We start from the raw sequence: 257,040 nt of genomic DNA, 5'->3' as shown, positions 1-257,040 counted from the left end.
TTAAGGTGAATTTTGTAAATCATTTAAATCTGCAAAATTTCCTAATTATTTATAGATGTTTGTCTGTTTAGATGAACAATGCTGGTTGTTTAGATTTAGTTTTGATTTAACGGTACATGTAGTTTTCTATGTTTATTTTCTACCTCATCCGATGCCGTATAAATCTGTCAATAACTGAATCAATAATAAATCTAATAAATCAGTTAATCACACTATAAGTTAAAATGAGCTCCATAATTCTGATTCTTAATCATTTTTAAAGGGCAGTTTTTCCTGCCAATTCATTTATGGTTTCAGTTTTGTGTGGTTTATATTTCTGTTTATTGTTTTTGGTTGTTTGTTCATGTTTTGGGAGGGAGGATTTATTTTATCATTTTATTTATTTATTGTTTGTTTGTTTGTTTGTTTTTATTTTAAGTATCTTCCAGTTCCAGTGTTAAGTGCTCTTTACAAATTTAAAGTTTATTGGTCTTTGAGAGGGAAAACATCGTGATCCATTTAATTTATGGTTTCGGTTGTATTAAATTTTTATTTGGTTGTGGGGTGTTTTTTTGTCAGCTTGTTTTTGGGGGGAATTTATTTAGTCATTAAATTTTTTTATTATTATAATAATTATTATTTATTTTTATTCAAAATATCTTCTGGTTCCAGCGCTAAATGCTCTTTACAAAATTAAAGTTTATTGGTCTTTGAGAGGGAAAACGTCATGATCCATTTTATTTTGGTTTCTGTTTCCCTTTTACTTTTTGATTGTTTCTGTTGTTGTGTTTCATTTTGAATATTGAAAATATCTTCCAGTTCAAGTGCTATGCGTTGTTTACAAAATTAAAGTTTGTTAATTTTTGCCGTTGTCATTAAATTTCTTAAAAATGGCCTCAAAACAACAACATTGTCGTTTATCGCAATAACATCTGGAACAATTTATCGTCCAGCAAAATTTGCTATCATGACAAGCCTCGTTATTGACTCAGACACCGAAAAGAAAAGAATCAAAAGTATTGACCACTCTGACATGCATCTCGCTGCACAAACACAAAGTCTGCCACAGAAAACAAACATGCATCAAACCGCAGGCCGATTCCCACAGAGATTACTCGCTGCGATTCAAATGCAACATGTTGTTGCCTCTACCTCCTTTGCAGCCTTTTGCCTTCAGGTAGATTAAAAGTTTCCTCGGTGTATTTTCAGGAGCCGAGGGACCAGAACTATGGCAACAACAGATCTGCATCTCCAGATCCCCATCCAGTTTGGCACAAAGGTCACTCATGTTTATGTATTTCATGGCAGTTAGGAAGGGAGTCCAGTCCGCATGCGGAAGAGGGAAAATGTTCCTGTGACGGAGGGGCTGCTGCACCCGTTTCCCAAATCAATCAGTCAGGGAGATGAACTGATGCTGTGATTCGATGAAGGCTAACAGGGGAAAAGCTTTCAGTCCAGACGATTCCAGAGGCTCGACATCGGTGGACGTCGTTTGTGGTCAGTCCAGTTTGCCTAAACTAAACTGAACTTGTTTTCGTCTTTATATCTAAATGTTGTTTATCGTTACTTACGGCTAGGCGATATGATATATTTTTTTCAAACCAGATGCGATTTTAATTGATTCACACTTTCTTTTCTAAAAATGAAATTACAAATGACAGAAAACATTTCCAAAAATTAGCTTTTATCTCATTCATTCTCTCTTTGAGTTGTGCGGCGGGGTATTAGCGCCAGGCTGCAACAACTTGTGCGAAATAATAGCAGAATAAAGACACAATTTACCAGAAGAAAGCTGGTTCACCTGGTAAACAGATTTTACTATCCAGTTATTGATTGGTTAAATTCTAAAATAATCAATAGATTAGTTCTGCACTGTACTGATGCTAAGAGGGCTGAGCTTTGATGTTAGACATTTTTTAAGTTGTAGATGCATCCTTTGCTACAAATTATCAAGTGTTCGCTAAAGGAATTTTATGTTGTGTTTTAGGCAAAAAATATATTTTCTTACTTAAAAAAGGAATTGAATTGTTTGCTTATTACCTTATTTTAATATATTTCTAATATGCCTGCAGAATCTGCCATTTTTCCTATTAATGGATTCATTGTCAAAATATTCGATTACAAAACAAATAGTTCAGAAGGCTGACATTTTTGCATTAAAAATGTATTTTAAGATCAGTTAAATTTGGGCTTTCATTAGCTTTAGGCGATAATTATCATAATTAATAAGAAATAAACACTTTAAATATATCACTCTGAGCATAAAGGGTTTACAGAATTCATCAGCTTCACCTTTCGAAGTGAAAAAGAGAGAAAAAAAGATGTGGATGCACAAAAAGTGGGTATGCACTATAAGTGAAGCATAGGGGCGCTGCGCTGGAGGGGGCGCCAGAATATGGCAGAAAGAATATTCCTAATAGAGAACAAGCTAGTGGACGCTTTTTTATATTTTCATTTGGATTGTGTTGTCTGATGACAGAGAGCAAAAGATGGAAAAAACGGAAGAGGGAGTAAAGTGAAGAAAAATCTCTTCAAAGTGGTTTTGTGAATCTATCAGGCCTGTACATAACCAGGTTAGCTTAAGCTTCTAGTAAAATGACGGGTTGAAAATAGAGACTGTAATAGAGTGGGGGGGGGGGGGGGGGGGGGTTCATCTGTGTCAGTGGTGAGTTGACAGTGAAAGTCTTTGTAGAAATTGTGTGTGTGCGTCTTTTGTCTCTCACCTTTGAGCAGGGGCAGCGGGGTGAGCTCCACCTGGGAGCTCTGGTAGCGGAACTGGGACGAGCTGTGGGACCTCCTCTGCCGCGCTCTGCGCATCGACCTGCGCGGAAAGCCGTCCACCTTCTCCGCGGACGGCACCGAGAAGCTGGTGGTCGGCGAGGAGGGGCTGGACGGGGGCAGCTTGGTGGTCTCCATGACGGCTGCAGATGTGGAGCGCGTAACGGAGGATGGATGGGTGGATGGATGGATGGATGGATGGAGTGGGTGGCTTTATGAATCACAGATGGATAATCAGTTGATTAGGATGGAAATGCGCAGGAGGGGGGAGGAATATCTCTGGAGGTCCAGTCCTGATTTGCGCCTCTATGAGAGCCGGACTGATGGCCGCATCGCCTGAATCTCCTGGTTTGTTTTACGCACAGACGGAAATGGGCTGGCGGCTCCTTCCCAGTGATGCTCAGACACACACCTCTGCTGCTGTACTGGCGTCACACAGGCTCCAGACTCGGTCATCGGCCTAAACGTGGATGTTCATTCAGGATAATAACAGCCTGATGTAGAAAACCCGCAGAGCGCCTCCTGGTTATCCCAGAGAGAGAAACAAACACAGATTCCAGATCAGTTTGCGGTTTATCCTCCTTATTAATCGGATCCGGTCCTGGCGGTGGATGATGATATCATAAAATCATCAATCTGGGCCCACCTCGGCTGCCGCATCACTGTTGTCCTTCTCTCTCGTTTTATCGCATCCTCTCCTGATTGTCTCAGCCGCTTCTCCTATTAACACATTTATATATTTCTATTTGACTCCCTGCGGCTCGGTGATTGTTCTCCACCTGCTCCTCCTCCCGCTGCCGTCCTCCAGCCGATATCAGGGCGGAGAAACAAACGGAGCCGACATGTGCAGGTCCTCCGCCGCCGAGCCGCGCTCCGGTCCCACCTCCGAGGAGCAGAAAGCAGACAAAGAGGAGAGAAGGAGCCGCTCCGCCTGGAGGGGAAACTCGAGGCCTGCGTTACACAACAGGAGAAACACACACGACCGTCCGACTGATCCGTTTTGCTGCCGTCCTCCTTCTCGGTTCCCGTTATCCGGTTATTACAGCGCCAGATTTGCGTCAAAGCGCACGAGACGACCGGAAATGATCCAGTCTTATTTTTCAAATTAAATCACAGCTAATTGACCAACATTTGTCTCTCACTTTTCTTTGTAATTAACGAAACTCACGTTATTACAGCGGAGTATTAGACACTCACTGTGACAATAAAGTTTTAATATCACAAAAAGAAAGTCGTAGTATTACAGGAATAAAATTACCACTTTATCCTGGTAATTTTATGACTTTATTCTCATATTATTTCAACTTTATTCTCATAATATTGTGACTTTATTCTTGCTGCTGAATTAAAAAAAAATCTCATTATGGCCCTAATAGTACATTGTTTAATTTCAACTTCATTCACGTCATATTGTGACTTTATTCTTGTAATTTTAAGAATAATGTTATTTTTTTTGTTAGTGTGGATCAAATTTTTTTATCATAGTATTTTGACTTTATAAACATATTAATATTACTTTATCCTCAGAATTTGTTTTTCTCAGTATTGTTCTAATTCTATTGAAAAAAAGTAAATTTTTATCCTAAGAAAATAAATTGTAGTTAATTCAGTTCACATATTGATTTATTTGTGTTAATTTTCTGTTGATTAAGATTGTCAGCTGATGTAAACTTCAAGTTCATTTGTTTTTGTTTATTTGTAAGGAATTAGAAAACTAATTTCAGGGAGCAATCCGATATTCTGCACTGGAGGTAAACTGCACTGGATTATGGATTAAGCATGTAAAATAGCTGCCCGTTTATCCCATCATTATAATCGTAACCGGACTGGGCAGCAGACGGTCACTGAAATCTTCCACAAGAACGATAAGCAACTGAAAAAAGAAATGATTCAACTTTAAAAAAAAAATAGTTGACTTGTTGCAAGTAAGCAAATTAAGTTTAAAACATATACAGTTTATTAAGTTGTCATGTTAAACGTAAATAAAATAAGTTTGACAAACTTAATTTGGTCAAATGTAGCAAATTAAGTAAATTTGTTTCTAAAGTTGGAGCTCCATTCTCTTTTTTTCAGTGTATTCACAGACCGCTATGTTCAGGTTTTAAGTGTAAAGTAAAGTTGAGTGGAAGGAAGAAGTGTAGTTTATAAAGGTACACAGGATTGAGAAGCAGACCCAGTTTAAATTCACAAAACATTTCACTTCATCAATCCTCCGATTTTGTTCAGCAGGTCTGGATAGATTTTTGCTTTTAATTGATATAAAATCACATTTTCTTTAATTGTATAGGCAGATACAGATATCGTGTTTATAAAATTGACTTACAGAATTTTACTGTGATTTAACTGCCCATGCTTTTATTTTGACGGCTCCAACCGGATGCACCCTCGCCCCACTCTGGCCGCCTTGACTGCTGAAAGGTGGCGCAAGACGAGAGAGAAAGGCTCCTCACTGCAGATGACGCTACGGCTTTGATTTATTTATTTATATGGCTCATTTATTTTAGGTGTGTGGCGTCAGGAGGATTTATTTATTTCATTCGGATCATTTTTGCGCCTTTCTGCTCATATTTCTTTGCAGAAAATCTGCAACATTCGTGCGATTTGGTTGTAAAATATCTCCTTCTGACCTCCAGCAGCGCTTTGACGTCCATCGGTGTATCTGTCTGACTCCCTTCCCCTCCTCTTCCTCTTCCTCCCTCCATACCCGGCTTCTCCTCTTCCTCCAGGAAAGGTTGTAAGTTGAGGATCAAGCTTCCTCCTATTGTTCCTCCCAATCAGACCATCCAGCGCTCAGGTACCCACAATCCCCTCATCTTCCTCCGATCAGGTCCTAATGTTTTATTCCCGCTCTAAAAGAAAATAAACAAACTTCGGATCGTCAGCTGAAATATTCAAACTGATTCAACATTATAATTTTTTTTCTTTTTTTGTGCCGATGATGGTGCAAGATAAACACCAAAACGCACAATGACCAAATTTATTACGGTTGTTTATTCGTGTTGTTTCAGTTTTATTGATTAACTTCATTGAAATAATCACCAATATATTGATATAATTTCACTACAACTGATTAAATGAGTCCAGGAAACATCTTTTTCTCCATTAAAATATTTTTTAGTGCGTTTTAAGAAATGCGTACACTGTAAAATCTGTCACGTTACTTCAACTTTGAATATCTTTCTTGAAAAAAGCTTTCTTAAAATCCGAGGTTGGGTTAAAAATCATTACTTTTTCAGCTGTAATGTTTTCATTGTTGTTCAAATCTCTGTGCTGGTTTGATGGGTAAATATTTGATTATTGGTTTAGTCGTTAAAACTTGATCATTTATTTCATCTGAATTATAAAGTCGTGTGAACCTTTCTTTTTTTTTTTAGATTATCCAAGCTGTTTTATTTACAGCAAACTACACGGACTAAGCATAACATTATGACCGTCTGTCTAAATTGTGAGTACCGCCTGCTTTCGTTTAATATTTGTGGGTTTTTCTGTGGAAAATTCACATAAAAATTTGCTTAGATACAGATTGTTTTTATACAGCTTATCTAAAATTTTCTAAATAAAATGCATATGCAATACTTTTGACTATTAGACTGAGATGGGCTCTTTTTAAAGTTATATTTTTATCTGATTTCAAAAAAAGATTGAATCTTTTCAAAGATTCAGTACCTTACTTTTCTCTGTAAGGTACAAAGCAAAGAATCCATTTTTATTAACCTTCTTTCTGGTTTCCTTCCTGGTTCTTGGCCTGTTTTTCCTTCCCTTTGTTCTTCAATCTGTCGTATTTAAACGCCTCTTCTCTGACTAGCTGAATGAAGATGTTTGGACATTTCCACCATTTTGCTTTAAAGTTATTTTTCGGGTAAAATGGAGTCATCTACAGTTTAGATTTCCTAAAATTAAACTAATAAGAGGGAACACACTTCAGGAAAAAAAACATGCATGAATTTGATTTAATTTAATGTTTTAATTACGGAGTTAAGTAGATAGAAGTAGATAAAGATGCGTGCATTAAAGAAAAAGCTTTTATTTTGCATTGTTTTACACAAAAATACACTACCACAGCATAAATACATCTGATAAATACACACATCTTAAAAACACACTAAATTGTTAATATAAATCCATATATTTCCTCTCTCCACCTATATATATATATATATATGCATAAACTCTATATTTTATATTTAATTACAGAGACAGAATCAACATGAATCATTAGAGAAATCTAAATTGTCATTTAAATAAAAGCACTGGCCTTTTCCTAGATGTAAGAAAAAGTAAATTAAAAGTTGAAATTAAGTGAAAAACAAAGTTAATGCAGCATTTTCATCCAAAGTATGATAATTGTTAAATTACTAAATGGTCCCTAAAAACCCTCTCATTCATCCAAACTAAACTCATTCAGCATTTTTTGGCAACTTCTGGTTTGTAAGACAATCTTTAAAATAAAATTAATGACATATAAATCAGAAGAGCATAAATAGAAAAATAACATTCATCCAACATGGCTGTTTTATCTAGAGCATGAATGTTTTCCTCTCCAATCCTCAGAAGATCTAACATTAAATTCATAACCTGTTTAACTTGGGTTGAGTTGATGCAAAAAAAAATGCATAAAATGTGTAAAAATGTAATTTTTTTTAGAGACGTTTCTCCTTCAAGAGCTTTTTTGAGCTAAACTGAACAATCTGTGTTGTTTCTTTTATTCCCTCATGTTGAAATCCCTTCAGATTTTTATGTTTTGTTATTTTCCACAAGGTAAATTTGTTTTTATGTGTAATAATGGATGGGAAAATCAACTTTCTGATGACTTTATAATTAGTTTCCAAAGTAAAAATAGATCAGAATCATGATTATTTCCGCTACGTTTGAAGGGAGCTGACACCAAGATCATTAATAAAAGAAAATGGAGAATACAAGTTATATAAATTATTTCTCCTGCAGTGTGCAACAGAGCATTTTTGTGTCCAAGGGAAACAGTTTAAGCAATTTATTTACATAGTTTTTTTTTTTAATTACCTGAAACTACCAAACCTCTCAAAATTCAATTTGAATATTTAAGAGAGGAAAGAAAAAACTTTGTGTTTAAAAAAAATCTAGTTGAACTGCTAAAACAGGATTTCCAGAGGTTAAAAATCAGAATATTATTTGATATTTGAGGACTGAAGCTGATAAATGTTGATTTATCTTTAAAAGGTCACACTTTGTGTCCTTGGCCCACAGGTGGAGCCGTTTACTCTGTTTTCTACTTTTACTAGCAACAACTTTCTAAAACATAAAACTTTTGCTGATGTTCTAAAGTTACTATTATTATTATTATTGCCTCCTCAGAAAAATCCGGTGATAAAATCCACTTTTTGTGGCCAAAACTGGCATTCAAAGAGTTAAATATTCAGAAAATAATAAATATTTGTTATGTATGCTGGCAACTAGCAGTTAATCTCATATTTATGCAAAATTTGGAAAAACATGTTGATGCAAAATGTGTTTTATGACCTGAGACATGATTAAACAAACATCCTGGTGGGATTGCTGCGTGTTCGGAGTTGCATGTCAGCTCAGCGCGGCGCCCCGCGTGTGTCGGCTGCTGCAGCGAGTCATGAGTCAGACCAGCCTGAAGGTTTCTGCACCGCCACATTTACATCTGGTACCTGCTTCAGCCCACAGCAGCACAGACAAAACGACTGAAACCAGATTAGTTCAGATCGCACCGCAGAAATAAAACACACCGTAGTGTTCGAGGAACTGGATTTTGCAGTGTAGAAATAAAAAAGCAGCAGACAGAGAAGACAAATCCCACGGATACAAAAACAAGTTTACAAAATATGCAGCCACAGCTGCCTGGTTCAGTTTGGGAGCTTCTGACGCAAATAGTACTACAGATTACATTTCCATGAAGCGCAGCCTCTGCCAGCTTGGACTCAAAAGGTTACAGAACCAGCAGTTTCTTTTTAAATTAAGAAACAGCTGACGACCAGGACCGATTTATCGGTAGTTCTTAGAAACAGAGTGACTCAGTTCAGTTGATGTTGCAGAGTTTGAGTCCTGGAGTAAGCGGCAGATTTCAGGGGCCATCAGTTCAGTCCGCTGCCGCTAAAAAGAAAATCCGGTTGAAGAAATATTAGGGCTGAAACGATTAATCGATTACTGAAATAATTGTTAACTGGAGTAAAGAGACTCAAAAAAAGAGACTTTTTGATGAAAGAACAACACAGAGCAGTGAATAAACCAAAGCTTTACAAAAATACATACATTTTGCACTTAAGATAAAAAAATCTGTCTGTAAATACGTTCTACCCAGAACTCCTCAATTAACATAATTTTAGCTCCATTTAATTTAAATTCTCCTATTAAGCACCTTTTCTGTTCAATTATTAATCTGTTCATCCAACAAATAATCAATAGATCATCTCTACACTGTATATAAGCTAAATCAAGCAGAAATAGTTGAGCTTTTCACATGTTGCAAGCATTTTTTTAGCTGCAGATGCATCATTTGCTACCAATAATCAAGTGTTCACTAAAGGAATACTCTAATGTATTTCGAATGTTGTATAAAAAAGACTTTGATGAAAAATCTGCAGAATGTGCCAACTTTTTTTATCTGATTAATCGATTAATCGTCAGAATAAGCGGTAGATTAATCGATTGTCAGGAGTAAAGAGTATTATCTGAGAAAATTAACTGAACCTCTGAGATCGCAAAAGGCGCCAAGCAAATCTGGTGTTTGGCGTATTTTTCTTCTCTAGATTTTGGCAAACTAGACAGAAATAAAACTCTTTGTTTTGATTTTATTATGTGCAAAACTTTCTCAAAAACCATACTGCGTTTATAGATTCCTTCCAATAAGTTTTGAAATCTCTTAAATGGATCCTGATGAGTCGTTTTTCTTGCTTTCTGGAGGTCTCTGTGGTCGCTGACCAAAGGAGTACTCGCTGCTCAAACGGAGGACAAATGAAGAAGTTTTGCTCAAAACAGAACAGGAACAAAATCAGGCAAAGGCCTGACACAGGAGCTGATCGATGCATCATCCTTCTTTTGTTAAGTTGATTCATTCTTTGAGAGCTGCAGCTCCACTCATTTATTGCCAGCCAACATTTTCAGATACAGACGTATTTCTTGGCAGCCTTGGAAAATGTGTGAAATATTTAAAGTAACTTGATCTTTTATCGGATCAGTAATACAAGTACAATACCAGGAAAGAGCTTTTTCTGCTCTATCCAGGGGCGGTTCTTACATAAATGGGGCCCTGGGTGATAAGTTCCCTCTGCAGCCCCCCAAGAAGGACTTTAGCAAACTTTATTCCTATTTACATTTGTGATGGTAGAGCAGAAAAGTGTTTTTTCTGGCATTACTGTAACTGAATATCTAAGTGGAAAATTATACTGCTGAAATTAAAATGATTTTTATTTTAAGGTTGTTTACTATTATTGACATCCCTGGTAAAAATGACTAGAAAATTATGTTATTGTTGGGATTATATGACGACTCCAAGCTATAAAAACCTAATAGGGTTTGATGCAAAACAACTTTAAGTGATAAGCTCCCATTTCTTCTGAATCGTAACTTATAGGTTAATTTTGTCTTATTTAAAGTTAACTAAGATGTTTGCACTAGAAAGTGCGCCAAAAATACATAGTGAGATTTTTTGTTTTTGCAGTGTGAGACATTGGTTGTGTCTTACAGTTGGACTTCTCTCAATGTAATAAAAATAAACAGCTGTTCTGTGATGCTACTGGTTACCGAAGCCACTCAGGATCCACTCGTTGACCTCCAGCAGCTCAGAGAGAGACATGTCTTTAGAGGCGGCCGGTGTTGGTGCATGACAGCTGGTCTGACAGTGATTCAGAGGGCTGGGCACGGTGAGCAGGGACAGCAGAGACTCGGGAGCCGGAGAAACCTGTTGATCGTAACCTTCGATGGAGGCTAGAGGAGCAGCAGGAGGAGAGGTCACTAAGGTCGCAGCATTGCTTCCACTGAACCTGCAGGGAGGAAACTGAGGCAGATTCCTGGGACTGCTTGGTTTCGGTAAAGCTGTGTTTTGGACCGCTGAGGAGGAAAGCACTGCCGGTGGAGCTGCAAAGGAAGAACTGAGGGTTCTTAAAAATGAATCGTCTGTAAAGGAACTGCTTTGAGATGCTGAGGCGGTTGTGTTAGCGTTGTTGGTCAGTAGCTGAGCTGCTGTGGAGGGAACGAAGCTGGGAGGCGGTTCACAAAACAAAGAATGAGGAGCTGGATGTGTGAAGAAAGAGGCAGAATAGGAAGACGTGGATGAGGACGAGGTAACGAGGAGTTTAGCCGACGAGGCTGCTGCTGCTGGAGAGGAAGATGAAGACGGGAGGCGAGTCTTTTCAGGGTCACTGAAGGCTTTTAAACCCACGCTGGTGCTTAAGGAGGACGAGTCCTGCAGAGGACCGGAGCTGGTTTTGAGATCTGCTGGGGACGAAGCGGCGTCCTTTAGGCGGCAGTGAGGTTTGTGGCGTTCCAACGCCGTCTCATAGAGGCGAAGTTCTTTCTTCAGCTTTGCAATTTCCTTCTGCAGAGCTGAATTTGATTGCTCAAGACTCTGCAGCTCCTGAAGAAACCAGAGGAAAGAAGATGAGTGATGGGGTTTCTTTATTAAAGGTGCTTCTTTGAACAGGTTAGGATAGGTCTATGGTTTATACAAAACAAGTTCATAAAATTTTTTTTACCAAAATTACTCTTAGATAATGAGGTTTTAGTCTGCTCAGTTCTGCCTTTCATAAAGATATGTTTAAGGGCCTCTGTCACTTTAAATCCACAGAAGCTGCTGCTGGTCACAACAGTAAGTCAACTAGGGGCAGGCATTTATTGTATCATTCATTATTTATTGTGTAAAATTACTTCAATAATTTTCATTTATTGTTTTGATAAATTCCAACTTATTTTTTTAAAAACTGTCCATATTGTCAGGATTGTTCTGTTGTTTTGTTTTTGTTTTTTCCATTTTCTCCAATGTTCAATATGAGTATCAATAAATATCAATAAATTTGAAAGTATGATTGTGCACAACCAACCAGAATGCAGCCAGTGGTTTCTGGATGGTAAGTAAACAAAACACTTGTCTTCTCCAGCAGCCACTGTGCAGCGCAAACAGGGGTAAAAACAGGGTGACCAAACGTGCCAGAACTCAGCTTGGGTTGCTAGGTAACGAGTTAGAGTTCAATTTTGGTTGCTAGGTAACCTGCTGATTTGTGACGTTACATTCCAGAGGAAACAGAACCATAAAACATTAACTTATTGCCAAAAACTAACCAGGTGTTTTTTAAAGTGTTTGGTCCGTTTCTAGAAGCAGCTGAGACACGAATTAAGGTATAAAAACGCACAAAATGTGAAGGTCCCCTTTGTTAAAGCAAAGAGAAGCCCTCATCAGCCATAAAAACCCAACAGTAACACAAAGCATCCCACCCACATACGATAACGCCAGGCCTGGCGGCTGCTGTAATTAGATAGCAGAGACTCTGAGGCTTTGAGAGAGCTGCAGCAGAAAGCATGAAAGTCACCGAGACGATGATGCCCGGTTCACACCACAGCCCCCAAGGAGAAATGAAATATGGCCGTTAATAGACGGGCTCAGTGAGCTCAGCATGAAACGAGTGAGTGGATGATCAAACAAGGACGGCGATCCCCTGCTGATCAGTGCTGGACTCAAGAGTTTAATTAGAAAATAAGCTGCTGTTATAAAGGACATAACTGCAGCTATAAAGTTTGTCAGTGACATAACAGAAGCAGCTCTTGCTGTCTGTGTTTTCAAAGCCTTTGATGGTGTTAATCGCTGGATTTTAAGTGAAGTTCTTAGTAAATAAGCAGAATGATTTGCATCCTGTAGCTAGAACTAAAGTAATTAGGTCCATAAAGGGGTTCCACAAGGTTTAGTTCTTGACCCATTGTTGTTTTCTTTCTATATACAATTGGTTGGTGCAAAGTTTCCCCCAGAAAACTTGCCAAGAACAGATGGTTGGGCACTAGGGCAGTCATTCATCCAGCGGCACGTCGTGTTTTTGAGTTTAAAAATGTTTAAAGTTGACAGAAAATTTGAAAATATCACTTGATAATCATGTGCTATTGAAAGATTGAAAGATTAACACCTGAACACCAACTATAATGTCGTTAAAAATGCAAACATTTTGAAAAGACTTAAATGAATAAGCAATGCTAAGCCTGGTGGGGGCACAAGTAAAGCCTGGTGGCCTGCCAGGCTTGCACTGGGGGAAACTCTGGATTGTTAACAGAAAGAGGATTTCACTTGACGTGTTAAAGATGAATTCCTGCAGTTTAAAGCAAACATCAGAATGGGGTAAAAACGTCGATTTAAGTTTAAGTGACTTTGATTGTTGGTATCAGTCAGGCTGGTCTGAGTATTTAAGAAACTTCTGACCTACTGGGAGTTTTACACACAGCCATGTAAATTAGCACTTTCAATTTATCAGGAAAAATTTAATTACAGAAAGTAACTGCGCTAAATATTCTCAAAATTAGCAAAACTACAAAATGAAAAGTTAGCTCTGCTATTAGCACATTAGCAGATTAGCGGAAGCGTGTGTATGTAAAGGAAGAGTGAGTAGCGTCGTCTACGTGCTCGCCCTCTCAGTACATGTTCAGATACTAAGCAGTCATTTCCTTCTTTCTTATTATCCCTTTTCACGTGGAAACAAGGAAACTTTTGTTCAATACACAGTTTCTACAGGGAGCCACGTATTAAACCCTGTGGAACTCCCTAAAGGATTTGCAACAAATCAGAGACAGAATGATGATTGTTGCGTTTGAACTATGTTGCAGCAACATTAGCCAACTCTCCCTAATAGAAAAATATGTTATTAAACTTCCTATTTCTATAGTCAACTTAAACCTCAAACTTTGTACTTGGACATTGCTTAAAATAACAAAGTGTCCCTCAAATAAAGCCGCACTAAGGATCTTCTTTCTCTCCAGATAGTGTAGTTGGGCACTGAATCGCTGACACAATGCTGTGCTTTTAATTTTTTCTTTAAATCAAGCAGCTTGCGGTTTCCTTGCTTCTTCAAAATGTGGTTAAACGCCACACTGAAAGCAGAAGTGAAAGAGATGAAAGACAGAAAACAAAAGTCAGGACTTACTACACATGACAGAGACACACCCATTCATAAAACCCCAGCGATTACAGTACAGCTCATCCAACCGTCTCCAACAGACGCAGCTTTCACACAGGCCAAGAAACACCTCAGGTGTTAAAGGTTTCACTTTCTCTTTTACAGACAGATGTTGGTCTGAAATATACATGACAGGCTAATAAACTTTTTTTTTTTGCCAGTTGTTTGTTGATTCTTGCATTGTGTGTGAATTGTGAGACAGTTATTTTTTGTTTTTGGGCATGTGCACCGACTGATGGCACCCTTTGAATTTCGTTGTCCTTGTGACAATGACAATAAAGATTTATCTTATCTTATCTTATCTTATTGGGATTTAAACTTTGGCCTTGTTCTCTCTTTTAAATAAATCAAATTATTGCCTTTACCATAGAAATGTTTATTCTTTTGGCCTATTTGTCTTGGAACCTTGAATTCACCTTCAGCTTTGTATCAATTTACTGTGCAAAAATCTTGAGTCATAACTAATTTGTCCAGACATTTTACAGATCTGTTTAATGTTTTTGTTTCTGTTCAGTCCAGCACTTTACCAGTTTAAACAGAGTGTTTGGCTTTGTTTTGGTTTTTTGGGGGGGAGGTTTTGCATTTATTAGACTCCTTAATTTACCATCAGTGGCCACTGGAAAAAAAAAAAAGAATTCTGACTTTCTCAGAATTCTGACAAAAAAGTCAGAATTCTGACTTTAATCTTAGAATTCTGAAATTAAAGTCAGAATTCTGAAATAAATCAGAATTCTAAAAAAGAGTCAGAATTCTGACTTTAATCTTAGAATTCTGAAATTAAAGTCAGAATTCTGAAATAAATCAGAATTCTAAAAAAGAGGCAGAATTCCAAAAATTAAAGCCAGAATTCTAAAGTGGGAATTTTGACATTTTCGGAAAAGATCTGAATTCCAAAATTAAAGTCAGAATTTTGAGAAAAAAGTTCGAATTCTTAGATATTTATGCCATTTATTGTGTTTTTGTCAGTAAGAGGGACAAAGAACAAAAGAATAAAATAAAATTTTTTAAAAACCTGCAATATTTCATAGTTGAATATATTTAGAGCCAAAGAGCCACTTGTGGCTCCGGAGCTGCAGGTTTCAGACCCCTGAGATGAAAACTGTGATCCTACCTCAATACACCCGAAGCTAAAATTTAAATTTTAATTCCTTATTGTTTTCAGTGACTCATCTCTAAAAACAGATAGTAATGATTAGAAGGAGTGGAGTTTTTTGTCTACCTTTTTCCGGCTGCAGTTCTGGTAGTGGCAGAACCTGTTCTAAGGTGTTTGCTGGGATTTCCCCTTGTCTTTGATATTACACATTTCAAAAGGCCATTTAACAGAGGCATCATTTACTGAATTTCTGACGTGTTTTGGTCAAAGTGCAACACAAACACAGTACCGTACCACAGCATTCCCCTCCACACCGTCTTTAGAAAGGTTTTCTTTTGTTTACAACAGTTTAACTGCAATTCATTTTAAATATAGTCAGTTTAAAAGAAATACATTAAGTTCATTTCAATGTATTTTGATTTAATTTAATGTATTGTATTTTAGTTTAGTTCACCTCAGTTCAAATCAGTTCAGCTTCATTTAATATCTTTTTCAGAGATCCTTTTGAAAAAATTAGATTATTTGAAAAAAATGTTCAGTTGCTTATGGTGGTGCAGATATTTATGCCATTTATTGTGTTTTTGTCAGGAAGAGGGACAAATAACAAAAGAATTAAATAAAAAATATATAAATAACTGCAATATTTCATAGTTTAATATATTTAGAGCCAAAGAGCCACTTGTGGTTCCAGAGCTGCAGGTTTCAGACCCCTGAGATGAAAACTATGATCCTATCTCAATACAGCCGAAGCTAAAATTAAATTTTTAATTCCTTATTGAAATAAAAATATCAAGATAAAACATAAAATGTATCCAAGGGACCAATAAGTCAAATTCGAATTCCAGTTTTATAGGTGCACAGGCCCCTGCTGACCCCCATCTAGGACCGCCCATGTCCCCAAATAGTAGTGTTTCTAAAAACTATTTTATGGTAAATCATATTACTGTTATTGGAACTAATGAAAGGACATTAACTCCAGTCCCTCTGGTAACAGATCCACTAAAACTGGTCATTTATGCTCTCATTTTTTAAAGGCAGTGTCCCACGTTTTGGTTTATTTTGTCTGCTTTCCAGTAGTTTGTCCCCATGAACAGGTTGTGTTCAACTGGGTGTTTGGGAAACCATTAATCAGTGATCTAAGCTGGATAGCCTGTTAATATTTTTTAGAATTAACCTTTAAAGTGTGATAGGATAAATGTTTGCCAGAGAATTTTAATTTTTAAAAATTTAAAAGTTTTTTTCTTTCAACAAATATATATATATATTTTATTTTTTTTAAACATCAACAAGGTTTCCCCCAATTATTTTGCATCATATCTGATACATTCAGCTTTTGTGCTCATGTATTTATTCTAAACAGATTTTTTTTTATTTATGTTTTTGCACTTTTTATGATGGATGTGTGAAATATACCTAGAAAAATATTTACTTGAAATAGCAAAGTGCTAATCTAAAGGTTACAGAAATAGTTGGATACAAAATGATGTTTGGTTTTATAAGATTAACGATTAAAGCCTGATAGTACAAGAAAAGAGTCCAGAAAATCACATTTTTAAAGAAATTAATTATATGCATTCTTTTCTTGTATCATATCTGATACATTAGGCTTTTGTGGTCGTGTGATTATTCTAACCAAATATATTAGGATTATTTTTTAATTTTATGAGGGACGTGTAAAATAGACCCAGAAGCATGCTTCCTTGGAATAGCTGAGTTTTATCATTTAAAAAGTACTAACATAAAAAGGAACAGGCCACAGAAATACTGTATCAAGAATAAAGTGAGGGTAACAATTTAAAACCTAATACAAGAGCAAAAGCCAGAAAATTCAGATTTTTAATAAATTCATAACTACAAAGACTTTTTATAGTTTTTAAGTGCCTTGAGATGACATGTTATGTAATGAACTGATTGAAATTGTATAAAATATATTAGGTAGCATTTACTTAATACTTTTTTAAATGAAAGAAATAACTTAGACGTTAAGAAAAGGAGGTGATCCTTTACGTGTCTGAGCTCCAGGTATTTTTCTTAATGCTTGGCTTAAAGTCAGAATAAACTGTTGGAGAAGAGTTCAGGTTTAGCTCTGAGGGGGAAACGGGTCGGGAGAGGAAGAAGAGAAAGGAGTGTCTGTGTGTGTGGATGGGTGGTACGGGTAGAGAGAAGGGGGCGGGCCAGCGTGGAGGAGAGGCCAAAGGGAAAGTCCTTCTCTTAAAGCCGAGCATTTACAAGAAACGGCTACAAGCCTGCCGCCCGATTGCACAAGATACACACACATTCACTCCCTGACTGTCACACTGTCTGAGGGTGTGTGGGTCAGTGTGACTCGGAAGGCGGCTGACTGTCGGAAGTTGAAGAATGCAGGAAGCATGACGAGAAACAGACAGAGGTTTTCTCCGGTTTTCAGGGAGGGATTGTTTCGCACCTCGTGCAGCTCATCAGCTCTCTCCGTTTGTTTACGCCGGCTTTTCCTCGCCGCGTCTCGGTTCTTTTCTCGCCTTTTTGTCACTCTGGGTCGAGGCCGGTTCCCCTCTCCTTCTCTCTCCTGCAAAAGCAAAAGCAAAAGGTTTAATTGCAGCCCTGCAGAGTTAATGACATACTCGAAAAGATCAGGTTTACTCCGTGTTCTCCCTGACTTCATGCGCCTCCTGGGTTTGGAATTGCAGCTATAAAAAGATAAGATAAAGATTTAAAAGCTAATCTATTATGAGGCAGCATGTGATCCCTAAAACTGAAGCAGAAAATTAATACAAACATAAGCAACCCTGGACGTGTGAAGTTAAAACTGATAATCTTGAGATAGAAAGAAAGTAGAGTAAATTTCAGATTTATTTTTTTAAATAAAAATGCCAGGGTATAATTTCCAGAAAACTCCTGGTTTTAATAATAAAACCATCATTTTAGTAATAAAATGTGCTTTATGGTACTGTCTATATATAAGGTACCAATCCAATGTATTGTAGGAAAGTTACTGAAGTTCCTGCTTCATTTTCAGGTTCAGTTTTCATCCACTAACTTGAATAAATTTACCAAACTCCCCCTGTTTCTTCCCATTCCCATTAACTTGAACATGTATGTTTGAAAACATTTAGAGTTTGGATTCTGTTTCCATTAGTTTTGTTTCCATTAGTTTTCTTTTCTCTTGAAATAGTAAGAGGGAACTGAGCATATTTTAAGGTACATTAATTAGTAATTGATACTTAAGTTTCATGAGTTTGAAAACTTCCTGCAGGAATCCCTGCAAACGACTGCATGGCTGCTGTCTTGTGGATTCAGAGTGAAGATAAGGATTATAAATAGCAGTAAATATTCCCATTTCAAAGCGAAAGTGGAAGTACACAGATCGTAATCCCTATGCTATTCAGTGACAAGAACAATATGAAACTCAGATAGTTTATTAGAAATAATTGAGCCATTTTAGTTTATAACAACTATATATATATATATATATATATATATATATATATATATATATATATATATATATATATATATATATATATATATAAGGAAAGAAAAGGAATACTCCCATTAAAGTGGGCCCACTTTGAAATATATCACTCTATCTAGCTAACATTTACAAATATAGGAAAATAGACACGCTGACAAATGTCTTGTCTCCATTGAGCGGTCCGGTCCGGTCCGGTTCGCTATTTTATGTATGTACCAGGCGTTTCACGTCTCACTGAGCAGGCAGGGCTAAACCCAAACGGCCAACATGGCGTCCTACTAGCACGACGACGAACGCGCTAGCCGTTAGCATGTCTCTTTCTTGTTGCGAGCAGTAACGTTTTTCTGTCCGCCAATCGATGGAGTGTGTTGTGTGACGTCAAAAAAAATAAATAAATAAATGTTAAAAAATGAAGGGGTTGTGTGACGCCACTAGCTCCGCCCTAACGGTGCCGTTATCGTTGTTCATTGACACATAAGGAGGCCCGGGAACGGTGCGGCAGGTGTCGGTTATATGGGCCGATTTTATAACGGAACAAAAGAACCGAACAGACTCCTCTAGAAACGAAGCAAAAATGGGATTTCACATAATCGATACATGTCATTAATTATCCATACTGGTTTGACGTAGAGGGACTCCAGAAAAAAATTTGGAACCCATATGGATTATTTCTATGTTGTACAATTTAAGCAGATAATATATTAATATCCATTTAAAACGTAGGGTGACCAATTAGTTGTCTCGGCCCATTCAATCTGAGGATATGGGGCCTAAATAGACTTGTTGGTTGGGTATCTGCTACACAAAAATCTATAAAATTGGTAAAATTTGGGCCCCATGCGGGATATGTCTATTTCTACTAGCCATTACTACAAACAATAATTATTAGTGGTAAAAAAAATAATACTGCACAGTAATTGTTATATAGTTCAAATATGACAATGACATGTTAAATTTAATTATATATATATATATATATATATATATATATATATATATATATATATATATATATATATATATATATATATATATATATATGTGAAGGTGATGAGAGCTTACCAGAGCAGAGGTGCTGCTGCTGCACTCGTCCGCTGACAGGGAGCCGCAGGGGCTGCTAAGCTCACACCCGGTGTCCATGAACAGCAGGGGCATGTTTCTCCTCCAGCAGGACTGACTTTCACCCGGTCCGGATCAGCACACATCCAGCCTAGCAGGGTGAGTCAGGCCGACCCACCTGGTTCTGCAGGTAGCTCGGTGAGCTGCTGCTGATGCTGTGTGAGGACTGAGCCGCTCAGTCAGCTGCTCCGAGCAGTTTTGAGTGCAGGCGGGTTGACTCCCGGCAGATGATGATGATTATGATGATGATGGTGATGCAACATGACGCAGCAGCTTCTTTCGGTTTCTCTTTATTTTAAACGGCCCCGTTAATACTAAAGCTGACATAGGCTACCTTCACTTGCTCTTTGTTAGTTTCACTTAGCCGGCATGTAAACAAAAGACGCTCAAGTGTTCCGCCAAGATGGCGCCGAACAGACTAAAATTCGTGGTGATTGCCAGACAGTTACACATTTCCTGAGATAAATCTGTTTCCAGGTGTAAACATTTGCGACAACCTGAAAACCGTAACCGCCGTTTCCCACAACCCGTGAAGGGCTCCAGGCTTTTCCAAGCGGAAACTTTGACCATATCAGGAGAGAGGTGGTCGCACTTCCCCCACGTTCAGGGAATTTCTGGAATCAGTTTTGCCGGGAAACGAACAGAACCCACCCCCTCAGGAAACACAGTATTTTTTTTACTAGACCTGCGTGGAAAAGGACTTCCTACGAATCCGTTAATGACTGCAGCTTGCAGCCAAAAGCTGAACATCGTCCTGAGTCAGAGGTTTCTTTACACAGCTGCTTTGTTTCTGCTCCTCTGCAGGGTGTACAGTAGTCCAAAAAGAACGTTCTGTTCGAAGGAAAGTATTCCTTTGCAGTCATTTCACTCATAGACATATATATAGATCAGAACATACTTTATTTCTCCCCTAGGAGAAATTGAGTATTGGTAGACAGGCTCCCATCCAGAACGTTAAATATTACTAGACATAACAATTAGTGGTATAGAATTTATAACACGTGTGTAAATACAAGAGATTTATGTATAAAATGCATTAAATAAATACAAATGAGAACAAATATATAAATGGAAATATGTGATTCTACAAAATATTTAATTCTGCTGCTTCTGGGCTGATATAGTGTAAAATATTTGAAAACTATTTCCACCTTTAATAAAACCTTTGTCCTGTTTGATTCAACTGACAAACAGCTAATTTGAAAATATACTAAAACCAGCACTAACCGGCCTGTAGAAGAGAGCACACCCTTGTTGTGTGCTTTCCAGGGTGTCGTTTTATAGCATAATGAATTAACTATGTTACCTTCAGTTGCTATAAATAAAAGCTGTATATATCAAACATGACTTAAAAGAAAATTTACTTCCTGATTTAACACCTTGAATTTGGGCCCCTGTCTCTTTAAAAACTCTGCCTTCAGGAAGTCATCACAACATGCTCTTCTATTAACCCTTTCACAACATTTTTATCAACTTTGGGCTGAGAAGTAGCTCAGCATATGTGCGGTTCCGCCAGGCGTTTGCTAATTGCTGCTGGCTAGTCTGAAGGAGCAGAGTGAGCGAGTCAGAGGGATGAGCGCCCCTCAACAAGTCTCTACTACTTTGACTCAGCTTCCAAAAACTTCCAAGTTTCCGGAAGCTCAGAAACTTAAAAACTGCAGCCCTGAGGAGGAGCTGCGTCTTGAAGGCGGGGCTAAGTCCATCCAGGCGTTTTGCACAGCTGAATGGTTGCCATGCAGATTAAAGGATTTCTCAAACATGCATGAAGGAGTCAAAGCAACACTCCAAGTATGATTTTGGTGAGGGAATAACATTAAAAAGTTGATTTTACACAACACTCCCCTTTAAACTCGTCCACCTTCAATGACTTCTTCCTGCTGCTTCACTTTTCTCATTCATGTTCTGACTTGTTTAATTCATCTTCTCTCCAGGGTTTTTCCACTTCCACAGAAACTTCTTACTCTTTAAACCAGCCTCACATTTCTCTTCTCGTTAAATAAGTCCTTCTTAAATCTGCGTCCTGTTTTCCATCACTCTTCCATGTTCAGAAATTTATGTCGATTATCTGGAAATTTGCTGCTTGTTAAATTTCTGATTCCTGACAGTTATAACCCAGCAATGCCCGTGACCTAAAAACTGAACTTTTGGTCTTGTATGGCTTTCTTTGGACAGAAAACATTTTAATTGACAAAAAAAAAAATTGATGACAAACTGCATTGTTGTGTTTTTTAATATAGATTTTTACTACATAGTCTGCACTTCAGGTTTTGCTTCTCCATAAGCATTGGTTTCATATCTTCTTTTTTTATTTCATGGTATTTTTATTTTATAGACTTTCTTAGCAGCATTGTAACACTGCAGTCTCTTCTCGGTTTTAAAATATATGAGCTGATTTCTAAGATTATCTTAGGAGAAGCATTTGATTTAGAGCAAGAAATGTTACTTGCAATAACTGCACTTTCAAACAAATAATACTGTTTTAGTTTTTACTCCTTTTTGTACTCTTTGTTTTTCTTTTACAAACTCTGCTGTAGGTACAGAAATTGTTTGTTTGAACACTCTGAACTGGTTGCCAGTCAGTCACACGCTATATTTACATTTCTGTTTGAACCTTTTTCCTATTTTGTCACTGCAGAGTGAAAGGTATTTCATTAGGGATTTCTGTGACAGACCAAAACAAATTACTGAACAATTTGGAATTTAAAGCAAACTTATACAGTACTGTTATTTTTTTAAAATTATTTTACAAAGAAAATCTGAAAACTGTGGTTTTTGTTTGTAGTCAGCCAGTCTCAGTCACCACTTTGTTGAGTCATCTTTTACTACAGTTACACCTCATGTAAAGTATTTCCTTCAAGTCAAGCTGAAACTCTGTCAGAATGGAGGAAATACATACATAAACGTGAAGTTTTGCCACAGATTCACATTTATTTGGATCTAAACTTTGACTGGGCCATTTTTACACATGAATGAGGATAGTGTAATTCCAACTTTGACCACTGGGTGGCGACAAACATCCCGCATATCACTAGTGTACATTTCTCTGAACCAGACAGATAAAATAATTACACAAATTTAATGGGTGAATGAAACAAAAAATAACTTAAATCTTATTATCTATCCAAAACATTTATCAAAAGGAATTTTTGCTTTTAAAAATAATTTTGATCTTAAAAGATCAGCGAAAAACTAATGAACGTATCACGAAAAGTACATTATTCAAACAGTCCCATATTATTGGGGCCTGCCATGCAAAGCAATGGCAGGAACCTATTACTCTACACCCAACAAGCGTCTCTTTATTATTGGGGCCTGCCATGCAAAGCAATGGCAGGAACCTATTACTCTACACCCAACAAGCGTCTCTTTATTGGGGCCTGCCATGCAAAGCAATGGCAGGAACCTATTACTCTACACCCAACAAGCGTCTCTTTATTGGGGCCTGCCATGCAAAGCAATGGCAGGAACCTATTACTATTGTCGGAGAGAAGTGTCTCTTTAAGTATTATTATTATAATTCTTTATAACCGTTAATGCGGCTCATACCGCTGGGTGCACACCTACAAATGAGGTATCAAAACGTGCAGAAAATTCACGCCATTGGAGCTATTACTTCTGGTGGGATTTGGGCTTAACGTGGCGACATAATTCGCAAAAAACTACGAAAAAAACCCCATTATAACTCAATGGGAAAAATCCTAGAAATACCCTATTTTGGAGGATTTGCTGTGTCGTCACAAATTCACCTAGAAATGCCATTCAAATTTCATTTTGTAGATACGTCTGTGATCTCTTCGAAAGTGAAGACGGCTCGTCGATACCAGTTACGGTTTGTCCACAATTTGCCTCTAAGCGACCCAAAGTTTCTCATTTTTGCTCAAGTTAGAGTGCGTTTCTGGCTGCTTAGAGTGAGAGATGAAGACAACTTTTTCAACCCAAATCATTTTTGAAATCGCCATCACGCCCACAAATATCGCACGATTAGTATCAAAATCGGTCTTGACATTGATACGCCTGTCTGCTCCGGTAAAATGTTTTCGAAATTTATCTAGACCGTACGGTTTTCTGTCACGGTGCTTCAGAGCAAAGTCATGCGACAGGATTTTCTGAGGCTGTCTGAGGCTCTCTCCCATGTATTTGAATAGAATTTCAGATCTGGGCACAACATTTCTTTCTCTCATCGCTGTAAATGTTCTGACTGAGGTACAGATATGAATCTCGGGACTATCGCAGAAGACACATTGAACTGTCATACGCTGCAAACGCTTTTCGAATATGTATTACGGTTCCCGAACAAGAAGGATTTGTTTCCAATGCTTTTTTGTCAGTAAAATGTGTTTGCTCAAACACACAATTGTGTGTTTGAGAGCTCAGCGCTCAGAGCTCACACCTGCTGAGACCATTATTTACCATAGCAACGGAACTCAAGAGGCTATTGGCTGCTGATTTGGACTACAGATACGCATCGCTGTAGTTCTATCTATCCTCAGTTGAAACAGATCAGGACTGAGAACTGGCCTTTAGAACTACCTGCTGCTATGGGCTGTATATAACTGATTGAACTCAGTAACTGTTACACATGGGATTAGTTTGGAACTTTAAAATTAAGCATACTGAAAATTTCAAAATAAAAGCCTTGAATATTTTACATGACGTAATTGCTCTTTTTGGCCGTATATGACTTTTTCATCCAAAGCAATGTTACACATGGGATTAGTTTGGAACTTTAAAATGGAGCATAATAATAATTTCAAAATAAAAGCCTTGAATATTTTACATGACGTAATTGCTCTTATTGGCCGTATATGACTTTTTCATCCAAAGCAATGTTACACATGGGATTAGTTCGGAACTTTAAAATGGAGCATAATAATAATTTCAAAATAAAAGCCTTGAATATTTTTACATAATGTAATTGCTTTTTTTGGCCGTATATGACGTTTTCATCCAAAGCACTGTTACACATGGGATTAGTTTTGAACTTTAAAATGAAGCTTAACAAAAATTTCACAATAAAAGCCTTGAATATTTTTACATCATGTAATTGCTCTTTTTGGCTTTATTTGACTTTTTCATCCAAAGCACTGTTACACATGGTATTAGTTTGGCCCTTTGAAATGAAGCTTAACAAAAATTTCAAAATAAAAGCCTTGAATATTTTTACATCAGGAAATTGCTCTTTTGAGCTTTATATAACTGATTTAACCCAGCAATTGTTACACATGTGATTAGTGTGGCAATTTAAAATTAAGCTTGATGAAAATTTCAAAATAAAAGCCTTGAATATTTTTACATCAGGTAATTGCTGTTTTTGGCTTTATGTGACTTTTTCATCCAAAGCACTGTTACACGTGGTATTAGTTTGGCCCTCTGAAATGAAGCATACTGAACATTTCAAAATAAAAGCCTTGAATATTTTTACATCAACTACTTGCTTTTTCAGCATTATATAACTGATTTAACCCAATGACTATTACACATGGGATTAAAATAGACTGTTTTGCATGAGCAGCAGATAGATCCTCTATTGCACATGTGTCAAACTCAAGGCCCGCGGGCCACATGTGGCCGGCTACGTCATTTTATGTCGCCCTCTCCCCCCTACCACCGTTTTACAGCCCCATTGATTGACTTAAAATAGGTTTTGAGCACGAATTGACTACAACCTACATATCCCATAATGCCTTCCGATTCTTACCAACCAACATTACGGCTTCTCGCCACTAGAGTGCAGCAGAGTCACCTCAAGCTGATGATTAATTTTCCCAGCGAATAAAACTGAAAGATCGACAAGCTAACAAGCTAAAGAGCGAAGTCCCGTGATGTTTCAATCGAGGACTTTTACCGTCTACTGCCCCCTGATTTGATGCCACAGCTTCGACTCCATGCAGCTCGTGTTTTGTCCACGTTTGGAGGCACCTATCTGTGCGAACAGATGTTTTCAATAATGACTTTAAACAAGACCAAGCACAGATCGCGCATTACTGACGAAAACCTACACGCCGTTTTGCGGATTGCCACAGAATAGAACTAAAACCAGACATCGACGAACTGACCAGGGGAAAACGGTGCCTGACATCCGGCCAGAAAACATTGGTAAGCACAAACAAACTACATTTAAATAGAATGAATGTAAAACCAAAACGCAGTATACTGGAATATGCATATAGTTTATTGATTTTGCTTGTGTTTTGTTTATTTACAGAACACAACGCAATTTTTAAACTGAGCAGTAATTTTACATCCATGCAAACTCAAATGTAATATTTAAAACTTGAATACATAAAATCAGTTATTTAACAATATGAGGTGTTGTTTAAAAATAAAAAAGATAGCAATTTCTTTTTATTGCAGAGACATTAGATTCTTAAATTTATGGTATTCTTTAAATGTTGTAATTTTGGTTCATTGTAAACTTTACCTGTAAAAAGTTTGTAGAAATCTTTAACATAAGGTCAATATATATTTTTAAACTGTAATATGTTGTGTGTGTGCGTTATTGAAAATTTATATTTGTGACAATCATTAGGTAAATGCTAATGAACTGCCTTCCTGCAGTTTATGAGCATTGAACTGTTACTAAACAGTTCAATGCAAGGTTCATTAGCGTTAGCATTTTAGCTTCAATAAGCTATTAGCTATTTATTTTACTTTTTAGCAATGTTTAGTATACTGAATGGAGTAAATCAATTACAGAAAATATCCTAGTGATTTCCCACATACTGATGAAAGCAATGACGCTAACATTAGCGTTTCTGCTGATTTTAGCTGATATACTTACTTTATAATACTGAATGGTGCACGTCCGCCTCGCTTAACGTTCTTGCGATTCTCCGCGTGCCACTGATTACGTTGCGGCGTTCTTTAGCGTCGACGCCGATTTGTAGCGTGACGACGCCGGGCCCATGCCCGACGGGCGCGCCTTGGCAGGCCCCGGCTAAATTTCTTCCGAAATTTTCTAGTTGGGGCCTGCCATGCAAAGCAATGGCAGGAACCTATTGTTATTGTCGGAGAAAGTGTTTCTTTATTGGGGCCTGCCATGCAAAGCAATGGCAGGAACCTATTACTCTACACCCAACAAGGTGTCTCTTTATTGGGGCCTGCCATGCAAAGCAATGGCAGGAACCTATTGCTATTGTCGGAGAAAGTGTTTCTTTATTCTTTATTTTTCTTCCGTAACCGTTAATGCGGCTCATACCGCTGGGTGCACACCTACAAATGAGGTATCAAAACGTGCAGAAAATTCACGCCATTCCAGCTATTACTTCTGGTGGGATTTGGGCTTAACGTGGCGACATAATTCGCAAAAAACTACGAAAAAAACCCCATTATAAGTCAATGGGAAAAATCCTAGAAATACCCTATTTTTGAGGATTTTCTGTGTCGTCACAAATTCACCTAGAAATGCCATTCAAATTTCATTTTGTAGATACGTCTGTGATCTCTTCGAAAGTGAAGACGGCTCGTCGATACCAGTTACGGTTTGTCCACAATTTGCCTCTAAGCGACCCAAAGTTTCTCATTTTTTCTAAAATTAGAGTGACAGCCCATCTCGGCTAGAGTGAGAAATGAAGAGGTTTTTTGAGCCCAAAATAATTTTGACATCGCCATCACGGCCACAAATATCGCACGATTTGTATCAAAATCGGTCCTGACATTGATACGCCTGTCTGCTCCGGTAAAATGTTTTCGAAATTTATCTAGACCGTACGGTTTTCTGTCACGGTGCTTCAGAGCAAAGTCATGCGACAGGATTTTCTGAGGCTCTCAGGCTGTTTCACTAACACTTCACACCTTGGTGTGAAACTTATTTAACATAGCAACGGATCTCAAGAGGCTATTGGCTGCTGATTTGGACTACAAATACGCATCATTGTAGTTCTATCTATCCTCAGTTGAAACAGATCAGGACTGAGAACTGGCCTTTAGAACTACCCGCTGCTATGGGCTGTATATAACTGATTTAACTCAGTAACTGTTACACATGGGATTATTTTGGAACTTTAAAATTAAGCATACTGAAAATTTCAAAATAAAAGCCTTGAATATTTTACATGACGTAATTGCTCTTTTTGGCCGTATATGACTTTTTCATCCAAAGCACTGTTACACAATGGAATAGTTTGGCCCTCTGAAATGAAGCATACTGAAAATTTCAAAATAAAAGCCTTGAATATTTTTACATCATGTAATTGCTCTTTTTGGCTTTGTATGACTTTTTCATCCAAAGCACTGTTACACATGGGATTCGTTCGGAACTTTAAAATGGAGCATAATAATAATTTCAAAATAAAAGCCTTGAATATTTTTACATCATGTAATTGCTCTTTTTGGCTTTATATGACTTTTTCATCCAAAGCACTGTTACACATGGGATTAGTTCGGAACTTTAAAATGGAGCATAATAATAATTTCAAAATAAAAGCCTTGAATATTTTTACATCATGTAATTGCTGTTTTTGGCTTTGTATGACTTTTTCATCCAAAGCACTGTTACACATGGGATTAGTTCGGAACTTTAAAATGGAGCATAATAATAATTTCAAAATAAAAGCCTTGAATATTTTTACATCATGTAATTGCTGTTTTTGGCTTTGTATGACTTTTTCATCCAAAGCACTGTTACACATGGGATTAGTTCGGAACTTTAAAATGGAGCATAACAATAATTTCAAAATAAAAGCCTTGAATATTTTTACATCATGTAATTGCTGTTTTTGGCTTTGTATGACTTTTTCATCCAAAGCACTGTTACACATGGGATTAGTTCGGAACTTTAAAATGGAGCATAACAATAATTTCAAAATAAAAGCCTTGAATATTTTTACATCAGGTAATTGCTGTTTTTGGCCGTATATGACTTTTTCATCCAAAGCACTGTTACACATGGGATTAGTTCGGAACTTTCAAATGGAGCATAATAATAATTTCAAAATAAAAGCCTTGAATATTTTTACATCAGGTAATTGCGCTTTTTGGCTTTATGTGACTTTTTTATCCAAAGCACTGTTACACAATGGAATAGTTTGGCCCTCTGAAATGAAGCATACTGCAAATTTCAAAATAAAAGCCTTGAATATTTTTAAATCAGATAATTGCTCTGTTGAGCATTATATAACTGATTTAACCCAATGACTATTACGCATGGGATTAGTTTGGCCCTTTGAAATGAAGTTTAACAAAACTTCCAAAATAAAAGCCTTGACAAAAATTTTAAATCATACTGAATGGTGCACGTCCGCCTTACTTTATGTTCTTGCGATTCTCCGCGTGCCACTGATTACGTTGCGGCGTTCTTTAGCGTCGATGCCAATTTGTAGCGTGACGACGCCGGGCCCATACCCCACGGGCGCGCCTTGGCAGGCCCCGGCTAAATTTCTTCAGAAATTTTGTTTTTCTAGTTCTTTATTTTTCTTCCGTAACCGTTAATGCGGCTCATACCGCTGGGTGCACACCTACAAATGAGGTATCAAAACGTGCAGAAAATTCACGCCATTGGAGCTATTATTTTTGGTGGGATTTGGGCTTAACGTGGCGACATAATTCGCAAAAAACTGCGAAAAAAAACCCATTATAAGTCAATGGGAAAAATCCTGGAAATACCCTATTTTTGAGGATTTTCTGTGTCGTCACAAATTCACCTAGAAATGCCATTCAAATTTCATTTTGTAGATACGTCTGTGATCTCTTCGAAAGTGAAGACGGCTCGTCGATACCAGTTACGGTTTGTCCACAATTTGCCTCTAAGCGACCCAAAGTTTCTCATTTTTCCTAAAGTTAGAGGGCTTCTCTCGCTGATTAGAGTGAGAGATCAAGACAACTTTTTCAAACCAAATCATTTTTGAAATCGCCATCACGGCCACAAATATCGCACGATTAGTATCAAAATCGGTCCTGACATTGATACGCCTGTCTGCTCCGGTAAAATGTTTTCGAAATTTATCTAGACCGTACGGTTTTCTGTCACGGTGCTTCAGAGCAAAGTCATGCGACAGGATTTTCTGAGGCTCTCAGGCTGTCTCACTGACACTTCACACCTTGGTGTGAAACTTATTTAACATAGCAACGGATCTCAAGAGGCTATTGGCTGCTGATTTGGACTACAAATACGCATCATTGTAGTTCTATCTATCCTCAGTTGAAACAGATCAGGACTGAACTGGCCTTTATAACTAATTGCTGCTATGGGCTGTATATAACTGATTTAACTCAGTAACTGTTACACATGGGATTAGTTTTGAACTTTAAAATGAAGCTTAACAAAAATTTCACAATAAAAGCCTTGAATATTTTTACATCAGAAAATTGCTCTTTTGAGCTGTATATAACTGATTTAACCCAGCAATTGTTACACATGGGATTAGTGTGGCAATTTAAAATTAAGCTTGATGAAAATTTCAAAATAAAAGCCTTGAATATTTTTACATCAGGTAATTGCTGTTTTTGGCTTTATTTGACTTTTTCATCCAAAGCACTGTTACACATGGTATTAGTTTGGCCCTTTGAAATGAAGCTTAACAAAAATTTCAAAATAAAAGCCTTGAATATTTTTACATCATGTAATTGCTCTTTTTGGCTTTATGTGACTTTTTCATCCAAAGCACTGTTACACATGGTATTAGTTTGGCCCTTTGAAATGAAGCATACTGAAAATTTCAAAATAAAAGCCTTGAATATTTTTACATCAACTACTTGCATTTTCAGCATTATATAACTGATTTAACCCAATGACTATTACACATGGGATTAAAATAGACTGTTTTGCATGAGCAGCAGATAGATCCTCTATTGCACATGTGTCAAACTCAAGGCCCGCGGGCCACATGTGGCCCGCTACGTCATTTTATGTGGCCCTCTCCCCCCTACCACCGTTTTACAGCCCCATTGATTGACTTAAAATAGGTTTTGAGCACGAATTGACTACAAACTACATATCCCATAATGCCTTCCGATTCTTACCAACCAACATTACGGCTTCTCGCCACTAGAGTGCAGCAGAGTCACCTCAAGCTGATCATTAATTTTCCCAGCGAATAAAACTGAAACATCGACAAGCTAAGAAGCTAAAGAGCGAAGTTCCGTGATGTTTCAATCGAGGACTTTTACTTTTACCGTCTACTGCCCCCTGATTTGATGCCACAGCTTCGACTCCATGCAGCTCGTGTTTTGTCCACGTTTGGAAGCACCTATCTGTGCGAAGAGATGTTTTCAATAATGACTTTAAACAAGACCAAGCACAGATCGCGCATTACTGACGAAAACCTACACGCCGTTTTGCGGATTGCCACAGAATAGAACTAAAACCAGACATCGACAAACTGACCAGGGGAAAACGGTGCCTGACATCCGGCCAGAAAACATTGGTAAGCACAAACAAACTACATTTAAATAGAATGAATGTAAAACCAAAACTCAGTATACTGGAATATGCATATAGTTTATTGATTTTGCTTGTGTTTTGTTTATTTACAGAACACAACACAATGAGGATGTGTGTGAGTTATTGACAGGGTGAAGAGGGATCAGCGTTGTGTTCAAGGACAGGCAACGTCACCTCATTGTTTTGTTCTTATGTGAAATGCATGTTCGTTGCGTAATAAATAACGAAAAAGTTTTGTGAATGAAGTTGAGAGTTAATATCAAAACTTGTTTTTTATTATTTGTCTGCTTATCTTCAAAGCAGACAAAGAATAATTTTCCCAGCGAATAAAACTGAAACATCGACAAGCTAACGAGCTAAAGAGCGAAGTTTAGCTGAGCAGTTTAAAAATACTGAGCATATTTTTAAACTGCTCAGTTTAAAAATACTGTAATTTTTAAACTGAGCAGTAATTTTACATCCATGCAAACTCAAATGTAATATTTAAAACTTGAATACATAAAATCAGTTATTTAACAATATGAGGTGTTGTTTAAAAATAAAAAAGATAGCAATTTCTTTTTATTGCAGAGACATTAGATTCTTAAATTTATGGTATTCTTTAAATGTTGTAATTTTGGTTCATTGTAAACTTTACCTGTAAAACGTTTGTAGAAATCTTTAACATAAGGTCAATATATATTTTTAAACTGTAATATGTTGTGTGTGTGTGCGTTATTGAAAATTTATATTTGTGACAATCATTAGGTAAATGCTAATGAACTGCCTTCCTGCAGTTTATGAGCATTGAACTGTTACTAAACAGTTCAATGCAAGGTTCATTAGCGTTAGCATTTTAGCTTCAATAAGCTATTAGCTATTTATTTTACTTTTTAGCAATGTTTAGTATACTGAATGGAGTAAATCAATTACAGAAAATATCCTAGTGATTTCCCACATACTGATGAAAGCAATGACGCTAACATTAGCGTTTCTGCTGATTTTAGCTGATATACTTACTTTATAATACTGAACGGTGCACGTCCGCCTCGCTTAACGTTCTTGCGATTCTCCGCGTGCCACTGATTACGTCGCGGCGTTCTTTAGCGTCGACGCCGATTTGTGGCGTGACGACGCCGGGCCCATGCCCGACGGGCGCGCCTTGGCAGGCCCCGGCTAAATTTCTTCCGAAATTTTCTAGTTGGGGCCTGCCATGCAAAGCAATGGCAGGAACCTATTACTCTACACCCAACAAAGTGTCTCTTTAAGTATTATTATTGGGGCCTGCCATGCAAAGCAATGGCAGGAACCTATTACTCTACACCCAACAAAGTGTCTCTTTAATATTATTATAATTCTTTATTTTTCTTCCGTAACCGTTAATGCGGCTCATACCGCTGGGTGCACACCTACAAATGAGGTATCAAAACGTGCAGAAAATTCACGCCATTGGAGCTATTACTTCTGGTGGGATTTGGGCTTAACGTGGCGACATAATTCGCAAAAAACTACGAAAAAAACCCCATTATAACTCAATGGGAAAAATCCTAGAAATACCCTATTTTTGAGGATTTGCTGTGTCGTCACAAATTCACCTAGAAATGCCATTCAAATTTCATTTTGTAGATACGTCTGTGATCTCTTCGAAAGTGAAGACGGCTCGTCGATACCAGTTACGGTTTGTCCACAATTTGCCTCTAAGCGACCCAAAGTTTCTCATTTTTCCTAAAGTTAGAGGGCTTCTCTCGCTGATTAGAGTGAGAGATCAAGACAACTTTTTCAACCCAAATCATTTTTGAAATCGCCATCACGGCCACAAATATCGCACGATTAGTATCAAAATCGGTCCTGACATTGATACGCCTGTCTGCTCCGGTAAAATGTTTTCGAAATTTATCTAGACCGTACGGTTTTCTGTCACGGTGCTTCAGAGCAAAGTCATGCGACAGGATTTTCTGAGGCTCTCAGGCTGTCTCACTGACACTTCACACCTTGGTGTGAAACTTATTTAACATAGCAACGGATCTCAAGAGGCTATTGGCTGCTGATTTGGACTACAAATACGCATCATTGTAGTTCTATCTATCCTCAGTTGAAACAGATCAGGACTTAACTGGCCTTTATAACTACTTGCTGCTATGGGCTGTATATAACTGATTTAACTCAGTAACTGTTACACATGGGATTAGTTTGGCCCTTTGAAATGAAGCTTAACAAAAATTTCAAAATAAAAGCCTTGAATATTTTTACATCAGAAAATTGCTCTTTTGAGCTGTATATAACTGATTTAACCCAGCAATTGTTACACATGGGATTAGTGTGGCAATTTAAAATTAAGCTTGATGAAAATTTCAAAATAAAAGCCTTGAATATTTTTACATCAGGTCATTGCTCTTTTTGGCTTTATTTGACTTTTTCATCCAAAGCACTGTTACACATGGTATTAGTTTGGCCCTTTGAAATGAAGCATACTGAAAATTTCAAAATAAAAGCCTTGAATATTTTTACATGACGTAATTGCTCTTTTTGGCTTTATTTGACTTTTTCATCCAAAGCACTGTTACACATGGTATTAGTTTGGCCCTTTGAAATGAAGCATACTGAAAATTTCAAAATAAAAGCCTTGAATATTTTTACATGACGTAATTGCTCTTTTTGGCTTTATTTGACTTTTTCATCCAAAGCACTGTTACACATGGTATTAGTTTGGCCCTTTGAAATGAAGCATACTGAAAATTTCAAAATAAAAGCCTTGAATATTTTTACATGACATAATTGCTCTTTTTGGCTTTATTTGACTTTTTCATCCAAAGCACTGTTACACATGGTATTAGTTTGGCCCTTTGAAATGAAGCATACTGAAAATTTCAAAATAAAAGCCTTGAATATTTTTACATGACGTAACTGCTCTTTTTGGCTTTATTTGACGTTTTCATCCAAAGCACTGATAAACATAGGATTAGTTTGGCGCTTTGAAATGAAGCTTAACAAACATTTCAAAATAAAAGCCTTGAATATTTTTACATCAGCTACTTGTGTTTTGAGCATTATATAACTATTTTAACCCAATGACTGTTACGCATGGGATTAGTTTGGCCCTTTGAAATGAAGTTTAACAAAACTTCCAAAATAAAAGCCTTGACAACATTTTAAATCGTACTGAATGGTGCACGTCCGCCTCGCTTAACGTTCTTGCGGTTCTCCGCGTGCCACTGATTACGTCGCGGCGTTCTTTAGCGTCGACGCCGATTTGTGGCGTGACGACGCCGGGCCCAAGCCCGACGGGCGCGCCTTGGCAGGCCCCGGCTAAATTTCTTCCGAAATTTTCTAGTTGGGGCCTGCCATGCAAAGCAATGGCAGGAACCTATTACTATTGTCGGAGAAAAGCGTCTCTTTAATATTCTTTATTTTTCTTCCGTAACCGTTAATGCGGCTCATACCGCTGGGTGCACACCTACAAATGAGGTATCAAAACGTGCAGAAAATTCACGCCATTGGAGCTATTACTTCTGGTGGGATTTGGGCTTAACGTGGCGACATAATTCGTAAAAAACTACGAAAAAAACCCCATTATAAGTCAATGGGAAAAATCCTAGAAATACCCTATTTTTGAGGATTTTCTGTGTCGTCACAAATTCACCTAGAAATGCCATTCAAATTTCATTTTGTAGATACGTCTGTGATCTCTTCGAAAGTGAAGACGGCTCGTCGATACCAGTTACGGTTTGTCCACAATTTGCCTCTAAGCGACCCAAAGTTTCTCATTTTTCCTAAAGTTAGAGTGCGTCTCTGGCTGCTTAGAGTGAGAGATGAAGACAACTTTTTCAGCCCAAATCATTTTTGAAATCGCCATCACGCCCACAAATATCGCACGATTAGTATCAAAATCGGTCCTGACATTGATACGCCTGTCTGCTCCGGTAAAATGTTTTCAAAATTTATCTAGACCGTACGGTTTTCTGTCACGGTGCTTCAGAGCAAAGTCATGCGACAGGATTTTCTGAGGCTCTCAGGCTCTTTCACTAACACTTCACACCTTGGTGTGAAACTTATTTAACATAGCAACGGAACTCAAGAGGCTATTGGCTGCTGATTTGGACTACAAATACGCATCATTGTAGTTCTATCTATAGTGAAACCCTCAGTTGAAACAGATCAGGACTTAACTGGCCTTTATAACTACTTGGTGCTATGGGCTGTATATAACTGATTTAACTCAGTAACTGTTACACATGGGATTAGTTTTGAACTTTAAAATGAAGCTTAACAAAAATTTCACAATAAAAGCCTTGAATATTTTTACATCATGTAATTGCTCTTTTTGGCTTTATTTGACTTTTTCATCCAAAGCACTGTTACACATGGTATTAGTTTGGCCCTTTGAAATGAAGCTTAACAAAAATTTCAAAATAAAAGCCTTGAATATTTTTACATCAGAAAATTGCTCTTTTGAGCTGTATATAACTGATTTAACCCAGCAATTGTTACACATGGGATTAGTGTGGCAATTTAAAATTAAGCTTGATGAAAATTTCAAAATAAAAGCCTTGAATATTTTTACATGATGTAATTGCTCTTTTTGGCTTTATTTGACTTTTTCATCCAAAGCACTGTTACACATGGTATTAGTTTGGCCCTTTGAAATGAAGCATACTGAAAATTTCAAAATAAAAGCCTTGAATATTTTTACATGACGTAATTGCTCTTTTTGGCTTTATTTGACTTTTTCATCCAAAGCACTCTTACACGTGGGATTCGTTCGGAACTTTAAAATGAAGCATACTGAAAATTTCAAAATAAAAGCCTTGAATATTTTTACATCAACTACTTGCGTTTTCAGCATTATATAACTGATTTAACCCAATGACTATTACACATGGGATTAAAATAGACTGTTTTGCATGAGCAGCAGATAGATCCTCTATTGCACATGTGTCAAACTCAAGGCCCGCGGGCCACATGTGGCCGGCTACGTCATTTTATGTGGCCCTCTCCCCCCTACCACCGTTTTACAGCCCCATTGATTGACTTAAAATAGGTTTTGAGCACGAATTGACTACAAACTACATATCCCATAATGCCTTCCGATTCTTACCAACCAACATTACGGCTTCTCGCCACTAGAGTGCAGCAGAGTCACCTCAAGCTGATTATTAATTTTCCCAGCGAATAAAACTGAAACATCGACAAGCTAACAAGCTAAAGAGCGAAGTCCCGTGATGTTTCAATCGAGGACTTTTACCGTCTACTGCCCCCTGATTTGATGCCACAGCTTCGACTCCATGCAGCTCGTGTTTTGTCCACGTTTGGAAGCACCTATCTGTGCGAACAGATGTTTTCAATAATGACTTTAAACAAGGCCAAGCACAGATCGCGCATTACTGACGAAAACCTACACGCCGTTTTGCGGATTGCCACAGAATAGAACTAAAACCAGACATCGACGAACTGACCAGGGGAAACATTGGTAAGCACGAACAAACTAAATTTAAATAGAATGAATGTAAAACCAAAACTCAGTATACTGGAATATGCATATAGTTTATTGATTTTGCTTGTGTTTTGTTTATTTACAGAACACAACACAATGAGGATGTGTGTGAGTTGGTGACAGGGTGAAGAGGGATCAGCGTTGTGTTCAAGGACAGGCAACGTCACCTCATTGTTTTGTTCTTATGTGAAATGCATGTTCGTTGCGTAATAAATAACGAAAAAGTTTTGTGAATGAAGTTGAGAGTTAATATCAAAACTTGTTTTTTATTATTTGTCTGCTTATCTTCAAAGCAGACAAAGAATAATTTTCCCAGCGAATAAAACTGAAACATCGACAAGCTAACGAGCTAAAGAGCAAAGTTTAGCTGAGCAGTTTAAAAATACTGAGCATATTTTTAAACTGCTCAGTTTAAAAATACTGTAATTTTTAAACTGAGCAGTAATTTTACATCCATGCAAACTCAAATGTAATATTTAAAACTTGAATACATAAAATCAGTTATTTAACAATATGAGGTGTTGTTTAAAAATAAAAAAGATAGCAATTTCTTTTTATTGCAGAGACATTAGATTCTTAAATTTATGGTATTCTTTAAATGTTGTAATTTTGGTTCATTGTAAACTTTACCTGTAAAAAGTTTGTAGAAATCTTTAACATAAGGTCAATATATATTTTTAAACTGTAATATGTTGTGTGTGTGTGCGTTATTGAAAATTTATATTTGTGACAATCATTAGGTAAATGCTAATGAACTGCCTTCCTGCAGTTTATGAGCATTGAACTGTTACTAAACAGTTCAGTGCAAGGTTCATTAGCGTTAGCATTTTAGCTTCAATAAGCTATTAGCTATTTATTTTACTTTTTAGCAATGTTTAGTATACTGAATGGAGTAAATCAATTACAGAAAATATCCTAGTGATTTCCCACATACTGATGAAAGCAATGACGCTAACATTAGCGTTTCTGCTGATTTTAGCTGATATACTTACTTTATAATACTGAATGGTGCACGTCCGCCTCGCTTAACGTTCTTGCGATTCTCGGCGTGCCACTGATTACGTTGCGGCGTTCTTTAGCGTCGACGCCGATTTGTGGCGTGACGACGCCGGGCCCATGCCCGACGGGCGCGCCTTGGCAGGCCCCGGCTAAATTTCTTCCGAAATTTTCTAGTTGGGGCCTGCCATGCAAAGCAATGGCAGGAACCTATTACTATTGTCGGAGAGAAGCGTCTCTTTAATATTCTTTATTCTTCCGTAACCGTTAATGCGGCTCGTACCGCTGGGTGCACACCTACAAATGAGGTATCAAAACGTGCAGAAAATTCACGCCATTGGAGCTATTACTTCTGGTGGGATTTGGGCTTAACGTGGCGACATAATTCGCAAAAAACTACGAAAAAATCCCCATTATAAGTCAATGGGAAAAATCCTAGAAATACCCTATTTTTGAGGATTTTCTGTGTCGTCACAAATTCACCTAGAAATGCCATTCAAATTTCATTTTGTAGATACGTCTGTGATCTCTTCGAAAGTGAAGACGGCTCGTCGATACCAGTTACGGTTTGTCCACAATTTGCCTCTAAGCGACCCAAAGTTTCTCATTTTTTCTAAAGTTAGAGTGCGTCTCTGGCTGCTTAGAGTGAGAGATGAAGACAACTTTTTCAGCCCAAATCATTTTTGAAATCGCCATCACGCCCACAAATATCGCACGATTAGTATCAAAATCGGTCCTGACATTGATACGCCTGTCTGCTCCGGTAAAATGTTTTCGAAATTTATCTAGACCGTACGGTTTTCTGTCACGGTGCTTCAGAGCAAAGTCATGCGACAGGATTTTTTGAGGCTCTCAGGCTCTTTCACTAACACTTCACACCTTGGTGTGAAACTTATTTAACATAGCAACGGATCTCAAGAGGCTATTGGCTGCTGATTTGGACTACGAATACGCATCGTTGTAGTTCTATCTATCCTCAGTTGAAACAGATCAGGACTGAGAACTGGCCTTTAGAACTACTTGCTGCTATGGGCTGTATATAACTGATTTAACTCAGTAACTGTTACACATGGGATTAGTTTGGAACTTTAAAATTAAGCATATTGAAAATTTCAAAATAAAAGCCCTGAATATTTTTACATGACGTAATTGCTCTTTTTGGCTTTATTTGACTTTTCCATCCAAAGCACTGGTACACATGGGATTAGTTCGGAACTTTAAAATGAAGCATACTGAAAATTTCAAAATAAAAGCCTTGAATATTTTTACATCATGTAATTGCTTTTTTTGGCCGTATATGACTTTTTCATCCAAAGCACTGTTACACATGGGATTAGTTCGGAACTTTAAAATGGAGCATAATAATAATTTCAAAATAAAAGCCTTGAATATTTTTACATCATGTAATTGCTGTTTTTGGCTTTGTATGACTTTTTCATCCAAAGCACTGGTACACATGGGATTAGTTCGGAACTTTAAAATGAAGCATACTGAAAATTTCAAAATAAAAGCCTTGAATATTTTTACATCATGTAATTGCTTTTTTTGGCCGTATATGACTTTTTCATCCAAAGCACTGTTACACATGGGATTAGTTCGGAACTTTAAAATGGAGCATAATAATAATTTCAAAATAAAAGCCTTGAATATTTGTACATCATGTAATTGCTCTTTTTGGCCGTATATGACTTTTTCATCCAAAGCACTGTTACACATGTGATTAGTTCGGAACTTTAAAATGGAGCATAATAATAATTTCAAAATAAAAGCCTTGAATATTTTTACATCAGGTAATTGCACTTTTTGGCTTTATATGAATTTTCATGCAAAGCACTGTTACACATGGGATTCGTTCGGAACTTTAAAATTAAGCATACTGAAAATTTCAAAATAAAAGCCTTGAATATTTTTACATCAGGTAATTGCTGTTTTTGGCTTTATATGACTTTTTCATCCAAAGCACTGTTACACGTGGTATTAGTTTGGCCCTCTGAAATGAAGCATACTGAAAATTTCAAAATAAAAGCCTTGAATATTTTTACATGACGTAATTGCTCTTTTTGGCTTTATTTGACTTTTTCATCCAAAGCACTGTTACACGTGGTATTAGTTTGGCCCTTTGAAATGAAGCATACTGAAAATTTCAAAATAAAAGCCTTGAATATTTTTACATGACGTAATTGCTCTTTTTGGCTTTATTTGACGTTTTCATCCAAAGCACTCTTACACGTGGTATTAGTTCGGAACTTTAAAATGAAACATACTGAAAATTTCAAAATAAAAGCCTTGAATATTTTTACATCAGCTACTTGTGTTTTCAGCATTATATAACTATTTTAACCCAAGGACTATTACGCATGGGATTAGTTTGGCCCTTTGAAATGAAGTTTAACAAAACTTCCAAAATAAAAGCCTTGACAACATTTTAAATCGTACCGAATGGTGCACGTCCGCCTCGCTTAACGTTCTTGCGGTTCTCCGCGTGCCACTGGTTACGTTGCGGCGTTCTTTGGTGTCGACGCCGATTTGTGGCGTGACGACGCCGGGCCCCTGCCCGACGGGCGCGCCTTGGCAGGCCCCGGCTAAATTTCTTCCGAAATTTTCTAGTTATAATTCTTTATTTTTCTTCCGTAACCGTTAATGCGGCTCATACCGCTGGGTGCACACCTACAAATGAGGTATCAAAACGTGCAGAAAATTCACGCCATTGGAGCTATTACTTCTGGTGGGATTTGGGCTTAACGTGGCGACATAATTCGCAAAAAACTACGAAAAAAACCCCATTATAACTCAATGGGAAAAATCCTAGAAATACCCTATTTTTGAGGATTTGCTGTGTCGTCACAAATTCACCTAGAAATGCCATTCAAATTTCATTTTGTAGATACGTCTGTGATCTCTTCGAAAGTGAAGACGGCTCGTCGATACCAGTTACGGTTTGTCCACAATTTGCCTCTAAGCGACCCAAAGTTTCTCATTTTTCCTAAAGTTAGAGGGCTTCTCTCGCTGATTAGAGTGAGAGATCAAGACAACTTTTTCAACCCAAATCATTTTTGAAATCGCCATCACGGCCACAAATATCGCACGATTAGTATCAAAATCGGTCCTGACATTGATACGCCTGTCTGCTCCGGTAAAATGTTTTCGAAATTTATCTAGACCGTACGGTTTTCTGTCACGGTGCTTCAGAGCAAAGTCATGCGACAGGATTTTCTGAGGCTCTCAGGCTGTCTCACTGACACTTCACACCTTGGTGTGAAACTTATTTAACATAGCAACGGATCTCAAGAGGCTATTGGCTGCTGATTTGGACTACAAATACGCATCATTGTAGTTCTATCTATCCTCAGTTGAAACAGATCAGGACTTAACTGGCCTTTATAACTACTTGCTGCTATGGGCTGTATATAACTGATTTAACTCAGTAACTGTTACACATGGGATTAGTTTGGCCCTTTGAAATGAAGCTTAACAAAAATTTCAAAATAAAAGCCTTGAATATTTTTACATCAGAAAATTGCTCTTTTGAGCTGTATATAACTGATTTAACCCAGCAATTGTTACACATGGGATTAGTGTGGCAATTTAAAATTAAGCTTGATGAAAATTTCAAAATAAAAGCCTTGAATATTTTTACATCAGGTCATTGCTCTTTTTGGCTTTATTTGACTTTTTCATCCAAAGCACTGTTACACATGGTATTAGTTTGGCCCTTTGAAATGAAGCATACTGAAAATTTCAAAATAAAAGCCTTGAATATTTTTACATGACGTAATTGCTCTTTTTGGCTTTATTTGACTTTTTCATCCAAAGCACTGTTACACATGGTATTAGTTTGGCCCTTTGAAATGAAGCATACTGAAAATTTCAAAATAAAAGCCTTGAATATTTTTACATGACGTAATTGCTCTTTTTGGCTTTATTTGACTTTTTCATCCAAAGCACTGTTACACATGGTATTAGTTTGGCCCTTTGAAATGAAGCATACTGAAAATTTCAAAATAAAAGCCTTGAATATTTTTACATGACGTAATTGCTCTTTTTGGCTTTATTTGACTTTTTCATCCAAAGCACTGTTACACATGGTATTAGTTTGGCCCTTTGAAATGAAGCATACTGAAAATTTCAAAATAAAAGCCTTGAATATTTTTACATGACGTAACTGCTCTTTTTGGCTTTATTTGACGTTTTCATCCAAAGCACTGATAAACATAGGATTAGTTTGGCGCTTTGAAATGAAGCTTAACAAACATTTCAAAATAAAAGCCTTGAATATTTTTACATCAGCTACTTGTGTTTTGAGCATTATATAACTATTTTAACCCAATGACTGTTACGCATGGGATTAGTTTGGCCCTTTGAAATGAAGTTTAACAAAACTTCCAAAATAAAAGCCTTGACAACATTTTAAATCGTACTGAATGGTGCACGTCCGCCTCGCTTAACGTTCTTGCGGTTCTCCGCGTGCCACTGATTACGTCGCGGCGTTCTTTAGCGTCGACGCCGATTTGTGGCGTGACGACGCCGGGCCCAAGCCCGACGGGCGCGCCTTGGCAGGCCCCGGCTAAATTTCTTCCGAAATTTTCTAGTTATAATTCTTTATTTTTCTTCCGTAACCGTTAATGCGGCTCGTACCGCTGGGTGCACACCTACAAATGAGGTATCAAAACGTGCAGAAAATTCACGCCATTGGAGCTATTACTTCTGGTGGGATTTGGGCTTAACGTGGCGACATAATTCGCAAAAAACTGCGAAAAAAACCCCATTATAAGTCAATGGGAAAAATCCTGGAAATACCCTATTTTTGAGGATTTGCTGTGTCGTCACAAATTCACCTAGAAATGCCATTCAAATTTCATTTTGTAGATACGTCTGTGATCTCTTCGAAAGTGAAGACGGCTCGTCGATACCAGTTACGGTTTGTCCACAATTTGCCTCTAAGCGACCCAAAGTTTCTCATTTTTGCTCAAATTAGAGTGACAGCCGATCACGGATCAGATCTGGGCACAACATTTCTTTCTCTCATCGCTGTAAATGTTCTGAGTGAGGTACAGATATGAATCTCGGGACTATCGCAGAAGACACATTGCCCTCTCATACACTCGAAACGCTTTTCGAATATGTATTACGGTTCCCGAACAAGAAGGATTTGTTTCCAATGCTTTTTTGTCAGTAAAACGTGTTTGCTCAAACACACAATTGTGTGTTTGAGAGCTCAGAGCTCAGAGCTCACACCTGCTGAGACCATTATTTGCCATAGCAACGGAACTCAAGAGGCTATTGGCTGCTGGTTTGGACTACGAATACGCATCGCTGTAGTTCTATCTATCCTCAGTTGAAACAGATCAGGACTGAACTGGCCTTTAGAACTACCTGCTGCTATGGGCTGTATATAACTGATTTAACTCAGTAACTGTTACACATGGGATTAGTTTTGAACTTTAAAATGAAGCTTAACAAAAATTTCACAATAAAAGCCTTGAATATTTTTACATCATGTAATTGCTCTTTTTGGCTTTATTTGACTTTTTCATCCAAAGCACTGTTACACATGGTATTAGTTTGGCCCTTTGAAATGAAGCTTAACAAAAATTTCAAAATAAAAGCCTTGAATATTTTTACATCAGGAAATTGCTCTTTTGAGCTTTATATAACTGATTTAACCCAGCAATTGTTACACATGTGATTAGTGTGGCAATTTAAAATTAAGCTTGATGAAAATTTCAAAATAAAAGCCTTGAATATTTTTACATCAGGTAATTGCTGTTTTTGGCTTTATGTGACTTTTTCATCCAAAGCACTGTTACACGTGGTATTAGTTTGGCCCTCTGAAATGAAGCATACTGAACATTTCAAAATAAAAGCCTTGAATATTTTTACATCAACTACTTGCTTTTTCAGCATTATATAACTGATTTAACCCAATGACTATTACACATGGGATTAAAATAGACTGTTTTGCATGAGCAGCAGATAGATCCTCTATTGCACATGTGTCAAACTCAAGGCCCGCGGGCCACATGTGGCCGGCTACGTCATTTTATGTGGCCCTCTCCCCCCTACCACCGTTTTACAGCCCCATTGATTGACTTAAAATAGGTTTTGAGCACGAATTGACTACAACCTACATATCCCATAATGCCTTCCGATTCTTACCAACCAACATTACGGCTTCTCGCCACTAGAGTGCAGCAGAGTCACCTCAAGCTGATCATTAATTTTCCCAGCGAATAAAACTGAAACATCGACAAGCTAACAAGCTAAAGAGCGAAGTCCCGTGATGTTTCAATCGAGGACTTTTACCGTCTACTGCCCCCTGATTTGATGCCACAGCTTCGACTCCATGCAGCTCGTGTTTTGTCCACGTTTGGAAGCACCTATCTGTGCGAACAGATGTTTTCAATAATGACTTTAAACAAGACCAAGCACAGATCGCGCATTACTGACGAAAACCTACACGCCGTTTTGCGGATTGCCACAGAATAGAACTAAAACCAGACATCGACGAACTGACCAGGGGAAAACCGTGCCTGACATCCAGCCAGAAAACAATGGTAAGCACAAACAAACTACATTTAAATAGAATGAATGTAAAACCAAAACGCAGTATACTGGAATATGCATATAGTTTATTGATTTTGCTTGTGTTTTGTTTATTTACAGAACACAACGCAATTTTTAAACTGAGCAGTAATTTTACATCCATGCAAACTCAAATGTAATATTTAAAACTTGAATACATAAAATCAGTTATTTAACAATATGAGGTGTTGTTTAAAAATAAAAAAGATAGCAATTTCTTTTTATTGCAGAGACATTAGATTCTTAAATTTATGGCATTCTTTAAATGTTGTAATTTTGGTTCATTGTAAACTTTACCTGTAAAAAGTTTGTAGAAATCTTTAACATAAGGTCAATATATATTTTTAAACTGTAATATGTTGTGTGTGTGCGTTATTGAAAATTTATATTTGTGACAATCATTAGGTAAATACTAATGAACTGCCTTCCTGCAGTTTATGAGCATTGAACTGTTAGTGAACAGTTCAATGCAAGGTTCATTAGCGTTAGCATTTTAGCTTCAATAAGCTATTAGCTATTTATTTTACTTTTTAGCAATGTTTAGTATACTGAATGGAGTAAATCAATTACAGAAAATATCCTAGTGATTTCCCACATACTGATGAAAGCAATGACGCTAACATTAGCGTTTCTGCTGATTTTAGCTGATATACTTACTTTATAATACTGAACGGTGCACGTCCGCCTCGCTTAACGTTCTTGCGGTTCTCCGCGTGCCACTGATTACGTCGCGGCGTTCTTTAGCGTCGACGCCGATTTGTGGCGTGACGACGCCGGGCCCATGCCCGACGGGCGCGCCTTGGCAGGCCCCGGCTAAATTTCTTCCGAAATTTTCTAGTTGGGGCCTGCCATGCAAAGCAATGGCAGGAACCTATTACTCTACACCCAACAAGGTGTCTCTTTATTCTTTATTTTTCTTCCGTAACCGTTAATGCGGCTCATACCGCTGGGTGCACACCTACAAATGAGGTATCAAAACGTGCAGAAAATTCACGCCATTGGAGCTATTATTTTTGGTGGGATTTGGGCTTAACGTGGCGACATAATTCGCAAAAAACTGCGAAAAAAAACCCATTATAAGTCAATGGGAAAAATCCTGGAAATACCCTATTTTTGAGGATTTTCTGTGTCGTCACAAATTCACCTAGAAATGCCATTCAAATTTCATTTTGTAGATACGTCTGTGATCTCTTCGAAAGTGAAGACGGCTCGTCGATACCAGTTACGGTTTGTCCACAATTTGCCTCTAAGCGACCCAAAGTTTCTCATTTTTCCTAAAGTTAGAGGGCTTCTCTCGCTGATTAGAGTGAGAGATCAAGACAACTTTTTCAATCCAAATCATTTTTGAAATCGCCATCACGGCCACAAATATCGCACGATTAGTATCAAAATCGGTCCTGACATTGATACGCCTGTCTGCTCCGGTAAAATGTTTTCGAAATTTATCTAGACCGTACGGTTTTCTGTCACGGTGCTTCAGAGCAAAGTCATGCGACAGGATTTTCTGAGGCTCTCAGGCTGTCTCACTGACACTTCACACCTTGGTGTGAAACTTATTTAACATAGCAACGGATCTCAAGAGGCTATTGGCTGCTGATTTGGACTACAAATACGCATCATTGTAGTTCTATCTATCCTCAGTTGAAACAGATCAGGACTGAACTGGCCTTTATAACTAATTGCTGCTATGGGCTGTATATAACTGATTTAACTCAGTAACTGTTACACATGGGATTAGTTTTGAACTTTAAAATGAAGCTTAACAAAAATTTCACAATAAAAGCCTTGAATATTTTTACATCAGAAAATTGCTCTTTTGAGCTGTATATAACTGATTTAACCCAGCAATTGTTACACATGGGATTAGTGTGGCAATTTAAAATTAAGCTTGATGAAAATTTCAAAATAAAAGCCTTGAATATTTTTACATCAGGTAATTGCTGTTTTTGACTTTATTTGACTTTTTCATCCAAAGCACTGTTACACATGGTATTAGTTTGGCCCTTTGAAATGAAGCTTAACAAAAATTTCAAAATAAAAGCCTTGAATATTTTTACATCATGTAATTGCTCTTTTTGGCTTTATTTGACTTTTTCATCCAAAGCACTGTTACACATGGTATTAGTTTGGCCCTTTGAAATGAAGCATACTGAAAATTTCAAAATAAAAGCCTTGAATATTTTTACATCAACTACTTGCATTTTCAGCATTATATAACTGATTTAACCCAATGACTATTACACATGGGATTAAAATAGACTGTTTTGCATGAGCAGCAGATAGATCCTCTATTGCACATGTGTCAAACTCAAGGCCCGCGGGCCACATGTGGCCCGCTACGTCATTTTATGTGGCCCTCTCCCCCCTACCACCGTTTTACAGCCCCATTGATTGACTTAAAATAGGTTTTGAGCACGAATTGACTACAAACTACATATCCCATAATGCCTTCCGATTCTTACCAACCAACATTACGGCTTCTCGCCACTAGAGTGCAGCAGAGTCACCTCAAGCTGATTATTAATTTTCCCAGCGAATAAAACTGAAACATCGACAAGCTAAGAAGCTAAAGAGCGAAGTTCCGTGATGTTTCAATCGAGGACTTTTACTTTTACCGTCTACTGCCCCCTGATTTGATGCCACAGCTTCGACTCCATGCAGCTCGTGTTTTGTCCACGTTTGGAAGCACCTATCTGTGCGAAGAGATGTTTTCAATAATGACTTTAAACAAGACCAAGCACAGATCGCGCATTACTGACGAAAACCTACACGCCGTTTTGCGGATTGCCACAGAATAGAACTAAAACCAGACATCGACAAACTGACCAGGGGAAAACGGTGCCTGACATCCGGCCAGAAAACATTGGTAAGCACAAACAAACTACATTTAAATAGAATGAATGTAAAACCAAAACTCAGTATACTGGAATATGCATATAGTTTATTGATTTTGCTTGTGTTTTGTTTATTTACAGAACACAACACAATGAGGATGTGTGTGAGTTATTGACAGGGTGAAGAGGGATCAGCGTTGTGTTCAAGGACAGGCAACGTCACCTCATTGTTTTGTTCTTATGTGAAATGCATGTTCGTTGCGTAATAAATAACGAAAAAGTTTTGTGAATGAAGTTGAGAGTTAATATCAAAACTTGTTTTTTATTATTTGTCTGCTTATCTTCAAAGCAGACAAAGAATAATTTTCCCAGCGAATAAAACTGAAACATCGACAAGCTAACGAGCTAAACAGCAAAGTTTAGCTGAGCAGTTTAAAAATACTGAGCATATTTTTAAACTGCTCAGTTTAAAAATACTGTAATTTTTAAACTGAGCAGTAATTTTACATCCATGCAAACTCAAATGTAATATTTAAAACTTGAATACATAAAATCAGTTATTTAACAATATGAGGTGTTGTTTAAAAATAAAAAAGATAGCAATTTCTTTTTATTGCAGAGACATTAGATTCTTAAATTTATGGTATTCTTTAAATGTTGTAATTTTGGTTCATTGTAAACTTTACCTGTAAAACGTTTGTAGAAATCTTTAACATAAGGTCAATATATATTTTTAAACTGTAATATGTTGTGTGTGTGTGCGTTATTGAAAATTTATATTTGTGACAATCATTAGGTAAATGCTAATGAACTGCCTTCCTGCAGTTTATGAGCATTGAACTGTTACTAAACAGTTCAATGCAAGGTTCATTAGCGTTAGCATTTTAGCTTCAATAAGCTATTAGCTATTTATTTTACTTTTTAGCAATGTTTAGTATACTGAATGGAGTAAATCAATTACAGAAAATATCCTAGTGATTTCCCACATACTGATGAAAGCAATGACGCTAACATTAGCGTTTCTGCTGATTTTAGCTGATATACTTACTTTATAATACTGAACGGTGCACGTCCGCCTCGCTTAACGTTCTTGCGATTCTCCGCGTGCCACTGATTACGTCGCGGCGTTCTTTAGCGTCGACGCCGATTTGTGGCGTGACGACGCCGGGCCCAGACCGACGGGCGCGCCTTGGCAGGCCCCGGCTAAATTTCTTCCGAAATTTTCTAGTTGGGGCCTGCCATGCAAAGCAATGGCAGGAACCTATTACTCTACACCCAACAAAGTGTCTCTTTATAATTCTTTATTTTTCTTCCGTAACCGTTAATGCGGCTCATACCGCTGGGTGCACACCTACAAATGAGGTATCAAAACGTGCAGAAAATTCACGCCATTGGAGCTATTATTTTTGGTGGGATTTGGGCTTAACGTGGCGACATAATTCGCAAAAAACTGCGAAAAAAACCCCATTATAACTCAATGGGAAAAATCCTGGAAATACCCTATTTTTGAGGATTTTCTGTGTCGTCACAAATTCACCTAGAAATGCCATTCAAATTTCCTTTTGTAGATACGTCTGTGATCTCTTCGAAAGTGAAGACGGCTCGTCGATACCAGTTACGGTTTGTCCACAATTTGTCTCTAAGCGACCCAAAGTTTCTCATTTTTCCTAAAGTTAGAGTGCGTCTCTGGCTGCTTAGAGTGAGAGATGAAGACAACTTTTTCAACCCAAATCATTTTTGAAATCGCCATCACGCCCACAAATATCGCACGATTAGTATCAAAATCGGTCCTCACATTGATACGCCTGTCTGCTCCGGTAAAATGTTTTCGAAATTTATCTAGACCGTACGGTTTTCTGTCACGGTGCTTCAGAGCAAAGTCATGCGACAGGATTTTCTGAGGCTCTCAGGCTGTTTCACTAACACTTCACACCTTGGTGTGAAACTTATTTAACATAGCAACGGATCTCAAGAGGCTATTGGCTGCTGGTTTGGACTACAAATACGCATCATTGTAGTTCTATCTATCCTCAGTTGAAACAGATCAGGACTGAGAACTGGCCTTTAGAACTACGTGCTGCTATGGGCTGTATATAACTGATTTAACTCAGTAACTGTTACACATGGGATTAGTTTGGAACTTTAAAATTAAGCATATTGAAAATTTCAAAATAAAAGCCGAAATGAAGCATACTGAAAATTTCAAAATAAAAGCCTTGAATATTTTTACATCATGTAATTGCTGTTTTTGGCTTTGTATGACTTTTTCATCCAAAGCACTGTTACACATGGGATTAGTTTTGAACTTTAAAATGAAGCTTAACAAAAATTTCACAATAAAAGCCTTGAATATTTTTACATCATGTAATTGCTCTTTTTGGCTTTATTTGACTTTTTCATCCAAAGCACTGTTACACATGGTATTAGTTTGGCCCTTTGAAATGAAGCTTAACAAAAATTTCAAAATAAAAGCCTTGAATATTTTTACATCAGAAAATTGCTCTTTTGAGCTTTATATAACTGATTTAACCCAGCAATTGTTACACATGGGATTAGTGTGGCAATTTAAAATTAAGCTTGATGAAAATTTCAAAATAAAAGCCTTGAATATTTTTACATCAGGTAATTGCTGTTTTTGGCTTTATTTCACTTTTTCATCCAAAGCACTGTTACACATGGTATTAGTTTGGCCCTTTGAAATGAAGCTTCACAAAAATTTCAAAATAATAGCCTTGAATATTTTTACATCATGTAATTGCTCTTTTTGGCTTTATTTGACTTTTTCATCCAAAGCACTGTTACACATGGTATTAGTTTGGCCCTTTGAAATGAAGCATACTGAAAATTTCAAAATAAAAGCCTTGAATATTTTTACATCAACTACTTGCGTTTTCAGCATTATATAACTGATTTAACCCAATGACTATTACACATGGGATTAAAATAGACTGTTTTGCATGAGCAGCAGATAGATCCTCTATTGCACATGTGTCAAACTCAAGGCCCGCGGGCCACATGTGGCCCGCTACGTCATTTTATGTGGCCCTCTCCCCCCTACCACCGTTTTACAACCCCATTGATTGACTTAAAATAGGTTTTGAGGACGAATTGACTGCAAACTACATATCCCATAATGCCTTCCGATTCTTACCAACCAACATTACGGCTTCTCGCCACTAGAGTGCAGCAGAGTCACCTCAAGCTGATTATTAATTTTCCCAGCGAGTAAAACTGAAACGCTAACAAGCTAAAGAGCGAAGTCCCGTGATGTTTCAATCGAGGACTTTTACCGTCTCCTGCCCCCTGATTTGATGCCACAGCTTCGACTCCATGCAGCTCGTGTTTTGTCCACGTTTGGAAGCACCTATCTGTGCGAACAGATGTTTTCAATAATGACTTTAAACAAGACCAAGCACAGATCGCGCATTACTGACGAAAACCTAAACGCCGTTTTGCGGATTGCCACAGAATAGAACTAAAACCAGACATCGACGAACTGACCAGGGGAAAACGGTGCCTGACATCCGGCCAGAAAACATTGGTAAGCACAAACAAACTACATTTAAATAGAATGGATGTAAAACCAAAACGCAGTATACTGGAATATGCATATAGTTTATTGATTTTGCTTGTGTTTTGTTTATTTACAGAACACAACGCAATTTTTAAACTGAGCAGTAATTTTACATCCATGCAAACTCAAATGTAATATTTAAAACTTGAATACATAAAATCAGTTATTTAACAATATGAGGTGTTGTTTAAAAATAAAAAAGATAGCAATTTCTTTTTATTGCAGAGACATTAGATTCTTAAATTTATGGTATTCTTTAAATGTTGTAATTTTGGTTCATTGTAAACTTTACCTGTAAAAAGTTTGTAGAAATCTTTAACATAAGGTCAATATATATTTTTAAACTGTAATATGTTGTGTGTGTGTGCGTTATTGAAAATTTATATTTGTGACAATCATTAGGTAAATGCTAATGAACTGCCTTCCTGCAGTTTATGAGCATTGAACTGTTACTAAACAGTTCAATGCAAGGTTCATTAGCGTTAGCATTTTAGCTTCAATAAGCTATTAGGTATTTATTTTACTTTTTAGCAATGTTTAGTATACTGAATGGAGTAAATCAATTACAGAAAATATCCTAGTGATTTCCCACATACTGATGAAAGCAATGACGCTAACATTAGCGTTTCTGCTGATTTTAGCTGATATACTTACTTTATAATACTGAATGGTGCACGTCCGCCTCGCTTAACGTTCTTGCGATTCTCCGCGTGCCACTGATTACGTTGCGGCGTTCTTTAGCGTCGACGCCGATTTGTAGCGTGACGACGCCGGGCGCGCCTTGGCAGGCCCCGGCTAAATTTCTTCCGAAATTTTCTAGTTGGGGCCTGCCATGCAAAGCAATGGCAGGAACCTATTACTATTGTCGGAGAGAAGCGTCTCTTTAATATTCTTTATTCTTCCGTAACCGTTAATGCGGCTCATACCGCTGCGTGCACACCTACAAATGAGGTATCAAAACGTGCAGAAAATTCACGCCATTGGAGCTATTACTTCTGGTGGGATTTGGGCTTAACGTGGCGACATAATTCGCAAAAAACTACGAAAAAAACCCCATTATAAGTCAATGGGAAAAATCCTAGAAATACCCTATTTTTGAGGATTTTCTGTGTCGTCACAAATTCACCTAGAAATGCCATTCAAATTTCATTTTGTAGATACGTCTGTGATCTCTTCGAAAGTGAAGACGGCTCGTCGATACCAGTTACGGTTTGTCCACAATTTGTCTCTAAGCGACCCAAAGTTTCTCATTTTTCCTCAAGTTAGAGTGCGTCTCTGGCTGCTTAGAGTGAGAGATGAAGACAACTTTTTCAGCCCAAATCATTTTTGAAATCGCCATCACGCCCACAAATATCGCACGATTAGTATCAAAATCGGTCCTGACATTGATACGCCTGTCTGCTCCGGTAAAATGTTGTCGAAATTTATCTAGACCGTACGGTTTTCTGTCACGGTGCTTCAGAGCAAAGTCATGCGACAGGATTTTCTGAGGCTCTCAGGCTCTTTCACTAACACTTCACACCTTGGTGTGAAACTTATTTAACATAGCAACGGAACTCAAGAGGCTATTGGCTGCTGATTTGGACTACAAATACGCATCATTGTAGTTCTAACTATCCTCAGTTGAAACAGATCAGGACTGAACTGGCCTTTATAACTACTTGCTGCTATGGGCTGTATATAACTGATTTAACTCAGTAACTGTTACACATGGGATTAGTTTTGAACTTTAAAATGAAGCTTAACAAAAATTTCACAATAAAAGCCTTGAATATTTTTACATCATGTAATTGCTCTTTTTGGCTTTATTTGACTTTTTCATCCAAAGCACTGTTACACATGGTATTAGTTTGGCCCTTTGAAATGAAGCTTAACAAAAATTTCAAAATAAAAGCCTTGAATATTTTTACATCAGAAAATTGCTCTTTTGAGCTGTATATAACTGATTTAACCCAGCAATTGTTACACATGGGATTAGTGTGGCAATTTAAAATTAAGCTTGATGAAAATTTCAAAATAAAAGCCTTGAATATTTTTACATCAGGTAATTGCTCTTTTTGGCTTTATTTGACTTTTTCATCCAAAGCACTGTTACACATGGTATTAGTTTGGCCCTTTGAAATGAAGCATACTGAAAATTTCAAAATAAAAGCCTTGAATATTTTTACATGACGTAATTGCTCTTTTTGGCTTTATTTGACTTTTTCATCCAAAGCACTCTTACACGTGGTATTAGTTCAGAACTTTAAAATGAAGCATACTGAAAATTTCAAAATAAAAGCCTTGAATATTTTTACATCAGGAAATTGCTCTTTTGAGCTTTATATAACTGATTTAACCCAGCAATTGTTACACATGTGATTAGTGTGGCAATTTAAAATTAAGCTTGATGAAAATTTCAAAATAAAAGCCTTGAATATTTTTACATCAGGTAATCGCTGTTTTTGGCTTTATGTGACTTTTTCATCCAAAGCACTGTTACACGTGGTATTAGTTTGGCCCTCTGAAATGAAGCATACTGAACATTTCAAAATAAAAGCCTTGAATATTTTTACATCAACTACTTGCTTTTTCAGCATTATATAACTGATTTAACCCAATGACTATTACACATGGGATTAAAATAGACTGTTTTGCATGAGCAGCAGATAGATCCTCTATTGCACATGTGTCAAACTCAAGGCCCGCGGGCCACATGTGGCCGGCTACGTCATTTTATGTCGCCCTCTCCCCCCTACCACCGTTTTACAGCCCCATTGATTGACTTAAAATAGGTTTTGAGCACGAATTGACTACAACCTACATATCCCATAATGCCTTCCGATTCTTACCAACCAACATTACGGCTTCTCGCCACTAGAGTGCAGCAGAGTCACCTCAAGCTGATGATTAATTTTCCCAGCGAATAAAACTGAAAGATCGACAAGCTAACAAGCTAAAGAGCGAAGTCCCGTGATGTTTCAATCGAGGACTTTTACCGTCTACTGCCCCCTGATTTGATGCCACAGCTTCGACTCCATGCAGCTCGTGTTTTGTCCACGTTTGGAAGCACCTATCTGTGCGAACAGATGTTTTCAATAATGACTTTAAACAAGACCAAGCACAGATCGCGCATTACTGACGAAAACCTACACGCCGTTTTGCGGATTGCCACAGAATAGAACTAAAACCAGACATCGACGAACTGACCAGGGGAAACATTGGTAAGCACGAACAAACTACATTTAAATAGAATGGATGTAAAACCAAAACGCAGTATACTGGAATATGCATATAGTTTATTGATTTTGCTTGTGTTTTGTTTATTTACAGAACACAACGCAATTTTTAAACTGAGCAGTAATTTTACATCCATGCAAACTCAAATGTAATATTTAAAACTTGAATACATAAAATCAGTTATTTAACAATATGAGGTGTTGTTTAAAAATAAAAAAGATAGCAATTTCTTTTTATTGCAGAGACATTAGATTCTTAAATTTATGGTATTCTTTAAATGTTGTAATTTTGGTTCATTGTAAACTTTACCTGTAAAAAGTTTGTAGAAATCTTTAACATAAGGTCAATATATATTTTTAAACTGTAATATGTTGTGTGTGTGTGCGTTATTGAAAATTTATATTTGTGACAATCATTAGGTAAATGCTAATGAACTGCCTTCCTGCAGTTTATGAGCATTGAACTGTTACTAAACAGTTCAATGCAAGGTTCATTAGCGTTAGCATTTTAGCTGCAATAAGCTATTAGGTATTTATTTTACTTTTTAGCAATGTTTAGTATACTGAATGGAGTAAATCAATTACAGAAAATATCCTAGTGATTTCCCACATACTGATGAAAGCAATGACGCTAACATTAGCGTTTCTGCTGATTTTAGCTGATATACTTACTTTATAATACTGAATGGTGCACGTCCGCCTCGCTTAACGTTCTTGCGATTCTCCGCGTGCCACTGATTACGTTGCGGCGTTCTTTAGCGTCGACGCCGATTTGTAGCGTGACGACGCCGGGCCCATGCCCGACGGGCGCGCCTTGGCAGGCCCCGGCTAAATTTCTTCAGAAATTTTCTAGTTGGGGCCTGCCATGCAAAGCAATGGCAGGAACCTATTACTCTACACCCAACAAGCGTCTCTTTATTATTATAGTTCTTTATTTTTCTTCCGTAACCGTTAATGCGGCTCATACCGCTTGGTGCACACCTACAAATGAGGTATCAAAACGTGCAGAAAATTCACGCCATTGTTGCTATTACTTTTGGTGGGATTTGGGCTTAACGTGGCGACATAATTCGCAAAAAACTACGAAAAAAACCCCATTATAAGTCAATGGGAAAAATCCTGGAAATACCCTATTTTTGAGGATTTTCTGTGTCGTCACTAATTCACGTAGAAATGCCATTCAAATTTCATTTTGTAGATACGTCTGTGATCTCTTCGAAAGTGAAGACGGCTCGTCGATAACAGATACAGTTTGTCCACAATTTGCCTCTAAGCGACCCAAAGTTTCTCATTTTTCCTAAAGTTAGAGTGCGTCTCTGGCTGCTTAGAGTGAGAGATGAAGACAACTTTTTCAGCCCAAATCATTTTTGAAATCGCCATCACGCCCACAAATATCGCACGATTAGTATCAAAATCGGTCCTGACATTGATACGCCTGTCTGCTCCGGTAAAATCTTTTCGAAATTTATCTAGATCGTACGGTTTTCTGTCACGGTGCTTCAGAGCAAAGTCATGCGACAGGATTTTCTGAGGCTGTCTGAGGCTCTCTCCCATGTATTTGAATAGAATTTCAGATCTGGGCACAACATTTCTTTCTCTCATCGCTGTAAATGTTCTGAGTGAGGTACAGATATGAATCTCGGGACTATCGCAGAAGACACATTGACCTGTCATACGCTTCAAACGCTTTTCGAATATGTATTACGGTTCCCGACCAGGAAGGATTTGTTTCCAATGCTTTTTGTCAGTAAAACGTGTTTGCTCAAACACACAATTGTGTGTTTGACAGCTCAGAGCTCAGAGCTCACACCCTGCTGAGACCATTATTTGCCATAGCAACGGATCTCAAGAGGCTATTGGCTGCTGGTTTGGACTACAGATACGCATCATTGTAGTTCTATCTATAGTGGAACCCTCAGTTGAAACAGATCAGGACTGAACTGGCCTTTAGAACTATTTGCTGCTATGGGCTGTATATAACTGATTTAACTCAGGAACTGTTACACATGGTATTAGTTTGGAACTTTAAAATTAAGCATAATAATAATTTCAAAATAAAAGCCTTGAATATTTTTACATCAGGTAATTGCTGTTTTTGGCTTTATTTGACTTTTTCATCCAAAGCACTGTTACACATGGTATTAGTTTGGCCCTTTGAAATGAAGCTTAACAAAAATTTCAAAATAAAAGCTTTGAATATTTTTACATCATGTAATTGCTCTTTTTGGCTTTATATGACTTTTTCATCCAAAGCACTGTTACACATGGGATTAGTTCGGAACTTTAAAATGGAGCATAATAATAATTTCAAAATAAAAGCCTTGAATATTTTTACATCAGGTAATTGCGCTTTTTGGCTTTATGTGACTTTTTTATCCAAAGCACTGTTACACAATGGAATAGTTTGGCCCTCTGAAATGAAGCATACTGAAAATTTCAAAATAAAAGCCTTGAATATTTTTACGTCATGTAATTGCTCTTTTTGGCCGTATATGACTTTTTCATCCAAAGCACTGTTACACATGGGATTTGTTAGGAACTTTAAAATGGAGCGTAATAATAATTTCAAAATAAAAGCCTTGAATATTTTTACGTCATGTAATTGCTCTTTTTGGCCGTATATGACTTTTTCATCCAAAGCACTGTTACACATGGGATTTGTTAGGAACTTTAAAATGGAGCATAATAATAATTTCAAAATAAAAGCCTTGAATATTTTACATCAGGTAATTGCGCTTTTTGGCTTTATGTGACTTTTTCATCCAAAGCACTGTTACACATGGGATTAGTTCGGAACTTTAAAATGGAGCATAATAATAATTTCAAAATAAAAGCCTTGCATATTTTTACATCAGGTAATTGCGCTTTTTGGCTTTATGTGACTTTTTTATCCAAAGCACTGTTACACATGGGATTCGTTCAGAACTTTAAAATGGAGCATACTGAAAATTTCAAAATAAAAGCCTTGAGAATTCTTACATGAGATTATTGCTGTTTTGAGCACTATATAACTGATTTTATCCAATGACTGTTATTCATGGTATTAGTTTGGCCCTTTGAAATGAAGCATAGTGAAAATTTCAAAATAAAAGCCTTGAATATTTTTTAAATGAAGTAATTGCTCATTTTCTCTTTATTTGACTTTTTCATCCAAAGCACTGTTACACATGGTATTAGTTTGGCCCTTTTGAAATGAAGCATAATGAAAATTCCAAAATAAAAGCCTTGAATATTTTTACATCAGCTACTTGTGTTTTGAGCATTATATAACTATTTTAACCCAAGGACTATTACGCATGGGATTAGTTTGGCCCTTTGAAATGAAGCATACTGAAACTTCCAAAATAAAAGCCTTGACAACATTTTAAATCGTACCGAATGGTGAACGTCCACCTTACTAACGTTCTTGTGGTTCTCTGCGTGCCATTGATCACGTTGCGCCGTCCTTTAGCGTCGATGCCAATTCGTAGCGTGACGACGCCGGGCCCAAACCCGACGGGCGCGCCTTGGCAGGCCCCGGCTAAATTTCTTCAGAAATTTTGGTTTTCTAGTTGGGGCCTGCCATGCAAAGCAATGGCAGGAACCTATTACTATTGTCGGAGAAAGTGTTTCTTTATTCTTTATTTTTCTTCCGTAACCGTTAATGCGGCTCATACTGCTGGGTGCACACCTACAAATGAGGTATCAAAACGTGCAGAAAATTCACGCCATTCCAGCTATTACTTTTGGTGGGATTTGGGCTTAACGTGGCGACATAATTCGCAAAAAACTACGAAAAAAACCCCATTATAAGTCAATGGGAAAAATCCTAGAAATACCCTATTTTTGAGGATTTTCTGTGTCGTCACAAATTCACCTAGAAATGCCATTCAAATTTCATTTTGTAGATACGTCTGTGATCTCTTCGAAAGTGAAGACGGCTCGTCGATACCAGTTACGGTTTGTCCACAATTTGCCTCTAAGCGACCCAAAGTTTCTCATTTTTCTTCAAATTAGAGTGACAGCCCATCTCGGTTCATATCTGGGCACAACATTTCTTTCTCTCATCACTGTAAATGTTCTGAGTGAGGTACAGATATGAATCTCGGGACTATCGCAGAAGACACATTGAACTGTCATACGCTTAAAACGCTTTTCGAATATGTATTACGGTTCCCGAACAAGAAGGATTTGTTTCCAATGCTTTTTTTCAGTAAAGTGTGTTTGCTCAAACACACTTGTGTGTTTGAGACCTCAGAGCTCAGAGCTCACACCTGCTGAGACCATTATTTACCATAGCAACGGAACTCAAGAGGCTATTGGCTGCTGGTTAGGACTACGAATACGCATCACTGTAGTTCTATCTATAGTGGAATACTCAGTTGAAACAGATCAGGACTGAACTGGCCTTTACAACTAATTGCTGCTTTGGGCTGTATATAACTGATTTAACTCAGTAACTGTTACACATGGGATTAGTTTGGAACTTTAAAATGAAGCATACTGAAAATTTCAAAATAAAAGCCTTGAATATTTTTACATCATGTAATTGCTCTTTTTGGCTTTATTTGACTTTTTCATCCAAAGCACTGTTACACATGGTATTAGTTTGGAACTTTAAAATGGAGCATAATAATAATTTTAAAATAAAAGCCTTGAATATTTTTACATGACGTAATTGCTGTTTGTGGCTTTATGTGACTTTTTCATCCAAAGCACTGTTACACATGGGATTAGTTTGGAACTTTAAAATTAAGCATACTGAAAATTTCAAAATAAAAGCCTTGAATATTTTACATGACGTAATTGCTTTTTTTGGCCGTATATGACTTTTTCATCCAAAGCACTGTTACACATGGGATTAGTTCGGAACTTTAAAATGGAGCATACTGAAAATTTCAAAATAAAAGCCTTGAATATTTTTACATCAGCTACTTGTGTTTTGAGCATTATATAACTATTTTAACCCAAGGACTATTACGCATGGGATTAGTTTGGCCCTTTGAAATGAAGTTTAACAAAACTTCCAAAATAAAAGCCTTGACAACATTTTAAATCGTACTGAATGGTGCACGTCCGCCTCGCTTAACGTTCTTGCGGTTCTCCGCGTGCCACTGGTTACGTTGCGGCGTTCTTTGGCGTCGACGCCGATTTGTGGCGTGACGACGCCGGGCCCAAGCCCGACGGGCGCGCCTTGGCAGGCCCCGGCTAAATTTCTTCAGAAATTTTGTTTTTCTAGTTATAATTCTTTATTTTTCTTCCGTCACCGTTAATGCGGCTCATACCGCTGGGTGCACACCTACAAATGAGGTATCAAAACGTGCAGAAAATTCACGCCATTGGAGCTATTATTTTTGGTGGGATTTGGGGTTAACGTGGCGACATAATTCGCAAAAAACTACGAAAAAAACCCCATTATAAGTCAATGGGAAAAATCCTGGAAATACCCTATTTTTGAGGATTTTCTGTGTCGTCACAAATTCACCTAGAAATGCCATTCAAATTTCATTTTGTAGATACGTCTGTGATCTCTTCGAAAGTGAAGACGGCTCGTCGATACCAGTTACGGTTTGTCCACAATTTGCCTCTAAGCGACCCAAAGTTTCTCATTTTTCCTAAAGTTAGAGTGCTTCTCTCGCTGATTAGAGTGAGAGATGAAGACAACTTTTTCAACCCAAATCATTTTTGAAATCGCCATCACGCCCACAAATATCGCACGATTGGTATCAAAATCGGTCCTGACATTGATACGCCTGTCTGCTCCGGTAAAATGTTTTCGAAATTTATCTAGACCGTACGGTTTTCTGTCACGGTGCTTCAGAGCAAAGTGATGCGACAGGATTTTCTGAGGCTCTCAGGCTCTTTCACTAACACTTCACACCTTGGTGTGAAACTTATTTAACATAGCAACGGATCTCAAGAGGCTATTGGCTGCTGGTTTGGACTACAAATACGCATCATTGTAGTTCTATCTATCCTCAGTTGAAACAGATCAGGACTGAGAACTGGCCTTTAGAACTACCTGCTGCTATGGGCTGTATATAACTGATTTAACTCAGTAACTGTTACACATGGGATTAGTTTGGAACTTTAAAATTAAGCATAATAATAATTTCAAAATAAAAGCCTTGAATATTTTTACATCAACTACTTGTGTTTTGCGCATTATATAACTATTTTAACCCAATGACTATTACGCAGGGGATTAGTTTGGCCCTTTGAAATGAAGTTTAACAAAAATTCCAAAATAAAAGCCTTCAATATTTTTACATCAACTACTTGCGTTTTCAGCATTATATAACTATTTTAACCCAATGATTATTATTCATGGGATTAGTTTGGCCCTTTGAAATGAAGCTTAACATTTCAAAATAAAAGCCTTGAATATTTTTACATCAACTACTTGCGTTTTCAGCATTATATAACTGATTTAACCCAATGACTGTTATACATGGGATAAGTTTGGACCTTTGAAATGAAGTTTAACAAAAATTCCAAAATAAAAGCCTTGAATATTTTTACATCAACTACTTGTGTTTTGCGCATTATATAACTATTTTAACCCAATGACTATTACGCATGGGATTAGTTTGGACCTTTGAAATGAAGCTTAACATTTCAAAATAAAAGCCTTGAATATTTTTACATCAACTACTTGCGTTTTCAGCATAATATAATTGATATAACCCAATGACTATTACACATGGGATTAGTTTGGCCCTTTGAAATGAAGCTTAACATTTCAAAATAAAAGCCTTGAATATTTTTACATCAACTACTTGTGTTTTGCGCATTATATAACTATTTTAACCCAATGACTATTACGCAGGGGATTAGTTTGGCCCTTTGAAATGAAGCATACCAAAAATTTCAAAATAAAAGCCTTGAATATTTTTACATCAACTACTTGCTTTTTCAGCATTATATAACTGATTTAACCCAATGACTATTACACATGGGATTAAAATAGACTGTTTTGCATGAGCAGCAGATAGATCCTCTATTGCACATGTGTCAAACTCAAGGCCCGCGGGCCACATGTGGCCGGCTACGTCATTTAATGTCGCCCTCTCCCCCCTACCACCGTTTTACAGCCCCATTGATTGACTTAAAATAGGTTTTGAGCACGAATTGACTACAAACTACATATCCCATAATGCCTTCCGATTCTTACCAACCAACATTACGGCTTCTCGCCACTAGAGTGCAGCAGAGTCACCTCAAGCTGATTATTAATTTTCCCAGCGAATAAAACTGAAACATCGACAAGCTAACAAGCTAAAGAGCGAAGTCCCGTGATGTTTCAATCGAGGACTTTTACCGTCTACTGCCCCCTGATTTGATGCCACAGCTTCGACTCCATGCAGCTCGTGTTTTGTCCACGTTTGGAAGCACCTATCTGTGCGAACAGATGTTTTCAATAATGACTTTAAACAAGACCAAGCACAGATCGCGCATTACTGACGAAAACCTACACGCCGTTTTGCGGATTGCCACAGAATAGAACTAAAACCAGACATCGACGAACTGACCAGGGGAAAACGGTGCCAGACATCCGGCCAGAAAACATTGGTAAGCACGAACAAACTACATTTAAATAGAATGAATGTAAAACCAAAACGCAGTATACTGGAATATGCATATAGTTTATTGATTTTGCTTGTGTTTTGTTTATTTACAGAACACAACGCAATGAGGATGTGTGTGAGTTGGTGACAGGGTGAAGAGGGATCAGCGTTGTGTTCAAGGACAGGCAACGTCACCTCATTGTTTTGTTCTTATGTGAAATGCATGTTCGTTGTGTAATAAATAACGAAAAAGTTTTGTGAATGAAGCTGAGAGTTAATATCAAAATTTGTTTTTTATTATTTGTCTGCTTATCTTCAAAGCAGACAAAGAATAATTTTCCCAGTGAATAAAACTGAAACATCGACAAGCTAACGAGCTAAAGAGCGAAGTTTAGCTGAGCAGTTTAAAAATACTGAGCATATTGTTAAACTGCTCAGTTTAAAAATACTGTAATTTTTAAACTGAGCAGTAATTTTACATCCATGCAAACTCAAATGTAATATTTAAAACTTGAATACATAAAATCAGTTATTTAACAATATGAGGTGTTGTTTAAAAATAAAAAAGATAGCAATTTCTTTTTATTGCAGAGACATTAGATTCTTAAATTTATGGTATTCTTTAAATGTTGTAATTTTGGTTCATTGTAAACTTTACCTGTAAAACGTTTGTAGAAATCTTTAACATAAGGTCAATATATATTTTTAAACTGTAATATGTTGTGTGTGTGTGCGTTATTGAAAATTTATATTTGTGACAATCATTAGGTAAATGCTAATGAACTGCCTTCCTGCAGTTTATGAGCATTGAACTGTTACTAAACAGTTCAATGCAAGGTTCATTAGCGTTAGCATTTTAGCTTCAATAAGCTATTAGCTATTTATTTTACTTTTTAGCAATGTTTAGTATACTGAATGGAGTAAATCAATTACAGAAAATATCCTAGTGATTTCCCACATACTGATGAAAGCAATGACGCTAACATTAACGTTTCTGCTGATTTTAGCTGATATACTTACTTTATAATACTGAATGGTGCACGTCCGCCGCGCTTAACGTTCTTGCGATTCTCCGCGTGCCACTGATTACGTTGCGGCGTTCTTTAGCGTCGACGCCGATTTGTAGCGTGACGACGCCGGGCCCATGCCCGACGGGCGCGCCTTGGCAGGCCCCGGCTAAATTTCTTCCGAAATTTTCTAGTTCTTTATTTTTCTTCCGTAACCGTTAATGCGGCTCATACCGCTGGGTGCACACCTACAAATGAGGTATCAAAACGTGCAGAAAATTCACGCCATTGTTGCTATTACTTTTGGTGGGATTTGGGCTTAACGTGGCGACATAATTCGCAAAAAACTACGAAAAAAACCCCATTATAAGTCAATGGGAAAAATCCTGGAAATACCCTATTTTTGAGGATTTTCTGTGTCGTCACTAATTCACGTAGAAATGCCATTCAAATTTCATTTTGTAGATACGTCTGTGATCTCTTCGAAAGTGAAGACGGCTCGTCGATAACAGTTACGGTTTGTCCACAATTTGCCTCTAAGCGACCCAAAGTTTCTCATTTTTCCTAAAGTTAGAGTGCTTCTCTCGCTGATTAGAGTGAGAGATCAAGACAACTTTTTCAACCCAAATCATTTTTGAAATCGCCATCACGCCCACAAATATCGCACGATTAGTATCAAAATCGGTCCTGACATTGATACGCCTGTCTGCTCCGGTAAAATCTTTTCGAAATTTATCTAGATCGTACGGTTTTCTGTCACGGTGCTTCAGAGCAAAGTCATGCGACAGGATTTTCTGAGGCTGTCTGAGGCTCTCTCCCATGTATTTGAATAGAATTTCAGATCTGGGCACAACATTTCTTTCTCTCATCGCTGTAAATGTTCTGAGTGAGGTACAGATATGAATCTCGGGACTATCGCAGAAGACACATTGACCTGTCATACGCTTCAAACGCTTTTCGAATATGTATTACGGTTCCCGACCAGGAAGGATTTGTTTCCAATGCTTTTTGTCAGTAAAACGTGTTTGCTCAAACACACAATTGTGTGTTTGACAGCTCAGAGCTCAGAGCTCACACCCTGCTGAGACCATTATTTGCCATAGCAACGGATCTCAAGAGGCTATTGGCTGCTGGTTTGGACTACAGATACGCATCATTGTAGTTCTATCTATAGTGGAACCCTCAGTTGAAACAGATCAGGACTGAACTGGCCTTTAGAACTATTTGCTGCTATGGGCTGTATATAACTGATTTAACTCAGGAACTGTTACACATGGTATTAGTTTGGAACTTTAAAATGGAGCATAATAATAATTTCAAAATAAAAGCCTTGAATATTTTTACATCATGTAATTGCTGTTTTTGGCTTTGTATGACTTTTTCATCCAAAGCACTGTTACACATGGTATTAGTTCAGAACTTTAAAATGAAGCATACTGAAAATTTCAAAATAAAAGCCTTGAATATTTTTACATCATGTAATTGCTCTTTTTGGCTTTATTTGACTTTTTCATCCAAAGCACTGTTACACATGGTATTAGTTTGGCCCTTTGAAATGAAGCTTAACAAAAATTTCAAAATAAAAGCCTTGAATATTTTTACATCAACTACTTGCGTTTTCAGCATTATATAACTGATTTAACCCAATGACCATTACACATGGGATTAAAATAGACTGTTTTGCATGAGCAGCAGATAGATCCTCTATTGCACATGTGTCAAACTCAAGGCCCGCGGGCCACATGTGGCCGGCTACGTCATTTTATGTGGCCCTCTCCCCCCTACCACCGTTTTACAGCCCCATTGATTGACTTAAAATAGGTTTTGAGCACGAATTGACTACAAACTACATATCCCATAATGCCTTCCGATTCTTACCAACCAACATTACGGCTTCTCGCCACTAGAGTGCAGCAGAGTCACCTCAAGCTGATTATTAATTTTCCCAGCGAATAAAACTGAAACATCGACAAGCTAAGAAGCTAAAGAGCGAAGTTCCGTGATGTTTCAATCGAGGACTTTTACTTTTACCGTCTACTGCCCCCTGATTTGATGCCACAGCTTCGACTCCATGCAGCTCGTGTTTTGTCCACGTTTGGAAGCACCTATCTGTGCGAACAGATGTTTTCAATAATGACTTTAAACAAGACCAAGCACAGATCGCGCATTACTGACGAAAACCTACACGCCGTTTTGCGGATTGCCACAGAATAGAACTAAAACCAGACATCGACGAACTGACCAGGGGAAAACGGTGCCAGACATCCGGCCAGAAAACATTGGTAAGCACAAACAAACTACATTTAAATAGAATGAATGTAAAACCAAAACTCAGTATACTGGAATATGCATATAGTTTATTGATTTTGCTTGTGTTTTGTTTATTTACAGAACACAACACAATGAGGATGTGTGTGAGTTGGTGACGGGGTGAAGAGGGATCAGCGTTGTGTTCAAGGACAGGCAACGTCACCTCATTGTTTGGTTCTTATGTGAAATGCATGTTCGTTGTGTAATAAATAACGAAAAAGTTTTGTGAATGAAGTTGAGAGTTTATATCAAAACTTGTTTTTTATTATTTGTCTGCTTATCTTCAAAGCAGACAAAGAATAATTTTCCCAGCGAATAAAACTGAAACATCGACAAGCTAACGAGCTAAAGAGCGAAGTTTAGCTGAGCAGTTTAAAAATACTGAGCATATTTTTAAACTGCTCAGTTTAAAGATACTGTAATTTTTAAACTGAGCAGTAATTTTACATCCATGCAAACTCAAATGTAATATTTAAAACTTGAATACATAAAATCAGTTATTTAACAATATGAGGTGTTGTTTAAAAATAAAAAAGATAGCAATTTCTTTTTATTGCAGAGACATTAGATTCTTAAATTTATGGTATTCTTTAAATGTTGTAATTTTGGTTCATTGTAAACTTTACCTGTAAAACGTTTGTAGAAATCTTTAACATAAGGTCAATATATATTTTTAAACTGTAATATGTTGTGTGTGTGTGCGTTATTGAAAATTTATATTTGTGACAATCATTAGGTAAATGCTAATGAACTGCCTTCCTGCAGTTTATGAGCATTGAACTGTTACTAAACAGTTCCATGCAAGGTTCATTAGCGTTAGCATTTTAGCTTCAATAAGCTATTAGCTATTTATTTTACTTTTTAGCAATGTTTAGTATACTGAATGGAGTAAATCAATTATAGAAAATATCCTAGTGATTTCCCACATACTGATGAAAGCAATGACGCTAACATTAGCGTTTCTGCTGATTTTAGCTGATATACTTACTTTATAATACTGAATGGTGCACGTCCGCCTTACTTAACGTTCTTGCGATTCTCCGCGTGCCACTGATTACGTTGCGGCGTTCTTTAGCATCGATGCCGATTTGTAGCGTGACGACGCCGGGCCCAGAGCCACGGGCGCGCTTTGGCAGGCCCCGGCTAAATTTCTTCCGAAATTTTCTAGTTTTAAGGTTGTACTAGTTCACTTTTGTTTATTTAACACAATATGAGGTAAAAAAAAAAAGAAAAGAAAAAGAAACATAGACAACAATAAATGGCATATTGCAGTAGAAAGCCCAGAGAAATTATGTAAATTCTCCACTGACATAACAAAAGTTATATCAATCTATCAGTGCCATACCATCATCTATACGCAAAACAAATTAGAAACATTGACAACATAAAGTTTACATATTGATTTATTCGAATAAACAAAAACAAGTGTTTGAATAAAAACAGCTGCAACGCAATAATTAGATGCTCTGTATTTATGTATTTATTTAGTACAGGAATATTTTTCAGCCAAGTGAAAAAACATATTCCCCAGTTAAGCATCCTATATTAGAAAATGTATGAAAAATCAAAAATTGTTTCATAAAAACAGATTTTAAAGTTAAACAAATCTTGAGAAAATACTTGTTCAATCAAACAGAATGAACAGACCATGTTTAAAGTGCATTTAAAATGTCTTCCCATCTGTGTTAAAGCACTTTTTGGGTTCATACCTTCCATTAGATACAGGGATAAAATTAAAGTTCCTGACATTTGATCATTTAAATCTTTTAACGGAAGTCATAGTTTGCAGAGAGGTTTCAAATGATTAAATGGAAACAGAACTTAAAATTTAGAAAAATATGTTCAAGTAATGCACATTTTAGTTCTATTGCCGCACACAGCTTCCCGCCCCAACATGGCGGAAGCGTTGACGTCTCTTGGCAGCAGTTTATAACCGTTTTCAGTGCAGTTTTACCTAGCTAACCATTGGCCAATCAACTAGCTTCAAGAACACGTAACAGCCAATCGGACCTTTGTTAGAAGCAAATTAACCAATCGGAGGCTATGAGGGGCGGGTCCAGCACTCCCGGATTGCGTGATGGTTTCCAATGCGGCTTCTGAAAGCTAACACGTTTAGCCATTAACCAACGGTTACTGTCTTTGTAATGCGAAAATATTTATTTTGGGGATTTTTAACGCTTCAAGATGGGGTTGCTGACGATATTAAAGAAGATGAAGCAGAAGGAGCGGGAGATGAGGCTTCTGATGCTGTATCCTTTTCCGTAACGGCTAGCTAAAAACAAAGTAGCATCCAGAACAATATGCAAAAAGTAGAAAAAAATGTGAGTATAAAAAAAACAGTTGTTTGCTGCAGCACTTACGTTTAACGCTGCATGTTTTTCTGTTTTCTTATCACAACACTTTATACTTGAAAAGGCGATAAATATTTAACAATGTAGATAAATGAGGATGTCTAGCTAAGCTTAATTGTAGCATCATATTTAAAGGTAATTCAAAGTGCTTTAGAGAGAACCGTAGGATCAAATGTAAAGAAATTGACATTAAAAATGTTTAAATAACTGACTTAATGTCAGACAGTGAGAAATAATCTCATTATAATTGTCCACTATATCAATGGAAGAGATGGTTTGAGCCTCATCCTTCTCACAGTTACACATCAAATCAAAGGGACCAAAACCAGATGGAATAATTGTACAACATGCAAGGCCTCAACCAAAAAAAGGAAATCAACTAATATAGTAAAGCCAATCCAGCGTCCTGCCACCACAAGTGGTGCCATTCAAGAGTACAACCCTGGTTTTGATGGTTTTCTCAGAATTAACTGGTTTAAATTTGGCTTCTGGTTTGAGGATTCTCAATAAAGTGCTACGGCAGAATATTAATGTTGCTTTATTTAGTATTTTCTATACAAAATGACAAAAATAAATTTAAAAAAAATCAAACATTACAAATAGTAGTGTTTTTCTAAAGCTGTGTGGAGTTTCTTTAACTTTGCTCCCTGCAGAGGTCTGGATAACGCAGGGAAGACGACCATCCTGAAGAAGTTCAACGGCGAAGACGTCAGCACCATCTCTCCAACACTGGGCTTCAACATCAAAACCCTGGAGCACAGAGGGTCAGTAACTCTCAGTCCTGGAGGACAAAAGCTTTGCTTTTCATTTTTAAGACCTGAGAAAATCATGTGTGACAGGAAAAACCTTTAGCTTTATTTAATCTGGGCGTTGGAAGTAATCATCTGTGAAAGAGTGCTGAATTTCCTCCTTGATTCCACTCTGACGTTTTTCCAGCTTTAAGCTGAATATCTGGGACGTTGGAGGTCAGAAGTCCCTGCGCTCCTACTGGAGGAACTACTTTGAGAGCACGGACGGGCTGGTGTGGGTGGTGGACAGCGCTGACCGACTCCGAATGGAGGACTGCAGGCAGGAACTGAGCGCGCTGCTGCTGGAGGAGGTTCACCTTACTTCTAATTCTGGTTAAAGTCATAGAAACTATAGTGATGAAACATTGGTTTGTTTTCTTGGCAATAATCAAGAATTACAAGTAGGTGAGAGTTTTACATAAACTAGTCTTATCTCAGTTGATTGAAGAAGAACGATGTTGGCAAAACAAATCTGCCACTCTGGAAGGAAATAATTAGATTAGTAGGTAGAGCTGAAACGATTAATCGATTACTGAGATAATTGTCAACTAACTTGGTAATCAATTAACTGTTAATAGGAGTATAAAGACTCTAAAAAAGGCCATTTGCTGAAAGAACAGACTCAGAGCTATAATCAAAACTGTTAAAAAATATATTTTGTATTTGATAAAATACATTTAAAAACATTTTTGTAAATATGTTCTACTCAGAACTTGTGACAATTTTAGGTTTTTGGTTCAAATTCTGTTAAAAAAATGTTAAACACATTTTGCTATCCAGTTATTAATCAGTAATCACTACACTCTGTCGATAAATCAACTAGAAACTGCTGAGCTTTTCAGATGTTAGAACATTTTTTAGCTGCAGATGTATCCTTTACCACAAATGATCAAGTGTTCAGTAAAGGAATGAATAATTGAATGTGTTTGTATTTATTGTATAAGTGTGGTTAAGTGAAAAATCTGCAGGATGTATCAAATTTTTTTTTTATCCAATCAGAATAATTGAGCAGTTAGTTCCAGCTCTATTGCAGAGTCCAGATAATTTATTTCCATCATCTTTTTTCCTGTTGCAGAGATTAGCTGGTGCAACTCTGCTGGTGTTTGCCAACAAACAGGATTTACCAGGAGCGCTGACCAAAGAGGCGATACGAGAGGTAAAATAAAACAAGTCCCAACTTTTCTAAATGGGCTCATTTCATGTTTCTTTTCTTTTTAAATGCAGGTTTTGGCTCTGGATGACATCAATACTCATCACTGGTGCATCATCGGCTGCAGCGCAGTGACAGGAGAGAACCTGTTGGCCGGAGTGGACTGGATGTTAGATGATATTGCTGCAAGGATCTTCACTGCAGAATGAGACTCTGGTTCTGTTAGAATTAGAAACCTGGACTTTTGTTTTGCTTTTGTGTTAAGAGATGTTTGAGTTTCTTTATTAAATGGTTGTCTCTATGATCAAGGTTCTGGTTCTGAATTGACTTTCAGGTAAATTTTATATCTGCAAAAGGTTTAAATCCCATCCACAACCCATCTTGGTGGAAACTACATGTTTTATTTACAGTTTACAGCACCATTCATGGATCAGAACCATGCAGCCTAGAACTAGCAGCTAAAAAGTTAGTGGTTCTGGTCCACCTCCAACTCCCAGTCAGCCTAAATTTGGCAGATGGCTACATTTACCAAATGTATTAATGTGTGCTGGTCCATTTACGGGTTAAGAGGATCCAGATGGAGGCAAAGCTTTCATCAGGTCTGCTTTTATGTTCCAGACAGTATTAATGGTTGTATATTTTTGCAACAAAACTAAACTTCTTAAAAACAAACCAGCATCAGATCCAGCAGCAAAATTAAAGTGCCTGAGGAGAAAAGTATGAATGGCTACTGCCAGAGTCCAGAACTCGTTTTATAAAACCTTTTTCTTAGTTTAAACCCATTGTGCCCCCTGCTGGTTAAAACTGATAAACTAGAAGTTTAAAATGTGTACAGACAGGACAGCACAATAGTTAATTTTATTGAATCTCAAGTATTCTAGGAATTAAAAAGAAAAAAAAAATGTAAATTTGAGTTTGAATTGCTGCCATTTTTCTTGGAGAAAAATCTGATTAATCTTCAGTGTTTTTTTCCTCATGTTTGACTTGAGTTCTGAAATTTGTTTCCCACCTACAACAACCCTTGTATACCAACATGAAATTCTAATGCAGTTAAATTTTTTATAGAAAAAAAGACAATTTTTATATTTTGTCAGTTTTAATTCACAGAAAACAATTTTTTTTTAAAATCTCAACAGCAAGTTCTTCAGATTCAGCTGGAGTCCACCTGCATTAAAAAACAAGAAAAAAAGATTTTAGATAAACAAGACTAGACAGGTGGTGGGATGTAGGAGTTTAGGGAGCTAATAAATGCCACAAAAATCAGAACAATACCAATCAGTCATTGATTCTCAGACTGGGGCGGTACCAGAAACTCATCACGATGCAAGTGGTCGTTTCTAAAAACGTTAAAACTCGAAGAAGCTCCGATACTCACCAGCAAACCTCAAGCCAAGACGTCAGGCTGTCGAAAAGAAAGGCATAGAGTCAACGTTTACTTAATAGATATATACCATTGCAGATGTGCAACCCATGAGAGAATCAAAGAGTTTGAGCCTGGGATGTGATCAGCTTTTGTTTTTCAGTCAGGCCCTCAGCCAGAACTCCATCAGAACTCAGCAGGTCACCTTACACCTGAGAAACTCAGGGTTCTCAGTGCCAAAACTGAGCCAACAGGAGCGGAAACTAGCTGAGGCAGGGGGTGGACGGCTTTAGTGGGGATGTTTATCATCACTTCTACAATCCCAGGCACATCAGTTGGTTTTACATACCTAAAATACAGTCTGGTCAGAAGTTTCATCGTCCTCGAGAAGAAAACCTGCAAAAAGCAGCGAATTAGAGGCCGAGTGACAACCGGACTGTGACAAACAGTGAACTTCGTGGATCAGAGGGGGATACCAGTCAGTCATTGCTTCTCAGACTGGGGCGGTATCAACAAGAAAATCATCATCTCCATTAGAAAATAACTTTAAAAAAAGGGAACCACTACTTCTGAAAACGACAAAAAAAAAAGTAATGTACTTTTGTTGGAAACCAGTCGCATGAAGGGTTTTGCATCACCAAACTGCACAAATTAAATATTTAATCACATTTTCAAATTTATTGGCACTTTATTCGCCTACTGACCAGTGGAGAAAATGGTAAACGATCCCAATAATTTAAACTCAATAACTGGAATTAATAAGTTAAAATTCTTAACTTCTCACTATAAATGATAAACGTCCACCACTAGCTGAGTTACAATTCATAAACCACTTTGCATTCTTGTTGGTTGTGCAGGAGGCTCCACTTCTGCTTTTCAACAATGTAGTTGTATAATTGTGCATCTGTCTGAAAGCTCAAAATAGGCAGAACTGAGCAGATTAAAATCTCACTATCCAAGAATGATTTTGTGCAAAGAAAAATGCAACACGTTTCATATAGCCAACAGAGACATCCTAACCATTAAAGGTCCATTTAAAAAGCTTCTTCAAGATACTCACCAATATGGTTCAGTTGACCATTTCCATCTGAAAAACAGGAAGGACCCAAAGTTATGATTATGACATTTATTGGATTCTGATGTACAACCTGTAGCTAGAACGAGGTCAGATGTTTGTTTCAGTCAAACTCAACCAGAACCTCCAGCTCCATCAGAACTCAGCAGGTTACTTTACACCTGAGGTTCACGATCAGGCTTCTCAGTACCATACTGAGTCAACAGGGGGGGATACTAGCAGAGATGGGGAGCCCAAACAACCCCAGGACTGTTGGAGCTCAGTACCATACATCATTCCCGTCACCAACAAGGTCAACATGCTACTTTGTTCTGTCCCAGTCAGAAGGCTACATTCACTCAAGCAAACTGGGCTTTTAGTGGTAGAGTAACAAATTTCAACCAATTGACCCAAACCATCACTTGGATAAAAGCACAACATATCAATTCAAAAGAGAAGATCTCCTGTAGTAGTTTGTGTTACAGAGGCTTTGAAGAAGCCTCTGACTGGAGCTGTTTCCATTAATATTAAAATTACTCAAATTAAAATGATGAAAGTCAGAATTACTTCTTTCTCCTGCACCAATTAAAAATCAGACATTGATAAATCATAATAAAGGGTTGGGACTTCAACATGTTTATTTCAATTAAAGATTTTTTTTAAAAGTAGGCCAATTAATCATTAAACAAAATAGACAATATATGCAAAAGTTCAAGCTGGAACCCTTGAATATGCAACTTTCTGGTGCTACTACACTGCAGAGTGATGGAATAATTCAACTTTACCTCAAGTTTCTTACCGATTAGAGAATTGGTGCAAATACTGAGTTAATCAAACTTCTCAGTTTCTAGTTTGAGGTCAAAGCTTAAACTGAACAAATTGGGAGGAAACTCAAGATTCAACACCAGCCCAGGTGGTGTTTAAATAAAATTTTAGCTCAATCCGCCTGGAATCCACCAGTTCATACATGCATGTAAACCTTCTGACCAGAACAGCACCTTAGATCACTTCAAACATGGAGGAAGAAAAAATACTCACCAATATGGTTCAGGCAACTTCAACCTGAGAGGAGAGAAAGGAAAGTAAATCAGAATTAACATTTAAAAACTGTGAAGTAATGAGTCGTATTCAAGTACGCCACTAATTAAAAACCACATCCAAGTTAAAGAGACCAACATTCTAAAGATTGTATAAAATAACTGAAAAACTAAACTGACAAAGGTTTCTGTGTTGAACTATTGTTGTTTTCAAATGAGACATTTTGACTGCCCACTTAGGAGAAGAAAAAAAATTATTTTTTTTTAAATCCCTCCTAAGTCAAATTTCCTATTGGGAAACTGGGAGCAACTCCTGACTACCCCTAGTTACCACTTGCAAGGCAGACTCCCTGTTTCAATATGGCCGCTCCTCACATCAACAGTAGTAAGATGTGGTGGAAACACATTTATATAAGAAAGGTCTTAAAGGACCAGCATTATGTTTCTCTAAGCACATGGCACCATTTTACAGCATCATGTAGTGACTGTCCCCTTCGGTTGTTCCTGAAACTCTGAACTGTTGCCAACTGAAAGTGACATTTGCATTTGGAAAGTAAAGCTTTAACTGATGTTTGAGCTTTTGGGTTGGATCAGAGTAATACCAATCAGTCATGAATTCTCAGACTGGGGCGGTAAACAAGGAATCTTCACATCCACCCATCCGGTGTTAACCATTATTGATTAGAACCGACCTCCATCTGCGCTTCGTTCCAACGCTGCGCATCGGGTGGCTCCTCCTTCCTGAAACGTAAACAGGAAGTCATTTACTCCAAGCCGCCATCTTTAGGGCCAATCAGTTTTAAAAAAGGTCAAATCCCTTCAACCCGTTTCCAATCAGACTGTTGGTAGCCCCAACGAGTTGTCCCCTTGTTGCCGTGGCAACGCCAGTGGGTTCACCTTTTCAGGTCTGGCATTGGCACACGGCGTAAGACGCGTGCGGGTGTCATCACTATGGAAACCAAACAGTGTGGCTATATTTCCCCCTCTCTGAAGTCACATTGCTCACCTGGATGAACGCCAGTTATGTGGAGGGGAACCTTGATGACATCACTTCCTGATTTTGACCTGAAAGAAGGACGAAAGGCGAGATTAAAGGACTGAACTGGTTAAATAAAGGTGAATAAACGCTGAACTCCACTGATGTCAGATTTTTTTTTTCTCAACAGCAGTTCAGACGAACGAGATTCCAGATTTCTCATCATTTCCAGCAGATCTACAGGTTAATGGAGCGAAAACCTCAAATTTCCAGATCTTACCTTCAAAACAGGAACTCTCCATCAGGTCGGCGAAGCTGTTCTATTAAAAACAAAAACATTAGATCAATAAAAAAGGATCAGATCACATAAAGAGCCTGAACAGACAGATGAATGCAGCTGCTCAGGTGTTTGGATAATTTTCACATCGGGTCAAAGTGAGCTGAGTAGTTTTCATCACTGAAGCTGCATTAGAGCTAAAGTTCTCCTACAGGGTGGAAATCAGCACAAAACGCTGGTGAAATCTTGTTAACAAGCCACAGTGAAGCTTTCCTACCCATTTGAGCGTCAAGATGTTGTAAAATCTCATCCAGACAAGATGAAGGATTTAGGTAAAGTTTACACAATTGTGTAGGATGCTACAGATCTTCAGAAAATGTAAAAATAAATGTGATTTATGCAATTAAAGGGTTACTGGTGAACAAATTCTTGAGTTACTCATCTGCATGTGCAAGTCTACATCCTGTACTATTAAAATCAGAACAATTTGTACCCAGCAGTGGCTTGTAAAGACTTAAAGGGTTCATTTTCACCCCTCTAGGATTTACAGAATATGTAGATTTAAAAATCCTTACCAGGACATGTTTATGATTTTCCAGGGCCAGATGTCGGCCACTTTAGATTCACTGCAGGAGAAAAAGCGATTAGATCAGAACGAAGCAAGAATCGTCTCTGCAGGCATGCTAAAGGTTTGGATGTTTGATCAGGGCTTTGGTGACAAACTGCCATTTGACATTTGAGTCGTCCAGGAGATTAATGGGTGCTAACCCATGTCATCCTTTCAAACAATACGACTTTCATTCTGAAACTAAACAGCGGTAGGATGTAAAGTAAACTTACCTATTAGTGAAGCATTTATCACAGCTGATATTTCACATCAGGTTTTCATCTGCAACAAAAATATGCAAGTTATTAACTTGCACAAGCTTCTCCTCTGGTCCCAAATGTTAATCTCAGGGCAATCAGATTAAAAGTTGACTTCATTATGTTCAGGCATATGCTTGTCTTTAAAGGTAATCATCAGATTTACACCCACAGCTTTTATTAAACTTTAAGCCTCATTTCTTTACTCACCTCCACTAGGTTTCCAACACCTCTCCAGCATTTATGATGTTATTGGGGAACAAATCCTGCAAGAAAAAACACCTCATCAGGTAATGTCTTAAAATAAAATATACGTTGTTCTGTTTTAGGGCTGGTTCAGATAAATAAGCTGTCATCAGAAGAGTCAGGCATATGCTTGTCAGTTATAAAATCATCAGTTTTAGCCTTTAGATTAGTGGGAATTTCACCTAAAAAGCAGATTACCTGCTGGGCTTGAGGCGTTGATCCTCACTGAAGGTGTTGATCACATCTGTGGGAGAAAAGTGAATAATTAGGATCAACTTTAAACCGAAATAAAAGTCAGGAATAGTCGATATTTGCTGGAGCTATCATGCTACTCAGAATCTGGTAAAGGGGTTTCTTCAAAGGTTGATTCGGTAAGAGAGAGTTCAGAAAGATTCATCACTGCAGCAAACAAGCTCCACCAGACAAAGACTGAAGGTGTGTGTGTGTGTGTGTATTACTGGTTATTTCACCCCTTAATTTTATTTAACACATGACTTGTTTTCTCTTTCCTATGGAAAGAAGTCAAGTAATTTTCCACTCATCAGAATGGATGGCTGCCATTCAGGAGGATTTTTATTGATAAAATATATTTCTTAGGAGCCAACTGGTCCAAACTGGTACGTTTGGACTGGAAATTGGGTGTAATAAATCCTTAGTAAAGGACTGAACCACAAACAAAATGAATACTCTTTAGCAAAGGAAATTGATTGGAAGTTTTTACGTACCAGATAAAGTAAGATGAAATTGTAAAACATTTGGTGAAAAGGTGAACTAACCCATAACCACATGTGAAGCAACTTTAAGGCTGAATCCCATTTCATCTCAATGTTTCTGTACAGCTTTGCAGGTGTTTAAAATATGTTGCAATGATTAAAATCAAAATCCATCCAAAAATAATTTTAATTCAACAACAAAGTAAATGTGGCAACTCATATCTTCCTGGTATATCATAATAAATCTGAAACTGTTGCTGTACGACAGCCTTATGACCGTTTTCACAAGCTAACCACTTAAATTCTGGGCAGCAGAGACAAAAATTAAACATGACCTGGACGCTGCTAATCGATTCCATTTGCTTTTGACACTCATCTATACATTTCTATCTGGCTGTACGGTTAGAAACCCAGGCAGAAAGACTAATTCAGGGATAATATATAACATTTAATTATAAATGGCGCGTTTTGGCACCATAATGTGCCTATTGTATGGTTAGAGAGAGGAACAGGGGGGTGGTAATATAAATAACTAAGAAATAGGATTCAGCCTATAATGCTTCGTAGCTAAACGCTAAATTAACAGTTACCTTCTTGTGCAAGAAGCCTCAAAACCCAAACCTGGAAAAAATAAATAAATAAAAATTAGATTTCAGTATTAAGAGACAATAAAAAGCTTGTTTCTGGTGGCCTCATGCCACTCAGAATAATTGACTTGTCTTCAATGGATTATTCAGTGAGAGAGTTCAATTAGAACATCACTGTAGCACGAGGCAGCAAAACACTCAAGATTTTAAAAATACTTCATCCTCCCATGTAAGATGCAGACCTCACCTTTGGCAGCAAAGCGTGCGCCATCTCTTCTTTGCTGAACGACAAGAGCATAAATGTTAGCATGCTAAGTTAGCATTTTTCCCAAGCAGCCAACACGTGACTGGACCATGCGACCCACCCAGGCAGCATGGATTTAGTTGTTGAAATATACGACTAAAAAGGTGAAAACGCAACGTCTCTCATCAGAATAATAAAAGTGCAATCACAGTCACTCAGAACAGGTCTGTAAAAAATTATCATCATTGAGAGACAATGCAACAGCTAGCAGCCGCGCCAAGCGAGCAACGGCCATCGCTTTATTCTAGCTGGAAAATATACATTTCTAGCCGAAGCTTGGCGAAAATGATGAAGCAAAAAGCTCAAAAAGACGTTCTGAATTAAGTTTGGAACATTCAGAAAGCAAGATTAGAATGATTTAAAGGCGGATGGTGGAGGATTGTTCTCCGCTCCGTCGTGCTGCACCGTTGGAAAGCAGCGAAGTTTCTGGATTAAAGCTAACTGCGGGCCGCAGCCATCGGTCAGCTGCAGTTCCAATTCTATTTTAGATTATTTGCGTATAATAACACAATCGTATAAAATAATGTTTAGAGGAACTATAATGAAGAAGGAGATAACTCATCTTACCAGCAGCAGAGGGAAGGAGGAAGTGGAAGAAGAATCCGGTGCGTCTGCTTTTTATGTCCCCACTACTTTGGCTCCTCCCACCCCGGAACTTTCAGCGGGAAAACGACTTTATGAGCTTTATTTTTGATATATTAAGATTAGACCACGTTAAAGAAAGCGTATTGTAGCAAAAGTACGGTATTTCTTTTAAGAAACATATTAACTTGTAAATATGTTTAAAAGCGGCGAAACGTTATTGCTGACGTCACTTCCGTTTCACGGATTTTGACCACAAGGTAGCAGCAGAGCCATTCAAAGCAACCACTTTATACTTCTGCTCTTACACTTTTTATTTGACACGAATAATTCTCTTGATTCCGCAGTAATGATTAAAATAAATTATTAACCACGTAAAAGAATAATAGATTTAAAAATCACTCGTTTTTTCAGTTACTCAGAAAAAAAAGAATGTGTTCAGCAGAAATGTACATATTCTGCAATCTGCATATATTTTTGCAAGATGCAACTGGAGTAACTCAACACTCGCACAGACAAACCTACACAACCAACCAACTGTTGATATTCCACCCAGGTCTGCATGGTCTAGGGGGCGCCACAAAAAATTGTGCCCTAAATCATGAAAAGATTTTTTTTCATTGCGTTTTTGCATGTCTAATCAACACAAACAGGCACCCCGCTGTATAAAGTCCTTATTCTTTATGGAGTGGAAAGTTGTTAGTATTATTGCTGCAGTGAAAAGGTCTTGTGTGTACATTTGGAGCTTCTTTGCATGGATTTTGCATGTTGTCCCTATCTAGTTTCTTTGTGGGCATTCCAGCTTCCTTCCACCATCCAAAAATATTAGTTGGTCTCTCTTAATGTCGCCACCTTTCAGCCATTGATTGTTGAACACTGACAAACGTAGCATTAAGCTGTTGTAGTATGCACAGTATTTTTATGCTTGCACCAAATTAACGCACTGCTGCTTACATTTCAAAACAGGATCAGCAGATTTTGGATGTAGATCCAGGATTTCCTTCTTAATCTTTTCAGAGATTAAATTATACATGCACAAAACTTGCTGCTGGATTTGTTGCATTATGTTTGCTTAAGATAAGTCATCTTTATTTGAGGATAAATAAAGATGACTTTATTTATCAGTCATGCTGGATGTAGAACTACAACAGCAGGATTGTTTTGGTCTAAATCTGATTCATGTGGGGGGAAAAAACTAGTCTTTAGTTATAAATATGCAATTCTTTCACTATGTTCAGACAGTGTCCTGCACAGTGATTGGCACCCTGTTAAAGATGTATGAAAACTCTTAAGATGTTTGGTTTGTTTCTTTTCTTTGTTTTAATGAATTTGTATCTTAAAATTTGATTACAATCTAATTTTTTCTTAAGAAATACACAGTTACTCAACCTACTGATTATCAGAAAACACTGCCAGAGTTATTGAGTAACCTTAATAATAAAATAAATTATAAAATAAATGTCACCTAAATGTTTTTTGTAATTTCCAGTAAATGTTTTAATAGGGTGCTCTATTACTTTAAGGATATACAGAACATGTTTTTAAGTAAACTTAGTCATTATAAGTGTCTTTTATGACATGTTTTAGAATCTTAATCACTAAATACATTAAAAAATGCATATAACATTAATAATTAAGACAAAAACTTGAAAAGTTCTTAAAAATTTATTGCAAATACAGTTTATTTATACAAAAATCAATCGTCAACAACTCTTAAACACACACTGAAGGACACCAAGGTTGTATTAGTCCCCAAAATAAAAGAAATCTTAAATATTAAAATATATTTAAAATAATTATTTACAAAGCATTTTGTATAATTTACACACAACTCCTGTGGATATAAATGTGTTGCATAATAATGTTTTAAATAATTTCATAAGGAAATAAATACATAGGATAAACATTGCCATTTCTCTGTGCAAAAAAATACCAAGAAATACACAGCTTCTCAAATTGTTGTCTTTTACACTAAGTTGTAGTTTGTCCCTTCAGGTTTCTACAACCTTCATCAGAACAAAATAACAGGAATAAAAAGTTGTAGTTGATGTTTTTCTGTGATGGCATGTAGGTGTTTAAATATTTTTCTATAAATACTGTTAATCAGACGCATTGAGTGCGGATATGAGTCAGAAACATGTGTAAAGTGGTTGTGTGGGTTTGGGTGTGTATCCAGACTCCTTAACATCACCTGATCCCTGATCAGACATAAATAAAAAATGATGATGTCTCCAAAACAAAAACTCCACCGATCAGTCATCGCTGCTTATGAAATCTTCGGTTCCTTTAGCAGTTACACATCAACGCGTGAGCGGTTTCATCATGCCAACCCAAAGGAAACAAAATATCATCACTTCATGCTCCTGACGGTGAGTTGAATATATAACAAAAAAATATATATTTTTTTCACTCTTTAGAATAATGTAGAAAATAAAAGGAGCAGCTCAGTCACAAATGTTAGACTTCAATGCAAAACCCACAGCTTCGCTCCTCTAGGTGGTAAAATAAATACCTGCAGTCTGAAAACTGAAACAAAGCGATAAGGCTGCACTGAGCAATTACGACTCAGTAACAAACATCAGTAATTATTGTTTATGTAACCTAATCTAAGGTCCTGTAAATGTCAGGATTGAAGCTCCTGTCCTGATTTCATTATGTTGGATTTTAAAAAGTCCAAGTTTTTCTGCTGCAGCTCTACTGAAACTCAGCCAGCACAGACGAGTGCAGGCTCTTCTTCTTCAGCGAAGGCGAGGTCGATGTTGGCGAGGAGGCGTTCACAGGAGTGAGCGTGACGCTGTAGAGGTTGGTGATGAAGGCCTCCCAGCCGCGACGAAGCGCCCGGTCAAACGCCTGAAGGAAAAGAAGACAATTATTAAACATGGAGATTGTGCAGACTAGTCCTGCTTTAGTTACTTTGGATTACATTTTAATGTTTTCTTTTATGCTTTTTACTGCAAGATTGTTCATATCTCTGAATGCATTTTGTTCTGGTCACCTGTATAGTTCAATGGAAACTGAAATTTCCCTGTTAGGAGCACAAGCTGCCTATTGTTTCTAAAAGTGGGGCAGCTATGTCACTCTTTTCTGGGAAAGGAAAGTAACTAGGAAATAAAGTCTAATACTAGTGGGAAATTTACATTTCAGGGACTTTTACCAGCAGGAACTTCAATAGAACCAACAACAGTGAAAAGGATCATCAGAAGTCTCAAAAGGTTTGAAAGAAACAAGTTACCTAGAAACACTAATTGGGACGTTCAATAGCAAATAATATGGATCGTCCCATTTATTACCAAGGTCTGGAAAAGCTAAAACAGTGTTTCAAAGAATCTTTGTTCAGAGTAGAATAACCCAGTTCGCACACGAACAATTTAGACATTTAGACTTTGAGCCGGTGATCAAATGTGGCTTTGGTACCTTAAATAAAACAGAAGATCTGCTTGGAGGGTTTCCAATGAATAATTTGAAAAAACAGAATAAGTCTGTCCCTGAGATACATCCAATAATAATATCAAAAACCACTAAAGCTTAAGTGTAAAGTTCTCAACCAGTGGAGAAGGGGCAGCTAGTGGTCTTCAGAAGATATTTGTCCAAAAAGAGGTTTTCTCAAGGCACAACGATGTTTATTAAATCCTTTAATGCAGAAGTAAGTTGGCAACAGTGAACCAAGATGAGGGGCTTGTGGATATTTTTATGCCCTCTTGCAACATTTGTTTCTTTTCAACTGGTGCGGTTTGCTTTTCACACAGCACTCTGTCAAACAAACCAAACCATTTGAAGACCAAGAACCACAGAAGGAAACAACACAGAAAACTCTGAAGAAGTCACTAAACAACTTAATCTTCACAAAATACAGACAAAAATGGAGTGGCGTCAGAGTTTTGTGGTTGTAGGCTTTCTTTTTTGTCTTGGGTAAAAAAACACAAGCTACTTCTCCTGTTAGCGCTGAATTAGCATGGTTGTTTTGGTTGTATTTACCCAGAATGTCCCGCTCAGTAGTCCACTTCCTGCTTTTGGAGCGGTCTATGGTTCGTTTGGCGTTCGCATTCGAACGCCAAACGAATGCGAACGCATTAGTTTGGTTCACTTCAACCAAACTAAGATAGGTTTTTTAAGAGGACTAGAGTTTGCTTTTTCAGTCTGCATCAGTGTTCGATTGCAAATTCAGACCTCCACGAACGAAACAAACTTTCTAGACGAAGTAGAGTTCAATTAAAGCGGACTAAAGTTTCAAGTTTGAGAAACGCTTGGATTTGCTAATTGATATGCTCAAAGAACAGCCAACCACTGAACAACAACGTTTTGTACTTTCAAAATCTAGTCTGAAAGATTTCTGGAGAGAGTCAGACATGATTCTTGGCGCTTGGGTCAGTGGAAAAACTTCATATTTGGCCATTTTCAAGCTGAAAAAGTCCTAATCTGGTGGTACAGGAGGTCTGACTGTGAGAATTATGCTGGTAGATTAACATCAGAGGAATGTTTTCACTCCATTGGTTTGATAGGAAGGCTCTCGTTTCAGTCCACTGATCAAAGAACGAGGAACCGGAGACTCAGGAATGCCACCTCGGAGTGAACGCGTCTCAGTCGGAGCAGAAAATCTCTACGACATGCGAGAATGGTGAAAGTACACGTTTTGCGCAGCCTGCTGACCTCTGTCCCCTGGCTTAATTTTTATGACCCATTAAGGGTGAGGTAAAGGAAAAATTGCAATTAAAGTGTTCTGATATGCACCAGTGGCTGCTGTACTTTGTCCCAGGTGGTGATGTACTATTAAGGTGATATGAAGGGTTTCCTTGGTGATTAATAACCAATGATGAGCCAGAACTTTGCCCTCTTGTTCCACATGCTCGGTTACGTAACCTTTAAGGGGATTAAAGTTTAACCAAGCAGCATAAATGTGGAATTTGTCTGACATCTTAAACCGGCAGAAACAAAGTCTCACCTTGCGATAATTCTTCCTCTTCACCATTTTCATCCCTTCCTCTTGCTCCTTCTTCATCTTCCTCTCTTCCTCTGACTCTTCCTCCTCTTCTTCTCTCCCTCTCTTGTTGTCTCGGATCAGAACCCGGTCATCCGCAAACTCCCGAACTTGGAAGTGAACAAGGCCAGTTTCCTTCACCATTTCTTCCTCCGTCTTTACCTTCATCTTGTCTTCCTGAACTTCCGGGCTGGACTTCTCGTTTTGGGTTTGGTCCTCTTCAACCTTCTCGTCCTTCTGCTTCCTGCTGGTGCTTCTCCTCCACCGGCTGCTGAGGCGGCTTGGCTTTCTTTGCAGGAGAGTCTCTCCGTCGTCCTCAATCACCCCAAACCCGTCCACGTCTTCGTCTGCCAACATGTTGGGTACCATCGTGGAAGAGGAACTGCCATCTTTAACCTCAGCCTCAACGTTACCTCCGCTTATTTCACACCCGTCGTCTGTGGCGGGCTCGGGTTCATCAAGGCGGCCGTAGAAGCCGCTGGATTTATCAAGGAATTTGGGGGCCCGGATGGAGCTTCGGGTTGAGGTTTTCCTCGAGTTTCTGCCGATCGTCATCTTGTCTTTGCTTTCTTCTTAAACACTTCCTTGTTTGTCCTAAAACAGAAAAGACGTGACAGATTAAGAGATTAACATCATTACATAATCCACCAGCATTCTTTAGAAATGACCTATTAAGCTTCCTTGAGCAGGGTAGGATATATATAGAACATGCTCATTGCATTTTTTGCACAATAATGAGATTTTAGTCTGGTCACTTCTGCCTATTTTGAGCTCCTTTCAGAATGAGCTGTCACAGAGACCCTAAAACCATTTCCCCCCCAACTCTCGAATGTGAAAATCACCACAAATTTATGTGCAATTATACAACTGAACATCTTTGAAAAGAACAAGTGGAGCCTCCTGCACAACCAACAAGAATGCAGCAAGTGGTTTCAGATGGTAAATCAACAACAAAACACTTGTCTTTTCCAGCAGCCATTGTACAGAGCATACAGCAGTAAAACCAGCTGACCAAACATTTTGTAGCTCAGGCTGGGTTGCTAGCTCAGGCTGGGCTTCGCTGGGGTAGCTAGGTAGCGGCATAGTGCCTGCTGATTTGTGACAATATATTCAGAAGTTTTTGCATAAGTTCAGTTTCCAGACACCAAAAAACAGTTGTTTTTTTTAAGCACTTTTACTGTTTTTAGACCAAAATGAATGTACAAAAATGTGTCAAAATTAGATTTTTGCATAACAGGTCCCCTTTAAATTAAAATTTTCTTGACCTTCAATCAGCTCAGGTCACTCGCGAAGAGTCTGATGCCAAAAAATAGATAAAACTGAAAAGTCAGTACTGCGAAAGATTATTAATGGATAATTCTGGTACAAATTCCAGCTTCGTTGGTACAGATTGTGCAAAACTTTTATCAGTGTAGATCAGCTGCTGTGGGTTGTAGAAGGTCAATGCCAGTGTTATCAGGGTTGTCAGTAAGCTGGGTGTCAAAACCAAAGGCACATTGTTCTTACAGATAAATACAAACACAGACAGTTCGACTTTGATATTCAGCTCTCCTGCCATAGGCAAACTAGCAACCACAATCACCAACTTCAAACTGAAAGGCAAAGTTGAAGCCAGGACACTTTTAGTATGACTCACAAGTTACTAATAGTCAGGATGATATTATCTAAAGCAAAATACCATGAAGTCTTAGCAGGTTTGGTCTTTATTTTAATTGGACAAAATAAACTAGACTTAACTGTCTGTGTCTGACAAAGTTACTTTAATTGTTAGGGTGTGGCTTAGGTTTTAGCATCATGGTCCATATAGGAGCCTTAAACAGGAGCAACTCATGCAGCATTTGATTCATCAAAGTGTGAATCAGTCTGATGCTTTGACTGCAGCTGGGAGGGACTGCAACAAGCTTCTAAATATGTGGTGTTAATACGTCTATGATCTTAAATCTGGGAATAGCTTCAAACCCACTTTTATTGGGTTTTCAATCTTAAAATCCAGTGGAATTAGCTAACTGAACTAATCTGTGAACATGCTAACTACTATTAGCCTTACAAGCTAACATTGCATTTTGTAACTATGTGTTCACTAAACATACTATATGTTACACAGTATGTGTGAAAGATTTAACAATCGTCAGATGAGAATAAAAATGTTTTAGTGCAAATGTCACGTTCTAAGCAAGGCGGCCATATTGGATTTTGAGGTCGAGGTCAGTGAGAAAACTTTGAATTTCTCATGTGGGAAGAAACTTACCAAATGTTAGCTTACTTTGTGATGGTTTCTATCACGTTACACCAGTGGTACACAAAGTATGGTCCAATATTTGTCACCTTTTAATGTTTGAATACATAAAACAGAGATGTGCACTGTAGCTAATGTTGCTAAGCAGCAGCATCACTGACTGAAGTCAATAAAAGAGGAAATGTTCTTTCATGTGGAACAACTTAAATTTCTTAAATGTATCAGCAGTTGGAGTGAATGCTACACACGTTTCCCCATGTTTTTTGTTTTCTTCTGAGCTCATATTTTGGGATTAAACCGGATGAACCGTCAACCACAGCGGATCAGAGGCAGAACCACTTTGCAACGACACCTAGCACCACCGGTGTTCTTCTGCCCAACACAAACCAAGTAATGGAAAAGTTGGTCTTTGTAAAAAACACATTTAAAGCATAATATCTGCTTTAAATACATGTTACATTATCCTCCTTCAGAAGACGCCCATTTTGAAACTAAACAAAACATCTAAATGTAAGGGGGGTTTTTTTAAACCTAATTTGACTTTATTATTATTTCCTGGTTTTGATTAGTCAGCTTTTTATAAAACTGTGTAGTTGTAAAATTAACAGTGAAATGTAGCTCTGCTGTTTTATCTTAGTCACCATTTGAGTTTTTACGTTTTCTATAACTTACAGAAGAAAAATCCTAAACTTTACAAATAAAAGGTGGTAATTTACATCTTTTTAAAAAATATTTTGATCTTTTTAAGATTGGTTTTCATGATAAGTGTAACTGCTGGTCGCAGACAGAAATCATTCTGGATATAAATTAACTTGTAACAGCTGAATTGAATTAATGTAAAAATAAAGAGTATGTAAAGTCTTACCTGCTGTTGTCCGGAATCCTTTTCCTGCTCTGTGTGTGAATGACTAAGGACGGCTCCCTTTAACGCACTATAAGCTCCACCCCCAACGTGACGTCATTAATGAGCTGATCTGAACCAGCAGCAAAAAAAAAAAAGTTCCTATCAGGGACTCTGTGTCCTACTGTTCAGACACACCGTCTCTTTACGCTCTTAGAGATAAAAACAAAAGTTCTGCACTGAAAACTAAAACATAAACTAAGCGTGTCTAAAGAAAGTTTTATGTTCAAACTCTTTAAGATCTAAAATATGCAGCGATTTATCTCTGCACCTTTTGCAGTGACTAGCAGTAATAATGTTGAACCTGAACAGCTGTCAGAGATAAATTAAAAGTCTCAAAGGTTGATCAACCAGTTACCTTTAACTCACATTATATCAGACTACAGGCTGGGGAATCTGGGTTAAAAATAACATATCTGATTGTTTCGTAAGAGATGTGATTTCTGATTTTAATCGCTTGCTTTTCTAAGAAAAACAAAATACAGAAAATATCTGAAGTGTATTCGGGAACTAGAGCTTCGTGTTTAATTACGAGAATATTCAGTATATCAGCAGGATAAAGATGCTACTTTACCAGAGAAAACATCTTAAAATTACGACAAAAATAATTATTTTATTGAGAAAAAAAAAATCATGCTGTGGCGTGACCAATCAGTTATGTAGATGTTTCCTTCAAATAGTTGCACGATCCTTTCAAAGTCCTGATACTGATAATAATTTGATGCATATACATTAAAAGATTAAATATTTCCGAAGTAAAACTTAACATGAGTTCTCATAAAATTTGTACTTTATTCTCCAAATATTGTCACTTTGTTCTTGTATTATTTCGACTCTATTGTCGTCTAAAACAAAACAAAACAAAAAATCTTAACTTGCCCCAAGTATCGTTGAAGAGTTGAGTCCAAAGTTCAAATAGATAAAAGCTGTAAAAACAAGATGGCGGCCTTGGGCGTGCTGATGTCACTCTGAACTGTAGCAACCAAAGGAGCGCAATGGTGGAAAAAAAATAATCCAGATTTTCCAAAAATGTAATTTTCAAGAAACAAAACTTTTATTAATCAATAAAATCCATAAATCAAACAATATTTGATGTCTTTACAGTTCATGGAAATTATCATTAAAGTGATTTTAAAGACTGAACAATTGAATTATTTGAACCAGTTAACTGTAAAAATTAGTCGCCTGAACTGTGCAGGTTCCCAACAGACATGATTTATTGGCTGTTATTCTAAAATGTTGACTTGTCCACAATATAAAAATATAAATCAGAAGTCATAAAAATGGAGTCCCATAATCCAATAGTCCAACGAAGAAGTTGTTCTCTTTACGACTTAATTAGCTTAATTGTTGTTCTAGAGTAAATTTCTTCTTTATGACTTTACTTCCAGGTTGGCAAATATTTGTTTCTGGCGATTCGTTTCATTGTCAGCCATCTTGTTTCACATCAGGGGTCTTCAACCTGTGGCTCATGATAAATGGGACTAGTGACAAAGAAACTACAAAACCGTATTATCAACTTCTGCCTACAAACTCAGAAAGTTTTCAATACAAAACAAAACAAAAAACAAGAAAAAAAGTGAAAAATTTCTGAGTTTGAAAAGTTGTCAATTTTTGACTTTTGGAAGTCAGAAATTTGAAAAGTTGAAAATTTTGGACGTTTTTTGGGAGAGGAGGCGTCAGAAATTTCCAAGTTTTTTCCTAGAAAGAGTTTTTTTTTTTTTTTGGTGGAGATTTACTACTATTTTTTTCAAATCTACTGTACAATGACCATAATATGCCTTTGTAAGATGTTTTAAATATGCGTTTAATAACAAATACTGGGTAAAGCAGTTTTTTCTTATTTAATGAACTGATTTCCAATTACAGAATGACACTAAAAATAGCAGTAATACTGTTTTAAATCTATTTTTGTCATTGTGTTGTAAATCATGTTCATTTTCATTTGATAAGTTTTAACATCCCACAGAAGGAAATATATCCATCGTCTTTTCTGCAAAGCTTTGATGTTTTTCCTTATTTTAAAACCTAAAAACAGAAATAAAACGTGATTCTTTAAAAATTACAACACATTTCCTTCAATAAATATAAAAAATATCAAGTTTTCTTTTTTTTAAGTTCATGCAACATTTGTGGTTATAAACAAATCTTATTTAGCTGGACCGACAGCAAATATGGCCGAAGAGCCTAATTATTGTTTTATCTTATCATTACACTGACTACTTGCAAAGTACAAGATGAGATATGAAACCTTTCTGATTACATAATAATGTCTGAATGCACTTATCTTTCAAATGGTTTCCTCAAACCAGAAGTTGCATTCTTTATCTATTTTCTGTTCTGGGATCAGATTTGCTCCAGAACTGATCGTCCCTTTTCCAAAGGTGGACTCCAGTTACTACTTTGGTGACTAAACACGAATACAAATCATTTATTAACCAAAGGTTTTGTATTTTGTAGGTCAATAAAATGTTTTTAGTTTTTTATTCCCAGCAACAATGATACCAGCAAACACTGCAGGAGTTAATTTGTTGGGCTTTTCCTTTCAAACAAGAGCATTCCTCAGATAATAAACGGGAATGTTTACAGCCTAACCTGAGGCAGATGAATGTTTGTGGAAGAAGAAGATACGGAAATGTCCTTTCATGCTTCTGTTTGGAGAGTAAATAGTGAGTTTGGGAGGAACGGGGAGCTACAACGGCGTAGCAGAGATACTGCAGTCAGAGAAAAAAAGAATGTCTTAGTTTTTTCTGCCAAAAAACTAAGACATTTTTTTCACATTAGTGTCAGAAAGTTTCAACAAAAACTTGGACATTTTTTAGTTTGAGAAGTCAAAAATATTTTTTAAAAAGTTATATGAAATTTAAAAATAAATCTCAGAAATTTTCCAGAGGAAAAAAATCTGAGAAATCTAGAAAAATGTCTGAAAGATCTAGACAAATCTCAGTTAATTTTTTTTTAAGATTCAAACTCAAAACTAAGGAAACTTTTGAGTTTGAAAAGTCAAAAAGTTGCTAGTAAAAATTCAGAAAATTTCAATTAATGTCAGAATTTTTTTTAGAAACAAATTGGAAATTTCAGAGTTTGAAAAGTTGAAGGTTTTCTAGAAAAAAGTCTGAAATTTTCAAATGTCAGATTTTCTAGAATTTTCAACTTTGTAAGTTTAGATATTTCCATGTTTACTTTCTAGAAATTTTCTGAGATTAATCTAAAAATTTCTGAGTTATTCTAGAAAATGTTTGACTTTCAGAGCTTATAAATGTCCTTTTTCTTTTCTAGAAGATTTCTAAGATGAATCTAAATATTTTTGAATTTTTGGCAGGAATGTATCCCTCTTTATTTTTCCTGTTACGCTGTCGTAGGTGGATGATTAGCTGTATGTGAACTAAGATCCCAGCTGCTGCTTCTCAGACATGCATGTTGAAGCATGAGAAGATGATGACATCATCAGCTGTTGTTCTGTTAAACCCTGAAAGCTTGACACCGAGTTTGTCTGCACAGAAAGCATGAAAATGAGAGTGAATCATTGTGGATCTAACAGAGTTACGACCTCAGCTCCTCTTACTCACATCCCAAACGGTGTGTGTGTGTCTCTTCTCACTCCATATACGGTCTCGGAGCGGAGACTTCCCCACCCAGAGGGCGTAGCAGCCGTCAGTCAGCTGAGGTTAGAGGACGATGATGGATGGCGCTGGAGGAAGCCGCCATGAGGCAGAAACAGGTGAGGATGATTAAATCTGCAGCTCATCAAACAGCTGAACGCCAGAATGATCGTTCAGGTGCAGACTGAACCGTTAAAAGTCAGGCAGGTGAGAGGTGTGACTAAGAAAAGTCCTCCTGAAAGTGAAGAGCGTCGCCCGACAGGCTCTGACGAAAACTGATGCACCGATGACAAACATGGCAACATTCAAAATGACACAAACGCCAATGGATATCAACGCAAAACTAAAGCAGACCCAGTCAGACTTTAACCAGGAACAAACAAACTTCTGGGCGTTGGGTCAATTAATGGCCAGTAAATCAGTAAAATGGTGGTTTCTTCCTATAAATTTCTTTTACTTTTATGAGATTTGGATTCTTTCGCAAGTGGGAAAAATAATTATTCCAATAGTTTATTGGCACCAACCAGACTTTTAAGTGCTTTCCACAACTTTTTCAAAAGGTAGAGGTCAGTTTACTCTGATCCCCAGAACCACAGTAAGGCTCAACTTAAACATCAGAGTTTCAGAAATACAAATGAATGGGAGCCAATACAAAGTAAAGAAACATAACATGAATAAATGTGATCAATAAGGCATGAGCATAAGGCTGATATGTGTAAATGTGCAGCCTTTACCAAATTACCTGTAATATTAAAAAAATACATAATAAAAAAAAAGTCCTAACCATTTAGCCGTGTAAGTATTCAAAATATATTGTGACAATGTTTTTAAAAAGAGGCACTTAATTAATTTAATGTCTAACATTATTCTGAGTGCGGAGAACCGACAGGCGTCTTTGATTTAATGTTTATTTCAGCCTCTGCTGCAGTAAACTGACATTCATCTGTAAAATTATATTTAGTTTTCTGATGTACAAAATATATTTGAAGACATTCTGGCAAGATCTTTGATATTTAATGAAATGTTTACTGGCTTATTTCATTTGTAAAAAAATATAAGGATCAGAAAATATTTACCTGTAATAAAGTCGATATTACGGCCCCCTCTGGTAAGATCCATGGTCCCTCTGGTCCATGGACCTCACCAGAGGGGGCCGCTTTTCTACGTGGCCCTTTTCTACTGATGCCCATTCTACATGGTCATTTTTTCCCCTAAAAGTCCAAAATGGCCAACTTTTACAAATTTTCAGTTTCAAAAGTCAAACTTCTTTTACTTATCTTAGAAATTTCCAACTTTTTTTTCTAGAAAATTTCTGAGATTAATCTAAAAATGTCAGAATGTTTTAGTTGAATTTTACTCCTGTCTTCTGTCTACAATGCTGTTTTGGAAATGCTACCCATATTTATTGTTTATTAGAGGGCAACAGTTTGGGAAAGATGGTTGAAACTGGGGCACACTTGGTCATTTCAACATGACAATAATCAAAAACACTTAAAAATTGTTTCTGGAGCGGCTAACATTAAGCTTGTCGTATGCCTGGATGTTGCGGTGAGGCTTTTTATTCATTTATTTTGTGTTTAAATGGTTATCAGCCATGTTCTCCCTCGCAGCCTGTCATAAACGGACACTTGAACGCATCACAGACAGATTAAACATGTTTATTTACAAGGCCTGGGTCAGACATCATCACACTGTACAATGTAGAGAACAATAATCACAATAATAAATACACAAACACCAGCAGATAAACTTTCTCACAGGCACTATTTTTTCTTACGCAGGCACAGGCTGATTTTACAGAGAGTTTAATGACCTTCAGTCTGTTTGACTGCAGACGACGTTGTGGGAGAAAACCTTGATATGCAGCTAGAATAAAAATAAAAATGGATTCCTCCCCATTTCAGCCAAATTCAAGTGTTCTGCAGAGTGGAAATGCAACACAGTGTGCATTTTTAGTTTGCTTATTGCGCTGTGAATATACTCGTTTATGAGCGTCAGCAGCTTTCTCCTCATTCAGGGATTTTCATGGTGCAAGACGTAAGCTCTGAAGCGGCTCTGGGCGTCAAACCATTCGATCAGAGGATTGTGTCGCAGCTGCACCATGGAGACGAGGCTGGTTTGTTCGCTCTATTACTAAATATATAGTTAGTGTTTATGTAGTGAATATGTCTTATTGCTGGAGAATTGCTGCTAATGATCTAATTGGGCTCAGAAATATTTAAATAAGAACAGAACTCGTCCACGCTTTAGAACATTTCTAAGAGTTATAGACATTAATCATGCTAAAACAAAAGCCATGCATGAATATTTGTCCTGGAATCTTAATAAAATAAATAGAAATGGAGTTACAGAGAGGTTGAGGTCAAACCACATACAGTCTAAATATATCCAGCTGCTGCCGGGAATAATTACTGGTTTATTCTAAAGTAAGGTAACATGGAAAACCTTCATTTGTGTATGAAAGTACAGTGTGAAAGTATGGAGGAACAAAAGTGCCACTAAAACAAACAAAACCAAATTTAATTAAATACATAACCCTATGTAGCAGCACATTATAAATGTTTGTTTTATATAAATGACCATATAATAATAGTATACTTATTTATATTAAAATAAGCCAAAAAATGTGTTTTATATTTTTTTTAAATATGCAAAATTGATCTATTTATATATTAGGGTCAGGGATTTAACAAGTTAGTTTCAATTAATTAATTACATTTAACCTGTTAATTTTAACACAATTAATTGCTTTTGTTAAAAACATAATCAAGTCCCACTAGAATGCTGTAGTATCCCGCACTATTACAGGATGCTAAAATAACTGAAGAACTCCTAAAACTATAGATTAAAAAGTTTTAGATGCTTCCCACAATAAATAAGAAATAAATTCCACATTTATTTAAGTGTTTAATACATTATTGAACCGTTTAATAATGAACATTTATGTATTTTCATTTTTATTTAAAATATCAGCTAAATCAATATTTATTTCACGTCTTATTCGTGCATTAATTTGTGGCCCTTGATAAAAACGAAGCTTTCAAAATGTTATGTTTGGCGCCCCCTGTAGGCAACTCTTCAAACTGCACCATAATCATTAAACAAAACTGCAGAACGACCCGGGGAAAAACACCAAAACGGTTACCTGTAGCACTCATTTATGAGCTGAACCAAAATCAGCCAGACTAAAGTAAACTTAAACGCCTGTTTTTGAGCAGATGCTTTTTAATGTTGGTGTTTATGTTGCTCAGACCTCCACAGCGGGATCTGAGCCCAGCCCCTGCACCTGCAGCGCCTCCTCCCTCTTCATCTTCGGCTTCTCTGTCCGGGTGTGCCACACCAGCACCTAAAAATCAAACGCACACAATCAGAAAGCCTGCTAACATGCTGAGCAGTTAAAGCGCAGTTTCATTCAGTCTCTGTGACAGGAACAGCAGCTGCAGCAGCGAGTCGTACTTTAGTGCAGTTGTCTGCTTTGGGCTCCAGCTCGTCCGCTGTCACCAGACCCTTAAGCAGGCTGCTTTCCAGGAAGCCCATTGGTGCTTCTCCGTCAAAGCAAGCGTCCGGATTGGCCAGGACCAGTCGGAGGGACACCGCGAAGCCGGCCATGTCCATCGGGAACGGCCGACTGGGCCGCCAGCCGGTGTGGAAGCGAACCACCTGAAAGGAAGCATCAAGTATGAAACTGATGATCTGTTAACACTTTATGATACTAATCACTAATCTACTGTTAACCCTGTAAGATCCTGTTGTAATATTTCTATTTCAAATAAATAACAAAAATATAAATGCTGGTTTCCCCCCCAATCTTAGAGACTGAAACCTATTGTTCAATCTTCGAATGATTTTTACAATGTCTAGAAAATGTGGGCATATGTAATTTTTATGTGCAACACTTGTTCAAAATGTTAAATATCATCATATTTAATAATGTCATACAAAACATTGCGAAAAACAAACCAAAACAAAAATCTGAGAACATGATTTAATGTCCAAAGTATTCCTACCAAACCGTCTACCAAGTTGAACTTTATCTTTTTTATCTTTCTTTGGAAATTTGTTTGTTTTTTTTGTCTCTGAGGGTTAAAATAATGGAATTCTATGACATGGATTTGCAAAGTTGCATCTATATCAGTGGTGTCCAAAATGTGGTTAGAGGGCCATTTGTGGACCGTGGACTGACTTTATGAGTCAACAGACAATGAACTTAAAAGCCTTTGAACCTTCTGACTTTTTATTAAAGCCTTCCTGAGCTTTTCCAAAGTATTTAACTTATTTTTCTACATAATTATTTTGTCTAAATTGACACAGATGGAATTACAAACTTAAAAATCCTACCTATAAGAATTTAATGCAACAAGAGGCACAAATGAGAGTGGAGGGTTATGAACTGGTGGCTTTTGTGTGAAATCTTCCTTTATTAAAAGAGGGGTATAAAAGTCTGTGCAGAAACAAATTAATCTGTTGCTGGAGGGGTAAAAATATTTTTTTATTTATCCGTTTATTCTGACCATAGCATTCAATCTGTTGTCGGATTAATCTGATTTATTACAGCACAAATAAAAGCTTATGTTGTTTTTTTCCTCAGTCGAAGTTTATTAAAATGTCTTGAACTGAATTTATAGCCAGAAACTTAAGGAAGCATCTTAACAGAAAAATGACAACCCACCTTTCCTCCTTCAACCACGGGGCTCTCAAACTTCATCCCACCGACCAACCCGACGGGCCACACAGAAACCCGCTGAGTGCTCCTCATCTGACAAACACATCAGGTTACGCAGAAAAAAAAAATCAAGCACTTTTCTTAACATAATTTGTTACTGTTATTACTAATATCTTGTGATAGTATTAAATATAACAAAATGTCATGTTTTAGAATGTCTCACTCATCACATACAGAAAACAAAAACACTGAGATAACAAAATAAGTCGCCTAATTTAATAACTTGTAACCATGAAAGAGAAGCGGAACGGAGCAACGGTAAAAGCAGTGAGATCGCGAAATTAATGCAAAGTTTGGATATCGGAGCGACTAGTGGCATCTACTTCGTAATTAGTTTTTAGCTGAGTGGTTTCTGTTCTGTATGTAAAGGATTACCTGAAGAATGAACGCGCAGCAGGCAGTGGCGCTCTGTTTTGAGCTGGAAAACAAAGAGGGGAAACCCGCAGCCGCAGTCTGGGCGCAGTGAGGATTGTCATGATGACGATGGCAGATCAATCGTTCTTATTAGCAACTGACAAAGAGTATCAGAGACTGAGAGTACGATGAGATCCTGGCAATCTGAGAGGCAGCTACTCAGAGGTCCAAGCAGGGGAATGGTGGCGCTGCGCAGCTGCAAGGAGTCGATCACTACGGGGTAAGGCAGAGCCACTCCTCCAGCAGCTAGTAGTAAACAGCTTACAGCCATGGCTAACTCCGGGAGCCAAGGTAGAAAAGCCTTTTCTCTATAGTCCAAAAGACCTTTTTCACTCCAAAACGCAGTCGCGGTAAGTCCAAAATAAAAACATAAGTGTAATCATTTGCATATTGAGAGTCTACAGAGGCTGATAATCTCCCCACTCAGCTCCTGGATCACTGTTGAAACTTTGAGTTTTATGTCAAATCCACATGAATTAAATGACAGAAACTAATTTTCTCACTGCATCGTTGATTCATTTTGTTAGACTGTCCAATCAGAGTCAGGTATTGTGTAGTTGGTGCTTTTAATCAGTTTTCAGTTAATTAAATCCAAGTCTATGGAACACAAAATGTCACTAGAATCACTCTGTCCTTCTAAAATCTTTCAGAAAATCGTAAAAGTGCATCGAATAATTTTGAATTATATCGTTTACCAAATACTGTGATACATATCGTATCGTGATCAGAACATCGTATCGTGAGATTATTGTATCGCTACCCCCTTAATGTTTAATGGTGCAGACAGTGATTTTTGACATGAATTATATGGGCAAATGCCCAGGGCATTATCTTTTTAGATAAGCAGAACAAAGAGTTTGTTCGGTTTTTAATATTGGTTAAATTTATTTCTGCTCTAAGTATTTAATATCTATCTATGGGAATGTGAATCTTTCAGATCAATTTGAGAAGCAATTTTGATCATATTTCACATTTTATTGTGTCATGTAGCACAGGGCGCTGGTCTTGGTCTTGTCTCGGTCTCGACTTCCCTCAGTCTTGGTCTTGTCTTGGTGTCGGGTTAGGTGGTCTTGACTACAACACTGCACAAACCTCTTCGAACAGCTGCAGACTGTACGTGTTGTCGTCATCGGCGAAGTAAACCACGCCCTGCTGACCGTTGTCCCCCGGCTCAGTCTTTCTGTCTTCTCTGAGCCACCGTAGTCCTTCATTTCTCTGCTCGACGCCACGGGGCTTCAGCCAGCTGGGGTCACCCTGAGGTCAACAGCGAACAGTCAGAGTAAAATGGTTGAAAACATAAAAGCAGGCTTTAATGTTGTGTTTCAGTTTTACTCGGAACTGGGACTTAGTTAAGCATGTCTTGGTTTTTATTCATATTATTTTCGGTACTTTATTGCCAAATTGTTTTGTTGTTTTTATTATTATGATGATGATTTTTTAAATCAAACTGATTTTGATTTCTTGTCGTTTGTCCATCTGTGATGTTATGAATCACTTTGGTCAGCTGAGGTTTATGTAAATGTGCTACAAGAATAAACTTTGACTTCACTTGGACGCCCAGCGAAAATACAAGGGGGACTTACGCATAATTCTTAATTCAGATAAATGAAAATGTAATTTTTGACTAGTCAGAAATGCTTTCAACGTATCTTGAATTATTTTTACCAGCAGTGTTGGGTAGTAACCAGTTACTCAGTTACATTTACCTGAGTAACGTTTTTAAAATTTACTTTTAGGAGTATTTCTTACTGGGCTGTACTTTATACTTTTACTTGAGTAATTTTATTATGAAGTATTTCTACTCTTCCTTGAGTAAAATTAAATTTAACCAAAAGTTCACCAGACACAGATACACACCTGCAGTTTTTGTTAAAGTTTCATAAGTTTTATATTGAAAGAAGCTGATTTGGAAAAATGTCTTTAGCCTGATTTTGTTATTTTGTGTTACTTATGGGATTTATTGTGATTTTTTCTTAAACTACCAAAATTTTATATTTTAATCCTTCTGATGAAGTAAATTTTAAATATTAAATGACTGATAATTTGATCAGTTACTCAGTACTTGAGTTGACTTTTTACCAAATACTTTGTTACTCTCACTTTATTAATTTCTTGGATGGCTACATTTACTTCTACGCAAGTAAAAATATGTTGAAATAGTGCTGTTTTTACTTGAGTACAAATTTTGAGTACTTTGCCCGCTGCTTACTAGTCAGAATGTGAATGCATATGTCCTAAATTATCATTCGGGACGGTCAAAATGTGGTTTTAGATATCTAGAATGTAATCACGGATAGTCAGACCAAACCGATTTTATGCTAAAATGACGCCTGCACCCACCTCCTGCAGTTTGCGCTCCTTTGCGGTGGGAACGTTCAGATGCGTGTAGGTCAGGCCGCTCTTCATCAGGAAGTTGGAGACGAGTGGCGTCTTGCGTGGCGAGTCCTCCACCAGGATCCAATGCAGCTGAGGGACGTGAAGGAAAGTCTGGGACAGACGGGTCAACTCGGCCTTCTGCACCAGTCTGCGGCGAGGAGGAGAAGACGGCCACTGAGAAACACTTCTGGATCAGACATCGACTATCAGCCGCTTTAACTAGTGACGCTCCTAAAGACGCCATTATGAGAGTCACTGAGTGACGTGTGATTCACACGTCCATAAAACCAGACTGTTCCAATAAGGGATGAGCAGGAATCTGTCGTAAAAATGATCGTAGAGCCTTTCTTAGCCGATTTCTATAAAATATGGCTTGAATTAAGGAATTAAAGCAGAGAAAATTCCTTATGTTTTGATATGTATTCCCTTATCAATCTATAGCTTGGTTTCTGTCAAGATGCAATGATTAAGCGAATTTCTCTTATTCTGGTTAATAATTTAATTTTACATAATTTCCGTTGTAGGAGACTCTGTTGAAATTTAACAAACTATATCTGCTATACTTTATGAAATATTTCATCCTATTTGATGATTGTTACGAATATTGCAGAGAATAAGTCCAGTTTTGTTCTTTATTTAACTTTTAGAAATTACAGCGACTGCTGACCAAAAGGAAAATAGCGCCAAAAACAGTTGTAAAAAAAAGTTAAAACCGCTTGTAATTTGCTTTTCTTCGCTCTGTGTCGGTTTTTACGCTACACGCAGACCCGTTGCCACGGCAACCGACGGACAAAAACCTCGCGCGCTCACAGCGCAGAGATTACGTTCAAGTGCATCAGGAGGAATCAACACTGTAAAACCGTCCAAACCCCAAAATGTGAACATTATGCCTGTTACGGTTTTATGAAAGTGTCACTTTAACTTTCTTCCCACATTTTGTAAAGTATATCAACGGTGACGGCGACCGAAGGAACCGGAGGATGGAAGAGGAATACCTGGCATAGGTTGGGGTGATGACAAAGATGGTGGAAAGCGAGGATTTAGGAGGCTGCTTCTTCTCTGGTTGCTTCGCCTTCTCCAGCTGCCGTATCTGGCCCTGGAGGCGGTAGAGCTCCTCCTGCAGGCGGGATATGGCGCGGTCTTTCGGCAGGTCGTGCTCTGCGCAGTCGCAGTGCTGGCCTGGGCAATAAATCGATTTAATCACTCAATAGTATTTTTAGTTTTTGAAGACTTAATATTTGGAAAATCTTGTGTTTCTATAGTTCGGAATGATGTCAGCACACCCAGAATCGCCATTTTGTTTGACATAAAAAAGAATATTGATTATGTTTTAAAGACATTTCCCACATTACTTTCGGTTCCTGAAAGTAAGGTGGGAATATTTTGTCCAGCTGCTGTGTTGAGCTTTCAATCATCTGAGATCCTTCTGCCATGTAAAAAAAAAAAAAATGAAATCTAAAACTGAGAGAAAACATTGCATCTGAAAACAAGTTGTGAACTTATTTTATTATCAGTTTCACATATTTTATTTCAGTTTCGAATATTTTTTTCTTCAATTTATTTATTTGAACAAACTTTATGGCACCAATTTAGCTCCATATTTTCTGGCTATCCTACCTACCGAGCTGCATCAATGCATAGATGAGACCCATCAGGGAAACCATGAAGTACAGCACAAACACAGTCTTCAGCTTCAGCTTCATCCTCGCTGCCATGGTGGCTCTGAGAAGGAAATAGATCAAGCTAATGTGAATTCAAACAAAATGAAGACGTTTCTTCCCCAAGCAGCTTTACTTTTAACCCCTAAAGGTATCTGAGGTTTAAATAGCACGATGACAAATCAGTGGGAGAAAAGGCTAGGCTAACATTTAGCATCACTCACCAGAGGCGGGAAACGGGGTCAGGTAAACTTAAAGCTTCATGTCATCTCGACTAGATGTAAATAAAGGTCGCTCACGGTATCAAAACCTCCATTCATTATTGTGTCTGTTCAGGGCATTTCTGCAGCGAAGTGCACCAACAACGTCCGGTGTTAGTGGAACCCCATAAAGAGTCCCCCTGGAAACATCTATGATTAGTTCCGAGAGCGGAAAAATAAAGATGTTTACCAATTTCTATACAGGTATAGTAAAATATTATAAACATTTTTTTTTTACAGTTAATTAACCAACATGTAAAAATGTAAACTATGTAAATTATAAATAAGTAGCTATAATTATGTATTTTATTGTTTCAAACTAGATACGACTAAAAACTGTTATGAAAAATTAAAACTTTATATTTATGCAATTCATCTTATGTGCTATAATTTATTTTATGCTCTTTCACTTTTTCAAAGGTTACCGCAATTAAAAATCCAAAAAATACCCACCTCATGGTTCGTGCATCATTCCTCAAATGAGAAAAAATGAGGACATCATTAATCAGAAATTTTAAAATATTAAAAGTTTAAATTGCATTATAAATAATAATGCGTATTATTTCAAAATGAGATATAATTTTTTTCAAAAATAAAACCATGTAAATTATATAATGTAATCCATATAGGTGTTTTGAAATAAAATAGTTTTTACAAGTAATTACATAAACGTATGTATATCACGATTTATGTGTATTATAAATTTAAAATCAGATAAATATTTTCAGTTAACCATACTTAAACTATAGAAAATGAAAACCTACTTTGTAAATGATGTATTAAGTACAATGTATTATTTTAAAATCAGATATAGAAATAAAACAGTCAAGTTAACTTTTTGAAAATGCCAAAATACATTTATAATATTACAAATAATTTAGAATATTTACTCATTTCTCATATTTTCTTGTATCTTTTTCTAAATAAATCTAATAAACTATAAATAATTTTTTTATTCAATTAAACTTCACTGTAAAATGTATAAATCAGATAATTTCCCAAAGCAATACATGCAAGTGGAAAATATATATAGAAGTATTTCCTTTATGTTTATGTCCAATAAAATAACAGAAAAAGGGAACATTTCTTATGAAGTCAGACAACTTTCCTTTATTTGTAACATACAAATAAAACACTGACAAGGCAGAATGACTTTCCCTTTCATTGTCACTGAAACAAGCACTCTCAAACATGGCGTTTGTTTTAACTGAACATCACCTTTTTTTAAAAAAGCATTTCGCCCCTAAAAGGCTGAGAAAAGACGAGAGGATGGATCCACAACAGCTTATATATATTTATACGTATGTACAGAGAGGAAACAAAAAGGAAGAGAAGGACGTTGAAGAAACCAAAAATGCTCACTGGATTCAAAACCAACTGGTTACAGAAATCCTCCTCAATCCCCAGTGAGGGTTTTTATTAAAAAAAACAAAAAAAACAGCCTGCAGCAGATCTAAATTTACTCTCATGCACTGTCACATTTTTAAAGGAACTGGAACAAACTAAAACTGAACAAGTTACTTACAGGGATTTCAGTGTTTTCACTATTCAGGTTGTGTTTAAAGTCTTTTACATATGAAACAGACTCCAGATCAGAGCCAACAGGAAGCTGAAAAGATGATTGACTGACCTGAGAGAGAGAGAGAGACTATGCAGAACAGCATTGATCTAATTGTGACCTATATGGTACAAAAATGTGAGTTATAGTAGAAATAAGCACGTTGCCTGGTCCTTTTGTCCTTTTCCTGATCACTGAAAAAGACAGAAAACTTTTTCTTTTTTAGTTGGGAAACAATCAGCAAGTCTCACATCATATTCAGTCAGCCGTGCGGTTATTTTTGTGATTCATGACATTTCTGACCTGTGTAGTTTTTCACATTTCAGCCTCCAGTTTCACATTTTACAACAGGCATCAAAACCGTACAAAAACTTGATAGAACCGCTTACGAAAGAAACAAAAAAAATCTTAGAAACATACTAACCTAATACCCTCATCATGATGCTGGATGGAGAAACTTCCCATCTACTCCTCATGCATGCATTTTCAAACAAACAGTACTGGATGTAAAACTAAAGAGCCTCTGGAGGGAGAAAAAAAGAAAAACAGGGTTTCTGATTTATAACAGCACATGAATCAGTCTGAAAAATACCCTCAAGTTGTTTTTTTTTAAATAAATGGATGTGAAAGTAACCTTAAAACAACTAAGCTAAACTTATTACTTTTTGGTGAGACGATGTTATGCATATGTGGAGGACAACTTGCTGCACCTCTAAATTAAGTCTAAATTTCATGCAGCTGCACGTTTTGGCTTATGTCTGCTGGTTTAGAAAATTTGCAAAAGGAATTTCAGAGCTGCTGTTTCATCATTCATCAATATATTGATGAATGATGAAAACAAGTTAATACTGGGGAACGGAGAAGGAATGACGCTTAGCCTCCAATCAAACAATCCTCTGAACTCGATTCAGGTCAAAATCAATATGATTTTAGACGACTGCATGAACATTTTGTTTATGTTGGCTCTTTAGTTATTTACTGATGCTGTTCTTTTCCCAGAGTAGATTGATTATACGCCAAATAAAACAGAAATTTGGTGCTCAACTCTAAACACAGGATCTAATATTTACATACATGTTTATGATTTATTAACTGAATGTATCAATTGTTGTGTGGAGCAATCAACAAGATTCTGGTTTAATTCTGGGTGGATTTTTCACAACTCGTATCAGATATGGAAGAGTTTCTATAAATTAATCAACAGCGTAACCCTCAAATGTAAAAATTGTTGAAGTTGGAGCTTAATAGTAACCCGTTTCTTTACATTTTCTACTTCCAACAAGAAGGTCCCTGCTCCAAAACGGACGCCATTAAAAATGACTAAAATTATTCAGCTAAATGGTAAAAACTTGGGAGTCATGAACCTTTTCCAACAGATCAAAGATCGAAAACACGGATCCAAACTGGGTCTGGAAGGCTAAACCGGACCAACATCAAACCAAGAAATCAACCAATATAAACAAACTCTGCAATGTCTAATAAGATGTCAGATGTGATTGAGGTACAACTGGCTATTAATAGGAGTGAATGTAAATATTTGAGCCTGTATGTACACTGCAAAAACAAATAAAAGTATTAGTTCCACTGACAGATTATTTCACTTATCACAAAGCATTTTCTTGTAAAAAACACAAATCTACCAGTGGAATTAATACTTTTTTAAAATCAGTATTAAAGGAATTATTTAATTAAAACAAGCTCCTATATCTTACCGAAATGTTACTTGTAGGTTAGTTTTATCTTATTTAAAGTGTACAAAGAGCTAGAAACAAGAAACTAGACCAAAAAGAAATACTTTGTAAGATTTTGTGTTTTTTCTCTGTGGATTAGGTTTTAAGCTGTGCAACCGTTTCAGTTTTCTGCTGTATAGTTATTCCACCTGTGGTGAGTGTATGTAAAGTTGTGATCTGAACTCTAAATGTGGCATCATAACACTGATATCTGGACCTCTGAAAAATGAGGCGAAATGGTCGAAAGGATCTTCCAGAACTTTCAGGCACAGAGGACAGGGAAACGCGAAGGAGAAACTGGAGCGTGGGAAACCGATTCAGCATCATAAAGCGTTAAAAGAGAGGAGGACAAGAATAAGTAATCTAAACTTCTGGATTAAAAATGGTAATAAAATAAAGAAAAATTAGGATTAAACCAGCTTCTACGTAAATACAAACAGGGAATGATGGGGGATTGAGCAGATTATAGCAATCCTGCGACCGTTTCCGTAAGGCAGGGAGAAACATTCGTCATCAAGAAGCTGCAGCTTGTCGACACAAACTGGACAACTCATTCAAGTTTCACACCTGCTGTCTTGAGTCAGGACATGATTTAAAGCTTTTCAACTGACTAGAGGCTGAACCAGCACAAGTATCGGGTCTTAAGCCACAGAATCAAAGAATCAAAACGACTCGTTACACTGCAGAACATGAAGAGACGGGAATATATCTACGAACGGCAATGAGACCATGAGTAGGTGAAAAAAGAGGGAGCGGGTCAATAAGTTGGGAGGAGAGGGAAAAGCTTGAGCTGCTTTCCGTCTTTGCAGAAGGAATAAAAACAAACGCACACAAAACAGAATCCTGAAAAAAGCCCATCAGCATCAGGACTTCCATCTGCGGCTCGTTTCTGACGCCGTTCAATCCCCCACCCCAGAAAAACGCTCCATCATCCACACACACGCACAGCTTTTGAAAGTCGTCGCCCATCAGTGGCAGCAGCCGCCGCAGTGGCTGCCGCCGTGGGTGTGGCCGGCGGACGCCTCGCCGTGTTTGGTCCGTCTGCTCAGGATCTCGTAGGAGCAGTCGTCGCCGCAGCAACCGGACATGCTCGGCGAGGTTTCGTCGATCTCGAATCTGTTGGAGGAAGAAAAGTTTGTTATTAGTGCAGCAGAGGCAGCAGTCAATTTTTACCCATAATGCTCAGCTTTTACAACAAAACAGAATGTTTGAACTATAAACTCAGCTGGCAGTTTATAGGCAGTGTGTCGAGTTTATAGAGTCAGGGTTTCTACAGGTTTCACCAACTCAAGTTTAAGACTTTTAAAGACCATTATTAGTAAAATTTAACACCTAAACTGCAAAAACACAAAATCTTACCAAGTATGTTTGGGCTAAATTCTAATACAAGTACCTTAGTATGATTAAATAAAACAAAACTAACTTCTCAGCACAATAAAGGAGCTTGCTATATCAATAATAAAGTCAATAATTATTTAACATTGATGAAAAAATACTAGTTATAAGTTAAATAACCTGCCAGTGTAACTAGTACATTCTATCAAACATCTCCTGGCATGTCTAGGTGATATTAAAGCTTGGTTGGCCTTGAACTTTTTAAATTTTAATGAAAACAAAACAGAGGTGATGGTGTTTGGACCCAGTGGCTCCTGTGAGTCCTCCTCTGTTGACCTGGGACCCTTGGAGGTTTATTTTAAACCTGTTATTACAGATCTTGGTTTTAAGGTGGACAGTGATTTTAAATTGGATAGCCAAATCAGAGCTGTGGTTAAGTCCAGCTTTTATCATTTAAGGCGATTGGCGTCAGTGAAATCTTTTCTTTCCAGGCAGCATTTTGAAACAGTGATCCATGCTTTTATTTCAACTCGATTGGATTACTGTAACGCACTTTATCTGGGAGTTAGTCAGTCGCTGCTCTCACGTCTGCAGCTAGTACAGAATGCTGCTGCACGACTGCTGACAGGAACTCGAAAGAGGGAACACGTGACCCCTGTCCTGGCCTCACTTCACTGGCTGCCGGTATATTTTAGGATTCATTTTAAAATTCTTATGTTTGTTTTTAAATCACTACATAATCTGGCCCCGGCTTACCTCTCTGAGCTTCTTCACCCATACATACCTTATCGGTCTCTTAGGTCCGCAGATCAGCTGCTTTTGGAGGTACCGAGATCAAGAAGGAAGCTCAGAGGGGACAGGGCTTTCTCTGTCATGGGCCCCAAATTATGGAACAACTTGCCTTTGCAGGTCAGGGAGGCCCCTTCACTGTCCACTTTTAAAGCTTGTCTTAAAACCCATCTATTTTATTCGGCTTTCAACTCTAGCGGGATGTAGTTTTAAATTGTATGTTTTTGTTTTTAAACTGTAAGTTTTTATTTTATGCTTTTTTATTGTTATGTTGTGTTTTGATGTACAGCACTTTGTATCAGCTGTGGTTGTTTTAAAGTGCTTTATAAATAAAGTTGGTATGGTATGGTAGTACTAGTTATTGACTTAAAACAAGCTCCTATTTTTTGCTGAAAAGTTACTTATAAGTTAGTCTTGTCTTATTTCAAGTGTACAAAGAAACTAGAAAAAAAAATACTTGGCAAGAGTTTGTGTTTTTACAGTGTATATTGCGACAGAGATGTACAAAAGAAACACAAGCTACCAAAATAGTAAAAATTTCTGGAGGGTTTTGTGGCTCTTGGAGCAGTTTTGTGCTTTTCACATGACATATTGCTCTATAGCTAGCTATAGCTATAGAGCATATAGCTATATAGCTATATATAGCTATGGCTATATATAGCTATATATATATAGCTAGCTAGCTATATAGCTAGCTAGCTATAGAGCTAATATTGCCAGCTAGCTTGCTAATACTTTCTAGCAAGTATTAGCAAGTTACCGGTAGCCTACCGGTACCGGCGGTCACAGAACGCATTGAGTGAAGATGTAAATAATCCTGCCTCAACAAAATGTAACACCTGTGATTACATTTTAATTACCAACTTGCATTTTCTTTAATAAATTTAAAGAACTTAATTTAAAGAAATTAAGGCTTTAATCTTAATTAAGGCCTTAATTTTAGATAAATGAAGTCACGCATTTTTAAGACCATAATCAAATAAATGTAAGACCTATATCGCAACAGAAATGTAAAAAAGAAATGCTGTAAATTTTTAGGGGTTCTTTTGTGGCTCTTTTAAAAATAAAAGATCAGTCTACAATTTTTCTTTTAAGTCAGATAAGATTGTGCTCTGTAAGAATTACATCTTTCAGTATTTATTGAAATTTGTCCATAACCAGCTCTTGTACTCACTGTAGAGCTTCTCTGAAGAACTGGTAAGCCCCGTGGTTGTGCTTGAAGACCGTCAACATCACCTTCTTCATCTGCGTACTGAGTAGAAACAAAAGGACAAACAATATTAGTTTATATATTCACCACTTGGAAATAATAATCAAGATCAAAGTACTTGCAGGCCACACAAAAATTAGTTTTTTTAAGAATAAAACTCCTAAATCATTGTAAATTTGTTTTATCATCTGCTCAACAACAAACATATTTTAATGAGATGAACAAGATAAAATGAAAACCATTAACATATAAGCCATATTTTGTGGAAAAATGAAAAAGTAGTATGAATTTTGTCGAGAAATGAAATGGGAATCAAAGCAGATCTGAAAGATCAAAAAAAAGGTCTTTGAAAAGTTTAATGCATCTAAAACTGCTCTTAAGTAAAAGTTGCTGAACGTTTGTAGTCCTACTTACTTTTTTAAAAACAGGACATTTAAAACCTGATTAACAAAAGACAAATAGTTTGTGTTTTCCATAGCATTGGCCATTTTATGGTTAGAATATGTCAGTGATAATCTTACACACAAGCAAATAAATAAAGATTAAAACATGTCTATCAGCTGTCTGGTTAAATTTGTAACATTCTTGATTTGCAGTTGAGGGGGCCGCACAAAATCATTTCAAGTAACACAAATGGCCCCCAGACCATACATTGGACATCTCTGATTTAAAATGGACAGTTTAAGTCTTGATGAAGGAAGGGGAGGAATCTAAGGACTCTATGTAAAACCGTGGCTGCGGTCTTCACCTGTTAGCGATGAGCTGCAGAATCTGGATGAGGAACTTTCCAAGCCCTTTCCTCCGCACTTTGCTCTCCAGCTGCGCCTCGTAGCTGCAGAACAAACGACGCATGACAAACAAAAACAAAACTCGCTTCTGGGGGTTTTTTTTATCTGGACATCCGGAGCATCCTACCAGTATAAAACCTCTTCCCCGCACTCCACGTCGAATCGGAAGTGGGAGAAGGCCAGGGGGGTGGAGTCTGCGTCGCGGGCCAGCAGGTACCACGCCCTCTCGTCGTTCATCTCCTCCCTCTTTTCCCTCTCCTTCCATCCCCACTCGCTCTGCTCATATCTGCAGCGACAGCAGAGAGGAAGCTGCTCTGAAACCTCACAAACTCCAGAGAGATTTTACAATCATCTCCACTGGATTGGAACAAATTAGGAAAGCAGGAGAAACTTTGCTAAAGAGTAAGAAAAAAAAGAAGACGAAGCAATTGACATGACGCCACAGCAAGATCTCAAAAAATGTGCAAAGAATTAAAGTTTTTCATTGTTTGTTGGTTTGCAGTTTTGTTTGATTGTGATTATCAGACATGTATGTAATTAAACACTAACTTGGCTTTTCACAAATTCATAATCTGTTAAATTATACTTGATTACATCCAATGTCCAGGGGCTGCAGGTGGAAATTAGCATTTTTGTTGTAACCTGGCATCATACATCGCTGCTTTTCATAAAAAGGTTAATGAAATGTTGCACATTGTCTCTGTGTAAACAAACAGTAAACAATATGACGCCATAATGGTACAACAGAGACATTTTTTCTTATTTCTAAGGAAAAAACAAAATTATGAGAATAAAGTTGTACGAGACAAGCCATAACAATACAAGAATAAAATCAAAACTATGAGAATAAAGTCAAAATATTGAGAATAAAGTAGAAATAATACAAGAATAAAATCAAAACTATGAGAATAAAGTCAAAATATTGAGAATAAAGTAGAAATAATACAAGAATAAAGTGAGAATGAGAATGAAATAGAAATAATACAATAATACAAGTCAAAACTATGAGAATAAAGTGAAAATAATACAAAATAAAGTCAAAATATTAATAAAGTCAAAATAATACAAGAGAAGAGAGAAAGTGATAATGAAGAAGAAACAATACAAAAATAAAGTCAAAATATTGAGAATACAGTCGAAATAATACAAAAATAAAGTCAAAATATTGAGAATAAAGTAGAAATAATACAAGATTAAAGTAAAAAAAGCATGACAATAAGGTGAAGATAATGCAAGAATTAAAGAATTAAAGTATTTAAGTAAAGTTTGTTTTAAGTGCATTTTCCCAACTGACAACATTTAATCTTGTTTTCCAATCATTTCCCACCAAATCGCTCCGACCGCCGGACTTTCGTAATGATAAACCCGACACTTTTGAGGTTCAGTTCCTCCAGGTGAGCGGCGTTTACTGCTGATTGGTCGGTTACTGCCGAACCCACTGGACGGACTGACAGGCGGCGTCATGCGAATCGATCCCGTCTGTGTTGAGTTTTCTTAACTACAACAGAACCAAACTTCTTACAGCGTCTGCATGTTGGCTCTGGTGAGTTCGAAGGCCCACTCCACGGCCAGCGGGTTGAGCGACGTCACTCTCTTGCACTCTATCTGCAGGTTCAACCTGCACCAGACGAAAATCATCAGTTCAGCGGCATCAGAGACGAGGAAAGCTGGAAAAAAACGTGCGGAAACTGATGCGTACCCGTTTCTGTCGTACTTTTTGAAGGCTGGGAAAGCAGCCAGAGGATCGTCAAGCTGTAAGGAGGAAACAATTATCATTTATTTTATCATTAAGCATCAAAACACAAACACCGTCCTGGTGGAGCCAAAGCCAAACTTTTTCCCACTACTCTCATTTCCATGGAACAATGATACCAACTATTATTTTAGTAATTGACTAATTTAATCACACTGTTAAATATCCTTTTGAAAATACTAATAAACAAATAATTAAATTCCTTTTTTAAATCAGAAAACAAACATTTTATTGTCTGACAGGATTTCTTGATCATTTGTAGCAAAGGATGAATTTATAGCTTAAAAATTATTCTAACAGCAACATGAAAAGATCAGCTATTTCTGCTTAATTTAACATTAATACAATGGAGATGATTATTTTTTTAATCAACCAATTAATAATTGGGCAGCAAAATGTGCTTAATAGGAGATTTTTTACGTTTATTTTCTATAAAATTTGAACACGGTGAAGCTAAAACTAGGAGGAGTTTTGGCTTGTAAATATATTTACAGATAAAAAAACATTTTTTTTCCATCTTAAATGCAAAACGTTTATCGTTTCTGTACAGTTTTGGTTTAATTACTGATCTGAGTGTTTTGTTTTTTCAGTAATTGGCTTTTTTTAGAGTCTGTATACTCCAGTTTATCATCAATTACTAAATTAGCTGCAGATTATTTCAATGATCGATTCAGCACAATTAATCGTTTCAGCAATAATCACAAGAAACAACGAGACAGGAGAGTTTAGACGATTGCGCAGTTTATTTATTTGCTTAACGCCGCCGCTGATAGCAGGAATACAGAAATGTTTGTTAAAGGTTTGTAGGGGAGCAGCTGCTGTTCAGCCGGTGGATGATGCTTGTAAACAATCTTCACCAGATTGTTCAAATTCAAACACAACTGGTGGATTTAATTGTGTATGGAGAGGCATATGGAGTGTTAATTATCGATATTCTTTTAGTACCACATGCCATCCATACGTTCATTTGAGCAAATACCTTATTGGCTGCGTCCACCTTTGCACACACAGCGTCCATCGCTGCCCTCTCCTCCAGACGCCGGGCTTTCTTCTCCTTCGCTTTGTTGGATTTCCTCTGAAAAAGCAGAAAATAAGGAGGAAATGAGGGCAGACTACATGACTTTATGGAGCGAAGATAAGCGGAGGAAAAGTAAAAACACTTTTCCTCCAGAATGAGACCAATCATAACATGGCATAAAACTATTCTTAAATGTTTTTATCACATTTTAATTGACAAACTTTAATCTAAACTATTACTAGTGTTTGGTTTTCTGGCTGGAAGGTGAACCTCCAGCAGGTTTTCCTCCTCATTTCTGTCGCATTTGGGTCCATCTTACATTCGATCAGCTTTCTTGTCCCTAATCAATCAGGAAAGAGTCTCCACAGCATGATGCTGCCACTACAATGTGTCACAGTGAGAACTGTGCATCCAGGGCACAGGTACGTGATATGGACTTAAAAGTTTTATCACAATATTTTGTGGTACTGCAGTGAAAACAAGGAGTAAAAACTAGAAACGTGTTCCATTACTTTGTTTTCTTTTTTCTCATATTTATCCAAACGTGGAAAATAATTAAATAAGAGTCCATACTTCTCAAGATGTTTTATCTTACACTTCACAGTATTGCTAAACTATTTTGGTGTATCATATGAAACCCAGTTAAAATACAATGAAGTTTGCCGTAACGTGAAGATTAGTATGGATGTTTTTAAAAAACACTAATTGTAATTTTATTTAAAAAACAACAACATATATATTAATGGCAGAAGGAAATTAAATGCATCTCATGTAACAAAAGTTTCTTCAAAGTTTATCACATTTGGTATGACAGATATTCTAACAGACTTGGGTAGAAATAATTGACGAGAATGAGGAGGAAATATTACAAAAAGTGATTACATTTAGCAAAAAATATATGAATTGGCCAAAAAACATGGTAAAGTTTTTAAAATGTGTATTGCACATTTTAAAAGCCTGAATGTGAACTTCGTTTTGACCAGATATAAAAGTCCTCACTGCTGAGAGTCGGGCTGAACAATTGAATTAAGCACATCATGAACATTTGATGCAATTATTCTGCTGCTATGTGATAAATATTAATAGCTTGTTTTGCTGCTTTGTGCACAATAAAGTAACAGTAACATTTATTTTTTACAAATACAAAAATAAATAAACCAAAAGAATCTAAAAACATGAACAACCCAGAAGATTACAAAAAGAAATATGATCAGATCAAATGAAATTGTTGCATGTTTGCATCCATCTATGCGAACACGCTAGCGTCTTTTGTTGTGGGACAATTGGGTAGATGGATGTTGGAAGGATGGACAGACCTGGATAGACTGATGGACATAAGAACAGACAGATTCACAGAAAGAGATGATTCATGTACGGTTTGATAAATAGTCAAAGAAAAGATGGTGGACAAAACAAATAGATGATGGAGGGAAGTGAACAGCTTGGCCTGTCATAACAAATTTTGCGGGACAATAAGCAATCCCTTAAGTTATTGCGATAAACAACAACATGGTTGTTTTGAGACTATTTTTAAAACGGCATAATAATGGAAGAACACATTTTCAAAGATCATTAAACTTTAAGTGCTAAAGAATATTTAACTCTGGAACTGGAAGACGTTTTCAATATCCCCAAAAAATAAACAAAACAACAGAAACAACAAATAAAATGAGTTATGAAGTTTCTGTAAACGAAATTGTCCTTTCAAAAAAAGGGCGAGATGAGACTAAAACACCAAATATGACTTTTGTCATTTAGTTTTTGGTAGAAAGAGAGAGAAAAGGAAAAAACAAATCATGCTAATGGAAATTATTGATTTTATTCTAATTTATCATGTGATTAATTGATTTATTGCTTATTGCAATAGGCTTAGGGACAGGACAGTTTGACAGATATATAGACATCTTGATTGATGGATATGTTGATTGGACATAACTACTGGAGAATGAAATAGGAATTGAAGGGGGAAAAAATACATATTTTTCATACTTATTCTGTGGAAAACACTTTAAATTAAACTCCACACTTTTTCCAAAGCCTTCAAACGTGAATATCATCCATAGCATCATGTCCTGCTAGTACAACAACTTGTGCAAGCAGCAAGAATGTCAAACCCTGATCTAATTTCTGCGTGTTAATAAAGTTTGTTGTTGTGTGTTTACAGTGCCGAAGTGATGCGTTCGCGTTCCACCAACAAACAAGCAGGAATTAAGCAAGAAAAGTGCTCCACTGCAGGTGTTACACAGCAGGAAATGATGGGCCGAGTCACTCCTCGTGCAGCATATTTATTCAGTTTAAGCTGTAAAAAAGAAAATACAGCGGTTACAGTAGCGCTCCCAACATCCGCTGCAACAAGCTGTCCTTTCGGCAATGGCGGACTCCTACAGCCTGCCCGAACGTCACCCGCTGTTGCATGTGGTACTACAACAAATACACATGCTCTCTACTGACATCACTGTACATCTACATCCAACATACTTTCATTAACTCAACTGAACTCAAACAATACATAAGTTTAAAACACATGTTGCGGCCCTATTAAGCCGACCCACCGAGCCCACATAAGCGCGAGCCAAGCGTGAGCCGTTAGCCTCGCTACTTTAGCCTGGTGCTAACTCCTGCTTTATATCTAGCTCAGTAATGCAGCTATACTGAAGCGCCTTTGTTGTGTCATTCCGTACCCATCGGAGGCTACTGGCGTTACGAGCTATACATTCTAATACTCAGCTTACCTGTAAAAAAGAAAATACAGCGGTTACAGTAGCGCTCCCAACATCCGCTGCAACAAGCTGTCCTCTCGGCAATGGCGGACTCCTACAGCCTGCCCGAGCGTCACCCGCTGTTGCATGTGGTACTGAGCGCCCTCCGATGGCGAAACCAGAACATTGTTAAATCTAATAAACATTAACTCTAATAAACATTGTTAACTCTAATAAATTCTAACGCTAGGCTGTGAGTGATCATCACCAAAAACAAAATGTGTGGGGGGGGCTAGTTTCATGACTCACTTTCCTAGTGCCACACAGGCCTGAACAGACCCAGGAACAATCAAGAACTGGAATGCACGCCGAGTTGCCAACTTTAGCTCAGGGAGCATTAACTGTGTACCAGGCACAGACTGAGAAAAACACGTGGATGGGTTTATTACGACTGCAGGGGAAAAGTGGGGGAACAACCAGAAGTTTGACTGAACACGTTCAGATTGTGTCTGTTAGGAAAGAGGCGAAAAACTCCCAGAAAGCTTGACATTTTTTTGATTATTAGCAGGTGGGTGAAGGCAACACACTCGGGCCTTTGTGGCTAACACAGCCTGCTAATAACATCACAACACACTCGCACATAAATGTCAGAAATGTGACGGGAAATGACGTGTTAATAACAGGGGGAACTAGGCAAATTATGTATGAGCTAACACTACAATGCTAACTAAGCTGTCTGGATGAGGCCAAACACCTTTAGCTACATCCATCCACCACCACCATCATCATCTTCTCCTTTCATCCTCTTCCTCTCATCATCACTCACATTTCAAGGCAACATTAAGCAACAAAAACATAACTCACCCCCATTTTTTTTTTTACAGCTGTGACTTATCGTTTTCTTCAAGGCAAACACTCCTCTATTGTCCCGGTGCCGCTCAGTTATTATTAGTACCGTGACTCCGACCGCCGGAGGAAAGAAAAAAAGGGGGAGCAGATTAATGTGACAATGATAAATAAGGTGCTAACGAAGCTAGCTGCATACGTCGCCGACTGTTGGGGGTGAAGAAAAGTGGCGGCCAGTCACAAAATCTGACCTAAATCGCAATGAAAATCTTTTAATTGCTATGTAAGCGGTCGCATTCGCGCCAACACAGCGACGTTGAATTCATTAGGGCTCCTTCCTCTACCCCCCCTCTACGCTTTCTTTCTTTCTTCCGTTCCTCCTCTCTGTCCCGTGCTGCATTCACTTGTTCCTTCTCCCATCGGAATTTTCAAACTCCACGTCCTAACTAAACACTAAACGCGTCCAAAGCCCGATATTTTGCCTCTAAGCAAACTTATATTTTAAATACATGTAAATTTACACCTTTGTAATATGTAAACGTGTGGCTTTTATCACTTAACGCAGTTATTAAGATAAATACGTATTTTATTCAACTGAAGGAGGCGATCCCTTTAAGAAACAGACACATTCTGGTGTATCTGTGTAAAGTAATTTAAGAACTGTCTGTTAAATAGAAACATGAGTATGAGTACTCCTGATACTCCCGATAAAGTAGAAAAGCGAAACCTGTGACAACTTCTGAAACATAGAACACCTGTAATATCTTCTTTACCTCGAACATGATCTTGCATTACGAAGCATAGAAAGTGCTATGTTGATAAATAACAGTTACTTTTGTCCACTTTCACGCAGTCAGACTCGATTACATGAAATATCAGACAATCAACAAATTATAAAGAAAAATTGGTTCCTGGCAGCGGTGGGATTCGAACCCACGCCCCCGAAGAGACTGGAGCCTTAATCCAGCGCCTTAGACCGCTCGGCCACGCTACCACACACACGTGCTCTCCCAGCAGGGATCATATTTAAATGATGCCAGGACGGTTCAGATAATATTTCAGCTTCTGAGATGCTAATCCAGATTGGGATAACATCCTGAATACAAAAAGCAGTTTTCAGATTATGATTTTGATATTTAAGTGAAGAACTTATCCAAAGCAACATGGCTCTATATAAAAAAGTACATACCTTGTTTTGTATGGCTAACAGCAATGCAATAACTAGCATAATCACTGTGGAGGAGTTTTCTCTCACTGTTGTTTGCCAAATTGTTTTAATTCAGCCATATCTGAGAGTTTTTCTGAGTATGATTGGCCTGTTTAAGGTAATGTCTCAGACTGATTTAAGTCCAGACTTTGAGTAGGCCATTTCAAAACATTGACCCATCAAGTGGGTAATAATGTGCTGCTGTAATTTGATCATTGTCCTGCTATATAAAGTGTTTTTTGAGTAATTCTATATGTCACTGTAAGTGTTGTTTTTCAGTAAAATTATGAAGCACCGAGACTTACAACCACTGAAGCAGCAGTGTGCCACATCGACCACTAGATGGCGGTAAAGTGGCATTAAACTGCCAAATCCCACTCCAGTCCCAAAGAGTTTAATAATAATAATAATAATAATAATAATAATAATAGTGCTTGAGTGGAGCTTGGAGCAAAAATGTAGCTTAGTGCCATCATAACTTTAATGTATAAAGGTCATAAAAGATATGATTGTTGTTACTACTTCTGTTATTTTTTATCTTTTTGCTGTACAGTATCTTTGAGTGCCTTGAAAAGCATTTTACAAATAAAATGAAATGTAATTATGATAAAATTATAGATTTATGGGTTTTTTTGTATTTATATTTTTCTATCTTTAAAATTATGCTAATTCAAGCAATAGGTTTTGCCCCACAGAGCAGAAACTATTTCCACCATTTTTATTTGGATGATCTGGGAGAACCTGGTTGACCTTTGATTAGCAACCCTTAAGCTATTTATTATTATCTTTAAAATAGTGATGACAAAGCAGATTGCTGCACAAACATGCACTAACTTTATACAAAAAGGTGTTTGACACCATTTCTGTTTTTTAAAGATTTTTAAGAACATGGACAAGGAGCCACTGAACTCCACTGGAGGCAAGGGTGCCTGACTTATACTTATCACTTCAACATGTCCTATCTGGATATTTCTGTGTATACTTGAAGAACTCCCAAATTAATTATCTTTGGTTAAAACATCAAATTGGCATTGATTGAACAACATTGCTTTTGTGCCTCAGCATGGGGTGTAAAAACATATTTTAGTCATTATGACATTGGATGATCACCTATCTCTTGAAATATCTAAATAAAGACTTTGTGTAGGGGTTTCTGTGAATCTCAGAGCACTAGCAGCAGATCTCCACAGCAGGCAGATGGCCTTGTCTCCAAACCCCGCCTACAGTCTTTTGTCCTCAGGGAATCTGTCTCAGAAACACCTTTTTTTCCCAATCGTCAGTAGAGGGCGCAGTGAAGCCCATTTGAAAGTGAGGCCTAGTGTTTATTGCAACAAGCCTTTTCTATTATTGCATGCTGCAGCAGGAGAGGCCAGATAGTTTCTGCTCAGATGTTCTTGTCTCTGTCAGTAAGCACAGCGGCGCAGGGGAGGAGGATAAAATGCAATAAAGACCCCTGACCACCTCCACCCACACGTATACTGTTATACCTGTAACTACAGACACACTCAGCTGGATGAGGAAGGGTGGAAACAGGGGGGAGGATGAGTGAAAGAATCAGCAGTGCAGTTTGGAGAGGTCCAGAGCAGAGTGGATGAAGATGGGAATGAGCTCAGAATTGCCTAGACTGGGTGTCTACAAGCCTACAGTGTGCTTCCTAAGAATATATCTGCCCTCAGGACTGAAACCTTAAATCAACTCTGGTCAATTATGTTTAATTTGCTGTGTCTTGCAAAACTATTCATACATTTGGTCATGTTGCACTCAAACTTCAGTGTGTTTTTCTAGGATTTTATGTAGCAGAGCCACTGTGTTTTATTTTCACAAATAAAAAACGCAAAAAGTGTTTAAAATCCAGTGGAACCAAATTGCTCCGAGACGTCGCTCAAAGTCCAACCGCGTGTGATTTACTATCAGTGTAAATATACACGCTTCATGAAGACTTCAGAGGTTTGCTTTGCTTTGTTTCTCCAGAGCAGTACATCACGGTTTGGTACAGTTTGGTAAGTTATTTTATCTATTTTGTGTACAATCTCCTTCAGTTGTAGATCCATAGGACAACGGTACAGTTAGGGAGGAGTTACCGGCGTCACACAACACAGTCCATTGATTGGGGGACAGAAAAATGTCATAAGAACGAGACATACACACCGGCATGATGCAACGTTAGGCCTTTAGGTTTAACCCTGCATCCCAGTGAGAGTCCAACTGGTGGAGGACATTTGATTCTCAGCAGATTGCTTTTGTTGACTGTGCAAAGTTTCATGTTTGCATCATCTTGTGAGCAACTATTGCCATATTTTACGCCAATCACTCAGACTATTATAAGTAAAGAGATGCAAATTAGCTTGTCCCTTTTTAATTACGCTACTTGGCAACCATAATTTATTAGAGGGGGATCAAAGGGTGATTGGTAAATCGGGTTATAATGACCCAACAGGAACCCCTGTAAGGCCAAAATATGCAAATATTCCTCCAAATTCTGTCATTGTAAAGCCGAGCAGGAAGCTAATCTGTGAAGCTAATGAGCATTAGTCTGTGTCCTGAATTCTTGTTCCAAGAGCTCTCTTCATTTCAGGATTTCGTGACAACAGGAAGAGTTTTTTTCTGTTCAGTCTGATGGATGGATGGATGGATGGATGGATGGATGGATGGATGGATGGATGGATGGATGGATGGTGGGTGGGTGGATGGAGGAATGAGTTGCGTAAAAATGTGGAGAGGAATGCAAAGGAAAACAGACGTTTTCCTCATGAGGAGCAGACTAACAGACAGGCGAGAAGAAGGAAGGAGACAGGTGGAGAGCTAAGGAGGTGGTGGAAAAGAGAGGATGGGCGGAACACCGAGCTACAAGAGAGGATGAAGAGGAGGAGGAAGAGTGGTGGATGAAAGGAGGGAGCTAAGAGGGTGGTGAGAGGGAGATATATAACAGTTGTTCATTAGTGAAGATATGTTAGGGACCGGAGAGACGGTGGACTAATGAGAAGGGAGACGAGGAGGAGAGGAGAGAAGGTGCAAAGGGTGAAAATGAGACTGAAGAGGGAGGAAGAGGAGCAGGGGAGGGGAGAGGTGGGGTAAGAGGTGGGTGGAGGAGAAGGAGTGGTGAGGTGGTGGAAGTGAGCGAGGCGAAACTGGTTGGGGGAGGGGAAGGGAAGAATTTGCACGTACGCACACCACACAAACACACACTGTTGAAACAGCAAGGAAAGAGGAAGAGGAGAACGTAGAAGAGTGAGATGATGAGAGCAGGAAAGACACAAGAAGAGGGGGAAGATTTGGAGAAGGAGGAGGGTAGGGACATGAAAAGAGGTGAGGTTATGAACGGGAAGGAACAGATGAAAAAGAAGGAGGATGAGAGGAATTAGGGCATAGAGGAGAGGAGGAAGAGAGAAAGTTACAGAAGCAGAAAGACCGACAAAACTGGAAGGTGAATCAATCAAATGAAGGAGGAAGCAGGAGCACTGAGGAGGAGGAAGAGCAGGGAGGGATGGAAAACAAGAAAGCTCATGGAGGAGATGGTGATGAGCTGGGATGAGGAAGAGGAGGAGGAAGAGGAGCTGAAGGAGTCTGTAACAGTCTGCTGCATGTCAACAAGTAACCCTTGTGAGGGTCACAGCAGGTTGTTGCAACAGCTGTCCATAAAAACACTCTATATTCTGCTCTCTCTCTCACACACGCACACACATCTACCTGTGCGAGTACAGGTGCACACACAGATGCAACGAAATGTCTGCAGACACGAGGCCGGGACTCGTCTTAAGCTTTTGACATTTTAAATGAAAAGAATAATAAAATGGAGCAGTCTGAGTCTGTGCAACTGAGTCACAGCAAGTTCAAGCACAAAGTCACGCATGCTTCTGGGGACACTGTCTCTCTCTCTCTCTATCTCTCTCTCTGTCTCTCTCACTTGTACACACACACACACACGCACATACACACTCACTCACAGCAGTATGGAGCCATGAACGTGCCAAGTGTGGAAATAAAGATGGCGGTGCGCTAAGGAACAGTATCTAACAAAGAAACCTTAAGCTATAAATTAAACTGAATTGAACTGAACCCATTGCTAAAAGAGTCTGTAAAATCATACAAATGTACAGCGCTCTGCAAAAGTATTCACACCTCACTAACATTTTGTCGCATTACAACCCCAACCTTCATTATATTTTACTGAATTTTATGTGAAAGAACTCAAAAATAGTTACTACTCCTCTTTGTAAAACAATTCAGCCCTGGTCAGATTGGATGGAAAGAGTCTGTGAACATAAATTTTCAAGTCTTACCACAGATTCTCAATTTGATTTAGATCTGGACTTTGACTAGGCCATTCTACTAGATGAATATCCCTTGACACAAAGCTCTGGATGTATCTTTTTGGTTGTTTTCTTACTGGAATGTGAACCTTCACCCGAGGTTTGAGTCTTCTTCAGCCTGTTCTTCCAGGATTGTGCCATATTTAGTTCCACACATCTTCCCATCAACTCTAAAAAGCTTCTCTGTCCCGCCTGCATCTTCAAAACTCTAGCTTTACATAAAGTTTTGTGTCGACTTCTGTTACCTAGTTTCTGTTTCCTAGTATTAGGTTAAATTGACATATTTTTGCAGTACCTACTGTCAGGTTTACTTTCAGTTGTCATCCTAAATAAGTAAGTATTCAAGTCCTTGACTGACTTGAATAGAAGATGGAAAATGCATAAAGCGAGAATACTGCTCACAAACACTTGTTTTATTTCTAAAAAATGAGGAAACCAATTTAATTTCTAAGGTGAATCTTTCATTTTCTGATTTCGGTGTAGAGTCATCCAGGAGGGTGTCATCGTGAGCAGGCTATACATTTCTAAACAAAGATAGTTGCCCTATGTCAGCTCATGCAAAAAAAAATAAAAAAAAATTACATTTATACATAATCCAAGTTGTGATTTGTGATTTTGCATTTCTATTTTTTACTGTTTAATGTACATACATCAAGTACAAACTAAGTACTATAATATGCTAACAGTTCAATATCCAGACATGAGAGATTGTAAAATGTCCTGGATGTCACCATCTGTTGTTGGCAAGCACTACTCTTCCACATTTGCTTTTGCCACACCTTGTTAAATCTTTTAGAAATCTCTGCTCTTTGGTCCTACTCTGCATCCATACACCATCATTTTCACCTCCTCTGAGATTTGGATTTGTAGTTCAGGTATGATTTTAGCTGTTGAGATGCTAATCAGATGCTCACAGGTGTAAGACCACCTTGCTGCCATTGTGACGCATCATAACAACTGTCCAAAAGTTTAAAAAGTAAGAAAAAGAATCCCTCCAGGTCCACATAATCAAAAACCACAGAGAATAGTTGTAAAACATGTGTTGCCTCAACTAAAAACAACAAAAAAAGGACTGAAGTCTACAAATCAGAACATAACAGAGACACTCCAACATGGGGCGTCCATTAGGAATGCAATTCTAGCACTAAAACGAGCCATAAATCCAATTTCAACTGATTTTCCTTTATTATTTTAAATACTGGCACTTCCTGGCCTCCATACAGTTGTACCCAGCACTCTCACCCTTTCTTCCAACAAGCATACACCAGTGCAAGTCTGGACAGCCTGCCTCTGCACAGAGATGCACAGCTGACGAATCACTCCGCCTGCACACTGGCAAGTAGACCCTAAATTATGGGAATCTGATGGATGGCAGATAGGACTTTAATTTAACTATTGCTCTGCTAAACTATACTCATATGAGATGTCGCGTTGTTATGTGCTGACTATATAAAAGGACTAGAGGGAAGTGGATTGCTGCTTGTTTAAAAACATATTCCTTTCAGTAAGGTTTTTTTTTTTAAATAGATGAGTGAAACACTGTGCGCCCTTATATTTGTGATATAATTTACAGTTGAGAGAAATCTCAATTTAATAGTTTCAGAGGACTATTTTCAGTCAATCCCAACGGTTAACTGGGAGAGGCGGAGCGGATGTCCACCTCACTTTTATGCGGGTGTTGTCCGTCCCACGCTCACTCACGGCTGCTTCCATCTATCCCTGCACTTCTCCGCGCTCATCAATTAGGCACAAATTAAGCCGCTGTGGATGCTTTAACTGCCGCCCTTTCGCAACTTTGAAGAGGATTGGTTTCCGCGGACGGGGGGCCCGGACAAGTTTTGTGTTTTGGAGTGCCGGAGGGGGGTGGTGGGGGAAGCGGAGAAGAAGCGAAACGCAGGTAAGAGTGTGTGACTGTAACCTCCACTTCCAACTACCCGACGTTACAAATGTAACGCGGGGGGGCTACGAGCCGGCCCCGCCAGCGAGCTAGGCGGCTAACGCTAGCATCCCGACGAGCAAAGTGGGGAGGACTTCCAACTGCACTTTGTGAGGAGGGAGGGCAGTTTGTGTCGCCTAATTTTTAACATATATATACATATATATATATACATATATATATTTTATCGTTCGGTTTGTGGTAATTACTCCGACCGTTGAAACTGTTTCTATTCTGAGCGTTAGGTTCTGAAACAGTTAGGGGGGGAAAAATAGAGCTTAAAAAAGTGGAAGTTGTAAGTTGTAGGAGAGAGCAACCTTCGCATGGGGGGGGGGGGGGGGGGGGGGGGAAACAAAAGGACCTTAAAGTCTTAACACACACACTGATGATGAATGAAAGTCTGCTGAAGTGTTTATTTAAATATTGGACGCTACATATACATACATTTATATGCGTAGTATGGAAATGGTTTAAAATATTAGAGACTTGGCTTGAAATTATTTTAAAAAATAAAACTGTCCATAGCCATGATGTGAACTTTGCCACATGTAATCTGCAGTAGGACTTGAAGAACAATGAGCGCTTTATTAATCGGCCTTATTTGTAAGAATCTGAAGTTATGAATAACGCAAATAAAACATAATTTGCGCTCAAAAGTACTATTTTTTAGCATGTTTTGGTGTGTTTAGTTGCAATTCCTGTCTGGATATATTAAGATGCCGATTTAAAAGTTATTAAAGCATAATCTAATGTATGTATTTGTTTAGATTTATGTATTTTTGTCATTTTTAATAATAAATGGAGATTATATGGTTTAGTTTTAGGTGTTTTGGCTTGTTTATATTGATCGAGGCTACCCATATTCCAGGCTACTGCGTTGAAAAGTCCATGAAAGTAAAGTGAACCAGAGCGATATTAATACTTGTTTTGCCCCCTTAATGGGTGTCAAAAATCTTTATTGTAGCAGCAGTAGTTTATTTATGAGTGTTGATGTGAGCGATTTCTGTCCGGTGAAGTTGGATGGGGCAGCTGCTGTTGTCTTTAGGAGGGAGAGGGGGGCTGAGGGAGCAGCGACAGACAAAAGACCTCCAGAGAGCCTCTTGCATTGTCTGCCTGTAGCTGCTGGTTGGTGTGATCGTAATCTCTCTGATTGGAAAGCTCATCCGGCTGCAGATGTAGAAACTGGCCAAATTAAACGTGTTGAAGGAGAGATGTGGGGTTAATCTAGGGAGTCTATGCGTCCTCTTGCTTTGTTCCGGTTGGGAAACTGAGGATGATGAAGTATCTGATGGGAGGATGAGGGCTGGGAAAGTTCAGGCGTTTAAGAGGCGACTGTATATGATGATTGTTATAATCTGATATTATTAGTGAGAAGCCAGGCGGACTGTGTGGATCTGCGTCTTCTGAATAAAAAGCTCTGATTTAAAGCTGCTAATGCTCTGATTAAAGAGGCTGATGCAATATTCCCCCCACTCTCATCTCAGATGCTGTTGGTTTTATGTTTCTTTTGTGATAGATTTTACCGACTTGCTTGGCTTTTGGTGAGTTTAAAATGTTGTAAAAATGTTTAATTTTAGAATATTTGGTATAGAATGATGAAATGCAGAGATTTAACAACCATAAGATATTTAAGTACTTCAAAACTTTTTAAATTGAACTTGGATTACCTTGTGATGGACTGGCAACTATTAACCAGTGGAAATGGGATCCAGCTCCTTGTGACCCTGCTAGGACAAACATGTATAAACAATGGATAGAAAGATGTATAAACTGGAGTTAAACTCACTTCATTGGTGCATGCATATTAAGCCACGAAAAGGAAGTGGAAATCTAAAATATTTATGATAATCTCAGGGTTTTCCCCAGAAAACTAGCTAAACCTGGTGGTGGGGGCATTAGGGCAGTCACCCAGTGTTTTTAGTTAACAAATGTTTAAAGTTGACAGGAAATTTGAATACATCGTTAGGTAATTATGTGTTGTTGGAAGACATTATTAATAAAACCTTAACAAGAACTCTAAAGTCTTAAAAAATGCAAACATAAAAAATCCCAATTAAAATACATATAAATTTTTTGCACTTCAGCCGTTTCATCCTATTTTAAGTATCCAAAATGTTTTGATAATTTTTCAAGCACAGCTGGTTGAAAAATTTAACCATGTATAAATTTTACTGGTAAATTTAACCAGTAAACTGATATTAACAGGAATTACTAAGCTACTGCTCTTGAATTTGCAAAAAAACTAAATAACTTTATTTATTATTTTTTTGTTTCTTTTCTTATCATCTTGATCTAACCTGATTCAGTTGTTATAAATGTTTAATTACTGCTTTGACTGATCAAATTTAGGTAAATTTATCCATTTTCTGGCTTGTGTAGAACAACTACCATGCACCTTGAGTTAGGGTTCCTTGATGTATATCGACACCAGCATCATTATTGGTCAATGTTAGTCATTTTTTAACTTATCTGTATCGGTCCAAGTAAGTAAAACTGGGCCAATATTAACGACCAGTGTTGATCTCGGCCCAGATAGGGAGACGCCTCCGATGCAGCGCAGGATTATGGGATGTTTTAGCTGAAGCAGAGAAGAAATGTAGTTGCTGTGATTGAGTTTACGTGTCAACAGTAAACGCAATCACAGTTTACAGTTTACTAACATATATGAATAAATGTTATATTGGTAAATATCAGTTGTTGGCCATAACAGCAGTATGAATATTAGCTTTTGGTATATGTATTCATATCGGTGCACAAGTTCTCTGGTTTTTCCTATTTTGAAGAGTGACTGTATGTCAGTGAAACAGCTGTCCTGATCAAACTAAAAAATATTATTATAAATTAGATTACAGAAACTAAAATGTTTCTGTTGCATCTATTTTTTTAGGAACTGCTTGGAGTGCAGCATGGGGATTTTGCTGAGAATGAATTTTGGCTAAAGACCAAATGACGCCCAAGGGGGTTGTTGTGTTGTTTGGGTTTGCAACTCAATCTTAAAGGTTAATGCTCATCATCAGTGTGCATTTAGTTGAATACTAGAAGTCAGAGAAACAGTCGCATGAACTAATCCCATCATTTCTATTAAAAGGTCTAGGATGATTTGAGACACTTTAAGGAAACAGAGTTTTGTGTTCCCTAAGGTATTCTTTCAAAAACTAGGCAGTAACAATAATTCTGGTTAACACACAGTAGCTAAGTTGGGAGGTAAGGAATATTTGTAATGAGACTAGTCACTCTGACGATGCTTCCTTCAAAAATTACAATCTTAACCTTAACAGGAGTGTAAGGAGAAAATGTTTCACTTAAACATTTCCTCCTTAAGGTGAATGGCTGTTATCAGAAATGTTTCAAGTGAAGTTGTCTGGAAGACCAGAAAATGTTCCAGGAAAAGCTGCTCACGATTCTGCTAGAGAGGCTACCCTATGTAGTGGTGGCGCAGGTTTCCGTTGTGCAGCTCAAAATGACCTACATGCAAGAGTCATCACAAAACTAAACCTCACAGGTCCACAGCTGATTATTCTGACAGAGCTGCTAGATTTTGCTTTTTAAATGGGCGGTTTATATTAAGCGTTCTGGCACATTAATGCTCTGAGAGAAAAAATGAGTGCAGAATTTCATGATGTCCCTCCCTGTTGTTAATCACCAGAGAAGATCGATAACTTTTCATGCTTGCGTTTGCAGTCAGTAAAGTGGCGAATATTTGTTGAATCAACGGAAGAAAGAACGGATTTAATTAAATAAAAGCAAATTCTGGAAGTAATGTTTACAAACGCACATTCTAGCCTGCATTGGACAAGCTAAGGAGGCATAAAGCTGAAGGTTTTTAATAGCTGTTAGTGCGCAACCTAAACTTGGTAAAATTAGTGAAGGCCACAGAGATTTGTTAGAGAACATTAGTGAAAAAAACAGCATCATAAAGACAGCAGGGAGAAGTTTAAAGCAGTTAGGTCATAAAACAACATCCCAACCTTAATCCATCACCTGAAAATGGAAAGAGTCTAGCACAACTGCAGATGTAACAAAACATGGCCTCCCTTTATCAAAACGAAAAAGAATTTTCCTAAACACCATCTTACCTAACAGGCCAAGCAAGGAGAACGTTAATCAGAGACTCGGGTAAAGGGCCCATGGGCCCATGCTCCTGTCTCTGGAGGAGCTGCAGAGACAGAACCTGTCAGCAGGACAATAGTTAGTCAGATCAGTCAAACGCATAAAACACATTGAACTTTGAAATGTGGAAAAATGTAGCACCTGTTCTGTTTTATGAGAATGTTGTGATTTTCAAGGATTTCAAGTTCAAGAAGATGTCAACTCCTACATTTAACCCGACTTTGAGTCTTTGTTTTATTGCTGGGATAATCCCACCTAATCCATAAATGTCAGGGTTGGAGAACTGATCCACTCAGTGTGTGTGTGTGTTGCAGTCATGCCCTCAGTGATGGAGCGCTCTGGGGCTGGGGTCCTGTCCAGGAGCAGAGCCAAAACCGTCACTAACGGCAGCAGCCAGCCCCACTCTGAGGAGGAGAGCAGCGATGAAGAGCACGCTCATGGTAGACACTTGTTGAACGTTTCTTCTTCTTCTCTGCCGTTGATTTAATGCATGTTCCTGGCCCAGATGACGCCAGCTGTTCTGGTGGAGTTTGTCATACTGCTGCAGTGATACAAGGCGTCCCCTCCCCCAGCATCTTCCCACACTCATGTCACCCACTGCCCGAATGGATCTTTCCTTCTGTTTTTCTCCTGCCACTCACTCATTTGGTTTTAGTTTTTATATCAGACACATCTGTTTAATTTTGTAACATTTCCTAGATTTTGTACAGCCTGTTTCCTCTTCTTCAATCTATTTTACTCATGTGATGCATCTACTCCTCCGTTCCTATCTTCTGTCCCTGAGGAAAGCCTAATGTGTCTTCCCGAACCGTCTCTGTCCTCTGCTTGCTGTCCACTCTTCCGGTCTGCGCTGCTTCCTGTTAGCTGAGGCACAGCGCTAATTACTCAAAGCCAGCCTCTGCTGTTGCTCCGTCTTAGATGTTGCAGAAGAGTAGGGCTGGGCGATGAATATATTTGGTTTTTTCAGATTTTTAGAAAATCAGATTATTTTTTCCTTTTTTTTCATCAATGCAATCCTTGGATCTGTATTTCAGAGCGATGTCAGCACGCCCAAAGCCGACATTTTGTTTGACATGAGTTTTTTTACAGTTCCCATTTATTTGGGCTTTAAATTCAGGTCAACTCTACAACAAAGTATTAGGGCCAGGCTATGATTTTTTTTATAATTACAAAAATAAAGTCGTATTACAAGACAGCAATTGTATGACAATAAAGTCCAAATAATAAGAGAAAAAAGTTTAAATTTTACTAGAATGAATCTGTAATTTTAGGAGAGTTATGTATGAGAGCAAAAAGTTAAAAGGGGCAATACTTAGCATCTTGTGAAGTTATGCATTGGTATCTGTTTAACAGATAAACAAATATTTTATCTTTTAACACACAAGTATAAAATTATTAATTGAAACAATTGTGAAAACGACACTTGAACTGAGCCCATCAGATCCTGATAACTCTAGAGAAGCTTTTTTTCTTGTAATTTTAAGATGTTCTTCTGGTAAAATTGGATGTTATTCTGATAATATTACAACTTTATACTCATAATTAAAAAATTTTTGTAGCCTGACCCTGAATTTTCTTAAAAAAATAAAATAAAGCAAGAAAAAAAAACTCAATTAAATTTGATGTGGAATGAAAAAAATCACGTTTATTTTTAAGCCACATCGCTCGGCCCTACTTAGTAGCATGGATGAAAATGCGTTCATGACAACAGAAACTATAGATTATTTATTTTTATGTTTTATGCTTTATGTCCCAGTTTGAAAGTAGCTGAGCCTCATCATTGATTACTGTAAACTTCCTGTCCTTAAACCTCCTGTCGTCTCTCTAATACACAGACAGCATGATCAGAGTTGGAGGAGACTACCAGGCCCAGATCCCAGAGTTCAAACCAGGTAAGCCGGAGAGAGAAGGCTGTGGAAGGGATGGGGAAGGATTTTAATGTAACAATGATGGGATTTATTGTTTTCATCTGTTTCTGGACCATCAGGGGCCTCTATGGCCAAATCTGCCTCGTCTACATGAAAGACTGAAATATTTGGTTTTATTTACATTTTAAATAATAAAGAGAACACAAATGGCGATTAAATTAAGAGAAATGAAGTGATGGATTATATTGCAGAGAGGTTTTCATACAGTCTGGAAATCTCTTGGAAAAATATGGATTTTGGCAAAAGATGTTTCAGGTGTGGAAGTGCAGAGGAAGAGCATGCATGGAAAAATAATTACCGTAGTGCTTTAAAACAGAATCCTCCTTTCCACCATCTGAGACGTAGATCTGTGAAAATCCATCCCTCCATCCCTACGAGGAAAATTAAATTAATAAGAGAAAAACTGATCAGACTTTTTGCATCTGGATTAATTAATAAAAAAACCCGGTGTGATTTTGTAAATAATTTGGTGGATGTATAATGTGTCTGATAACCATTTGGCTCTGTCATTTACATTTTGAGGAGAAACAAACACTTCATAACAGTTCCTAAAATTGTTTTGTTTTCTGACATCACCTTCACCTATCAAAGAAAGAAATCAGATTCAACCATGAAGTTTTTTTTTTTAAAAGGTTGTTTATTGTTTCAAAAATTGTCTAATAAATAACCCCATCAAACATGAGTTCTAGCCTGAAGTGAAGAGTACAGGTTTGCTTTGAGTTTATGAGGAAAATGATGTTGAAGGAATAATTTGAAACGTATTAAGTTGTTTCTGTTCTGACATCAGACAGTCCAGCCCGCTACAATGAGAAGGACCAGAGGAGCATGCTGGTCTGGTGTCCCAACACTCAGCTCTCAGATAACATGTGTAAGCTCCTTCCATCTCCACAAAGTTGACAAAATAAACCTAAACTTCTAGTCCAAAGGTTTAACTTTAACTTTCTATGGAAGCGTTTTTTTCTTTCTGATTATTTGATTTAATTGCAGTGGATGAGTACATCCTAATGGCTAAAGAAAAACATGGATACAACATGGAGCAGGTATGATGTACACCAGAATGTTACTGATGATAAAACTCATCTGGTGACCTTTTTCCGTTCCTGATTTCTGGGCTCTCGGTTCCCATCAGGCTTTGGGGATGTTGTTATGGCACAAACACGACGTGGAGCGCTCGCTGGCCGACCTGGCCAACTTCACGCCGTTCCCAGACGAGTGGACGGTCGAGGACAAAGTTCTGTTTGAGCAGGCCTTCAGCTTCCACGGCAAGAGCTTCCACCGCATCCAGCAGATGGTGCGAAACGTCAACAAACACACAACAGAGGGTCCATAGATGCTGCAGAAGCATCGCCTGAAACTTTTCACCTTTTTGTCACATATCAAAAAACTTTGATGTATTTCGTTGGGATTTTATGTGAAGTAGAAGTAAAATGATTCACGATTTTCAATATTTTCCACAAAAAAAACCTTAGAGGCGGTATTATGTATTTTCCAGCCACAAAGTAGCTCAGTAAAGTAACTATGTTGCCTTCAATTGTTACAAAAATGCCATATGTATATCAAACATAACGTTAAAGAAATCTGACGCCTTGAAATTGGCCTGTGTCTCTTTAAGAAACTCCTCTTTCCGACACTCCGCCTTCAACACATAATCACAACAGTGCTCCTTCATAATGCCGTTTGGCTTGGCGTTAAACAGAGAAGTAGTTCATGTTATAAGCTTGAAACGTTTCTCAAAGCTCCGTTCTGTCCATCATATGAACATTAGAAAAGTGAAAAACGTTACGACAGACCATCTAAACTGACAGGCTGGAAAAAGAGAATATTCGTCAGTGAGGCAGCAAAGAGGCTCATGGTGACTCTGGAGGAGCTGCAGAGATCCACAGCTCATGTGTGAGAAGTGCAGAATCACCAACATTGATTCTGCACTCCACCAATCTGATGGTCATGGAAGAAAGCTATTATTGAAAGAAAGTCTTTGAAATGTTTAAAGTTTAACCCTAATCACAGTGGAGCAAAGATGAGCAACATGAACAAACCATACAACCGTGAAACAATTTTAGGTTATTTATAACTTCTATCACTTTGGAATGATGCACTACTTGTTGATGGACCAAATAATATATATTTAGGTAAGGGATGCATGAAATATTAGTGTCAACAACAATATCAGCTGATTTTAGTTTTTTTTATTGACATTTATTGTCCAGCAAATTGTGCAGGATGACAATTTGTCACAAAAAATATTCCAATAAACAATAATATTGTTGTTTTGATACCATTTTCTAGTAATATATTGACATTGGTGTCATAATGCAAGTTAATTTTGTGAAGAACACTTTAGACTGGAAGTGGAAGATATTTTAAATATCTATAAAACAATAAATACAATGGAAATAAAAACACAACCGAAATAAAATCGATTATGTAGTCTCTGTAAGCAAAATATTCATTATCAGAATGGAAATTATCAAGCTCATTTTAATTTATTATGCCATTAATTGATTTATTGCAAAGTATACATCGGTAAATATTGCCATAATAGCAGAATTAATGTCAGAAATTATCGGCACAAATTTTTATATTGGTGCATCCCTAATTTAGGTTTGTTGTTGTAGTGTGACAAAATCTGGAAAAAGTTTAAAGCGTAATGGAAACTTTTCTAAGCTGCTAACATTTGTTTGTTCTGTAGCTTCCAGACAAGCTGATCTCCAGCTTAGTGAAGTATTACTACAGCTGGAAGAAAACCAGAACCAGAACCTCCGTCATGGATCGACAGGCCCGCAGGCTCATCAGCAAGAGAGAGAAAGATGACAGGTAACAACGCTTCTGTTGATAAATGCAGGCGAAAGGAGAGAAGGACGATCCCAGACAAGATGTGGCATTTACAGAACTTCTTTGTTAAATAACACCGGATGTGTACGTCGTCCTGGGAAACAGTTCCCATGAATATAAATGAGGCAGACTCGTTATTTCTGCCCCTTTCAGCTGACATGTGGAGAGTGTAAGATGTCATTTGTAGATTTAATTAAGAGGCTGGATAGAGACGGAGCTTCAGTCCAAACCAATTCTTGTCTAATCTATTTCTGTTTGTCTTTTTTTTTTTTCCCATGCAGCAACGATGAGATTGAAGAAGGAGAGCCGGGTGAAGACAGCGACTTCGAGGTCGACGCAAAAAAAGAGGTGAGCGCCACAAATCTCAACTTTGAGTCGCTCACTTTCTACCTGATGCGGTGAAAAGCGACAAGATGGTGGCGCCTCCTCTCTGCTCTCAGGCCGTAAAGCAGAACAGCAGCGGCAGCAGCAACGCAGAGAAAGCCCCGCCCAGCCGGTCCGGCCCGGTGAAGAAGGAGAGCATCGGAGCTCAGTACAGACACCACCCGCTCAGAGCTCGCCGCAGACCACCCAAAGGCATGCACCTGGACCAGACCGACATCACGGCTCTGTCCACCTCCCACGATGCCGGGGTTCTGTCCGTACGTCAGCTGGACACACACCTGGTGTCGCTCAAGAGACAGGTGGGTTCACGGACAGCAGTAAGACATTGGTGTCCTGAGTGTGCTGCTGTATTTGAAATTTACAGCGAGGTATAAAGAGAAATATAAAAAATAAGGGTGCACCGATTTTCTTAATTTTGGGAGATTGGTGATCAGCTGATACATGCAAAGCCAATCTTATAACCTGATCTTATCTACTTCAGCAAAGGTCTAAAAATCAACTATTGTCCTTCTTTTTGACTGGTAGACCCACCAGGTCATGTCTGCACGTTTCCAGTTAACCAGTCACTCCACCATTACCAGCTCAGCGACTTTCTTGCTATATTTAGCAACATTTCAGACAAAATCAGCTTTTTAAAGATTGGCAATTGGTGTTGGGTTGAATTTTATGCGTTTTTTACTCCTGTCTAGAAATATTCTGCATTTCTGCTGTGCCGGCCATTTTACATTAGCAAGTAGCACTTATAACCTGAGCTTATCTTCTTCAGCAAAGGTCTAAAAGTCAACTATTGTCCTTCTGTTTGACATGTCTGGTTAATTTTATGTAAATTGGAGTCTCCATGGCCACTTTCACACAAGGCAAATCCGATCTGTATCTGACTTTTTTATGTTTAACGATATAAGATTGTATAAAAAAAAAATTAAAAACGGTTTTGTTGAGCAGGTAAAACTAAAAACTCATCTTTGCATTTTTAATTTAATGGATTGTGTGAACTGCCAGTAGTTTAAATCTGCCCGTTTTATTCCCTGGGCTAAAAGGTTTGGACAGCGCTGCCTTAAACCTGGTAATGCTGTGATTTTAAATAAACCAAACCTAATAGTCTTGTTTAATTTTTTCTCAGGTTCAGTCAATCAAACAGACCAACAGCAGCTTGAAACAGAGCCTGACTGAAGGTGTCGACGTTTTCAGACCAGCAGAGGTAAAACTCCATCTGTCTCCTAAGCGTTTTCTCCTTCACTTTCTCCGTTAATTCGTCTGCTTCCAAGGTTTATTTTCCATCATGTAGGACGGATTAGTTTTGATCTGTTTGCTTCCTGCCGCCTCGCTCAGTGACTCTAGAAAGTCTCCTCCCTTCTTCTTCTCCTCAGCCTGCCCCGAAGATGAACTCTCGTTGGACCACAGAGGAGCAGCTGCTGGCCGTGCAGGGTGAGTAAGAGCCAGAGCGTCATCTTCCTCTCCCACAGAGTCTGCTGTCTGTCCTCGCAGCCAGACAACACATTCATATTCTCCACACAAGAGCCGTCTGTGCTGCTGCGGCTCACGGCTTCTCTCAGGTTTGGAGTTAGCCAGTCAGAAGTTTACATACCCCAGTAGTGGGGATGAATCTCGTATCAGTATTTCACATTTAATGATTTATGATTGGGATGATGAGTGAAAAAACAACTTTGCTGATATCTGCGTGCACTGATTTGTTTTATTGGGGATTTTCTCACATTTTTACAGGATTCAAATTATACTCATTTATAAACACATTTCCACTATCACGATATATGCTTTTCACATCGGTCGTTACCAATAATTATTGATCAGATTTTTGTTTTAATTATCCAAAATACTGTCAAATTGGTGACGTAACCTATTATTATTCACAGTTTTCACTTTGTGCCGTTTATCTTTAAGTAGTTATGAAGCACGGAGGTGAAACATGAAACTCCTGCGGTTTGTATGCATAAGTGAACGCTAAGCAAACCATGACCGCTCCAAAAGCAGGAAGTGGACTATAGAGTAGTGCATTCTGGGTAAATACAACCAAAACAAACACTCTAGTCTCGCATTAGCGGGAGAAATGGCTCGTGGTCTTTTGCTAAAAACAAAAGAGAAATCCTACAATCACTAAACTAATGCCACTTCATTTTTGTTGTCATTTAGTGAAGAAGGAAGTTGCGCTCATGTCTTCCTCAGAGGTTTTTGTGTCATTTCCTTCAGTGTTTCTTGGTGCAGCGCCCCCACAGGCGGCAGAGGGAACAGGTTTTTCAATTAATTTGGTTGTTTGATTGAACAGTGAAAGTGAACCGCACCAGCTGAAAATATAACAAATGTTGCAACTGTGGTACCAAATCGAACCAAATTTATCAGACTATGGGGAGTGAGAACATCCTTTGATTACTCCACTGTTCACTCTTCTCCGTCTTACTTTGCATATGGCCACATTTAAGCCTGTCTTAATGAACATTTTCTGTTTATTGACAACATAGTAGATAGACAGTAAACTTCTGACATGTTAACAGAGGAAACTCATGAAGCCTTCAGGTTCTGCATAAAGGTCAACAGGTGAGGCTCATACCCTCCCAGCAGCTGCAGACTAGCTGCCCTCCATTTCCCAACCACAGGAACGTCTGAAGCAGCTGTGCTCACATCGAGGTTAACTGTAGATCGAAACGAAGCTCCTCCTTCATCAGTTAACCTGACGTCTCCTTTTCAGCCATCCGTCGCTACGGTAAAGACTTCACAGCCATCGCCGAGGTGATCGGCACCAAGACGCCTCCTCAGGTGAGCTCGTTCTTCGTCAGCTACCGGCGACGCTTCAACCTGGACGAGGTGCTGAGGGAGTGGGCCGCCGAGCAGGTGGCCACCAGCCGGGACCAGAAAGACGCCCGCAGGAGCAGCGAGGAGCTGGCGGCCGACGGAGGAGGCGGCGAGGAAGAGGAGGTGAGGCTGTGGACTTTATCACAGCTGGTCAGGATGAACGGGCAAGCTCTGGTAAAACAGAACATCTGTTTGGTTATGAAAGACTTCACTAATGGAAAACATTTCTACTTTTAGTCAGATGATTTCTAATCACCAGTTTGAGCAAGTTTAAATCTCTATGAACTATAAAAACAGCAACACTTGATTTCCACTTAATGGATAAACTGAAAATTGAACTGTGGTGATAAAAGTTTTACAGTAAAATGAAATGATTTCTTTAAAACAGCCCAGAATTTAAGAATGGTTTGTATATAAATATCTATAGATACAATAAAATCCTGCAGGTTTACTATGGATTGATCGGTTTTCTTTTTGAACGACGTGCAACATGCCTCAAGATGTTTCGTTTTAAGCTGGATGTTTTATCTCAGGGGGAAGCTGATCAGAGTTGATGAGAAGGTTGGATGCAATTCAAAACAAAACGAAATCTGTTGGAGGCTGCAACAGACTTGGACATATACTAGCATATGAAGCCAACAGTCGGGCACAATTGATATGCACCCCCTCACTGCCAGTTCAATGCGTCAACTATAAACTATGAGGGGCCGTTTAGGACAAAATTTACGTTTTGTCTCTCACACACTACCAAAAAGTCTCGCATACTCCAAAAAAGTAGCCACGCACACTCCAAAAAATTACGTTTTGTCCCTCACACACTACCAAAAACTCTCGCATACTCCAAAAAAATAGCCTCGCATACTCAAAAAAATTACGTTTTGTCTCTCACACACTACCAAAAACTCTCGCATACTCAAAAAAATTACATTTTGTCTCTCACACACTACCAAAAACTCACGCATACTCAAAAAAATAGCCACGCACACTCAAAAATTACTCACGCACATTCAAAAAATACTCAAATTGCGTATACACACACTACTAAAATGTCACACACACACACACAAACGTTAACTTTCTCGCTCACATACACTACTACCAGCGCGCTCACATACACTGTACTAACAGCTCGCACATTCACAAACGTTAACTTTCTCGCTCACATACACTACTACCAGCTCGCGCACATACACACAAACGTTAACATTCTCGCTCACATACACTGCTAACAGCTCGCACACACAGACGTTTATCTCTCACATACACAAGACTAAAGTTGAACACACACACACAGTACTAAGACTCGTTTTATGTATGTGTGAGAGCGAGACTCTTTTTGAATGTGTGAGAGCGAGACTCTTTTTGAATGTGTGAGAGCGAGACTCTTTTTGAATGTGTGAGAGCGAGACTCTTTTTGAATGTGTGAGAGTTGTCACGGAAGAGGCGGGGCATAATTTTTGGATCAAACTGCGCATGCGTAGATCCTAAACTATAAGTTTCGATTGTTGACTCACTGTATGTTCTATTACTTAGTATATTTGTGCTTTTAAATATATATAGAACGTTTAACTTTCTTGTAGATTAAATGTGCTATAGAAATAAATGAATCTGATTGATTAAAAATAGCAAAATTGCTGTAGTACAATCTGTCCACTGGGTGCCAGATTGTAGCACTGCGGGCAGTCGTTGAATCGTTTAATGCGCCTGTCAAAGTGCTGGTTGCCTCCGGAGAAGATAGAATGGTGTTTAAAATGGCAGCTGCCTGACCAATTCTCTCTCGTTTCGAATTAGAGTTAGCCATGTTCGGTATAGCAAACTCTTTCTTCTTCGGCACTAGTTGGCGCCGGTTAATAATTCCTGTAATACTGGCACCCAGTGGACAGATTGTACTACAGCAATTTTGCTATTTTTAATCAATCAATCAGATTCATTTATTTCTATAGCACATTTAATCTACAAGAAAGTTAAACGTTCTATATATATTTAAAAGCACAAATATACTAAGTAATAGAACATACAGTGAGTCAACAATCGAAACTTATAGTTTAGGATCTACGCATGCGCAGTTTGATCCAAAAATTATGCCCCACCTCTTCCGTGACAACTCTCACACATTCAAAAAGAGTCTCGCTCTCACACATTCAAAAAGAGTCTCGCTCTCACACATTCAAAAAGAGTCTCGCTCTCACACATTCAAAAAGAGTCTCGCTCTCACACATACATAAAACGAGTCTTAGTACTGTGTGTGTGTTCAACTTTAGTCTTGTGTATGTGAGAGATAAACGTCTGTGTGTGTGCGAGCTGTTAGCAGTGTATGTGAGCGAGAAAGTTAACGTTTGTGAATGTGCGAGCTGTTAGTACAGTGTATGTGAGCGAGCTGGTAGTAGTGTATGTGAGCGAGAAAGTTAACGTTTGTGTGTGTGTGTGACATTTTAGTAGTGTGTGTATACGCAATTTGAGTATTTTTTGAATGTGCGTGAGTAATTTTTGAGTGTGCGTGGCTATTTTTTTGAGTATGCGTGAGTTTTTGGTAGTGTGTGAGAGACAAAATGTAATTTTTTTGAGTATGCGAGACTTTTTGGTAGTGTGTGAGAGACAAAACGTAATTTTTTGGAGTGTGCGTGGCTACTTTTTTGGAGTATGCGAGACTTTTTGGTAGTGTGTGAGAGACAAAACGTAAATTTTGTCCTAAACGGCCCCTCATAATAAACCTAGCTTAATCCGTTTTTACCGTCACAAACAAATGAAGCTCAGCCTGGTGGCCCACCAGGCTTATAAAACACTGAGGTAAACCTTGAGAGCTAATGTGAGCTTCTCCTCTTCCTCTGGCATCATCATCAATAGTTAGAGCAGAGGAAACCCACTCCACTCTGTCCAAATCAAACATTAGTAAAGCTGAGTAACGCTGCTAATCAGTGTTCGTTAGTCCATCTCCTGACTCGCCACCAGGGGGCGTGTGTCAGCGTGAGATAAGAACCTTGCCTGTGTGAAGAAAAGCCATCATTATAAACCTCCAGGAAATTCAACTGCAGTATTCACTGGTCAACCAAAGAGGGCAGCACAGAGACGGTTTTAGGCAGAATATTGCAGCATGAAACAAATTTACATGAAAATGTCACAATTTGCACAGAAAAATAAAGACAGAACCCTAAATAACCTGTTTGGACCTGAGTGTTAGTTTAACTTTTGGGGATTAGGAAACTTTTGTAAAAATCTTTACTCAGAGAAACAGAAAACAAACAGTTTGTGTTTCTCTCGTGGATGAAAGGTAAAAATTTCAGAGATGAAGCTTTTCCACCTGAACCACCTTCTTCTTCTTCTCTCTTCTTCAGGTGAAGATGGAGGACTCCCCTGCAGACCCCTGCAGCTCCTCCTCTCCTCCCTCTGTCACCCCCTCCTCTCTCTCCCAACCCCCACCTCTGCTGCGCCCGGCCCCGCCCTCCGCCCCCCCGAGCCTCCTCCGCCAGCCGCCGCCTCTCCAGACGCGGCCGCTCCAGAACCGAGCGCCGCACAATCACCCCCCTCCTCCGCTCATCCGGCCCGCCATCACCTCCTCCTCTTCCTCCTCCAGTCTCAGGGGTTCTCCGCCCAGCTCCTCGTCCGCTGGATGCCAGATGCCTCCGTCGCTGGTCGGCCTCAAAGTGGAGCAGCCCAACTCGCACTGATACTAGCTTCTTCGTCACATGATGGCGCTCAGGTGAACAGCTACCTCCAAACCGCGGCTACACCGACCGACAGGTAGAAACACGAAATTCACCAAACCGGAAGAGAAACACGAACATCTGGAAAACAGGAGGAGTCTCCCACATCTGAGCCAAATCTGCGTTTTAAGACGGGTCATGTGAAGAAATCACTTTTATTTCTGAGCTTTACTTTAAATTTTTAGACCCTTAGAGCTGCAGTGTGTAACTTTTATTAAAAAAAAATGTTTTTTACATATTTATTGAAACTGTCACCATGTTGTGACAGTTTGAGGCAGATAATCTGTGAAAAAAATCGATCTCCTCCCGGTGCTACTATTGCAGTCTGAAATGCAACGCTCCCAACCAAAAATAACCAATCAGAGTCAGGAGGCGGGTCTTAGCGCTGTCAGTCAACATCCTGAACTCACTGCTAAACGTTCTAATCACAGAAAAAACAGGAAAACCGACACAGGTGGCCATGTTAACTTGCCTTAGCTTTCATGACAGGCTATGCCAACTTCTGCGTAGCAGAGAGCAAGGGGAGAAAGTGAGGGTAGGATAAGTAGTGCCAAACATAAGGTGATTGACAGCGCTAAGACCCGCCTCCTGGCTCTAATTGGTTGTTTCTAGTTAGCACTGGGAGAAGATTAGGGTTTTTGGGAGGCTTTTTTCCCCACAGATTATCTGTCCTACTATACTGATATGACATAACGATAGTTTCAACAAATAGGTAAAATATATTCTATAAAAGTTACATATTGCAGCTTTAAAGACGAGGAGAAAACGGTACAGAAGCGTAGAGAAGCTGAGTCTGTTGTTGTGGATTTAGGTAGTTGAATCTGTTGCTTCCAGTTTAAGTTAAAAAGACATAAGAGCTGCAGCTCTTCAGTATAACTGGAGCCATATTTAAGGTTGAGTCCTAGATAGACTGTTAGTGACTGTAAGTAGCGTAGATTGTGCATACTGATGATGACTGAGCACAAAGGAGGCAATGAGACGACGAGAACTTTAATCTGCTTACCTCTGGCACCTCAGAGTCCCAATTAATCCATTAAAGTCACATTTTCCATCATTGGTTTGATTATCACTTACCAGATTACATAAAAGTATCACTTTGAGGACAAAATAAAAACTAAAAATCATATTTGGCTGGTTGGAACCAGAAAAGGTTTGATCTGCTACTCTTCAGTGTGGAGGTTGCTACCGTCGGAAGACGAGTCAGTGAGGCGTTTAAAATGAAGAGACAGACACTAGACTTCAACACAGTGAGGGTTCGTTCAGGCGGGAAGAGAGAGCGAGACGTCCAGCGGAGAACATGAAGGCAGAGGAGAGTGAAGAAAAGTTTCTAAAGGAAGGTTTTGAAGCTGCACTTTTATAAACAATGGTTTTTTCACATGTTGTTTAAAACTGTCACTTTTAACAACATGATAGAATATTGTCACCTTGCTAAAATAATGACCCAACTCTTTTTTTCTTTTACAAAAATTTGTTGGCAAAAAATGACTTTGGTAATTATTTTAGGAAGGTGACACATGAGACAGATGATCTTAAAAGAAATAATTGAGCTCCCTGTGGTTCTACTGCCATCTGTAGGAAGACGCCATGCCCAGTCAAAAACAACCAATCAGAGCCAGAAGGGTCTTAGTGCTGTCAATCATACGTATGTATATGCTGCTCAAACCCTCCACCTTTCTATATTACATCTAGTTCTAAATGCTAAAGCTAGTTAGCATGGCTACCAAATCCAAAATTACTTTTATCGATTTAAACAGCAGTAGCAGCCCATATACGAGGTTGATTGACAGCGCTAAGACCCTCCTCCTGGTTCTGATTGGTGGTTTCTGACCTGGAGAGGTGGATTTGTGCAGATTACAATGGAGGAGCTCCAATCTTTTTTTTCTTTAAGATGATCTGTCTCATATTTTACTGTAATGACGGTGACAGTTTTAACCAATATGTAAAAATCATATTGTTTCTAAAAGTTACTTACTGCAGCTTTACTCTTACAGAAATCTAATCACTAAGTTCTGATTGGTGCATCAGGATGACTTCCTGTCCGTTTGATCCAATCAGGAGAGAGAATGCGTCCTGCTGGAATCCCAAACACTTGATAACTTAAACCAGTCCATCATGAGGAAACGCTGCAGTTTTTGTTTGTTTACATCAATATCTTCTTTAATGCTTCTTCTCTTTCATTTGGACACGATTCCCAACTGGAAACAGAAACAGTCCCATCACTTGGTTTGGATTCAAACAAGGACTGCCTTTTCATTTGTTTTGGTTCTTGCTTGTTTGTACCTTATGTGAGAAGTTGTTTACACTGTGGAGAGAAAAAAACCCACATTTTCTGTTCATGTTAGAATAAAAACCAAAATGATCAAACAGTTTTAACTCCTGTCGTGTTTTAAAGAGGAGATTGATCCTGGATGCAAAGGAAGGCTAGACAGAACGGAGGTAGGTAGCATTCAAGAATAATTTTTGTCAATTTATTCAGATCTGGAAAATGTAATTAAATCCTGGACTGCATTCAAATATCCTTTTGTCACTTTTCCTAGCCTGTGCAAATCAAATCAAAGATTTAATCTTTTCTGTGAATCAGTGAAAATAAACTCAGCTGCTTGTTCTATGACGGTAACAACAAATTTGAAAATATGATTAAATATGTGCTGTTAGTATTACAAATTGTACATTTTTGAGTGACTTGACATAAAGAAGCGTACTACAATTGGGAATATTTTTCCAGAGCATTGTTTGTGTTTGATACCATTCAGTTACGCTAAATGTAATTCACAAGTTGGTTATCATTAGCTAACTTTCAATTACAAATGTGCTATAAACTTTCTCAATATTCCACTAATGTCTAAATATCAATTTAGCCGTAAGAAACCCAATTAAAATCACATGAATAAGTTTGTCAAAGAAATATCTAAAAAAAAAAAAAAGCCGTGTCACTGAACGACTGTACATTGTCTCATTTGCGCATCCGCTGAAGAAATACTTACGGATTATTATTAAAACGTATATCAACAAAGTAGCATTTATTTACATTAATAAAAATACTTGTTCTAAGAGGACAGACATGCCGCCGTCACCCAGCTTACTATCCTCTAGTCACTTCCTGTCTTCGTAGTTTGAGTCAGTGGCAGCATCCGGTTGTTGACAATGTGACTCGTGTTGTGAAGAAAGTGTTTCTATGGCAGGTTTGCGAATTAAAACAAATTTAATGTCAAAAAGAGTTTTTTTCGAAATTGTCAAATTCCAGTTATGTTAATCGAAATGCAGCTACTAGGACAAAAGAACCAGAAAATATCGTGATGAAATTTTAAGTCCATGTCGCCCAGAGTACAGCTTGTATAATACATGTTGCCCACCCGCCTAAAAAAAAACAAACTGACCGCACAATGTCCAAATTTGTTCCCAATTCACATTTTTCTCTCCGCGATTTCATCTGTTTTGAAGTTACTTGCACTCTCTCATACTGGTCACTAGATGGCGCCACATGGCAAAGAACTCACAAGTTGGTCACAATTTGGACCTTTTCACTGCCAGAGGTTTAGACAATGTCTCATCTTCACGAAAAGCTATAATAAAAATATTTACGCCTCATGCCCAGCCTAAAGAAATTCATTAACAAAATATTTGACATTTGTTCATCTGGAAAGGGTTTTAAAAAATTTTTTTGTTCAGGCGAACCGAAGTGAGAGCCAATATCCAAATGGAGGAAATGTCAGAGTGGTAAAGCTTCCCAGGAGCGACCGGCTTTCAGCAGCTCAGCAGGTTTCACTTGCTGCTGTAAAGGTCAATGTTCATGATTCAATAATAAGGGGACAAAAATAACCTCAGAGGGAGAGATTGAAGGTCCAAAGTATAAAAATAATTTTTATTGCAAAAATGATACGTTGCATATTATTGGGAAGTTGAGTGGAAGAAAGAACTGCAATAGAAAAGCTACAGGGATTTATTTCTGTTCACTTCGATATAAAATGTATGAAAATCCAAAGTTAGCTTGTGAATCTATCAGTTTTTTGTTTCACTCAACTTTCCATCAACACGCCTGTAGGCTGCTGGAGTCATTTTTTAAATAATTTGATGGTTTTATGCAATAATCTAATATTTGAATAAATTGTAAGCAGGGTATTCACAGGTGCAACCAATTACCTTTTCATACTGGGTGTAGGTTTAATAAATGGAAATTAACCAATTGTGATAAATAAATTTTTAAAAGTAATTGGCGACTAATTTAGTAATCGATTATATTGTTCAAGTATAGAAACTCAAAAAGTTCAGTGGAAGAAAAAAACTGAAAGGATGTATAAAACATGTTAATTTCTGTTCACTTTGATGTATGAAAAATTCACAATAAAAGTTTTTAATATATAAACATTTTAATTCCTTGTGTTGCACTTTTTCCTTCCACTCAACTTTACATCAGTATGCTTGGATACTGCTGCAGCGTAGCCGCAAGACGTTTGAAGTAATTCTCATGAAATTTTAATTTTTATAAATTGTAAACAGTAGTTAGTAGCTTTACTTTTCCATATTGAATTTTTTTAATTTACATTTCTTTGTCGATCTGAAACATTTTAAGTTTTAGTTTAACACTTTCTGCTACGTTACCCGAGACGATCCTCTCGTTCGCCACCTGGGGAGGCAAAGCGGCGGCAGCAGAGCGGAGTCAGGCCGTCATTATATCATTGTTTTATTACTATCATTGTAATTTTTCATTATGTCGTCTGCACAAAAAAAACAAAAACAAATACATTTTCTTAAGGAGCTGATCGTCCCTCCCCAGAGGAAAAGAAAAGAACAAAAAGTAATCCCACCACTACAGTTACACTTTCCTCAAAACACATTTAAAATCAAGGTAAATTACAGCAATGTAAAACAAAAATAATGCAAAATAAAAATCAACCCTGAAAGAGATAATATAACAGCAACTGGCTGAATAATAATAATAATAATTAGAATCCAACACCCAGCACCTTAATACAATGATTTTAGAGAAACTGACGTATTAAAAGCTGAAAGGAAAAGTGTTGAGTTATTAACTGAGGCTTCCTCACCGATCCGAGTTTATTTCTGAAGCTAAAGCGTCAAACGCAAACCAGAGTCCGCTTGGGTGGTGTTCTTCTTCTTCTTCTTAGTTTTTTATTCTTTTTCCGAGAAAGTAAACTTTCTCTATCTGCTTCAAGCCATTCTGGACCAACAAAACGCCTTCTTGAACAGAGTAAAAATAATACAAATAAAAAATAAACCAGCAGTAGTCATCATCACCACCACCACCACCATCATTATTAAATAGGTCAATAATCCAGGGAGGGTCGGTGTTAATCTGTGTTAAAGGTGCAGTACACCCGAAAACAAAAAAGGCAGCAATGATATGATCCAAATTTTCCCCCCTGCCCGCACAAATCTGTACAAATCCCCAATAATTTCAACGACACAAAAATATATTATCAAATCAAAAAAAAAAAAAAAAAAAAAAAAGTAGAGGAAAATAATTCACCATTCGTCGTCAGCTATCTTTTTTTTTTTTCTCGTTGTTTCCAGTGATCTTCTATAACACTCGTCCTCCAAAAGTACAAATAAAAACAAACGACTTCCTGTGAGTTTGCTCTTTGGGACGCTCGACAAGCGGGAGGAAGAGGAAGAGGCCGACATTCTGGAGATGAAGGCGTGAACACAACCAACCAATCAGAGGTGAGCGGGGATTCCAGGGGCACAAATAAATCGCTTGAGGACGAGGAAATGAAACCCCCCCCCCCCCCCCCCCCCCCCCCCCCGATTTAAATTCTTCTACGAAAGGCAACGTAAAATCCTCCCCATCTTGTTCCAGTGCACAACTCTTACGACGACGGATTATTAGAGCCATGCTGAGAAAAAAAATGTTTATTCCAAAACTAAAGTCGAAATATTATGAAAATAAAGTCGTAATATATTGAGAATGAAGCTGAAATATCACAAGAAAAGTTGTAATATAATAAAATAAAGTTTTATTACGAGGATAAATTCATAATATTACAAAAATAAAGTTGTAATAATATGTGAACTCTTGAGAATAAAGTTGTAATATTACGACAAAGTCATAATATTACAGAAATAGTCGTAACACGACTATTTTGTGATACTTTATTCTCATAATACTACGACTTCTTGTACTAATTCTCATAATGACTATTTTCGTAATACTACGGTTTTATTCTCGTAATACAACTTTTTGTACAAATTCTCATAACTATTTTTCTTAATACTACGACTTAATCTTGTAATATTATGACTTTTTGTACGAGTTCTCATAATATGGCTACTTTCGTAATACTACGACTTTGTTCTTGTAATTTTACTTTTGTTTTCTTAGCGTGGCCATAACACCCTGTCATTTATTACAAGCCTTTTAAAAAAAGAAGAAAACAAACGTAAAGATGGCGGCAGCAGAGAAACCAAAACGGAGTGAGAAAGGTGAGAGTTCGGATGTGTTTGTGCCGAAGGCGGGGAGAAAACGAAGGCGGCAGGACGGGGACAGGGTCCGTTCGCTTGTCAGGACGAGTCGGAGCAGAACCCGAACCGAACTCACCAGCAAAATAAGGCTCAAAAGATCGCTTTCCCCACCAGAACCGCCCGACAGCAGAACCGTGCAGAAACCGAATAAATACAAGGAGGAAAAACTGGAGTGGTCCGAGTGATCAAAGTGCCTCCTAACGAAAAAACAGAGAAGAATCAGACATGCAGAAGAGTGGAACGTCTCAGCAGAAGATGGCGGCCATCTTCTCCGTCTGCAGGTCTCAGAACCGGCAGCCCTATGCTTCAGACTGTAGTCTAGACAACAATCATGTTTTTAAAGTGATCCCGCCCCCCGCCGCTGGCATCAGCCCACCGCCGCCGCCGCCGCTCACAGTTTCAGCTCGTTGGCGATCTTTGAAGCAATGTTCTTGAAGGCCATGGACGTTCCCGAGATCCGCTTGAAGCGCACGCCGTTGAGGGAGAGCCGCGGCAGCTTGCACACCTCCATCTCCCACTGGACGAAGTCGTCGTGCGCCGGGTTGCCCGACATGCACAGCAGCATGTAGCGCTCGCGCAGCTCGTACTCGCAGCTGTTGGAGTCGAGCACCTTGCGGATCTCGCGCATCATCTCCGTGGGCTCCATGGACGACGTGGTCTTCATGGACCAGGTGAAGCGCAGTGAGCGCGGCTTGGCAGCGTCCTTCTGGCTGGCGTTGGCCGGAGGTGTGCCGGTGCCACCTGCAGGCGGACCAAGGAACAACAACAACGTTTCACTTTCCTTTTTTTTTTTTTTTTTTTCCTTCCACAAACCATGACCGCCTTTCCACAGCGGCGTTTCAGGGTCATTACACATAGAAAAAAAAGGTGTAAATTTCTGTCAGAAAACTTTTAAAATTTTTAGTTTAATCCCAGAAATATTCTTGGAAAAACAACTTGGCAATTTTCAAATTTCAAAAGTAAAAAATTTCCAACTTATGAAAATTTCCTGACTTTCGACATTTTTGATATTTGAAATTTCTTTATTTCTAGAAAATTTCTGAGAAGTAAAAAATTTCCAGCATTTTTTTTGTGTGCAAATGTTCAACTTGAAACTCAAATTTTCAAGTTTTTTTTATAGAAACTTTCTGACAATCTAAAAATTTCAGAAATTTTTCTTGGAAGATTTTTGACTTTTGGAGATCAGAAATATCCTCTTTTTTTTTTTTTCTAGTGACTTCTGAGATTAATGTCAATTTCTGAGTTCTTTCTCACAAATTTAACTCTTCAAACTCAGAAATGTCAAAAACATTTTCTAGAACGTTTCTGATATTAATCTCAAAATTTCAGAAAATTGCACATTTTTGACTTTATTGATGTTTTTTCTAAGGAATTACTGAGCTTAATCTTGAGTTTTCAAAGCAGATTTTCAACGTTTGAATTTCAAAGTTTTTTTTTTCCTGGGAAATTTCTGATAATCTCTAAAAACCTCCGAAACATGTCCTTACTGTTTCTCCAGTATTTGTTCAATGAACGTATAAATAAATACCAATAAATTTAAAAATACAGTGTGTAATTATTCTATATGTCACTGGTGTCCCAAAAAAACTCAATGGGAACATTTTCCAAGAGCAGTATTTGTGTTTGTGGGGTATAATTGCTGCAACACCCACAGTGATACAGTCACCTAAAAAAGGAAGTAATTAATAGTTTTTGTTATCATAAAAGTACCACCAAATATCACGATAAAACTTTAACTCCATACTGCCCATCTCTAGTGTAAAACATTTTTTTATGGTTTTATTCAATATTTTCTGAAATGATTGATTGATGTTTTGTCACCCACCGGTGTTTCCGGAGCCGGGCGAGGAGTTGTTCTCGTCGTTGTTGGAAGAGGAGGAGAGAACGCCGCCGGAGGTTTTCTCCGACTTGTCTACAGTACTGCTCAGCACGGATCTGTGAGGAGCGACGGGAGGGAGGAAGGGAAAGACGGAGAGAAGGAGAAGGAGGAGGAGGAGGGAGCAAAGAGAGGAAAGTTTAAGATTTAAAGAGGAAAACCGTAAAAAAAAGTGAAGTCAGAACAAGGAGCAGGTGGGGAACATGGAGGAGAAGCAAAACCGATGAGGATGTGTGGATGATGGAGATAAACTTTAACGCTCCTCCGTGTGTGTTGGTGTGCATCGTGGTACTCTCTGGGTTTTTGACCGATTTGTTGCACACAAACACACATTTTGGAGCCTAAATGTGATTTTTTTCCCCCCCCACTCTCCCACACACTCATGACCATGCAGCTCACCCTCCACGCCATCGCTGTCACTCTCTCTCTACCGCTAAAAATGGCCGCAGCCCCCTGATTGGACACCGGAATCACCATCACCAACCAATTACAGCTCCCCTCTCCCAGGCGGTCGTCTACTGATTAACAGGAATTTTGCTACAATCTGAGGGATTATTTAATCTTCGGTCGGGTTGCTCTGTGTCTCACCTGCTGCCCTCATCCCGACCCTCTCCCTCATACGAACTGCTCGGAAAAAATCAACACAAGTTTAGTTTTTGCTCAAGTGTTTGGGGGAAACATTCAGGTTCTCATAGATAATTACAAAAATAATAATAATAGTAAAAAACAAACATTGTTTTCTTCACCATGCCGTCCTGAATACTCCAGTCCAACCATCAACTTTTTATTTTCAACATTTATCAATTTGAGTTTTTTGTTTTACACGGAGAAAAAATGTTTAATTTTTTTTTTTAATTTCTAACTGTTGTAAATGGATTAAGTAATTTTATACAATTATTTGAATTAAACAAATGACAAAATATTAAGCATATTGGAAGCCTTTCATTTAATAAAAACATTTGATGTTCTGGATCCTGTTCACTACAAAAAAGATTAAATAGTTCATGCTTAGCTTATTGTCGAGTAGGTAAAGTAATATTAAAAAAATTACAACATTTTTGGTGATTTTAGTTTTTAAAAATTATGTTTGTTAGCTGATTATTTGTAGCCCACTTTGACAAAAAGTTTAGACATGAATGGTTTAGGATTTTAAGATTGAGGTTTTTAAATGCAATAATATTTTCTAATGTTTTTAAATCAATACATGAAATCTTGAATGCACCTAAAAGCTTCTCATAAATTCACATCTTTTAAAAATATCTCATCTGATCTTTGGGTTCGCAGTCAGCAATTTAAAAAAAAAAAAAAAAAGAGAACTTACCTTTTGAGCTCTCATAGATTTATTAAAAATAAATTGCCTAATATGAGAGCACCTACTGTATTTTTTGTCAGTTTGAGAGTTTCTTTAAACGAGGTTTTATTTAAAAGAAGTTAACTTGTTTTGAGTCAGGAGCTCAGCTGTTTCACAGAATCAAAATGAAAACAGGAAGTGATGTTTTATTTCTGCAAATCTAAAGTAAAAGGTGTTTTTAAGAATATAAAAATATCAAGGTGAGACTTTTTCTCAACTTGAGCAGCTTCACACATCCTAGAAATGCTTTTAATTACGTTTAACTCATTTAAAACACTACAGTTGAAACGTGAATCAGTGATATAATCGTAACAAGTTGGACCAAATGAGAGGCTCTTTGGATGAGGGACGGAGCAACCAGGGCGGCATGATGAGGGGGCGACGTTAGGAGCATGAATGACCCCAGAACTGGAGGTTAAACCAACCTGTGTTAGTAACACGTTGGACCTACACACAGTCTAACACACACACACACACACGCACACACACCCACACACACACACACACACACACGCCCACACACACACCATCCGCGCTCACAGCAGCAGACAGGACAGAAAACACGGAGGACAAACTGAACGGAGACACAGAGACAGAGACCAGGACGATGGGAGAGACACATCCAACAGTTTGACGTCTGAAACCGATTCCTGGTGGCTTAGTAGCAGGAAATATAATATTTTATATTTTAAACACCACCAGCAACATTTATTGCCCCACACCTTGAAAAAACGTGTTGAAAGCTTTAAAATAAATTCAGCTTTAACTGCAGCAGAACCTCAGAAAAAAAAATCTTTACTCAGTAGAGAAAGGTAAACAGTTTAAGGGTTAATTACTAAGATTTGCTGCTGTAAATGTTCTGCAGAATACGGCTAAGGATCTTTTTAATTTGTGTTAAAAAATTAAATCAGAAACATTTAGGACAGACTTTGACTTTCTGCTCAGTTATCTTGTCTTTGGTGGATTTATGTCTGGAGACAAAGATGGCTGAGATGACCATGTTTCTGTTTTTAAATGTCCTGCTGTTTGACCTTTGGGAATAGAAAAAAGCCCAGGGCATTACAGAGCCTCCACCGTGCTCACACAGCGGGAATAAGATGCTTTTGGTTTCACATCAAACCCACTGGTTGTTGCGCAATCTTTGTCTCATTTCCCAGTTTGAGTTGATGTTTTGTCGCGTCACTCGTATCATAAATATCGTATGAAACCAAGACTGCGTTCACACAGCAGGTCTCGATGCTCAATTCTAATTTTTTGCTGAAATCTGATTTTTTTTTCTTGAAATCGGTCGTTCATATTACAAATTAAATGCGACCACAATCAGACTTCTGTGTGAACGGTTTGCAACGCCAGAAGAAGAACTCTGTTTGGAGAAGCATTAACGGATGGAAACGCTTATTGATTATTAATTGACTTTAAACTTTATTTAGCACTGGGAGCTGACGGTATCGTCACAAGAAGAAAGAAAGTTAGTAAAAAAGAAAGTACGACTAGAAACGACTGCGTTTCGTCTCCAATCTGATTGGATGTGTAGTCAGAGCTAAGAGTGATGTGATGCGCGACTTCTTTCATAATTTCAAACTTATAATTTTCAGCTAGTTTGTCTGGCTTTTTTGGGTTCAGAATGATGACGCACATCTCACGTTTTTCACCTAACAGTGGGATAAAATGTGATTGCAGACTCTTTGAAAACAATCGTGCATGTACCTGACTTGGTGCCACATTTGGAAGTGGTAAAAATCGAACTTTTTGTGGAGAAAAGATCAAAATTCTGCCGTTCAGATTGTTATGAAAAGGTTTTCCTGCCGTGTGAACGTAGCTTTACCCATCTACGACAAATCTGATTCAAATATTGTCAATGATTACATTTATAGAAACTCAGATGAGCTTAAAAAAATTAAAGTATAAAGTTAGAGTACATGCATGTACAAAAATCAAAGTTTATAAAACCTGCATTTATTTTAAGGCTTTTCAACATCCTAAATGAAAGCCCATATACGTATCCGACTCTAAAGATATGTTTTAAATGAACGTATGGGAGTGAAAGCTGTAAAATAATTATTTTTAAATCTATTTAAAAACACCTTAAAGCTGTTCTCCCAGCAACAGAATAAACATCGTTTTAGAAACCGAAATGATCTCATGTTAACGCAGACACAACATGTAATACAAGCTCTGACCAGCAGGTGGAGCAGTGTCCCGCACAAAGCGTCGGCATTGCTCTACCTGCTGGCTGAAACAAACCAATGCAAGGGATAAACAACTTCTCTTGACATGCTTTTTGCATTTCCAATGAACACAAACATGTGAAAAGATGCGAGCGAGTAGATCCACATGTTTAAATGAAGAAATAAAAAAAGTTGGGGTTGTTTTCCAGCCACAGTTGCTCAAAGCCATCCAGGTCTGTTGCTGCTGCTGTTGATGTTAGAGAGCCAATGCCAGGAGTGAGTGAGAACAGAGATGAATGTTACGGGAGAAAAAGCTTGAAGGCACTGCGGACCCGTCCCTCCTGGGTCCTCTCCTCTGCCAAACCGACCAGAGCTGGAAACAAGCCAGGAGGACGACCCGGCGTCGCCATCTAAGCTGATTAAGGCACAGGGATGTGATGGGTGATGGTTTGAAGGAGTTAGCTTGGATTAAAGGAGCATTAATAAATGCTGCGGGGAAAGGTCACAGTACTATCTACTATCATAAAGTGCTGAGGGGGGAAAAAACAAAACAAACGTTTGATCCTCAAAGAGATTGCTTTTTTTGGTCACAATTTTTCAGATCATCCAACAAATTCTAACAAAGATGAAATGAGTAAATATAAAAGGGAAAAAACTATCCATGCTCATATGTGACAAAGTAATTAACCCCAAACCTTAGGGTGAATTCACGCCGGCCCTGATGAGCCCGCTTTAATTAAACTTTAGTTCGTTTGCCTAGATTAAGTCCGGTTCGTTTGGGGAAGGGTGAACCAAAACAGTGACCTCGGGTCTGGGTTTGCTTGAAGTGAACTCTGCCCCAGTTTGAATGCTTACGTGAAATACTGACCCCTTGCAATATTGGACAGACGCCGTAACAATCGATGCGCTCCTGTAGATGAAGTTTATAACTTAACACTTTTATTTAGTTGATTTCTTTGTAAAAACGGCCGTATGGTACTGCACAAACATTAAATTGGATTTTATCGTAAATCTTTGATGTTTAAAGAAGACGGCGATGGACAGCAGGCTTCAATCAGCCCTTGGCGTAACTGCGAATTTGGAGTGAACACTTTTTACAAGGCAAAAAGATTAACGTTCATATACTTCATGAGACTAGTAAGATGCAATCAGGTATTGCATTTTGGTTGATAATCATTAGAAATTGCCCAACCATCATGTAGCTAAAAGTGTACGGAAAAATGTATCTTTTGTTCGCTTTTTAGTCTGCTCTGCTGTAAGGGGAACATCAGGTGAGAGAAGGTTTGGGTCAGTTTCGAAGGTAGCCATTTCCAACTTTTGTAAATACAGCTTTCTATAGCCAGACAAGTTAGCACGATTGGCTATACTGGCATAAACAACCTGGGAAAACAATCAAAGTTGATCTGTTTAACACTTCTGACGTCCATCATGGCGCCTTGACATGATTAGGTGACGTAGCTGCAAAGGGTCAATACCAAAGTGGGCTATAGTGGAGGGCATTCTGGGTAAATACAACCTGAGCAATTGTGTGAGTTTAGCGCTAGCCGGAAAAATGGCTCATTATCTCTTACCAAAGACATAAGAGTAATCCTACAAACCCCTAAAATCTAGTTACTCCATTTTTGTTTACATTACGGTCACGGCTTCTTCAGAGGTTTTTGTGTCATTTCCTGTGTCCTGTACGAGACGCTACAGTCTTATGATTGTTGGTGTGATTGTGAGGCACTTAAACGACATTTAACCGATGATTCCCACTACCAGAGACCGCAGGTACAATACGAGTCCCAAAAACGTAGAAATGGTTTTGCAATCTTCTCCAGACTGACAGTTTGAATCTTTTCACTTCTGTAGATCAGGGGCATGACTTCCTGCTTTTGCCTTTTTCTTAGCCTTCAGGCTCTGTTGAAGTGATTTTGTGACTTTACAGCCCAGGCAGTCATCATGACTGCTTAGGGCTTCTGAATGTGACAAAATCACATTATAACAAGATGGGGATGATTATATTTTCACATGGGAGTCAAGTTATCTTTTCAATAAATTAAATCATTTTGTGTTGACTTGACTTATCTATATCTGATATTAATATTTTCTATATGATCTGAAATGTTTGTGACAAAAAAAGCAAAATCAACAATAATCTGTTTTTTTATTTCTGCAACTATTTCTCCTTGTTTTTGGATTTTTAAGAGAAAATGTTTTCACATCGAGGAAGGCAGAGGTTTGGTTTTAAATCTGGGATTTTTGCAGACGGTCTGAGCTTTTACACATTCCAGCCGGATGGTAAACAGGATGGGGGGGGCGAGGATGAGGAGGATGGGAAGGACGGTAGCAGGACGAAGAGGAAGAGAGGTGAAGTGTTATACTGCATGATGATGGCTTGGTGAGTGACAGGGATGTTAGTAAGAAAAATAAAATAAATAAAATCTGGCCAAAACACGGCACTCAAACTCAGGGGGGGAAAAGGGGCCAAACCACAGAAAAATAGGAAGGCAACAAAAGGAAGATCCGAACAAAAAAGCTGCACAAAAACACCAAAAAAATAAAGGGAATAAATATATATATATATGTGTAATATATATAAAGAGGAAAATATATGTGTAAAAATATATCAAAGGGTTATGTTTAACGTCAGGTTTGTTGCCTACCTTCTTGGAAACCTGAATGAGAGATTTCTACAAAAAACAAAAGAGGGATAAAGAAAGAAAGACAAAAAAAATTGGATGTATAAAACGTACGCATTTACAACTTCACTGCAAAAAAGATAAATTGTCCTCAGGATAAAAAATAAATTAAAAAAAAAATTTAAAAAATGAACAGACAAAACATCGGTATTGCTGCATAAAGTGATTAAAGGTGAACCAATGTTGTTAGAGGGATTTTAAAGGACGTCTGAGGGAAAATCTAAGACCTACGACGGAGTTATAGGGCCATACTGACAGAATGAAACTGTAAAAACTAAGTTATGACAATAAAGTCATACAATAAAGAAATATAATTACAAGTCATAATATGACAAGTTATGATATGAGAATAAAGTAATAAAATTACAAGAATAATGTCAGTTATATGAGAATAAAGTTGCAATAATAAAAGAATAGAGTCTACATTACGAGAATAAAGTCGTTAAATTACTTTATTCTTGTGATGCCACGACTTTGTTTTCATATCATTTCATTTTTATTTTATACGCCCTTATTGTCGTAAAACTACGACGATATTCTCGTACAAGTTTATTTGACTATTCTTTTAATTTTCTAACTTTATTTTTGTAATTTTATTTCTTTATTTTCTTGTAATACTACGATTTTAATTTTGTATTATTTCAACTTTATTCTTGTACGACTTTATTCTTGCAATATATAATATTGCAAGAATAAAGTTTTACCCTGAAAACTATGACATTATTCTCATACAAGTTTATTTTTTGCAAAATGACTATTCTTAATTTTACAAGTTCATTCGCAATTTTGTGACTTCATTCTCTTAATTTTATGACTTTGCCATGATTTTTTGATGTCATTCTCAATTTTATGACTTTATTCTCATGATTTTTTGACGTCATTCTCAATTTTATGACTTTATTCTCATGATTTTATTCTCATAATTTTACGACTTCATTCTCTTAATTTTCTTCCTTTATCATTTTCTTGCCGTGGCCCTAACTCTCTGTCGTAGAAAGCCTTTCCGCTCTGCCTCAACAAAGTGAGATGAAACTCTCCTCCACATAACGCAGCCGTCCTGGTTATTCCTGAAATTAAGCGTTTGTGATGTGAGAAGGTCAACCGTGCAGCAAAGAACAAAAACATTCCCATAAAAAACACACAGAGACGGTTAAGCAACAACTTCATCTGTAAACACACAGACAGGGACTCCAGAACAAGCATGGCGGTAATGGTTGGGTGCTACGATTTCCTGCTTCCCTGGCCGGTTTGTGTGTGAGCATGTGTGTCAAGGTGTCCCCACTAGCGGTATTTATAGTTGTAGGAGAAACGATATCTCCGGTGTAACCATGGATACGCTGAGTGGGAGGCTTGGAGAGCGGCTGTACCTCCGTCTCCTCCTCGTACACACAAACACGCACGGTTCGTTTCCATGAGGACGGAACGCGAACAAGACAAAACGCAGAGAAACACCTGAATGACCCAACAGACCATAATAAAACTGATAAATCTGAAAGAAAATAATTAATTTGTATTCCTTTAAGGATGAAAACAGTAAAGCCAAGGTCGGCGTGTTTATAATGAACCTTTAGGCCTGGTGTCAGACTCGCTGCTCATTGATCAACTTTGACTTTATGTAGAATCAAATATATGAGATACTACACAATGTTTTATTATATCTGGTTAACAGTGACTTACTGTCTTAATATTTGTTTTTATTACACATTTTCTACCTACTTTTATTATTTTAGATTTATTTATATTATAGCAACATTCTTAAATTGTGTGTTTATATAAATATATATATTTATGATTTATAAATATAAAATTTATTTTAAATAAATATTATTATTATATTGGTTAATATTATAGCCACTAATATTACATTACAATTTCTATGTGATCTCAGTGTCATCCTATTTATCACTATTATTTATTAGTTATTAATTTTTTAGGAGTTATAAAGTTACAATATTTTTCACATTAATTTAATGCATTTAAGGTAATTTAGTTTTGTTATTAGAGCTGCTCATTTATATTATTATAATCAATATTACTATCCCCACTCATTGTTTCTATATTACAGCTACATGATTATTACTAATATAATTTTGTCAGGTTCTGATGTAATTTTGTTGAATTTGAATTTTTTTACATATTTATTATTCACATTTATTTTCTATTTTTTTTATTCATTTATTTTTATTATTTTTTAGATTATCCAATCTGCTGATGTTATCGTAATTATTTCAAATCCTATAACCACTAATATTTATCAACTCATATGTAACTATACAAACACAATTAAGCAAAAATATAATAATTTCAAGCATTATTAATAATTTTATGTAATTATTTGATAGTCAGTAGATTTAAAAAAAAATTCATATAGTTTATCAGTTTTTACTATTAATCTGTTTTATTTCTTTTCAGTAGTCAATGCTTCTATATTTGAAATAATAATATATTACTGCCTTAAAGAAACAAAACAGAAATGGATCTTCTCTTTGTATTGCTTTAAAAATCCATGTTCCTATAATTCTGATTTTAATGCTATAATAAAAGTCACTGCCCTTATTATTGTTAGCATGACATTTTTGTGAATGTCGACTCAAGCAGCTGCAGATTCACTGCGTGTATTAATTCGCTCTTTGCCTTATGAGCTTTAAATAGTCAAAATCAGCAACTTAATGACAAACAACATGTTTCTACTTTAAAGAGAAAAAAAAAAAACACACTTCAGTCTCTATGATAAATCCTCTACAACTGCATTAAACAAAACGCCAAAGAAATTGGACCACAACCAAAATGACTGGCTGGTGAGAGCAGCTCCAACCCAGATTACAGAGCAGCTGCTGCTTTCCACTTTCACCTAAGCAGCGCTGTGGGGTTGACGGTGCAGAGTACTGTAATTCTGGCAGGAAACTGGCCCGTTAAATAACTTGTAAAGCACATCTCGCCTCAGCCATCTTCAACTGGTGCTTAAATACCAACGATAACGACTACCAATATAACTTCACTGCCTGTAAACCTACTCAACATCCTTCCTGTTTCGCTTCCTTCCTCTGATCCTTCCTTCCTCTAAAGCTGCAAACGGAGACGAACCTCAACCTGCTCGTCTTTCGACGACGACTACTCACTTTCGTACAAACTTGGATGTGAACTTGCTGAAAATCCCCGTGGCACCGTGGCCCCGCCGGGCCTGGCTGTTGCCGTGCGACAGGGACGGGGACGCGGGCCCGCCGGGGTAGGCGGAGCCCTGCTGGTCGCGGGCGCCGCGCTGCTGGCCCGCGTGGAACGTGCTGCGGATGACCCCGCCTCTGGGGAAGTTGGTGCGGTCAGACACGGTCGAGCTGCTGATGTTGTGGGCAGACGGGGAGGCACCGGGCGGCCGCTGCGGCACGGCACTGCAGAGGAGAAGAAAGGGAAGAAAGGGGAGGAGGAGGGGAAAAAAAAGGGAAAGTGGTGTGATAAGGGAGAAAAGTGGGAGGTGATGAACAGAATTTAAAGCTCAAAAACGAGGATGTGGAAGACAAACAAGTTAGAAAAACATTGGAAATCCTTTCACTTTGGTTTTACAGTAAATATTCTGATGAAGTCACGTCAGGTCAGCGACTCACAGGCACACAGTTATGATCTTCAGTCTGAGGAGACTTTCACACTAAAGCTGAGCTAAAGCTTTGCATTAGCGTGTTTCTCTGTGGATGCACAGATCCACTTGAGCCGCTTTTCCACTGGCACGTTGCGCTCTGACCGGTTAAAGTGCGGTTTGGTGTTAACCAGGTAGTGAGCTTTTCCGTTATACGCTCCGGTCCACTTTACGGTGGTCAACTCTCTGCTGACGGAGAACCTCTGGTTCTGATGGACTAAAATAAATCCAGATATTTAATTTTGTCTTATAGAAATTCGTTGCTGGCGCAAACATAATGATTGTTGCACCATATTTACATTATGGCACTTTATTTTTAAAATGTGCAACCTTTTCTACTTAGGTAATGCAGACAAAAGGTACAAACCAATAGCCATGCATAGACTATTATTTCTAATCCAAATAAAAAATAAAATTCACATCACAAGTTAATATTATGTAGTTCCAGTGTTTCCCACGGTGTGACCACAGCTGCACCGTTTCTCTCTTTTTTTCTTATTACTGTTCGTATTTCAGAGCGGCTAGCTGTTAGCAGTTAGCTAGCTCTGCCATTTAGCAAAGAAAAATAATTTTGGTAATTTTGTCCGTTTTAACTTTAGACGGCGAGGAAAAATATTTTTTATTGGATGTATGAAAATATCTGGTTTCATCTGTAACATTTTCAAAATTTAAGCTTTTAATCCAACGTTAGATTGCACTTTATTGATAAAACTGTGCAGATTAAATATAAAGCACTTTAAATGACATTCAAACATTTTCAAGGATTTCAAGCACCTGTACAAACCCTTATATTACTTTAGCTAAATTAATCTTCTCAGAGGTTACAGACTGAATAGAAATCAGGTCTGACTGATTATCTGGATCACCTCAGAGTGTTTCTCTGCTGCTCTCAGCTGCATCACCTAACAGCCTCTCTGCTGTCACCCATAACTACAGCTTTCTGCCAGAGACAGATTACATAACGAGTCTGAAAGCGAAGCTGTCCTCTCCAGCCCCCTCGACAAAACTTAGAGCTCAATCCAGAGCTGAGATCGAGAGAAGAACGTCGGCACATCGGTTAGCGTCAGTTAGATGAAATGAGAAAATAAAACAATTAACGTCAACAACACAGGCTGGATCAGGTAGATTAGTTGAGTAGTTCTGTGAATGGAAATGATGCGAGTTGGGTTAGATAATGTGTGTTAGCATCAAGAGAACCCGTGTTTCTAATGTAGCGTAAGCAGAGGTTAATGGAGCGGCAGCATCGTTTCTAATGCGGGCACAATTACAGGTTTTCTTTACATGCAACATCAAATTAACCTTCAGCTGCTCCCGTCACAAGCAGGCAGCACTAAAGCATCGGTAGAGACCCGACAGGGAAAACGTTTTAATAAAGCTGCGGTTGTGTCTCCATAACGGATCCAGTTTAACATCATCATCATTTTCCTTTATGTAACCGCTTTGGTGAAGCCTTTGTCACAACTAGCTGCAATTAATACCGTGTTGTTGTGGTTTCAGTCTTAATCAGTCTTGAGGGGACATTTTTATGCTGCGACTTAATATCACAGTATTGTCTGTAGCCAAATGCAACCAAGTTTTTAGATTTGAAAAACTTTGAAAATTCAAGTTTTCTTCACAGGTTTGCAGCAACAGCTCCATTATTATGATTACAGCAATGGCTCTGAATAGTTTCTGATTTAATCAACAACATTAATGTTTTATTTGTTTTTTTCCCAGAATGTTTTTCCACCAAATGGCCTTTTTAGAGTCTGTATACTCCAATCATCAACTAGTTTAGTAGTTGATTAATCGTTAACTGGAGCATAAAGGCTAAATGATCTGAATATGCTGCAATATGTTTATGTTTTCCCTCAATTATTGGATTAATTTTAAGTGTATGAAAGCACTGCTATTAAACTGTTATTTCCTTGCATGGAAAGTACTGCTGGTTCAATGTTTCTATTCACTTCATTTACTGAGTTTTTCTTTCCTGGCTCAGTATTTGTGTTAAGCTAATTTATTTTCCTACAGTGTGTTCTCAGAGGAAATCTTTTTGTTTCCCCCAGAATAAAGTACTCCTGGTCCAGTGGTTTGTTTTATGTGTGGATCATCTTCCTCTGCTCAAACACTAGCAAGAAGTGAAGTATTTCCTCCCCCTGTTGCCACATGCTTGCTTAATGTAAGGTCTTCCTTACATAACTGAATTTGACAGAACTGTGTTTTAATTTATATCAAATTGGTATTGAATATGAATCTGACAATTTTATTGTGCAGAACTAGACTCATTTGGATTTATTTGATGCTAATTAGTTTCTTTATTGGATATTATTTACAGTGAATCGGAGTTAAATGTATGATTTAAGTGAAGCTTATTATAACCAGGTAACTTTCTGACTTTAAAGACTTGCAACTCTTTTATACATCCTGTTTTTTTGCAGCCACACAGCGTTTCCTCCTCCTTGACCCCATTTAACCTCTCCAACCGTTTCCAATTTCTTCAGACGCAGAAAACAGGGCAGGTTTTCGAAACGCTTCTCGAAGAAACCTTCAGTTTCAGATCAACAGCTTTGAGGAAGTGGAAATAACGCAGCTCTAAAAATGAGAGACAAATGAGCAGCTATCAGCTGCTGTGTTGACTGCAAGTGCAAAAATTAACACAAAGAGGAGGCGTTTTGTACATCCTGTGCACTTGGAGTCCCTTTTCACACAGAATATTTTTATTTTGGACAGGAGGAATTAAAAATTAAGACAAATGTGCCTCTGTGTGAGGGCTGCAGTCAGAGCCAAAATTTGGGGAATACCACGCTGCTTTACAGGCTACAACCTGTAACTCTTAACTTTTTCTTTCTACATTTATTGAATATTTTACATTACAAAACAAGCAAGTGATGCTGCAACTAGCATTAGATTAACATTCAACAAACAACTAAACTAAAATATCGAATAGAAACAGAAAAACCCCTCAACACTAAGAATAATTTTCTTAATTTCCTTAATGAATCAGTAACTCTGACAAAACATGCGAATCGTTCCAGTTCAGCTCTTAATAATTTTGGTCAAAAATGTTAAACGATTGCTGCTTTAAAATAAAATGCTTGCTGCTTTAAAATAAAATGCTTGCTATTTTTATGCAATATATGTATGCAAAGCATTTCCAGAAAGAATGACACTGACAGAGTAAGGAATCTCTTTTTTTCATTAAGTAACTTTTTCGACTTTCTGTTGCAAAGTTTGCACTTTACCATAACTTCCAATATTGTGTAAAAGTTTGAGGATTTTCTTTATTAAAAAAAAAAGTTAATTTTTCCAGTAGTAAATTTTGTTAAAAATAAAAGCTAAGTTGTTTCATCACCAACTCTTTTCTTACTAATTTTTAAACATTTCCGCTGTTACGGTTTTTTCTGCATTGATGTGCAGCATTTTCTGTTAGTCTTGTGCAGTATGTCATTATTACTATTATTGTTACTGATCTATAAAGCTTCATATACATATATATTTGTTTTTAACAACAAAAACTGTATTTTTATGTGAACCCTTACACTCAAATGTCCCCTTTGTGTGACAATAAAGACTGTTTCTGTTGTGATGCTTTAGGGGCTCTAATTAAATTTTGTTTAGTTGGACCAAAGGCACAAAGGTTCTCAGGGTTGAAAGGTCGCTGACCTCTGGTTTAGATTACACCTGGACTTGCGGCTGTCCATTTATGAGCAGAACACCAGAGAAAAAGAAAAGCAATATAAACTAAACTCCCATGAAAATCAGTCAGAAAACGATTTATTTTGGAAGTTTGTGGATGAATGGACATGTTGTTACAGATGGGAGCGAGTTAGAGGCGCAGATTATGTTCTGCCTGTTGGTGAGTCATGGTTCAGTCCAAGTGTCTGAGTGGTACCTTCTCTCCGGCGTTCCCAACCAGGTTCTGAACAGGCCGAGTTCAGGGCTGAAGGACGCATGCAACAGAACGAGACAGAACCACATACAGCCAGAGGGCCACTTTGACATTCGCTCTGCAGGAAGCTTAACTCTGACATTTGAGCCAGCTGCACCCAAAGTGTTCGAGATCTCCCCGATCCACGCTGGGAATCACAGGCGGCGGTTTGGGGAAAATTAGAGGAAAAATATCAAAGCAGCCCTCAAGGAGAAGCACTGGGAAGCAAGCCGACAGCGGGACAATGCAAGACACAGAAAAGAAGGTAGCAAAGTCTGATTGGTGGTTCTTGTAATGGAGTTGGGATTTCCCAGGCAAATTTGTTTGAGATTAAGATGTATTGCATCAATTTTCACACAAATTAGGGGAACAGAATATTTTTTAGCCAAAAAGAAAAGCCCTCTCTATACAAAAACAGTTGTCAGTATTTAACAAAAATCTAAATCCATTCAAAAAAACCAAAATAAATCAGTTGTAATAACTTCATGACATGATAAAGAGATAATCCATATGTTAATTCAGAGTGCTGAAGAAACTTATAAAATAAAACAAGTCCTCTATAGTATGAAGATGTCACTATTTCAACCTGAAAATCTACCAACACTTCTTTTTGTACCTTTTTAAAAAGGTATTTATTAGCAGTCACTAATAATATTATATATATATATATATATATATATATATATATATATATATATATATATATATATATATATAAATAAAAGTAGTTCTTCTAATTAAGCTCTAAGGACTTATAAGATCCATTTTCCATTTTTAAGATCTCAATTTCTGAGTAAAATGTGCTGTGATACAGACTGCTACAGGAGATGCCATCAGGATCTACAACAACTCCTTGAAGAATCTTGTTTAATAAGAGCTACAACATGTAATTTATCTCTGGGATTAACTAAGTATTTTGAATTTTCTTTGACTTTGTAAATGTAAAGACGTAATTTGTGTTTAAAAACTGCCCATATTTTGAAATATAAGCTAAAATCTGAGTATAAAATTCACATCTGGACTAAAACCAGCCGTTAAATGTGTGGAGAAACATCTTTTTCCTCCAATCACTACAATAATCAACGCTTCCTGTTAGAGGCGTGGAGAAAAACCTGCTCAGCTTGATCTGAAACGTGTGACTGCTCAGTTATGGTCTGACGAGTAAAAAGTGTGATTTGACAGGGCCTGTTTAGCTGCAGAAAAAAAAAGCGAGCCATGTCAACATTCCCACGCTGGCACAGTTTTCTCAACTCGACTGTGTAGTTCCTGGCTGTTGCTAGGGAACCAGCGAGTCTGAGATGGCCAGTTTTAGAAAATGTGGAGATGCTGTAATGGTAGCAAAAAAAAAAAAAAAACATGTAAAGTCACAACCGCTAACAGGTTAGCTGCTAACTTGTAAAGATGAAGGTAAGAACGGTAGTTTTTCAGCTTGTTTGCTCAACAATGAGGTTAATGTTGAATGAAAACATTCTCAAATCATTAGAGAAACATAAAGTTTCCCCATCTTGATTCCATGACTGAATGTGTGAAGATGCAAGCAGAGCAGCAGGAAGAAGAACTGCTTTGATTGATAAAGTCATTAGTGAGAGGGAATTATTAGGGATGCACCGATCCGCTTTTTTCACTTCCAATACCGATATCTGAGGTGCAGTATTGGACAATACTGATCCAATACAGAAAAACAGCACTGAATTGACTTAAAATGTTTCTTTAGACAGACAAAAATGTACTGAATTACAAATTTATTTGATAACTCTGCCCCAGAGTGTAGAGCACATTGAAAATGAACATGTAAACATGTAAAAATAAAGTGCAACAACCTTCTTTTAAAAGGTTCAAAAACTACAACTAGGGACTATAAATGTAATGTTAAATAAATATTAAAGCGTGACGTCACTCAGAGCACACGGCATAGAATTATACTAACTAGATCTGCCCTTATATTGGCACATTGAAATGCCAATATCATTTTTTTCAATAGGGATGCAAATTATTGATTAATGAGTTAATCTAAAGTTGATTGATCTCATCGATCGAGTAATGATTAATTATAAGAGGCCATTTTCTTAAAAACTTGAGTTTTCTCTAGTATCAAGAGAATCGACTGTTTTTCCGTAACATAAAGGACTAGAGTTTTTATAATATGCCAAATTAAGAAAAAAAAATCATCATTCTTTCAGCTGCATTAGATACCGACTGAATAAATTATTAAACTTATTTCTCAAATATAATGTTTTTTACGTTTGCTTTTAATCGTTTTTTAGGTTCCCGTTAGTTTAAGTGTTTACATTTCAAAACAAAACTGCATAAAGTGCATTTTGTGTCCAAAAATGGAATCTGTTTCTGTTCACCATCTTGTTACTGCCCCACCATCTTTGTTTCCCTGTCAACTGGCTTCAGTGATGCCCTCTACTGGATGGAGGCCAAACTGCAACACTAACAGAAGATCTAAATGGATGTTTTAAGTTAATGGACTGGAACAAATTTGAATCTAATGAACAATTAATTGTTTGTATCCCTTACTGGGACCAATACAGATGTTACTATTGGATTGATGCATCTCTAGAAAAATTATTAGAAAGGGGGAAAATCACAAATTTGTCCCAGATTGCATCTTCATCTCTCCTCTGTGTCCTCTCCAGGAAGAGTGGTGTGAGGTAGAAAGGTGTGTGTTTGTGTGTCTGCGATGCAAAGACTTGCCTGGGCCGAGGTGCGTGCAGGTCAGAGGGGCATGGATGATTGGAGGAGGACAGGGACTTTTGGTGGCGGGGACGCGAGGACGTGGAGGAGAGGACAGCGGCGGCTGAGGCAGTGGAGGCTCGGGAGCCCGGAGTGTTTAGGCTGGCATGGGAGGGGAGGGAAGGAGGAAGAGGAGGAGGAACACCCCGCCCGGTGAAACACATCCAAACACATTCACACACACAGCATGGGGCGTTTGCACACACAAGCGGGCGGGGTTTGTGTGAGGGTGGGTGGGGAAGTGAGGTGGAGTATGGTTAGAGGCAGCATTTTTTTTTTAAATAAAATAAAATAAACAAAAAAAAAAACAGAGGAAAGTGAGAAATAAATGAGTAGGGACAGGAGATGCATGCAACAAACACAGTTGGTCTTCATTTGATTTCATCTGTGTGGTTCCACAGAAAAGGAGAAACCACAATCAAACAGGTTTTTTGTGCTTTCATCTTTTCACATAAAGGAAAACACAAAAGGACCAACTTCTAGACGATTCAGAGACGTCGCACCAGAGGAAGGCAATTTATGGAGACAAAGAGAGACAGAAATGTGCAAAGCAATAAAACTCAAAACATTGGGAGACAAAAACATCTCTGTTTTACAGTCTATTGTGCCCACTGTTTAGGACTGCTGTTCACAAACTGAACAACTAATTTTGCTTCTCATCCAGAGCTTTCTAAAAATTATTCATACCCCTTGAACCTTGTTCCAATCTTCTCCCATTAAAACAACACAATGCACAATTATAGGGCATATCTCAGTAGAAATGACTAAACACAAATGGATCCAATTCAGTTTTAAGTTCCAATTTAACTCAATATTGTCACAAAAATCCACCACTTTATGTCGAATTTCCACATGAAATCAGAAAGAAATGCTTTTTGTTGTTGTAACCAAACAAATGTGAAAAGTTTCAAGGGTGGGCAAAACATTATTGTAATGTTTTGTGGTACTATAGTGATAATGACAAGGAATATGATAAATTATAATGTATATTTCAGGCTTTTTCAGGGCACTGCTTACTTCAAAAAGTGTGATTTATATCACCAAGCTGCACAAAGCAACTGCATTTAATCATATTTTCGAATTTACTGATATTTATTGATGCGTCGATCATACTATCAGTGTCGTTATTTTATTTAAAATCAATAATTTAAATATATTATGGCAATAAATGATGTCGCTTTCAAGGGGTATGAAAACTTTAGCAGAATCACCTGTAAATGAACATAAACTAACATTTACTGATAAATATCTACTGCAAAAGCAACTAGCAGCTAGATTTGCCCAAGTGTTGCATGATTGCACTGTCTAAGCTCTGACTTGGCTGCATTATAGATTTAATCTGTGTTCACGCTCCTGTCATGTCAAGCAGCAGATTAGGGCTGAAACGATTAATCGTGATGAATCAATTATTGAAATAATCCTCAACTAATTTAGTAATCGAATAATTGTTAGCTGGAGTAGGCCATTTGCTGAAAAAAGTAGTAATTAAGTCAAAACTGTGCAAATAATATATATATTTTGCATTTAAGATAAAAACACCTTTGTCTGTAAATATGTTTTAACTCAAGCTGCAGTTTTAGTTTCATCTGGTTCGGATTTACTAAAGAAATGCTACATCATTGCACTTTAGGCAATCAAATGTTTGTTTTCTTAACTAAAAAATGAATTTAGTTGTTTATTTGTATCCTTTAATGCATTCCTAATATTGCATAAAAAAGCTTAAGTGGTTAAATGAAATGTATAATTTTTCTTATCCGATTAATTGATTAATCGTGAGGAAAAAACAGATTCAGACTCTCGACTTTCTAAACATTTTCTATTTCCATCTCTTTAACTTCCCTGAACTAAATCTGTGTTAATTAGTAAGCTTGTCCAGATGCTACTAAGCTCTGCACATGACTGACGGCTCTAACTTTGTGTTAACATGGACAGAGGGAGCGAGAGAAAGAAAGAAGAACAACACACACAGTGAGGGTACTGTGTGTGTTCTTGTTTTTTTTTTTTTTTTCTCAGAGTGGTACCACAGGGAGACAGAGAAAGAGATCGTTCGAGAGAGAGAGACAGAGAGAGAGAGAGAGAGAGAGAAAACGAGAAAGAGGCACAGTTACTAAAGTCGAACAACAAATGATTATTCCACAGAAAAAAGAGTGATAACAGTGAGGGGGAAATTCTCTCTTTCCGATATGGATTAGCAAGGCTGGCGAAACAAAGCACTGCTTTCATTTCTGGAGTTTTACACATCAGGACATAATAAAAGCTATCAGGTCTTAAAATAAAACTACATAAAGGAGAGAGAAATTAGTGGAGTTTGTTCACCCCTAATCCTTTCATAGGATTTAAGAGGGAAAGCAGCAAACAGGTGATAGTCATTAAATTTGTTTGATCAGTGGCAATCTCGAAAGAGAAGGAGATTAGAAAGTTTTCAGCTCTAAAGTGTGCAGCTGTGTTTTGACACAATGCCAGGCCGGAAAGGCATCAGCAATGGCTTTAGTGCTGTCAATCTGGGAAGGGTTATAAAGTCATTTACAGACAACTAAAGCTATGATCCAACAGCAGGTCTCAATGAGCAATTTAACATTTTTTTTGCTAAAATACAATTGTTTATTTTTGTAATTGTTCTTGCTACTAAATAAACGCAATCGCAATCAGACTTGTGTATGAATAGTTTACAACCCCAAAGAGATGCGCATGTGAAGAAGAAGAACGTTGACGTCACACAGCAGTGTATGTTCGTGGAGGTAATAGAGTGATAACAGTGAGGGGGAATTGTGGATAGATTTCAAGTTTATTCAGCAATGATTCTCAAAATCATGCAGCAAAAGAAAAAAAAAGAAACAAAAAGAAAGCACGACTAATAGCAGTGACCCCTTGTGGAGAATTGACTGCAATTTTTGTAGAGAGGTCTGTTTGGATGCATAGTGAGCACTATGAGTGGTGGGATGTACTTCAGTGACAGACTTCTTTCATATTATTCATAGGTATATTTTTCAGCTAATGTTTACATCTGGATTTACTGCGTCTGGGTTCTTCTGGCGGCAACTCATGTTTCACATCAATGGTGGCATTTAAGTTAGCATTAGCTTTTTAGCTAATTTGTCTGCAAATTTGTTCTCAATGAACAGATTAGGTTTATTGAACATGCTAGTGTAAGCCAACACGATGAAAGAATTTAAGCCAACATAAGCTTTTTGGCTACAAACGCTTCAAAAACAATCAGATATGTATCCGATTAAGTACCACATATAGAAGAGGCACAAATTGGACTTTTCAGGGTAGAAAATATCAGAATTTATATAACAAGTCAGATTTGGGTCCCATTTGCCTGCTGTGTGAACATAGCCATAAAGTCCAAGCTCCAGCTAGCATGTTAAACGGTCAAATTTGTGAACAGCACTTTCTCAGATGAACAATTAGAAAAATGTAGTTTAGCTAGTAGAAAAATATGCACTATTGGATAGTTGTGTGTATAATTGCCAAGAAATTGACTATATCTAAGATGTTTATTCTAAATGGAGTTAAATTTAGTTTTAAACACATTCATTCTTGATTCATATTCTGAAAGTAAGAAAGCTTTTGTGTATTTTTATTCAGCGGTTAGACTTAAATACCTTCAACACTTGGTTGAGACCAGATCATTTTATTAGGTCCTGACATGAAGGAAAAAAGTTAGAACTGACAGTGGATGTACTTTCATTTGACCATGACTATGTTTAAAGCTGTGTAAGCCTATAAACACAGACCACACAAATTAAGGAAAGGGTTAATATTCCACTAGTGGTGCTAATCTCAAAAAGAGAGTGAGGGAATGTACAAATAGGACGAAAGATTAATATTAAGACGAGGAGGACTAAAGGAAGCCGAAAGAAAGGAGGAGTCAGAGAAAAGTAAGACTCAAAGTCCAGAGGGATAAGCGCTCAGACAAAGATAAAGAGGACCAAATTAAGAACATTAGAAAAGTTGTGACAGAGAATGAAGATGAGAGAGAGACAGCGGGAGAAGCAAAACAAGTAAAAAAAATTTTAAAAGCCCAAACTTCAAAAGCATTAATGATGATCAAAAAAATGCAACTTCAAAAACAAAGCAGATGATAACCACTATGTTAGCAGAAACTAGCAGAGCTAATAGACCCACATGACTTTAAAAACATAAAGCAATGAGCTCTGAAATGAGCCCTTCATCACCAGGCAGCGCTGAATCAGAAGACAAAAATCTGTGAAAAATGTTTAGATACATCAGTGCCTGAGCACAGATTCAGCTGAATTTCTGCTACTGTAGATAAAGCGCTGCTGGCACCGAAAGGGGTCATTTGAGAGCGACAACGTGAACAGTAATAAAGCAGTTATGAACCATGAACGCCGTCGCAGTCGGGATTATGTTTTGGCTTAATGTTTAAAGCTCATGAGAAAGCACACAAAGCGTATGGCTGGTTAAGCATGAGCTGCATGTGAGGACATGAATGAGTTGGGAAATTTAATGACGATTTGGGCAAATATTTGCTTTCGATTATCAATTTGTAGTTCCAGTGAAGACAAAAGACGTTTTTATTTTTTTGTCCAAACTGGAAAAGTCTGAAGCAACTGAGGAGAAAGAGTTTGAAGCATGAGCTAAATTTAGAAAGAGTAAAATGAGAGGGAGTATCCCAATCCCAGAGGAAGAACATGGGAAGCCGGTTTTATAGCCTAATATTATAGTCTTGTGATTCCTTTTACTGTCCAGTTCCCTCAAACTCCCCGTCCTGACTGCCGGGCCTCCATGTCAGCAACATGGGGGAAATCTGTAATCTACTGGAGGTCTGGCCTAAATTCCCAGGAGGGCCTGATTTTGGAGTCCAGGAGGGCTTACCCCTCCCTGCGCCAGCTGGCAGCACTCTGCAGAGCACCAGCCAAGGTCTGGGGATCAGTCAGCGACGTGGCTGAGGGGCAGCTTCATTCACAAACTGGTGTGAGCGTGCTCCTGCTCGGCGTGCAGTGGCGGGGAAACGGCACCGGCTGCCTTTTGATTGCTGTATGCGGGTGTTTGTACCGTGGTCTGTTAGAAACCTCGTTATTTTGCGAGCGTGGGGTGTGTTTGTGTACCTGTCCTTGCCGTTCTGAATGCCAGTGCCAAGCGTGGCTCTCTCAGCCAGCGGAGAGTTCCGACTGCGGCTGGTACCGGTGGAGAGGATGCTATTCTGCAGACGGACAGATGATAGAAATGTTAAAACCAGAGTGACTGGTCGCCTTCCATGTCAATCTTATTTCCATATTGGAATACAATTCACTGAAATACACTGGAGGTTCTGCACTGTGGTAATGGCAGCTTAATGACTGATACAGAGAAATAACAGCATTTCTACACCCGACACAATGCTTATGTAAGCAGTTGAGTGGCTATTTTACGGATGGACGATATGGCTGAAAAACGTGACGGTATGAGAGTTTCATATCAGTCAGTATCAATAATTATTTATTAGTTTTTTGTTTTAAATATATGAAATACTGCCAAACTGGTTGCGTGACCTTTGAGTTTTCACTCCACGTTGTTGTTTTCTATTTTTAAGCAGTTATGACGCACGGTGGTGAAACCTGAAACTGCTGCTGCGCAAAGTTACTCAACTGGCTGTTGCTAAGGGTGAGTGAGTTGTTGCTAGGTCACCAAAGGGTGGGCAAGTTGGTTGATTCCACCATCCTTGCTTAGCTAGTTGAGAGAGGTTGAACAGGTAAAACCTTTCGTCTGCCTACATCCCCCAGAATGCTGTACGGTTCTGGATCAGAGTTCAGTGAAATGATTGAATATTCTATTGGATTGATATTGATCACGTGTCGATTGCGATATACATCGTTATTGATTTACATTGGAAAGAACCATTGCTGCTTAAAACACTATCCTCTCTTCATGGAAAGTATGCATGGCCTTGTACTTTAGTTTCTCTTACTTTATCTACTCTGTTTGCTTTCCTTTCCCATAGAAAGTTTATATTTTTAGACAGAGCTGCTAAGGAGCCATTGATGCCAGTAACGTTTTGTCCTCTCTCTATCTGAAGACATTGCTCCTGGCTCATACCAGGCTCAGTGTTTTGTTCCAACGCTGCAGTTACTGGTTATTTTAGTAATCATTTATTCCATTGATTTATCGGATAAATAAAATTGGCACTTTCTGTTGATTTTTTTATTTAACCATTTAAGCTCATCTTTTACAATATAAAAAAATGGAAATAAATAATTGAAATTTGTCAAGGAAAACACATTTTATTGCCCAATATGCTTTAGTGTATGCTTGATAATTTGCAGGAAGGTAAAAAAAAATCTGCATGTGAAAAGTACAGCCCTTTTTTTTTTTGACTTATCAATACAGTTTAAGGTTGATATGTTTAATATTTTTTCAAACAATCTGATGTGAAAGTTGCTTATTAAGAGGTTTTAATTTTTTTTTTTTTTTTTACAGAATTTTAATTAAAACCGCCACTTGAGGAGTTCTTAATAGAACATATTTACAAATAAGGTTTTTCATCTTAAATGCTAAATGTTTGTACTATTGTAGGCATTTTTTGAGTCTGTGTAGTCAGTTAATGATTATTTTATTACTAATTTAGCTGACAATTGTTTCACTAAGCGATTAATCATGATTAATCGTTTCAGCCCTACTTTGTTAAGCTGTTTTAATCCCTGGCCATTGACAGAACCATGGAAAGTATTCCTGACTCAATGCTTCTGTGGTTTTTTCCCTTTATCTGCTTCTTATAGTGATGTATGAATCCGTTTTTTTTCTTTTGAAAAGAAATGAATCCTCTACAGTTTCACAACATGGTTTATTGGACAGTCATTTACTAACTGCCACTTTATAATCAAAAAGTGGACAGTAGGGCTGAACAGAGGCTTACATTTCTTCATCAGTTGATCGACAGGAACAACCTTATGTCATTTGAAGAGTTATGTAGGAATTTTCATCTCCAGAAAAGTGATTTCTTTAGATATTTACAGTTGCGCTCTTTTTTGTCTGTACACAGGGATTGGGAAAGAGTACTAAATCCCACAACAATAGAAAACCTTCTAATCCAATACCGGGAAAGGGGGAGGGGATAAAAAATTGATAGCAAAGTTATATAGTGTATTTCTGTCAATGAACCTTAACGAACCCACTTGGACAAAACAAAGATGGGAGGCCAAAATAATCTCTGACGAAACATGGGAGGGAATCTGGACTGAGGCACATCGAGTTACAAACTCAAATACGTGGCGGGAATATGAATGGAAAATTATTAGCAGATATTTCAGGACCCCAGCTGTAGTTGCCAAGATGGATCCTAAAGTACCAAGCTTGTGTTGGAGAAACTGTGGCTCAGCGGTCCCCAATCATACAGACATTTCTTGGTCATGCCCCAAACTGCAAAACGTTTGGGATGAGGTGTACGGGGCTATAAACCAAATCTTCCCGGAAGTTATACCAAAGGATGTTACAGTTACGTTACTTGGTATTATATACCAGATGGTTTGCAAGGACGGACCAAAGTATATCTGTTAAATGTCCTTTTTACAGCAGCCCTGAAATGCATTACAATCAGGTGGATGCAGTTGGAACCACCTTCTTATGACTTATGGGTTCAAAAAGTAAGGGAATTGTATAAAATTGTATAAAAATATCATTAAGACTCCAAAAAACCACTTTTAGCCTGCGCTGGGGGCCAGCAGAAACTATGTTGATGTAAATAAGCCCAACAAGTTTGTCTCTTGGCATATGGTGTTTAGCTATCCCGCCCAAAGTGTATCCTTATTTTAGGGTTGTATGGTGATGGGTCTGCGGGTGTGATGCTGAGGTCGTAGGATATCATGCTAAGATGTTTATTTTATGGAAAACTTCATATTGTCAACATTTGTGTTATGTACCATTGATGTATGGCTGTATTATTGCTCTGTAAAAATAATAAAAGTGTAAGTTAAAAAAGAAAAAAAGTGGACTGTATTTAGATTTGAATGTGTTCGTATGACTGGATTGTATTCAAATGAATTTGGAAAAAAAAAAAAAAGGGAAAGGATTTTAATCGGACACATTAAATGTCCTGAATCTTTTTTCTCTGTAAACATTTTTTCCGAAACAGTTTTTCACATTTTATTTTAAAGTAGTAGAGTGGATCTCTTGAGGTAGAAACATTGAAGCAATGTTAAAGAAACAACAAATAATCAGAAAACATCTCTATTCTGGTATTGCTGTTTAAGTAAAACACATAAATGAATGGATGCAGTTAATTTATTTTCGTCGTTTCATTAGAGCACGGCGTTTGGCAGGTCTTACAGTGGAAGGCGTGGCGCTCTTTTTACGATCCGATGAGACCAGAGGGCTGGCCCCCACCTTGGTGGTGGAGCTGCCTGACGAACCTTTTCTCCCAGAATCCTCTGCTGTAGAGCGGTTGTCGGACTGACCTCCCCTCTTTGAGTAGGAGGAGCCTATGAGAAGACAGAGTTGGCGTCAGAAGCAACATCAGTTTTAACGAGCTGCAGCTCATTTGTCTAGGATCACACCAATTTCTACTTAATTTAAATGTTTTCCACAACACGACTAAATGTATCTACAAAATAAATGCTTCACTCATAAAACTGGACAGAATAAAAATCAAAAAGACTCACAAAGACGAGCTTATTTGTTTTTCAAACAACCAGATAGCTAAACCTGCTAATTTCCTGGTAGTATTGTCCCAATTCACATTTCTCCCCTTCACACATCAGCTTTAATGAACTCTGATAAAAAACCAGCCTCACTCTGGTCAGTGGTTCTGCGATTCTGAGGCTTCGGGTTGGACGACACGCTGCGCTGTACCTGTGAAGAGGGAACGAAGGAACAAATTAGCCAAGTACAATGTAACAATGAGATAATACTGTCGAACTATTGTGCTGCTGTTGTTTTTTAACCAAACTGAAGTTCCTATGGGATGTCACAGGTGCAGGAAATGATTTGATCATGTAAAAGTAAGTAAAGAAAAACAGAAAATAGTTTTAAAAATAATAAAGGCGGGCGTGCCGTGGTGGAGTAGGGGTTAGCGCGACCCATATTTGGAGGCTTTCAGTCGCGGGTTCGACTCCCGGACCCGACGATATTTGCCGCATGTCTTCCCCTCTCTCCTTCCCCATTTCCTGTCAGCCTACTGTCATATAAGGGACACTAGAGCCCACAAAAGACCCCCTGGAGGGGTAAAAAAAAATAATAATAATAGTAAAAGCCTAGTTTTTTTGTATAACTAGGCCTGTCAAGATAAATTTTGCTGGACCTAAATTGTCCCAGAAATTACTGCGATAAATGATAATATTGTCATTTTTAACTATAGTTATGAAAGTACACCATAAAATAGAAAAAACGTTAATATCCAGAGAATATTTAACCCAGGACCTGGAGCACATTTTAAATATCCAAAATAAATAAACAAAACTATAAAACTATTAAATAAAATGGATTATAAATGTCAACAAAACAGAGTTGCCTTTCAAAACGTATTGATAAAAACACTTGGACAGGGAAAACAAGCAAAAAAAATAACGCAAACTAACTATTTTAGTCTATTGTCAAATGTTTGCAGCATTTCACTAATATTAAAGATTAAGCTAATTACACAAATGAACATGCAAATGCAAATTATTGAGGTTTACTGCTGGAGCCACTGAATTTGTTTACATTTTTATAGAAAGAGCCCCAGTCCACAGCCTCCATGTTCTTTAATGCCCATATATTCAGAAATTACAAAGAGGAAAGGTGTGATTTAGAGGTAAAAATAAAACAGTAGCAGCATTAATATGTGTATTTGTACCTTGTGAGGTGGAGAGGGGGCATTTATGTTGCTTAGATCACTTCCTGGCCTTGGTTTGAGGGGTAATTCATCCAGCTGAGGAGAAGGAAAAACATCATCAGGCACTGAGACACAAACACAAAAAAGACTAGTGGTGCTCTTATGTTTTTATGTAAATACTGAAAGGAGTTACTAAGTCACTCTATTACAAAACAAAACAGAGAACAAAGGGTTGGTGTATGAGCATGAGAAGAGGTCAGTACCTCAGAGTTCCTATAGTCCAGAAGCAGGAACGTCGCCATCACTTCATTGTACTTCTGGTTCAACAGAGAATCCTGGATCTCTTCCTGGGAATATCCCATCCGCAACATTTTCTCTGTACACAACAACACAAATCATTCATTATTAAAACTCTGTGCTCCTTGTGTAACCATAACCCTGTATGTGACAGGGGAAAGATTGGTGGATCCGCTATGTACCTGTTCTCCTGGGGTCTTTGTAATCTGGCAGAGGTTCGATGTAGGGTTTGAGTTCGTCCTCTTCGTAGCCCACATTCATCCATCGGTCCCTCATTATCTGCTGCTGGGATAAACAAAAAAAAACATACAGAATGACAAGGTTTGCTAAATGGAATAAAATAAACTGCTGCATCCTAAGTGCACAATGAAGCATTACCTCAGATCCTTCCTCCCAGTATCTGATAAATTTCATAACCATTCCTGCTCCCAAAAAACCATGTGTTTAACCAGGGTTCTTACATTTTTCCCACAGTAAAATCCAGCATTCAAGCATTTTTAAGGTAAGTCTCAAACATTTTCTGCAACGCACTTTGGAGATAAAAAGTTTCAAGACAAATGTTTGTGTTTTGAAAATTATCTGACACACACCCTGTGTAGATACTAGTCAGAACTAGCCAAAGAAATCCCTCAATTTTAATCATGTTTACTGTATAAAATATCAGGTAAACATGATTAATTACACCAATTACACCGATCAATAAGTCATTGAGCCATTAGGAATTATAAATATTCATTACACTAAATCAATCCAAACAAAGTGTGCCAACATAAAAGACATTCCTGCTCAAATTAAATGCTTCAACACAGTATACAAAGAACTTTATGAAAAAAATCTCTTGCTAATTTGTCTAGCATTTAGCAAATAAAAATAATTTTGGTGATTCTAACTAATCTAAAAGAAAAACTAGTTGATTAACTACAGACAGCGATTTTATTTTATTTTGTGTATGGAAATATATTGTTTCAACTGTAAATAACATTTTTCACATTTAGTGTTTTAATCAAGCATTAGGTTGCACTTTATTACAAAACTGTGCAGTTTGAATATCAATCACCTTCAAAGACTTGAACCAGAAAAAAATTATTTTTCAAACCTTGAAAGCACCCGTAAAAACAGTGTATACATTCTTAATACTTCTTTTTTTTTATCTTTGTGTGAACCTAAATGCCTCATTCCTGCTGTTATAACAAAAAAAAGCTTTAAAATGCAATCAGAATCATCCCCCCTGCTTCATTAGTATCATTTTGTTCTTGAAACAAAAGTCCCGCTGTTTTCCAGTTAGTAGCATTGACATAAAACTGAACCTAGCATGTGTTCACTATGCCTTTAAAAATCACTTTACACTTTAGTAACAAAGTCACATGCAGCTGATGAAACAATCTAGGTTTACCACATCAGTGTTTGTGCAACAAACTCTGGTTGTATGCAGTGTTTAATAATAATTCAGCTTTATGTAACATGTTTAATAGTCATGATTAGTGGGATTTCCTGTTTACTGCTGTAGTAGCTGCGTGTTTTGTGCTTTTAAATTAGTGCATGTCTGCATACCTCGAGGCTGCCTCTTTTGGAAGGGTTTAGGATCAGGAACTTCTTCAGCAAGTTCTCACAGTCAGTGGACATGTAGAAAGGAATCCTGTATTTACCACGCAGCACACGCTCTCTCAACTCCTGCACAGCGACAAGAGCATCAAAAGTTAAGGGTTAATTCAACATATTTAGTCCATCTTTAACCAGGCAATCAGGTCTGTTCAGATAGGTTTTAAAAATTGTGTTTACTTGAAAAGAAACAAGGGAATCTGTCCAAGTAGAAGACAAAAAAATCACTTCAAAAACTGGTTTTTAATGTACTCCTTAAGTGTTTGGACAATTACTTTACAACCAGAAGCTGTTAATAGAGTTAAAATTTTCTGGCTTTTAGATACAATATGAAAAGAACCAAGAAAGTAAAATTAGAAAGATTCAAAAGAGTTGTGCTTTTTTTATTGTTAAATATGCAGTAATATCTAGAATCCACACAAGCCAAGATTGTGGCTCTTCGAACCCACATGTGGTCAACAGTAGGAAGTGAAACTCAAGGTCACCGTTGTGTCACCTTTATGTGACACAAAGTCATGGATTACAAATCAAAGATTTATGCAAACTGATTATTAAAAAAAGTAAAATATTAAAACGTAATCAATTTGTATTTTTAAATATAACCAACATTAAGTGTTTGTTGGTCTTTTTTCTGTTTTTTGTGATTGTTTTTCCTTTTTGTTATTTTTGTTTAATATGTAAATGTTCAGCAAAAAAAGGTACAAATATCATCAATTACTATATCTGTGTTAATAGGATTTAATTAGCTTTTTCTGAAAGTGAAAATTTTTCACATTAAAATAGAAAAATTAAAAGTGTCTAAATTTTTCAGTGAAATTTTGCATTTCTTTTTGGTCTAGTTTCAAGTGGAAATATCTTAGTACACTTGAAATAAGACAAAAGTTACTTAACAGAAACTTTTCAGTAAGATATAGGAGTTTATTTTAAGGTCAATCATTCATTAATATTGATGAAAAAAAGTTCAAATTTCATTGGCAGATTATTTCACTTATAGCATTGGAAAGTTGTCTTGTAAGTGAAATAATGCGCCAATGGAACAAGACCTTTTTCTTCAATGTCTTATTTCAGTTTCACAAAGATGTTTGCACTAGAAACCAGACAAATAGTTGGTAATATTTTGTATTTTGCAGTGTGCAACTGCAATGAAGACTAAATTTAAAAAATGTGTCCGGCCCTTTATCTTGTTTGCTCCACATCTCCTCATTTTGAATTTAGTGGGTCAAACGGAGCAGAAACTAGAAGGCTAGTTTCTAGTGCATCAAGCTAGAAACTAGCCTGATAAATCCAGCAACCGCCCACCGAACGCAGACGTCTGATTGTGTAACGCACAGAAAACACAAAAACAAAAAAGTCTTCCCGTCCCAACCTTGAGGTTTTGTCCGTCGAAGGGCAGTGAGCCGCTGACCAGCGTGTAGAGGATGACCCCCAGGCTCCAGACGTCCACTTCGGGCCCGTCGTACTTCTTGCCCTGGAAGAGCTCCGGAGCGGCGTAGGGCGGGGAGCCACAGAAAGTGTCCAGCTTGTTCCCCAAAGTAAATTCATTACTGAAGCCAAAATCTGCTATCTTGATGTTCATATCTGCGTCCAGCAGCAGGTTTTCTGCCTGCAGTCAGAGAGGCGTGGGAACAGAGGAGGAGGAGACAGATGGACCAAAAAGTGAGGCACAGAAGAGGGTTCGTTTGTCCAAAAAGTGCATCAAGCTAGAAATTAAGCTGATTATTTTTACTCTGCCTCATCTAAATGATTTATTTAGACTAAGTCTTTCATTCCTCTTCTTCCATGCAAACTGTGACAGCAGAGAGAATCTCACTGCGTTTTTTAAATGAGTTTAAAAAACTATAATAGTATTTGTTAAAGACTGAAAATAATAATAATAATAATAATAATAATAATAATAATAATGTTGGATCAAACACGTGCTTTCAAAGTGATGGTCTGAGGCAAAGTGAGCTGCCGGTGCTTATACCTTTATGTGCGCCTTTTTATCTTTAAGCCTGAAGTGAACCACCGAGTAAGGAGGCTGGGTTGCCTAGCAACAGGTGTGCTCTCCTTTTCACTTGCTCTGAATGCTCGGCAGCTTCTGTGCGTTTCTGGGTGAATGAGCATCAACTACAAAACGGACATCGTCTCAGAGCTCTGATCCCAAAATGAATGAGAGCAATTTCTGCTCTTTTTAACGGCACCAGGTGGGATTCTGGTGGGGAAAACCCGTCAATCCCCCTGAGGCTTCACACTATTACAACAAAACTGTGACACAAAAACATTTCTAACTTGATCCAATTACTTTGAGAGCAACATAATTAAGACTTTATTTATGCTGACTTGTTTTTTTTTAATGCTAATAAATATGGATGTGTGTGAAGAGACCAACTAATTTAGAAGACTAAAAGAAATAAAGTTGAAATATGAAGTCAAATATTAAGAAATATAAAGTCAGAATGAGCTAAAGCAGCTTCTTTCAATAGATGATGTAAAAAGGAAGATTTAAACATTGATGGAGAATTTTTTAAAAGTTAGCAAAGGTGACAAACATGCTGTTTTATATGCCTGTAGATTTACCTAAAAATATCATTCTGTTGCTAGTTTTACAAAATCTCAACATAAGATAATTGAGAAATTATCATTTATATATAAAAGTAGAACAGCTGAAATGTTTAAGGCTGATTTGTGTATTTGCATCTTTTAATGTATTTCTGGTATTGTATAAAAAAAACTGCTGTCAATTGTTTTTATCTGATTCATTATCAGAAAAATCAATAACTAAAATAATTGTTAGTTTATCTAAAATATAGTTCAGAACAAGAAGAAAAATATCACATAATGAACATTCTCAGCTTTAAATATATATTCATATTTTCTGCATTCTTTGTTTTGTTTCTTTTAATGATTACAAAGTTTAGAAAACTTGTAAACACTTCATACCCTTTTAGTTTTAGAAGACTAAACATTCTTGAAAAGCAAAACATTGAGTTCTGCCTCAGTGTGGGACCGAGGGGGGGTTTCTTTGAGGTTATTGTGGCAGTAATCACGATAATGTCTACACGTCTGCCTTCTGGCACAATAAGAGGATTTAAAAAGCGCCATAATATGATGAACTGAAACGACCCTGAGGATCGGATTGGCGTGTGCAAAGCTGCGGCGGAGGTTTTGCCCCCAAATTCTGTGAATCAAACAAAAATAACCCAAACAATTTTCCTAAAACGGACAAAATGTGGCGATCAAAAAGAGAGACATGGATGGGAACACGGAGAGGTTATATCATCTTCCACTTGTTGGAGGGGAGCAGAGCTTAATCCAAAATTAAAATCATATGAGGATTAATGTGTTCAGAGAGATGGGGATGCTTCATTTCACACAGAAAATCGCTCATTCAGTAACGTGTGTGTGTGTGTGTGTGTGTGCGCTCACCTTGAGGTCTCTGTGTACTATACATTTCTGATGACAATACTGCACTGCTGACACAATCTGGAGGGTGACAAAGTGGGTGAAAGGGAGAGAGAGGACAACAAGGCGTTCAGGGTGAAAGAGTTGCATAATTAAGTAAACGGCAGAATGCTTCATTAGGAATTAATCAGGAAGCATTTATGAGGAACAAGAATAGACTCAAGGTTTGTCACAGAAATGTTGCTGAAAAAAAAACAAGAAGCTTCAATTCATGCAACGCCATTTCCTGGACAGTGTCTTGCAAAAGTATTCATACCTCTAGAACTAGGGCGATACATCGAATTTATCGATTCATCCAATTTTGTTTTTGGAAATTTAATTTTAGGAAAATCATATTTTTCTTTTCCAACAATGAACTCCTTGTGTTTCTATAGTTCAGAGCAGAGGTGTGACCAAGTCACTGTGTTGCAAGTCTCAAGTAAGTCTCAAGTCTCTGTCCTCAAGTCCGAGTCAAGTCTCAAGTAAAGACAGGCAAAAGTCGAGTCAAGTCTCAAGTCAGGAACCTTTAATTTCAAGTCATTTCGAGTCGTTTTTATTTTATTTTATTTTTTATAATTTGCAATTATACATAAAATTCAAATAATAGACCATTTGTTCTTTTTAAAATATGTATTTATCTCAAATGATAGAACATGTGTAGCTGAACACAAAGTATAAAAAACATTTTTAAATTGGACCACTTTATTGCGCAGTTCTGTTAAACTTGATATTCAATAAAAAAAAGACGAAAATGCTGACATTTCCACAGCACAATACAAAGAACCATAACAGCAGTTTTTTCCTCTTTTCTCTGACCTGGTCACTGAGTGAACATGTATTTTTATGTGTCCATGTTTTGAGTGACATAAGAAACAAAACAAATATATCAACTGAACAATTGACAGAAATCTGCAATTGAGGATACTGTATTTCAGTTAACTATTCTGCATTGCATTTGCAAAAGACCAAACTGGCCAAAAGTCTGTCTGTCATTTGTGCACGATGAGGACGTAAAATGATGCCACCATAGCTGAAGACACGCTCCACTGGAGCACTGCAAGCAGGCACTGCCAAAACTCTGGTGGCCACATTAAACAGTGAAGGAAGAGTGTGCATGTTCATTGCCCAGAACCAATTTAACCCGGAGTACACATGCTAACACGAAGTTAGCTATAGTCAACTATCTTACAGCAAAAGAAAAGTGCCACCTACCGATCTCTGTGAAGCTTCAAATGCCTGACAAAGTTGGACGTCGTGGCATCTCCATCCGATATTCTCTTCTTGCATGTTTTACAAGTTGCAGTTCGTTTTTTAGTCGAAAGTTCATAACCTACGTAGCCAAAAGAAATTACTCGCGGAAGCATATTCGAGCGGTTATTTCGTATTTCGTTCCCTGAGCTCTGTAGCTTTGCCGCGTTTTTTTAAACGTCCAAATCCTGTTAATTTGATTGGTTGTGCTGCAGCTACGTACACATACATACATAAGGAGAGAGGAAAACCATAGTGACGGTCTGCGCATATTGATATGGAATGAGTGAAATTAATTAATGACGCCACTTTATAAATAATGTGTTTTAAATTTTAAGACTTTGAGTAAAAAATATCAAGTCTTTTCAAGTAAACAGCTTCAAGTCGAGTCAAGTCCCAAGTCAATGGCATGAAAGTCAAAGTCAAGTCCGAGTCTTTCAGCATTTTTTCAAGTCAAGTCTCAAGTCGTGATTTTAACGACTCGAGTCTGACTCGAGTCCAAGTCATGTGACTCGAGTCCCCACCTCTGGTTCAGAGTGATGTCAGCGCGCCCAAAGCTAACATCTAGTTTGGCAAACTCTGTATTTTAGCTTCTAAATATTTAAATTCACAGAAAAAACTCACAGAAAAAATGATTGCAATAAAATAAAGTTTTTGAAAATATTTTCTGTCACGTGGAGTTTCTTTTTAAGAAAGCGAGAGAAAAAAAACCCCAAAATAAAATAAATCAGAAAATCAAATTTGGTAAAGAAAAATGAAAAAAAGAAAAAGATTTTGGTAAAAAATTTTTAACAAAAAGTTAATTTTGAGCCCATAAAATGGGAAACAAGAAAAAAGGAGAGGGAAGGCATGAGTTGGGACAGAAAATGAATTAGAAAAAGAAAAGAGAATGAGTCCTCTTTTAAAAAGATGGGATACAGAATACAGAAGTCTGGAAATGCATATATTTTATTTTCTATATCCAGACTTGAAAAACTGTGAATTCAAATCCCAAACTTTTCCTGATTTAGTAATAATCAGTGTCTGTCACTGATTTGTGAAAGACAACAAAACTTAAAAAACTGGGACATGGAATGAGGATGATAAAATAATTAAATTTTTTTTTTTACAAACTAAACATCTGAAATGTGTGGTGTGAACTTGCATCCCTTCTCTTTTTAATTCCAAGCCCCTAAACAAAATCCAAAATATCACATTGCCATTAAAAGCTATTAATATGATGCTATTAATGTGACGATTGTTGATTAAATGTGAAAGGATTTGAGAATGAATACTTCGCAAGGTACTGTAGTTTCCTTTAAATAAAAACCAAGATAAAAAAACGTTTCAAAAACGAGGATCTTCACCTGTCTGAATTTGGCACGTGCTTCTTTTTCCTTCATCCTGCCGTGGGCCACCAGATAATCAAAGACCTCTCCTGAGAGAAAAAAAAAATGGCAAAAAGATTTAGTGCTGCAACCAAAAGCTGTACAGTTGAAATGTCCAGTTCTTTTTTAGACTTATTTTTCAGTGGGTAAAAGACTAAACCCTTAATCCCAGCACTGATTCAGAGGAGGGAACAGCCCAAAACATTAATTACTTTCTGTTAGATAGCTGGTTATGTAACAGGCAGAGATCCAAGCTGCTGGGTCAATAATTTCACAGAGACGTGTGCTTACCTCCGCTGGCGTACTCCATTACCAGGTACAAAGTCTTCTCCGTCTCTATCACCTCAAAAAGCTTGACTGGAGGCAGGAAAAAGAACAAATTTTTTTTAAAAAAGGAGGAAGAGAGAGAAGATAAACAAAAAAAAAAGTACAGGATGTAGACTCTCTCTCAAGTAGATGTCATGACCTTGAAAGATCAATCAGGTGTGATTATTTCTCAGCGATTGACGACAGAACGGACCGCGGTGCTTCAGGGTGACTCACCTATGTTGGGATGGTTCAGCATCTTCATGATTCTCACCTCTCGGAAGAGCTGCAACAAACACAAACAAACAAGTCGTCAATCAGCGCATCGCACGACACAGAGCGACGGCGCAGGACTGTTGGGTCCGCTTGTTTTCTACACATCGAGTCATTTAAATCTACGGTTCAAACTAATTTTATTTTAATCATCATCATCATCCAGGCACAAACCTCCAGGGTTCTCAGACTATCTAACAGATTTTAAAAGTATAAAAGATGAAAGTTAAAAATTGATGGAGAGATAATTGGGCAGTGTATAAAGGCAAAAACATATTTCTTTTTAATCCTAATCCAAATGTGGATGATTCTTGACTTATTCCAGAGTTTTCCAGGCTTTCCAGAATGTCTATAATGGAAATATTTGCAGGAGAGAAAAAGAAAGCAAACATCTAGTTCCTCTTTATAAACATAGGGTGGAATAAGAAACGCTCAAGATTCAAGTTATACTGCTTTTATTATCTGCTGTAAATGAGTCAATAAAACTGAGGAATGTTTGACTTGAATATATTAACTTACAATCAGGAAAAAAATAAATAAAAATGTAACTAAAGTGACTATTTTTCTTAGGACAAACAACTGATATTTTCTGTAATCTGTATGATCCATTCAGTTTCTGTGAACTAGTAAAGAAAAATTAAAGACAAGTTTCATTGGCTTTTAATAAAATTAAAATAAAAAGCCTTAAGATTTACATTATATCCAGAACATCTGCTGCTCATCCAGATGTAGTAGGTATCAATCTCTCCACCCAGTTTTTAAGAACTGACTAGTTCCCAATGTGGTAAAAAGATCTGAGGCTTTCCCTGACCACAGGTCTAAAATTTAAATGTTATAATCCTTGAAGGTAACCAATGCGATATCAAGGCCATTTGCCCTCTTTTATAGTAATCAGTCTGCTAATTAGAGTGATAGGATAATATCTGGTCTGCTCTTTTATGATACAACTATACTGTAATTAAGCTGGGTGATAATTATGTGCCAAGGCATGAATAAAAGTGAAATTGTGTTATATAAGACATCCTTTGAAGTCAATAAAGCTCTTCCTTTTGTTAATATGCATTTAGTCATCATGCACACTAAAAAAAAGTGAACAGATGATCCAAATTAAATATATTAATTGGTTACAAGTAACTGAATTAAGGTTATCCAAGTTTATTAAGTTGTTAATTTAAACAAATAAATTAACTTGGATAAACTTAATTCAATTACTTTTGACCAATTTCAGCTATTTAACTGGAACAACATTCTCTTTTTTCAGTGCATAACACTCTAAAAACAAATGATCAACTCCAAAACAAAGTCTGTGAAACATTTCTTAATGCATTGAAAAAGTGTAAAGACATCGTCAACATTTTCACTTTTTGGCACGTTCCGCCAGAAGCTTCCTATATACACCATGCCCACAGTGAAACATGGTGGTGGCAGTATCATGATAAGGGGTTGATTTTCTCTAAATGGAGATGAATGGAGAACCTGTTACTTGAGACCTGGGCGGAGACGACCTTTTATGCCTCCTGGAACAGGTTTACACTTGCATATAATAATGGCTGCAAACAGATGTGTAGATATACAGTCAAATATATTTGAAAAGCAGAAGTGGAGCCTCCTGCACAATCAAAAAAAATGCAGTGAAGCAGGTGGCTTCTGGATGGCAAGTCAACAACAAAACACTTGTCTTTTCCAGCAGCCATTGCGCATTCAACGGTAAACCCAGCTGACTAAACGTGCTGGAGCTCAGCTTGGGTTGCTAGGTAACGGTACAGTGCCCATCTATTGTGACTCATCAGGAGGTTTTTTAAACGGTTCATTTTCCAGACAACAAAAACAACCTAGTTTTTTTTAATTGCTCGGGCTGTTCTTAGAAGCAGTTGAGACCAAAATGAAAGTATAAAAGTGATCAAAATGCGAATTTTGATCAATAGGTCCCCTTTAAAATTCAAGGAGTGTGAACAGTTTTGAATGTTATTGTGTAGAGTGAGTGAGGTACACTGATCTAGGTCAAGAAACACATGAAAGAAACAGCTTAGATGGCGTTCTGTTCAAATTAAAGGTGTTTACTAAATGTAGAGATTGAAATATTTAAGTAAAAACATCTGTTTTAACAGAATATATACATATATATATTTTTATATTTAACTTTATGCCACAAGCCACAAAAAACCCACTATTGCCACTTTTATTTCTCCGATTAGGAGACGTCATTCAATCTAGTTCATCAACTAGAGGACTTAACTGCATCTGCAGGAGCCATGTGACTTACTGTAAATGATTTACTTCATCTCCACCACTGTGCTGCCTCTACATTTTGTGCCTGGTGTCTGTATTTGGATACAAGTGTCTATTTTATGGCCTGCGTCGGTGGATGGAGACGTTAGAGGAGCGCATGATGTGTGTGTGTGCGTCTGCGCGCGAGGCTGGGCCGTGTCTGTTTAAGTGGACAGACCCCACCCTGCCACGATCAAAGGAAGTAATTGCAGCTTGTTTCCCGTAATTAAAACTCTCTCTGAAAACTGGACCACTTCAGACAAGTCGAGCAGAGAGGGAGAAAGGAGGACATGTGGGGCAGGAAGAGTGACTTCTGAGAAAAAAGGGAAAAGAGGGAGTGTGCTTTAAAGATTTTCCCTGTGTGTGTGGGGGTGTGCGTGTCTGTGTGTCGGTGTCTGTGGGTGTGTGTGTGTTGGGGAGTTTAGGAGACCCACCTTTTGCAAACTGGAGGAGTTGAGCTGCGTCTTATCTATGATCTTTACAGCCACCTGGAAGCAAAACAAAACGTGTGAGCTGATCATTGCGCCTTTCTTTCCATTTATTACACTGTTGAATCTCACTTAGAAATACCATTCTGTGACAGCAGAGCACACACAAATAGACTCGCACTGTTATCTTTTCAGACACATATCGCTGGAACGATACAGTCCTGCAGCATGAGCACACAACCACAGCACAACACGGTTGCATAATAAGACAAAACAGAGTGAAACACACACAGACACACACAACACGAGGAGATGAAGGATGGTTTTGGTTCCAACCAATAATCAGGTCTACAGTTTATAATCCACCAAAGGAGACAAAGATGAAAAAGGAATGAAACGGGAGGAGAAAACTAAACAAAATTGAGAAATGGGAGGGATTTCAAATGAGAGCTGAACAAGAACAAAAGAGCCGAGCACAAAGGCAGGGCAACAAAGAATCAGCTCTTCAGAAGGAAACAGAACAGGGAGGTCTACTTCTGCCTGATATTTCTGTCAACTAACGTCTTTCTTTCAGTCCTCTTTCTGGTTGTGCTTGTCTGACTCCCTTGTTTTCTTTGTGTGCCAGCAGGTCACGTGGAGTGTTATCAGGGTGTCAGGCACAAGGCTGTCACATATTGACAGAGCCCGCCCACTGCACTCTTTCTCACATAGGAAAGAAAGAAAGAAAAAAAACCAACAGCTGACTCAACTGGGCATTGGACCGGAGTCCAACACGGGCTCAGATTTTACCTCTTAAAGGGACAGACCGCCACCTTACATCACAGCTGTGGTTCAGAGGAAACCAGAAGCATTCGGGCTTTTCTGTTCAGCCTCACAACGCTGATACAATCTGCAGCAGCCGATGCACAAAAAGCTGTGCAAAGCTTTAGATCAGATCAAACTTGCTCTGTACCAAGTCTGAGAGCCTTTCGGTATCCTTAGCAACCAGGAATCCAGTCCAACACTGAGGACTCAGCCAAACATCAACTATCAACTCCTACTTTTACCATAGCATCAAATAAAACTTAGCCTTGTAGGATTTTTTTTGGTTTTATTTTACAATGTTTCCTGAGATAAGACATCAAATTGTCAGGTTTAGATTTGTTAATGTCCTTTATATCACAAAAAGACATAAAAGAATTTGGTTTTAAAGAAGATTTCCAAAACGAAAGTTTGTTTTGGACCCATGTACAAATTTGGGTTGATATTAATATCTGATATTCCTACTGTTGTAGGGTTGATGACCAATTTTTAGAGATTTTCCTGCGCTTTCAGCACTTTGACATAATTGCAACTTTATGCCTTACATCTGTTCTTCACAATAATGCAGGACATTTCAAATGCTACCTTTGATTGACACTAATTTCTGTGGCGGCACTCTCATGCTTTATAAGCAATGATTCCTAAAACATGAAACTGAAAATGTTATTTCCTCTTTGACTCTAAAATAATGCAGACAAGTCATGCCTGAAATGGATTATTCATCAATGATAATTAGATTTTTTCCTTAACAACACAGATTGTGATTTAAAATCAAATCAAGCAAATATAATCATAAAACCAGATGATCCGAATGAAGCGATTTGCAGGAGTGTGCTTAGGCTCACCTCTTTTGAAGTGAGGACGTGTCGTGCCAGTTTGACCTTGGCGAAGTTGCCTTTGCCGATGGTTTTCAGTAACCGGTAGTTGCCGATGTGCGGCTGTTCGTCTGACGTGGCCGTGGACCCCGAGTTCGGACATCGCGACATGCTGTATCGACCAGTTGAAGACTTCTGCTCCTGCAGAAACAGATGAGGAAGAGTCAGGCGGTGTGATGGGATGTGAAAATAAACAAACATGCAGACAAAAACTCCAAATTTAATTCTCTTTCATCGCAGGCTTACTTTAAGTAATCCTGAATATGGAAAACAAAAGTCTGGTATATGATAATTGATTGGTCAATGGTGGAACTGCTTTTGATCCAGATGTTTTCTTTTTTTCCCAGATGCTAATGCTAACTTTGACTAAAGTTACAACCTTGCTTAAATGTGTAAAAGCAGTGATTTCAAATGCGTCTTTACCTGTTCATTAAACAACATCAATAACATAAGTCTCCTAGTTTAAACAGGTTGTGTGAAACTGAACTACTTTGACATTTTTGCAAACCTTGTGGGGTTGAAAATAAGGATTCAAGGATGAATGTGAAAATGTACCTATTTCTGAAGAGGACAGTTGCTACTGATATTAAGCCTGTATCTCATTAAAAAGAGTCTTGGAATCTACTATTTCTGGATAACTATGTTTAGTTTGGATTATTTAGGGACTAATAAATGGAGGGAATAATGTCAACATAGTCACCTTTAAAGATTCTTGAAGAGATTTTGCAGATTTCAACACTTAGCAACACACGTAATAGCATTTCAAAGGACCTCTTAAGGATAATAAATAATTCAGTTTGAGACATCTGTGTGGCCATTATCATGAAGCTACAACTAACACAAAGAACGTTTTATGAGCACCAAAAAATGTGGGTTTCTATTTATTAACTTGTCTTGCTTTTCCCTAGTTACATGTGATAAAGACTGCTCAAAACATTCCAGACTCAAAAAACCTAAAGTATGAGGACAGGTCAAAGTGCAGACTGAAGTAATTTATTGTATCGTATCATTTAACTTGTATTGTTTTCATAATGAATTCAGTTTAATGTTTTTTTTTTTTATGTATTGTTGGGATTGTCATTTTCTTTGTTCAAAGAGAGCACCAATTAATACCAGTAAATTTGAAAATAAGATCTAGCAGTTTTAGTGATACAAATCATATTTCTTTATATGTTTTTCAAGAGCAATATTGGTGTTTGGTGATAATTGCTGTTACACGCAGTTTCAGACATACCTAAAAATGAAGAAAAGTAGTTCTTATTGTCACTTATGACAATGGTACCACAATATATCATGATAAAACTAAGTCCATATCGCCCACCCCACGTCTGAAGCATTGCAGCTTGGTTACATGTTTGAAGCTCCTCTAGTTCTAAGATGAAACTAAGATGAAATCTCTATATTACTAATATATTTTACCATTTATTTTCCAAATAATGTGACATGTCTGAACCATATTTTTGGCAAAAAATTCCAGCTTGGTCCTCTAATCTTTAAAATGAAATGAAATCATGTTCCACACAAACAAAAATGCTGCTACTAAGCCCACGTTTCTGGCCAGTCGTGGCCAATTCAGGGATTGTTTACTGGTAAAATATTTAAACTTTTGCCTAAAATGAACTCAAATGTAAAAAGTTGTTGGTCTTACGAGTGTGAATTGTTCGAAATAGGGATGGGTGATATGGACTTAAAAGTTTTATCACAATATTTTGCAGTACAATTGCCATAATAAAAGTGACGATATAAACTAGTACTTCTTTTTTAGGTAGCTGTATGGCCGTGATTGTCACAGCCAATGCAGCCCTACAATTGCTGTTACACTTGCTGTGCTGTGAATCACACTGCAACTGCATTTTCAAATTTATTTATGTTTATTGATGCTTTTGTTGAACAAACAGCAGAGAAAATTATAAAACTATCAATCCTGACAATAAGGACATGTTAAGTGGAATTTATCGCGACATCAATAAGTCAAAATTCTTAGACCTTTATCAAGATAAATGATACGATACATGCCCACCCCAGTCTGAAAGCAATGAATCTACATCCTCAGGAGCAGTTTGGTTCTTACTCTATCAAAGGTCAAAATATTTTAAGACATTCTATAAAGACAAATATAAACTAAAATAACTTTAGCTGATCCTGCAGTAGACAGTAGGCCCTTCATCTCAAACCCACGCTGGAAAAAGAAAACAAAACCTTGCTGTGCTGGCAAGTTTTGCATGGCTGGCAACTGTGATTGGGTTTCAACTCCAGGAAAGGGTCATAGCAATTGTGCGTGTGTGTGTGTGTGTGTGGTGGCGTGTGTGTGTGTGTGTGTGTGTGTCTACGTATTTCCATATGTGTGATCTGAGCGGACAGGTGAAGCGGATCAGGGTCAGAGGAGAGGACGACTGGCTCCAGGGTGACGAGACGCAAACACACACACACCCAGGCTATGGAACAAACAGCGGCAGCGCACAGAAACTAGAATACGCTGTTGTGCACACAAACGTCCAACAAGACTGACGTGTGTGGCCGTACACACAGGCAGAAAGTGAACACACCTCTCTGAAGTTTGCCATCAACAGCAAACATGGCGGCCAGTGACATCTACACAAGAAACTCAGCCGGTAATTCTTCAATCCTGACGCAAACTTGACACACAGAAGAAAATTAAAGCTGCAAATTACAGAGACTCCACATTTTTATTCCCCTGCCGTCAAGTCATGGGAAACGAGAAGCTTCCTGATTACTCCACAGGCTTAGTGTGGGCTTTTTAGCTCCAGATGGTATAATCTAATGGCTGCATCTCTGCCTCCCCCCACAAGCTTCCTCATGCTGACAGCGCAGACTTGAATAAAATGTAATAGGCCAGATTAAGCATTAACAAAAGCAGGGGAACAAGGATTTAAAAACAAATGACAGTTACTCTAAACCCAGAGGACAAGGCAAAAAGGCCCGTATGTCGTCTTGTGGGAGGGATGAGGCCAATGATTTTTATTTTTGGACCATGTGGGTGAGACCAACTGTCCTATATAAGCGCCATTAAAGACAATAAGATGCAAACGGAGCATTCGGAGTTAATTTGACGATCAACTGCTGCCCTCATGTTTCAGAAATCTAACTATTTGTGACCAACTCCTCTCCGCATTGATTTTACTCAAGTACTGCTGACTCAAACAGCATCAGCAGCTCATATTTTATTCTTGACAAAATATCTGTAGATAAAACATTTTCAAAATGATGAGTGAGCCACAACGTTTGCTCCGCTTTAATGCCCTGTTAAAGCCTGTCAATCCTTGACGGGAAAGCTAAATGGAAAAGCTGTCAATACTGTATGGTGAAGCTAAAAGACTGACAACAGCCCAACAGGCTACCACGCAAACTTTTAAAGTGCTCCCACGTGCCATGAAAGTGCTGCAGCAGGCAGAGGAGGAGCTGGGAACTAACATGAAAGTAATGGAGAACCTTTATTTAAAAAAACCCTCAAAAATCTGATTTTTTTCCCAGTGCTTCCAGGCTACGCTAAAAACAACCTTCAGTGTGGAAGTTATTAGAAGACCCGAAGCTATCCATTCAGAGCATTAATGTGGTGTATAAAAATAAAGGCCCAGAGAGGATGTAATTCAAATGGAAGTCATTTTTCCAACATCTCTCCAGATTGTTTAGGCTGCAAGAGAGAGCAAGACTTTCAGCAGATACCAGGAAGGCTGAACATTTTACAACAACTTTGTGATAATGTACTTATGAGTTTGTTAAGTGAAGCATGTCAATGATTTGGAAGGTTCAAAGTTAAGATAATCAGCATTCTCTAGAGGCTGCAAACAGCTTAATGCTAGTCAGGCTAATCGCTAATATAAGATGTCAAATTACATAACTTTAAATTTGTTTTACATAATATGTAAAACCTTGTTTCACCACGAGTCCTTTCTCACATACTATTTAATGTCGTCTCTGCTGCTTCAAACATTAATAATGACTGCTCAATGCAGGGAGGTTTGAGAGAAAAACTAATTAAAATGCTACTCATATCTTTTGTATTATAGTTCTTGAAGAAAAATCTAAATTACAGGCAAAGCTTTTAAAAAGTTGCTTAATTTCTTTCCCATCATGCCGTTCCTAAAGTTTAGGGTGCTTTGAGTGAGACACCGGAGAAAGTCCTAAAGTTTCACAGTACTGCCTCTCCCCAACCTGTTGCCGTCCATTGCTGGTTAGCGACCTATGGAGAGGGTAATGCATATTTATCTTGATTTTTTTAAAAAGGGACAAATTTGCCAATTTTAAAACTACAGTTGACACATCTGTAGCAGCTGCAGGTTAACTATCTGTACAGATAGCCCAACTAACAAGTTAATGGCAGTTTATTGCAATCTAGAAAGAGCAGAACTGTAAAAAGCTCTACTATTCTGCACCGCAGGCTCTTAAAAACTACTAAACTTAGCTGTGTAAATCTAATTACTTTTGCTTAAATGTGTGTTAAGATAAAAATAAATCTAGTTAACGCTATAGCTATAATAATGAATGTTGTCCTTTTTTTAGCTGCCATTTAAATAATTCTTGCTTTGTTTTGAATAAAAACAGAAACATGGCGTATTTTTACAATTTGAGAATTTCATCAGTTTTCACTAAATTACTTTACTTATAGAAACGTTAAACTTTAGCAAATGTCAAGATTGAAATTGTAGGCTTTTACTTTTGCCAGAATAGTGGAGTCACTTTTAATGTGAACCACCAAGTATATAACTGACTCTCAATAAAACATTCAATTTTCAAGACTACGTCTCCCTCGTCTCCGATACATTCGCCTTTTCACTCGGCCTTTAAGAATGATCAACCCTGACAACTATAAAGCTTTTAGATTTCTGGCACGATTGGATAGAGTGTCTTGCAAACCAGATATGAGAGACTATAAACTGCTCTTTAGTCTTCCTGCTCTCCTATCCTCTTTCATGTCGGACTATTTTTGCCTTCTGATTCTTCCTTCATTTTTGGGCAGCTGCAGGCCGAGCCAACCCTCCTTACTAACACACACACACACACACACACACACACATACACACAGGAATACAAGCAGATAGCCACCTCTCGCCATGGCTATAATTATAGACGTGTCGGAGGACAATAAGTGACATCATTGTTTAATTCTCATATTACTCTGATGTTAAGTTTAACTCCGGAGTACCAGCAGGGAACTACAACCCAGGAAAAAAAGGAAAGACATTTTGTGGCATAGGTTTGATTTGATGTGTTAAAGACTTTCAGAATGAGGTGTCTATAAGTCGTCCCTCAATCAAAGCTCATACTTAATGACAGAACTTATCAAATATTTCCCCTATTGCTATTTAAAACCTTACATTGTGAAAGTAAGAGGTAATATTTGCCTAGTGGAAATAAAGGTTACCAACATTACTGTCAACAAATCTAAGAGGAAGTGCTTTTATTTTGAAGAATCTGAAATGTCACAAGACTAGAGTCCTAAACTTTGAGTTGAAGTCTAGAGTCTCAGAAGCAGCTTCATTCCTAATCTCTGCCTTTAGATGCCAGTTTATTACTGAAGTCAGCGTACTAAATTCACCGTTTTATGGTCTGTTAACATTCACCATCTACACTCACCAGCCACTTCATTATGCAAACAAATGTTAACACAAACAGAAAACCAGCCAGTCACCTGGCAGCAACTCAATGCACTTAGGCCTCCAGACGCTGCAAAGACGACTTACTGAAGGGGATCTCAGTCACTGCTAGACAAGATGGTCTGTGTATTTTCCTTGGACTTTCCATGCATAACATTCTCTAGCACCGCCATTTGATCCAACAAAGCTATGAGGAATACCATCTCTCAATGCACAACACATCAAACCTTTAAGCAGATGGACTATAGCAGCAAAAAAGTGGTTGCCGCTCCTAGCAAGTTTAACCTAGCAAGTGCTGAGGTGGTGTATAGAAGGATAACTTGGTGACGTACTTTGGTGGTGAATATGAATATAAATCATTAAAACAGTACGCTCAAAACGGAACCACCATTAAGTCAAGTCATAACAACAACAAATGCCAGGTCACATTCCCAGCAGGTTTCCAACAAATGAACTGTAAACCTTTTGTTTGTTTTCTTCAGAAAGACAAGAACAAAGTTCTTGCTTCTTGTTTACATATTTTATTAAATTTCCAAAATCTTCTAGCCCAAAGCTCTGCCCCTAAAGCAAAATGCATCATTTTTTAAAATTTAAATTATGGTATTTGAAGCTACTAAAGGTTAGAGAGGTCAATTAATGTTGAAAATACTAAATTAGTATGAGTTTGGTGCAGGTGTTCTCAATGGCAGGGAGATCTACAAAATGCTAACTCGTTCCAAATTATTCCTCTTGTGGTCTTCCCAAAACCGTTTCTATTTCCGCTTTCTGGCACAAATAAACACAAAGATAAGCTGACAAAAACTTACCATGATACCAAATATGTTAACATTTGACTACAATCAAGCTTTGGACAATGTGAAATTACTTCTGATTGACAGCAAAGCTACTGCTAAATAAAGCGCCATCAGCTCTTTGATACTGCACACAAGCAAATAAAGACCCAAGAAGTGCAGCTACAAACCTCCTCCACACATCGGCCAAAGTCTTTGTTCTCCTTTTTGTCAGAGATCTCAGAGACTTCTTTAATGGGCACCACTTAGAGTGCAACAGAGCAAAGCCCTTTGCTTTAAACCTGAAAACATGAGCTACTGTATTGGAAGAACGTTGCATGAGGTGCAGGCCTTTTATGTCCGTTGTGTACCGTGTGGAGAGACCATTAGTGTAGTGTTTACATCCTGCTCAACGATTGAAAACCCTCTCCCAACTCTAACACAGATCCAGTACAGTTACTGACGAGCTGTTCGCAGCTGAAAACCATTTACTGCCAACACAAGCACTTGCACAAGATCAAAATACACACACAATTGGGGAAATCAAGAAAAACCAAGGTGGTACTGGTTATGTTTTGACTTGGGCCTCATTATCACTGACCTTTGCTTATCTGACTTTGAAACCAATTCACTCTGATGCAAACAGATGGAATTTCACACTGAGAAGTTTAACAAAGTGCTGCCCTTATTTTAACAGCAAGAGAAGTTCTCCTAAAAAAAACAAAAAACAAACTGACTGCACCTTAAAATGTGGATTGTAGCTACACGATTATTACCCTTGCAATTGCAAACAAAAAATAGAAACGTCAAGCCAAGGAAGCTCATTAGCTGCAATTCAAAACAGTTTATTCAAACCGCTTCTGTAAATGAAACTCAACCAAGTATTAATTTGAAACAATCTACCCTTCCTTCATATAGTTACCCACTTTAACCCCATAAAATCTGAGTACTCACCTGAATTACCCCCTTTTATTGCATATTTGCTACAAGTTCAATACTACTTCTTTTTTTTTCTGGAAACATTTCAGGAAATCTCGTTACATAACCTACTAGATGCAATATGCAAGAGAAGTAAAATGAGCATGAAATAATAATAGCTTTGTGATGCTGCAAAGCTCAGAGTCAGCACTTCTGTGCTCGCTGGGCTTATTATTTCAAACATTACAAAAGCACAAACTGCCCCGCTCTCATAAAGCATGTTAGTAAATGTGATGTACAACAGAGGGCTTTAGAAAGTTAAATAAAGACTAATAAAACAGAAGTTGGTCAGTTCCATAGAGCCACTAATACCACCGCTGGCTTGTAGCTTTTCAGGGTCAGCAATAATAATAAAACATCTTAATAGGGATGCCCGAATCAAGGCTTTTTCTTTCAGATGCTAATTTGAGTCACAAAATGCCAACTATTGGTCAGTAAGTAAGTTGGTGAAGTAGAAGTTCAACATAATGTGAACAACCCGCAGTACAGCTTTGAGAGGCATCCACAAGAAAAAAGGCTGCAAGTTGTCTGAAAAAATAAAAATATTGGATGTACAAAATACAGCACATCTTGTTGAGGCTGTGGCTGAGAAAAAAAATCTTCACTTTCAGATGAATCTACTCTTATATTAAAAGGTATTTTCAGACCTGATAGTCTGGTAGACCGGGTTTGATTGGGAACCAAAGTTGCAACATTTGTTGCATTTTCTGCTGTTTCTGTTTGCTTTCACGCTGCAGTTTGTCAATGATCCAAATCCTTTGAAAAACTTGTTCTCCTCCTTGCCTGTGGTGGCGCTGCACCAAGAACCACTGAAGGAAACGACACAAAAACCTCTGAAGACAACACTGACTGCAACTTTCTTTTTATGAAATGTAAACAAAATGTAAATGTGGAGTCAGAATTTAGTGGTTTCTTTTTTGTCTCTAGCAAAAGACCATGAGCCATTTCTCCCGCTAGGGTTTGTTTTGGTTGTATTTACCCAGAATGCCCTGCGCCATAGTCCCCTTACTGTTTTTGCAGCGGTTTCTGGTCCACCCGGCATTCATACATGAACCCCAAATTAATCTGACTTTCTAGGCAAACAACTAGAGTTTGATTAAAGTGAACTAAACAAGACTTTTTTTTTTTAAATTTGTCAGTTTTTACACAACATTTCAACTTACAACTCTACAAATGTGGCCAAAAAGTCATAATCTCATCTGCAGAATGTTTAATTTGAGCTCTGATCCTAAAAAGTATGCATTTCTCCCAACGTACTTAGGAAAGAAAGGTCTTACTAGAACAAAAAGTGAAGTTTACTGCCAAACTACAACATTTTTGATTTAAACTTAGGCTAATTATCTGTAGCATCCCAGTAAATTCCAAAACATTACCTTTTAAAGTATCTATCTGCAAACTACAAGAGATAATAACTCCCAAACTGGTTTTGCCATACTGCAAATCTGACAATGATAGGGTTTACAAGTTATTTTAAAAGCGAATCTTAATGTGTTCAAATAAATACATTTCCATAAAAGCTCTGTCAAATTAACATAGTGATTAATAACAAAACACAATTTAAAAATTGGGTCATTTTCTTCCACTAGCAGGCTCAGAAATCCCAATACACCAATAAAAATGAGCCTTCCAGTGATTAAACTCTCCATCCACACAGCACTATTCAAAAAGGCACCTCTTTGCTACCGAGCAGTCATTAAATTTCCTCAGATCTCCACTCCAAAATGAATAAGTGTTGGCTGATAGATAAGAAGTCCTAATTAAAAGCCAAAAACAGGAGGAAACAAAAAGGGGGAAAAGTAGCACCTCAGCCAAAATCAGAGATAAAAGAACTGCTGTAACACCAGCTACACGTGGCCTCAATATTATTCCTGGGAGCTTCTTTCATACAGTCCATAAAAAAAAATCAGACACAGAGCTGCAAGTACAAAACATTTATTTTAACGCCACTGAAATAGAAGTGTAGCTCCAGCTGCTTTGAACACACGTGACTTTATTAGGCTTAATCATACAAAACATCTCAACTGTGTTACCTTCAGTTTACACAAGATTCACTGCTCTGGAAAAGGTTTGCAGCGACCATAATAAAATGACTTGGTGGAACATTATGTGGAGAAACTAGCAATGTGACATTTTTCAAATAAAAATGATATTCTAAATGCAAACAGGGTCAACTTTACTAAAGACAATACTTCTCTAAACAAAGTCACACTAACAGTCTCAGTTACCCAGATAACGCTAAAAAAGCTGCTGCCTCATGCAAAAAATAAAATTAGTTCAATGCCACTCTGTACATTTGCTCTACATACACGCTTGCTTATCTTGATGTTGGTTTGCATCGGCGTTCAATTGTTCCCCCACTTCCTCATCAAAAGGATTCAGACTGCTGTTCTTTTGCAAGCATTTAGTTTTTGAATAAAAAAATATTTTAAAACTTCCAAACAAAATACAAAGCACGACTTTCAAAATCCTCCAAATTTCCCAAGCCATATTCTTCAAAGCTTTGCGTTCCCTACTTTGCAATTGACTGAAGCCACCAGTTAGAGGCAATAATATGAATAAAAATCAGACTAGGTAAACGGATAAAAATACAAATAAGTGTGATTAGTAATGTTCTTCTGAACCACAGAGGGATAGTAAAACTGAAACGACGCGTCAAGATTTGCATATTCATGTTTTTTTTACAGCTGCTGATGAAATAAGAGGAACAAGACCTTTAAAAACATCCCAGTTATTAAGTAGGTCAAAGACAAACAATGGCTGCTCAGTTAGACATTATTGCCTGTTTTGAATGCAATTAAGCAACTTTTTGTTTGTCAATTTATACAGAAGTGTACAGTATTTCTAATGGAGAATACCCAGGTGTCTGAACACGTTTTCTTCCTACAGGTATGTAAATGTAAATCTTTCATACAAATATTTGTTTTACAGAATAAAGGAGAAAAAAAAGGAATACAAGAAATCTATTTTTAGCTGCCACTTTAATTTAAGTTTCTAATTGCATTTACTCCAGCTCTGTCATAACGCTGTAAAAAAAAAAAAAAAAAAAAAAAGGGCCTTAAAGGAAATTATTATATTTTGGATCTCAAACAAAGTTAAAGCCTTCAAGGTCAATCGGCCTTTTCTTTGTTTGTTTTTTTTAAAATCATGTTAGTGCTGTCAAAAAAAAAAAAAAACACGCTTGTCTAATACAAAGAGTCACACCCTTCAAACCAGGTGTGCTCCTCCTTAATAATGATAATGATGTACTATTCACCACGCCATCTTGAAGACAGTCATCTTCAACAAAATTGCAGATTATTTTTATCCCTTTCTCACAGGAATACAAGTGAATGGATGGGTTCCCACTTATCTTAGTCAAAAAGATGTAGTTAACACTTTGCTACGAATATCCTTTTGCAGGATAAAAATAGGTTTCAGGAGAGCTGCAACTTATTTTTCTATGTGACTGAGCCAAGTGAAGGAGATAGTGTTTGACTATATAGCATTACATGTGGCATTAGCTTGACGTATTGATAGTTTGCTCTCAACATCTCAAACTAACTACATACCGCCAGTGTTTTTCCCCCAAAAGCTACATTACCATAGTGTAGTAGTGTAATTCTTTTTATGAGTAAATTGCAAATTATGTGTAGAAAAGTGAGGCTCACAATCCCAAAAATCACATTTACCCAAATACTGACACAATTTTAGTGCTTCAAATTGCACTTTTTTGTTTTAAGAATTAATCCTCACCCATCTTAACATCCAAACTGAGTTCACCACAAGGCCTGTTTAAATCCACAGGCAAGATGCTGACCTGGGAACATCTTCCTACTTTAACAGGATTTCCACAGACACTGAATGTTTATTAAAAAATAGCAGATGATGCACAGAATTTTAACCAGTCATTTGAATTTGTAACTAATAATGCACACATTTACTGTGACGTAAATTAATAAATCACATTCAGTATAATAAACTGAGGACCAAAAACAAAAACCTATTTACTTAACGGAATTTTTTCCACTTTCAAAAGTGATGCAACTTAATGTTAGAAGAAGACATCATCAGTCTGTCTTTCATGTGTATAAATCTCTTCTTATATGAAGGAAGTGGGAGGCAATCTCCCCCCGTAGGCCTTGATACAGACTGCTGGTACAACAGCCACGCCAGTATAACAAACTCCCAAAGTAATTTTGAGAGACCCCTCACTTTAGCAAGATGGTGTCACGCCGAGTCTCAATTTGCTGTGAATGTTGTGTGTGTGGGATCGTAGAGTGTGTATGCCCCGTCTGACTGTACACTAGCCCCCCAGCTCCCTTTGGTGTGTGTGTGTGAGAGAAATCAATCCACCAACTCCTGTTTGCACTCTTGCTGTCATAGTTGGGACACACAGCATAGCACTTCCCTGTTCTGAGTGCAAGCGCTACATGTGGGCCAAAGGCATAAGCATGCTACTGTAACCTTCAGAAGGTGAGATAAACGGATGGCTACATTATCAAGTCTGTTTGCATCTAGGGCTGTTGTAAAAAAATATATTTTAGTAACCGAGTACTCTATAGAATATTTTTACGATTAATTCACAACAACTAGTAGGCGGAAGTAAGAGCGCTGCCCACCACAAATAATGATCCGGCCGGAATACATAATAAATACATAAAAACATAAATTAACGAAGCTTCGAGGCAGATAAATTTTCCTCGAGGAATTTTAATAATCGAGGTACTCGAATCATTCGAGGAATCGTTTCAGCCCTATTTGCATCCTTTTGTTGCTCTGAATTGAGGATTTGGACTGAAGAAGTTTTCTTCTTGGTACTTGTTACAAGAAACTTTTAGATCGACTGGATTCCTCTCATTTAGTGATTTTAAATCTAAACTAAAACTTAATGGGGCCAATTCAATGACATGCACCCGTTTAATAGCTTGACATTTCTTTTTAACTATGTATTTTTTGTGTTATATTTGTTGCTGCCTCTTGACCAGGAATCTCAATGGGGTTTTATCTTGGTAATAAAGAACAAATAAAAAAAATTAAATCAGTTTCTTTGATAACGATGCACAAAAAGCCACTGGTAAACTATTCTGGGGTCATTTTAACTGCATGTTTCGGACATTTAATTAAAATCATCTGGTATTTCAAAGCTCAGGGTTTCCCCCAGTGTATTATAAGTCTGGCGGGCCACCAGGCTTTACTTGTGCCAGGCAAAGCATTGCTTATTTAAGTTTTTTTTTTGCATTTTTGCATTTTTTAAGACTTTATAGTTTGTGTTCAGATATTAATCTTCCAATAACACATGATTATCAAGGCATATCTGCAAATCTTCTGTCAACTTTAAACATTTTTTAACTTAAAAACACAACGGTATGCTGGATGAATGACTGCCCTAGCACCCAACCACCAGGCTTAGCAAGTTTTCTGGGGGAAACCATGAAAGCCTATGACGACAAAATGCCTTTTAACAACGTGAACAGGCCCACAGCATCACAGATCCTCCACCGTATTTAACAATGAGCGTTAGTTGTTTTTATGCATATTCATCCTTTATTTCACAGAAATCTAAATCTTTATATCTTAAAAGTCAAAAGCAAACTCCACATTTACCTTTGTGATAGTAAACCACATTTCCTTTGCTTCCTGACTAAAAAAAAAGAAATGAAATAAAAGGCTTTAGTTACATTTTAGTATTTTATTCCCCCAGTGGATTTTGTCAAACTAAATCAAGGTAATCCAAGGGGTCAGATTTATTTTTATTTTTCAGTCTGAGCTCACACTACTACAAAAAAAACAACTATTTTAAAGCTTTAGTACATGGCGTGCCAACAAACCTGCCCTGCGGGTTGATCGAGGCCAACGAGAGGCGACTGTCCCAGTGAGAAGATCCTCCTTTCCTTCCTCATTTTAATGGACTCTAAACAAGGGTGTGAAGTCAAACTGCTAATCAGCTGTGTTTTCAAAGGCATCTTCTGGATTAAAGTCGATGAAATTTGAGCTGCGTAAGCATTACCAGAACTCAACATTCAGGGTTCGGTAGCAGCGACTCAACGTTTTTAAGAATGGGTGATGATTTTTATCCTAATAGACATTTTTCCCATCAGCTAAGCTAACATGTCAGAGCTTGAACTGCTCAGGTATTAATTGTCTGCTTTCATTCTCAACCGTTTTAGTTCATAGTAGAGGTTTGTGTGGTAACTAGACAAATATTCTTTTTAAGATTTGATTTATTTATGTCATTTTTTTATGTTGTAACAAATCTAAGTATTTGCTATGATGTTTTATTCCTATATCTTCAAAAGTTTTAATCTATAATTGGAAACATCAAATCCATGTTAATAATAATAATAATAACGAGGGAAACCTTCAGCTGGACTGGCAGAGCAGAGGAACAGAGTTCACCTGAAGCCTGGAGAAAAGCCCATCGTTTCCCCTCCTGTATGACGTCAAGCTTTTCAAATCTACGGTTGAGTGCCACACCTACGGCTCAGCCAAACCAGAAAGGCCAGTTTCACCCCTGCTCCCTGAGATCCAGTCCAACAAACAGCTGGAAGCGTCACAGCAGCCGCACCACCACTCCGATTCCCAGGAACGCCAAACCTTTGACGACGAAAACGAACCTCCGATTTCATTAATAATTAACAGTGTGCGCGAGGGGGGAAACAATGAGTAACTCCTCTTTGAGTGAGTGAGTGAGTGAGTGAGTGAGTGAGTGAGTGAGTGAGTGAGTGAGTGAGTGAGTGAGTGAGTGAGTGAGTGAGTGAGTGAGTGAGTGAGTGAGTGAGTGAGTGAGTGAGTGAGTGAGTGAGTGAGTGAGTGAGTGAGTGAGTGAGTGAGTGAGTGAGTGAGTATGACAAAGTGAATGACATTTATGTGCTTGAAGAAGATTCCCTGGTTAAGCTTTGCTTTTCATCTCATCTGGCTCGTGACAGGTCTGTCAAGGTTAAAGGCCTAATTTATTGTTTTCTGGGAGTGAAAAAAAGGCGTATGCAAATCAAAGAAAAACATTGTTTAGAGATGAATCATAAAGACAAAGAAATTGGTTGTGATATATTCCACAAATCCAGAGACTCTCATGTATATGGAGTTTCACCGCAAGCCTCTTACACTCCCAAAAGGTGTCAGGTGAAAAACATGAACCCGTGCCCAGCTGCACTCAAATTACCAACACGGCGTTTGCTTTGTCTTTTGTTGCTGTGGTGCTTAGCACCGTTTTTAATCTGCAAGCCACAGTGGGGCGGCTTCAATAGGTCAAAGTAAAACACAAACTAAAGTTGAGAAACAAAACAACTGTGCAGTTGGTGCAACATTCTTAAATTAATTCAGAGGCTAAATAGATCACCATGCTAGCTCACAGGTGGTACAGGGGTTTCTATACAATCCAAAGGGTTTTTTTTTTTTTTTAAACACAGCAGGAGGTGTTCCTAATCTCATTCATTTAAAGTCCACATAAATACAACACAATCTGATTTAACCTCATTAGAAGCAAGTATTAAACAGTTTACTAATGAAATTTAAAAAGGTTTCGTCACTGCTGAACCTCATCGGACAAGATGATCCTAAATAAAGGGGCAAAACTATGGGAAAATGTTGCTGATCTGTCTAAAATGCTGACTATATATAACATTAGAGACTGTTTGGGTTTTAATAGAAATACTTCACACAATTCCCGATGATTTGGCAGAAAAAAGAAAAAAAAGAAAACAAGATTACGTAAAAAGCTGTCAAACCAAAAGGCTTATTGATACTCAAAAGGTATTCTCACACCACCCTTGAATTTTTTCAGTTTCTGTCACATTACAACCACAGACCTGCTAATTTTATAGGATAGTTGAAGGTAAATGATAGTAGGGCTTCTCCACTAAAAAATGTGGGTTAGAAGACTGTTAAATATATTGCTATGACATCATCAGTAGGGATAAACACGCAACGACTCTCTGAACTAAAACCGTGAAGAAGAAAATTATAACTGCCATTTCTAATAGTCATATTTTCATTAGCTGTTTTTATTACTTTATGCTTTGATGCATTTAAAACTAAAATACATTTCTCTGGTTGAATGTAAATGTTGGTACTGATAAACGGTGCTGCTATCTTGTCAGATCCATTTTCAAAAGGAGATTGTAAATCTCAACAGGGTTTTTTATTTGATTTAATAAAAATTATTATTACTGTGTACTGTCACCAATATCCAACTACCACAATCCAGATTTATTTAATTTCAGTTTGTGGCTGTACAGTAACCAAATGCAACAGGATATGAACAATAGTTCAGGTGAAACCTTCTGCTATTTGCCCTCTAACATAACAAAAAGTAAAACCAATGTATAACATAATATGTAGTTCTATGCATCCATGCATTTGAATACTTGAGACCAACTCTAAAAATGCCTATAGAGACCTATTTTAGTACTCAAAATACTAAAAATGCCTTAATATGAATCAATAATCGCAGTGGAAACCATCATAGTCCTAACACAGATCCTAACGTCAATCAATAGTCTCCCTCATCTATGCTCAACGAAAATTATTCACGTCAACTAATAGCGTGTCAAGTAGCAAGTTGATATGCTTTACAAAAAATAATCTGCAAATAGGCAGATTTAAATTTTCTATGAGTAATGTTGAGTTGTTCCACAGAAAAGTCTCCAAATAGGTAAATTTGTGAATACTGAACCGCAAGTACTGCTGAAGACTGGTACAAAATTAAAATAATATGCATTACTAATCATTCTGGCATCAGACCTAAACTGTCTGCTGTTTTCATAAACACACAAACCCTAAAACCACAATGAAAACCACAGTCTGGTCCCGAGCATGACGACGTGCCAGCGGTACGTTTTGTCCACATATACCAGTAAAATAAGTCATAAGTGTGTGATATTAAAGTGGCCAAACATGTGCAACATTATATGACTTCCCTGCAAGTACAAGTCTCAATAATACAGGGCATGTACTGCTGAAAATATTAACCAAAGGCAGCATACAGGTATCTGATTTCAGGCCAGTTCCTGTTCAAACACAGGCCAACTGCCAGCATAAAAATCTGATATAACCGTGCAGCTTCAAGTTATAGTTGTAAAATACACTCACTTCCATGTTATCTAATGAAACGTTCATAAAATACAAACGGTCTTTGTGATTCGTCACAAAAGGCCTCACTAGAAAAATCCCTGCATGTGAAGTTATTGTTGGAAATATCTGCACCCCATATCACAAAATGTCAGGGGAAAAACCTACATAGCAAATCTTTACGTAAATAAAATGAATGAGATAGAAATTGCCCATAATTTGATTTATTTTAAAATAATTTTCATCTTTCTAGTATGTATAAAATGTGAGCCAAATATTCTACTTACAAATATGTTGAAGTCAAAATATTCTTTCAGGCATTTATTAAAACATTTATACAATAAATTATGAGTATTTATAAATTGAGCTATTATAAACCAAGATAAGTAATATTTAAATGATTCCCATAACCCTGTATCTTACATGTAACATAAGATAAAGAAATTGGCCAATTAGGCTGAACAAAAACATCAAAACAAATGAGAGGAATGTTAATTAGATCCTCTGCAATCATCAGGTTGATTTTTAACTAGTAAATTGTTTTTTGGTTGTTGTTTTTTTTTAAGTAAAAATGGCTGGTTGAAAGCTGATGTGAAAGCATGTGAATGATGTCAAACACAGAGGGAGAGAAAAAAGCAGGTCATGTTTGTAAACTTGGTATCTGGCGGTTAAGGTGCACAGTCATACGGGGTGTTATTGTTGATCCTAAATTAGGCATGGGCTGGAATGAGACTCTCACGGCACAATGACCTTGATTAAAAATGCCAGTTTCATGATATTTATGCATAATTTGAGACAAAATGCACAAAGTTTGATTTATCTGCTTTTATTTTAAGAAAATAATCCACAAGTTTCCTCACTGGTGCTAATAATTTAACATCTTGGTGGTTACAGTTATAGTAATATTATGTATTGTTATTTTGATACACTCACTTGGGGGGGGAAAAAAGAAGTAGAAAATCTATTAAAGTTTTTAACTTTGTAAATTTGAAATTGCCATCTTAAGATGAAGTATTAGGGAAACTGTATATAGAAACAAAAGGAAGAGTACATTTCTGCCAAAAATACTCAGAAATTTAGATTAATCTAAAATTTTCTAGAAATAAAAAGAACATTTCTGAGTCTGAAAAGTTTAAAATTTGCTAGAAAAATCACTGACATTGTGAAGTTTTTTTTCCTAGAAAATTTCTGAGATTAATCTCAAAATTTCTGATTTCTTTGCAGAAATTTACTCCCCTTTTTTTAAATCTACAATAGCCATCATAATATGCCATCATAACATCTTAATTTTATTTCCAATCATCATTTTAACTGTATCTGAATGCTTTCTATCTGTTAGTTGCTACTGATTAACTGAATGTTTTCCATTGAGGGAGAAATAAAGGATTGTTCTGCTCACTTTTGAACTTTGCATTAGCTTTCGAGGCCTTTTTATCATTCTACTGTGGCTAATTATTTATTAACTAAGGTAGCTAGAAGAAGGTTGTCAACAGTTAGTCAGTGATGAGTCAGTCTAATTTATAATGTTTTATTTTCAGCCATCAGATTTATTTTCCATCCTTATGGACAATTTTTCTAGGCTGATAAAACAAAAGACAGTGAATGGATTTCTATCCAAACAGTCAAGTTTTAAAGGGTAATATTGCAGCCACCTGTTTGGCAGTGAGCAGCAACAAGTTAATTGACTGAAGAAAGCTTAAGAAAAAGAAATGGGTTCCTGTTCCCTTTCTGCTGCTCCTCTCCCAGTTTAACTACAGACTTACACAAACACTGCAGTAACAAAATCTTACAAGTATTTTTCATCTAGTTTCTAATTCAAATATCTTAGTACGCTTGAGATAAGACAAAACTAACTTCTAATTAATATTTCATAGATATAGGAGCTTGATTTAAATAAATAATTGATTAAAACATCGGTTCCACTGGCAGATTATTTATCTTAAAACAAGATTTAAATTTGTACAAAACTTTAATATTTTGCTCATAATAAAACAGCAGAGTATTTTAATTTTATTTCCTTTGAATCTTTAATAAACACTTGATTTAAATTAATTAAAACATAAAAAACAATTTCAATAAAACTTGAAAGCCTCACCTTCATTAAGGTTCAACAACAAAGAAGGATCCAGTTTGTTCAGCCACTTCCCAACAATGACAAAAGGACGGAAATAAACGGACCGACCAGTATTTGCAGCTTGTATTTGCGTCAAAAGACGTGGTTTGACAAAAATTTTACTGTAAAACAAAAAAATCAGTCTGTCATACGCAAGAAGCGGACGAGCAACAACATCATCATTCTGGAGACATTTTACACCAAGAAACACTCTTTAGTGCTGAAGTATTTAAAGCACAAACATCTACAGCTTTCTGTTTAAAACAAGCCGCCTGTATGTCATGCACTTTTCAACAAGTTCCTCAAACCGACTGCCGTTATTAGCCTTGCACAACGAGCCATTTAACATATCTGCCATTTAACACCGCTAAACACATGTCACAAGGCACTTCTCTGACGATACGCCCGGGTCAGACTGGGACGTCTTCACAGGTTGCGTTTAATCCCACCTCAGTTTGGAGTACGGTTGACATTCGCTGCCATTTGGTCCTGTATCTGTAGCTTTCCAAACAGACCCATTTGTGAGGGAATGCACATCTGTGACCTTTCACCCAGCAACTCTGTTAAGGACTGGCAATGATCAAAACCCTTTTGTCTCCTGAATGGGAAAAATTCAGATTAGATGTGATCGGGTTAATGAATAAATGCCTTCAATCCGATGCACATCACATGTTTCAAGGAATGAGGGGGACGGGGTTTCCAACTGCTACAGGAAATATAGCCTCCTCCTTCTCCTCTTCTTTATTGTCGTATCATTTATGAAACTCCACTTTGGAGGAGAAATTGCTGTGTTCCAGTGAGAGGCATAGAGGAGAGCTAAATGCAATGCTCTCCTCGTCATAATGAGAGGTTGGAGCTATTCTAGATGGACGGTTATCAGCCTTCATCCGGCCAGTAACCGCTCTCGCTTGGTACAGACGAGAAAAATGCAACATTAATGGCCTCATCCGTCTGTTAAAGCACTGGCATTTAGCATTAAGGCAGATATTTAATGCACAGCTTCATGAATATTTCTATTTTAGTTTAGTCAGCTCTTCATCAGGCCTGAAAGGAAAAGCTGCTGAGCACCAGAGAGAGGCGAACATTGAGAGTATTTTTGTTTATAAGATTTCCTTGTGAAAAAACAAATGTACAAATTTTTATATCATATTAAAATCTTTTTTCTTTTTATTTGGAAATTTTCAATTACATGTTTAATTTTTAATAGAAATGTTATTTAAAAATAAAACATTTTATTTAAATATGTTTAATTTATTTAAAAATTGTTTTTCCCTTAAATAATTTATTTATTTAGATATATTTTTATCTGAAAAAAACATTTATATCATTTCTAAAATTGTATGTTTGAAAATTAGAAATTTAAAAATATTAAATTAAAAAAGATAAATGCATTTCTTGTTTGATTGGCTCACGTACACTAATGCTGCAACTGTAAATTATGCTAAAAAGGGAAAAAAAATGGAGTGACCAGTAACCCTAAACAATGTTTAACAATACAATTTACTGGATTTATCAATATAGCAAATGGAAGTAGTACCAGTCTATAAAACTGTGATGCCAAAACAATACAAGGTTCAGTTTGAACACACAGCTGTCGGAAACAAGTTAAGGAAATGTATTGTAATGTTTAAACATTAAACCGAAAAGATTTAGCTGCTGTTATAGTCAATAAGAGAACAAAAGAAACTTCTATCCAAGTACATTCCAAAGTACTTGGAGTGTACATAGTTTATTAAAACTATGAAAGGATTTCTCACTTGATTCCAGATTCTTAAAAACCCCAAATTTTACATCTTGCATGTATATTGTTTAAAACAATTTTGTGACAAAGCTGAGAAACTGCTATGGAATTGCAGCTAATTTTCAAAGAGAGTTTTGGTTTTAATATACTTAAAAGATTTATCAAGATGACCAACACATTGTTGTTTTTAAACAATTTACAAGATGTTATCTGAAAGATCTTTAGATTTACATGCAATGCAACATTATCTTTCATAAACATAAATAATGTTTTCTTAGATGAATACAATTAGTCTTTGTGATGTTCTAAGTTTTCTTTGAAAGCTTTTTACATAAAACAGCAGTCAAATTTTAGATTTTTTTTAAATGATAAAAAAACATATTCCTTCACTTTTCAGTTCATTAATCACTTGATACCAGCAGGTTGGAGCTTTAATTCACCTAAAAATTGTAAATCCTTTTATAGATTATTGGTATTGATGTGCTTCCCAACTGCTTAGGCATAAAAACAAATTTTCTTGAACACATTTGTTTCCTACCATCACATAACACCCTCTCTGAAACAATACAGCTCCATCATTTTTAAGCTAGCCGTTCTATTCTGGCTTCGTGCCCCGACAGCGACGCAGCTAAATACGGAGGTGCGCATCTCTCAGAGCGCGTGCGGTCGTACCCTCACCTACATGTGGTCAACATGCTTTTCCTTTTACAGAACACCGGAGGTAATGATCTGTGCTGTTTAATGTGCCAACACACTCAGGTTGACTCATGGAGTGAGATCAGGGTATGAACAGATAACGTCTGACAGCGGCCTGGTTTTTTTTTTTAGACGGAGCAAAAACCTCTGAACCCTCAGGTGTCCGCCATCGAGAACCCTTCCTATTGGCTGATAAGAGCCCACATACCTGAGCTCTGCTTTTCAGTAGAGAAAATAGAAAACCAAAAAGATTAATTTGTGTTATCTTTTTCTACCAGAAGTGGTAAATACATTCTTCCCAAGAGGTTTCCGATAAAATTTACAAAAATAAAGTTCATTGTAATCTCTCAGCAGATGTCTTTAAAGTCATTTAGAGTTAAATTTATAACCATAAAACCATAAAACATCTCAATCAATGCGATTTCTTTATATAATGCCCATTCACAATAAATGACAACTTAAAAGTATTTTAGGTGCACAGCTTAACAAACCTTTATTCTTCCAACAAAACAATTTGTTTCCCGTTGTTCAAATCCTTTGCAAAGCACCAAGTGATTATTCCAGTGTATTTAGGAACCTCTTAGCTTAAGAAGAGATAATGGAGCATTGTTTGACATCACATGGTGATGTGTATTGTTGCAGTGTTTATAATCACTTCCTGCACCTGAACAAGCCATGAAATGACGGTTGTGCCTCTCCCCAACCTCAAGGCGTCACTTGAAATCCAACACGACGAAACCTTTTGGTAGATTTTAAACAAAACTCAGTATATAGTAGATAGGAACTGAAGTTTAATTGGAAGTTTGTGCTTGCACCGTAATCACTAAAAGCTTCTTCCTATTGTTAATGATCCACCGTCACAGCAGACTTCCTGCTGGGAAATATTTAGCTTTCCTGAGTCAACACAGCCCTGTGCAAACAATACGCAAACTGATTTCTTCAGTATGAAACTACTTCACCGACGTATTACCGTTTTGAATGGCAAATGAGAGCGTCTGTATCTGAAAAGGTAATGTTTTGGCCTTTATTTCCCCTCTACACAAGAACGCACATTTCACCAAATTCAAATGATTGTTTCCACACCAAGACATGCCCCATATAGGAACTACAAAAGATTATAGATAACAATTCAAAACATAATCTAATGTGGGCAACAAATACCACATCTGCTCCAGAAGAAACATGATCTTTTTAACATTTCTTATTGCTACCTATTTATTTGCTGATAGTTTGATACATAAAAAGAAAAACACAAGAAAAAAACCACCACCCGCTAAATCTACAGGTACTTCTAAAGCGCTAATTATGCAGAAAATTACAACTTTCTGTCCTTTTGCTCTTTGTAGAGTATCTAGGTCATATTGGCTGGTTCATTATTCAGGTTTTCTGCTACGCTAGCCAGCTAGCATCCAAACAGGCTGTAACTAACATCATTGTCTCAGCAGGAGTGACGGCACTCCTTAAGCTTTCACATCGTGACTGTTTGTGTTTTTTGAGTCCACAAATACTTCCAGACGGATGAGCCCTTCCGCGTCTCTTGAAAGCGACTAGAGACGCTTTGTAGCTTCCATTCAGCCAGAAGACAGGCAGTGCTCAGCAACATTTATCTGCTTGGTATCTTATTAAACTAATATAGTTGTTGCCAAACACTTACGGTCAGAAAGTTGGCGACTTCAGGTTTTCTGATTCTTACTGTGTGAACGTACATATTTTCATGCCGCTATTACGCCTAAATTTCTCCACTGTGGGACAATAACCACTATTTTTATTCTAGTTTTTCTTAAAGTGAAATAAAGTGTCTGTATTGCAGCTTGGTACTATCTACATTCAATAAAAACATAGTTGGAAACTGAAAGCGTTGCAGTCATTGCATTAATGAAGGCAACATCGCGGTGCACCGATTGCAGTTTTATACCCCGTCACCGATCTTTAAAAACCCTGACGATTTCGATTTTGGTCAATACTTCCTTTTTTTTTGTCTAAAAAGTCGCTAAATAGAGCAACAAAGTTGCTGAAGGGAACAGCAGATTATTTTTAGACCTTTGCAAAGGTAAGATAGCATCAGTGGATGTCATCGCTCTACCAAATTTAAGAAATCTTTGTTGATTTATCGGGTCACCTCTACTTATAACGCAAGTTATCAAGTTGTTTAAAATGACGAAAAATTTATTATCAATAATGTATTTTCAGTCAAGGTTATTCCAGCCAATGTTAAGTCACGCGGTTTTGGTTTTAGCATTAACATTTGGGACATGAATTGCCCCAAACTCCAATCTTATTTCTTACAACACCAATTTTATTCACCATCTCAAATGGATTCTTTGACTAGTTTTTGCCAACATACCTATGCTATGCGTTTCTGGTCATTTGCAATGACAAATACATTAACAATCATGTTAAATTGTCTATGCTAAAACAGGTTGAGGTGGCAGAAAGTCAAAAAGGAAGACCTGCCCGGAAACACAGACTAAACAGATACCTAAATCTGCTCTGCCCTGCTGCAAGGAGTGGGAAATCCAGCATAATTGCGTAGGCGCGCTGGTGAATCACTGTTGTGTGGCAAAAGACAACAAAGGCAGAGCAAAAGGACTGAGGAATCAGTCATTTATGACACTATTCGGGAGAGTCGTCTTACCTGTGCTGTTGAAATCTCAATGACTTGCCCCTGTGAGGGCCTTGTTGACATTTCGGGAGAAAACCGTGAAGAAACGCCGATCGATCAGCGTCTGTTGATCATTTAAAACCCCTTGTAGCTAATGGTGGAGGGAAACTTCCAACAGATGTCCCCCGTTGAATCAACAAGTTGAATCCCACATCAGCGGCTAGTTAGTAGAATTAGCCTGCGAGCTAGCGACTAGCTTGTAGCTGCTGCGTGTCCCATGTTTGTCAACGGGCAACAACCGTGTGAAAAAGCTTCTGTTTCCCCCCCCTCAACTTTGCTGTTTGGCTTAAAAGCATTCAGGTCCAAAAAAACATTTAGAAATGGAAAGCAGAGGAGTTTGCAGAATGGGTACGCTTGTGGGACAGCTAGCGTGTTGTGCTAGCTTGGAAGGAAAAAGTTGAGCAACGGTTGAGCCAAATGGGGACAAGGCAACTTAATTCTTCATGAAAAATTTTGTTTTCATCCAAAGCTAACTTCACAGTACTCCTCGACGGCGTTTCAGCGTTCCTCTTGTGCCAACAGATGTTTCCTTTAAGCTTCGAGATCAGGTCCGAGGTCCAAAAACTTTCAGGCCAAAAGTTATTCCCGACTCTGACAGGACAAAGTCAAAATATCCCACTCAGAAGATTCCTGAAAGGAGACAGGAAAGGTAAAACTTTGTCAAATAGAGACATTGCAGGTGAGAAACGCCGAATAGACTATGTTGCGTTGGCTAACTGTTAGCCAAAATCGCTATTTCAACGTCTCTTTCAAGGCAAAGCTTAGCTAGTTAGCTTCTATCACCCAGCGACAGACCGCAGTGGCGCTGACTGCCAAAAGGGCGACCCGCAAAAAAAGAAAAAAAAATTAATCCCAAATCCACGCAAATTACCGGCGATTTCTCTTTCTCGCGCTGCGTGATTGGAATAAGGTCGCTCACCGAGTGCTGCACTGCAGTGTGGCGATATTAGCAGCAGCAGCTCGTCCTGTCGGTGCGCCGACTGAAGGAGGAGGAATCATCAAGTTGTTGAATCCATTATAGGGCAAAGTGGGGCTTTCTTCTTTAGGAGGTGTGTGTGTGTTACGGGCGGCAGGAGGAGGGGGGGTAGAAAGGCGAGGAGCTGCGCCCCGAATGCGGTCTATCCTGCCCTGATACCGGAACAAGCCAATAACAGCAACATGGCTGCTTGCACCACGACTAAGAGGGAGGGAGTTCTGTGTTCGGCTTTGCTCGATTTTTTCCGAATTTTCACTGCTGAACGACTGACCGCCCGGAGATGGGAATTCCGACTCCTTTCCGGGATCCGACTCAGACGCCTCATCTCTATTCAAAAATACTTCATTGATTCCAAAGGGAAGTTAGATGTTGTTGTAACTCATGCCATCCAAGATTCCTCAAGGAATTTGCGATGTTGATGGTTATGAAGAGAAAGGGTATCCTGTAGCAGTCTGTATTACAACATATCTGAGGAAGCCTCTGACTGAAGACACTCTGTTCTTGTTCAATGGATTTGTGAAAAGGATGCTCAGGGTTCTCGATAATTTTCTGGATTTTATGTACTATCATCTCTAGATTTTCCAGAACAAAACCAACCTTTTTAATCAGGTTGTTGAGCCTTTTTAGGTCACTTACTGATGCTGCTACGCCTAACAAATGATGGTAGAAAACATTTACATCTAAGCTTCCTCAAGAAGTATAGTCTGCTCTGCCCCTTCATTGTTTTTCAAAAAAATTGTGTTTATTTTTGGTGATTGATTTTGGATCAGATCTAGATGAATACAGACAATAATAAAAGTGAACTTTTGCATTGTATTTACTCCAGCTCGATGGACTCATTTACCTCTGAAAGCACGCACCACTGAGTTGTTCTGTCTTTTTTCTTTACCTTTCAACCAAAGTGAAGCCTTAACAGATCTTACTGTTTGTATCTCCATATCTAATACTTTATTAACTTTTATGGATAAAGTGTGAAGCTTATTGGTAGTATTTAGCTAATCTAAATCTATAATACAAATAAACTACATGATTGAGGAGACAAACTTTAAGCCACATTTATGTAAAAAAAAAAAACATATTGTAATGTTCAGAAATAATATATATGTGCTGTGCACCAAATATTAGTTCTTGTGCAGGAAATAAATATGTGCTATATATTAAAAAGGGGGGAAATGTTTTTCCCCACCCATAATTCATGAAAAAGATTTAGCTGAATGCGTTGGCTCGGTCACTAGCAGCACATTTGTTTGACCGCAATTCCTTCAGGTTGGAAAACAGCAGGTGCTGGTACAGATGTCCTCAGATGAGTGCACTGGACTTTTAAAAGTTGTTTGAGATAAGAAAAAAATATTTAACTTCATCCTTACTGTCAGAAACAATTTAAATAAATACAAGATTTGCAAAATATATACATTACACATCATAAACATTATAGCTGATTATAGCTGTTTTTATTATTCTGCATACAGTTCTTTATTACGGTGATTCGAGAACCATGCTTATGAAACATGAATTATTAAAAACAACCTACGGTTGATATGGGCTCTAACATAGTCAGAATCTATTTTATGCTACTAAAATTAGTCCATTTAAACTGAAGTGTAGCCATAATTGATTATATTAGCAAAACATATCTATTTTGTTTTCTGAGAAAATTATTTAATAAGGACATATGCATATTTTTTAACTGTATTTCATAAAGTAGAAATATTCAGTTAGGGTTCTTCAGTAAAATCTCATCCCTGTTTTCTTTCATCTCTTACACATTTAGTTTTCCCCACTTTAGAAAAAGACATAGCTAATGTTTGTTTGTTTTCTTTTTTACAAATTATACACCTATGAGGCAGATGTATAATGTTTTTACATCTGGAGCATTGCAGCTTTTCCACTGGACTATCTATCACTAATGAACTGGGTAAGGTACACGGTAAAAATACATCAGTTTGATGAGACCAAAACTGGACAGCATGGTTACTTTTGGTTAAAAACAACTAAGACATTGATTAATATATTTGATGCATATTTTATGATGATTATTCTTGATGATTTGGATGAATCATTTGACAAAATGTAATGTTTATTGCTTGTTTCATAATTTATTTTACTGTATTTTATGATGTAACGCATTTTGACCTCCTCACATGTCTGTTGACGTCTTGCTGTGGCTTTAGCTGAATGCAGAGTTTCATATTTCACAAAAACTGGCATCACGCATTATGCATCATTACTAGATAAACCTTTTTCACTGTGACTACTGTATTGCTAATTTTGAAACTACTTCCTGAGTGACAATATTAGAAACTACTGAAAATCCTCACAATAATTATCTGCCTAAATGGTTGGATCATGGGAAAAAGCTAAAAGGTTCTTGGAAGCTTCAATGGACACTTTTCTAAGTTCCTACTAGCTACTGTAGCATCTACTGTAATGCTAATGCTAATGCTAGCTTGTAGGAAAGCAGGAACACAAAACATATTTATTCTGCTATAAAACACTTCCATTGTGTACTTCAATAGCATAGTGTTATAGCTCTAGCTTATGACAAAGTTTAATATTTCACAAATTTTGGCAGCTCATGACTCATTGCTGGTGAAACTTTACTTTTGTAGTAGTTTTAGTTGCTAATATAAAGACTACAGCCCCAGAAATCCTAATATTAGAAACTGCTGAATACAATATAAGTAAAATAGTTGTCAGAATTGTTGCCATCAACCAAGGCAAAATAAATTAATAAACAATCTCAACACAGTTCAAATAATTACATTTTTAAAAAAGCGTGTAAGGCAAGGATGTTTAACTGTGTTGTGTCATTCCTTTACACCGTAGTTCAAAGTTCTTCACAGATAATAGAGGAACAAAGGTAAACTAATTGCAACAAATTTATAACAAATTTGATTAAATGCATTGATAAAATAGTTATTGTGCTTCATGGGGAAGTTGCAGTAAACTATATCAGTGATTTACACTTATTTATGTTAGTGAATTATTGTTTCCGATCAATGGATACGGGGGTTGTTAATTCGTTGTTGCACATTTTGACACTTTCTAGCTCCAATTCAGGCAAATTATGGGCCCTCTGCTCTAAGAATCCGTTGTAAATGTAAATGCCCTCTGTTGTTTCTACGTGTAATTGTGAAATACAGACTGCAGCCTCAGATATTTTCAAGTTACTAAGCAACAACAGTAGGTTGCCTCGCATAATGTGGTCTCCCCCATGAAAAGAAAACGAAAAAGGATGCACGATCTGTCAGCTGGGAGATCTGCAGAGTCGCAAATAGTCACACAATAAGAGGATGTAACAGGCAGAAAATAAAAGACGAATCCAGGAAATGAAGGGCTCTGAGAGACCGGTTCAAAACGACTGGGAGGGAATCCAATTGGCAGGATTTCCCGATGAATCAAGGGGAAAAAATCACCTTCCACGTGTGGTGGGAGGATACTCACGGATAGGTGTGCCATTAAAGTACTCTATTAAGCTTGTATTATAACATAAAACCATATATATCTTTTTAGAAAGATGTAACAATTTGTTAGCGCAGTTTTTAAGTGGATGTCAATCGTTTGTGGAGGAGGAAAAAGTGACAAATGTCGCCATCTGCAGGCTGTTGGAATATTACAATTGATCCTATCGACGCTATCTACCTAGTATATTTTCAGTGTCAGTTTAAGTTCCCAAATAATCTATCCATTAAACATCATATGTATTTGATAATATGTTCCATCAAACCTAGCAAGCTGCACAGATCATCAGGTATTTGATATCTTATCAGTGTTTCCAGTTTTTTGAGTTTCCGTAACTCAGCGGACTGGTAATCATCAAAAAGGAGATTTATCATAATTCTCTCTAATACAGTTTCAAATGTGATTTACAGGCAGCAGAGCATAGACAATCCAGCTGTTAGGAACTGATAAAGCGTGGAGGGAATCAGTGAGAAATGTCATGCACAGTCTGTGAGGGAGAGATAATCTTAATTTGACTTTTACTGACATTAGCAGAACAGTGTTGGTAACAAATTTAAATTTTAAAAAAAGTGTGGAATCTGATATAAAAATTAAGGTTATATTTACATATTTTTAGAACCTATTAAAGGCAAGATTATTTCTATCACCTAGTAAGTAAAAAAAAAGGATAGCATTTGAAATTTCTCACTTTACAACCACAAACGTCAATGTATTTCACTGGGAGTCTCCCTGATATGCACCACTTTGTGTCGGTCAAACTGTTAGTGCGACTTTCTAAATTTTTTTCAAATAAAATTCTGAAAGGTGTAGCATGCATTTGTACATAGCCACCTGGTGAAATGCTAATCAACGTTATTTTGCCACTCCTCTTTAAATGTGTGCGACAGAAAGCCGGGGAGAGAGATAATGCCGTACCTAAAAAAACAAGAGGAATAAAAATATTTTTAAACACTAAAATGATAGTTGAATAGAATATTGTTGTAAATTAACAAATATGTTTTTCTATGAAAACCAGGCGATGCAGATTTAGATTAGCTCTCAAAGTTGACCCACTGAATGAAGATTTATGAAAAACAAAAATTAAAGGCATGAAAAGAACAAATTTAACCGATAAACGTTTATTAAGTGTAAACAGAAGCTAACAGATGAGTATCTAGATATATAAAGTAGTTTAAATACAAACCCTGAAATTGATGAAAGAATGGCTTATTTATAACACAATAAAAAAACAAGAAAATAAAGCAAATTTTCCCAAAGATAAGTTTTAAACATATATACAAAATATTTTCTCAATACACATTTAAAAGCATAATAAATGATTATGATTTTTTTATTTAGAAAAATAAGCAGTAGTTTGACTCTTAATGCGGTTTTGTTTATACATAAGACAACACACATAAAAATTAAAAAAAATCTCTCCACTAAACTCACAATATACACTTCAACAGCAGATACCTCAACTTTAATCGCGAAGATATAAAATTCCCGGAACGTAAACGACGTAGAGCCGCTGTTCTAGCGGGTGGAGCTAAAAGGCTAGCTCTTTACGCCGCGGCTAGCAGCTCCTCAACGGAAACGCTCGTCACGTCGGAGAAAAACGTCCCCTCGTTGTCTCCGCCTCCGAACACCAGCAGAGTTCTTCCGGCGGAGACCGAGGAGTCCTCCGAGTAACCATGGTGATCGGGCGTTTCCATGGTGACGATAGAATGCCCCGCCCTCGGCAGGGAGAGCTGAGCTAGCTTCAGCTCGGTCCAACTGTTTGTGTCTGAGAGATGAGAACCGCACGTCAGAACTGTGACAAAATGCTTCTTTTATTTACTTATTTTTAAATAAACTAGCCAGGCTACTATAGTGTATTAGGGTCATTTATGATAGAAAAACAGGGAGTAAAATTTCCACCACAAAACTCATAAAGACATTTCTGAGCTTTAAAAGTCAAAAAATGTGCTAGAAAAAAACTCAAATTTTGAGATTAATCTCAGAAATTTTCTAAGAAAGACACAAGTTTCACAAATAAATAATTTTCACCATTTGAAACTCAGAAATTTCTCTGTTTTTTCTAGGAATGTTTTTTCTGGCAAAATTTATTGAAACTCTGAAATTCTTTTGCTTTTTTCTAGCAAATTTCTGAGCTCAATATTAAAAAAAAAAAAAAAAAATTTTGATTTTTTTCTCTGGCACACTTCAGACTTTTCAAATTCTGAAATGTCCAAGTTTTTTCTATAAAATCCCCGGGGTGTAATCTCAACATAATCTTTTGGAGGAAATTTACTCATCCTAGCAATAGTTCGGCTTCTGGACTGTATGTTCTGAACAACAGCTGGGATTTATGATAAATTTATTTATTTTGGCCTGGTCATTCATATGACTAATTAAACCCAACCAGAATGTTTCGGATTAGGGCTAAACGATTAATTGGATTAATCGTGATTAATCAATTACTGAAATCATCATCAACTAATTTAGTAATTGATTAATTGTTAACTGGAGTATACAGACTGAAAAATCAACATATTCAGAGCTTTAATTAAGCCAAAATTGTACAAAATATGTATACATTTTGCATTTAGGATTAAAAAAAACAACCTCTGTCTAAAGATATATTTTAGCCAAAACTTCTCAAGTAGCATAGGTTTAGAAATTGAATGTCTTTATTTTCATCCTTGAATTTATATCTAGTATTGCATAAAAAACACTTAAATGGTAAAATGAAAAGTATGTAGAATGTGGTGATTTTTTATCGTCAGAATAATCGCTAGTTGTAGACCTATATATGATTGAAAGCCCAGCTAGAGCTTCAAATTCAAGTATTTCAGTCAAGTAACTGTCTTTTAATCTGCTTCTCACCTATATCGAAAACGAAGGTGTCACTGAGGGCGTTGTTTCCGTTGTAGCCGCCGTGGATCAGGAATTTGGTTTCTGAGAGAACTGCACTGCCATGCCAGCTGCAACAGACACAGATGTTCATCTTCTTGAATTAAAATCCTCCCAAAACTTTTCTTTTCTGCATGTTTGTTTAAACTATCCCAACAAAAACAACAATAATAAGATTTAAATTTAACTTTTGTGTGTGTACCTTCGAGGAGACGGAGCTTTTCCTGACGTTTTCACAACAGAAAACTCCATTAGTCCTTAATTAAAAAAAAAAAAAAAAAAATTTAAAATGCAGAATTTTTAGCTTGATATATATTCAGACCCAGTGAGATTCGGTTCTGTTGCCATGAGCCTCACCGAGGTCCAGCATGAACATGTCATTGTAGCAGACCGGAGTGTCCCATCCCCCAAACACATAGATGTACCGTTCCTGCATCACACAGGCCGAGTGGCTGGAAGGAAACAAAACACAAAAGCAGCTAAAGAGTCGAGTTTGAGACTAAAACATGTTTGAACGGATGTTTGGGTTGAGTTCTGATACCCTGATCGGGGAGAGGGTTTCTCTCCCGTGACGATGGGCTGGTACCAGATGGAGAGGTGGGGATTGAAGATGTATAAAGAGTCGCTGCAGCCGTCGGGCTCTGGGTTGGGCCGAGGAAACACGCCGCCCAGAACGAACAGCTCCCCCCGGAACATGCTGCAGCTGTGGTAGGCCAGAGGGGGAACCTTTCCCTGGGCCTGGAAAACAAGATCCCAGTGAATTCTGGGTGTAGTGATCAACTCTGACCTGAGCAAAGTCGGCCTTCTATCAGCTGGGGAACATTTCCAGGATTAGAGGACTAATGTCTCAGCAAGATCTAGAGAAACTCGTCCATCTTATCTTTAGTCGCATTAATTACTGCAGCAGTGTCTAAAAAAAATAAAAATAAATAAATCTTCCAGCTGCAGCTGATCCAGAATGCTGCTGCTGGTGTTCTGACTAAAACTAGGAAGTTAGAGCACATCACTCAGTTCTACAGTCCTTCCACTGGCTCCCTAGAAATAGACTTTAAAATACTGTTGTTAGTTTATAAATCACTGAAAGGCTTAGCAACTCAATACATTAAAGATCTGCTGCTGTTGTATCAACCTTCCAGACCTCTCAGGTCTTCTGGTTCTGGTTCTGCTCTGGTTCTGGTCTTCAAACGAGGAGAAGCAGCATTCAGCTTCTATGCACCACAAATCTGGAACAAACTTCCAGAAAATTACAAAACAGCTGAAACACTGACTCCCTTCTAATCTTACCTAAAAATCCAGCTGTTTAGAGATGCTTTTTATACATAATCAATGAAACATTAATCAACAATTTGATGTGTGACAATTGCAAAATGTAATGTTTGAATTGTTGACTCAGTGGCAGGACTTTGTATCTTTCTTTTTTTATGATGTAAAGCACTTTGAAATGCCCTGTTGTGAAATGTGCGATACAAATAAACTTGACTTAGCAACTAACCCAATAAGCAATAAATCAATTAATCGCATGATAAATTAAAACAAGCTCAATCTCTCTTACTACTAAAAATTAGATGACAAAAGTCTTCAGTCTGGTGGTTTGGTTTCAGCTAAGCTTGAGACTTCAGTATCCATTTTATCTGTTGTTTCTGTTAAGAACTTTCAATGACTTTATACAGAAATCAAGAACTTTCCAAACCTTGAAAGCACCTAATTGAGATTCAAGCATTTTCAGCTGCTAATTAGCTTTCCCTAAATAAAAACCTTCAATTAAATTCACCTGTGTGGAACCTAATGCCACTACATCCACTGTGGAGCTTAGTGGTGGCAGCGTAATGATGTGGGGATGCCACAGTTTTCAGACATTTTGAAAATGCAAATTTGTGGTTGTGAGAAAACGTAGAAGTGTTAAAGTGGTCTGAATACTTTTTGTGTGTATGCTTTACTCGCCTCCACCATGGTCCACCTCCAGCTCTGAGTGTCCAGGATGTGGACGTCGTTGAACCACTTCTTGTTCTTGGAGCCTCCGAACACAAAGATCCGTTTGGAGTCGGGGTCAAAGATGGCCGAGTGGCCGATTCGGGCTTCGGGGGTGGGGCCCTCCGCCAGAGTCTCCGCAGCCACCCAGGACAAATCCTCTGTTGCATGGAGAGACAGTTTTAATACCCGTCGAAAACATTCGGACTCAAAGAGGCATTTCCAAACGCAGGGCAGCGTGGAGCGAACCTGTGCAGAGTTTCCACATCGGGTCTTTGCAGAACTGCATCCTGGCTCCCTGACCGCCAATTAAAATGGCCGTCTGAGCGTCGATGGGACATAAAGTCTGACCCCAGCGTCCCGACGGGCCGACCAGAGAGGCTGTGGGCGGAGGAAGAACTCATAATGAAGTGCGATATACAGAGTTGGTAGTAACTAGTTACATTTACTTGAATAGCTTGTTTTAAAATTACTTTTAGGATTATTTCTAGTACGCTGTAGTTTTTTACTTGAGTAATTTCATTATAAAGTACTGCAACTCTTAAGTAAAATTTCTGGATTCTCTAAATGAAGAACAAACATGTTTTAACCAAAAATTCACCAGACTCAGACACACACCTGCAGTTTCTGTTAAAGCTTCATAAGTTTTACATTGAAGGAAAACTATTTGGAAACATTTTCTTTTGCCTGATTGTTATTTCTTGCTATGTCACCTGATTATGTCATCATCTACAATAAGAGTTATAATTATAAAAAGTTTTAAACCCCTGGAGCTGAAACTAACGTTGGCAGCTCACAGCTAATGCTCATTGTTTAGTATGGTGGAGGGTCTGTGATGCTGTGGGTCTGTTTCTCTTTCAAAGGAACCTTATTAAAGTATGAAATACCAGATTTTACATAAAAATCTTCTGGTCTCAACCTTCGCTCATCTACATCTTATGTGTTGCGTAAATAAACGCACATGTCTGTGTGGGAGTCTTGGTCTGCCGACTCTTCATCCTGGCTGCGTTCTGAGGAGGCGTCACTCCTGGTTCATTAGCTGGAAAAGACGGCAAAGAGAAGCAGAAAGGAGAGACGAGCCTGACTTTACACCTTCGTATCGAGCAACCCAAACATCTAATGACTGCGTTCTACTGTACTATACTAAAAATCTTCCTCCTAGATGTAAATAACGATGAGAAAACTCTTCCTTCCTCACCTGCTGCCTTCACCTCGGAGGCGTCTGCTCCGGTACCAAACAGTTTCTGGCTTTTGACTTGACTTTTGCCTTTTCGAACAGGCGTCGCCTTCTCCTTAACTCCATTTGGACAAATGTTTTCTTCTCCTCTCGTCTTTGATGTCCTGTCGCCATCGTCTTCCTCGGCCGATCGCTCTCTCTTTCTCTTGCCGCTGAGCTCTCGGTCTGCGAGGGGAGCTGTCGGATTCTGATGCGACAGTGTTTATGAGACAAACTAAACATGACTACCAGGAAAGTAAAGAGTGCACACACCTGTGTTAAAATACCATAATTACATTTTTTTTTCCACCTTCCTTAAAAGTTGAGTTGAAAAAAATTTAAACTAAAATACTTGAGCTAACATTTTATTGACAACAACACACAGATAGCAGAATGAAGGTTTAAACTGAATTAAAAAAACGTAAAATTGCACAAAATGAGATAATTTCAGGTTTGCTACTTGCTTCAGGTTCCAAAATATTTGAGGCATTCCTTCTGGAGTTTTTAGTTCATATTGAAAAATATAGCAAGGCATAGATAAACCACCAAAAAGCTGATTTATGCATTATTTCAAGCTGATCTGCTCTGAGTGAATGATAAATAAACTACCTTTGGTGTGTATTCATTCACAGCTATAATCAGCTCTGGTTGTGAGTTTGTCTGAAAAGAAATACAAACAAAAGTTTGGTTAGTCCGTCATTGATTAAAGACATCCTCCCCCTATTAACGCTTGTGAACGATTAAATGTGTGTTACCAGGTTTCCTCCCTCCAGAGAAACATTCAGTGTGACGACGTCTTTCCAGGTTTCTTCTTCCCACTGCTCCCATGAGAGACACCTAAATACATGATTTTAATACAAAATAGGGAAGGAAAAACACAAAACATGTGGCATGAATTCATTCTTGTCCAGGTCAGGCAAACATTACATTCGAAAAGCTCTTAAACCTCTAACATGCAGAAAAGCTAACAATTTTAAACTGATATAAGCTGCTGTTGTGACATTAAACCATATCACAAATACTCTACATGTGTATCAAATTTCTGACTTTTTAGTTTTTAATTGATCTAGGAAAATCGAAACTACCCATAAAAACATATTTTCCATTTCTTAGTAACAGAGCAAATGTACAAAGTGTACCTACTTGTTATAAGGGGTCAGTTTTCCAATAGTGATGGGAATCTGATCAGCGTTGATAAGCTCCGCGTTGAGGCAGATCCTTTCCCCCCACGGTCCGCTGCTGAACAGCACCACCTGGCGGACAGATGGAGGAACTGCAGCAGACACTCTGCACGACCCCTCCGCTCTGACAACAAAAAGACAAGTAAAATGAATGCAAAAACTGAGCTTTTAGTTCCCAACAAAACAAAAAACAGATTTATGTTTTCCCAACAAAAAAAGAAACCTATGGGTACAAATAAGGAACAATAAAAACCCACAGTAACAGCCAGCTGTTAAATAACTCCCGTGGAAGATCTATCCTACCTCAACAACCTTTGAGGCGGTCCGTTTACCCCAAAAATAGCATAAACTCCGAACTCATCCATCTTGAAATCCTCCCTCAATTCCTTTTTAACTTTAGCACAATTTAAAATGTTAAAACACAATGTAGTTTTGGCTTCTCCCGCCACTGCTGTGTCTACAGCTTCTAAACTCCGCGCTATTTCCAGCCCAATGCATGTGTTGCGCTTGGTTTGTTGTTAAGCGCATCCTTCCAGGAGGCGGCGGCGATGCCAAGCCCTATGTCAGCAAGTGATCCGCCCACCGCCACATATCCTTATCCTTATATCGAGCTCACTCCGGATTGAGCTCCACACCCTGCTTCCGCGACCACGGGATATGTTCAAAAGCAGTACAAAACTGTGTTTGTTACAGTTTGCTGCTATTTTAAAAGTGGGAAATGAGACTGTAAGGAATGATCCTATTTAATTTGATCACCAATTAAAAAAGATTAAATTAAAATAGTTTGTAAATAAACTACCCTCTACCGAGTATGAAAGAATAACTGTTGCCGCAATACAAATCTGTGGGAGTTTTAAGTTATTTTAAAGAAACATGTTCAATGGCTTGCCCCCAACAGTGACTATATGATGTCTCGATTTGCCTTAATGTGTTATTTTACAGAGTATCAGCGAGTGTGGTGCAAATATAAATGTCATTCACAATGTAATTCATGTTAGGGATGTAAATTATAACCCTGCTCTTGAACGCAGCCCCAAACAAACGTAACGGTCGCAAAGCATTGTGGGATCGCATGCCGGTGAAAGCTTCTCGAAAGAACTGCGAAGATGATGGTGAGTGAGTTAGCATTGAAGCCCCGAAATCAAATCATAATCCGTGTCCATCCTTTAATTTATCAGCCGTCATTAACGTCGGAGGTGTTCTAATTAGATGTGACTGACAATTAGATGTGCTGCAAAGCTGCTATTATATTGAAATTACTTAAATTAAGATGTTATTGTTAGCCCCGAAGGTGTTAGCATCCTGCAATCAATGGGCGTATGTGATGCGAATGGCGATGTCCGTTAGCTTGTTGCAAATAAACGGATTTATAAATATAACCGAACACAGTTTGTCTCACGTTTTGCAAGTTTTTCACATTGTGGAAAGTTTAATTTGATTATTTTTTTAGTTCTTTTATAACTTTGCATCTAATTCTTTGATTTAAGGTGCTCTACGTAGGAGTTCCCCCTTTTGTCCGATTGCCTTTGTAAGGCATATTTAAGTTGCAAGTTTGACCAAATCAAATTATCAAAGGAACCAGCTGGTGTTTACATAGCTGTAAATGTTATGAACAGACAGGAAATCAGCTGCATCACATGAGTTAAACTCAACACCCTTCTTTCCCAGTTTTACTTTTATGTTGTCAGTTATCTGATACTTGATTTTTCTGGCTTTTTTTCCTGCAGCCCACACCGGTTATCCTGCTGAAAGAGGGGACAGACTCATCCCAGGGCATTCCCCAGCTCATCAGTAACATCAATGCCTGCCAGGTGAGTGGAAGACTGCACCTGTTCTGTCCTATCCTTCATTATTTACGAAATGTATCCTCTTATTGTTGTTTGTTTATAACAACGGTCCAGGTAGACATGTTTTGGTAGTCTTGAGTAAAAGTATTAATGCATTTACATACACACAAAAAATGACAAGCGCTATTAGTGGCTTTTGTTAGTAGCAATTATACCGACTGTGGCTAAAACAACTGAAACATAAAACCTTGACGTAACGTGATGCTGAAAAGTCCATAAATTGTTTCAATTTGGCATAAATTAAGTGATGCATTCAGACAGTGTGTGGTTAATTCCGCTCTAAACATTGTTTCTGAAACATTGAATCAATAACTGATGTTGTTTCACCAACATTTTTAAATCTACCATAATTTAGTTAAATCAAACAAGTTATCTGATAAAATATCCTGTCTACTGTCTGTGTAATGACATTAATATAATTTATTTGTGAAAGGTGTAATCAAGCTTAGGCCTTTTAAGAAAATAGAAGTCGCTGTCAGAAAAACAAGGAAATGTGTTAAAGTGGGATTTTCAACTACTTCCATTCACTATTTGTGTTTGGAACTAAGTTTTAGGTGTCAAAAGAAACTATTAAAGTAATGTGAGATTTAAAGTGACTTCCTTCTTAATCATAGTGGTGATGTTTCACCCTGCAGGTGATTTCTGAGGCTGTCAGGACCACCCTCGGGCCCCGGGGGATGGACAAGCTGATGGTGGATGGAAGAGGTGAGAACAGATGAAATTAGTTATTTTGGCTCAGTCTCTTGTGGTTTTATTATAGTTTTTTAAAATGTGTTTGTTCTTCCAGGTAAAGCCACGATCTCCAACGACGGCGCCACCATACTGAAACTTCTGGATGTGGTTCATCCTGCAGCCAAGACGCTGGTGGACATCGCCCGCTCCCAGGATGCCGAGGTGAGTTCCAGGTCGGCAGATTTCACATTTAAAGTTGGATGAAGTTTTAATTTTTCTGTTTCCGCCGAATCCTCCTCCAGGTTGGAGACGGTACCACATCCGTCACCCTTCTCGCCGCCGAGTTCCTGAAGCAGCTGAAGCCGTATGTGGAGGAGGGTCTCCATCCTCAGACCATCATCAGAGCGTTCCGCACTGCCACCAACCTCGCTGTTAGCAAAATCAAGGAGATCGCTGTCTCTGTGAAGAAAGACGACAAACAGTGAGTCTTTAAACAGGGTGTCCGCGCATCCCTTAAAATATCTTCTATTCATAGATTGAAAATTATCCCTCAAAAAAAGTCTTAAATTAATTGAAAAAAAATTTCTTAAATTTTGTTGTAGCAGAACTATTTTATCTAATTTATTTTATGTAGTTTTTTTTTCATGGGACTTTACTGTTTTGTAAAAATTTGAATAGGTATGCACTTCTTTCTGTGATACGAGGCAGTTGAGGCTATAGCTCCTAGCTGCTAATATACCATTGCTAGCTAATATACCATTGCTTTGTTATGTCCTCACATATGAGGACATAAATTCACGTATCTAAAATTAAGGCCTTAAAATGGCTGAAATTAATTCAAAAACCCAAAGTTGGCCTTAAAAAAGTCCTACATTTGTCTTAATTTTTTTATTTACTCTTGTATAGTGCATATACTTTATTTTTCTTGAGACTTTTCCGTCAAGCAAAAGTTTGAGTCACCTGCAGACATATTCATTGTGTTCTATGATTTGAGGCTTTTGAGGCTACTGCTAACTAGTTGCTAATATACTGTTGCTAGCGAGATGACTTTTCTGTGTCTATCATGGATATTAAGTGTTTATCTTCGACGCTGGTTCACGTTTGTGCGATGTTACATTCATTATGTGCAAAAAACCTTGGCGCTACTCTTCTTTTGCATATTTCTGTTGTAATACAGATCTTAAATGTCATTCATAATGGTATTTAAAAATGTCTGACACCTGCAGAAACCGTATTAATGGCTCTTAAACTAAGTAAATCCCCTTCTCCTGTTTGGTTTAGTTGTAAATGTTTTCTAAACTTTCTCAGGGAGCAGAGGCAGCTGCTGGAGAAATGTGCCGCCACAGCGCTGAACTCCAAGCTGATCGCCGGTGAGAAGGGCTTCTTCTCCAAGATGGTGGTGGACGCCGTTATGTCTCTGGATGAGCTGCTGTCTCTCAAGATGATCGGCATCAAGAAGGTGCAGGGAGGCGCCCTGGAGGTTGGTGCTCGCCGTTCAGTTTCAGATGTCTGGTTCCTTATCGCTGCTTCAATTTCATTGAGGTGTTTTTAAGGTTTGGAAAGTGCTTAATATTGAAACTACATTTTTTCATAATAAAGTGTGATCTAATGTCCGATTAAAAGGATACATTTGGTGTAGTTGAAACCAGATGTTTTCATACACCAAAAAAACATTTTTTTTCGTAATGTCTGAAGTTAAATCAGACTAAACTTCTCTTCTTTCAGCTTAGTTACAATTACCAAAATTATTTCTATTTGCTAAATGCCACAAAACATAGAATGACGTTTTTTTTTTAGATACTTTTGTAGCTTTCTTTGTTTATTGTGTTTAAGCATTTAATTTGATCAGGAAGGTAATTTACCTTAACACAGTTTGTTAGAATTCTTTCAATATAATGAATATTTATTATTCCTCATGACTCATTATTGATCTGTGTAATTGAAATAAAGGTTATCTTATATTTTGTACGTTAAACATTATTGAAATTAGGGGATTTGTTGTTAAATAATGTTTTGTTCTCAGACCAGTCAGGTTTAGATGCAGTGTGAGAGAAAATTTTCAAAATATTATATTTTAATTCAGTTTGTCCCTGCTGCAGAATGTAGATACTACCACAAGACATTAACAATTACAATAATAAATGATGTAGTTCAATCAAAAAATACTTTACTGATTCCAAAGGAAATTAAATGTTGTATATTAAATTAATTTAAATTTCCTCAGAGTCATGGTGATGATTGTGGGCAGGAAAGGTGTCCTGTAGAAGTCTGTATCACAGCGAATTTGACAAAGCCTCTGACTGAAGACACTCTGTTTTTGTAAGACAGTGTCATGAAGACGATGGTCCATAATTTGATTCTTGATTTTATGTAAAATCTTTCTTTGCATCATCATCTCCAGAGGTTAACAGTCATCATAATTATCATAATTGTGAATTAAAGTTGACTTTTTTTTTGTATTGCTTTTATTTCCAGTGTATGGTGCTGGAAAAGTCTAAAAACTTACCTTGAAAATTTTTGAAAGGTGCTTGAATCTTATTATGGAATAAATGTGCGAACCCTGGATTAAATGTTAGTTGTGAAATTAAATTCTGTACGAAATTCTCTGTTCAGGATTCCCAGTTGGTCTCTGGTGTTGCATTCAAGAAGACGTTCTCCTACGCCGGCTTCGAGATGCAGCCCAAACGCTACGAGAACCCAAAGATCGCGCTGCTCAATGTGGAGCTGGAGCTGAAGGCCGAGAAGGACAACGCCGAAGTCCGTGTGAAATCAGTGGAGGTCGGCCTTCGTCTCAGCATTAAACTCCTTAAATCAGTATTTCTTTTTGGTCTTTCGCATGACGTCTGCAACGTTCCCCCACAGGACTACCAGGCCATCGTGGACGCAGAGTGGAACATCCTGTACGACAAGCTGGAGAAGATCTACCAATCAGGAGCCAAGGTGGTTCTGTCCAAGTTGCCCATCGGGGACGTGGCCACGCAGTACTTCGCCGACAGAGACCTGTTCTGTGCCGGCAGGGTGCAAGAGGAGGACCTGAAGAGGACCATGATGGTGAGACTGGGCAGATTGAACCGGCTGCTCTGAACCGAAGGATCTCTAACTGGTTTGTGTTGCAGGCCTGTGGAGGATCCATCCAGACGTCTGTCAGCGCGCTGACGGACGACGTTCTGGGGCAGTGCGAGCTGTTTGAGGAGGTGCAGGTGGGAGGAGAGAGGTGAGAGAGATTTCCTGCTGGTGGTTTTTTCATTGATTTGAAGGACTTGGTTCTAGAAATGTTCTGTCTGGTGATTGTTTTGAGTCTGTAAGGAAGTGGTACTCTGGGTAACATTTCTTCTTTTTATTCGCAGGTACAACTTCTTTAAGGGCTGCCCGAAGGCGAAGACGTGCACCATCATCCTGAGAGGCGGAGCGGAGCAGTTCACAGAGGAGACGGAGCGATCGCTGCACGACGCCATCATGATCGTCCGCAGAGCCATCAAGGTTCGGTTCTCTATTTTGAGCTCGTCTATGACTGGTAGTGGTTCACTTTAGAGACCAGGTTGTTTACATGCTGCAAAGATCATGTCTGGTACTTCCAGGCCTGTTGCAATTAATCAATTGATAACATGATCAATTAAAATAAGCTCAATAATTTCCATTTGCATCATTTATCGTTTTTCTCTTTCTACCAAAAAGAGGATGACTAAAGTCTAAAGTCTTGTGCTTTGGTCTCAACTAAATCTTTTCTTGAAGAGAAATTTTGTTTACAAAGACTAAATAATTCATTTTATTTGTCTCCAGTGCTGACCAATGTCTGAAAAGTGTGTTGTGCTTTTAAGTTCAGACCTCCTTATTCCTGAGATGTTTAGCAAAGGATAATTGGGAATAATAAGTTACTGTAGATGTATAAAGTTGGTGAAGAGCTGCAGCAATATCCTCATGATCTGACTGTATCCAGATGTAGATGAACATGTCGTGTGTCGTCTCTTTCCAGAATGACTCCATCGTCGCAGGCGGAGGAGCCATAGAGATGGAGCTGTCCAAGTACCTCCGGGATTACTCCAGAACCATTCCCGGGAAGCAGCAGCTGCTGATCGGAGCGTACGCCAAGGCCCTGGAGATCATCCCCCGACAGCTGTGCGACAACGCCGGCTTCGACGCCACCAACATCCTCAACAAGCTGCGAGCAAAGCATGCGCAGGTAGGAAACGAAGCTTTAAGATTGAAGGCCCTGTTTAGTCCGCTCTAATCAAACTCTAGTTTGTTTCTCTAGAAAGTCCAGTTCATTTGTGGAGGTGTGAATGCGTAATTGATCTCTGTGGACCGAAAAAACTAACTGGTCCATTTAAAAGCCTTGAACTCGGATCAGTTCGAGGTTTTTAACTGTGGCTCAGTTTGAATGCATATGTGAAATACCAAGTGGACTGGAGACCGCTCCTAATGCAGGAAATGACTAAAGCGCAGGGCATTGTGGGTAAATACAATCAAAACAAACCCGCTAATCTAGCGGGAGAGACGGGCCGTTTAAAAGACAAAAGAGAAATCCCACAACCACTAAAATCTGATGCAATTTGTTTACATTTCATGAAGAGCGAACATTAACCAGTGTCTTCTTCAGAGATTTCTGTCATTTCCTTCAGTAGTTCTTGGTGCAGCGCCACCACTGGTGAGGAGGGGAACAGGTTTTTCAATGAGTTTGGTTTTTTTGACAAAGAGCAGTGTGAAAGTGAACTGCACCAACTGAAAATGTCACAATTTTGATCCCCAATTAAACCAAGTTTACAAGACTATCAGTTATTAAAATTACGACAAAGAAAAATACTACGAGAATGGAATCAAACAAGAATAAAGTTTAAATGATACGAGAAGAAAGTCATCGTATTGCAACTTTATTCTCATAATATGACTTCATTGTCATACAAGTTTATTCTTTCTCATTTAAACTTTATTGTCGTGTGACTTCTCGTAATTGTATGTCTCTATTCTTGTAATGTTATAACTTTATTCTCATACAACTTCTTGTAATATGAATTTGTTGCCATTTTATGACTTTATTTTTATTTATTTATTTTTTACTTTTCTTAGTATAGCTCCAACACTGTTGTGGAAAAAAACTATCAAAATATGCATTTCTGCTCTTGGTTACGGTTTTTCCTAGAGCTGCATTAATTTTTCTGTCACTCCAGGGCGGCCTCTGGTTTGGCGTGGACATCACCAGCGAGGACATCACCGACAACTTCATCGCCTGCGTCTGGGAGCCGTCCATCGTGAAGATCAACGCCCTGACAGCGGCGTCGGAGGCGGCCTGCCTCATCCTGTCGGTCGACGAGACGATCAAGAACCCCCGCAGCAGCATGGACGGACCTCCAGGTGGCGCCGGCAGGGGCAGAGGCCGCGGCAGACCCCACGCTCACTAACTAAACCCATCCACAGAAAAAATAATCCAGATGCAGGAGGAAGAATTTCTGGAGGCTGCTTTAGTTTCTGGGGGAGATTTTCAATGTTTTCAACCCAGATTCTTTGGACATTCTGCTAAAAAAAAAAAAAAATCTCTCTTGTCTTGTAGTTTCTGACCAGCAAACTAAAGCATTTCATATTCTCTTCCTGTAGCCAGTACAAGCAGAATGACAGCAGCTTTTTATCTTTTCATTTTTTTCCTGAAACGGGCTGGTCTTTTCTCTGTGACCTGATGGAGTCTGTAACCTTTAGCCTTGTTTTGTTAATAAGGAAAGCAGTTGTTTGAAGTGGGAGGCGAAAAAAGCACTGAATGGATGTTGAGCAGTTCTGAAACCATCTATGTGAAGCTATTTATTGGACCATTGTTATCAATAAATTCACAGCTGAAATCAAACACTTATTCCTGGTGTTTATGTTCAAAGTAGTTTTAAAAACACTACAGAATTATTTTAGTGGTATTAGTATTTTAAATAATGAGCAGCTTTGGTATAAAAGTTATTTTCTTCCCCTTATTTAATGTAGTCCACTGAGGTGGTTCTGGTCACAATGCTCTTCCTTTAGACCCCAAACTTCCTCTTGGAACCACATAGGGGTCAAATGAAAAATCTGAAGAATGTGGCAATTTCTTTTATATGCTTCATCAGAATAATTAATTACTAAAATAATTGTTACTTTTTTCCCTATAAATTTATTTTACTTTTATGATATTTTGATTCTTTTGCAAGTGGGAAAAATAATTATTCCAATAGCTCATTGGCACAAACCTTACTTTTAAGTGCTTTCCATATCTTTTTCAAAGGGTTGAGATCAATTTACTCTGATCCCCAGAACCAGAACCAGACATGCTCTCTCTCATTCTGGATGTGCAAAGACAGACATCTGGGGTTTTATCTTTATTCTTTTTCCTCTTACATAGCCACAGCAACCCAACGTTTATCTGAGTTCACGTTGCTGGTTGTTTCTCCTCCCGATCCTGTAAAATACTTTTGAGTTGCCTTGCTGCTGAAAATGTGCTGTAGAAATAAATCTGCCTTGCCTTAAGTCAGGGGTCAGGCTCAGGGTAAAGGTCAGAGTTTCAGCAATACAAACGAATGGAAGCCAAGTAAAGAAACATAATTTATACTGGACGGAACCAATAAATTATGGTTCAGAACCAACATGGACTGAACTTTTTAAATATATTTATTTCAGTCAAACAAATGATACATCATAAGTATCATTATTCATAAAATGAATAAATGTGATCAATAAGGCATGACACTGATAGGTCTAAATGTGCAGCCTTTCACAAATTACCTCTATTTAAAAAAATAAGTAATAAAAAATTGTCCTAACCATTCAGTCGTGTAATCATTCAAAATATATTGTGACAATGTTTTTAATCTCATCTATCTCATTATATACTATGAGATAGTTTCTCATTATAATGAGATAATTTTACAATGAGAATCTCAATATAGTATATTGAGATATACTGTCCAAGGACAGTATAATGAGATACTATCTCATTATAATACTGATATATTGAGTATGTTGAGATAGTATCTGATTATAATGTTATTATAATCAGATACTATCTCAATATACTGAGATAGTATCTCATTATAATACAATCACAGCATTATACTTGTATAATACTAATCGATACTATATTGATTACTCAATATAGTATCTCAGTATACTGAGATACTATCTCAATATAGTATCTCAATAACCCCAATAACCTCATTATTATACAAGATAATTATAACCTCATTATAATTATCTTGTTATAAAGAGGTTATTATAAATGCCATTGTGAGATAATTATAATAATATAACTACTAAACACAAACAAATTTAAAATGACCTAACTACTAACTAAGTATAAAAAGACCTATCTACTTAAATACTAACTAAGTTTAAATTGACCTAACTACTACCAAAGTATAAAAAGAGCTAACTACTAATTACGTTTAAAATTACCTAACTAAGTTTAAATTAACCTAACTACCACCTACGTTTAAAATTACCTAACTATACTAATTTTTCCTCAGTTTTTGGGTTTTCAAAGAGGCTGTAATTCATTTAAATCCAAATATAAAGCCTGTGCTTTATACAGAAAACCTTTTTCTGAGGTTTTCGGTTGCTTCTTTAAAAGCCTCTCTAATCAAGTTCAGCGTATTGCACCGTGACTGAAGATGGTTTCCGATTGTCGAGAGGATATTTTTCTCAAATATCGGTTTCTCTGATTCCAGGAGCAGCAGGATGTTTTCTGCCTTGTTGCATTCTCTCATCAGGTCTTTGAAAATGGCCTTGCCCTGTCGTTCGATCCTTTCTGGACTCATCCTGAGGACTCTGGGTTCAGTTTCAATCCAGAGTTTTTCAAACAGACGATCGACTATGGCTTTAAATTTTTCTGTAGGGTAACATAACTGTCCTGATTTCTCGATAATCCTCTGAATCAGATCGATGACCAGGCTTATCATGGCCCTTTTTCTGAGCTGTATCTCCTCAGTCGTTGCTTTGGTGATTTCAGTGGGTTCAGCCTCTTCTTCTTCACGTTCGTATTTTTGCTCCAGTGTAATATCAGTAGAACCTTCTGCAGAGTTTTCATTTGGAGACATTTCTGGTATGCTCATTGGAGCGACCTTTGAAGAATGTTTCCGAGAAAAATTGATGAAAAACTTCTTGATCTTCCCTGGTTTACCTTTTAGCTTCAATTTAGGCTCAGCAGTTTTGTTCTGCATCTCTTTTTCAGGATCTGCAAGCTCTTTAGGCTGAACTGGGTTGTCGACGGCTACTTTCTTGGATTCCTCATTGGATGCACACAATCTAACCATGAGGTCCTCTATGATCAAGTTGGTTTCCTCAACCATATACCTGATCATTATGGATTTACAAGGTGCCTGGTCGACATGATTTCTTGGAGGATCATCAGAGTCCAAGCTGTGATAAATTCTATCCAACAGATATTTCACAATGAGCCAGTTTAAAATTCTCGGTGTGCTCGGTACGGTAGTCTCCGTCGACGTCCATGATTCCAGCTAAGGTTTCGGGTACTCTGTTTCCCACTGCCGCCTCCAAGGTCTCAGTAGTGAATGTTTGCTTGTGGAGATTTTCCAGAACGTTGGATGAAAACAGTTCCAAGATGTCTCCATAAATCTCCCCCAGAGTGCAGGTGGTGCTGGGTGCTGGGTTTCCAGCTGCCAGTCCCAACCACTCCTCTGGGGTCATGTTGATGAAAAGGCGGTCGACCACCGCCTCCAAGGCTTCGATGGTAACGGTCTCTACACTGGACATTATTGTTGCAGTTGGGCTGCGGCGTCTGCAGCCATCAGGTTTTATTTTAGCGCATGGTTTGTGTAGCTCACGCTGCCTCCCGTTCAACTCGCTGCTTTTTCATTTCTAACGGCTTATAGTTTGTCTTCATGGATTCATTATTCTTCTGCATGTCCCACGCTTTCGAACTGAAAAAGGGAAGCAGGCATTCAGTGTGTTGGCCCCCACAGCGTGGAATCAGTTGCAGTCTGAACTTAAGATGTCGGAAATTATTTCACTGGACTTATTTCGAGCAGTTCTTAACGAAAGGCAACAAGATTCTATGAAACAGTGTCATTGTTTTTAAATTGTTTTTATTGTTTTATACTTGTGCATATGTATTAATTGTTTTTATCTTGTAACCAGGTTGCTATGTATTGCAAATTTTTTGCTCAGGTCCCTCTTGAAAATGAGATCTAGATCTCAACAGGGTTTACCTGATTAAATAAAGGAATATATATGCAGCTACATCTTCATTTTCCTCTGATTGTGACCAAAATAGGAAAAAATTATTTTATTTGTCCTTTGCAAGCGAACTATGAATTGCTATTTATTGATTTTCATGAAACATATATATTAGGAAAATCCCGTTCTGGTGTCCGTATTGTTCACCATGTTCGTCTCATTTAGAGAAACTCTGCTTTTCTTACCGAGAGCTGATGATTTTACCGTGAATAAAACCGCTTTATTGTTGCTAGTTACCAATATCGATGTTTCGGGCATTTTCTCTCACCTGCGTTTAATCATTAAGACATTGAGAGATGCGAGTTAGAATAACTTATTTCATCAGGCTGTGATAAACAGTCAACTGACTGACGACATGCTAGCTAATGCTAAACTTGTTCGTTAAACAGTGACCCCATTAATACAAACCTGTGAGGTGATGGTCCATCCTGCTCCTCTCAACAATCAACTTTAGGAAAAAACTAATAAAATTCAAATGTTACTAACAGAGTGATGCGTGTTGGTTCTCTGTGCACAAACAGAAGCAGAAACCCAACGTCCATGTTGGGTTCAGTTGTGCTCCAACAGCCACTTAGTGTGTGTTTCATCTCTTCCCTTCAGAAGTGATTTTCCTTTGGGATTCCTGCAGCTCAGTGATCGAGAACCGGCCGGTCTGCCCATCGGAGGAACTGTTCTGAGGTTCCGGTCGGGTTCAGGGCAGCCTCATCCTTCTGGACCTCTCAGGTTTTCTGGCTCAGCTCAGGAGATCTGCTTTGTCCGTTAGTTTTGTGTTTCTCTGTCGCTCTCTCTCTCTCTCTCTCTCTTGAAAAGACATGAAAGATGTTCAAATGCACCATGACAAGACACATTTTCTGTCCTTGCTGTCTGACCTAAGGTTGGAGTTAAAATTATTTTACTCTTTTCAAATTCAGACATTCAGATACTCCAAGATTACTTGGCCTTTAAAGTATTTGCAAATGAACTCATGGCTTTGTAAGCTTCTCACAGTATTAGGGGCTAAAATAATTAATCGCAATAATTGTGATTGAAATGTAATGTAGTAACTAATTAATCTTTAACTGGAGTATATGCTCAAAGAAATGCCATTATCTGAAAATGAATGGTTTTTCCAGCGTAGTGTCTAAAGAAGAATCATTTTTGTCATGGGTAGGCTAATCCAGGCTACATATCCCAAACATACAGAAAACAAAAGAGAGAAAGAGTTTCTGTACCGAGGAATGGCCTAAAATTCCTCTTGAAATTTATAAAACCTGGTCACCAACTACAAGAAACAGCTTAGTCATCTTTCATACATTTAAGCTTTATTTTTGACCCAATGACCTAGCTTAAAAAGCTAATGTTCAATGTCGAATGTTCGATGATTACGTTATCCAAACTTTGAGTTTTATTCATTTATTTATTTATTTTTTGCAGTGATTTTTTAATTGTTATTTTTTTGTATCTTTTTAACCCTTATAGTGATCACAGTTTTTTTTTTTACAAAATTGTAATTTTTGTCTTAGAAAATATTTGCATCTCTGACGTTGTCTGAACGTCTGTGTGACGTAGAACGTTGTCTGCGGACGTTCAGCAAACGTTCGACCATCTTGTTTCATTCTGACATGTAGCAAACGTTAGCTTACCAACGTTCAAGGGATGCCCAATGCTGGCTGTATTGACGCAGTTTTTATATAAAATTTTTAAAACTTTCTTACTATGTTGTAAAACATGGAAACGTTTTAGGCCTTTTTTTTACTGCTTTCATTCGGTTTAAACAAATCAAGTCTGAGTAAATATATTCAACACAGAAGCACTCATATGACACTGTTAAAGTTTAAAATGTTATAATGCCACAATCCTTAATGTTCCTTTTCCAGCTTGTAGTTATGTCATCTTACCACTAGATGGAACACTACGTTGTTAGAGAAACAATACGAGTCCAAACAGGTTTCATGATAGAATATAAATGAGGTATTGAGTATCACATCAGGATAAAATAAACAAGAGTGATTCTCACTCTAGGTAGTATACTTTATGAGGTCTTTAGGTGATTCAGTCTTAGCTTGAAATCCTTATATTGAAGGGTAAGTTTGTTCCAGCATCTTGTGTCTTAGGGAGTGTTTTTGTTTCTTTGAAGAGTTTCTGTGCAGAAAATGCACAGAAATCAAATCTTCTCTGGAGGGCTGGATGGATGAACTAAGGGAGAGTCTGAGAAAAATATTTAATATTGATTGAACATCAAGATCCATAATGTCTGAATTAAATCAGTTTTGGTTGTTTTCAAGTCTCTTCAAGCTACTCCACCTTAGTTGGACAGGAAGTCTATGGAAGCCCGGACAGACCTGTCAGACATGACATCAATAGCCGTGACTTTAATCTCTGTATCTCCAAACTGCATGGTGGCTCTGATCTCTCTCCTTTCTGGGCCCGCTATCACCGCTCCTGCTTCTGCTCCTCCCACCGCCCCAGGTGGCACCAATGGTTCCGGTAAGTCTAAGGTTATTGTCCCGCACTTCCGGACGTCGGGGTCGGAGATGTAGGTGACGTCATCTGTGGCGCTGCAGTAGATGTTGATGATGATCTTCCGTTGCCCCACCCGAGCGGGCGTGTAGCTTCGTCGAACGACCTCTCCCAGCGCCACAGACTGGTCGATGGAGACGAAGCGATCGAAGATGTCCGTGCACCACTCGCGGCCATCTTTGATAAGGAGCTTATCCCGAGGGTGCCGTCCCTCAACGAACCGGTTCAGGACGCCGACCCCGTAGGTCACAGGGCAACGTCGCACTCTGACCTGCGAGAGAGAAGCCATTAGATCGAGAGTCACAGTTAGCCACTCTGATGCTAACTGGTATCCCTGGTGCTTTACCACAGTGGGATCCAGTCCGAAGAGAACGGCACCCTTAAGGATGGTGAGGCCGACATCATGGGGGATGATGATCCGGCAGGTCCTTCCCAGTGCCTTCTGGACTGCTTTCTGCAACATCGGCGACTCTGCAAAACCACCAACCAGGAACAGGAAGCGTACACAGCGCACCTCCGGCTTCCCCATCAACTCCTCTGTTAGAAAAAGGAAAACAATCATTACAGAGTTGTTATTTTTGAAGAACTTTGCCTTCTGATTACTTTCCCACTGGCTCTAAGCTTAGTATTCTATTCCCTAAAGGTCATTGATATAAAAGCTTTTCCTGGCCTCTCAGGTCAGAAAATTTGTGTACTGTAAATCTGCCAAAGGTTGAAGGTATTGTAGGTTTCTGACAGCATCAGAAACCTATGATAGCCAAGCCAACATGACAAGAACTACTCCAAAATCTACACTAGTGACGTAACGCTACTTTTCTGACTCTTTGGGCACAGGACTAAAGCAAAGTTCACACAGCAGCCGAATGCGACCAATTTTTTCCCCCATGTGTCACAGCAGTCTAAATGGCCCAATTCCCATCTTTTCACATTGTCAAAAATCAGATTTGTGCCACATCCATATTTGGTGTTAGCACCAAATATGGATGGGAGACATGCACCAGAATTCTGCACCAGAAGAAACCAGATATTGTAAACCTAGAGGTAAACAATGACTGAAAATGTTATGGAAGAAATGTGTTCCACTCTAAAACAAGTAGAAAACAGTCAATAGTTGTTTCACCCAACCATTTCACAATCAATCATTTGGAGTTAAGAAAACCAGTAGCATTTCCTGATTGTTGTGGTAAGCCACCAGGAAGTTTCTGGATGAAGACATGATGGCTTAGATGTGGAAAGTAACAACCAAGTCAAAGACAGTTTCTCTTTCTGTACATGGACAGTGTCTGAATGTCGTCCATGTCTTTCTCACCTATATGTCTGACTATGTTGCTGATGGTGGGCTGGAAGAGTTCATTCATTGCTTCCTGGGTCAGCCGCAGCATTCCCTGAGATGACCACTTCACAATGTTCATGCTAACACAGACAAAAACAGATTCTTGTTGACTTTTACAGACACAACAACAGGCCACAGCCTCAGACTTCCACCCATCAGTCCCACTCACTTGCTCCTCCTCAGGGCGGCCTCCACACTCTGACCTCTGTGTCTCTTGTAGAAGTCGATGAAAGAGAAGGGCAGGGAGATATTCAGGGCGTTTGCTCTTCCTGGCGACGCGGTTCGTTTCCTCGCCTCGAACGCAATCATGAGGTCCACCCAGGCTGCCGGCCGCTTGGCTTTAAAGCTCTGAATGAAGTCCTCGCCAAAGATCTGGCACAGCATGGCTTCGAAGGCCAGGTCGACCCCGACCGCGCCGTACGGACCGCCTGGAAGACGCACGGAAGTTTTGGAAATGTGTCGAAAATCGTTGTCATATCTGGATGGAGAAGTTGTGTACCTGAGGCTTTGTAGAGCTCTTTAAGTGTTCCCTGCGGCTGCTCAATCTGATGAACCGTCAGGTCAACCGTTCCTCCTCCACAGTCTGCAACGACGTACCTGTCACCTACAGACAGGAAGTAGTGAGCAAAAGTCTTCACTCTCATCTAATTTCTTTAGTTTTTTTGTAGTAAAGTGGTTTCTTCATTCTTACATTTGTCTTACAGTCATAAACCTATTCTTTAAGATGTGCATTGCTGCACATCTTAAAGGTGCTTTGAGGTGCTGTTTTTATAGCACCTCAAAAAAGTATTCACATCCATTTAGTTTTTCCACAATTTTTCATATTACAACACAGTCGTGCATGACTAAAAATATTTTGAAAAAGAAGACATTTTTTAAAATTTTTACAGATTCTTTTACTGATAAAGTTGATGTATTTCTACTTTATTTTTTAAACATCTGAAAAGTGTGGTGTGCACTTGTATTTTGCTAATTGTTTTTTGCATATTGATCTATAACATTTTTTTTTTAAATTTGATAATCATTTTAGCAATGTTTTTTGAAAATTAGTTTTTTTTTCCACAGTAAATTTTTTTTTCTGTCTCTCGTGATGCATTTTGGATTTATTAAATATGTTTTTGAGAAACATATTCATACCTTCCAAAAACATATTCATACCCCCCATATTCAACATATTCTCTCTCTCTCTCTCTCTGTATATATATATATATATATATATATATATATATATATATATATATATATATATATATATATATATATATCACTTTAAGTAATTTTTTCTAAGTCAGTTAGGTTTATTTATTTACCTGTTTTCATAATTTATCACAAAATAAAGGTAATTATTTTCTGTTATTATTAAAACATATGGGATCATATGAGGTTTGATGGTGATTAGAGTCTTGAATATGCCATCATTAGCAACGAAACTGATTTTCTTTTATTATATTCAAACCACATTTTTATCTCACTGCCATCCCAGAACAAAACCTTAAATTTTTATAATACTAGCTTTCGATTTAGCATAGAAATAGTGATATTTGACATATTTACTGTATTACAACAGACTGCACTGCTTTCTTATTGCAGGCTGATGAATTTAATTAATGTATTTTCTGTCATTAAAGTTTGTTGCTGTAGTATTACACCATGTGACAAAGTTCAAGCACATTAATGCAAGGCAAGAGTAGAGATCAATCTGAGTGATTTGTTTTTTGAAGGTGTGTCTGTTGTTTTCCCCTAAGGCTCCAAACCAATAAACAACTTCAGGGTTGAGTGACGGCTGTTTGTCTGAGAGCGTTTATGATGTGCATGGAGATAAGTGAAGGACTCGATTTCAACCCAAACATAAAAAGACACAGAATGAAATGACTACATCTGCAAAGAAACAACAAATAAAATGCAAGAGAGGAGGACAAAGAAAGGTTTCTTGTGTAACTGCCTCAGTGGGTTTGCAGCGCAGGGGTAGAGAGTCCCACGGGCTGGGTCCATCCTGTGTGTGTGTGTGTGTGTGTGTGTGTGTTTGGACAGGAAAGAGAGCAGAAAAGGTCAGTGGGGCCACGCGTTTCGTCAGATTGTCGTTACGGTTCGACACAGAAACGATCAAACTCAAATTCTGCCCTGGAAGGATATTTTTTAACACAAAATTGAGATGTAAATCCTGAATATTGTTCGACCCAATCGGAGCATGAGGTTTGCTGGACAGGACTCTTAAACATCGATTCTGTCTGGAGGGGAAAAAAATAAACTAAACACAACGCACCAGAACTCAGCCCCTCCCCCTCAACACACACACACACACAGAGAACATCTCTGCATAACATAGTCAGCATGTCGGAGGGTAAAGGTCAAAGCCATCAGTGTGTTGGATGTGAGGCGGACCGTCAGACACACTCACCGGTCTGCAGCTCGGACCACAGCTCCCCGGTTCCACTCTCCACCAGAAAGGTCCTGCTGTGTCTGGATCGCCTCAGCTGCTCCCTCGCTGCAGAACAAAACAAAACAAAAACGTTTTTTTAAAAGCTGAATGTTGAAAAGTTGATGAGCTGAACAACAACAACTGGCCTAAAAACAACAACTCGTTCTCACCAAGTTCAGATGGGAAACAAAGTGTTCCAAGATATCTTAAAGGGATAGTCCACATCTTTTTTTGCGTGATGTGGGTAGGCCTGTCACCATAACAGGATAAATTGTTCCAGAAATTATTGCGATAAACAATAATATTGTTGTTTTGAGACCATTTTTAAGTGATATAAGGGTAATGACAAAATAATAATGCAGGAGCGTATTCTAAAAAAAATCTATAAACTTTTAATTCTACTGAACATTTAACACTGAAACTGATCCTTCAAAAAATGGCTAGTTGAGCCCAAAGCACCAAACTGAAGACTTTTATCATCCAGTTTTTGGTAGAAACAGAGAAAAAAAGAGATAAAAGATAAGGCATGTCAATGGAAAAACAATTGAATTTGTTATAATTTATCATGCAATTAATTGATTGGGGTAAGAAACTATGACGGCATTTATTTTTTTCATGTACTGTAATAAATGTTTTATAAGAAATTTGATTTATTGTTGTCATGATAAATTCTAATTCACAATATTGTTTTTTTTGTTAAACTGTCCCGATTGTCACGGTTGTTATTTTTATTATTTTCCCAACTGTTCAGTAAGACTATCATTAAATATCAATAAATTTGATTAAATGCAGTAACTGTGATAAGTTTAGTGATATAAATTACACTTCTGTATGCAACAGGTGTCCTAAATTAGCATATTACAAATGATAATGTTTTTTAAGAGCATTATTTGTGCTTGTGGGGATATAATTGTCCCACACGGTTACCTAAAAAAGTAATACATGGTTCTTGTCATCACTTTTATTTTCTTTTGTCATAATTTTGCTGTTGAATTCACAGCTAACAGAGTCACAGTTCATATAGTTGAAATCAGACATTTACATACATATTTATAAAGACAAATAAAAATTTTTCTCAAGTAACATTAAATCAGGCTTAGCGTTTATGTCAGTTAGGATTACTTATTACTTTTTACAATATCCTAAAATTATGAGAATTGTTTCTAATTTAATCAAATTCCTAAAACATAAACATATTATAAGGCTACCACATTTGAAAGGTCTTTGTCTCTGAGTGTAATCTGGCTTTTTATTTTGCGTTTTAAGCATAACCCGTCCTTTTCCAATTAATTGTTCTTGAAAACCCTGGTCAACTTTAAAAAGTACATTTTAAATGTTAAAGGCACTTTTTTAGAGACATTTTATTTTTAGACAAATATAGTTAGGATTGAGAAATAAGTTTCTAATCAAAAATCCTCTAAGCATAACTTCTTTTATGATTTTTTTTTGTCTCATTATTAAATGTTCTTGTATTAAAGGTCTCATGTTTCTAAAATTTTAAATAAAATAACTCGTTTTAAGGCTTTTTCCACTTGACGAAGTGGTGTATGCTTTGATAAAACACATATTACTGCATTCTTGAAATTCCTCGTCAAGTTTATCTGAGGTTTAGACGTTGGTTTAAACATACTTAATGTGTCACTTAGTCATGTTTAGTTCAACTTCTCCATGTTGAGCTCTCGTTACATCTATTAGGAGGGTGTTGGTGTGTAAGAAACTGGTTCGCAAGGTTGGTGGTCTTAAGAGATCACAAAAAAGTGTAAATAGGGTTCCTTTTATCTCAAAATATCTGACCTGTGTATCATAATTGTAGAAAAAAAAAATCAAAATAGAAATTATTCGATGTTTAATGTACAAAATATGGATTAAATTTGTGGCTTTTATGTTTTTATTTTAATCACATAACGATACTTTATTGGTTGCCTGGACTCTTTCCAGCTGGAAGGAGTCACCACCACTTTCAGAGCCTCACTTTGCTTTTCTGGTTGTCAAACAGTTTTTTTTCTTTCCCCATGTAAACACACTTAAAGTATAATCACTGAAGAAATTAAGACAAAAGCAGCTCAGTCAAAAACATAAACACAGCCAGCTTCAATCTGCCTGTAAGTTCCCAAGCCGTAAAAGCTTGTTAATCATATCAAACCAAACGAATAACTTTAAATCGAAGTAGAATGGCAATAGGGTGAGTTTTGGGAAATGAAGTTGCCCAGGTTTCAGTTTCTCCATTTGCTTCGACGACCGGTGGGTTAGAGAACGGAGTGCTGGTCAATGAAAACAGAGTAGACGAGATGTTCCTGACGGCCATGTTGGAAGACAATATACCACCAAGAAGTTAGTTACTGTGGTTTTAAAGACTAAATATACATCGAATGAATAAAAAATGATTAGAAAAATGACAAAAATAGACATTCTGAGATCTTTAGGTTATATTTGGATCCAGTCGCCAGGATGTAAGCAGATAATTGAGATAATTTAATCCGTGTGTTGATCAGAGCCAATGCAGAATAAACTAATTTCTTAGTCTTAAATATAATTTAAGTTGTCAGTGCATCCTGTTAATAAATAGTTCAAACAAATCATGAAAAATCTATAAACAATAACATCCAGCCTGAAAATGTTTAAATCAAGTTTGTTTTTTGTAACAAATAAAAAAAGCATTAAAGTTTTTTTTTAAAGCTAAAACAGGGCCATAAGGTTTACTCAAAAAAAAAAAGAAAAAAGATTTGGAACCTAACAAAAAGTTTGAAACTGAAATAAAAATTTAAAACTGAAAAAAAAATTGAAATGGGAAAAAAAAGTTTTGAAACTGAAAAAAAAACTTTTCAGATTTAAAGTTTTTTTGAGTTCCAGGTTTTTTTTGTGTTAATTTTATAAAGTTGCAAATCCTTTTTATTCATTTTCTTTTGAACAAACTGTATGGTTCCTATTTAGCTGTAGTTTTTTTTTTTTTTGGATGCTGAAGCTTCTGTGGAGAAGCTTCAGCACACATGTGTCAAACTGAAGGCCCGTGGGCCAAATCTGGTCCGCCATAACTATTTCTGTGGCCCTCTAGACTCTAAAGAGCCAAGGAAAGTGGACTTCAAGGAAACAGTTTTGTGTTTAAATATTATTTTATTAGTCAAATCAAATCAGTATCTACATGTATGGAGACAAATTACTTTGATGTAAAGTATTATTTAATTTTTAGACTCATTGAATGCAGAGAAAATGATATGAGTTTGACCTCTGCTTTGTGTAAAACTCAGACGAAACCGCACATGAGAAACTTCTGAAAAAGCACGAGGGGGGTATTGAAATCAAAACAAATATTCTGTGTTTAATGTTACAGGATTGTGAAGCTGTTGAGCAACAGCGTCTTGAAAGCAAAGATTTATTTGAATGGCCGCCTGTGTGATAGTGAGTGTGTGTGCTTTGTAAATGAAGCCGAACGAAGGCCGACTGAAATCACGCAAGCTTCGATTTCATGTGTGTGTTTTTGTTCAGGAGCGACAAGCAAGTCTGGAAACCATTTACATGAAACTGCAGAAGAGAAAATGTACATGTGCTTGTTTTTACGACTCCCCGGCGCTAAATTTGGACACGAAATGAGGCGGAAGGAATACTAAAGATAGCAGGAAAAAAAAGGAAGAAGAAGAAGATGAAAAAAACAGGTCAGTGATGCCAAGTTTGTGTGTCTGTATTTGTGTGGGGTTGATTTTTTTTTTTGTCCTTTCGGTCCTGGGAATGGGACCGACCTCAGCAAGAAAATAAAGTGAGAGATTGAAAGAAAAAGCGAAAGAAAGGAGAAAGCGAGTGAAGGAGAGGGAGAGTGACAGGCCAGGAGGGGGTGAGATCACAGTCACGCTGCACCTTGTTCCAATTACAATATCCTGTGTTTAGAGTGTGTGAATGTTCTTTGTGTGCATCTCGCTGGCTGCATATGTATAAGTGGGCCTTTGCAGGGGATTTTGGACGGCGTGTTCTTTGCCCGCTGAATTATGCATTGCTGAAACCCCCTCTGAGTTTCACATTGTGCTTTTAGGACCTAAAAAGTGTTTTAGTCCTGCAAACAGAGGCAGAGTTTGAATCCAGCTGAAGCTTGAAAAGCTTTTTACTCTTGAATATGCAAAATGTTCTCCTTTAAAGGTGAACTATTATGCTTCCTTGAAGAGGTTATAATGGGTCTATGGGCTGTACAAAACATTTCTTGAAAAAATCCTCTCTCTCTCTCTCTCTGACACACGAACTGGGCTTCCTAAAATCCTCAAATTAATAGAAAAAGTTCAGCAATTAATATTTATAAAAGGATACTGTCCTCTAAAGCTAAAAGGTGACCTATTATGCTTCCTTGAACAGGTTAGAAAAGGTTTATGGGTTAAATTCTTTTGCACCAAATCATTCTTAGATAATTAGATTTTATTCTGGTCAGTTCTATTTTGAGCTGTCTTAAAGCCTCTTGTCTCTTTAAATCCAGATAAGCTGCTGCTGGCCATGCTCCCCAACTCAACGTTTACACTTACAGATGAAAATGGCTGTAAATAGAGGTGAAATTATTTAACCGTACATCTCTGAAAAGCAGAAGCGGAGCCTCCTGCACAAGCAACAAGAATACAGCAAGTGGTTTCTGGATGGCAAGTCAACTACAAAACACTTGTCTTTTCCAGCAGCCATTGTACAGCGCTTACAGCGATAAAACCAGTTGACCAAATGTGCTGGAGCTCAGCTTGTGTTGCTAGGTAACCAGGCTGGGGTTGCTGGGTTACGGGACACCAGAATCCCCTGATTGGGTCACTATGTTCCAGAGGTTTTCAAACACCAAAAACATTAACCTATTGCTAAAAAATATACAGGAGGGTTCTTTTTTAAACGCTTGAGCTGTTTTTAGAAACAACTGAGATCAAAATGGAGGTTAAAAAAAAAATTTGCAAAATGTTTTTAAAATTAAAAATGCATCTGTTTCAAACAAATAATAAACATATAAATGTATTGAACCAAAATGTTTAAACCAGCCATGCATTTTTCTTTATGCATTTCTTTCAAAGAGCCAGGACTGCCTCTTCAAACATCAACACTGCAGGTAAAAGTTGTTCTTGCATGAATGGCGTCCTGGGTTATTATGTGCCTGTAGAGTTTCCTTCCACTTCCTAATTATCAGCCACTTGGAGTTGAGCTATCACATAAAGTCCCAAATAACCTTCACTGAGGTTTATGAGAGGCTGAAGCTGTTAATTTTAACCCAGAATGAGTGGTTATTTAGAAAAATAAACATGTAAAAGAAAGTCAAGCTTTTAAATGAGTGTTTTTAAGAATTTTAGAAGAAATTTAACATGACATAATCTAATCATGTGTCCTTTCTTTTGCTATTTCTGATTAAACTCCTACACTGTAAGATTAGAGTACTGACTTTAGATGCAAATTTAACTAAACTCCAGAGAAAGCGTCCCAGGCAGAGTGTAACGTTGATTAGAGGGAGCCTTCAGATGAACGCTTCCTCTTTCTGGGAATTCTGCGGTCTGTTTAAACACAGCTCTTCTCCTCTTTCTTCCTCAGCTCATGAATCCGTTTCTGCTTCTCTGGCAGCTCTACATGAAACATATGTCCTGTTCAAAGTGGTTTGTCTTTACATAACCTTCCCCGAAATACACACACACACACACACACACACACACAACACATCTGGAAAGCCATTTGAGGCAAGAACATGAGCCGCATCTGAGGTCACGTTTTTCCCCACGACTCTTTGTTTCTCCCCAAAAACAAACAGTGAGGTTTCATGCTTATGCTAATGAAGAAAACCCCTGGGTGCCGCTCCACCTGCCTTGTCTGAAGCTGGAGTCGAAGGGCCGGGTTCCGTCCAGGTCCAGGCCGTTTGTGATTGGCTGCAGGCTCAGGTCGATCACCTGGTGCAGCCGGAGTTTCCGACAGTAGATGGAGGCAGCCTCGGGCTCCAGGGCGATGAGGAGCCGCTCAGGGCAGTCGGGAGACACCAGTCCAGCCTGGAGGATGCAGAAGAGACGTACAGTATACTGCGACATAGAGAGACCAGCGTGTATAGAGATGCAGTAGCCTTATTATGCTTCCTTGAATAGGTCAGGTTGGGCTGTGGGCGATACAAAACATGCTCACTACATTTTTTTTTCACACTAAATCAATTTTAGATGATGAGAATCATCTTTGAAAAGCAGAAGTGGAGCCTTCTGCACAGCCAACAAGAATACGTCAAGTGATTTCTGGATGGTAAGTCAACAACAAAACACATGCTGGAGCTCAGCATGGGTTGCTAGGTGACGGTGCTGGGCTCAGTTGGGGTTGCTAGGTAACGGAACAAGCAGTGCCTGCAGAATGTGACCTAACAATACGGAGGGTTTTGAAACGACTCAATTTCCAGACACCAAAAAACATGAACTTGTTGCCAAATTAATGGCTAGGTATATATTTTTTTATCACTTGGCTGTTTTTAGAAGCAGTTGAGACCCAAATGGAGCATAAAAACATGCAAAATGAGCTGGGTCTTTGTCCAAACTGGGTCATCAACAAGGCAATGATCCCATAGAGACCGATAAGCTTTTTATTATCGCTGCTACAGGAAGTTCTACAATCTACCGAATGGTAGGGTGTAGATAGTTTTTCTTTGAGTATCTTTTTCGCTTATAGGTCATGATAAAATGTTAACTAAACAGAGCTGTGTTCTTCACACTGACCTTTGGATGGAAAAGAGGAGAAGTTTCAGAGGTCAATAGAAAGAAAAACAGTGACGACACTTAAAAAAATCCCTTTTCACTAAACAGGTTTAAAGATAAAAACAGTCAAACTTGACCTGAACTGTTTATTATCTGTTGGGATGAAGGATTTAAACGACTTATATAAGTATTAAACGTGATGTTATGGGGCGTAAGGTTGAGTAGGCTGTAACAATAAGTTTGTGTCTGTGCAGGGCGGGGGTCTGCTCTCTACTTCCTGTGTTTGTACGCCGGTCTCCCTTATTGTTCGCTCCTAATGACATCACCAGCAGCAGGAAGCACACACGCCCCGACAGGCCTAAAGCCAGGAGCCAGCGAAGAGCATGTGTGGGCGGGTGTGTGTGTGTGTGTCTATTTGACTTTTCATGAACTCACCTGAGATAGAAGCAAGTGGCAGAAAATATAAATGATTCATTCTGTGTGTGGAGCTTAGAGACATCAATGATTTTAACAGTTAGAAGTGCAGAAAGAGATGCAGAGCTGCATGAACCTTCTGCTTGATGCATTCCTGTGCATGCATGCGCACTTCCTACATGTTGGTCTAACACGTACACAATAAGAAAGGGTGTGAGTATTTTCATAGGGTGACATACAATCACAGACAAAGCCAAATGCATTCTGTAATCTGTGTAAAGAATCCTTCATGGGAAAGTTAATCTGTCTTTTATCCCAGGCTTTCTTTCCAGCTTGATGTTTTCCTTCCTTATTCTCCCTCTCTCACTCAGACATACGAACTGGGCTTCCTAAAATCCTCAAATTAATAGAAAAAGTTCAGCAATTAATATCTATTACAGGATATTTTCCTCTAAAGCTAATAGGTGACCTATTATGCTCCCTTGAACAGGTTAGGAAAGGCTTATGGGTTAAATTTGTTTGCAGCCAATCATTCTTAGTTAATGAGATATTAGTCTGGTCAGTTCTATTTTGAGCTGTTTTATGGCCTCTTGCCACTTTAAATCCATCTAAGCTGCTGCTGGCCGCACCCCTAACTCGAAGTTTACACTCACAGATGAAAATGGCTGTAAACAGATGCACAATTATACATCTGTACATCTTTGAAAAGCAGAATTGGAGCCTCCTGCACAACCAACAAGAACGCAGTAAGTGGTTTCTGGATGGTAAGTCAACAACAAAACTCTTGTCTTTTCCAGCAGCCATTGTTTAAAGCATACAGTGGTAAAACCAGCTGACCAAGCATGCTGGAATTCCACTGGGGTTACTAGGTAACAGTGCAAAGTCAGTGGAATGTGACTTAACAACTGAAAGGCTTTTAAAATGGCACATTTTCCAAACACCATTAAACAGTTCAGTGATTTTTTTAAGCGGTTTGGCTGTTTTTAGAAGCAGTTGAGATCCAAATGGAAATTCAAAAATGTGCATAATGTTAATTTTACATAATAGGCACCCTTTTAAAAAAAGACTTTGTCTGAGAATGCAAGCTGTTTGTTTTTAGAAGGATAATTAGTTTGGAAGGATGATGTGGAGGGAAACCTTCCCACGCAAAGGCAATGTTTTTTTTTAATCTGAGGAGGGGTTTGCTTCGACATCAGACGTGTTGCGATGTCCTACCAGGTACGCCGCCTCTCTCATGAACTGCTTGGCCGGTTGCCTCCACACAGCTGGGACGGTGATCACCCATCTGATCTCCTCTCCTTCCAGCACCGAAGACGACTGGTCCTTCACCTCCTGAAACAGAACCTCCAGTCACCTCCGAGTACCACTGCTCCCTAGATCTGGAAACACGGCGACGGACTGCGCGACGTCGCGTTGCCTTGACGACCGAGGCCTTACCTTCAGAGCGTGTTCTCTGAAGAAGCGCAGGGCGTGTGCAAACACCTCGATGGCCCGGACCTTCCGACCGTTAACAGCCTCCAGCTCCGTCTCCATCGTCAAGTCCTGTTGAGACGTAGGAACCACAAGCTTTATTAGCCCCCAACATTTCTAAAACAAAACCTTGACTGGATATTTGGGTGGATTAATTCAAGAGTTCAATAACGATTAATTATTAATAAGAGGCCAATTATTCAGTCGATTCCCGGTCTGTTGGAGTAAGGATGCTTCTAAAAGTTGCAGGTTGGAAGTTCTCGAAGACTGGACTTGAGCACCCCTGCTTTAGACCATCAACTTTGTGAAATCATGCTTGACAACTGACACTTCGTTTTTAGATTTGAACTTTGCTTGGTACTTTGACTATACCAAACAGAGTAGGAGCATTTGTATTGATAACTGCTCTTACTTTGAATCTTCCATTTTAGGTTAAGCTTCAGATTTGCTGAGTTCTTATTAAACAATAATTATACAATTTTCTATATTTAAATTCATTTGAGGGTGATAGTTTAACTTAAATGGTTGAAACTTTGATACAGTTGGTTGTACCAACAAGGCACTAAACGTGGATAAAGTTCATATTAGGTTTCTGAAATGGCCCAAATCTCGACTCTATTAACAATTTGTGGACAATAATTGAAATGCCAGTAAATAGATTCTACCAGAAGCTTGTTTAAGGCTATGAAAAGTATGTGGCTGAGGTGAAACTTGTGGAGATTTGTCAGTCTGGGTGTGTGTTTATATTTGAACGTGACATATTTCTTGTCCATGATAGATGCCCATGTAAATTTCTGACCAGAACTGTATGCGCTACTTACACTGGTGCTGTGGATTTTCATTTTAAATTTGTCAAAGTAGAGCCAGTGCTGGGCCTCCTCCGGGTCTAAGTCATGGTAGAAATCCCGTGCTGCAAACCCAAAACTGTGGAAACGCAAATCAGGAGTCAGCAGCAAACATGTCGGGCTCTTCTGATTGGCCACTCCGGGATCGCCGCCCTCCCAGCGCCTGCACAGAGCGACGCAGTGACGTAAATGGGAGTTATAATAAGTAGAAATTGTATAAATGGGGGGAATATAAGCAGATTCTTACTTCATCATATGTATGGCTTCGGAGTCGTGCGTGAAGCTGAAAGCGTAGCCGCTGGAGGTCGTCCCAAAGTCTATGGCGATGACAACAGAGAAGGGACAAGCCATCCTGGGTCTGACCTCCACCCTCTGCCACAAAAAGAGACAGGAGTTGTTAATGTAGTTATTCAGATAGACACTAGGGGGTGCTAAAACCCCTTTCCTTTTATCGCTGGACAAGAAAAGTGCCCTTTTGAAATTTTTTTTATTTTATTTTACTGTGATTTGAGTGTAGCTGAAGACAGCATATGGCTATTGATTTGAAACAGATATTTATCTGTGATGTTCAAGCTGGTTTTTATTTTAACAATATTTTAATATGACATTTATAACTACTGATTGAGCTATTTGGTGTCAGTAACTGGGTTTCCATTTACAAATTTGTGCAAAACTTTGTTGATATTGTGCTAATGTAAAAAAAAAAACAACAAACAAACAAACAACAACACAATTTCCCAATTAAATAACAAATGCAGTTAAAACCACACGTCATTAAAAAACATGCAGCGCCACCATCCTCCTAAAACTTCCTGTCGTCTTCTTCACCAGTTTACACTGGTTGTTGACCATGTGACTTGTGATGCAAAAAAAGTGTTTCCATTGCAGTTTTGTGATATACGCTAATTTTGATATAGCCAAAAAAAAACCCAAAAACCCACCTCATCCTAGAATAAAAACCTTTTATTGAAAAATGTGACATGTTTCCGTTAAGAAAATTTATTTTCGTAATTCCAATTTGTGCGATTACATGGACAAGAGATGCAACTAATGTCTCGTTTGACCGTAAAATTCCACGTGTGAAATAAAAGGAACACCAGTGTTCCAGAATATTACAGTTTATGATTATCTTCACATAACCTGTGGTCACTAGATTGTTCCTGAACATCCTAACCAATTTCCTGAGGGGGGCGGTTTGGGTGAAATAGTTTGAAATTGGGAAGAACTGGGTTTTCCCACTTGACATTGATTCTTAATACTCAGAAAAACTGATTTGGAGGAGATGAAGGAGGCAAATAATAAGCTTTTGGAAAACTTTGACCTTAATTGTGGTGGAAAACAATTTTGATGAACTCCACCAAATCTGAGAGTCAGAATGATGCCAGAGGTTTGCTGCTACAAAAAGCAACTTGCAAAGGGACATTTAAGGGGATGTTACGGTGTATTTTCCAGATTCATTTTAGTATTTAGATTAGATTAGTATTAATTGGAAAATTAATACTGCAATTTTATAACACAATCAAGTAACTATGCTACCTTCATTTGTTATAAAAATGCTGTATGACTCGACGCTTTGAAATTGAGTCTCTGTCTCTTTAAGAAGCTCCCGTTCTTTGCCTTCAGCAAACAGGAGATTCTGCCTTCAGCACTTCATCACAAAATGTTTTTCCATTAAGCTTTTTGAAATGCTTTGGACTGAGAAGTCGATATTATGATATAAAGCTCAAAAAAGTTGATTTTACATAACGCCCCTCTTTCAACTAAATAGAATTAATCACAGTTTTTTTTATATATAAGATCATTCCATCTTGAAAAATGAGTTCAAATTCATAATGTCAGCCCTCCATACAACCATTTTTGTGATTGCTGAACTTCTTTGCTGTGCACTTCTTTTCCCCAGATCACATTCCCGTTGAAGTGCTGGTTTTCATGCTTATTCTCGACTGTAAACTAAGAGCTGAAGCCTCCTGTGACCCACTAATAACAGGTAGAAGCTCTATATAAAGAGAGAGCAGAGAACAGGAAGGGTGTGTGGCGGTGAGAGGCTGCTGGTTACCGGTGAAGGCGAGGGCGTGAGCGGCGTGATGCTGCAGTCGTTCCTGGCTGTGGCCGGCGAAGATGGAATGGATAAACTCCCAGCTGCAGAAATAATAGGAAATTAAGAGATTAACAACAATATCTAGCCATATAATCACAGAATTAACACAACTAAAGAAGATTACGGTAAGAAACGAGAAAGCGCCGCAGTTCTTTAGAAGTGAGTCTGGATAATTGAAATGAATGAAAGTCAGGAATGACTGGAATGTCACTGGAATCCAAAGTGGGTAGTGTACCCCAGTGGGAGTGGGACGACGAGAGGTCAGCACGCCAGAGGATGCAGAAGAAGTGACTCATTTCAACCAGGATGAATTAAAAAATAAAATAAACGTGGGTCTTACCAGGAATCTGCAGGTTTGAATCCAGCTGGACCTCCTCAGCCATTTTTACAGGAGCCAGGGTCTGCGGAGAATGGGACTCACGTTAAAACAACAACAAATTTAAGATGTTCTTATTGATAAGGTTTACTTTTTACAATATTCTGTTCATGACAGAGACTTTAACAATAAAAACCAACAAGTTTAAGCATCAACCATAATATTGTGGACCTTATTATCTTAAAAAAAAAAAAACCCATAAAGACTGTCTATGTTTTCTAAGAAAAAGATTTATTTAGTTCTTACAAAGGTAGAAGATTACGGACTAAGTTTTACCACATGTTGTGGTACCACTGTGATAATGATAAAAGTGATAATAAAAACTGTTTACTACCTCTTTTTTAAGTATCTGTGCAGTTGTGACTGTTAATTACTTCTTATCCCACAAACACAGATTCTGCTCTTAAGAAACATTCCCATTTGTAACGCGCTACTTTAAGACACCAGCCACATGACAAAGTGCATTTCTGTCACTAAGCTGCACACAGTAACTGTCATATTTTCCAATTTATTGGTGTTTACTGATATCCTCATTGAACACAAATTTGTTTCTTTTACTAAAAACATGATTTCTTGGAATCTATTGTGACAATATTAAATTAATTCTTATCATGATAAGAAATTGATCACAATAAATGCTAAACATTACAATAAATTCCCATGTTTTTCATGTCAGCATTCCAGACCTTTTTACAAATAAAAATAAACATTTTTTAGACAAACTTACAGAGCATTACTTCGATGGATATCTACACATTTCATTTTTACTTATTCATCTTTGGGAAAATACTCCAGACATTTTTTTTCCTCAAACATATTGTCATTTTATTATTTAAATTGCATTTTTACACAATCTGTGCATGTTTGATTATGCAAATGCAAAATTTATTTTCTACTGCTCTACTGGTTTGACTTTTTTTGTGCACACATAAAACATCTGTGTGTGTCTGTGTGTGTATTTAAGTCTGCACTTTATGCACCAGTAAGTGCTGGTTTTCCTTCCCAGCTGTTCTCTTTGTTGCTCTGATGGTAAAACCAGAGAGAAGATAAAAATGCACATGGGTTTCATTATTTTCATCCTATCTCTTCTTTCTTCCTCATAAAAATCGCTGTGCAGAAAGGGATGCACTCTGGCGTTTAAATACTGTACTACTACTTGACTTGATCATGAAGTTGTGCAGTAAACCAAGAGGATAAAAGCTCCTCTAGTTTCTTCTGCAATGCACCAATTACAACTGAGTTCTATCAGTTTGACATCTTTGCATAAAAAAATGCATAAAAGTGTTGTTCGTTATTACATACATTGGCGCATTAAAACAACTGGACAAAATTCCTTTGTTCTCTTAAACAAAAGCAGAAAAGAAATCAGAGGTTTCAGGTTTCAAGTTTTTGTGTCTCTCTCTTCACAATCAATAAACTTTTACTGCAAGACTGCGAGTGCATGATCAAAAAAAGTTTCTCCTACTTAAATCGACTTACCACTTCAAGTCCTTTGTTCTTTTTTTCTGAAGTTTTTCTGCTGGACTGTGAGAAATTTTCCTAAACTTTGGAGTTCTGCCTCCAGAGAGCGAGAAAGATGGATGGATAAAGGACCGGAGGAAAAGCGCAGCTGGAAACAAGAGGATGCTTTTCTGGAAAGCTGTTGTTAAAAACGTAAGACCTCCCAAATGTTTTGCATGCAGAGTCTCCAAAACTGGATGTTAAAGGAATCGGCAAAAAGCTGCAGGAAGACGTTTCTTTTCTCTGGGTGGAATTGTGATTTGGCTTTGCAGCCCCAGCCAAGCGCTCCGTCTCTCTGGTTTGCAAATGAATGTCAGAAGAAAAAGTGGTGACACACACACACACACACGCGCACACCCGCGCACACACACACGAACCAGTCACAGGAGTGGGAGGGCTATGACAGCGCATACGGGGGGGAATGCTGGGGGATTTACCTCAGCGGAGTGTAAGTCAGAGACGGAGGGTGGAGTAATTCTGACGCTGGCTTTGTGTCCTGCTCCAGTAATGTTGCTCTCTCTCTCTTTCTTCCCATTCGTTTAATTACCTCTTCCTGTCTTCACCTTTCCTGCTTTGTTTTTTTTTTCAGATATCTTTTAAACATTGTTTTCAAACCTTTAATCTTTATCTCTCTCTTTCCTTGATGCAACTTTCCCTGTAAGTGTGTCAGACAAAGGCAGGAAGCAGCCAGGTGTGTTTGGTCAAACTTGGGGTGACCTTTACGGCACTTCTCCAGTTTTTCACTGTCACGTCTGACAGAATAATGTTTAATGTCACTGACGGAGTTGGAAAGGTTGACATGTTTGATTTCTTGCTGAAAATGCATTTTTTTTATCCAATGATAAAATTGGAAAAATGGATGGATATTCAACAAAACCTTCACTGCAAAAATGTAAAATCTTACCAAGTATTTTTGGTCTAGCTTGCAAATGTCTCAGTAAACTTGAAATAAGACAAACTAACTTAGAAGTAACTTTTCAGCAAGATACAGAGGCTTGTTTTAAGTAAATAATTCCTTAATATTGATGAAAATGTTCTAGTTGCATTGGCCAATAAATTAACGTATAACATGGGAAAAATGTCTCGTTATAAGTTAAATAATCTGCAAATGGAATCAATATTAAGGAATTATTTACTTAAAACAAACCTCCATATCTGGCTGAAAAGTTACTTTTAAGTAAGTAGTTTGTCTTATTTCAAGTTTACTACAATATTTTCACTAGGAACTAGACCAAAAATAGTTGGTAAGATTTTGTGTTTTTGTAGTGGGATGGCGAGTTTTGTTGAATATCCAGCCTTTTTTCCAACTTCCTTTTCAGCAAGAAATCAAATAACACCAAACATTTTCTCACTTGTTAAACTTCCAATTAAACATTTTGTGTTTTTGCAGGCGATATCTTTTTTTCTCCGTTTCTTCGTCTATTGGCTCTACACTGTGTCATATTTGCCTTGTGAATAGTTTTTACAATTCACGAGGTAAAGGCAACTTCAGTGCTACTTGCTTGTTTGGTTTTAGCTTTTACAGACATGCTTATTTTTCGTCTTGAGTTTTTTTTTTTTTTTATGTCTGCATGTGTGTGTTTTCAGTAGATCTGCAGAGATCTGAACCGCCAGTGTTGTTGCATGTGTGTGGACACACAACGATAGTAGTGGTAATCCAACTCTTCGTTGGTAAAAAGCAAGCCAGATCTTTTTATTATGTGAAATAAATGCCCCGGGTATTTATATACACACACATATGTTCACATACACTCAGCTTCTTCATCTTGTCAGATTTCCAAATCGAATTAGAGTGTAGGGGTGTGTGTGTGTGTGTGTGTGTGGGGGTGTGCGTGTGTGTGTGTGCATGCGGGTCTGGAAGTCATTACCTGGCACCTCTCCCCCTGTTGACTGAAAAACCAAGAGGCCCCATGCAAAGCCTGTCATCACCTCTTTCGCTCTCTTCTTTTCCTCCATATTGTAACGTCTTTTATTGTTTTATTTTACTGGGCAAACGTAAGGATGTCCCAGTCAGGATTTATTTTGTCCCTGATCCTAAACTGAGTCATTAAGAAAAGGCATTTGGTGGCAGAGTCCAATCCTACTTAAAACCAAAATTAAAAATTCAGCTTTTTTCTTGAATAATACCACATACAGCCCTTCGACAGACAGAAAATTATATTTTAGCACCTATTCTGAAGAGTATTGATTTGGTAAAAACCTGGGATAGAGTAGATCAGTCCAGTTCCTGAGAGCTATCTGAAACTTTCTCCAACACATCTGAATCAAATTTCTTTGGTCTTTTTTAAACACTTTCAGACATGGATAGTTTTTAAGGTTTTCCTCTACTTATCTAGTTTACTTGTGTTTAAGATAACACTGGCTCAACATGCATGTTGGTCACATATGAGGACTCAAACTATTGAGTACACACCAGACTTGTTTAGTCCGCTTTTACTGAACTCTGGTCTGTCTAAAAAACCTAAGTCTTCGTTTGGTTGAAGTGAATTCTGGTGCGGTTTGAATGAATATGTGGATGCCAAGCGGATGAGAGACCACTCCAAAAGCAGGAAGCGGATTATCAAGTGTTTTCACACCTGATAATTGGGTAGGCTTGGTTCATTTGTTACATTTCGAGCTGTTGCGGTTCACTTTCACACTGCAACGTGTTCTCCTCCCCGCCTGTGGTGGTGCTGCACCACTGACGGAAACAAAGAAGACACTGAGCGCAACTTCCTTCTTCTCAAAACGTAAACAATAATGCAGTGGGGTCAAATTTTAGTGGTTGTAGGATTTCTCTTCGTCTTAGGTAAAAGACCACGAGCCATTTCTCCCTCTAGCGCTAGACTCACATGTTTGTTTTTGTTGTATTTACCCAGAATGCCCTGCACTGTAGCCTGCTTCCTGCTTTTGCAGCGGTCTCTGGTTCGCTTGTATTCACATTTGCATCTGAACCGCACCAGAGTTCACTCTGCCTGAAGTGGCCCAGAGTTTGCTTGGTCTGCATCAGAGTTTGATTGCTAATTCACACCGGCCTTTCAAGATAAACAAAGTAGATTTGTTTGTATTTTAAATAGGGCTAAGCTAAGCACAGGGAATTCTGGGTAAATACAATCTAGACAAAAGTGAGAGTGTAGTGCTAGCAGGAGAAATGGCTAGTGATCTTTTTAAAATCCTACCAACACTAAAATTTGACAGCACTCTATTTTTTGTTTGCATGTTTTGAAGAAGGAAGTTGCAGGCATGTCTTCTTCTGCAGTGTGTTGTGTCGTTTCCTTCAGTGGTCCGTGGTGCAGCGCCACCACAGGTGAGGAGGTAAACAGGTTTCTCAAAGTGTTTGGTTTGTTTGACAATGTACCAAATGTTGCAGTTTTGGTCCCCAATTGAACCAAATCTACCAGGCTGTCAGGCGTGAAACCATCTTAAGAACATCTTAATAGATGTCGCTACTTCTTCCTCGAATATCAGTTTGTCACGGAGAACCTTTAAAGACCTGGAGTTGCTAAATATAAGGAAGTTAGAGGAAGTTTGCTACTTTCTTTGGCATCCATCCTGATCCTATCAGCAGGACTGCAGATCAGCTCCTCCATCACCTCAGTCAGGATCTGTCTCCTCGGTGGACACTCAGACACAGGAAACTCTGCACAGGAAGAGATGGGGTCAGGTGACAGGAAGGAACCCCCTGTGTGACATTCCTTTCATGAATTCAACATTATCTCAGGGACTCTGGAAGTAATCCTCCAGCAACGGAAACACACCCATGCCACACACTAACGTGCACGGACTCAAACACACATAGATGCTGCCTGGCACTTTCTTTAAATAGCCCAAAAATGTCAACAGAAGCTTGAATGAGAACTTGTTACTTCCCAAGATAGCACCAGACGTCACTCTGCGGAAACAAGCGAAATGCAGTCAAAAGTTAAAGGTGACCTATTATGGTTCCTTGAACATGTTAAGGAAGGTTCTTACATGGGTTGCACAAAGTCATTCTTAGATAATGAGATTTTTGTCTGGTCAGTCCTGCCTATTTTCGAGCTGTTTTAGGGCGTCTTGTCACTTTAAATCCAAATAAGCTGCTGCTGGCCACGCCCCCTAATTCAAAGTCTACACTCACACATGAAAATGGCTGCAAACAAATGCACAATTATATAACCGTACATCTTTGAAAAGCAGAAGTGAAGCCTCCTGCACAACAGATAAAGATGTAGCAAGGGGTTTCTGGATCGTTAGTCAACGACAAAACACTTGTCTTTTCCAGCAGCCATTGTACAGCGGTCAAACCAGCTGACCAAATGTGCTGGAACTCCACTTGGGTTGCTAGGTGACAGGGCTGGCGTTGCTAGGTAACTGCACCAGAAACAGACACATTCTTGCAGCTTCACGTTGAAATAAATTGGTATGGAAAAAAAAAAAAGTTTCTTTAGCCTGATTTTATTATCTTAAAATTATTTATTTGAAAAATTTTCATTTTGGTCTTTACAATTCCAAAATTCTACATAACTTTATATTTTGGTCCATCTGATGATGTAACTTTTAAATATTAAATAACTGATGTTTTGATCAGACTTCTTACCAAATACATTTTTTTTTTTTACTCTTGAGTAATTTCTTGGATACCTTCTTTGACTTGACTAAAAATACGATGAAGTAGTGCTACTCTTATTTGAGTAAAATCGTTGGGTACTCTACCCACATCTGCATGTGTTAGAATGGTCTAGTCAAAGCCCAGACTTATTCCCATCTAGAATCTGTTTAAGTTTGAGCAGCTATGGAATAAAAATAGGATTTTCTGTTTCTAGATGAAGCGACATGGCTCCAAATATTCCTGCAGAGAAACAAGTTTCTACACAGAAGTAACTCCAGACGGTTTGATAAATATAATATCTTATGGTTCAACTATTGTTTTTCTTAAATTCACGTTAGGCCTGTTGCTTAGCAACTCCACTGAGGTGAGTAAAAACAAAAAACTGACAATAATCACCTGTGTGTGCAACAATAAGGGGCTTGTGCAGAAATTAAAGAAGGTATTTTTTGTACGTTTGGGTGCAAGTGAGAGGGCTAACATGCCACTTCCTCTTTAGTGTGCATTCTAGGGGTGTGTCGTCTCCTCCAGTGCATATTCACGTGAATGTTTGAGTCGCACTGTACAGCCTGGGGTGGGGAACCGGAGCCACAGGAAAGAGCTGGAGGTACACACACACACACACACATATTAAAACGTGGCTGTTCTTTGACATGGAGTCTGGGCTATTGTGTCATAAAAAACAGTTTTAGCAAGCAAGAGAGGGGAACAGGAAGGGAACTTTATGATTTATGATTCGACTGCAAAGACGAAGGAGGAAATTTATGGCGAGGGGGACTGAAGGGGATTGGAGAGCAGTGAGGAGGGGGTCCAGTGTGTGGAGAGAAAAACTGGGAAAAGCTGAAGAACTGGATCCATTCTTTAGTGAACTCTGATAGTGCAAAATGTTAGCCACCACCAAAAATAGGACTTTATTATAATCATGGTTTGATTTTTGGTTGTTTTACAAATAAATACAACAAACTCCATAAGTGTTTATATACATGTTGGTGTTGGGACAATCAAGCAAAATAGCATTTCTGCTCTTATTGTACATTTGTTTTGCTGCTGTGACATACTGTATTGTAATTAAAATGTTTTTTTTTATGTTAAGTATAAATGCATATTATGTATGTTTCTGAAAATGGGATTCGACTCAGTTGCACATCCCTTGGATTTCTAGAAACTGCACAATATCTTCCATTACAGTCTATATTGTTGGTATTATTGTTCATTTCATTTTTTTATATATTGTTTTTAACACTTAAGAAATTTTGTGAGAATCTTTATATCTGTTGCTGAATTTTCCCTTTGCAGAACAATAAAGGTTGTTTCTATTTCATTCTAAATTTTGAGTTCATTTGTATTTAGCAAATGAACTCGGTACATTTGCACCAACTTTGCTGCAACACAGAGCATAATATTTTCAAATTGTTCCACAAATAAAAATGTGATAATTTAGGTACATGTTTATATTAATTTCCACCTGTGATACATTTGCAGAAGCAGCTGAAGGAGTTTTGGGATACGTCTTTACAGGCTTGTGATTGGATTCAAGCAGAGCTGATGCAGAGCTAAGATAAACTGGCATTTCACTTTATTTTAAGAGATCTGATCATGAATATTTGAAAATCTAAAAGGTTTGATAAATAAATCCTAGCCTGGATAATTCATGTCTGATCAGAGCTTCTTCAAAATGCAGATTGAGATTCATGAAACCTTAATTTTATAAGTAAAAATGCAAACAAAATGGAGCAGCTTAATGCTTTTTTGGAATTAGAAATGGATTAGAATGGTTTACATTTATATCCACAATATGAAGTAATTCTTAATTAGTGTTTATTACACATTAAAAACTTTTTTAAAATGTTCCCAGGCTTTTATGTCATGTTTTTACTGAGTTTCTTATGTTTGTTTTATGCTTTATATTGTTTTAAGGTTGATTTTTTATCATACAGTGCTTTGTGATTTTGTCTCTGAAAAGTGTTTTGCAAATAAATTTTACCTATTCACATTATTTAGGATTTATGAGACCTTAGTTTGTGTAAACAAATGAGGGGGATAGGTGTAGGAAGCCTTATTTTCATCTGTTTTCACCATCAAGTGTAAAAAGGTTATTTTTCCACAAGATAAATAACATAACATAATATAAACAAAACAGCAAGAGATTTTAAGGTACTTTTTATGTCAGAAAAGTTCATTAGACAAGATTCAACTGGCTAAAAGAGGGAAGAAAATAAGCATTAGGATAAATTAAAAGAGGTTTCAGCAAGAAAAACTGTTCTGGCAAACATTTATTTTGAAAAGGCTTCAAGTTTGTTTCTATTCTTCACATTTTTTATGCATAAAATCTTCATTAAAGCCTGAAAAACACCAGATATTTCCCAGATAGACTACATTTAACATGTAGCTGCAGCTCACACTCAGCTTACACGCACATATGTGTTTAATCACACATTCCTACAGCTTTTTGTGCAGGGACACATATCGCAGGATGCTGTGGACAGATGATCTGCAGGCACGCACACACACACACACACACACAGAGGTTTAAATTTACACTGACACTCAGGGGAACATCTGGCATTCTTGAATTTAATGTCTGCATCTTTTTTCAACACACAATACAGGCATGTACAAAAAAAAAGCAGCTTCAGAGACCAAGAAAAAGAAAACAAAGAAGCTGAAACTCAGTTGCAGAAATTATTTACATTTAGTTAAGTGGACCAAAGAGAGTCATGGAAATTTTTCTTTTAACTTTGTCAATGTTAAATTAGAAATTGGGATGACATTGCACTTTGATGAGGGTCTTTGATGTTTCTGTACTGGACTCGGACTGAATGGAACTTGGAGAGAACTAATACACATCTACTGTACGAATTATCCTCTGTGATCCAGATTTTAAGCTAAATTATACCTCTGCTGGTGCAGTATGTCACCCACAGTGTGTGCTACAGTCGCCCTCCACTGTGATTTGGGAGTAATGCATCCATCTGATGCACTGCAGCTGAAAAATCAAAAGCTGGCATCGAATGCAGTAACAATATTCATTATGGACTTAAAAAAAATATGAAATAATAAACCAGAAAGTGATTCTAACCTTGAAGTCGCTACTCTGCTCTACTAATAAGAACATATTGACATAAAACATAAAAAACGTTTAAAAAAAACTCTCTTTAAGACAACATATTTTTTCAATTTTATAAAGAAAACTTAAAATAAAAATGCTTACGGTTATCTCTAATAATAATGAAAATGATTATAAGGATAGACATGCACTCAAGTTTAAAAGTTTTTCTAAACTTTTGCCCCACAAAATAAAAATGTAAGAGGGACACAACCCAGACTCTACAGCATTTCTAAAAGAAATGCTAGCATCAATAGCAAATATATTTACTTACATGTTGCTTTTACTTGTATTCAGTAGGTGTTTTTACAATCTGTTACATTTTTAAAATCCATGTGCTTTGTGCTTAATATTTTTAGCATTTAGGTTGATTTCTGAAGAGGCCCTAAAGACCCCAAACTTGCATATTCGTG

At 37.8% G+C, this 257,040-nt stretch overlaps 11 protein-coding genes, 1 long non-coding RNA gene and 7 other non-coding genes across 35 annotated transcripts in view; 3 read left to right on the top strand and 16 right to left on the bottom strand.

Moving 5' to 3' along the window:
- Window positions 1-3,869, bottom strand: part of ppp2r5b (protein phosphatase 2, regulatory subunit B', beta) — a 49,721-nt gene extending 45,852 nt beyond the window's left edge. The window contains exons 1-2 of one of the 2 annotated variants that reach the window (XM_032582822.1): window positions 3,404-3,869; window positions 2,703-3,279 (exon numbers count right to left, since the gene is read on the bottom strand). In XM_032582822.1, the coding sequence (XP_032438713.1) occupies window positions 2,703-2,895 (193 nt within the window). In that variant the 5' untranslated portion in view covers window positions 2,896-3,279; window positions 3,404-3,869. Of the gene's footprint in view, window positions 1-2,702 lie in introns of both variants that reach the window. The other variant, XM_032582821.1, reaches the window with a different exon arrangement.
- Window positions 3,870-9,551: 5,682 nt separating this feature from the next.
- On the bottom strand, window positions 9,552-20,615 carry batf2 (basic leucine zipper ATF-like transcription factor 2). The gene is made up of 3 exons (XM_032582047.1): window positions 19,514-20,615; window positions 17,426-17,545; window positions 9,552-11,332 (listed from the first exon to the last, which is right to left on the bottom strand). Exons 1-3 carry the CDS (start codon window positions 19,604-19,606, stop codon window positions 10,490-10,492), a joined length of 1,056 nt encoding a protein of 351 aa, XP_032437938.1. The 5' UTR covers window positions 19,607-20,615; the 3' UTR covers window positions 9,552-10,489.
- Window positions 20,616-66,529: 45,914 nt separating this feature from the next.
- Window positions 66,530-69,081, top strand: arl2 (ADP-ribosylation factor-like 2). Its single transcript, XM_032583556.1, has 5 exons — window positions 66,530-66,737; window positions 67,493-67,603; window positions 67,776-67,938; window positions 68,703-68,783; window positions 68,852-69,081. Exons 1-5 carry the CDS (start codon window positions 66,673-66,675, stop codon window positions 68,984-68,986), a joined length of 555 nt encoding a protein of 184 aa, XP_032439447.1. The 5' UTR covers window positions 66,530-66,672; the 3' UTR covers window positions 68,987-69,081.
- A 781-nt stretch (window positions 69,082-69,862) lies between these two features.
- Window positions 69,863-76,834, bottom strand: LOC116732944 (uncharacterized). Of its 5 annotated transcripts, XR_004341913.1 has the most exons (15): window positions 76,763-76,834; window positions 76,139-76,172; window positions 75,895-75,925; window positions 74,790-74,835; window positions 74,556-74,611; window positions 74,322-74,370; window positions 74,057-74,107; window positions 73,485-73,524; window positions 73,235-73,293; window positions 72,921-72,969; window positions 72,230-72,253; window positions 71,198-71,224; window positions 70,487-70,533; window positions 70,153-70,179; window positions 69,863-69,942 (listed from the first exon to the last, which is right to left on the bottom strand). It is a non-coding gene; the product is annotated as an uncharacterized LOC116732944 (long non-coding RNA). The 5 variants fall into 5 exon arrangements; XR_004341912.1 differs by having other exon boundaries at window positions 72,230-72,969; XR_004341916.1 differs by lacking the exon at window positions 71,198-71,224.
- LOC116733527 (small nucleolar RNA SNORD31) lies at window positions 70,032-70,104 on the bottom strand. Its single transcript, XR_004342051.1, has one exon. It is a non-coding gene; the product is annotated as a small nucleolar RNA SNORD31 (small nucleolar RNA).
- LOC116733529 (small nucleolar RNA SNORD31) lies at window positions 70,594-70,672 on the bottom strand. The gene has a single exon (XR_004342053.1). It is a non-coding gene; the product is annotated as a small nucleolar RNA SNORD31 (small nucleolar RNA).
- On the bottom strand, window positions 72,813-72,886 carry LOC116733528 (small nucleolar RNA SNORD31). Its single transcript, XR_004342052.1, has one exon. It is a non-coding gene; the product is annotated as a small nucleolar RNA SNORD31 (small nucleolar RNA).
- LOC116733530 (small nucleolar RNA SNORD22) lies at window positions 73,058-73,183 on the bottom strand. Its single transcript, XR_004342054.1, has one exon. It is a non-coding gene; the product is annotated as a small nucleolar RNA SNORD22 (small nucleolar RNA).
- Window positions 73,367-73,434, bottom strand: LOC116733526 (small nucleolar RNA SNORD30). The gene has a single exon (XR_004342050.1). It is a non-coding gene; the product is annotated as a small nucleolar RNA SNORD30 (small nucleolar RNA).
- LOC116733525 (small nucleolar RNA SNORD29) lies at window positions 73,601-73,667 on the bottom strand. The gene has a single exon (XR_004342049.1). It is a non-coding gene; the product is annotated as a small nucleolar RNA SNORD29 (small nucleolar RNA).
- A 1,592-nt stretch (window positions 76,835-78,426) lies between the features above and the next one.
- Window positions 78,427-84,970, bottom strand: LOC116732042 (uncharacterized). 2 transcript variants are annotated; one of them, XM_032581970.1, is made up of 3 exons: window positions 84,854-84,969; window positions 81,717-82,346; window positions 78,427-79,627 (listed from the first exon to the last, which is right to left on the bottom strand). In XM_032581970.1, the coding sequence occupies exons 2-3, from the start codon at window positions 82,305-82,307 to the stop codon at window positions 79,472-79,474; spliced, it is 747 nt and encodes a 248-aa protein (XP_032437861.1). In that variant the 5' UTR covers window positions 82,308-82,346; window positions 84,854-84,969; the 3' UTR covers window positions 78,427-79,471. The 2 variants fall into 2 exon arrangements, with proteins under 2 accessions (XP_032437861.1, XP_032437860.1); XM_032581969.1 differs by lacking the exon at window positions 78,427-79,627 and having other exon boundaries at window positions 79,634-82,346; window positions 84,854-84,970.
- A 5,163-nt stretch (window positions 84,971-90,133) lies between these two features.
- On the bottom strand, window positions 90,134-98,059 carry b3gat3 (beta-1,3-glucuronyltransferase 3 (glucuronosyltransferase I)). Its single transcript, XM_032584045.1, has 8 exons — window positions 97,887-98,059; window positions 97,626-97,726; window positions 97,000-97,183; window positions 95,969-96,152; window positions 94,721-94,882; window positions 93,161-93,247; window positions 91,948-92,151; window positions 90,134-91,837 (listed from the first exon to the last, which is right to left on the bottom strand). Exons 2-8 carry the CDS (start codon window positions 97,717-97,719, stop codon window positions 91,739-91,741), a joined length of 1,014 nt encoding a protein of 337 aa, XP_032439936.1. The 5' UTR covers window positions 97,720-97,726; window positions 97,887-98,059; the 3' UTR covers window positions 90,134-91,738.
- A 3,165-nt stretch (window positions 98,060-101,224) lies between these two features.
- naa40 (N-alpha-acetyltransferase 40, NatD catalytic subunit) lies at window positions 101,225-112,015 on the bottom strand. 3 transcript variants are annotated; one of them, XM_032583707.1, is made up of 8 exons: window positions 111,667-112,015; window positions 108,065-108,160; window positions 107,032-107,084; window positions 106,855-106,950; window positions 105,460-105,618; window positions 105,293-105,376; window positions 104,509-104,586; window positions 101,225-102,326 (listed from the first exon to the last, which is right to left on the bottom strand). In XM_032583707.1, exons 1-8 carry the CDS (start codon window positions 111,670-111,672, stop codon window positions 102,179-102,181), a joined length of 720 nt encoding a protein of 239 aa, XP_032439598.1. In that variant the 5' UTR covers window positions 111,673-112,015; the 3' UTR covers window positions 101,225-102,178. The 3 variants fall into 3 exon arrangements, with proteins under 3 accessions (XP_032439598.1, XP_032439600.1, XP_032439599.1); XM_032583709.1 differs by lacking the exon at window positions 111,667-112,015 and adding an exon at window positions 110,836-110,942; XM_032583708.1 differs by lacking the exon at window positions 111,667-112,015 and adding an exon at window positions 110,406-110,815 and having other exon boundaries at window positions 108,065-108,163.
- Window positions 112,016-112,560: 545 nt separating this feature from the next.
- On the bottom strand, window positions 112,561-112,642 carry trnal-aag (transfer RNA leucine (anticodon AAG)). Its single transcript has one exon. It is a non-coding gene; the product is annotated as a tRNA-Leu (tRNA).
- Window positions 112,643-118,908: 6,266 nt separating this feature from the next.
- rcor2 (REST corepressor 2) lies at window positions 118,909-137,227 on the top strand. The gene is made up of 13 exons (XM_032584169.1): window positions 118,909-119,062; window positions 123,526-123,651; window positions 125,047-125,103; window positions 125,927-126,007; window positions 126,127-126,179; window positions 126,269-126,430; window positions 127,829-127,953; window positions 128,253-128,319; window positions 128,412-128,654; window positions 129,476-129,553; window positions 129,723-129,780; window positions 131,057-131,283; window positions 134,493-137,227. Exons 2-13 carry the CDS (start codon window positions 123,528-123,530, stop codon window positions 134,823-134,825), a joined length of 1,608 nt encoding a protein of 535 aa, XP_032440060.1. The 5' UTR covers window positions 118,909-119,062; window positions 123,526-123,527; the 3' UTR covers window positions 134,826-137,227.
- Window positions 137,228-139,525: 2,298 nt separating this feature from the next.
- On the bottom strand, window positions 139,526-207,132 carry mark2b (MAP/microtubule affinity-regulating kinase 2b). Of its 9 annotated transcripts, none has more exons than XM_032582037.1 (22): window positions 206,819-207,132; window positions 205,921-206,577; window positions 182,298-182,468; window positions 180,658-180,711; window positions 177,920-177,968; window positions 177,668-177,733; window positions 177,356-177,426; window positions 174,747-174,803; window positions 172,705-172,941; window positions 171,291-171,410; window positions 169,922-170,024; window positions 169,706-169,818; window positions 169,464-169,538; window positions 168,424-168,481; window positions 167,960-168,111; window positions 164,767-164,861; window positions 159,653-159,793; window positions 152,537-152,803; window positions 149,382-149,408; window positions 143,806-143,841; window positions 143,167-143,276; window positions 139,526-142,082 (listed from the first exon to the last, which is right to left on the bottom strand). In XM_032582037.1, the coding sequence occupies exons 2-22, from the start codon at window positions 205,969-205,971 to the stop codon at window positions 141,733-141,735; spliced, it is 2,403 nt and encodes an 800-aa protein (XP_032437928.1). In that variant the 5' UTR covers window positions 205,972-206,577; window positions 206,819-207,132; the 3' UTR covers window positions 139,526-141,732. The 9 variants fall into 9 exon arrangements, with proteins under 9 accessions (XP_032437928.1, XP_032437927.1, XP_032437930.1 ...); XM_032582036.1 differs by having other exon boundaries at window positions 206,867-207,132; XM_032582039.1 differs by having other exon boundaries at window positions 169,922-170,021; window positions 206,867-207,132.
- Window positions 207,133-211,487: 4,355 nt separating this feature from the next.
- krcp (kelch repeat-containing protein) lies at window positions 211,488-218,143 on the bottom strand. The gene is made up of 13 exons (XM_032582001.1): window positions 217,928-218,143; window positions 217,587-217,748; window positions 217,199-217,280; window positions 217,053-217,103; window positions 216,426-216,651; window positions 216,189-216,266; window positions 215,477-215,608; window positions 215,201-215,388; window positions 213,801-213,997; window positions 213,617-213,711; window positions 213,462-213,516; window positions 213,233-213,330; window positions 211,488-212,150 (listed from the first exon to the last, which is right to left on the bottom strand). Exons 1-13 carry the CDS (start codon window positions 217,987-217,989, stop codon window positions 211,930-211,932), a joined length of 1,647 nt encoding a protein of 548 aa, XP_032437892.1. The 5' UTR covers window positions 217,990-218,143; the 3' UTR covers window positions 211,488-211,929.
- A 501-nt stretch (window positions 218,144-218,644) lies between these two features.
- cct7 (chaperonin containing TCP1, subunit 7 (eta)) lies at window positions 218,645-225,973 on the top strand. Its single transcript, XM_032583578.1, has 12 exons — window positions 218,645-218,736; window positions 219,352-219,435; window positions 220,107-220,176; window positions 220,259-220,365; window positions 220,446-220,624; window positions 221,452-221,623; window positions 222,757-222,921; window positions 223,006-223,194; window positions 223,260-223,357; window positions 223,491-223,623; window positions 224,117-224,323; window positions 225,309-225,973. The coding sequence occupies exons 1-12, from the start codon at window positions 218,731-218,733 to the stop codon at window positions 225,537-225,539; spliced, it is 1,641 nt and encodes a 546-aa protein (XP_032439469.1). The 5' UTR covers window positions 218,645-218,730; the 3' UTR covers window positions 225,540-225,973.
- A 4,838-nt stretch (window positions 225,974-230,811) lies between these two features.
- LOC116732246 (heat shock protein 12B) lies at window positions 230,812-249,812 on the bottom strand. The gene is made up of 14 exons (XM_032582283.1): window positions 248,937-249,812; window positions 247,422-247,482; window positions 247,040-247,122; window positions 245,231-245,355; window positions 244,960-245,146; window positions 244,106-244,210; window positions 243,884-244,000; window positions 241,393-241,570; window positions 235,575-235,661; window positions 233,676-233,780; window positions 233,346-233,604; window positions 233,153-233,256; window positions 232,190-232,380; window positions 230,812-232,114 (listed from the first exon to the last, which is right to left on the bottom strand). The coding sequence occupies exons 2-14, from the start codon at window positions 247,462-247,464 to the stop codon at window positions 231,629-231,631; spliced, it is 2,070 nt and encodes a 689-aa protein (XP_032438174.1). The 5' UTR covers window positions 247,465-247,482; window positions 248,937-249,812; the 3' UTR covers window positions 230,812-231,628.
- Window positions 249,813-257,040: the final 7,228 nt, after the last annotated feature.

The sequence above is a fragment of the Xiphophorus hellerii genome, chromosome 14 (assembly GCF_003331165.1).
Source record: "Xiphophorus hellerii strain 12219 chromosome 14, Xiphophorus_hellerii-4.1, whole genome shotgun sequence".
Lineage (NCBI taxonomy): Eukaryota > Metazoa > Chordata > Actinopteri > Cyprinodontiformes > Poeciliidae > Xiphophorus > Xiphophorus hellerii.
The sequence above is the reverse complement of the archived record's forward strand: the minus strand, read 5'-3'. Positions and strand labels throughout refer to the sequence as shown.

Coding starts and splice junctions, on each gene's coding strand:
- LOC116732042 (XM_032581969.1), bottom strand. CDS start 82,307: ATGACGATCGGCAGAAACTCGAGGAAAACCTCAACCCGAAGCTCCATC.
- rcor2 (XM_032584169.1), top strand. CDS start 123,528: ATGCCCTCAGTGATGGAGCGCTCTGGGGCTGGGGTCCTGTCCAGGAGC. Junction 127,954..128,252: donor AAGAGAGAGAAAGATGACAG/GTAACAACGCTT, acceptor TTTCCCATGCAG/CAACGATGAGATTGAAGAAG. Junction 131,284..134,492: donor GAGGCGGCGAGGAAGAGGAG/GTGAGGCTGTGG, acceptor TCTCTTCTTCAG/GTGAAGATGGAGGACTCCCC.
- LOC116732246 (XM_032582283.1), bottom strand. CDS start 247,464: ATGGCTGAGGAGGTCCAGCTGGATTCAAACCTGCAGATTCCTG. Junction 233,605..233,675: donor AGAGCTCTACAAAGCCTCAG/GTACACAACTTC, acceptor TGCGTCTTCCAG/GCGGTCCGTACGGCGCGGTC. Junction 232,381..233,152: donor CAACATAGTCAGACATATAG/GTGAGAAAGACA, acceptor TTTTTCTAACAG/AGGAGTTGATGGGGAAGCCG.
- naa40 (XM_032583707.1), bottom strand. Junction 105,619..106,854: donor AGAGCCAACATGCAGACGCT/GTAAGAAGTTTG, acceptor CTGTCGCTGCAG/ATATGAGCAGAGCGAGTGGG. Junction 102,327..104,508: donor TTCTTCAGAGAAGCTCTACA/GTGAGTACAAGA, acceptor TTCCTCCAACAG/ATTCGAGATCGACGAAACCT.
- cct7 (XM_032583578.1), top strand. Junction 220,177..220,258: donor GCTGATGGTGGATGGAAGAG/GTGAGAACAGAT, acceptor TTGTTCTTCCAG/GTAAAGCCACGATCTCCAAC. Junction 221,624..222,756: donor TGCAGGGAGGCGCCCTGGAG/GTTGGTGCTCGC, acceptor TTCTCTGTTCAG/GATTCCCAGTTGGTCTCTGG.
- arl2 (XM_032583556.1), top strand. CDS start 66,673: ATGGGGTTGCTGACGATATTAAAGAAGATGAAGCAGAAGGAGCGGGAG. Junction 66,738..67,492: donor GAGATGAGGCTTCTGATGCT/GTATCCTTTTCC, acceptor TGCTCCCTGCAG/AGGTCTGGATAACGCAGGGA. Junction 67,939..68,702: donor GCGCGCTGCTGCTGGAGGAG/GTTCACCTTACT, acceptor TTCCTGTTGCAG/AGATTAGCTGGTGCAACTCT.
- batf2 (XM_032582047.1), bottom strand. CDS start 19,606: ATGCCCCTGCTGTTCATGGACACCGGGTGTGAGCTTAGCAGCCCCTGC. Junction 17,546..19,513: donor GCAGCAGCACCTCTGCTCTG/GTAAGCTCTCAT, acceptor TTGCTTTTGCAG/GAGAGAGAAGGAGAGGGGAA. Junction 11,333..17,425: donor GAGCTGATGAGCTGCACGAG/GTGCGAAACAAT, acceptor TGGTTTCTTCAG/GAGCTGCAGAGTCTTGAGCA.
- krcp (XM_032582001.1), bottom strand. CDS start 217,989: ATGGATGAGTTCGGAGTTTATGCTATTTTTGGGGTAAACGGACCGCCT. Junction 217,749..217,927: donor CCGCCTCAAAGGTTGTTGAG/GTAGGATAGATC, acceptor TTTTGTTGTCAG/AGCGGAGGGGTCGTGCAGAG. Junction 216,267..216,425: donor CTCCGAGGTGAAGGCAGCAG/GTGAGGAAGGAA, acceptor CGTCTTTTCCAG/CTAATGAACCAGGAGTGACG.
- mark2b (XM_032582037.1), bottom strand. CDS start 205,971: ATGTCAACAAGGCCCTCACAGGGGCAAGTCATTGAGATTTCAACAGCA. Junction 177,427..177,667: donor AATGGAGTACGCCAGCGGAG/GTAAGCACACGT, acceptor TTTTTCTCTCAG/GAGAGGTCTTTGATTATCTG. Junction 164,862..167,959: donor AGAGCGCCACGCCTTCCACT/GTAAGACCTGCC, acceptor GTCCGTCTGCAG/AATAGCATCCTCTCCACCGG.
- b3gat3 (XM_032584045.1), bottom strand. CDS start 97,719: ATGGCAGCGAGGATGAAGCTGAAGCTGAAGACTGTGTTTGTGCTGTAC. Junction 94,883..95,968: donor AGGAGCGCAAACTGCAGGAG/GTGGGTGCAGGC, acceptor TGTTGACCTCAG/GGTGACCCCAGCTGGCTGAA. Junction 93,248..94,720: donor GTCTGCAGCTGTTCGAAGAG/GTTTGTGCAGTG, acceptor TGTGTTTGTCAG/ATGAGGAGCACTCAGCGGGT.